The 288,358-nt window shown below is 37.8% G+C and overlaps 12 protein-coding genes and 1 long non-coding RNA gene across 19 annotated transcripts in view; 6 read left to right on the top strand and 7 right to left on the bottom strand.

Annotated features, from left to right (window-relative positions):
• Positions 1–12,901: 12,901 nt before the first annotated feature.
• Positions 12,902–15,260, top strand: LOC136256695 (uncharacterized). Of its 6 annotated transcripts, none has more exons than XM_066049681.1 (8): positions 12,904–13,246; positions 13,301–13,481; positions 13,530–13,923; positions 14,177–14,241; positions 14,302–14,330; positions 14,421–14,513; positions 14,984–15,048; positions 15,108–15,260. In XM_066049681.1, the coding sequence occupies exons 3-8, from the start codon at positions 13,913–13,915 to the stop codon at positions 15,181–15,183; spliced, it is 339 nt and encodes a 112-aa protein (XP_065905753.1). In that variant the 5' UTR covers positions 12,904–13,246; positions 13,301–13,481; positions 13,530–13,912; the 3' UTR covers positions 15,184–15,260. The 6 variants fall into 6 exon arrangements, 5 of the variants coding, with proteins under 5 accessions (XP_065905753.1, XP_065905751.1, XP_065905752.1 ...); XM_066049680.1 differs by having other exon boundaries at positions 12,905–13,481; positions 13,530–13,692; positions 13,819–13,923; XM_066049682.1 differs by having other exon boundaries at positions 12,946–13,481; positions 13,530–13,692; positions 13,819–13,923; positions 13,974–14,241; positions 14,381–14,513.
• A 1,530-nt stretch (positions 15,261–16,790) lies between these two features.
• LOC136256622 (uncharacterized) lies at positions 16,791–60,407 on the bottom strand. Its single transcript, XM_066049599.1, has 44 exons — positions 60,343–60,407; positions 60,188–60,254; positions 58,834–58,930; positions 58,440–58,491; positions 58,297–58,387; positions 58,008–58,239; positions 57,193–57,374; positions 56,598–56,735; positions 55,894–56,033; positions 37,907–50,405; positions 37,225–37,362; positions 36,833–36,966; positions 36,563–36,770; positions 36,368–36,511; positions 36,182–36,309; positions 35,861–36,132; positions 35,338–35,488; positions 35,236–35,286; positions 34,987–35,170; positions 34,553–34,936; positions 34,133–34,411; positions 30,623–30,920; positions 30,266–30,564; positions 29,679–29,855; positions 29,396–29,617; positions 29,189–29,340; positions 29,009–29,127; positions 28,641–28,840; positions 28,469–28,594; positions 28,304–28,416; positions 28,187–28,253; positions 26,560–26,714; positions 25,280–26,507; positions 25,090–25,224; positions 24,874–25,039; positions 24,286–24,816; positions 23,605–23,819; positions 22,005–22,382; positions 21,551–21,949; positions 21,333–21,495; positions 21,038–21,286; positions 20,082–20,259; positions 17,619–17,813; positions 16,791–17,380 (listed from the first exon to the last, which is right to left on the bottom strand). Exons 1-44 carry the CDS (start codon positions 60,383–60,385, stop codon positions 16,953–16,955), a joined length of 21,807 nt encoding a protein of 7,268 aa, XP_065905671.1. The 5' UTR covers positions 60,386–60,407; the 3' UTR covers positions 16,791–16,952.
• A 4,031-nt stretch (positions 60,408–64,438) lies between these two features.
• Positions 64,439–85,681, bottom strand: LOC136255021 (reelin-like). Its single transcript, XM_066047742.1, has 35 exons — positions 83,430–85,681; positions 82,776–82,913; positions 82,284–82,417; positions 82,014–82,221; positions 81,819–81,962; positions 81,630–81,757; positions 81,311–81,582; positions 80,222–80,372; positions 80,117–80,167; positions 79,866–80,049; positions 79,424–79,810; positions 77,298–77,573; positions 76,539–76,836; positions 76,182–76,480; positions 75,270–75,446; positions 74,990–75,211; positions 74,783–74,934; positions 74,591–74,709; positions 73,587–73,786; positions 73,415–73,540; positions 73,251–73,363; positions 73,134–73,200; positions 72,731–72,885; positions 71,454–72,678; positions 71,276–71,410; positions 71,055–71,220; positions 70,466–70,996; positions 68,284–68,498; positions 67,781–68,158; positions 67,326–67,724; positions 67,111–67,273; positions 66,816–67,064; positions 65,428–65,605; positions 65,167–65,361; positions 64,439–65,016 (listed from the first exon to the last, which is right to left on the bottom strand). The coding sequence occupies exons 1-35, from the start codon at positions 85,679–85,681 to the stop codon at positions 64,598–64,600; spliced, it is 10,506 nt and encodes a 3,501-aa protein (XP_065903814.1). The 3' UTR covers positions 64,439–64,597.
• A 116-nt stretch (positions 85,682–85,797) lies between these two features.
• LOC136255023 (reelin-like) lies at positions 85,798–102,776 on the bottom strand. Its single transcript, XM_066047743.1, has 10 exons — positions 102,763–102,776; positions 101,584–101,680; positions 101,217–101,268; positions 101,068–101,158; positions 100,779–101,010; positions 100,275–100,456; positions 98,630–98,767; positions 95,932–96,089; positions 85,885–95,601; positions 85,798–85,838 (listed from the first exon to the last, which is right to left on the bottom strand). The coding sequence occupies exons 1-10, from the start codon at positions 102,774–102,776 to the stop codon at positions 85,798–85,800; spliced, it is 10,722 nt and encodes a 3,573-aa protein (XP_065903815.1).
• A 1,092-nt stretch (positions 102,777–103,868) lies between these two features.
• LOC136256623 (hydroxysteroid dehydrogenase-like protein 2) lies at positions 103,869–108,338 on the bottom strand. The gene is made up of 7 exons (XM_066049600.1): positions 108,260–108,338; positions 108,030–108,198; positions 107,765–107,809; positions 107,422–107,525; positions 107,095–107,196; positions 104,797–104,985; positions 103,869–104,382 (listed from the first exon to the last, which is right to left on the bottom strand). Exons 1-7 carry the CDS (start codon positions 108,297–108,299, stop codon positions 103,958–103,960), a joined length of 1,074 nt encoding a protein of 357 aa, XP_065905672.1. The 5' UTR covers positions 108,300–108,338; the 3' UTR covers positions 103,869–103,957.
• Positions 108,339–117,078: 8,740 nt separating this feature from the next.
• LOC136255024 (uncharacterized) lies at positions 117,079–156,945 on the bottom strand. The gene is made up of 44 exons (XM_066047744.1): positions 156,855–156,945; positions 156,496–156,565; positions 155,079–155,175; positions 154,698–154,749; positions 154,545–154,635; positions 154,256–154,487; positions 153,827–154,008; positions 153,228–153,365; positions 150,583–150,722; positions 134,913–147,081; positions 134,266–134,403; positions 133,756–133,889; positions 133,486–133,693; positions 133,286–133,429; positions 133,097–133,224; positions 132,778–133,049; positions 131,689–131,839; positions 131,584–131,634; positions 131,333–131,516; positions 130,891–131,277; positions 129,187–129,462; positions 127,804–128,101; positions 127,447–127,745; positions 126,562–126,738; positions 126,282–126,503; positions 126,072–126,223; positions 125,880–125,998; positions 124,862–125,061; positions 124,690–124,815; positions 124,526–124,638; positions 124,409–124,475; positions 124,006–124,160; positions 122,729–123,953; positions 122,551–122,685; positions 122,330–122,495; positions 121,737–122,267; positions 120,910–121,124; positions 120,394–120,771; positions 119,941–120,339; positions 119,719–119,881; positions 119,424–119,672; positions 118,064–118,241; positions 117,803–117,997; positions 117,079–117,656 (listed from the first exon to the last, which is right to left on the bottom strand). The coding sequence occupies exons 1-44, from the start codon at positions 156,898–156,900 to the stop codon at positions 117,238–117,240; spliced, it is 21,471 nt and encodes a 7,156-aa protein (XP_065903816.1). The 5' UTR covers positions 156,901–156,945; the 3' UTR covers positions 117,079–117,237.
• A 164-nt stretch (positions 156,946–157,109) lies between these two features.
• Positions 157,110–165,392, bottom strand: LOC136255845 (hydroxysteroid dehydrogenase-like protein 2). The gene is made up of 8 exons (XM_066048731.1): positions 165,289–165,392; positions 162,876–163,039; positions 161,269–161,437; positions 161,014–161,058; positions 160,671–160,774; positions 160,354–160,455; positions 158,057–158,254; positions 157,110–157,631 (listed from the first exon to the last, which is right to left on the bottom strand). Exons 1-8 carry the CDS (start codon positions 165,297–165,299, stop codon positions 157,207–157,209), a joined length of 1,218 nt encoding a protein of 405 aa, XP_065904803.1. The 5' UTR covers positions 165,300–165,392; the 3' UTR covers positions 157,110–157,206.
• On the top strand, positions 165,382–174,224 carry LOC136255846 (RNA 3'-terminal phosphate cyclase-like protein). Of its 2 annotated transcripts, none has more exons than XM_066048733.1 (9): positions 165,382–165,558; positions 166,532–166,603; positions 166,696–166,871; positions 166,925–166,996; positions 167,164–167,288; positions 168,287–168,412; positions 168,461–168,614; positions 169,183–169,286; positions 173,943–174,224. In XM_066048733.1, the coding sequence occupies exons 1-9, from the start codon at positions 165,441–165,443 to the stop codon at positions 174,049–174,051; spliced, it is 1,056 nt and encodes a 351-aa protein (XP_065904805.1). In that variant the 5' UTR covers positions 165,382–165,440; the 3' UTR covers positions 174,052–174,224. The 2 variants fall into 2 exon arrangements, with proteins under 2 accessions (XP_065904805.1, XP_065904804.1); XM_066048732.1 differs by lacking the exon at positions 173,943–174,224 and adding an exon at positions 171,462–171,665 and having other exon boundaries at positions 165,383–165,558.
• A 9,132-nt stretch (positions 174,225–183,356) lies between these two features.
• Positions 183,357–187,023, top strand: LOC136255025 (reelin-like). Its single transcript, XM_066047745.1, has 6 exons — positions 183,357–183,406; positions 183,686–183,779; positions 184,214–184,265; positions 186,398–186,488; positions 186,534–186,759; positions 186,838–187,023. Exons 1-6 carry the CDS (start codon positions 183,393–183,395, stop codon positions 187,021–187,023), a joined length of 663 nt encoding a protein of 220 aa, XP_065903817.1. The 5' UTR covers positions 183,357–183,392.
• Positions 187,024–188,430: 1,407 nt separating this feature from the next.
• On the top strand, positions 188,431–189,267 carry LOC136255026 (uncharacterized). Its single transcript, XM_066047747.1, has one exon. The coding sequence runs from the start codon at positions 188,431–188,433 to the stop codon at positions 189,265–189,267; it is 837 nt and encodes a 278-aa protein (XP_065903819.1).
• Positions 189,268–189,462: 195 nt separating this feature from the next.
• Positions 189,463–190,704, bottom strand: LOC136255027 (uncharacterized). Its single transcript, XM_066047748.1, has one exon. The coding sequence runs from the start codon at positions 190,702–190,704 to the stop codon at positions 189,463–189,465; it is 1,242 nt and encodes a 413-aa protein (XP_065903820.1).
• A 42,197-nt stretch (positions 190,705–232,901) lies between these two features.
• LOC136255028 (uncharacterized) lies at positions 232,902–274,633 on the top strand. The gene is made up of 35 exons (XM_066047749.1): positions 232,902–245,413; positions 245,825–245,962; positions 260,282–260,415; positions 260,467–260,674; positions 260,726–260,869; positions 260,917–261,044; positions 261,105–261,376; positions 261,474–261,624; positions 261,677–261,727; positions 261,782–261,965; positions 262,017–262,403; positions 262,518–262,793; positions 263,353–263,650; positions 263,707–264,005; positions 264,056–264,232; positions 264,287–264,508; positions 264,565–264,716; positions 265,144–265,262; positions 265,335–265,534; positions 265,595–265,720; positions 265,775–265,887; positions 265,945–266,011; positions 266,213–266,370; positions 266,422–267,652; positions 267,701–267,835; positions 267,894–268,059; positions 268,107–268,637; positions 268,877–269,091; positions 270,250–270,627; positions 270,682–271,083; positions 271,145–271,307; positions 271,357–271,605; positions 272,674–272,851; positions 272,905–273,099; positions 274,091–274,633. The coding sequence occupies exons 1-35, from the start codon at positions 232,902–232,904 to the stop codon at positions 274,513–274,515; spliced, it is 20,784 nt and encodes a 6,927-aa protein (XP_065903821.1). The 3' UTR covers positions 274,516–274,633.
• An 11,072-nt stretch (positions 274,634–285,705) lies between these two features.
• LOC136256231 (uncharacterized) overlaps positions 285,706–288,358 on the top strand; it is a 3,735-nt gene continuing 1,082 nt past the window's right edge. Inside the window, exons 1-2 of the long non-coding RNA XR_010701391.1 lie at positions 285,706–285,788; positions 285,851–285,917. This is a non-coding gene — a long non-coding RNA (uncharacterized lncRNA). The remainder of the gene's footprint in view (positions 285,789–285,850; positions 285,918–288,358) is intronic.

Below are 288,358 nucleotides of genomic sequence, written 5' to 3' on the forward strand. Positions count from 1 at the left end.
CATTGGATTTATTGTAATTGCTAACTAAAAGTAGCCTAAAATCCAATCTCAGAGCTCCTAAAATCTCAAAATTTTCTGGAGAAATGTCATCAGATGCCTTATTTAGCTACACCAACTTTCAGAAACCCCCTTTTAAAAATCCTAGATCCACCACTGCACCAGCGTAAGATGGCCACATTTCAGGAGGGAGTGAAGATGTAAAGTCATCCTCAATGTTAAGTGGTGCCACTCTATCTCCTCCAATATAGAAATCATCTATTCTCCAAATGGCATCATTTCCAGTTGGCTGCCTGGTTGCCACATACGAATTCTTGTTGACCGAATCTGCATGTCACTGGGTATGTCATAAATATTTTTGACCGCAGGATTATCAGCATTTCGTTTTATATTGTTGTAATATAATGTACTTAAAGTGCTCCAAGAGATACTTCCATTAGCAGAATATTGAATGAGTATTGCTTTATCCACTGTTACTGTCACATCCAACTGTATGGTCACTTGAAAAAAGGTTGCATCAGATAAATCCATGTCACAATTCTCAATAATAATGAACTCCAGCCTAAAGATAATACAGTATTAATAGACTGTTGTATTGTTTTTCCCTTCAAACAAACTTACTTTACTAAACACAAAGGCACCTCCAGATGCAACACTTGCAGATGCGATTGATCCTCCAGATATAATTGGCCAACGATTGGGCTGTAGTGTACCTTCAAAGCCTTCTTTGAAACTAGGAAAAGAAACTGCTGGTCGACAAAGATCACCAGAGAAACCATCATCACATCTGTGGAAAATCTGGAATAAATTCAGGTCACTTGATTAACCATAATTCAATACCTGCAAGTACCATTCACACAACTACCATGTTGTACACATTCTAAACTGCAACCACTGCCGATGTAGACATTATCCATAGCCCAATCAAAGACGTCTCCACTTCCTGACACAAATCTTAGCTCAAATAAAGAATCACTGCATTTAAATACATAATTCGTGTACGTGAAATTTATTTACCACTTACTGTGAGGAAGCAGTAATAGAACTCTTCTCCAAGTTGTGGAATTATCAGAAGGGTACACACTACCAAGTGTGTAATCTTCACAATCTTTAGGAAGTAGACACTCTTCTTGTGCCAGATTCCAACTGGAGCTATCAGTAGAATATTCTACTCTGATGTGTTGTGGGCCAACACTAGCACCATTACAATTAATGACCACGTTAAACTGTATGAATGCTGTACCACTTAACATGGGTAGTCTAGTTATAGCATAACTTTGGCGACCAACTGTAGAGAACTGTAGCACTCTGTTAGACCTTCCACAAATGTTAGTAACAACCATGCCTGATTCAAATGGTGTCTGCCATTGTCTTTCTGTTTCTAAGGAACTTGCAAAGTAATCAAATAAACTTTTTAGAGGAGGAGCCATGCAGTCCAAACAGACAACACTGATGTTAACATTATCAATAGCCCAACAAGAGTAGCCAACATTTGGTTGTACCCATCTTAACCTGGGTGTTTGGTTAGCAATAGTTTCAGGAATAGGTACTACAATGTCATTCCATTGTTGGTGCCACTGATTCCAGTGTAAAAGCACTTTTTGCAGTGCTGATATGTATAACCTGTAACTTAGTACTTGTTCAGCACCTTTTGATTGCTGGGAATAGCTACATGGATATCTATATAATATTACAGTTACCTGAGCCATTGTTTCTTGTTAATAACTCTTGTTACATGGGCCAACTGCCAGTAGCCCTGTGAAGCCTTATATGTACCGGAACTGTTTATCAAAAAGTGCTTTGATACTGGCAATAACAAGTGAGTATTGAGGCTTAGTATGGATGATTCAGGTGTGCAAACATGTTTATAACATACTTGTTCCAGTACAAAACCATTGGGAGTGAGCATATGTTCACTTCTTTGATATACTGTTGGCTCAAGTGAACACGTAGTGCAAAAGTTGTTTCAATTGTGAAAAAAACATGATCAACTGTACTTGTAATGACATTAATTTTATTTTTGATATAGCTAGTGCCATTGCAGACTTTACCTTTGGTGATCCAATGGAATAATACTAAAATTTCCTGGGATCAGGAAACATGCAGTACAGGGCAGAATTTCCTATAGAATTTCCTGAAAAACCAGGAAAGTCTATAGGAAATTCTTCCCTGCACTGCATATTTCATGATCCAGGAAATTTTAGTATTCTTCCAGTGAGCTATGCAGCCATTTTGTGTACTGATATTTCATTATGCTTTCTTTTATACAACTCCCTGAGGCAATATTTTACACTATTAAACATGATCCAAGTTACCTTAAATTTTGGAACCATATTTTAACATTGTAAAATAATGCCTCAGGGAGATCAAGACAAAAATGATGAATTTAAAATGACCATAAAGGTCACTAAAGGTAATATTATATGCAGCGGCACTATAAAATTGATGTTTTTCTCACAAATTACACAAGATCACCATAACTCTATACTATAATTATTTCAAGCATAGTGGCTAAAATTTGAAATGTAGCTAATGGATGGCTACATTTTGAAGAGGGTGTTAGCCAGTCTAGTTTCTAATCAGTCAATAGCTAAACTAGATAAAACTCATGGTGATTTTGTGAATAAAGCAATGTAGGAATGAAATCCTGATTTGTGACCAAAGCAGTCTTTAGCTTTTCCAATTGGCACGAGTAAACAAATCATAACATCATAACTTGATTTGTGAGAAAGCTAGATAACAACTTGAACCTTGGTCACTCTAAAGCTGTTGCACAGTACGTACAATAATGTGGCAACACATCAAGTAGATTCATTAAAGATATAACACTGCTTGAAGGTTCTTAGTTTATTAATTAGTTGAGATGCCTTACTGTAGTTATACTGAGAGTAAAGTGTCAGTAAACTTAAGTATATGGAACATAATTATTTTACTAAGTTTTAAACTCTCAGTAAAACATCAGTGAATGCGGGTTTACTGAAAAACTACTAAAATAACGAACAATTAACTGTTCCATATACTGGGGATATACCACTGTAGTAAACTAAGATACTTCAAGCAGTGTAAATATGTACCTGGAAGAATATAAGATTGGTTTGGTCACATTTTGATTATTTTGCATCAGTCTGTTTCTCATGTATGAAATACTGTATCAACCACATATAGTAGACATACCATTGATAAAAGAGGTGAATTCCATTACTAATTTGCATTATAAACATTAAATAGATTGTGGATGACGAAACTGATGACACTCCTGTTCAGTACATCAACTACTATTAGTTAGTCTTGCATAGGCAGACCACTTCTTTGTGTGGGTGGAAAAGAAGCGATTGGCTATACAAGACTACTAGCAGACTTAGTTGGCCAGGAGAGTTTGATGCCGACCAGTAGTACTTTCAGCAGATCCTTAACAGCACTTTTACAGGTGTGTCCCTCCATTATCCAACCATTGATTAACTGAACATTCTGTTATCTGAACAGTGTTCTATGAGTACTTTGTCTAAGATGTGCATTCTATTAGAGTAATTGAACAGGGTTCAGTATATAAATGAATGGGCCTCATTGTTCAAATATCTGAATGGCCTCAAGGCCCATTGAGTTCAGATAAAAAATGGACCACTTCATGACTAATATTACTTGTTGGTTTAACAGATTAAAATTTTACAATGAGCTATATAACTGTTCGTTTATCTTAAAGTTTTAAATAGAGTAATACAAGAATTGCTATCAGCTTAGTCAGACAACTACACTGAGGTATCTAACCAACTATAGGAGTGTGTTGTGTGAACAAGGAAATGCAAATTGGCTGAGGTCACACAATCCCTCAAGTGCAATTGATAAGTTTTCACCAAGAGGTATAAGCTTTACTTTGTGGTGCATTGCAGTGAGACTTGCATGTCTATAGCTATTTCTAGTCATCACTCATTAGGTAGGTGATTTTATTAGGCAAGCTGCTCTTTGTACACAAACAATGGATTTTCAAGTTAGCAAAGTGACCTTATTATGCTATACAACTGGCAACCTGGTTTTACAGTTCAATGAACAGTACTTCTATAGTGAGTTTGGGTCAATTATGATTTACCAGTTATAACCTGTGTATTATGCTTTTGAGCAATGCCTAAAAACTATATAGTCCTATTAAAGTTATGCTTTCAAATCTAAATATGAATGAAGCCAAGAGGTGACCCTTTTATTAGAGTATATTAGCATTTTCATGACTGTTATGTTAGAGTGACTGTTCTATTGGAGTATCTTGAAGTGTTGGAATTAACCATGCAAGAAATATACAATAATAGTGTACGTTGTTTTGACTTGATTTACAAGTAATATATTGTGTAATGCATCCATTATTTGTTTTCTTTGAGTGTGGATGGCACATTATATGATTAAATGTCTTGAAAATTGTCCCAAATGTGCTGCCATAATGTTTTTGCTAGCCTATCAAGCCAATTAAAATATGATGCCTAGCTATTATATTTTAAATTCTCATAGATGACCAACCACATCATTTTAATTAAGAGAGTTTAATGTTGAAGCTTAGGCATACCTTTTGTATAATTCTTTATAGAACTTTATACATACGTGTGCCTATAGCTGTGCACTGTGCCTGCATTTATCTTTATAGAAATTAGTAATTTTGAAAGAAAGTAGCTAACTAAAATGTTATACCAAGATTTCTCTGTCAAGCACTTTAATGTGTACTCTAGCCAACAATCCAATCATTTATTATTTTTTTCCCGGGCTAGATGCATGGACTGCCCTTGCCACCACCCCCAGCACTAGGTGTTAAAGTGCTGGACAGCTGGAAATACCAGCAATCAAACAAGGCCGCCAGACTCCAAGCGACCCTCGGAGTAGGCCAGATCAATATTAGTAGTTGATGGACAGCCAACTGAAGAGCGATGACCCCTCAAACACATCACTGCAAATCTTAACAATGAAAAACAAACCCTACATCGCAGCCAGAATAAGCATTTGTTGTAATTAATGCTGCGCTTCTCAGCCAACATTGAAGCAAGCTTCCCAAAAACTGTTGTAGCAGTAGGCCCCATGCCACCAGTAGCTGCAAACACTTGTGCAAACACCAATAGTGAAAAGCAAGCTCTCTCAACCTCTCTAACACGCTCATCATATGCCCGTCTTTTTTCACGTTCATGAAGCTGGTAACATCTGGACAATTGGGAGCGAAAATAAGAGTGCGCAAAAGGGTTTAAAACCCTGACATCGAAAAACGCACGCTGCCTATTTCGACCCCAAAAATCCCTGGCAACAACATCAAGACGGGAACCATCTTCACTGTTGGCAGTAGCGAATTGCAATGGCTCACCATCAAGAGGCTGGAGAGCAGGCTCAACACCAACATCACTGCACACTTCACTCAACAGACTTGCAGTTAAATCTCTGACTTCATTGTGGCGGATATAGTAGATGGAAACCCGCCACAGGGACAAGTAAAGGCATGCTCCACACAAAAGGGTTTACCACAAACACATGTCTGAGGCAAGTTAACAGGTTGCCATCCAAATCTTAAACACAGGGCATCATGAAACTCCCCCTTGCTTAAGGCAAACCCATGTTCAGCAATAGGTAGCGTTGTTAACCAACACGATGCGCCTCGCTCTGATGCAGCTTCAAAGGCACGTCGCAATTGTGGAGACAGTTGATCACAAAGCAAGTCTGCTTGAGCAGATAGATCATTTCGGCATGAGACCCGTAAATCAAGCTTGCACTGGTACATATGCTGATATACATCTAAGGAACAAGAGGTACATTTTCTTAAAAGATGGTCAACTAGAGGAGCCGCAACACGGCTAGAAGACAAAACGATGAGGAAAAGGGCTTTCTTCTTAAGGCCCCTGTCCGGGGGTTTTGCTGTGTGTATGCTGCTCGGTATGCTGGTGGTCCATGCAGTGTTTTTGTAGGTCTGTGTAGGGTCTGTAAGTTTAGCTGCTTTTTCTTTTTTCTGCTTTTTGTCATTTATAAATTAAATTAGGTTTAACTTCTAGCTAGAGATCGGGGAGGATGGGAGTGCCAATAGGGCCGGAATAAAAAAAAAATGAGGAAAAGTGAATAGTTGGAATAATGACACCAAGCTAGCCCTCCAAGGCGGGCAGGCAGTGAAAGAAGTTCTCGTTCGATGGAACCAAATGCTGGCCGATCATTTATGCTGTTGTCAGACCTTCAGTGTTGGCCACTATAAATGTAAAGCTGTATCAATCAAGACACAAAGTATGTGTCGTGCGGCCCAAGAAGCCGGCGCGCCACACCGTGAGTGTATTGACAGGAAGAAAGCGTCATTTTCGCACCTTTGTATCTCGGTAATCCCTTATCCGATTGGAACAAAATGTGCTGCAGAGTTGCCCGCCAGCCAGGGGAGTCTACATTCCAAATTTGAAGGAAATCGCTCCAACCATTTCCGAGATACGAGCTGCCAAAGTTTCGATTTTTTTTCTTCGCTTTTTTTTCTTCGTGTTTTCGCACACTTGCAAAAATTGCTATAACACGCAAACGCGTACTCCGATCGCCTTGAAATTTGGCACACTGAAAGGGAGTCCAAAGGCGAATCCTAGCATCAACTTTGGTGCAAATCTGACGAATGGTTCAGGAGTTATGACCGATTATTCGCGTAAAACAAGATCGATTTGTTGTCACGCCTACAGGTTAAACCGCTTCATGGAATGAGTTGAAAATTGCTATGTAGATGGGGTAACCATCGTAGGAGTGCCTTTTGGTGTTTGAAACGAATCGAGATAAAGACCATGGAGATATGACACAAAACCCAACTTGTGTCGGATCGATTTTTACGAATAAAAAGTATTAGTTTTCATGCCTTCTAGGCAAACCGCTTAGAGCAATGAACTGAAAATCGGTGTATAGCTGGAATAATCTTCATAGAAAGTCCTTGCAGTAGTACAGAAGAATCGGATTACAAACCACTGAGTTATGATTCGAAAGCCAACTCTGTGTAGCAAATGCGAGATCGAGATACTCTAATAGAACAGTCACCCTAATAGAGCATTCAGCTAATTTATTTACTCCATTATAGAATTCTATTACATTGCACGTTATTCTGTAGGGAGTTCAGCTGCAAACAGTTAATCTTATAGACAGTTCAGCAAGAAGCAAGTCACCCTATAGAGAGTTCAGCTACAAATATATTGCTGTAGTGATTCAGAACATTACAAGTTACACTGAAGAGAGTTCAACTATAAACAAGTCACTGTGTAGAGAGTTCAGCTACAAAGAAACTACCCTGTAGAGAGTTCATCTATACAAACAAGTGGCCCTATAGAGATCAGCTGCAAACAAGTAACCCTGTAGAGAGTTCAGCTACAGACAAGTCACTATATAGTTTATACAATGTTCAGCTACAAATAAGTCACTTTGAAGAGAATTCAGCTACAAACAAGTCACTCTGTAGAGAAGTTTGCTACAAACAAGTCACCGTGTAGAGAGTTCAGCAACCACAAAACCACCCTGTAAAGAGTTCAACTATACAAACAAGTTACTCTGTAGAGAGATCAGCTAGAAACAAGGGAGAGCTCAGTTAGAAGAAGTCACCCTGCAGAGATCTCAGCTGCAAAGAAACCCTGTAGAGAGATCAACTACAAACAAATCACCTTGCAGAATGTTCAGCTATATACAAATCACCCTGTAGAAAGTTCAGGTACAAACGAATCACCCTATATAGAGTTCAGCTGCAAAAAAAATCACTCTGTAGAGAGTTCAGCTACAAAGAAACTATCTTGTAGAGAGTTCAGCTACAAACAAGTTACCCTTCAGTTTGAAACAAGAGATTTCAGCTACAAACAAATCACCCTGTAGAGAGATCAGCTAGAAGAAGTCACAGTCTAGAGAGATCAGCTAAAATGTAGAGAGTTCAGCTACAAAGAAACCATCCTGTAGAGAGTTCAGCTACAAACAAATCACCCTGCATAGACTAGAGTACAGCTGCAAATAAATTACCCTGTAGAGAGTTCAGCTACAAACAAATCACCCTGTAGAGAGTTCAGCTAGATAAAAGTCACCCTACAGAGAGATCAGGTCACCCTAAAGAGAGATCAGCTAGAAGAAGTCATGCACCTTGTAGAGAGTTAAGCTACAAAGAACCCACTCTGTAGAGAGTTCAGCTAGAAACAAGTTATCCTATAGAGAGATCAGCTAGAAGCAAGTCACCCTGTAGAGATTTCAGCTACAAACAGATCATCCTGTAGATAGTTCAGCTAGATACAGGTCACCCTCAGTGTCGAGAGATCAGCTAGAGGAAGTCACCTTGTAGAGAGATCAGCTAGAAACAAGTCACCTTGTAGAGAGTTCAGTGACAAAGAAACCATCCTGTAGAGAGATCAGCTAGAAACAAATCACCCTGTAGAGAGATCAGCTAGAAACAACTCACCTTGTTGAGAGTTCAGTGACAAAGAAACCATCCTGTAGAGATATCAGCTATACAAACAAATCACCCTGTAGAGAGATCACCTAGAAACTAGACACAATATAGGGAATTCAGTTGCAAGAAAATCACCCTGCAGAGAGTTCAGCTACAAACAAATCACCCTGTAGAGAGATCAGCTACAAACAAATCACCATGTAGTGAGTTCAGCAAGACTTGACACTTTTTTAAGCGCTTTAGCAATAATTTTTATTTGAGATGCTGACAATTCACATTTTTGCAAACTGAGATAGTTCATATATTGCAAAGAATTTCTGCTACTGCCTCTGCCAATTGTGTAGTAACCTTAGTTGAATTTAAGCATAAATGTTGCAAGAAAATAGTATTTTGAACTGAAGCAAGTAAAGATAACAGTCTAGTTTCTTCTAAACTACAATTTGATATGTCAAGGTATTCCAATGTTGTATAGTCTTTGGATATGAGTTTTAATACAATAGACACTATATCTGCTGGTGAAATAGCTTCAGTTATCAGCAATAACATGTTGGAACATTTAAATTTAAATGATTGCAGTTTACGAGATCATGCGGTTGTAGCAATAGCTGATGCATTGGTAAAAATCAATTCTTTAGTGTACTCGGCAACAACTGCATCACACAACAGGCAGCCACAAAGATTGGAGATGTTATTTATAGTAATCATGCAATAAGGCAGTTGCACCTTCACAACTGCTTAAGACCAGATACAAGTTCAATTATACTTTCAACTGCTAGACAAAAATCTGCATTGAAATGCCTGATTTTGAGCTCAAACATCATCACACCTTCTACAGAAGGTATCATAGCATCAATTGTTGATCATTCACAGTTAGAATACATTGATTTATCATATTGCTACTTATCAGAGTCTGGATTTCTTCAAATTTTAAATGGGTTTATCAGATAAGCATACTACAGTATGTCAATATTGAATCAAATACTGTCACCCATAGGCGGATCTAGGAGACACTGTCAGGGGGGGCCAAGGGGGGGCAAGAAGTTTTAGTGCACAACAGTGTTTATTCTACTATGAGCTACGGGGAAATTCTAGAACACAAGTTATATTCATTTGCATAACCTTATTCAGCATATAGCTGGATGAACGATGGACATACAGTTTGTAAAACTGTAGTTGGAGAAAATTTTAAAAATCAGACCTCCCAGGTTTGAATTTCAGAGCATTTTTGATAATGCTTAGCTTAAAAAGTGTATGATTTGCAATGCGTACAAAGATTGGTTAGCCTATCTGAGATAACTTGTTTGATGGTAAAGTGTATATCAAATCAAAATAAGGAGTAGCTAACATTGTTACGATTTGTAAAATTTGTAAATTGATGACATCAGAATTGCGACTATTCTATTAGAGTAGTGACTGCTCTATTAGAGTATCTTGATCCTTGCACAAAATTCAAATTTATTTGCCTCACTTTCTTTACGGTGTACAGTTTAACTATAAATGTTAGGCACATTTATAAGCGTTGTCTTCTATTTGCCAATTGGCTTTCTATACTTCTAAATGCAGTGTGAATGCATGATTCTAGTTTCTGGTATACATATGGTACTGTGGGTCCAAGGGGGGCCAGAGAAGGGCCAGGGGGGGCACAGCACCCCTTGGCCCCCCCTCAGATCCGCCTATGCTGTCACCTAAAGATCAGTGCCTGTGGGAATACAATTGTAAATGCAGACACTTTAGTGCAAGTAATTAGAGCAAATGTAAAACTGAGGCATCTCATTGATGCTGCTAGCCTTGCTGCAGTTTTCAAAGCCTTACAAAATAAAATGTGTTTGTCTTATTTGATGTTAGTTACAGTTTTCTAGTCAAAATGGCTGCCATTGAACTGGATAAAGTATTTCATAGCAACAAAATCATAACACATTTATTATTCAGTCATTGTGTGTTTGGACTACAGTCATTTAGCAAAATTGTGCCACCCCTAAAACTATTTGGTTGTTTAAGGCATTTAGATCTAAGAAGCACTGCGAATGGTCAATGCTTGGCAGATGATATATCAGATGTTATTGAGAGCAATAATATGTTACAACATTTGAATCTATCAAATTATAAGTTATCTGGACTTTGCCTTATGAAGATTACTTCAAGTGTAATATTTCTTGGCCGCCACCTTGGATTTCACATCTTTTTTCACCATGGCCTTTTAGGGGCCGCACCTTTTTTTTACAGCTTGGCTGTTTTTGATTAGATAATAATTTACTGAAGTGAATGTTAAATTAGGGTATTTCAGCATACACTAGATGTGTTTAGTAATATCAGTAATGGGTAGCTACTGAAAAAGGCCAAGGTCTGTGGTATTACCTGGTCAGTACATTTCAATAATTATAATGTGTTCATTGTATGAGTCCAATAATTCTTTTTAAATGATTTGCAGAAACAGTTGCTTGTTATTGGATTCTTTTGCCAGAAGTGCTTTACTTTGCTGAAAGGTTTGCTCACATTTATAGTGTTGCTCATGTAGCACATCAAAAATGTATTATTCTTTTCAGTATATTATATCCACCCCAAAAACACCTTCGCTGTAAAAAAGGCGCGCCCAAGAAACTACAAGTACCTGGAACCCAATGTAAAAAACAAAAAGAAAAATCAGCTTAGCTGAAGTGAAAAGTAACTGGTAACTTAAAGAGCTGATATCTGAAGCGGCCAAGAATACAATTACTAAAGTTTAATCCATGCAAGAACACCTTGGCTATAAAACAGGTGTATACATGAAAGTAACTGGCAACTGAAATGGCTGATATCTGAAGCGGCCAAGAATGAATGGTCATATACAACGAATTCAAAAATTTAACACTGAACCTTTATACTTCAGCTGTGTTCTATATTCACTCTTGCTGCATCGTAAAGTAATTTCTTTTAACTCTAATTGGCTGGTAATTTGGCCGCCTTTTTTTGCTCTATTATACTGACTATTAAAAAAGGCGGCCAAATTACCAGCCAATTAGAGTTAAAAGAAATTACTTTACAATGCAGCAAGAGTGAATATAGAACACAGCTGAATTATAAAGGTTCAGTGTTAAATTTTTGAATTAGTTGTATATGACCATTCATTCTTGGCCGCTTCAGATATCAGCCATTTCAGTTGCCAGTTACTTTCATGTATACACCTGTTTTATAGCCAAGGTGTTCTTGCATGGATTAAACTTTAGTAATTGTATTCTTGGCTGCTTCAGATATCAGCTCTTTAAGTTACCAGTTACTTTTCACTTCAGCTAAGCTGATTTTTCTTTTTGTTTTTTTACATTGGGTTCCAGGTACTTGTAGTTTCTTGGGCGCGCCTTTTTTACAGCGAAGGTGTTTTTGGGGTGGATATCACTCATTTTTGTCAGTGATAGACTCTACATTTGGTTTAAAAGGTAATTTTTTTGGAAATGAGCAATTAACATTAATGCAGAATATTATCTTGGAGAGTCAGTAAAATCCATACATAATAATGATTGTTTCATAACACCGTAAATTCGGAAGTATGAATTTACGGTGTAGTATGACTGTTCTATTAGAGTAAATTTATCTTTACTGCCTGCACGTGATGAATATATCTCATATCTGTGCATGTTAAATGCTTCAGACACCTAATTAAACTTGCAAGTGCCTAATTAGTTCACAGTTGCTACACAGCTATAAATACATTTGTAATTGTTATCATCATAATCATTTATCATGTCATAACCATTTTTAATATTTTGGTCACAACTTCAGGATTAGAGCAGCAGAGAAAGGAATAGAGGACTCAACCATCAAGACTTGTATATGGGAGATGGAACAGTATTGCGATGGACAATGCCGGTACTAACCCCTCAAGGGTGTTGCAGTACAGTATAGATGCAAGACCAGAGCCTCGATTGTCACCTTTTGACTGTGGTCACAACTTCAGGATTGGAGCAGCAGAGAAAGGAATGGAGGACTCAATCATCAAGACTTGGGGAGATGGAATAGTATTGCCATGGACAATGCCAGCACTAACCCCTCAAGGATAGCACTAACCCCTCAAGGATGTCACAGTGCAGTATCGATACAACCACTCCAACCAGTGCATAAGACCAGAGCTCGATCATCACCTTTTGACTGAAATTTTTATACTTGATGAAGCAATTAAAACAAAAAAAGTTGTAGTACTTGTACTTTCCTGAGGGAACATGTCCCCAGAGTCCCAGACTCCCTTGCCTGTTCAGCAGAATAATAGGATTGAGCCTTACTACCACTTTCACCTTTATCCTTGGCCTGAATGTACATATCAGCAACATAATACAGTAGCTGTAGATAATGCTAGTTAATGCCCCTAGGCAGAGCTATAGGGGTGGGAATTTTTCCCTACTATCATACTATCATAGTAGTTCTTCTCGCAGTTCTTTGTCTGGCCATCATCAACTGCTGTCCATCAACTGCTGTCAAAACATTAGTCTCGTCCCCCAGACCCTTCCTCAAGCATGCTTATCACACAAAAATAACTTAGTTTAGTAGTACACAAACAATTATTCATTGACAGCTTATACTACACTTACCGCATTTTTGAACCATGTATACCACCAGAATCCACCAGATTGACAACTAACACGTGATCTATTTAGGGGAAATCTCGTGGAAAGTCCCTAATTACCTTAAGCGGACACTCATGATACGTGGTTTTAAATTGAATGGTTTAAGAATGTAACTGGATGGTGAGGCGTACTTTAATCGGCTCGACTTTACTGAGAAACTCGAGCCCCTCGTGAGAAACTACGCAACGCTTGAAAAAGTAAGAGCCAAGAATACTGAGGGACTCTATGATATATGCCGGTCTTGAATGCTAACGAAACGAGGAGTGAAGTTTGTGCAACGTGTCACATCGCCACACACTGATTCACCGTGTTTGTGCGATAGGGTTTTTGGACCTGTCCACCAGATGTTGAAAGGAAATTCATTCCAACTTGTGAAGTTATTGGTATACTCATTGTTGGGGTCCATGGGGACATCGATGATCATTTACCAGTCAGCTGTAAGTAATGTCACAACAGAAGGAAAGGAACCATTTCCATATCCCTATGGCATACTGATTTTCCAGGTCAGTTTATGTACACCCAACCACAGAAATGTAGAACTTTGGTTGCAGGTGGAAAATAAACACCTTTTTACTCAGTTACAAGAGATTCACCCAGCTGGGATAAAATGTTGAAGTGAATGTCATTAGTACCTACTTGCGGTTCATCAGGAATTGGACAATTCCAAGTGTCCAGATTATGCAGTTGTCCTCATGTTCAAGTTTACACGTTTAGGCAAGTTCCACAACATCCTATAATCTATTACTATATCAGTGTGGAATAATGCTTATATAATATTTTTCATATTCCAGGCTTTAGGTATGTGTATTGTATTTAACACCTGCTTGTTGGTTTTTGCAGGCCATCTGGTCATACTGGTTTATCCACTAGCAGTTGAATGTGATCATGGTACATATGTAAGTTGAGACCATGCAGGAACAAAGATACAGGTGTCATGAATTTCAGGTCAGTTGACATTCAGAGGAATTGTATTATTGCAATTGTTCTTTTTGTAGTTATCAATTATCAGTGACCAGTTTGTGATAGCGTATTTTTGTTTGACTAATGACCAAATGTTCTGGTTTACATGCTTACCCAACAGTTATGTTACTCACTTAACCTGCATATGGGATATATATTTTTAGTTCATTTTGATTATTCATCCTTTATTGGTACAGCCTGGCATATTGATTTTTTGCACATTCTCTTTTTAATTCAGTGCCTGCTGGATTGTTTCGTCAGATATCGAAACAGATGTCTTTGGTGTTGCGACCGATGTTCCAGGTCAGTTTGCGTGTGTGTTTAATTTAAGGTTGACTTCAGCGCCTGCTTATTCTTTTAAAGGTCTCGGTATTGAGTGTCATGAATTTCAGGTCAGTTGACGTACAGAAGAATTGTATTATTGCAATTGTTGTTTTTGCAGTTATCAATTATCACTGTATACTAGTGATGTGAATTTGCAGGTCAGTCTACTCAGATGTATCAGGCATAGTGTTGATGGGTTCGAACAAGTATCCAGTGTAGACTGTAGTGGCATCAAGGGTGTTAATTTCCAGGTCAGTTTACATGTTGTGATGTTAGTGATTTTTTCCTAGTACCCAGATATTAAGTGTATTGTATTTAATGCCCACCTGTTATGTTTTTAAATTATGGTATATCAGTGTAGACAGTGCAACAGTAAGCCTTCTGTGTTGTAGTAACTATTTGTTTCATAATATTATGCTGTTGTCCCGGAATGGCACAATTTTTGGGCAACCAGTGTGAAGTCCGGTGGTACAAACATTGTATTATGACCAAGTTGTGATAGCGTACTTTTGTTTGACTAATGTCCTAATGTTCTGGTTTGACTAATGTCCTAATGTTCTGGTTTGACTAATGTCCTAATGTTCTGGTTTAACATGCTTACCCAACAGTTATGTTATTCATTCACTTAGCCTGGGATATAATTTTTGTTCATTTTGATTATCCATGCTATTATTGACACAGCCCGTCATATTGGTTTTTTGTACATTCTCTTTTAATTCAGTGCCTGCTGGATTGTGTCATCAGATATCGAAACAAGTGTTTTTGGTGTTGCGACCGATGTTCCAGGTCAGTTGCATGAGTGTTTAATTTAAGGTTAACTTCAGTGCCTGCTTATTCTTTTACAGGTCTCAGTATCGTCATGCTGACATACAAGAAATCATCACTATTGTTGGGACTATTTTTAGTCAAGTCTTGATGTGATGTTAATTAACGTTGTTACACATTGTTGTATGTTTACCATATGGCAAGAAATTATCATGGCCATCATGAAATTTGAATATTGTGTAAGTTGTGTGGACCAACCCCAACTCATACATGGTCACTGGCAAACCACGAGCCACATTCGAGCCACAACACCACCAACCACATTCGAGCAATCCATTACAAAATTTTGTTGCACCATTTGTGTGTGCATAATACTTAATGAAAGCCACAACACAAGCTACATGGTACACACTACATAGAGGTGGTAACCCCTAAAGGCTTGTTACCTTTTGTATTCACCTTATCGGTCTTTGTGGTTAATCTATTAAAAATTACATGTAAATAGAGAATTGAAGAGTATGCTTAAAGCACCTTCGCTAGTGATTTTGTTCTTCAAACCATATAAGACAACTGGCGATTTATAAACGCTCGCATGGAGTGTGGTACTAAATGGAATTTAAAAGATTTCTGCTTAAAACGCCATCCCTAGGGAACTTACGGTTCAGCACGCTGTCACAACTTGTTTATCAGGCATTAGAGTTTGTGTCCACGTCGTGTCTTTAAAAGTTATTGTAGGGATTAGAGGTTGCCGGATTGAAGAAAATACGCGTATAGGCAAACCAGGATTGGATAATGTCAGTGCTAGATGGACTATACAAACACGGCTATGTTGACTGGTTGACTGGTATAACGTGACAGTAGTTGTAACATAAGGTAGAGAAATAAAGTGAAATACGCCTATTTTTTATTTTGCGATGGTTACTTTTTTATTTTAGTGAGGTCGCAAGAAAACTATGATGATGATGACGACTCCTAAAGATTTTTTATCACGTAACGCAATACAAATCTATTGAGAGATGTTGCGTAATTTAGGACTAATATTGCGAAATCGGCCCTACACGTAAATAACTCACAGTAGTGGCCGCGCGTCTTTTAATTGGGCGTGCGCTTTGTAGTTTCTTGGCCGCGCGACTCACTACCGTGAGTCTTGATAAATTTTTCTATTGCTCCAAAGTGATATTATCATTGTATATTACGACAATCTGGCCATAAGTACATGTTCCCCCTGATTTTTTCCTTGTTTATTGCCTTTAGTTCAGCAGTTATCTATTTCAAATATATTTCAATATATTTCAAATGAGGTTTCCAGATTTGATTATAGATAAGTCACAGATTCAGGTATCCGGAGCACAGTCCCCAGTTACTAACAGATTTTAACATAGAGATCATGATTTCATTGAAAGCTAATTCTAACTTATTAATGTTTGTTGTGGCTTAGCAAATGCATACTCAAATTCCCAAATTGATGAAAACGGAAAACTTGAGATCCAGTTTCTACAACAAGTTTGAATAATTCTTTATTTCTACATGTTAAAGAACTATTCTGTTATGGATCACTATTGTGACTTTTATTAGAGTAGTTTTGACTGCTGTATTACAATACATTTCACTACTCTATTTTAAACAATCTTGGTTAGATATACAATATACTCTATTACTTGCTCTCCTTTTATCCACTATTGTATGCAGAAATCAGTGTATAAGTTTCCTATTAGCTATACCGCACTACTGCATTGCACTGTTCTTGACTTTTATCACTTACATTGGGATAAATCTTAGGTTACTTTTTATGTTGTAATGTACAAAACTACAGAGCAATGTGTTTTTCACATACGTACCAACAGTAAATGTGCAACTACCGTATAGAGCAAAAATTAAACACAATTTATGAGAACGCCAAGTTATTTAGAAGTGCTGTATGCATGCTAGTCATTGTATTCCTTAGAACTTTCTTGTAGTGTCGTGGTGGAATCTTCTATTTCACCAAAAACAGGATTTTCAAACACACTATGGTCAACAGATGCATTAACGCGATCAGTTGCAAACGCATATTTCTCTTGTCTGGATCTCCTCTTCAGGAAAACCACAGCACCAATTATTAGGGAAACAATAACTATGATGACTATTGCAGCAATTATTCCAAATATCCAAACTGGAGTCCCACTGCTACTGCTGCCTGAGCCACTTCCACCACTAGCTCCACTGTCTGATGAAAGGGTAATATTCACACTGTCTACTGTCCATGAATCTGTGGTGCCATCTCCATGTTGGAACTGGAACCATCCAATCATTACATTTCTTTTTCTCATATCCTTGCTCACTGCTACGGTCACTGATCCCTGAGTACTTGATCCTATAAAAATTCACAATAAAGTTGTAACTAAGTGCTAAGTGTTTGAAGGGGTGCATCTATGTATTTCATAAAATAGTGTAAGTGCAAATTTGACATATTATATGACTACTTCCTAGAGTAATTTTCCTCCGTGTTTCATGGTTTTCAAATGAATATTTTTCATGTTCTTCAAAGTTTGGAGGTATATAATAAAAAATAATACCATAAGGCTTTCTAATTATTTTGTGCAATTGCTTACCCAATATTTTAATCACAGTCCAGCTGATTCCAAAATCATTTGACAAAGCCACACTCACTTGCATACCATTGCTACGATCTGCACAGTCATCTCCATAGTAGAAAACAAAGGTGAAATCTTCAATGTTCCTGGCATCAAATGGATTAGTGACTGCTGATCTGATACCATCACCATTGAAGTGTAAAGATGTTCCTCCTATTGATAAACAAAAAAAATTATTTAAATGCTGTTGCTCAAAAATCACTTATCTCAGAATATCTACATTATAGATGTGACCCAGTCTGGGAAAACTGGTCTTATCACTTATTTAAAAGTACACCAGTTTTAAGTATTTAATGTGTTGTAGCTCGCCAATGGTTGAAGCTATGTGTACCAAATTTTCACACATTTTACACCAATTCCTTACCTTTCAGAGTTTCCACTGTACAAGTAGCCAACAGCTGAATTTCCCGCCATTTTAGATACTTTTAAAACCGTGGTTGACTGTATCAGGCGAGCTCCAAAAGGGGAGGGAGGTGGGTCCCAGAATGAGGGCAAGCGGCTGTTTAAAAAATTGAAAAGGAAGGCATAAGGATGAAGTAGGCCACATTATGGGCCATTCAGGTCTTACAACTGGCTAAAATGAAAGCAAATTCACAGCAGAGGTGTTTATTTAACACCAAGGAGTTGTACAGCCACATACACCCATCCCCATGCTGACCAGAGCAGAGCTCCATTAAGGCCTCACACTGCATGTACAGATCACCACTGGGCTTGGGAAAAGCCGCCAGCAAAAGCAGACCACTCAAGTCTAGCTGATTTTGATTGTGAAATTAGATAGTTTATGACATGGGTGATAAGACCGGTTTTCACAGATCCAGTCACATATACTACTTTAGCATGAGCATTCAAAGGTGCAGCTTGGGGTTACTCTTGCATGTTGCTTTGGAAATATCACGTGAATGCAGTTTGCTCATAGCTTTGGTGCCCAACCAGTTCAAAGATACGATTTACTTTGACTCATTATATTGAGTGACATGGAGCATTTAATTGTGGGATTGGGCTTACAGATTAGGCTAGGCTCAGTGTACTTGCCAAATTTTGACAGTTGCTAAGCAATGAATGATCAGTAAAATAATTGTATGGGCAATGCGTGGATAAGTATTTTTACCCACCACATATCAGCCATCGAGGAGACCATGAAACAACACAAAGAAGGCTAGATTAAAATAGGCGAGTAACTTGTAGTACTTAACATAATGTATTATCTTACTTACTGTTCCAATAGTGACATTAGTAGTTGTTTGACAACTTGAACAATGACATTATGTTTAGCATAGATTTATTGTAACATAGGATCAGGATTTACAGGCTTTGCCTTTTTTAATTGCTGTATAATAATAATAATAATAATTAATAGGCTTTAGAGATGCAACGATATATCGCATATCGTATCATTTTAAGACAATATCGCTGTATCGATACAAAGTCAAACCGTTTCGATATATTGCGTATCGTGATATATCAACATATCGTGGTTTGTTAACATGTCTGACAATCAATTTATTGTACATTGTGGTTAAACTGAGCAGTATGTAATGCTTCTCAAAGAAAAATTAGCTCACTTATTTCTCTTAAAAACAAAAAATAAACAACATTAAAAACAACATAGACCATTGCTTAGACTCCACTTCGTATCGCGCAATATATTGCTGTATCGTGATACACCAGAGGCAATATATCGATATGTCTACATACTATATCATTGCATCTCTAGTAGGTTTAATGTAGTGCAAAATGCTAAAACAAAAAACTGAATTCCACAATCTCATGCTATGGATAAAGCATAATGAAAGATGAATAACATTCTAATGGCTGGTAAAACACAGCCAGATGAACTACTTGAATTTAATTGGCTACGTACAGGTATCTAATCCTGTATGTAGATCTCTTGTTTATGTCTCAATAGATGCCCGTCTCTGGGGTGATACAAAACACGGCAATTTTATGCACCTGTAACATTGGTAATGCATGGGCATTTAACTGGACAGCAAGTGCCCTACCAATTACAGGGAGGTGTGATGGGCTTGTTATTACTACTCAATGCTACATTTCTCATGCCATAAGCAGCTGTGAAGGTATAACAATGAGCTGTGGTCTAAAAAAGTCAGACATCGAAACACAGGGTTCCACAAAATTTAGAAACCCTTAGGCCCTACAGTAGCACCCTTGTTTCACTCAGGCTCCACAACACACAGTCTTTTGAGTTACTAAATTATGTAGAATCCTGTGTTTTGATGTCTAACTATTATTCAGCCCATGCTATTAAACTACAATTGATCATGATAAATTATGCTGATATTTAAAAGAAACAGGGTGAATTCTCCTTGGGCCTGCAGCCCTTGTGCTTCAGGTGTATATATTAGTAACCACGGTAGTCATGGTATACAACTATGATATACATATTCTCAAATAAACTCTTACTGTTAGGCTCTGATACACATGTGTCTCTAATAACTCCACCAGTCACTTGTAGCCATGATTTGTCATCAACATCACTTCTATCAAAATTGTCTATAATGTAGTCAATCATATAGTCTTTGTTAGTGACAGTGCTGCAGTCGTCTCCATCATACCCATCATCGCACATGCAAACTCCATTCTACAAATAGAGATTATTAAAGTCAAAAGCAAGCAAGAATGCAGCAAAGTAAGGAATTTGACTAAACAAATCTGAACTTTGTAATAATATATTAATATTTGATTCTACTATGATACCTTATAATGCAAAAACATGCCTGTGTATAGTAGGAACTATGCAGTACAACAATACTGTAGAATTTTGAATGTTTGGGCTTTTCTGGCCAAAAAAATGTCTACCATACTTTCTATTGTTGTTTAAGTCACATTCCGTGTTTTAAATTGCTAACAAAAGCTGGACTAGATGATACAGGAACAAAGAACATATAGCTGCTATACAGTCTAAGACCCATGAAATGATATAGCATAATAGCTGAGAAATAAGTTGACCCGGAGAATTGATGACAATATCTGGACAATAGTGTATATTTTGACCAAATGCAATTCAGCAATTTCTCTGTACACTTTTCCAAAGAGGAAATAGCTAACACTATATGATCAATAAGTGAGAATAAGTAAAAATTTGACCATTTTGTGCAGGTTTTGTATTTTTATAGATGCAGAAATATTTGATTGACAAAACGTTTACAAATTCTGTTATTAAACATCATAAAACACCATCATTCTCAGTTTCCACTGTCAGCAGAAACAATACAAACATCATGAAAGAAGCATCATGTGTAACCCATGAAAGCAAATTTCAGATGAGTGTTTCCATATTTACAGCATACTACAATTGATAGTATGTGATTAAAGGTACAGTACTTTACATAATTATTATGGTATGTGCATATACATACCCTGCAATCTCCATGAAGACTACAGTGATTTGAACACTCTCTACCGACATAAATGTCATCCAGAGAAAGAGTTTCACCATTCAGTTTTCTCCATCGTAGTCTTCCTATCTCATTACGAGCTGGCAGCCTTGCCAGAGAAACTGTGTACCTAAACCATCCCGCCCTGTTCTCTGATCCCCATACAGAAGGCATGAAGAAACGTGTGTTCAAGCAAGAAAGATCTTCAGGATCTTCACACAGTGATATTGCCTACAACAGACAATGACACCAGCAGATAAAAAGTAACACAGTGTACCTGTTCCCAATTCGCACCATCATCATTGGATACTTCCAAGATGGCAAGAGATTTACCACCATTAGAGTTGTCATCACATGAAGTAGTCATTCTGAACTGTAGAGTCAAGAGGGTGTCTGAAAACTCAATTAGTTCTGTTACTGCTGATGTGCCATCTACTCCACTGTGTGGGAATTACATATTAAACAGATGGTTGTTAAATGCAACACATAACATACTCTAAAATTAATCCTTTCCCACTAGATGTACAATATGTATCAATGCGGCCATCGTAATTTACAATAGTAGATACATCAGATTCAAAATCTTCATAGAATTCATTCAAAACAACTTGTGCAATGTTGATGTCGACATTATCAAGGGACCATTGTGCCATGTTCACTCCAGGGTTAAAACGTTGCCACCATCGGAATCTTGTGTAAGATGTTTTTGCTCCATCTGGTATTGCCACCATCTTTGTCTCACCACTGTTATCATTGTGTGCTATTGTCAGTAGAGTTGTCCATGTAATACCACCATTAGTAGAGTATTGTAAGAGAATTGCTTCATTGATGTTTTGTGGGACTGTACAACCAGTAATGGAACTGATACCAACATTGATTTGGAATGAAAAAGCTCTGAAAGGATATTATACACAAATAATATATTACACAAATTATACAAAGCACTGACATTGCTGTGGTCATATCAAGATCAACTGTAACTGCTTTCCTGATTCCTGGCTGGTTGAAGTACAAACTGTTGCCATTGTTTGGTAGACTACACAGTGCACCAACACTGCCTCCAAACACTTCAGACCATTTAGTCATATCAATTTGAGTATTACTGAAATCATCATTAAGAGAGGTGGGCCTGTTAGCTGTTGGTAGACACATTGGTGGAGAATACCCTTGATCACATTCACATCCAGATATTGTACACATTCCATTTCCAGAGCAAAAGTTTGGACAACTATTTGGTAATCCAATGAAGACACTGGAGAGGGCCCATGATGGATAAAGAGTGTCATCAGTAGTGTAATATCCTTGATTCCAACGGAAGCTTTTTATTCTGTGTGGTTAGAAAACATACTCGAGTATCTACATAAATGCAATATTATCTTACAGAACAAATACACAGAATAATTTGGAATTTTTCAACTAGAGTAGGGACCATAGCACATCAATAAAAAGCACTGAAACAAGCTGGAGTAGTGCACAATATTAAATCACAGTTAAACAATAAGAAGTGTTATATCCCTACTGTGCTAAAGTGAGCGTGAATAGCACAGTAGGGATATAACACTTCTTACTATTTTACTGTGATTTAATATCATGCACTACTCCAACTTGTTTCAGTACTTTTTATCGATATGCTATGGTCCCTACTCTAGTCAAATTTTTGTGCACTTGCTTGTAAACGTTTTTGTAAATAATAAGAACCCACGCATACCACATCAAAAAAAAAGAAATGGTACCGCACACCCTAGCTATATCAATTATATGAAAAGTGAAGTATCCAATATGCTTCGTTGTTAGCTATGTTCAACCTGTTACACAGCATTACGAATCAAGATCTGTTTGAAAAGCACCTCTGCAATCCATGCATACCGCATCAAAAGAAATGGTGCCGTGCACCCCCAGTTATATCAATTATCATCTGAAAAGTAAAGTATCCATTACTCTTCATTGTCAGCTATGTTCAACTCGTTACACAGTAGTAAGGATCAAGAACTGTTTGAAAAACAACTTTGCAATCAAAGTAGCCACTATAAAAATACAGGTGATTTTTGTTATGAAGGGAAGCAATCACGTGCTACTGCCAAATCGACACATTTAGTTGTCAGCAAAGATGAATGGTACACAAAGGAGGACACTGGTAAGTCCATGATAATGCACTGTATGTACTGCAGCGGTATGCCAAAAGGCAGCTCTCAGGCTGAAGTGACGTCGAACAGTGAAAAAATCAAGCCCATAGCCTTAGCCGTTATCGCGTTGTGCTTGTCTGAAGGCATCAGCCAGTCAGTCAGTCAGTCAGTCATTAGAGAATTCTGTTCAATAATGTTAAAAAAAATTGTATAGCAACTTGTTGAAAGCATTTCGGTTTGATCTGAAAGCTTGCTTGGGCTTAGTTTTACCTAACCAATACTGCCTCATCATCGTCAGGGAAAATTGAGGCTGATTTTTGGGTGAATTTTTGTGAGTCATGCGTACACCTTTGTGGTCCCTACTATACAGTACTATCATACTGTATGATAAAAACAAAGCCTCATTTAGCAATAGTTCTCACCAACCTTGTTGAATCATCTTCACTGATGACTACAGTAACTCTGGTCCATCCTCCATAGTTGATAGAGTAGTAGATGGTCTCCTCGTGATCATTAGTACATTGGTCATTTGTATTACATGGGCTAATCACTGGTGTCCATGGCTCATCAGAATCCAAATAATAAAACTCTAAACTAACAGCACCTGCTGTTGCTGTGTTGTAACCACATCCAACATTGATCTGTGTAAGGACAATATGTGATTAATGTGTGTACTAAATATATTATGTACGCTTCATAGCTTGTAAAATTCCTATTTTTTTCTTACACTTGTTTGTTAACCTCATAATGACTTATTTACAATCACATCAAAGAATAGAATAGCACCAGACGTATGTATGTATGAGGCTATTATAATACAACAATGCACACTCCTATAATTAGGGCTGAAACAAAAACTAATACTTGACAAGTATTCGTTGAGGATTTTGGTACTCGGATAATAAAATTGGTGCTCAAGTACTTGTTAAGATTATGTGACCCAGTTCACATAATGCATTTTCCATCAGTGAGTGACACAATGAAGGGTGTAGAGTTTGATTGGCATAATTGTTTGTCAGGGACACTAACATCAGTACTTGTTGTTGCATGAAATACTGTATACTGTTTAAGGTTGGTACATAACATGTTTTCAAATGGGTACTATACCTCAAACTGTATTAAATTAGTACCACCAGCAAGGTCAAGGAAAGTAGATGTGAGGTGATGAAGTCCACTGGAAGAATTACTAAACAATAGTACACCATTACGTCCACAGTAAGATGCTCCAGTTATTCCACCAGCATAAGATGGCCACATTTCAGGAGGGAGTGAAGACGCAAAGTCATCCTCAATGTTAAGTGGTGCCTCTCTATCTCCCCCAATATAGAAATCATCTATTCTCCAAATGGCATCATTTTCTATTTGATTTCCTGGTTGCCATACACGAACCCTTGTAGACTGAGTCTGCATGTCACTTGGTACATCATAAACATATTGTACTGGAGAATTATCAACATTTCGTTTTGCACTGTTATGGTACAATGTACTCAAAGTATTCCAAGAAGTGCCACCATTGATAGAGTACTGGATGAGTATTGCTTTATCAACTGATACTGTTACATTCAACTGTATAGTAACTTGGAAGAAAGTTGCATCAGATAAATCCATGTCACTGCTCTCAATATAACGAATACCAGCCTACAATCATTGTAACATAAATTATTTTTTTATTTCTTAACATAAATAAAGACTTACTCTATTGAATACAAGAGCATTTCCAGATGCAACACTTGCTGATATAATTGATCCTCCTAACACAACAGGCCAACGGTTTGACTGCAGTGTAGACTCAAATTCTTCCCTGAAACTAGGAACAGAGAACTCCGGTTGACACAAATCACCAGAGAATCCTTCATCACAACTGCAAAAGACAGAATTATTGAATTTCAATTGTAAAGCAAAGCACCATACCTGCATGTACTATTCACACAACTACCATGTTGTACACATTCTAAATTGCAGCCACTGCCAATGTAGACATTGTCTATAGCCCAGTCAAAAGAGTCTGCACTGTCTGACACAAATCTTAACTCAAATGGAGCATCACTGTGATAAAATATTCACTATAAAAGTAAGAAACTTGTAATTGTCAAGTACTTACTTCAAGGTACTGGGAAGAAGTAACAGTACTCTTCTCCAAGTGGAGTAAATTTCTGAATTGTACACACTACCAAATGTGTACTCATCACAATCATTAGAAAGTAGACACTCTTCCTGTACCAGATTCCAACTGGAGCTATCAGTAGAATATTCTACTCTGATGTTTTGTGGGCCAACATTAGCACGATCACAATTAATGACCAAGTCAAATTGTACAAATGCTGTACCAGTTAATAAAAGCGGGTTGGTTATGGCATGGCTTAGTCGACCAACTGTGGCAAACTGCAACACTTGGTTGGACCTTCCACAAACATTAGTAGTAGCACTGCCATACTCAAATGGCATTTGCCATTGCCTTTGTGTAGCTGCAGTGACTGTGAAATCATCATATAAGCTTGTTAGAGGAGAAGCCATGCAGTCCAAACAGACAACACTGATGTTAACATTATCAATAGCCCAACAAGAGTAGCCAACATTTGGTTGTACCCATCGTAACCTGAGAGTTTGGTTAGCAATAGTTTCAGGTATAGGTACTATAATATCATTCCATTGTTGATTCATAGTTGGAGAGAACACAGCATCAATGGACAACAATCTCCAGTTATTTCCTCTGTCAACTGAATATTCCAATTGTATATGGGAAAAGTTTTGAAGTGGAGGACCACAATCACATGCTAACAGGTTGAGGTCAAACTGAATAACATGATTACTGGTTACGTAAAAGTCTCTTGTGGAAACAAATCCATCTCTGGAGAATACCAGAGCATTCCCTTCAGAACTGCAGTGTTCAATGATATTAGCTCCTGAATAGAATAGCCAATTGTTGTCATTGACTGGATCAAAGCTCTCAAAGATGTTGTTCTGTGCAAGATTTCCACCAACGAATACATCAGTTATAGCCCACTCATCAAGGTTTAGTCCATCATGTGATGGTTGCCACCATCGGAATCTTGTTGATCTGGTTTGGGATTGTGGTGTTAGCTCATAAGTTACATGTGTAGCAGTACGATATTGGCTGTAACACAAGATAGCCAAATTATCCCAAGAAGCACCTCCATCAATAGAATACTGTAGGATCACACTCTCAGATGGATCACTTGGTGTGTTGCACATAGTGTCACTACCACCTATCCTAATCACAAACTCTATGAAATAAGCATTTACAGTATTGATGTCAACAGTGACCATTTCTCTGACACCTGATCCACTAAATGACATTGAGTATGGTCCTGAAAATAACAAGTATTTTATGCACACACCAGTCGTATTGTGTTGGTGTACCTGTTAGTCTTCCACAACGGGAAAGTAAGTTTCCATTATTGCCTGAGAATGATCTCCATAATGTTGAGCTTAATGGAAGTTCACTAAAGTCTTCTCTTAATTCTTCTACAGCTGAGTCTGGCCAGCATGCTGGACCTGAAGCTCCTTGAATGCAGCTGCAAACAGAAAATGTTAAAATTAATAAATGAATACCACATTATGATAACCATTGAAATGCTGTATATACAAGTACAAGGAAAAATTAAGAATTTTAAGTTCAACTAGAGATATCATAGAAATAAAAAGTAGTGAAACAAGGGAGATCACCAACACTAGTGGACATTTAGTCTATATCCATGGGATTAAATGTCCATTAGTATATCTTCAGGTGTAGACGACCTCCCTTGTTCACAACTTTTTATTTCGATTATCCTTAAAATTCTCATATCTTTCCTTATACTTGTTAAATTTGTTTACTTTTTGGTAACATTATTATGACTGGTGAATCCATGCATACTGCATTAGAATGGAAAAAATAGTACCAGGCTTATAGTTTTCATCTGAATGCGTGCCCCAACTGAAATAGCAAAATGGCCATTATGCTATGTTTTCAACTAAGTTCAGCCCATTATACAGCATTACAAATGAGTAACACTAGGAGAGGACCTCTGCAATCAATCCAGTCACAACAGAAGACTTGGATAATTCCCACCAAATATAGGGAAGCCATCACATAGTGCTACTGCGAATTGAGCTGTCAGTAAAGATAAATGGGACACAAAGAAGGACATAAGTGACTCAATGAAGCAGGGGCATAGGAAGATATTTAATTTATGGGTGCCCAGTGGTAAAGCTGAAGACCCCAAAAGCAAAAAAATGTCGCAAGTGTGACTGCTTTATTGGAGTCATTGACTGCTCTATTAGAGTATCTCGATCTTTTCAGTAATAAATACTGTAATACAGTGTGCTGACATCCGTTAGTTACACCACTGGAAATATTTATGGGTGCCCAAGCACCCATGGCACTCATGCTTCCTACGCCCCTATGAAGTGTGCGTTGTATGCTGCAAAAAGGCACGTGTCCAGCTGAAGTAACATTGGACAGTTTAAAAATTAAGTCCATAGCCTTCCATTACCGAGTTACGCTTGTCTGAAGGCATCAGTCAGTCAGTCGGTCAGTCAGTCAGTCAGTCAGTCAGTCAGTCAGTCAGTCAGTCAGTCAGTCAGTCAGTCAGTCAGTCAGTCAGTCAGTCAGTCAGTCAGTCAGTCAGTCAGTCAGTCAGTCAGTCAGTCAGTCAGTCAGTCAGTCAGTCAGTCAGTCAGTCAGTCAGTCAGTCAGTCAGTCAGTCAGTCAGTCAGTCAGTCAGTCAGTCAGTCAGTCAGTCAGTCAGTCAGTCAGTCAGTCAGTCTGTCAGTTCAATCTGTCAGGCAGTAGAAATTTCCAGAAATTTTTAACTTTTGTAGCAACTTTTTGGAAGCATTTCAGGTCATATTGAAGGAACTTTTGGGCTTGGTTATACCTAACTAACACTGCCTAGGTTCCATTAAGGTATTGTGAAGGAGATATTTTTGGCAAGAAAAGCCCAAACCTTCATTATCTCTAATATACAGTATGACAACACTGTATGATTCATACATACATACGTACCTACATACTCCATTCATACATGTTCCCTGATAATTGCAGTTGTTTGGACAACCTGGTCTGATGTACACTGTTACAAGATAGCATTTAAAGTTATGCAGTATACAATAGGAGTCATACCAAAATCTATTGCATATTCACACTCTTGACAATTTTCTGGACCACTCCATCTAAACTGTGTGTCTGCAGTAAATGCTTCAGGTGGTAGTGGCAATGTCACAATAGTCCAAGTACTGAATGTTTTTACTTTAAATACAAAACTAAAACTTTGTACATAAAGTGTACCTTTCTGTAAGCTGTACAGGCTGCAAGTACGCTGAGGACAGATCATCACAAGAAGTTGGAGCTACAAGCTGTTGGATTGACCTCCACATGCAGTTAGTTGAGCTTGAGAAGTATTCAACTTGTATTCTGTCAGTATAAAGTAAACGTTGTACTATATAGAGTGGTTACTTACTCTGAAGGTGTATTAGTACTGCAGCTGGTGGTATATCTAAACTGGAGGTTATAATTTAATGGCTTTTCAAATATCACTATCTCATCAATGGACCAAACATCTCTTAATAACATGGAACTGTGGTTTGGTTGGGTCCATCTTAGCCTTGTATTTGGTCTTCTAGCTGCTGCTGGTAGCATTTCCACAACTTCTCTAGCACTCTGTAAAGAATACAATAAATGAGGATGGTTATATGGCTAATAGTGTGTAACAGATAATCTTAGTTATCTGAACACCCTTGTTTGTAAAGGCAGACTAAAGTGTTCAGTTAAGTGAATGTGTTTAGATACAGTCCACTTTTTGGGATAACCGGCGAATGCATTACTCACTGTATACAGTAGAGTATCAGAGAAATACGCGATTTGTATCCATCCATTAGAGTCATCGTTCATATAAGACAATTGTATTCCTCTAGTTTCATCATCTATTCCACTACAAGTCTGGCCACCTATAAAATGACAGTTGCTCTGTTCAATGCATACTTATATATGCATAGGTTATATGCCTACCAAACAAGAGGTAAAAACTGACATAAGTGGCATAAGTAGTATCAACAGGTTTGGTAATCACTTCTCTAGTATCTTCTGTTACAAATGTAAGGGCAGTTCCATTACTGTACAAGAAGCCACATAGTGATGAAATCTGACCAGTAAAATCCCACCTATAAACATGAAAATAACAAATAATTGAAAATGTATTTAAAGATTATAACATACCCTTCAGTAACTAATCTTGTTGCATCACTATTAACATCAAATCCTTCTTGTAGAATCACTGGTGCTGTAGGCATATCATGTATGGCAAGAGGTCTGGTTACTGCTACTCTGTCCATCAAGCCAGCTCCAAACACTAAAGCATTTGATGAGCCACAAGAACTAGACACAGCACCACCAGGAGATACTGACCACCACAAGTTACCAGTGTTGCCAGATTCAAAGCTAAAAGTTTAGCAATCAACATTATAAATGTTATTATATAATTTTATTTATAGCAACTTACGTGTCATTGTATGTTGATCCAAAGCTATATGTTGATGGACCAAGAAGAATGTCATCAATTGCAAATGCTCCAGTTTGTCTCTCTGCTAACTGCCACCAGCCTAACTGTACTTCAGAACTTAGAGCTTCATTAGGCAGTGGAATTATGACTTGTTGTGAGTTAGCATAGCTCAGAGAACTATTAAAATAGTATGTACAATAAATTATTTGACAGACAGAATACTACACCAGGTTTTCACAACAGACGTTTGAAGTACATTTTTGGTTAATACTCATAGGCAGTGGATATGGGGGGCCAGGGGGACGCACACACACTTTTTTTGATCAATGCTTGTAACAAAACATCAAGATAATCTGAAAAGCAGTCAGCCACCATGATAAATAGAGAAATCACATTAATTATATTTGCATAATGAAGTACTATATCAGAGCTTTTAACATTTCCTGAATCCAATATGTTTGAAAATCCACTTGCAACTTTCATTGCCAAAGTCCCCCCCCCCCCCCCCCCCCCTCCCTCTGCTCCACAGCCCCTGGTTAATACTGCAGTTTTATTACATAATACTGTGCTCATATAATGACACTTACTTAAATGATTGAAGTACAGTCCAAGACAGTCCACTGTTGAGAGTATAACCAAACACAACATTTGGTTGAGGGCCACTGTCCAGTTGGCATAGTGTAAGATTATCTGAAGAACCAATCTGTAGTGTAAATTGTACACAGCTAGCATCAGTCAAATTCAAGTAGCCAGTGGTCACATATCGACGACCAGGATTGTTCATGACAAGAGAAAGTCCTGTAGAGAGTGTTCCACATTCTGTACCAATTCCACCTCCAACTATAATTGGCCACAAGTTAGAATCAGGTTGTTCTTCAAAAGTTTCCTGATAAATAGACAGCGTAACATTTAACAATGAAAAGGTAGCTATATAACATGTGTACCTGAATACTGTTAGGAAAGTTAACATCTATTGTTTCACAGTTTTCACCACTAAATCCTTCATCACAAACACAAACACCATCAAGGGTACATCGTCCACGACCATTACAGAGTTGAGGACAGTGAAGTGATCTATTTCCAATCACTATATTATCCAAAGCCCAGTCACCAACCACTCCAGGTTCAGTGTACACTTGTCTCCATCTCAACCTGACTGCACTACCAGTGATATTCCTAATTGGTAGGGTGACTCTTCTCCAACTGTTAGCATATTCCAAATGATAGTATATAGATCCATACCTGTGTACATGTACATCAATAGTTTGCAAGTTTGCAGTAAAAAATTTATTACAAACTCAATTACTTCAGGCCACGAAAAATTAATTATATGTTTCTGGTTCCATTCCTTGTCATTTTTGCTGAATGAATTGCACAATCACCATACAATAATTTATAACTGTTGAAAAGGTTTTCACAGCTTGTGCACACTCCTTTCTTATAAAGATGCACTGACTTTGTACATTAACTTTTTTTTTCCCTATAATTCCATGTATTGCAATGTTAAATGTAGTGTACCACATCAAAATTCTGTAAAAAAAAAAGCCTGGTCACCTGGGGAATTGGTAGGACCAGAAACATATAATTAACTTTACGTGGCCTAATATATAGTAGAAGGATTTCCTAAGGATCAAGAATGCTGTATGTCATGACTACTTCAGCGTATTACACTTATGACACCCCTCCTTCTTATTCATTGGGAATTTACAGTTGATAAACCCCTCAGCTTCACCTTGGGGTTTGAAAACAGTAAATTTTCTCTGACTTCAGATTCAGGGTGTATATATAAGTGCAATACACAGTGTAACCATGGTTTATGTAATAGTTGCAACATGGGCTTATATAAGGGCTTTGCCTAATATTTATGCCCAACTGTCTGAGGGCTGCAGGCCCAAGGACAGAGGGCATGCATATCAGGCAAAAGCCCGAATGTCCCATTTTTACAGTTAATATATAACACTTCCCATCTGTATCAGGCTGGTAGCTTGGACAGGGCAATCAATCATCCAAGCCAATACAAGTGCAACCACTGGATATATTGTATGTATATGCTGCATGCTTCAATTATATGTCAGCAGCTAGTATGTTCTGGTTTCTTTTCTGGGCTAGATGTGCTGTACTTGCCAACCACCCCCAGCACAAGAAAGCACATGCTGGACAACTAAAAGCAAAAGGCCATGGAAAAGGCAGGCCAAAAACCTTAATAAAACAGGTGGGGCTCCACTTTCACTAGATCCATTGGTGGTGGACAGTGTTGGAACAGTTACTTTTTAAATGTAACTCGTTACATATTACATATTACTTGCAACTGAACTATTAGTTACAGTTACATATTACCCATATAATAAAGTAACTATAACATATTATATTATTTTGTGTCCACAGACTTAAGCTGCCACATATGAAACTACCACTTCATCACGTGACGTGATTGCATTGTTGGATGATGTGTAAATCTTGGCATAAGCAAGAAGCTGGTGAATAGCTTCATTCAATAGGCTTTGTTACTTCGTAGTGGCTAGGCGTTGCTCAGTGGATTACTAACAAGTTTAGTAACTTTGTTACTTAAAGTAATAATATTACATAATATTAGACTTGTTACAGTAACTTCATTACTTAGGTAACGCATTACATTTGCAAGTAAAGTAACTTGAGTTATATTACTTGCTTTTACAGCATATTTCATTATATTACTTAGTTACCAAAAAGGGTAATAATATTACATAACGCATTACTTATGTAACACGTTACCCCCAACACTGGTGGTGGAGCCCTAGGGAAGACACCAATGGAGGAACATGCTCCACAAATACATTGAATGGCAGATTGGAGCAGCAAAAATTCCAGACAACAGCTGGAAATAAATGATGTCTAGAGATAATACAGAGAATTTCGGTTATGACAGTTTAATGTTTTAATCAGTGCTATTGAATCGCTTGTGGAATAATTACAGAATTTACTAAAGGCCTAGATAGGCAAGCTTCCTTGTAGGGCAGTTACTTCCTGCAGAGCCTGTGGTAACTTTGTGATGGCATGTTCAGAAATGTGTGGAAACGATTGGTGAATAAGCCATACCACTAGTTCTCACCTTTGCCCAACATTTTCAACTTGTAGGATAATAAGGATAACAAAGCTCTCTCTGTCTGAGTGGTTTTCATGGTGATCCAAGTCATGCATACTAATCACGTGAGTATCAATCAGTCCCCATGCACAATCGATTTTGGCCTTAATGTGTTTATGTAATCGCTTACTGCCCAGGCTACATTTCATATGTAACCCGGCTAGCTGGGATGCATACCAGCTGTAGCCCGGGTGGCTCCTTTGACTTGAGGTTTTCAGTGTTACATATATATATATTCAAATACACAAAAAATTGGAATTTTCAATTAGAGTAAGGACCATAGCACATCGATAGAAAGTAGCTACTGAAACAAGCTGGAGTAGTGCATGATATTAAACTACAGTTAAACATATCCCTACTGTGCTCAAGATACCATAATGGAAATTTACAGTAGGGATATAACCTTTTTTGTTGTTTAACTGCGATTTAGTATCATGCACTAGCTACTCCAGCTTGTCTAATACTTTTTATCAATGCGCTAGGTCCCTACTCTGGTTGAAAATTCCAAGTTTTTGTGTACTTGTTTGTTAACTTTTTTTGTAAACAATTAAACAATTATTGTGACTGGTGAACCCACACATACCACATCAAAAAGAAATGGTGCTGCATGCCCCAGTTATATCAATTATCGTCTGAAAAGTGAAGTATCCATTATGCTTTGTTGTCAGCTACAGTTCAACCCATTACACAGCAATACAAATCAAGAACTGTTCGAAAAACACCTCTGCTATCAAAGTAGCCATTATGAAAAATATGGACGATTTCTGTTACAAAAGGAAGCCATCATGTGCTACCACCAAATTGACATTTTTCACTGTCAGCAAAGATGAATGGGACAAAAAAGAGGACACTGGTAAGTCAATGAAGAATGCACTGTATGTACTATGGTATGCCAAATGGCACCTCTCAGGCTGAAGCGACATAAAAATCAAGCCCGTAGCCTTAGCTGTTGTCGAGTTATACTTGTTATTGTTGTTAGTGCTTTTGTCTGAAGGAATTAGTTAGTTAATTTTTCAGTCAGTCAGTTAGTAGAAAATTCCATTAAATAATTTTTAAAAATTCTGTAGTAACTTGTTGAAAGCATTTCGGGTCAATCTGAAGGCTTGTTTGGGCTTAGTTTTGTCTAACCAATACTGCCTCATCATCATCTGGGAAAAGTGAAGCTGGTTTTTGGATGATGTTTAATCATATGCATGGGCCATGCCTACTCCTTTGTGGTCCCTACTATAGAGCACTATCCTACTGTATGATACTTTCCTAGTATGTATATGAAATAAAGGTAACAAATATTGCCTACATATGACACCAAGACTTATGATGCACATCAACTCACAAATTGCGATTTACGCAATTGTTCTGGTTAGCACAGTTATCTTCCACTGGGGTCCACACTAGTCCACCATTTGTGGAATACTCCAGTTGTATGTAGTATAATGCTAGTGCTGAATCAGCAGAACAAGAAGTTATCAACTCAAACTGAACAAAGATATCTGAAGTTATGTAGAGATCCAAAGTGGTCAGTGAGTTTTGTGCTAGTTGTCCATTAAAGTGTAGACTGTTACCATTAGAACTGCAGTATGGTTCAACAACTCCTCCAGGATAAAATGCCCAACTACAGAACATAATTATAAATGATTAGTGTAGACATACTGGGTGGTACTATTTCATAAATTAACTCTACAACATTTATATAAGTTCCATTGAAATAATCACATGAATATGTATTGCCAACATAAATATTACAACAACGTACCTATTTCGTCCAATGGGATCAAAGTTCTCAACAATCATAGGGATATTCATATCAACTCCTCCAATCAGGAAGTCATCAATAGACCAAATATTATAATCATTGTAAGAAAATGGTTGCCATATTCTAAACCTGGTTTGGGGATATTTTGCTTCTAGTGGTAATACTATGTGATAATTTTCTATGCCAGTTGATGACTGAAGTGATTGCCCAATAAATTGCATATCATTCCATGTTATTCCCTTGTCTAGTGAAAACTGCAAGACCAAAACATTTTCAGTAGTAACAAAACCACCACAACTTCTGCTGTTTGCAAAGATAAACTGGATGTAAAGTGTTCTTGTGGTATCCATATCATCTGTCTGCATTTCTCTTGTTCTACCAAACCTTGAAATAAAAATGTAGTAAAATTGATTTATACAGCAAATATGCCTCACTTGAACACTAGTGATCTTCCTGATGACAATACTCCACATTCTGTTGATAGTGTTGCTCCATATGTAACAGGGAAGGGAATTGCATTACTGGTAGTATCAAAATCCGTGACAACTATTTGAGGATTATTGCTCCCACTTAGTGGACAGCTTGTACCAGCGTCACCAGAATCACACTGACATTCACCTATAAAAGTTTTCAAGAAAAACAACTTACCCTCATTTACATTACAACTGTGCATGCATGAATACCTGATAGAGTACAGTAGCCAGCTCCTTGACAAAAGTGAGGACAATCTTTTCCTATTAATGGACCCATATAAATATGGTACATATTTTGTTTAATTATCTTACCAATGTAGATGTTATCCACAGACCACTGAACAGGATTGTTCACTCCCCACCTTAGCTGGTACACTGGTTTGTTCTGTATCGCTAATGGCCACAATGGAATAGCCACTCTTTGTTTGCGGTGATAACGATTAGCTGAATACCTGCTACCATCCTAGTAATAAAACAAAACCACTGATAATCGGCCAGCTACCATGATACAACTAACTGGCTTTACACACACACACACACACACACACACACACACACACACACACACACACACACACACACACACACACACACACACACACACACACACACACACACACACACACACACACACACACACACTCACACACACACACACACACACACACACACACACACACACACACACACACACACACACACACACACACACACACACACACGTACACGCACGCATGTACGCACACACACACACACTATAATTTTGCTGCATTGTTTTAGCACTTTTACAAATGCATTATTAGAATCTTACAAAACACATTATAGGTATTATTACCATTAGTAGACATCTTGAGTGTAGACACTCATTCTGCAGTAGTGACCAACTGGTACCATCATAGTATTCAAGCTTCACATAGTCTGTCACTGATCCATTAATTGGAGGAGGGAGACAGTTACCAACTTGAATATCAAATTGTAAATTGTACAGCAATGCATCATTTCCTATTCTGACATTATCCATAGACCATTCAGCACTACGTACAGCTCTCCATTGTAATTGTACATTGGTAGTTTGAGTAGCAAGTGGCAAATTAACAGTCTGACTCCCTGTGAGGAACTTTTGTAGTGAATATTCAGAGAATAAAATATGGCTTACCGCTCTCTATAAATGTCTGTATAATTGTAAATGATGGGTCACCTTCGATTCTGTATTCTAATAAAATTGAAGCTGCTATGGAAGCTGTTGATGAGCATGGCTCCAATTGAAGATAGAATGATACAATACTAAAACACAACATGAAAAGTGATGTAATCCAAATGTACTCCTAAAGCAATAACATACCTGATACGTGATAAATCTAACACTCTGCTAAGAGCTAACTGAGAACCACCATCATTGGTAAAATACAGTGCACCACCAGCTACTACAGGCCCACATGGTGGAACTCGAACTATTCCTCCATCAAGTGTTTCCCACAAGTTAAAGCTACAATATTATGATATAACCTTCCAATGTATACATGATCTATTAGCTAACTTGTATACTCCAGAATTGAAGTCATCAACATATCCAGTTACTGGCTGGTTAACATGTAGTGTATCTACTGCTCCAATAAGGACATCATCAAGTGACCATGTGTCTTCACCATATCCTGAATACCATGGCTGGTACCATCTTAGTTGTACTGCTGTTCTTCTTGCAGCAGTTGGTAATGATAGTAGTACCAACTGCTCCAAGGTGTAATCTATGTACATACATTCAGAACATAATGGTTAACATGTGTTAAATGTCGTAAGTATGAGTTACCAGCAGGATAATATGTTGCCAAGTCCATCCAGACAGAAGTACTGTCAACCCTGTATGACACCATAATTTGAGCACTGTTGTTGGCTACACAGCTCTCCATTAGGGATCCAGATTGAAGCTGAAAGCTTACAGCACTAAACAAAGAACATCACATAGTTGGAGTAAGTATGCTTCCTTCAGTGTTCCCAGTGTTTCAAGTTAAGCTTAAATAAATAATAATTTTGGTCACCCAGGTGTGTAGATGCAATGGCTAGCTTTTAAACAAAGAATTCATAGTTGGTGTTAGCAAAGTAAGCTGTACATTGACAAGCTGGACAGATTGTATTACTTACGTAAGTTTAGTGCTTTGCAATTCATGCAATTGTATAATTTATTTATGCAGACTTAAATACCTAGCAATAGTTAAGTTCAATGGCTGTGTAATAGCCTCACGAGCAGCAAATCCATAGAACACCAAAGCATCATCTGTCCTAACTCTGCATGGATTAATCTCCACATTAACACCAGTGAGTGAGCTCCACAATGCAGAACTGCAATTTATGCACATACGCACAGTAAGTACATGAAGTGGTGACATAGACTGCAGTAGTTGTATTGGTATACACATGGCTGCATGTACATACAGGTATCTGGCTAAATGTTTATGAATCCTATTAGGAGAGTTATCTTTTTGGAACGTATACAGTAACCTAGCTCAAATGCAATCAACGTCAATCTTTACAGAAGGTAGTGTTACTTACCTACACGGATGGCCTGTTATATCTTATCTACATTTTCAAAATAGATGGAAACATCCACTCTAAAAGTTAACCAAATGAGTTGGTGAGTTTGTGAATGTTGCAGCTATTAGCCTTGCTAATTGGAGGGGTTGAAACCCATTATAATGCAAACCCATGCACTTATAAATATCTATTTTTGCAAATTACTGCATAAATACACACAGTATCACATGCAGCAGCTAATGAGCCTTGTATGATGACTACACTAGTGCTCTCACAGTCAATATGTTAATGCACTAGCTAAGTAAGCATTCTATTTGTCTGCAAACATCTTACTGTTATAATATGATTTTACCTGTACACTCCATTGTTAAGAGGGTCAAATGTTTCAAAGCAGTCATCTGATATGGGTGAAGGGGTTGGGGTTGGTTCCATAATTGAAGTGGGTGCTACAGTAGATGTTGAAGAAACTAATGAAACTGTTGTTGTCACTGGTGTTTCAGAGGATTGTAACATTGATGTAGTAAAGAATGAGCTTGATGTTGTTGTGGTGAAAGGTGTAGATGAGCTCATTACAGTAGTTGTTGTTTGTACTGTTGAAGTGGTAGGTGTGGCAGTTGAAGAAGTTGAGAAGAATACAGAAGATGTTGTGGAAGTCACTGATGGTGTACTTATAGAAGAGGTCTGTGGTGTAGATGAACTGGTCACACTTGATGAAGTAGTTGGCTGCACTATAGAAGTGGTGGAGAAGCTAGTAGAAGTGACAATGGAGGATGTGTAGATTGTAGTAGAGGAACTCTGCAATGTGGATGTACTGGTGAGACTTGATGAGGTAGTTGGCTGCACTACAGAAGTGGTAGAGAAGCTAGTGGAGGTAGGTGTGAAACTTGTAGTTGAAGAGGTTAGTAGTGTGGATGTGCTGCTTATGCTTGTGGAGCTAGGTGGCTGTACTATAATTGTAGTTGATGTTGAAGAGGTTAGTAATGCGGATGTGCTGCTTATGCTTGTGGAGCTAGGTGGCTGTACTATAATTGTAGTTGATGTTGAAGAGGTTAGTAATGCAGATGTGCTGCTTATGCTCGTGGAGCTAGGTGGCTGTACTATAGATGTAGTTGATGAAGATGAGATTGCAGTTGTAGTTATAATAGTTGGCGTAGGGCTAGTAGATGTAGTCATCACTGAAGTAGATACTGAAATGGAAGCCTGCACTGGACAGTTACTGTTAGCAGAATAAAACTTGATATCATCAAGAGACCACACATTGCTTAAACTAGCTCCTTGCATCCACCGCAATGTAACATCTTGTGATTGTGCACCTGCTGGAAGGAGCACTTCTGCTCTTCTAGCACTAACGTAGGAGGAAGCTGTATAAGTTTGAATCATATTCCAACTAATTCCGTTGTTCAAACTATATGATAGTGTAATAGTTTCACCATTAACAAAGCTACTACAATCAGAAACTGAAGAGCCAATACGTAAGATGAAACTCATAGCATATATACCAGTCAGATCTAATTGACGAGATAATAATTCCCTTGTTCCAGGTTGATCAAAGCTAATACCTCTTGATCCAAAACTACAAGGAAGAGTTGTTACCTGACCTCCCTGTGCACTAAGCCATAATTGAGGATTGTAGTAACCACCATCAAAGTTTTCTGTGATACATGCGTACGCACACTGGATCCCTGGTGATACTCCATTGACAGAGAAAGTGTCTATGGACCAAGTGTCTTCATCTGCCACTGTTCTGATAGCCTGTCTGAATCGAAGCTGAACATCATTTTGCTGTGCTGTAGATGGTAAATCTATAATCACATACCCTGCAGTGCGGTAGGTGTTGGAAAGATACGTTGCTAGGTTGTTCCAGGTTGATCCCATATCTGTACTATATGAAACTATGATGTCTTCACCAGTATCAGCATTTTCACATGAACCATCTGATGATCCAATACGCAAATAAAATGATAGCTCTGAAGCTTGAGATAGATCTAGAGCTTGACTGACCAATTCTCTGACACCATCACCATTAAAGTAAGCAGCATTACTAGAATCAGTTACTCCACATGGTGGCAGTATAACACTACCTCCTGTAATCCTTGACCATATTGAAGGATCTATCACATTATCGAACATATCAGAATATAGCTGTATTTCAAATCTGTCACCAATTTGGACATTATCTAAAACCCATATATCAACATTAGTGGAGGATGTGTGACTTAGCTGGTACCACTGTAACACCACTGAACTGGCTTTAGCAGCTGCAGGTAGATATATTGTGAATGTGTTGCCAGTTGTGCAACAACTTGGAGCATAATACTCAAGATTTACAAAGCTTCCACTAGTACCAATGCGATATTGAACATAAATGCCTTCTGAAGTACCAGGCTGAGAACATCCATTACTAGATGTCCCAGAAATTAAATAAAAATCGATTGATTCCACTCCCCTTAAATCTAATGGTGCAGTCCTCATTTGTCTTGTACCAGATGAGTAAAACACCATACCATAATGGTTACCAGATGTGGAACTACATGCTTGTACTCTAGCTTGGACTCCAACTACGTAATCCCATAATGTGGTGTCATATGTGCCTACATCAAAGTTGTCAGCAAAGGTGTTACATGTCTCAGGAGGAGGTGATGGTGTTGGTGTTGGCTGCATTGTGGTGGCTGATGTCATCTGATAAGCTACTGGTGGACACTGATCTGGAGAGTACACTCCAACATTGTCTATGAACCAAGTGTCTTGTGATGAACCAGAATTCTGAGTCTGTGCCCAACGTAATGACACTCCCTGTGTCCTAACTGTACGTGGAATAGGTACTGTCACTGTTGTTGCACTGATATAATCCATTGCTCCAAAACGTTGCAATACTACCCAGTTGGAGCCACCCATAGAGTAATACAGAATCACATCATCCCCTATTTCAGCTTGGTCACACTCATTATCAAAAGAACCAATTTGTAAAGCAAATGATATTGCATAGAGTCCACGTAGATCAAGTGCATTAGTTATTGCTTCTCGTGTTCCACTTCCAGTAAAGTACAGAGATCTACCATAGTACACATCACTGCATGGTGGTACAGTAATTGAACCACCCATTGTTGAGCTCCACAAAGTAGCATCAAACACTCCAGAGTTGAAGTTATCTGAGTAACAAGACATTGAACATTTCGTTTGTGGCTCACTACTGATTATCTCAAAATTGTCTATTGACCATACATCATATGAAGCAGTTGTTAAAACAGTTTGCATAAAACGAAATTGAACATTACTGTACTGAAAAGAACTGCCAAGGGAAACATAAACATACTCAGCATTAACAAACCCTGATGGTGTATATGTCTGTAAAGATGTCCAAACACCAGTTGCTCCTATCCTGTAAGACAGTACTATACCTTCTCCATTCTCAGCTCGTTCACACCGATTATCTGAAGAACCAATTCGTAAGTAAAAACTCATACCTGTTGCATCTCTAAGATCTAGTGCTTGAGTTACAGCTTGTCTGGTTCCACCTTGACTGAAGTAAAGAGCATTTCCAGAGTGTGTTTGACCACATGGAGGAGTAGTAACAGTTCCTCCTTGAACAGTAGACCAAACAGAAACATCATATGCATTAGTGAATTCATCATCATAGAGGATGGTCTCAACATCTTCACCTATCTTGACATCATCCAATACCCATGCATCAACATATGTGGAAGAAGTATGAAATTGTGACCATCTTAGTGTTACTGATGTAGTCTGGGCTATTTGTGGAAGGTACATTCGTATGCTGCGGCCACTAGTACAGCAACTGGGTTCATAGTATTCAATATTCACATAACTGGAACTACCAATCCTGTAAGCTACATAAATACCTTCAGAATTGCTAGGTTGAGAGCATCCATTACTACTGGTACCTGATATCAAGTAAAAACTGATGTACTCCACTCCTCTCAAGTCAAGTGGATTCGTTATAACTTGTCTAGTTGATGAAGAATAAAATCTTAGTGCAAAGTGCTGTAAAGGTGACAAATCACAAGGCTGTGAAGCAACCTGTACACCAATTACAGATGCCCAAATGCTGCTTTGATAAGCACCAGCATCAAAGTTATCAGAATAAGAATTACACACTGAAGGAATTGTGGTTGGGGTGGGTGTAGGTGGTATTATTGTAGCTGTTTCAGTTATACCCATTGGTGGACACACATCAGGTGAATAAATTTCAAAGTTTTCAATAGACCAAACACTACTGGAGTATGATGGTTGAGCAATGCGTATGGAAATAGACTGACTTCTAGCTAGTCGTGGAAGAGGAACTGTCACTCTTGTCTCTGTTACAAAGTCACTGCCATCAAATGATTCTAGCTCATTCCAACTATTGCCACTATCTGCTGAATAAGAAACCCTCACATTTTCTCCAGACTGTACAACACTACACAGTCCATTGTACACTACAATCTGTAGTGTAAAGCTAATAGCATACATACCACGTAGGTCTACGTTGTTTGTTATAGCTTGTCTAGTGCCACTCTGATCAAAGTACAGTAGCCCATTACTTGGAGCACTGCTACAGGGAGGTCTTGTTACCCTAGCTCCATCTACTCTGTTCCATACATCTGTATCATATGTACCACCATAAAACCCATCGGAAATACAAGGCATTGAACAAGCAGTTCTAACATATATACTGTGAATTTCAAAGCTATCGATAGACCACACGTCATAGTCAGATTGTGCTAAAACATTCTGCATCAAACGAAACTGTCCTGCGTGAACTTGCATACTGCTTGTTATCTCAACTGATACATATTTTGTATCTATATACGTTGTGGCTGAAAATGTTTGCAGTCTAGTCCAGCTACTGTAGCCAGCCCTAAATGATAATTCAACAGCTTCTGTGGCATCAGATCGCTCACATCTACCATCAGAGGAGCCAATTTCAAGATAAAAGGTGATAGTTTTAGCCTGGCGTAAATCTAAGAATTGTGTGACAGCTTCTCTTGTTCCACTTTCAGTAAAGTACAAAGCATTACCAGAATATGTTGCTCCACATGGTGGACTGATGACAGTCCCTCCAATTACTGATGACCACAATAGAGAATTTAATGTGCTTGAAAATAAGTCTTGGTACAAAATCACATCAATGCTTTCACCAATTTGGACGCTATCAAGGACCCAAACATCAGAGTAAGTAGAAGATGTATGACTTGGTTGATACCATCTCAAGTACACTCCATTCACTTGTGCTGCAGTTGGTAAGTACAATGTAATATCTGTACCACTAGTGCAACAGCTGGGCTGCAAATATTCTAGATTGTTATATGTAGAACTGCTAGACAATCTGTAAGCAACATAGATTCCTTCACTACTACTAGGAGTTGAGCATGCATTAGAAGATGTCCCTGATATTATATAAAATGTGATAACTTCAACTCCTCGTAAATCCAATGCTCTTGTTTCCATTCGTCTTGTTGATGATGAATAAAACTGCATGCCAAAAAAATTAGTTGATGGTAATCCACAAACTGATCTTGCAACTCTAACACCCAAAACAGTTTGCCAGATATTATTATCCCATGTACCTGAATCAAAATTGTCATAGTAGTAGTTACATGCTGAGAGCATGGTAGGCGTAGGTGAGGGAAATGATGTAGATGAGGTGGTTGATGATGTGGATATGGTAGCTGAAGTCGTGATTGCAGCTGATGTCAATGTCACAACAGGTTCATAGCCATCAGGTGGACAGTTGTCAGGGGAGTGAAATCCAACATTATCAATTGACCAAGTATCATCCAGAGCTCCTGAATGACTGACCTGTAACCAACGAAATGTGACACCTGCTTGTTGAACTTCTCTTGGTAGTGCCTCTGTTATTTTAGTCTCTCTGGTGTATGCAGTAGCATCATAAGATCTTAACAATACCCAACTTGAACTACCAGATAGCTGATAGTGCAGATTTACATTCTCTCCTGATTCAGCTATTTCACAACTTCCACTGAATGATCCAATATGCAGATAAAAGCTTATGGCATACAAACCTCTAACATCAATTGGACTGGTAATTGCTTGCCTTGTACCACTACCATCAAAGTACAATGCATTACCCAAGTATTGATTACTACAAGGTGGAATGGTAACAGTTGCTCCATCCACCGTAGCCCATAGTGCTGAACTATACTGACCATTGTTAAAGTCATCTGAATAACATGCCAATGTACATAAAGTATCTGCAAACATGCTGTGAACTATGAAATCATCAATGGACCATACATCTTCATTTGAAGAAGACAGTGTATTTTGTTCTATTCGAAACTGCACACCAGTTGCTTGCATAGCATTGGTGAAACTAACATACACATATCGTGTGTCTCTGTAATTTCCGTAAGTCCCTAGCTGTGTCCATGTTCCAAAATTCACTCTCCATGAAAGTACTATTGCTTCTGTGCCATCATTATTTTCACAAGTTCCATCTGATGATCCAATCCTCAAATAAAAGCTTAATCCGGTAGCTTGTCTCAAGTCTAGTGATTGTGTGATAACTTCTCTTGTTCCACTAGCAGAAAAATATAATGCAGTACCAGAGTGTGTAGCTCCGCATGGTGGTGTTGTTACACTACCACCAACAAGTGATAAGAATACAGTATTACTAATAGCATTGGAAAAATAGTCCTCATAAAAGTGATTGTCAACGTTGAATCCAATTTCAACATCATCTAATACCCAACGATCAGAAAATGTGGATGAAGTATGAGATGGCTGGTACCACCTCAGGGAGACTGATGTGGTCTGAGCTGCTGATGGTAGGTAGATCTTAAAAGATGCTCCAGTAGTACAACAACTTGGTGCATAGTATTCAAGATTGTTGTAAGAAGAGCTACCAATTCTATAAGAAACGAATATCCCTTCACTGCTGCTGGGTTGAGAACACCCATTACTGCTAGTACCAGACAATAGGTAAAAGCTGATGTATTCTACTCCTCTAAGATCAAGTGGATCTGTTATCAATTGTCTGGTAGAGGATGAATAGAATTCCATGCCATAATGCTGTAAATATGCTAACCTACACGGCTGTAATGAGACTCTCACACCAGTAACAGTGTTCCAAAGACTAGTCTTGTATGATCCACTATCAAAATTGTCACTGTAATAATTACAAATAGTACTGAAAGTAGGACTTGGATAAGGTAGAGGTGTTGGAGACATTGACACAGTGACGGTTTCATAGTTAGTTGGTGGACAAGTGTCTGGAGAATAAATTCCAAAATTGTCGATTGCCCAAACACTGGATGGATGATTGGATTGCATTATCTGAATAGCTACATTAGATCTGCGTGCATTTACAGGTAATTGTACACTAATGCTTGTCAGCAAATCATAATCAGCAGAATTAAATCTCTCAAACTCGCTCCAAACACCGTTACTTACAGAATACAGTAGTGTGACATCTTGTCCACTTGGAGCTGTACCACATTCATCAGTGTTTGATACAATTTGTAATCTAAAACTAATAGCATATAAACCACTCAAGTCCAAGTTATTGGTAGTAGCAGATCTTGTACCAGATCCATCAAAATACAAGCCATCGCTGTATTGAAAATTGGTATTACAAGTAAGTGGTGCTAGTGCTCCACCAGTAACTGTGGACCAAATAGTGGAGCTGTAGCTACCATAAAAGGCATCAAAGTAACAAGCCATTGTACATTCAGGTCTCTGTACTCTGCTGTGTACGTTGAAGGAATCGATTGACCACACATCATATGAACCAGTTGAAAGTACAACTTGTGATATCCTAAACTGTACACCATTAAACCTAATATTATTCTGAATGTCAATGTCTACATATGCAGCAGTTCTGTAGGATGTGGATGTAAAAGTTTGCAGTAGAGACCAACCATTGGCTCCTAGTTTATAAGATAACTGAATGTTTTCAGCTGTATCAGCATTTTCACAGCTTCCATCACTGGAGCCAATTTGCAAATAGAAGCTTACACTTGTAGCTTGTCGTAGATCTAAAGATACCGTTATTGCCTCCCTAACACCATGTCCAGCAAAGTACAAAGTAGTTCCAACATCTGTTGCCCCACATGGTGGAGTTGTGACACTGCCCCCAGTAATAGATGACCAAATATCTGTATTGATATTAGTAGTAAAGAGATCTTGATAAAGTATTGTATCCAATACTCTGCCTATTTCAACACTATCCAACACCCATCGATCACTGAATGTAGATGAAGTATGAGATGGTTGTGACCACCTTAACCTAACAGAGTTTACTTGCACTTCAGCTGGAAGGTATATGGTAAAAGTGTTACCTGTGCTGCAGCAACTAGGAGCATAGTATTCAAGATTGTAAAATGCACTACTGCTACCAATGCTGTAAGCCACATAAATACCTTCTGATCTACTGGGTGTAGAGCATCCATTGCTAGTACTACCTGAACGTAAGTAGAAACTAATAAACTCCACACCTCTTAGATCAAGTAACTGAGTTATTATTTGTCTTGTTCCTGATGAATAAAATTCCAAAGCATAATGTTGTGTTGACGGTAGCCTACAGAGATTTGATGCAACCCTTACACCTGTCAAGGTTGACCAAACACTAGTTTTATGTGTTCCAGCATCAAAATTATCGTAATAGTAATTGCATGACAAACTTACTGATGTAGTAGGGGAAGGAACAACTGGGCTTGGTGTTGTTGTTTGATAAGCTACTGGTGGACACTGATCTGGAGAGTATACTCCAACATTGTCTATGAACCAAGTGTCTTGTAATGAACCGGAATGTTGAGTTTGTGCCCAACGTAATGACACTCCCTGTGTCCTTACTGTACGTGGAATAGGTACTGTTACTGTTGTTGCTCTAGTGTAACTTGTAGCAGAAAAAGTCTGCAATTGTACCCATGGGCCACTTAATGAATAGTAAAAAACAACATCATCTCCTGTTTCAGCTTGGTCACACTCACTATCATAAGAACCAATTTGTAATGTGAATGACACTGCATAAATTCCACGTAGGTCAAGTTCATTAGTTACTGCTTCACGTGTTCCACTACCAGTAAAGTATAAAGACCTACCATTATGCATATCACTACATGGTGGTATGGAAACAGATCCTCCATTTACTGTTCTCCAGAATGCTGCGTTCCATGATCCTGAATTAAAGTTGTCTGAGGAACATGCCATTGAACACTTGGTGTCTTTCTCTCTACTAACTATAGCAAAATTGTCAATTGACCACACATCATACCCATTAAATGCTAAGACATCTTGTCTAAGGCGAAATTGAGCTCCATTAACTTGTAATGCTTGTTCAATGTCAACATAAATATATAATGCATCTCTAAAACTGGTGGCTACAAATGTTTGCAGCGTTGTCCAGTCATTGTAATTTACCCTGTAAGACAACTCAACGTCTTCACCTCTATCAGCATCATCACAATTGTCGGTAGTGCTAGAGCTGCCAATCTGTATATAAAACCTAATGCCTGTAGCATCCCTCAAGTCTAGTATTTGAGTAATAGCTCCCCTTGCTCCAGCTTGGGAAAAATACAGTGCACTACCAGAATATATTGTACCACATGGAGGTGTAGTGGCACTGCCTCCCCTGACTAATGCCCAGAGAGAAGAGTCATAACCGACAGAGAACTCATCACTATACAAAGCTGTTTCAACAAAAGTACCTATCACTACATCATCTAGTAACCATGGATCACAGGATGTACATGATGTATGAGATGGCTGTGACCACCGTAAGTACACTGATGATTGTGTCTGTATTGCTGATGGAATATATATAGTGATGGATTTGCCATTGCTGCAGCAGCTCGGTGCAAAATACTCCATTGTGACCCATGATGAACTAGTACCAATTCTATATGCTATATAGATACCTTCAGAGGTACTAGGTGTAGAACATCCATTGCTGGAACTTCCTGCGAGTAAGTAAAAACTAAATGATTCTACTCCTCTCAAGTCTAATGATGTGGTAATCAGTTGCCTAGTTGAAGATGAGTAGAATTCAGCACCATATCGTTGTAAGGATGGAAGACTACAACGAGAGCGTGAAAGACGCATACCAAGAGTGCTTGACCACATTGTGCTGGAAAAGGAGTTACTGTCAAAATTATCCCAATAGAAGTTGCAAGTTAAACTTGTTGAAGGAGTTGGAGTTGGTGTTGGTGGTATAATGGAAGCAGTTTCTGTTATAGACAATGGTGGACATTGATTAGGAGAATAAATGCCGAAGTTATCCATTGACCAAACAGTACCCGAATAACTAGGTTGTGCAATGCGAATGTAAACAGACTGGCTTCTAGCCTCCAATGGAAGTGGAACTATTGCTGTGGATTCTACTGCATACCTTCTACCAGAAAATGTAGCCATTTCATTCCAGCTGCCACTACTACTAGTTATTGAATAGTAAACTCTTACGTCACTTCCTGATGTGACTTCTACACACCTTTCAGTGTATGACACAATTTGCAAAGTGAAGCTGATGGCATACAATCCTCTCAGATCAAGAACTCGGGTTATTGCCTCTCTTGTACCACTCTGACTGAAATACAAAGCCATATTAGAGGCCTTAGCACTACAAGGTGGAGATGATACTTGTGCACCTCTGACAGAGTTCCACACAGTTGTACTGTAGCTGCCAGAATCAAAGTTATCAGAAATGCATGCAGTAGAGCAAATGGTTCTGTGGTTTTTACTGTGAACTTGTAAACTATCTATGGCCCATACATCGTATCCACTTATTGCTCGAACATTTTGCATCCATCGAAGTTGTGCCGAATGTACCTTCAAGTTTGCTGGGATCTCAACATAGTAATATCTACCAGCAGCATTAGATAAACTCTGTAATCGACTCCAACTGCCATACCCAGCTCTGACGGATACTTCAACAGTTTCTCCGCTATTGAGTCCTTCACAGTTTCCATCTGAAGTAGTCATTAGATAAAAGCTTACACCATCAACCTGGCGTAGATCTAAAAACTGAGTGACAGCTTCCCTAGTTCCATCTTGTGAAAAGTACAAGCAAGTACCAACATCAATTGAACCACAAGGTGGTGTGGTTACTGTACCTCCAACTATTGATGACCATAGTGTAGGGTTTAGACTGTTGGTGAAGGAATCCTCATACAAGACAGCATCCGCACCTTCACCAATATGCACATCATCCAGTATCCACCGATCACTGTATGTGGAAGATGTATGAGATGGTTGTGACCACCTCAATCGTACTGAATTCACTTGCACTGCTTTTGGAAGATATACAACAAAAGTTCTACCTGAACTACAGCAACTAGGAACATAGTATTCAAGGTTGTTAAACGTGCTACTACTACCAATGCTGTAAGCCACATATATACCTTCTGAAGTACTGGGTGTAGAACATCCATTACTAGAACTACCTGAACGCAAATAAAATGCCACAAAATTCACTCCTCTTAAATCAAGTGATCGTGTTATTAATTGTCTTGTTCCTGATGAATAAAAGTCCATAGCATAATGCTGTGTTGATGGCAGTCCACAAGGTGCTGATGAGACCCTCACACCTGTTACTGTTGTCCATATGTCAGTGTTGTATGTTCCACTGTCAAACAAATCATAGTAGTGATTGCATGCTGATGGCGTTGATGGCGTAGTTGGTGATGGAGTGGGATCAGGTGGTATGGAACACACTGTATTTGATAATGATTCGGTGTAAGAATGTACTTCAAAGTTGTCAATAGACCAAGTGTCATACTGTGATGTGGTGAGGACAGCTTGTGATATTCTTAGTTGGACATTGTTGGTTCTTACATTGTCATAAAGGCCTACAAAAACGTACTTGGAATCTTGATAAGTGGAAGAAGTTAGCTCATCTAATATAGACCAAACACCGTTACCTACTCTCCAGGATAACTCTATATTTTCACCAATTTCTGCTCTTTCACAACTTCCACTGGTAGAACCTATCCTGAGGTAAAAGCTGATACTTTCAGCTTGTCGAAAGTCCAAGTATTGTGTCACTGCTTGTCGTGAAAAGTCAGAAGCAAAGTACAGAGCACTACCTGAGTGTGTTGAACCACAAGGTGGAGTAGTTACTGTACCACCAATAACAGATAGCCATATGTTGGTATTAATTGTTGTGGTAGAGAAAATATCTTGATAAAGAAAATTTACTGTAACTTCACCAATTCTTACCTCATCTATAGCCCAAATGTCACTGTATGAGGATGAAGTATGGCTTTGCTGATACCATCGAAAATAAACATTGTTTATTTGAATAGCTACAGGTAAGTATATTGTGCGTTGATATGGAGCTGTTGTGCAACAATCACTGGGGTCATAGTTTTCCATTGTTACCCATGATCCACTACTGCCAATTCTATACTGCACTGAAACACCTTCACTATTACTAGGCTGGCTACACCCATTACTACTAGATCCAAATAACAGATTAAAAGTCAGTGCTTCAATTCCTGTTAGGTCTAGTGATTGCGTTATTGCCCATCTTGTTCCAGAGCTAAAGAAATATAACCAGTAGTGTGAATCTGCTGGTGCTCTACAAGGTGCTAAATTAACACTAGCCCCTGTTACAGATGACCAAAGTGCTGTGTCATAACTACCAGCATCAAAGTTATCATAGAATAGATTACATGCAGCAATGGTTTGTCTTTTTCGTATGAAATAATTAGTGTCCTCTGTGTTGTCAACCTCTCTACGGTTTACTGGTGCAGAGTTGCTATTACCACCGATTGCAATATTGTCAATAGACCAGAAAGCATTTGGTTGGACTGATGAAAATTGCCATCTTAATTGTGTACCACAAGTCTGCATGCAGTCAGGAAACATGATGTTGACTTGATCAGTATTGAAGTAATCTAAACAAAACCAAACAATTAATAACATAAAAGTAATCAATTAAGTGCATGTATAATATTTGTTTGTAAACGCAGTTACCCCACATTGTATTTGAAGTGGCATGTTCTGACAGACTACAGAGAATTATGATAAATGGTAATAGGCAACTAAAGTATTGCACCGCTATATAGCACCATTAAAGAAGTTGGCTATCTGTTTATATATAAAGCTGATAAATCTGTCTGTCTCTCTGCCCGTTTGCGTTCCATTTGAGTTCGTGCATTCCTCTTGCCAGCTGCCACACACCTTCGCACAAAACAAAGCACCAAGACTAAAACAGCTTTAAATAGAATTTCTAACTGTCATTGTTTGTCATTTACAGCACATATAATGCGAGGTACAAAGTAAAACTCACTGGAAAATTGCATGCAAACTGCAATATACACCAACTTACAGTATGTATGCCCTTATAAGCAACTTCTAGGAGGAATATTTCTATGTGTAGTACATGCACCGAACAAGAATGAAATCATTGATTTGATTCCAACTGGTAGTACTTTTTGTGATGTGCATGCTTTTTTCTTTTTCTGGACCGATTTTCTAAATACTTTTTCTGGTGTATCTGTGAGCCTTTTCATACACCTATGTTCTCTTGCTACGTAGTGTGCATACTGTAACTACAGTGTACGTTTTTAACATTTTCTCTCTTAGTGTTATTGCACTACTTGCAATCAATGATTCTGAGTAATTGCTTACTTTACTGCTGCTTTTACAAGGAATGTGATAGAATAGAAAGTACTGCAGGAGTTACTATTGCATTTGATAAGATGTAACATAACTGGAAAGATACATATGATGCATGGGATGCTTCTAGATACTGTGTTTATAGCCTACAGGATAAGTAATTGTATATGTATGTTACTTTAGTAAGAGATATACGTGGCTAAGGAATACATGATAGATGTCATTTCAGTAATCTACATTCTGAAGCCATACTCACCATATTTTAGTACAATTTTTAGTGTTTTAGTCACAAAGTTGAGCATATAAAATAATAAAACAAAGTCATTCATGCAGGGCAGGTATAGTCTAGTGTTCCACTCATACAGAAATATACCTACCAATACCTGTAACTAAAATTGTGGTCTGACAAGATCAACTTTTAGTTGGTCTGCCCGTATCAATTCTAACAACCGAACTTGGTCCAGTAAATTGGTCTGGGTTAGATATCATAGGAATATAGGTAATAGGTTAGCTACAAATGCTTGTAGGCAGAACATATTTAGCTTGGGCTCTCCCTCTCTTCTAGACACACTCCTGCTTCATCTTCTATAGATCTCGCAGTGAGCATAAATATATATATACTATAGGATTGCAAGCAATTTTATCTCAAACTTCATAGAACATATCTGCTTACTTTATTAATCCATATACAGTGGAACCTCAGTTATCTGTACCCCACTTATCCGGATTCTCGGTTAACCAAACTACGGAAATGACTGCTCTATTAGAATATTGACTGTTCTATTAGGGTAGTTGATAACTAGTATTTTAATTTTAAGTTCTGTGCCAAAGTAGGGACTTTCCCACCGAGCTATGCTGTAATACCATCATCCATCTCTTGTTTCACTACTTTTTATTGCATAGATCCCTATATACTTCATTTTAAAATGCTAGTTTGTTTAGTTTTTGTTGTAGAACAGCTAGTTACAGTGTAACTTGTGACTGTTGTATTAGAATATCACACATGACTGTTGTATTAGAGTATCTCGAGTCAACCAGGAGGTGTGCAGCTAGCTAGACTTATAAGGGGTAAGGTCATCTTGTTTACTGTTAAGTAAATAGCTAGATTGTTAAGAGGTGCGGTCTCCATACATTATCGCTATTAGTCCATCTAGATCTTTATTTGATCGGTGTGGTCATGAACCTATCGTGACTGGGATCCCAATCGCTATGCAGATATCTAGCTAGTAAAGTAATATTACCTCTTGTAGTGGCACCAGGACTGAAGCGCTTCTGAAATCCAGCCCGCTGTGGCATTTAATTATGCTGCTGAAAGAAAGTGTTGATACGGAAAATTAATGCCTTGATATGGTTTCGTTGGATGAAGAAGAAGAAGAAGACAAACAGAAGATACTGAAAAATGACAAGGCGCAGAGGGCCTACACTTGTCGGAACTCCAAAAGGCACATCCCACTGGTGAGTTTGTTATTGTGGCGTAAAATGGTGGCCATGCACTGCTTTGTTTGGCCTCTAGGCTTGTGACTGTAGTCAGGCAGTGAGTGAGTGAGTGAGGCAGGCAGACCAAATTTCAAGTTTTGGCGATTTAAAAAAAATTCTATATCCGGTCACCGGTAAGTCTTTTCTTGTTTTTAATGCTGCATTTCATGTTAGATGGACTAATATTATTCCGTAAAGGTGATTTTTGTGGCATAAGATGTCTCTAAGATGATTTTTGAAGGCAGAATTTTAGGTGGCGTATGTCATTTTTGGGGAATCCCTACTTGAACAGTACTTCCATACTGTTTGATACTGAAATTTAAAAAAAAAATTCTTTATGCAATTTTAAGGTTGTTTATACACAGTTTCAGAGATGTGGACTTTTCAGACTTATGGACCATCCCTGATTCCAAGGGGTTCTGATAACTGAGGTTCTACTGGTATGTACTGTAGTTTATAAAGTGTGAAAGAATGATTATAATTCATAACTGCCATCATTAGTTGGCTTGAAAATGAATGCCGAGCAGTCAGCTAGTGAATCACCACATATATTATGGGTTGGGATGATCTTATCTGTGCATGGGACGTGGCTCTAAGATCTACAGTTGAGCTAGTGAGACATTTCACAGATGTTGATAGTCCTCTAACAGTTTAGCATTACCATGCAAGAGAACTGTGAATGTCATGATAGCTAGCACATTGCATTGGTATGCATGCAGTGGTGCCGAATGATCACTACTGCGAATAGCTCCTGTTTAAAAATTGTGTACTGCATAGCTATATACCACTTTTTGAAACTCGCTGACGATTAATAGCAAGAGTTAATAGATATCAGTTGCAAATTACCCAGAATGTTGCTACCATGAATGGTTAATTCCGGTTGGTAAAAGTAGCTATATGGTTGTATCCTTGTTTAGGCCACTACAATGAGATTACTTGTTTCTCATCAGCTTCTCATAGAATCACACATGCGGGTGGGAGGGTTATCTCATTATTTTTTAAGTCATATAAATTGCAGAAGTTTAATGTAGCTACTACTATAGCTACACTGGAGAATCTATGACAAAACCAATAATAATGGTCTACCTTTTTATTTTAGAATTTTAGGTGTTTGGCGTGCAGTTCAGAATTCAAATATACTTCAGCTTCTTCACCACAGTAATAACAAGGCTTTCTAAATCAGAGAGTCCTTTAAGAGAACTCCACAGTAATTAGTACCTTCACCATGCAGTCTTGGGGTGGCATATCTTCAGCAGCAGCAGCAAGCAGAAGCTGCCGATGCCGTGTTAGCTAGCATCTGCAGGCTGATTAGTCTATTAGGGGAGGGGTTGCTGCAGGCTTGTAACAAAAGAAACGCTAGAGCTACTATGACTCTTAGAGATGATAACCCATTCGTAGACATAGGGAAGGTCACGGTACTAATGCTAATATTCTCATATAGCACTCACTGATGGTGCCTCAGTGGTTGTTGATGCTCTAGAAAGCATTGGAACCAGCACAGTAGTGAAAAAACTCACGAGTAATGTCTGAATCTGCAATAATGAGTTCACATGTACACAAGAAAATTTGATGTGGGCGGTTGATGAGAAACAAGTTATCTCATTGTAGTAGCCTTAACTAGTTAAGTATTGAAAAATGCATGCATGACAAAGTCAGTTTAAAAATGGGAATGTGATTTACACTTCTGCCTATATAGCCAGGTAACAATAAAAGTAACTGGACCGATTTTGGTCTGGCCAGACTATTTTTTTGCATCCAAAAATGGTCTAACCAGGACCACTTTTGGCTGACCAAATTTGATCCAGGTAGACCAATTGTAGTTGCCAAAAATGGCCTGGTTAGCCCATTTTTGCCTGGTCCCTTTTTCCTGTGACATAACCGATACCAATAATTTCCATTATAATTTGTTTGCTTGCGCATAGCTATTGTATTATCCACACAAAACAGCCAACCTGTGAAAGGAGGGTGCTACCTACAAATTCCTGGGTGAAAAAGTTGTAAAATCAATGTTAATACTAATAAATTTTAATGATGAATTATAGTAATCATCAAACAGTACGATAGTACTGTTTAAGTAGGGATCCGGGTGGATTTGGCGCGCGCCTCAAATTTCAATCCCTCAAAAATCATCCTAGAAATATCTCACGCAGCAAATAAACCTTTTACTAAAGAGTCTTCAAGTTTCTAACTTTATTTCTAGCGTTATATATCAGGAAACGACTAGAAAAGTGCTGGAATTTTATTTCTAAAAAATTTGCTAAAACAGAAATTTTCGTCTGCCTGCCAGCCTGACCACATTCGCAAGGCTACAGGCCAAACGAAGCAGCGAAGGATCACCATTCTTTGCCACAATATTTAACTCGCTGCTGGGATGTGCCTTTTCGGGTTCCGACGAGTGTCTGCCTTCTGCGCTTTGCCTTTCCTTTTATCTTCAATTACGGATCGTCTTCTTCTTTTCCAGTCACGGAGGCGTTAATAATTCGTATCGACACTTTCCTTAGAGCAGCCGTATTCGGACGCCACAAAACTAATAACGGATTCCGTACTGTAAGGGCAAGTAGATGCCTGTATAGCAACACTTGCAAAGCGATCAAACAGCCTAGCGAAGTAAGCGCAATAATAACACACTGCCACGCCCTTATCAATCAGAGCGCGCGCTCGTACTTAACGATCAGTGGACCACGCCCATTATTAATGGTCCAGCTGTAACTAATTGTAGAAAACAGGAGATAGAAACCCTGCATGCCTTTCAATTTAGTAATTGAGCAGCTTGCATAAAGCAAGCAGCAAGATCGAGATACTCTAATAGAGCAGTCAGTGCCAGAGCAGCCATAGCTATATACCTATACCAAAAAAAAGTTAACAAACTAGTGAATTTAAAAAAATTGTTAATTTAGAAATGGAAGTAGGGATCAAGCGATAAAAACTACTGAAACAAGTGATTTGAATGATGGCAACTATTACAACATAGCTTTGTGGGGAATTTCCTACTTTGGCATTGAACATATATGGTGAGGTGGTGAGATGCCAATGTAAGGATTTCCCCACAAAGCTATGTTGTAATAGTTGCCATCATTCAAATCACTTGTTTCAGTAGTTTTTATCGCTTAATCCCTACTTCCATTTCTAAATTAACAATTTTTTAAATTCTATTATTAACACTGACATATATAGCAGCCATCTAATATATTGGTATCCTGAATTGCTGTACTGTGACCAACCTGCCATTTGACACACATGCCTTGCCTACCCTCTTCCTTCCATAATTTACTCTATGGCAATACTTACCTACTGAAGAATACTCTTCAATAACTTTCCATTGTCTGTTTGTCCCAATACGATAGGACAAAACAACATTTCCTGCATTCAGTGGAGTACATGTACCATTAAGTAGCGTACCAGCTATTTGAAGATCAAAACTCATAACCCTGGAAAAACAATAGTGAAATAGATTATTTCGAAGATGAGTTGTTAAAATGTAAAAGTAATAATATTACAGTGGCACACAATACATTACTACTGTACTTGGTTACATAACAATATTATAAATGCTGTAGTACTTGGTTAGGTGCTGTAAAAATATTACTGCAATGCACCAGTATTGTATTATTTCAGTAACACATTACTATTGTAAAGTAACTATATATTCACCAGTTTAAGAAATATAGCATGTTACATTACCTTTACATAATGTATTATGTTATTCCCAACACAGTAAGGTTTGAAGCTAGGAGAACAGTTTGCATGTTTTTTAGCCCACGCTCCATCTCTTTTACTTGGTAGTTTTCTAACACACTTACAATGTGTTGATATGGTTTCTATGCAACTTAAGTCCCCCAAACAATGTGGGCTCAGCTACTCACACTTAATGAGCCAAATTGTTTGTCAGTTCATGTTTGGATTTACTAGTTTAAGTTTTTAAGCGAACATTCAGACTATAGTACATTGGTAAATACACTTCACATGCATACTCACATGTAACCGGAGCTTACCTAACATCAGTAAGGTTCAATGGTACAGTCACAAGTTCAGTAGTCACATCAGTGTTGAATAACAGGATTGGATTAGCTGTTGTGCTGCACAGTGAGCCTTGCACCCGACCACCGATGACTCTCTCCCAAAGAAGGTAGCTACAAACACAGTTATGTGGTACAGCATGTTTAACATACATATGCTGATGCTATTAAAGGAATTTATACACGTCTGACATGTATGGATGTATAGTTATTTATAATCCATAAGGGGGACAATTTGCACAATGGTGATTTCTTCTGGGTGCCACTACTTTGCTGATACCACCGATTTTGGTGGGATCAAAGAGGCCCACACATATCTCACGATATGCAAGTGTTCCACCATAGCCTTATGTTTTATTCAAACCAGATTCTACTACAGATAAACACAGCGATTACGAACCATAATACACATGACCAATATTGGCGTGTTGCCAGATGACTATTTGAAGCCAGGGAAACAATTTATATCAATTTTGTCTAGCTAAATAACAATTTACATTGGTAAAAGCATAATATTATACACTGTATATACTAGTGCACTACTTCCAACAGGCACTATCAATGTATTTACCTGTAAGAGGCAGAGTCAAAATCATCACCATATCCACCTGGTCCACAAAGACAAGGAGCTGAACACACTTCTGACTGACTGTTAGATCCAAATGAAAATGGTGGAGTTAACACATACTCTGATGGTGATCCACTACTGCCAGTAAACACTAATCCTTCATCATCAACACCACACACACTAGCCTGTAATGATCGTGGAAAGTATGTTCTTTATAAGAACAATTTGAATTCACAGTGTTGGAGATAATGCGTTACATAATAATTATTACTTTTGTGGTAACAAAGTAATATAACGAAATATGCTATAAAAACAGGTAATATAACTCAAGTTACTTTACTTACAAATGTAACATGTTACCTAAGTAATGAAGTTACTATAACGAGTCTAATATTATGTAATATTATTACTACAAGTAACAAAGTTACTCATCTCGTTAGTAATCCACTGAGTAACACCTAGCCACAACAAAGCAACGAAGCCTACTGAATGAAGCTTATTCACCAGCTTCTTATTTATAACCAAGATTTGCACATTGTCCAACAACACAATCATGTCACGTGAAAAGGTGGTAGTTTCATATGTGACAGCTTAAGGCTGTGGACACAAAATGTAATATTATTATAGTTACTTTATTATGTAACTAAATAGTTCAGTTGCAAGTAATATGTAATATGTAACGAGTTACTTTTAAAAGTAATTGTCCCAATACTGTGAACTCATCACATTAAAATTGTACTATACTACTAATGATAAGAATCAGAACTTTGTGGTGTACGCATGCCCATGCAAGCATCTATAACAATAACCAAACTGACCTCGATAGTTCCTGATGAGTAAAACAACACAGAACTTGATAGTGCTGGTCTTGTGAAGGTGTCAAGTAATGCTGTATTTATTTGGTTGGCAAACAGCATAGCAACATTGTCCAATTGCCAGACTGCTTCATTAGCCTGAAAATTACTTGCTTGTGTCCAGGAGAACTGGACACCTTCAGCCCGAGCAAGTGATGGTAGCTGAACTGTGTAAAGGTCAGGAGAGGATGTGGTTCTACAGAGGTGTAATTTGACACTCATAATTAACATTCCATTATGATAAACTCTGTACCTCAGTACAGTAAGGAGGTAACTGGTATCTCCAATACTGTATTCCAAGTACACTGGATATAGGCTGGAGTCTGTTCCACACCCACTATTACCTGTACATCATTATCAAATATTTATAGTTGGTCTAAACCTTTACACACATACCAAAAACAAACTGCAGTCCAATTGCATTAGTGGTGTTGATTGGCTGTGATGTCTAAATAGCAAAAGTATCACACTTAATTAAGAAACATGCTTGCACTTGACTTGTATAGTCAGTTCATGCTTGTCTGAACCAGCTGCCAGCACGTTTAGTAAAGCCATGAAGCTCTTTATATGCAAGAACTGTTTGCTCAAAAGTGGGCCGAATTCAGGGACATAACTATTTTTTGACATAAAAGCACAATTGTTCCGGTACAAAAATACTTATGATCACCCCTTACTGGTTTTTAGTGGTGGCTCAAGTGATGTAAACTGACTATAGTATAGTGCATAAAATATTACTCATCATGTGATGAAGACCGAACACACGTAAAAGAGCACAATAACTGATTATTACCAGGTAACGATCTGTTGATGAATCAAACACAATCGAGTTACCAGAAGCAATTGAACCACAAGTGCTACTCCCTAAATTGTATCCTGCTCCATTTTGCCTACACAAAACAAAAAATATGTAATCACCAGTTCTCATGCCATTCCTATACTAGCTATATACACCTGTAATTAATGATCTCATGATCATTGTTATGCAACTAATAGATGTTCTACTGAATTTATTTTGTGTAGTTTCATAGCTACTCCTGTAACTCCATGTAAATACACAATGTTGTTTGTCACTTGGCTTTTAAATGTTCTACAATATACTTTATCAAAATTACAATCCTAATGATAAAGAACCATACACATACTGTGAAGTAATTGTAAAGCCTGATCACTATATATTACAGTCACCTGGCCCTTGTAGTAATCTCAAATATTTTGTTTGTGTACAGAGCACATAAGCACTGTACGTAAGGGGCTTGCACCTTCTCATCATGGAAATCTTACTTTTACTGTGTGCGTTACATTTAAGTAAGCTTTGTGTCATTTTGTAATCTTTTAAAAACCTTGTAATGCATGCAGATTCAGAATACTTTGAAACTTTAAAGTACATAGTTACTTTACTCAGGTTAGTGATTTTCAGCTAAGAAACAATTTTCTGATGGTTGTGTCACAAACTCATAAGTATGACAACTTGAAAGTCAGCATAACAGTGTCATAATTGAAACCACAACTCATTGTTGCATCATTGTGACACCTCCACTTTAGTTGTTTACCTTTAACACTATCTTTTACTTACTTGAGATAGCCACTTGCCTATATATGGATATACACCATTGTATTGACAAGTATGCAGAAAGGTAAAACATATTTGCTCACCACAAAGCACACAAAGACCGCTGCATGAGATCCAATACTCTTATTACATGTACAAACTTGCAGCTAGAAGCAACTGCAGTTTCAAGTACACTGCAGGTTGCTAGATGGCTTCCTAATTCAATTGTGACATTAAAATGTACAGAGCAACGGCTATGCCGAATATTTGAGCTTAAATAAAAAATCAATCAATCAATCAGAGCAAAATAATGTACCTTTTCCAGTTTTAAAGCACTGTGCATGCCAAAGAGCTAAGTCGAACCAAACAAATATATTTCTGAGATTGGCAATCAACACTCTATCTATTTTTTCAAAATTTAAAAATCGGTCTGGAATGCATAGCTATCAATATGTTGATATTACTGCATATAATATAGCATACAACAGTTCCAGGGACTAGGTCACAGATTTAGTAGGGCGTATCTAGTGGGTGGGGCAATGTTCTACCCAACTGAATGACATACACAAGTAATACTAGCTAGCTACACTCTTACCAGTTTCTAGAAAGTAACGTGCTGGTTTCAAAATCATCGCTGAATTCCAGTTGCGCCTGGCTGGTGGCTGTGTACACAAACATGAATATGCGTAATGAAGCGCTGAACAAAAGTGCATCACCCAACCCAATGTTGCATACACAATCGAGACCCACCGACAAAGCCCACTGTTACTATCAAAGCGAGTTTCAGCCACATCTTGGGAGCCGTCCGCGCGCCTTCTCCCGGGTGCCTATACTAAACTCGTGACACTGTGGGAGTGGCTAAAAGCTGATTTCCGCCAAATAAAAATACTCGCCAAATAAACAATACCCTATACAGCTCTTGCTTTGCAGCTAGAGAGACAGTTTACAGTTACGAACGTACCCACAAAACCAGCTAGCAGAATTAGAGTGAGCATGACTAAGCCTTCAACCATGACCACAAATCACCTCTGCAAGAATCAGTTGGAAGCCGCGGGCAACTGACGGTCAACGGATGTGGTACAGATAGGGTAAGTTTTAATTACATTAACAAAAGAAATCTTTTACACGGCAGACAATTAAAGATGTTACTACGTACGTATGTACATAGTATGGATTTTGGTGAATCTGCCTTATCTTCCTAAAACTTACTTTGGTAATTCTTTAAACTTATGTAGCTATATAGCTAGCTACTGTATCTCAAAGTAGTCAGGCAACAGTTTGCAGCCTGTAAGAACATATGTAGCTATTTAAAAGAGAACAAAATAAATTATCTGTGATCTGCAGAGAGTGTATGTACATAACAACTACAAGCTGCAACATGACTCGGCATGCACAGTACTGGTTTTGTATTACAAGCCAGGTGTGTTGGTAGGCATCCATGACTGTAACATGTCTCGTTCAATGGGCTACTACCTTGAGTCCATCATCATCATCATGTTGACTCCATTCATGATGAAGCCAATCACTATCACACTAAAGGGAATTACCAATGGACCATCTGATCCTTCAGTATGTGTGGTGGTTGGTACTTGATTGAATTATTGTTTCATTGTTGGCAAATGGCCAGTAGACTATTACAGGATGTGTGTGTTACCAAGACTGGTGAATTTCTTTCCACACTGAAGCTAAAAAATTTTAACATGTACATAGATGGGGATTTTGTCTCTGCATGAATGCAGTTAGAGTTGCATCGTGTTGAAACTAGCACATCATAATAGAATACCTGATGTCATGTAGGAGTGCATAGCCCATGCTTTAGTAAGTAAAATGTTTTATCATGATGGTCACTTCAGACGATGGGTTGGGTGTTGGCAACTGACCAGTAGACTATTACAGGATGTGTGTGTTACCAAGACTGGTGAATTTCTTTCTGCACTGAAGCTAAAGAATTTTAACATGTGTGTAGATGGGGATTTGTCTCTGCATGAATGCAATTAGAGTTGCATCATGTTGAAACTAGCAAATCATAATAGAATACCTGATGTAGGAGTGTATAGCCCATGCTTTAGTAAGTAAAATGTTTTACCATGATGGCCACTTCAGACGATGGGTTGGGTGTTAGTATGCATGTCGTCATGATGTATGTGAGGCTTGAAGTATGTACGTGTTGTGTTTGTGTCTGTCTGTTGGTGTGTGTGAGAGTTCAGCCACATTACAAGTCACCCTGTAGAGGCTATACGTAACAAGCCCCCCTGCATAGATTACAACCCAGCAGAGAGTCCAGCTACTTAGAAGTTGTCACTATGTAGTGAGTTCAGCTACTTTACAAGTTACCCAGTGTAGAGTTCATGATGAGCTACAAACTAGTAGCTCTGTAGAGAGTTCTACAGGAACTCTATTACAAATTACCCTTTTGGTACATGAAAATATTAAAGTTTTAGCAGTAAAGTTTAAAAAAAAACCAAGTAAAGTCCTGCAGCTTATGGCTGGCTTTGGGACTAAAGAAGTGATATCTATACCAAAAACAATCAAGCTGTGAAAAAAAGGTGTGCTCCCTAAGAAGGCCAGAGTGAGAGAAGCTGTGAAATCAAAGATGGCAGCCAAGACATGGCTGCAATAATACTAATCATTTTAAAATGATCACTAATCATTTGATTGACATTAACATCATTGCAGCCATTTCCTGGCCATCACTTTTGATATTAGAACTTTTTCACCCTGACCTGTGTTGGCCCTGTTGGGGCAGCAACCTTTTTTCAATCTCTTATCTCTCAAATCTTGGGAATATATAATCTGGGGTATATACCCCAAGGCAATATCCTTGGTCCACTTCTCTTCATCATGTTCATGAATATCTACGTACCTAATGCAGTCATTGACAGTGAACACTACCTTTTGCAGTGCTTTGGCACATTAGGATACCTCCTGATGAACAGTTATGACAGAGTATAACCTCCACAAGTTGGAGTACAACATCCACTCTACTTTTAACTCATAAGCTTCCATTTATCCTTTAACCAGAAGTTTCGGGTGAATCAGGTCTCAACCCATGTATTGCTCCCCTTCTGGTGTACAGACATCAAAAACCTACTATAGGACTTCTTCAAGATGATCCATAAAGTATATCTTACACAATTTACCAGACTCCTCAAACTTGAACTTTTCCCACTATTGTATACTTTTTGAGCTTTCGGATATCATGTTCTACCAACGGTTTCATTTCCTTTTCCAACAGGATCAGGCTTCATAGTACATCACAACATCTCCACCATCAACAAACAACACAACTTCTACTTTGTCAGGATCTGCCATTTGTGGATTATATACACTTCCATTAAATCAGAACACAGTTAAGTCATAATATGTTACTTGCTTTGCAACTAGTAACTTCTAACTAGTTACAACTGCCTGGAAAGTAACTAAGCCACAATAATTACATTGTAACAATATAGGTAGTATCATGCTTTAAAAGCAAGAGCACCTCAATTTTTGTGCTACAGCCACATTAAGTAAACACTTTCTGTGTACATAATAGTTGAAACTGAGCTGAAAAGACTACAGAATTGTTATTTTCAGAAAGTGTCCATATAATTCTTTCTCTTCTCCTTTGCTCTGGGCAAAATAATCATATTACAAAAGTTAATAAACAAGCATAACTTATTTATGCAAGTAACTAGTAACTAGATACTTAGTTACATTTTAAAAAGTAACTACTGGTATAACTGTAACTATGTTACATGGGATAAAAGTAACTAGTACCTAGTTACTTTTCTGAAGTAACTACCCCAACTCCATCCTTCGAGTTTGTTGTGTCAGTGCCACATTGTTCCAGACATTAGTGTTGAATTGGAACACCTAGTTGAATGCTAGTGATGCCTGTCTTTCCAGAAAGTACAAATCAACACCTTGCATTGTAAGCAAGAAGAAATGGGACACAAAGGTAAGTCCATGATGCATACACGATGCATACTGCAGTAGGCACCTGTCAGGTGCTGAAGTGACACAAAAATGAAGCCTGTAGCCCAGTCAGTCTGTAGAAAATTAATTTATATTTAAAATCTGTAGCAACTCATCAGAAGGTTTCTGGCCCTTCCGAAGGCACTTTTGGGTTTGAGTCTACCTAACCAATATATACCACCAAGGCACCATGACAGTATTATGAGCCCGACAATATTTTTTTGTGAGAAAACCTCCGTAATCCCTAATATACAGTATCACCATACTGTATGATATAAATTATATAGTGCTGTGTAGTGAAACTATTTGCAGAGCTACATATATATTATAATGATGAATCAAGCAAATTAAACAATTCTGATATTTCCAATTCTGTTTTTCCCTCTTGCTGCCTTTATGGTTTACACCATATTAAAAGGTAGTGTTGTATTAACAAGTGTTTTTTGAGGGAGCTAACTAAATAGGGGCAGCATACTGTACAATATTGTTTTGAGTGGGTAAATTTGATTCCTCAAGATAGCTATAAATATACCCTTCTCGTTTATCCCTCTTGAACCTTAGTAAGCCCTCATAGAAAGGAGTGCATGAATCTATATACTCAGCAGAGAAGGGGAAATTTACCTTAACACTACCAATAGACCCATTAGGTATGCACCTGGCTACTTGTGACAAAATAAGCTGGTTCACTTTCCTTTATCACTGAACAGTCTATATAGCTAGTACAATCCTGCCCAGAGACAACATTGTTTTAGCATAATCAAAACATGCATATTCATACAACTTTGAGAATAGCATATGTCATGCAGATGCAACACTATCAGCAGTAAGTCTTTTAATTAGCTAGCCCTATACCTAAATAAAGTCACATGAGTAACCCCTCATACTGGACTCAATAATTTCTAGATAACTATAAAAGGAACAAACGTACAGTATTTACAAGATACTTGATTTATTTTTAATGCAAATAATCCTATAGTGATACATGTATGTTATAAAATTGCAACCATATATATACATGATGCTGTTATGCAGTGCTGTATTCATGGGTCTAGTTATTGCATTCCTTAGAACTTTCTCGTAGTGGTCTAGTGGAACCCTCCATTTCTCCATAAAGAGGATTTTGAAATACACTGTGATCAGTTCTACGATTCTTTCTAAACTCATATTTCTCTTGTCTGGATCTCCTCTTCAGGAAAACCACTGCACCAATTATAAGGGCAACAATAACTATGATGACTATTGCAGCAATTATTCCAAATATCCAAACTGGAGTTCCACTGCTACTGCTGCCTGAGCCACTTCCACCACTAGCTCCTCTGTCTAATGAAAGAGTAATATTCACATTGTCTATTGTCCATGAATCTGTGGTGCCATCTCCATGTTGGAACTGGAACCATCCAATCATTACATTTCTTTCTCTCATATCCTTGCTAACAGCTACAGTTACTGATCCCTGAGTACTTGAGCCTATGTATGTTCATAATAAGTAGTACGAGGGAGCATATTTCATAAATAGTGTATGTACAATTTTGTGACTACATGTAGGCTATATTTAGTTTTTTATGATGCAAATACTTGTATTTTATATCAACAGTACTTCTAAGTGTGATTGCTTACCCAATATTTTAATCACAGTCCAGCTGATTCCAAAATCATTTGACAAAGCCACTCTCACTTGTGTACCACTGTTACTTTCTGTACAGTCATCCCCATAGTAGAAAACAAAGGTAAAATCTTCAACATTCCTGGCATCAAATGGATTAGTGACTGCTGATCTGATACCATCACCATTGAAGTGTAAAGATGTTCCTCCTGTTGGTAAATAACAATTACTTTAAATATTGTTACTCAAAAATCACTCCACAAATAGGTACTCACTGTTAGGCTCTGATGTACATGTGTCTCTAACGGTTCCACCAGTAACTCTCATCCATGATTTGTCATCAACATCACTTCTATCAAAATTGTCTATAATGTAGTCAATCATATAGTCTTTGTTAGTGACAGTGCTGCAGTCGTCTCCATCATACCCATCATCACACATGCAAACTCCACTCTAAAACAGAAATTATGGATAAGTGTAAGAATACATTAAATTCAAAGCGAGCAAGAATGCAGAAATTAAACACAGAGTAAGGATTTTAGTCTGAATCCATAATACATCAGGTGACAGGAACCAGTCCAGCTGGTCTGGACCACTTTGACTTTTATGAAAGATTAAGATAATTATAGAGCAGTCGATGCAGTACTCTGATAAAACATCCAATGTAGTAATTCTAATGGAGCAGTCAGCTATACATTTTCAGTCAGAATTGTTTTCTAATTCAGTCTCAAAGGTCCTATTGGGGGACACACCCCAGACCCCACCTCCTAGAAATCCCATGTTTTCACTTATCAATAAGTGTGCTTCACACACCGTGCAGTAACTTCTGGCAGTGTGTCCATTCCACCACAATCAGAATTATACCAGATAAGTTTTCTGTGCCCTATGGCCTTGATTATCTAAATCTCGATTATGTGAGACTAATAAAACAAAGATGAGTTAGTGGAAAGCTGCATGTTAATAACAAGAAATGTAACTGCACAGAAATGAGCTTATACTCACCAAGTACCTCAAATAAATGGACATGTCAGGCTAAATCATGACAAGTCTACTGCTTTTACTTGAGGGCAAAACTTTCCAAATTACCATATGTGCTTTCACAGATGTGCATGCAACCTCTAGTTCTCCTCAAGCTGTACCACACATTTTATTGTTGTGCTTTTATGATCATATGCATTGCAATAAAAGGTTTCAAACTGTTTACTTGTGTACTCCCAAGCAATCATTATTGAAGAACATATCAGCCATATAGTTCATTATCAATTAATGATACTATAGCCAAACAGCTGAGAATAACTCAATCTGATAGAGAATACGGTGGTTGAAAAAAATTCAATTATATTTCTTTGAGTAAACATACATTGCTCACAATGACAATATCTAGGATAGAAGCAGAGATTTTGTCTAAGCGTTGGGGCTGCAATTCAGCAGTTTCTCCTTATAATTTTTAGAAAGTATATTGCAATATTACATTGCATTCTTTTATAAACGCATAAATGTTTGCTTAAATCTTAATGATACTCTATTTGACATCCACTTTCAACAGTCAACATGAAATAAACATTTGCAAAACTAATGAAGATTACTTTCACAGGAATGTTTCCATATTCTACTTTCAGTGCTATATGACAACAATTGCATAGTCTTTTACATGCAAACATACCCTGCAATCTCCATGAAGGCTACAGTGATTTGAGCACTCTCTTCCGACATAAATGTCATCCAGTGAAATTGTTTCACCATTTAGTTTTCTCCATCGCAACCTTCCCATCTTATTACGAGCTGGCAATCTTTCCAGAGAAACTGTGTACCTAAACCACCCTGCTCTGTTTTCTGATCCCCATGCAGAAGGCATGAAGAAGCTTGTATACAAACAAGAAAGGTCTCCAGGAACTTCACACAGTGATATTGCCTGCAATAGAAAATGATATCAGCAGATAAAAAGTAACACTGCGTACTTGTTCCCAGTTTGCACCATCATCCTTCGACACTTCCAAGATGGCAAGAGATTTACTACCGTCAGAGTCATCATCACAGGAAGTAGCCATTCTGAACTGAAGTGTCAAGATGGTGTCTGAAAACTCTATCAATTCTGTTACTGCTGATGTGCCATCTATTCCACTGTGTGGGAAATTACATATCAAACAGAAATGCAACACATAACATAACATACTCTAAAATTAATCCTTTCCCATCAGATGTGCAATACGTATCAATGCGGCCATCATAATTTGCAATGGTTGGTACATCAGATTCAAAGTCTTCGTAAAACTCATTCAGTACAACTTGCACAATATTGATGTTGATATTGTCCAGTGACCATTGTGCCATATCCACACCAGGGTTGAAACGTTGCCACCATCGGAATCTTGTGTAAGATGTCTTTGCTGCATCTGGTATTGTCACCATTTTTGTCTCACCACTGTTATCATTGTGTGGTATTGTCAATAGAGTTGTCCATGTAATACCACCATTAGTGGAATACTGTAGGAGAATTACTTCATTGAAGTTTTGTGGGACTGTACAACCAGTAATGGAACTGATACCAACATTGATTTGGAAAGAAAGAGCTCTGAAAGGATATTATACACAAATAATAACATAATGCAATTTGTACAAAGCACTAACATTGCTGTGGTCATATCAAGATCAACTGTAACTGCTTTCCTGATTCCTGGCTGGTTGAAGTACAAACTGTTGCCATTGTTTGGTAGACTACACAGTGTACCAACACTACCTCCAAATACTTCAAACCACTTAGTCATGTCAATTTGAGTATTACTGAAATCATCGGTAAGAGAGGTGGGCCTGTTAGCTGTTGGTAGACACATTGGTGGGGAATACCCTTGATCACATTCACATCCAGATATTGTACACATTCCATTTCCAGAGCAAAAGTTTGGACAACTATTTGGTAATCCAATGAAGACATTGGAGAGGGCCCATGATGGATAAAGTGTGTCATCAGTAGTGTAATATCCTTGATTCCAGCGGAAACTCTTCATTCTGTGAAGTTACAAAATACATATTTAACCACATAAATCCAAATAGCTTCGTGGGCATATCATATCTCAGAATTTATGCAAGCATCACATAACTTTATAGGCCCACATGCAACAATGTTCACCAACCTTGTTGAATCATCTTCACTGATGACTACAGTAACTCTGGTCCATCCTCCATAGTTGATAGAGTAGTAGATGGTCTCCTCATGATCATTAGTACATTGGTCATTTGTATTACATGGGCTAATCACTGGTGTCCATGGCTCATCAGAATCCAAATAATAAAACTCTAAACTAACACCACCTGATGTTGCTGTGTTGTAACCACATCCAACATTGATCTGTGTGCATACATACAAATTACTTTCCTAAAAACTAATAGTCATAGTGCTATCCACACAAAAACAGCCAAGCTGTGAAAAAAGGTGCGGCCTTAAAAAGCCTGGGTGAAAAAAGTTGTGAAATTAAAGGTGGCGGCCAAGAAATGGCTGCAATGATGTTAATGCTAATAAATTTTAACAATGCACATAGCCATTATTAAAATATTTTAGCATTAACATCATTGCAGCCATTTCTTGGCTGCCACCTTTGATTTCACAACTTTTTTCACCCAGGCTTTTTAAGGCCGCACCATTTTTTCACAGCTTGGCTGTTTTTGAGTGGATTTCACTTCTTTTTGTACTTTATAAGGCCCAAAAACCACCTATGGCTTTCTTTGTGGTTTGTTTTTACTCACATTTCTTCTTTCTATGTAGATACAATGATGATTATTGAAGACAGACTTATAAATGTATTTCATTACATGAATATTTGATAATATTATTGTAATACTCTAATAGAGTACACATTTTTTGAGGATTTCTAATAGAACATACATAGAATGTTCTAGAACAATCTAGAACTTCTATTGGTAGATCTATGAAATTACAAACTTTGATTATAAGCGGATTTCAATCAGAAATTTCATTATAAAACAGAAATTAAGTGAGGTGATCAGCCAAGGTAGTAGTGGTTCAGTGGTTAAGGATGCAAGTATTAGATATGGAGGTCCCTGGTTCGAACACTGGTAAGTTTTTTTTTTTTTTCTGACATTTTCTGCACATCTTTTTTTACCCCGCAGTGACTGCTCTATTAGAGTATCTCGATCCCATGATTTTACACTTGCTTGGTTTTTGCTTTATAACTTTGTCACTGTAATCCTATTACTATTCAAGCTATCAAAAGGCACTGCTACAATGATCAGCCTATCTACACACCAATTTTCAAGTTATTTCTATACTTGGTTTACCCTGTAGCTGTGACAAAAGTTGGATATTCTTTTTACATGAATAAATGCTCATAATTCCTTGAATATTCTTCAGATTCACAACAAACTTGGTACGTGAATCCACTTTTACACGTTCTTCATTTGTGCCAAAGATCGAGGCAATTGAGTTACTCGTTTGCATTTTACAGCAATTTTTGCAAAGTGTGCAAAAAGAAATCGAAGCCCCTGTAGCTTCCATGCTGCATAAGAAGAAAAAAACGAAGAAATTAAAACGAAACTTTGAATGCCCATATCTTGCAAGTGGCTGTTGTGAATTTAACCAAATTTGCTGTGTGGCGTACCCTACCTGGGGGACAGCTATAATGCAAAAAATGGTGTGCTTTGGACAAGGGGCCATGGAGCTACAGTATGCACGCATGAAAAAGTTGTTTTCTTTCTTCCTGTCAATATACTCACGGTGTGGTTGCAGGCTTTCTTAGCCGCACAAATACATTGACAAAGATGGGGATGGAGAGATGGTGTACTTGGTGTGCATGTACAGTTACATATTTGAAGGTACAGATGTAATAACCACATTATCAGGTTGTCACCCTAACCTCTTTATGCCCCTATTTGGTAATTACCACTCAAGGCCAATTATTAACATGCTGATTGGCGTGGCAACACCCTGGGTGGTGTGCACTTAGCAAATTCGAGCAGTGCACACCTCCAGGGTGCAATCACCACTTACCATGGATTTCATGTGCTCATACAAAAAGAATTAATAACCATGACTATATTATAATATAGTATTTTCCTAGCTATACACAATACCCTTCCACCGCACCTAGCTCTATTATCTACCTTGGTCCTAATTCTAACCACAATAACATTTTTCACAAACCCACCTGGTATACACAACAAACAAACACTCATGCAAATATGACAACAAAGTAAGAATAGTTTTCTGATGTAGTAGTCAGTTGGCTTACAAGTTTCCCAAACCATACTCATATATGTATATATACTGATAGTCTGATACCACACAATATAAAATTATACCTCAAACTGTATCAGATTGACACCACCAGCAAGGTCAAGGAAAGTTGTTGTGAGGTGGTGAAGTCCACTTGAAGAATTACTAAACAATATTACACCATTACGTCCACAGTAAGATGCTCCAGATACTCCACCAGCATAAGATGGCCACACTTCAGGAGGGAGTGAAGATGTAAAGTCACTGTCAACATTAAGTGGTGCTACTCTATCTCCTCCAATATAGAAATCATCTATTCTCCAAATGGCATCATTTTCTATTTGATTTCCTGGTTGCCATACACGAACCCTTGTAGACTGAGTCTGCATGTCACTTGGTACATCATAAACATATTGTACTGGAGGATTATCAACATTTCGTTTTGCACTGTTATGGTACAATGTACTCAAAGTATTCCAAGAAGTGCCACCATCAATAGAGTACTGGATGAGTACTGCTTTGTCAACTGATACTGTTACATTCAACTGTATAGTAACTTGGAAGAAAGTTGCATCAGATAAATCCATGTCACTGCTCTCAATATAACGAATACCAGCCTACAATCATTGTAACATAAATTATTATTTTTATATCTTAACATAAATAAAGACTTACTCTACTGAATACAAGAGCATTTCCAGATGCAACACTTGCTGATATAATTGATCCTCCTAACACAACAGGCCAACGGTTTGACTGCAGTGCAGACTCAAACTCTTCCCTGAAACTAGGAACAGAGAACTCTGGTTGACACAGATCACCAGAGAACCCATCATCACAGCTGCAGAAAACAGTGGAATAATCGAGTTTGAATATTACAAAGAAGAATACCATACCTGCATGTACTATTCACACAACTACCATGTTGTACACATTCTAAACTACAGCCACTGCCGATGTAGACATTGTCTATAGCCCAGTCAAAAGAGTCTGCACTGTCTGACACAAATCTTAACTCAAATGGAGCATCACTACAATAGAAATATCAAATAGAGAAAATTGTAAATTACTTACTTCAAGGTACTGGGAAGAAGTAACAGTACTCTTCTCCAAGTGGAGTAAATATCTGAATTGTACACACTACCAAATGTGTACTCATTACAATCATTAGGAAGTAGACATTCTTCTTGTACCAGATTCCAACTGGAGCCATCAGTAGAATATTCTACTCTGATGTTTTGTGGGCCGACATTAACACCATTACAGTTAATGACCAAGTCAAATTGTACAAATGCTGTACCAGTTAATAAGAGCGGATTGGTTATGGCATAGCTTAGTCGACCAACTGTGGCAAACTGCAACACTTGGTTGGACCTTCCACAAACATTAGTGGCAACACTGCCATACTGAAATGGTGTTTGCCATAGCCTTTCTGTTTCTATGGAAGTTGCAAAGTCATCAAATAAGCCGGTTAGAGGAGCAATGCAGTCCAAACAGGCAACACTGATGTTTACATTGTCAATTGCCCAACAAGAGTAGCTGACATTTCGTTGTGCCCATCTCAACCTGAGAGTTTGGTTAGCAACAGTTTCAGGAATAGGTACTACAATGTCATTCCATTGTTGATGCATTGTAGGAGAGAACACAGCATCAGCAGACAGCAATCTCCAGTTATTTCCTCTGTCAACTGAATATTCCAATTGTATAAGAGAAAAGTTTTGTAGTGGAGGACCACAATCACATGCTAACAGGTTGAGGTCAAACTGGATCACATGATTACTAGTTACATAAAAGTCTCTTGTGGAAACAAATCCATCTCTTGAGAATACCAGAGCATTCCCTTCAGAACTGCAGTGTTCAGTGATGTTAGCTCCTGAATAGAATAGCCAATTGTTGTTATTGACTGGATCAAAGTTCTCAAATATGTTGTTCGGTGCAAGATTTCCACCAATGAATACATCAGTTATAGCCCACTCATCAAGGTTTAGTCCATCATGTGATGGTTGCCACCATCGGAATCTTGTTGATCTAGTTTGGGATTGTGGTGTTAGCTCATAAGTTACATGTGTAGCAGTACGGTACTGGCTGTAACACAAGATAGCCAAATTATCCCAAGAAGCACCTCCATCAATAGAATACTGTAGGATCACACTCTCAGATGGGTCACTTGGTGTGTTGCACATAGTGTCACTACCACCTATCCTAATCACAAACTCTATGAAATAAGCATTTACAGTATTGATGTCAACAGTGACCAGTTCCCTGACACCTGGTCCACTAAATGACATTGAGTATGGTCCTGAAAATAACAAGTATTTCATGTACACACCAGCCGTATTGTGTTGGTGTACCTGTTAGTCTTCCACAACGGGCAAGCAAGTTTCTATTGTTGCCTGAAAATGATCTCCATAATGTTGAGCTTAATGGAAGTTCACTAAAGTCTTCTCTTAATTCTTCTACAGCTGAGTCTGGCCAGCACGCTGGACCTGAAGTTCCTTGAATACAGCTGCAAACAGAAAACAGTAAGCCATTAAAAAATAAATTTATACAAGCAGTGTGCATCTTACAGATGCCAATAACCATTTAATATACATGTAGCTTACACATGTAGCTACACATTGTGTAAACTTAAGCAATGAATACAAAATAATAAATGGACACACTGAATCACACATCTTGAAATTTGTTTGACATCAACACTACAACACATTGTGATAACCACTGAACACATTCATTATGTACATACATACGTACCTACATACACCATTCATACATGTTCCCTGGTAATTGCAGTTGTTTGGACAACCTGGTCTGATGTATACTGTTACAAGATAGTATTTAAAGTTATGCAATGTACAGTAGGAGTCATACCAAAATCTATTGCATATTCACAGTTTTGACAATTTTCTGGACCACTCCATCTAAATTGTGTGTCTGCAGTAAATGCTTCAGGTGGTAGTGGCAATGTCACAATAGTCCAAGCACTGAAAATTTTACATTAAACACAAAACTGAAACTTTGCACATAAAGTGTACCTTTCTGTAAGCTGTACAGGCTGCAAGTACACTGAGGACAGATCATCACAAGAAGTTGGAGCTACAAGCTGTTGGATTGGTCTCCACATACAGTTAGTTGAGCTTGAGAAGTATTCAACTTGTATTCTGTCAGTATAAAGTAAAAGTTGTACTATATAGAGTGGTTACTTACTCTGAAGGTGTATTAGTACTGCAGCTGGTGGTATATCTAAACTGTAGGTTATAGTTTAGTGGACTTTCAAATATTACTATCTCATCAATGGACCAAACATCTCTTAATAACATGGAACTGTGGTTTGGTTGTCTCCATCGTAGTCTGGTATTTGGTCTTCTAGCAGCTGTTGGTAGCATTTCCACAACTTCTCTAGCACTCTGTGAAGAATAAAGTGAATTTGGTTAGCTAACTCTTATGGGTAATAGTACATAACAGACAGTACAGTGGATCCTCAGTTATCTGAACACCTTCAAATTATGAGTTTAAGCACCATATACATAATTTGCTATTTAAAAAATAATAATACTATGCAAATATTATACAAAAATTTTTACCATTTTACATGAAGAATTTTACCATGCACAATATAAGTGAATTTGTTTGATAAATGAAGCCTATTTGTTATCCAACAGAGCTATGTTCAATTATTCTAATAGAACACACATACATTTACTCCGATATAATGTACACATGTGATCTACTGAGCAAAAACCTGACCTGTTTGCATAATTCTGTTTCGAGGTAAATCCCATGGAAGTTAAAAAAATGCATGCTACGCAACTTTTACAAAGTTTTAATCGCTTCAGTAAACAGTGAGGAAAGACACAAATTGAAATATCTCAAATACCAAACTCTGTAGTCTGTTGCACTTGAGACATAATTATGATCAATCAAACGAGCGCATGTAATTTTCCCCCATATAGGCACTGTACAAATCAATTGTTTTGTTCTTGTTGTTTTTTATCGCTATAACTCTGTAAGCTCTTATACTAGATGAGGCTGAAACTTTAACAGCCCATTGGTTTTTGCCTCAAAAAGTTATAAAATGAAGTTCATGGAAAATGCAAACAAGTTGGGTTTTCGCTCAGCAGGTTACATATGGTCACTTTTGGAATTTGGATGATTGAGTCAGATGACAGGATGTGCTGTATAATTTATGATAAAGTGAATGCATTACTCACTGTATACAGTAGAGTATCAGAGAAATATGCAATTTGTATCCATCCATTGGAGGCATCGTTCATATAAGACAATTGTATTCCTCTAGTTTCATCATCTATTCCACTACAAGTCTGGCCACCTATAAAATGATAGTTGCTATATTCAATGTTGATCCAAACATACATATGCAGATACCAATAAGTTATGATTACCAAATAAGAGGTAGAAGCTGACATGACTGGCATAAGTAGTATCAACAGGTTTGGTAATCACTTCTCTAGTATCTTCTGTTACAAATGTAAGGGAAGTTCCATTACTGTACAGAAAGCCACACAGTGGTAAAATCTGACCAGTAAAATCCCACCTATAAACATGAAAAATATCAAACAATTGAACTGTATTTAAAGATGATAACATACCCTTCAGTAACTAATCTTGTTGCATCACTATTAACATCAAATCCTTCTCGTAGAATCACTGGTGCTGTAGGCATATCATGTATGGCAAGAGGTCTGGTAACTGCTACTCTGTCCATCAAGCCAGCTCCAAACACTAAAGCATTTGATGAGCCACAAGAACTAGACACAGCACCACCAGGATATATTGACCACCACAAGTTACCAGTGTTGCCAGTTTCAAAACTACAAATTCAGCAACTTACAATGATTGCATGTAATCATAATCGAAAGGACAACTTACGTGTCATTGTATGTTGATCCAAAGCTATATGTTGATGGACCAAGAAGAATGTCATCAATTGCAAATGCTCCAGTTTGTCTTTCTATCAGCTGCCACCAGCCTAGTTGTACTGCAGAACTTTGATGTTCGGTAGGCAGTGGAATAATGACTTGTTGAGAATCAGCATAGCCAACAGAGCTGTTAACAATTTATTCAATATTTGCACTATTAAGTTTATGTATATCTAGGTGCTTAGGTAATTATTAACATTCAATTGTGACTTTAACATTATTCTTTTGAATTGGATACTAGTGAAATTGTTTAAATGCAATTACACACAGGTAAGTATCTTTCAGCTGATAAAGCACTTACCTATCGTATTTACTTTTAGCCATATAGCCCTCAGGCTGACATGTTTCCTGTCCCATATTCCTGGTTATGGATAAGGCCAGTAGTGGCTAAATTCCTATGGGGCCCTAGCTAACATGGTGAAGTGTTTAGAAGGCTGTCATACTTAGATTTATTAAACTTGCATGAAAACCCACCTTATTTCAATCCATGTGTAATATATAAAGGAGAAAATATATGGTCAGACATATAAAAATACATAGATGGGCAAATACATTGGTAGAAACACAAGCAGATAGACACATGGATAGAGAGACAGGCAGACAGACAGACAGACAGACAGATAGCTAGATAGATAGATAGACAGACAAAGGGATACATAGAAATGACCTTTCAAAACTTCCAGACTCAAAGCTTGCAACCACAACTGCATGGCCAAAGGCCAGCTCTAAGTACATGCCCACATTAGCAAAATCATGTACTTTAGGGTCTAGATATGCAGCACCAACCAATACCATGAGCAGCTTTAGTAACAGTTATTTTAAGTACGTAATATTTTTACTGTGCTTACATAATGACACTTACTTAAATGATTGAAGCACTGTCCAAGATAGTCCACCATTTAAAGTATAACCAAACACAACATTTGGTTGAAGGCCATTGTCAAATTGACACAGTGTAAGATTATCTGAAGAACCAATCTGTAGTGTAAATTGTACACAGCTAGCATCAGTCAAATTCAAGTAGCCAGTGGTCACATATCGACGACCAGGATTATTCATGACAAGGGAAAGTGCTGAAGAGAGTGTTCCACATTCTGTACCAATTCCACCTCCAACTATAACTGGCCACAAGTTAGAATCAGGTTGTTCTTCAAAAGTTTCCTGATAAATATACAGTGTAACATTTAACAATGAAAAGGTAGCTATATATCATGTATACCTGAATACTGTTAGGAAAGTTACTGTCTACTGCTTCACAGTTTGCACCACTAAATCCTTCATCACAAACACAAACACCATCAAGGGTACATTGTCCACGACCATTACAGAGTTGAGGACAGTGAAGTGATCTATTTCCAATCACAATATTATCTAAAGCCCAGTCACCAACCGCTCCAGGTTCAGTGTACACTTGTCTCCATCTCAACCTGACTGCACTACCAGTGATATTCCTAATTGGTAGGGTGACTCTTCTCCAATTGTTGGCATATTCCAAGTGATAGTATGTAGATCCATACCTACATGTATAATGATGGTTTCAGTCAAACAATGTGTATATATGTTCAATATTTCTCTATAATACAGATGCACCTGTAAAGGGGTTGTTAGTTCATACAAGTATGAAGATGTTTTAAATGAAGAAATGACAATGATCTTGTTTACGCACATCACATCATAAACAAACACATGAAACACGCATACTGTTGGCTCTACAGAAACAAAACAAAGATATTCAAACTCTCAATTAGCAGGTGAATAAGATAGTGTATAGGTGGAGACTTGCTTCCTTGAGATTAAAACTTGCGTAGTTATAGCATGTGCAATGTCACCGATTCGTCCAAACTAGGTGGTTGTTTGCTGAGACGGTCACATTAGAAATTTATAGGCTTTAAACTACACTCTTAGTATGAACATGAAGCAAAGGGTAGTAATACGTATTACATTTATCACCAAGAGGACACCATTATGACAAACTCACAGGTTTCGGTTTATACAGTCGCTCTGAGTGGCACAGTTATCTTCCACTGGGGTCCACACTAGTCCACCATTTGTGGAATACTCCAGTTGTATGTAGTATGTTAATGCTGAATCAGCAGAACAAGAAGTTATCAACTCAAACTGAACAAAGATATCTGAAGTTATGTAGAGATCCAAAGTAGTCAGTGAATTTTGTGCTAGTTGTCCATTAAAGTGTAGACTGTTACCATTAGAACTGCAGTATGGTTCAACAACTCCTCCAGGATAAAATTCCCAACTACAGAACATAATTATAAATGATTAGTGTAGATATACGTACTGAGTGTAATATTTCATAAATTTACTCTATAATACTATAGAGCTTGGTTGTTAGGTGCATCTGCTAAATAAAACTTCCCGGATTTTCTTCTAATTGTTATATAAGCAGATGCACCTAATAAAAACCTCATTACGAGTATATTTATGGGTTCAATCTCTTGGAGTAGTGTGATTTGCAATCACCACATATACCAATATTTGCAGTTCAGTTTCTGTGCAAATGTATTCCGTGTGGAGCATGATTTTCATCTGCAAGCATATAGCTAGTGAAATCCATGTTACGTACTATCATGTAAAAGGTTGAGCCTTTCACAGCTGACAACCCTCTAACATTTCTTCTATTGCCTCAGCTTTTTTCACAATGAAATACTGACTGTATTTATTCCGTCTATGTTTTAGTTTTGAAACTAGTCCAAAAATTTTGATTAGCTACAGAAAAAAATAGACCATAGGCCCCAATGATGAATAGAATAGGAGTGTTAGAATTGTGTCTCAGTATAGGGAATTTAATTTTTTTTAAATTAATTATTTGAATAGTGACTATATAAAGATGGAGTTAGTATGGGTAGTATTGGAACACCATTTTTGCTGTGTGCATAGCTGACTAGCTTTGAGCTTGTCTACATTCCCTTATCAACCATGATTAAATACAAGAAACAAGCATGTGTCTAAATAATAGTTTTACGGGAACAATGTGGAGTCTATGAAATTGATAAACCTGAAGGCCTGAATCTGTAGCATGTGAGCAAAGCACGGGCGCTACTAATGCCTGAAGGTATATAAATATTATAGACACAACATTGTGCCCGTATAACTGCTTTAGACTCTATTTTACATTACATACCTCGTCCATGGTTGTTTCTGGAAAAATCGGCTGGTTTTCTCAAGCCCCATGGCAACTATGCATGCTCACGTGACAAAATAAACACTCTCATTACATCACTGCACATTAATAACGCATACTCATAAATAAACCTAGATTTTGAGCATATGTTGTACAGTCAAACCTGTCTATTCCGGTCACCATAGGGACAAATTTTTCTGACCTCATTAAGGAGGTGGTTGCATTACGCAGGTCACTTTGTACACAGTTGGCACATGTGGGGATTTTTATAATGGCCAGTTTAGACAGGTGACGTCTTTATGCAGTGACCTGATTAGACAGGTTTCACTGTATTGTGCCTGAAGGTGTGGAGTATATAAGAGAACAAGGTGGAGTATATGAGATTTATTATCCATCCAAAACAACCTAAATATACAGTATATGTGTGCTTAGACTCTATTTAGGCTGTTTTGGGTGGGTAATAAATCTCATATACTCCACCTTGTTTTCTAATATACTCCACGCATTTAAGCACAATATGACATATGCTCAAAATCGGATTTGTCCAATCGCTATGCGTTGTTCACGTGCAGTGATTTAACGAGCGCGATTATTTAGTCACGTGAGGACGCATAGTTGCCATGGCGCTAGTATAATCGTAAGAAAACCAGCCGTTTTTGCCGAGCCTACAGCAGAAACATCCATGGATGAGGTAAGTGATCTGAGTGTAATTTGAAATAGAGTCTAAAGCAGTTATACGGGCACAATGTGGAGTCTATGAAATTTATAAACCCTCAGGCCCTTAGTAGCGCCCTCGCTTTGCTCGTGCGCTACAGCCCGGGCCTTCGGGTTTATAAATTTCATAGACTCCACATTGTGCCCGTATAACTATTATTTAACAACCAGACTTTACAGTACTAGTATTGTAGTAAACATTCTTAAATTACATAATACTGCCAACATTAATTCATATCACAATAACATACTTATTTCGTCCAATAGGATCAAAGTTCTCAACAATCATAGGGATTTTCATATCAACTCCTCCAATCAAAAAGTCATCAATAGACCAAATATCATAATCATTTGATGCAGCAAATCGTTGCCATATTCTAAACCTGGTCTGAGGATATTTTGCTTCTGGTGGTATTACTATGTGATAATTTTCTATGCCAGTTGATGACTGAAGTGATTGCCCAATAAATTGCATATCATTCCATGTTATTCCCTTGTCTAGTGAAAACTGCAAGACCAAAACATTTTCTGAAGTAACAAAACCACCACAGCTTCTGCTGTTTGCAAAAATAAACTGAATGTAAAGTGTTCTTGTGGTGTCTAAATCATCTGTCTGCATTTCTCTTGTTCTTCCATACCTTTTAAAGTAAACAAGAATAGTTCACTTAATTTATACCAGCAAACATGTCATACTTGAACACTAGTGATCTTCCTGATGATAATACTCCACATTCTGTGGATAGTGTTGCTCCATATGTAACAGGGAAGGGAATTGCATTGTTTGTAGTATCAAAATCCATGACCACTATTTGAGGATTATTGCTCCCAGTTAGTGGACAGCTTGGACCGATGTCACCAGTATCACACTGACATTCACCTATAAGATTTTTTAAAAATATGACAGTTTACCTTCATTTTAATTACATCTGTAAATGCATGAATACCTGATAGAGTACAGTAGCCAGCTCCTTGACAAAAGTGAGGACAATCTTTTCCTATTAGTGTAATGTGCAACCATATTAAAATGAGTTTTGTCTTGATTCACATACCAATGTAGATGTTATCCACAGACCACTGAACAGGATTGTTCACTCCCCACCTTAGCTGGTACACTGGTTTGTTCTGTATCACTAGTGGCCACAATGGAATAACCACTCTTTGTTTGCGGTGATAACGATTAGCTGAATACCTGCTACCATCCTAATAATAAAAACAAGATAGACATACTAGCAATTATTTTTACAATCCCAGTGCATGGGAGTGTCAAGTGCTGTGCTGGGCGATATCTACCATACAAGTGACTCTGCTACTATGCAATAAGTTGGTTATCACCCAGTGATAACTAATTTATCACCTTGTGGTCGAGCCACCCAGACTGGTCCATGACAGCAAATGGTATCATTTACCAATGCCTAATATGGAAATGTCAATACAAAAACACCGGCACTTAAACCTGCAAAATCTTACAATAAAATGGTTTGTTCTTTAGTTAGTGGCACTATACTATTGCAATGGATTCAACAGATGTCAAAAAACAGTCTGTGTCTATTTTCAGTTGCACTGGCGATCAGTCCCAGCAGTGTATGGTGAAAAATCAACTTATTTTAATAACCTCTGGTTGGATTGTTTTATCCCAGGAGTAATCCTCACTACTTTTTAGCCCTTGCACACCACGTAATACCACTCCACCAATCCCAAACTATGGCAAATCATATCCCTGCTTTGTAAAATCTCCATTGCCACAGCAAATTGTTTGTATATAGTGTCTATCTAGTAGCTATGAAGTTAAATTTTGACTAAATCTTAAGCACAATCACAGGAACTAGAAAGGACTCTCAAACAGGAACTTACTTTAATATCTGTAAACTGTTGCGCATGCCCAAGCACTGCAAAATAAAACAGATATGTCCCGTATACTCGGATGGTATTATTGTTATTACATTTGTTCTCAGCTCCGCCTTGGACTCATGTAATAACAATGACATCACCCTCGTAACGGGATATAACTAACTTATCAGTTAGCTACTGCAGCTAACAGGCACTATTACAATTTCTGAACACACCCTTTCCCTGGCTCTTCTTTTAGCTTGTGTTATTAAAACCTTAGTAAGAACACGAAAACACGCTTAAACAATTACCATAAGCAGACATCTTGAGTGTAGACACTCATTCTGCAGTAGTGACCAACTAGTACCATCATAGTATTCAAGCTTCACATAGTCTAACACTGATCCATTAATTGGAGGAGGGAGACAGTTACCAACTTGAATATCAAATTGTAAGTTGTACAGCAATGCATCACTTCCTATTCTGACACTATCCATAGACCATTCAGCACTACGTACAGCTCTCCATTGTAATTGTACATTGGTAGTTTGAGCAGCAAATGGCAAATTAACAGTCTGTCTCCCTGTGAGGAACCTTTGTAGTGAACATTCAGAATAACATTTGGCTTACCGCTCTCTATAAATATTTGTATAATTGTAAATGATGGGTCACCTTCAATTCTGTATTCTAATGAAATTGTAGCTGCTATGGAAGCTGCTGATGAGCACGACTCCAATTGAAGATAGAATGATACAGTACTAAAACACAACGTGAGCAGCGATGTAAGCCAAATGTATATACAACAGAGTGGTAACATACCTGATGCTTGATAAATCTAATACTCTGCTAAGAGCTAACTGAGTGCCACCATCATCAGCAAAATACAGTGCACCACCAGCTACTACAGGTCCACATGATGGAACTCGAACTATTCCTCCATCAAGTGTTTCCCACAAGTTAAAGCTACAATATTATGATATAACCTTCCAATGTATACATGATTTATTAGCTAACTTGTATACTCCAGAATTGAAGTCATCAACATAACCAGTTACTGGTTGATTAACATGTAGCGTATCTACTGCTCCAATAAGGACATCATCAAGTGACCATGTGTCTTCACCATATCCTGAATACCATGGCTGGTACCATCTTAGTTGTACTGCTGTTCTCCTTGCAGCGGTTGGTAATGACAGTAGTACCAGTTGCTCCGAGGTGTAATCTATGTACATACATTTAGAACATAATGGTAAACATGTGTTAAATGTCGTAAGTATGAGTTACCAGCAGGATAATATGTTGCCAAGTCCACCCAGTCAGAAGCATTGTCAACCCTGTATGACACCATAATTTGAGCACTGTTGTTGGCTGCACAACTCTCCATCAGAGATCCAGATTGAAGCTGAAAGCTTACAGCACTAAACAAAGAACAGTACAAGAATCAAGTACTTTTGTTAAGCTGGTGATGACTATGTGAGCATAATTTCAAGTACAATAGCATCCTACCGTATTAGCAGAATAGGACAATTCTTAATTAAAATGTGGATACCCAGCAAGTAATGAACACACTACACATTTTATATACTATTGATATAGTCACTGTTTCTCAAATGATTATTATTTTGTCTTCACAAAAATAAAGATACTATAATAGAGCAGTGAATCACTCTAATACAACAGTTAGCTTGGGTGCATGTACATCGACAAACTTGAAAGGTAGTATTACTTAAGTTTAGTGGTTATCTATGCATGCATTTGTATTATAATTTATTATACCTAGCATCAATCAAATTCAAAGGCTGTGTAATAGCCTCACGAGCAGCAAATCCATAGAACAACAAAGCATCATCTGTCCTAACTCTGCATGGATTAATCTCCACATTAACACCAGTGAGTGAGCTCCACAGTGTAGGACTATAATTTGAGCACACATGGTAGTAAAAGTGGTAACACAGGCTGCAATTGTACACATGGCACTCAAATGGCACGTATGCTCATACATTATTTACCTACATGCATAATACAGCAATATGGCTAACAGTGTATGTACCTGATTAGGAGTGTTGTCTTCTAGAACATAGGTACATTAATCTAACTCAGGTGACAATCAGCATTGGGAAGGGATCTTACAATGTTCCTAGCATGCTATAGCCTGTTATACCTTATCAGGTAATACTGTGTTTTAATGCAATTGATAATATAGGAAGGACACATGAATTAGTATGTTTGTGACATTACACAGTTATCAGCCTTAGTAGGTTTACACCTATCTCAAACCTACCAGCATGTACTTTAAAAACTATTACACACAGTTTCACATGTTACATCTATTGAGCCTTGTATGGATTCCTGTGTTAGTGCTACTGGTTAATATTTTAATGAACTAAGTAAGCATTATACTTGTCTGGAAAATTCTTACTATGTTCTTACCTGTACACTCCACTGTTTAGTGGGTCAAATGTTTCAAAGCAGTCATCTGATATTGGTGAAGGAGTTGGGGTTGGTTCCATAATGGATGTAGGCACTGCAGTAGACATTGAAGAAACCAATAAAACTGTTGTTGTCACTTGTGTTTCAGAGGATTGTAACATTGATGTAGTAAAGAATGAGCTTGATGTTATTGTGGTGAAAGGTGTAGATGAGCTCATCACAGTAGCTGTTGTTTGCATCGTTGAAGTTGTGGACCTGGCAGTTGAGGAAGTTGAGAAGATTGCAGAAGATGTTGTTAAAGCCATTGAAGATGTAGTAATAGAAGAGGTCTGTGGCATGGATGAGCTGAGCACAGATGATGAGGTAGTTGGTTGCACTATTGAAGTGGTGGAGAAGCTAGAGGTCAGTAGTGTAGATGTACTACTAATGCTTGTGGAGCTGGGTGGCTGTACTATAGATGTAGTTGATGAAGATGAGAATGCAGTTGTAGTTATAATAGTTGGTGTTGGGCTAGTTGAAGATGTAGTCATTACTGTAGTAGAAACTGAAATGGAAGCCTGCACTGGACAGTTACTAGTAGCAGCATAAAACTTGATGTCATCAAGAGACCACACATTACCCAAACTAGTTGTTTGTATCCACCTCATCGTGACATTTTGCGATCGTGCAACCACTGGAAGTAGCACGTCTGCTCTCCTAGCACTAGCATACGAAGAAGCTGTATAAGTCTGCAACATATTCCAATTAGTTCCATTGTTCAAACTATATGAAAGTGTAACAGTTTCACCATTGATAAAGCTACTACAATCAGAAACAGAAGACCCAATACGTAAGATGAAACTCATAGCATATATACCAGTCAGATCTAATTGACGAGATAATAATTCCCTTGTACCAGGCTGATCAAAGCTAATACCTCTTGATCCAAAGCTACAAGGAAGAGTTGTTACCTGACCTCCCTGTACACTAAGCCATAATTGAGGATTGTAGTAACCACCATCAAAGCTTTCTGTGATACATGTGTAGGCACACTGGATCCCTGGTGATACTCCATTGACAGAGAAAGTGTCTATGGACCAAGTGTCTTCATCTGCCACTGTTCTGATAGCCTGTCTGAATCGAAGCTGAACATCATTTTGCTTTGCTGCTGTTGGTAAATCTATAATCACATACCCTGCAGTGCGGTAGGTGTTGGAAAGATACGTTGCTAGGTTGTTCCAGGTGGTACCCATATCTGTACTATATGAAACAATAATGTCTTCACCAGTATCAGCATTTTCACATGAACTATCTGATGATCCAATACGCAAATAAAAGGATAGCTCTGAAGCTTGAGATAGATCTAGAGCTTGACTGACCAATTCTCTGACACCATCACCATTAAAGTAAACAACATTACCAGAATCAGTTACTCCACATGGTGGCAGTGTAACACTACCTCCTGTAATTCTTGACCATATTGAGAGATCTATCATATCATCGAACATATCAGAATATAGCTGTATTTCAAATCTGTCACCAATTTGGACATTATCTAAAACCCATATATCAACATTAGTGGAGGAACTGTGACTTTGCTGGTACCACTGTAATACCACTGAACTGGCTTTAGCAGCTGCAGGTAGATATATTGTGAATGTGTTACCAGTTGTGCAACAACTTGGAGTATAATACTCAAGATTTACAAAGCTTCCACTAGTACCAATGCGATATTGAACATAGATGCCTTCTGAAGTACCAGGCTGTGAACATCCATTACTAGATGTCCCAGAAATTAAATAAAAACTGATTGATTCCACTCCCCTTAAATCTAATGGCGCAGTCCTCATTTGTCTTATACCAGATGCATAAAACACCATACCATAATGGTTACCAGATGTGGAACTACATGCTTGTACTCTAGCTTGGACTCCAGCTACATAGTCCCATAATGTGGTGTCATATGTGCCCACATCAAAGTTGTCAGCAAAGGTGTTACAAGTTTCAGGAGGAGGTGATGGTGTTGGTGTTGGCTGCATTGTGGTGGCTGATGTCATCTGATAAGCTACTGGTGGACACTGATCTGGAGAGTACACTCCAACATTGTCTATGAACCAAGTGTCTTGTGATGAACCAGAATTCTGAGTTTGTGCCCAACGTAATGACACTCCCTGTGTCCTAACTGTACGTGGAATAGGTACTGTCACTGTTGTTGCACTGATATAATCCATTGCTCCAAAACGTTGCAATACTACCCAGTTGGAGCCACCCATAGAGTAATACAGAATCACATCATCCCCTATTTCAGCTTGGTCACATTCATTATCAAAAGAACCAATTTGTAAAGCAAATGATATTGCATAGAGTCCACGTAGATCAAGAGCGTTAGTTATTGCTTCTCGTGTTCCACTTCCAGCAAAGTACAGAGATCTACCATAGTACACATCACTGCATGGTGGTACAGTAATTGAACCACCCATTGTTGAGCTCCACAAAGTAGCATCAAACACTCCAGAGTTGAAGTTATCTGAGTAACAAGACATTGAACATTTCGTTTGTGGCTCACTACTGATTATCTCAAAATTGTCTATTGACCATACATCATATGAAGCAGTTGTTAAAACAGTTTGCATAAAACGAAATTGAACATTACTGTACTGAAAAGAACTGCCAAGGGAAACGTAAACATACTCAGCATTAACAAACCCTGATGGTGTATATGTCTGTAAAGATGTCCAAACACCAGTTGCTCCTATCCTGTAAGACAGTACTATACCTTCTCCATTCTCAGCTTGTTCACACCGATTATCTGAAGAACCAATCCGTAAGTAAAAACTCATACCTGTTGCATCTCTAAGATCTAGTGCTTGAGTTACAGCTTGTCTGGTTCCACCTTGACTGAAGTAAAGAGCATTTCCAGAGTGTGTTTGACCACATGGAGGAGTAGTAACAGTTCCTCCTTGAACAGTAGACCAAACAGAAACATCATATGCATTAGTGAATTTATCATCATAGAGGATGGTTTCAACATCTTCACCTATCTTGACATCATCCAATACCCATACATCAACATTTGTGGAAGAAGTATGCAATTGTGACCATCTTAGTGTTACTGATGTAGTCTGGGCTACTTGTGGAAGGTACATTCGTATGCTGCGGCCACTAGTACAGCAACTGGGTTCATAGTATTCAATATTCACATAACTGGAACTACCAATCCTGTAAGCTACATAAATACCTTCACTGCGGCTAGGTTGAGAGCATCCATTACTGCTGGTGCCTGATATCAAGTAAAAACTGATGTATTCTACTCCTCTTAAGTCAAGTGGATTCGTTATAACTTGTCTAGTTGATGAAAAATAAAATCTTAGTGCAAAGTGCTGTAAAGGTGACAAATCACAAGGCTGTGAAGCAACCTGTACACCAATTACAGATGCCCAAATGCTGCTTTGATAAGCACCAGCATCAAAGTTATCAGAATAAGAATTACACACTGAAGGAATTGTGGTTGGGGTGGGTGTAGGTGGTATTATTGTAGCTGTTTCAGTTATACCCATTGGTGGACACACATCAGGTGAATAAATTTCAAAGTTTTCAATAGACCAAACACTACTGGAGTATGATGGTTGAGCAATGCGTATGGAAATAGACTGACTTCTAGCTAGTCTTGGAAGAGGAACTGTCACTCTTGTCTCTGTTATAAAGTCACTGCCATCAAATGATTCTAGCTCATTCCAACTATTGCCACTATCTGCTGAATAAGAAACCCTCACATTTTCTCCAGACTGTACTGCACTACACAGTCCATTGTACACTAAAATCTGTAGTGTAAAGCTAATAGCATACATACCACGTAGGTCTAAGTTGTTTGTTATAGCTTGTCTAGTGCCACTCTGATCAAAGTACAGTAGCCCATTACTTGGAGCACTACTGCAGGGAGGTCTTGTTACCCTAGCTCCATCTACTCTACTCCATACTTGTGTGTCATATGTACCATAAAATCCATCAGAAATACAAGGCATGGAGCAAATAGTTCTACTATATATACTGTGAATTTCGAAGTTGTCAACAGACCACACATCATAGTTGGATTCTGCTACAATATTCTGCATCAAACGGAACTGTCCTGCATGAACCCGCATACTACTTGTTATCTCAACTGATACATATCTTCCATCTACATATGTTGCTGAAAATGATTGCAGTCTAGTCCAGCTACTATAGCCAGCTCTGAATGACAACTCAACTGCTTCCGTTGCATCTGATTCTTCACATCTACCATCAGAAGAGCCAATTTCAAGATAAAAGGTGACAGTTTTAGCCTGGCGTAAATCTAAGAATTGTGTGACAGCTTCTCTTATTCCACTGTCAGTAAAGTACAAAGCATTACCAGAATATGTTGCTCCACATGGTGGACTAGTGACAGTCCCACCAATTACTGATGACCACAATAGAGAATTTAATGCACTTGAAAATAAGTCTTGGTACAAAATCACATCAATGCTTTCACCAATTTGGACATTGTCAAGGACCCAAACATCAGAGTAAACAAAAGTTGTATGACTGGGTTGGTACCATCTCAAATACACTCCATTCACTTGTGCAGCAGTTGGTAAATACAGAGTAATATCTGTACCACTAGTGCAACAACTGGGCTCCAAATATTCTAGGTTGCTATATGCAGAACTGCTAGACAGCCTGTAAGCAACATAGATACCTTCAAAGCTACTAGGAGTTGAGCATGCATTAGAAGATGTCCCTGATATCATGTAAAACGTGATCACTTCAACTCCTCGTAAATCCAATGCTCTTGTTTCCATTTGCCTTGTTGATGATGAATAAAACTGCATGCCAAAGAAATGAGTTGGTGGTAGTCCACAAACTGATCTTGCTACTCTAACACCCAAAACAGTTTGCCAGATATCATTATCCCATGTACCTGAATCAAAATTGTCATAGTAGTAGTTACATGCTGAGAGCATGGTAGGTGTAGGTGAGGGAAATGATGTTGATGAGGTCGTCAAAGTCATGGTTGTAGCTGATGATAATGTCATAAGAGGTTCATAACCAGTTGGTGGACACTCGTCAGGAGAATGAAATCCAACATTGTCAATCGACCAAGTGTCATCTAGAGCTCCTGAATGACTTACTTGCAACCAACGAAATGTGACACCGGCTTGTTGAACTTCTCTTGGTAGTGCCTCTGTTATTTTAGTCTCTCTGGTGTATGCAGTAGCATCATAAGATCTTAACAATACCCAACTTGAACTACCAGATAGCTGATAGTGCAGATTTACATTCTCTCCTGATTCTGCTATTTCACAACTTCCACTGAATGATCCAATATGCAGATAAAAGCTTATGGCATACACACCTCTGATATCAACTGGTCTTGTTACCGCTTGCCTTGTACCACTACCATCAAAGTACAACGCATTACCCAAGTATTGATTACTACAAGGTGGAATGGTAACAGTTGCTCCATCAACTGTGGTCCATAGTGCTGAACTATACTGACCATTGTTAAAGTCATCTGAATAACATGCCAATGTACATAAAGTATCTGCAAACATGCTGTGAACTATAAAATCATCAATGGACCACACATCTTCATTTGAAGAAGACAGTGTATTTTGTTCTATTCGAAATTGCACACCAGTTACTTGCATGCTATCAGAGAAGCTAACATATACATATCGCGTGTCTCTATAGTTTCCATGAGACCCTAACTGTGTCCATGTTCCATAATTCACTCTCCATGAAAGTACTATTGCTTCTGTGCCATCATTATTTTCACAAGTTCCATCTGATGATCCAATCCTCAAATAAAAGCTTAATCCAGTAGCCTGTCTTAAGTCTAGTGATTGTGTGATAACTTCTCTTGTTCCACTAGAAGAAAAATACAAAGCAGTACCAGAGTGTGTAGCTCCACAAGGTGGTGTTGTTACACTACCACCAACAAGTGATAAGAATACAGTATTACTAATAGCATTGGAAAAATAGTCCTCATAAAAGTGATTATCAACATTAAACCCAATTTCAACATCATCTAATACCCAACGATCAGAAAATTCAGATGTAGTATGAGATGGCTGATACCACCTCAGGGAGACTGATGTGGTCTGAGCTACTGATGGTAGGTAGATTTTGAAATATGCTCCAGTAGTACAACAACTTGGTGCATAGTATTCAAGATTGTTGTAAGATGAACTACCAATTCTATAGGAAACGAATATCCCTTCAAAGCTGCTGGGTTGAGAACACCCATTACTGCTAGTACCAGACAATAGGTAAAAGCTGATGTACTCTACTCCTCTAAGATCAAGTGGATCTGTTATCAAGTCTCTGGTAGAGGATGAATAAAATTCCATGCCATAATGTTGTAAATATGATAGACTACATGGCTGTAGTGAGACTCTCACACCAGTAACAGTGTTCCAAAGACTAGTCTTGTATGATCCAGTATCAAAATTGTCACTGTAATAGTTACAAACAGTACTAATTGTAGGACTTGGATAAGGTAGAGGTGTTGGAGACATTGATACTGTAACTGTTTCATAGTTAGTTGGTGGACAAGTGTCTGGAGAATAAATTCCAAAATTGTCAATTGCCCAAACACTGGATAGATGATTGGATTGCATTATTTGAATAGTAACATTAGATCTGCGTGCATTAACAGGTAGCTGTACACTAACACTTGTCAGTAAATCATAATCAGCAGAATTAAATCTCTCAAATTCACTCCAAGCACCATTGTTTATAGAATACTGTAGTGTGACATCTTGTCCACTTGGAGCTGTACCACATTCATCAGTGTTTGATACAATCTGTAATCTAAAACTAATAGCATATAAACCACTTAGGTCCAAGTTATTGGTAGTAGCAGATCTTGTACCAGATCCATCAAAATACAAACCATCGCTGTACTGATAATTGGTATTACAAGTAAGTGGTGCTAGTGCTCCACCAGTAACTGTGGACCACAGTGATGTACTGTAATTACCGTAGAAGTTGTCAAAGTAACAAGCCATTGTACATTCAGGTCTCTGTGCTCTACTGTGTACAGTAAAGGAATCAATTGACCACACATCATATGAACCAGTGGTAAGTACAGCCTGTGATATCCTTAATTGTACTCCATTAAACCTCATATTATTCTGAATGTCAATGTTGACATAAGCAGCAGTTCTGTAGGATGTGGATGTAAACGTCTGCAATAGAGACCAACCATTGGCTCCTAGTTTGTAAGAGAACTCAATGTTTTCAGCTGTATCAGCATTTTCACACCTTCCATCACTAGAACCAATCCGCAAGTAGAAGCTGACACTAGTAGCTTGTCGTAGATCTAATGATACTGTTACTGCTTCTCTAACACCATGTCCAGCAAAGTACAAAGTAGTTCCAACATCTGTTACCCCACACGGTGGAGTTGTGACACTTCCTCCAGTAATAGATGACCAAATATCAGCATTAATATTGGTAGTAAAGAGATCTTGATAAAGTGTTGTATCAAGCACTCTGCCTATTTCAACATTGTCTAACACCCACAAGTCACTGGATGAAGATGTAGTATGAGACGGTTGTGACCACCTCAACCTAACAGAGTTTGCTTGCACTTCCGATGGAAGGTATACGGTAAAAGTGTTACCTGAAGTACAGCAACTAGGAGCATAGTATTCAAGGTTGTAAAATGTACTACTGCTACCAATGCTGTAAGCCACATATATACCTTCAAAACTACTGGGTGTAGAACATCCATTACTGGAACTACCAGAACGTAAGTAGAAACTAATAAATTCCACACCTCTTAGATCAAGTAACTGAGTTATTATTTCTCTTGTTCGAAATGAATAAAATTCCATTGCATAATGTTGTGTTGACGGTAGCCCACAGGGACTTGATGAGACCCTCACACCTGTCACAGTTGACCAAACACTAGTTTTGTGTGTTCCAGCATCAAAATTATCATAATAGTAATTGCATGTCAAACTTGCTGATGTAATGGGGGATGGTACAACTGGGCTTGGTGTTGTTGTTTGATAAGCTACTGGTGGACACTGATCTGGAGAGTACACTCCAACATTGTCTATGAACCAAGTGTCTTGTGATGAACCAGAATGTTGAGTTTGTGCCCAACGTAATGACACTCCCTGTGTCCTTACTGTACGTGGAATAGGTACTGTTACTGTTGTTGCTCTAGTATAACTTGTAGCTGAAAAAGTCTGCAATTGTACCCATGGGCCACTTAATGAATAATAAAAAACAACATCATCTCCTGTTTCAGCTTGGTCACACTCACCATCATAAGAGCCAATTTGTAATGTGAATGACACTGCATAAATTCCACGTAGGTCAAGTTCATTAGTTACTGCTTCACGTGCTCCACTACCAGTAAAGTACAAAGACCTACCAGTATGCATATCACTACATGGTGGTATGGAAACAAATCCTCCATTCACTGCTCTCCATAATGCTGCATTCCATGATCCTGAGTTAAAGTTGTCTGAGGAACATGCCATTGAACACTTGGTGATTTTCTCTCTACTAACTACAGCAAAATTGTCAATTGACCACACATCATATCCACTGTATGCTAATACGTTTTGTCTAAGGCGAAATTGAACCCCATTAACTTGCAGTGTCTGTTCAACTGTTGCATAAATATATAATGCATCTCTAAAACTAGTTGCTACAAATGTTTGTAGTGTTGTCCAGTCATCGTAATTTACCCTGTATGACAGCTCAATGTCTTCACCTCTTTCTGCTCCATTACAGGTATCATCACTACTGCCAATCTGAATATAAAAGCTTAAGCCTGTAGCATCCCTCAAGTCTAGTGTTTGTGTGATGGCTTCCCTTGTACCAGCTTGGGAAAAGTACAGTGCTCCACCAGAGTATACTGTACCACATGGAGGAGTAGTAGCACTACCTCCCCTGACCAGCGCCCATAGAGAAGAGTCAAAGCCACTGGAGAAATCATCACCATACAAAGTTGTCTCAACATAATTACCAATTACTACATTATCTAGTACCCACGGGTCACAAGATGTACATGTCGAATGAGATGGCTGAGACCATCTTAAAGAGACCGATGACCCCTGTACTGCTGAAGGAACATATACAGTGATGGGCCTACCGCTGCTGCAACAGCTTGGTTCAAAATACTCCATTGTTACCCATGATGAACTACTACTGTATCTATACGCTACATAAATACCTTCAAAGGAGCTAGGTTGAGTGCATCCATTACTGGAACTTCCTGAGATTAGGTAAAAGCTAAATGATTCAACTCCTCTTAAATCTAATAATGTGGTTACTAGTTCCCTTGTTCCAAATGAGTAGAATTCCGCACCATATCTTTGTAATGATGGAAGCCCACAACGCGAGCGTGAAAGACGTAAACCAATAGTACTTGACCACATTGTACTGGAGAAGGAGTTACTGTCAAAATTATCTGAATAGAAATTGCAAGTTAAACTTGTTGATGGAGTTGGGGTTGGTGTTGGTGGTATAATGGAAACAGTTTCTGTAATGGACAATGGTGGACATTGATTAGGAGAATAAATACTAAAGTCATCCATTGACCAAACAGTACCAGAATAACTAGGCTGTGCAATGCGAATGTAAACAGGTTGACTTCTAGCCTCCAATGGAAGTGGAACTGTTGCTGTGGACTCTACTGCATACATACTACCAGAATATGTACCAATTTCATTCCAGCTACCACTGTTACCAGTTGTTGAATAGTACACTCTTATATCATTTCCTGATGTGATTTCTACACACCTTTCATTGTATGAAACTATTTGCAAAATGAAGCTGATGGCATACAATCCTCTCAGATCAAGAGCTTGGGTTATTGCTTCTCTTGTACCACTCTCACTGAAATACAAAGCCATGCTTGATGCCTTAGTACTACAAGGTGGTGACAGTACTTGTGCTCCACTGACAGTACTCCACACAGTTGTACTGTAGCTGCCAGAATCAAAGTTATCAGAAATACACGCAGTAGAGCAAATAGTTCTTTGGTTTTTGCTGTGAACTTGAAAACTATCTATGGCCCATACATCATATCCATTAATCGCTTGAATATTCTGCATTAATTGAAGTTGTGCTGAATGCACCTTAAAATTTGCTGGAATTTCCACATAGTAATATTTACTATCAGCATTAGATAAACTCTCTAACCGATTCCAACTGCCGTACCCAGCTCTAATGGACAACTCAACAGTTTCTCCACTATTGAGCCCTTCACAGTTTCCATCTGATGTTGTCATCAGGTAAAAGCTCACACCACTAACTTGGCGCAGATCTAGAAATTGTGTGACAGCCTCCCTAGTTCCATCTTGCGAAAAGTACAAACAAGTACCAACATCAATTGAACCACAAGGTGGTGTGGTTACTGTACCTCCAACTATTGATGACCAGAGTGTAGGATTCAAACTGGTAGTAAAGGTATCTTCATACAAGACAGCATCAGCACCTTCACCAAAATTAACATCATCCAATACCCACCGATCACTGTTTGTGGAAGTTGAATGGGATGGTTGTGACCACCTCAATTGAACAGAATTCACTTGCACTGCTTTTGGGAGATATATAACAAATGTTCTACCTGAACTACAGCAACTTGGAGCATAGTATTCAAGGTTGTTAAACGTACTACTGCTACCAATTCTGTAAGCCACGTATATACCTTCAAAGCTACTGGGTGTAGAACATCCATTGCTAGAACTACCTGAACGCAAATAAAATGATATGAAATTTACTCCTCTTAAATCAAGTAATTGTGTTATCAGTTCCCTGGTTCCTAGTGAATAGAAATCCATTGCAGAATGTCGTGTCGATGGCAGCCCACAAGGTGCAGATGATACCATAACACCAGTTACTGTTGTCCATATATCAGTGTTGTATGTTCCACTGTCAAACAAATCATAGTAGTAGTTGCATGCTGATGGTGTTGATGGTGTAGTTGGTGATGGAGTGGGATCAGGTGGTATGGAACACACTGTATTTGATAATGATTCAGTGTAAGAATGTACTTCAAAGTTGTCAATAGACCAAGTGTCATACTGTGATGTGGTGAGGACAGCTTGTGATATTCTTAGTTGGACATTGTCAGTCCTTACATTGTCATGTAGTCCTACAAAAATATACTTGGAATTTTGATAAGAGGAGTAAGTGAATGTATCCAATATAGACCAAGAGCCATTACCTACTCGCCAAGATAACTCTACATTTTCACCAATTTCTGCTATTTCACAATCTCCACTGGTAGAACCTATCCTAAGGTAAAAGCTGATACTTTCAGCTTGTCGAAAATCCAAAAACTTTGTCACTGCTTGTCGTGAAAAGTCCGAAGCAAAGTACAATGAACCACCTGAGTGTGTTGACCCACAGGATGGAGTAGTTACTGTACCACCAATAACAGATAGCCATATGTTGGTGTTAATTGTAGCAGTTGAGAAGGTATCTTGATATAGTAGGTTGACTGTAACTTCACCAATTCTTACCTCATCTATAGCCCAAACGTCACTAGATGTGGAAGTTGTATGGCTTTGCTGGTACCATCGAAAATATACATCATTTCTTTGAATAGCTACAGGTAAGTATATTGTGCGTTGATATGGAGCCGTTGTGCAACAATCACTGGGGTCGTAGTTTTCCATTGTTACCCATGACCCACTACTGCCAATTCTATACTGTACTGAAACACCTTCACTATTACTAGGCTGGTTACACCCATTACTACTAGATCCAAATAACAGATTAAAAGTCAGTGCCTCAATTCCTGTTAGGTCTAGTGATTGCGTTATTGCCCATCTTGTACTAAATCCAAAGAAATATAACCAGTAGTGCGAGTCTGTTGGTGCTCTACAAGGTGTCAAGCTAGCACTAGCTCCTGTTACACTGGACCAAAGTGCTGTGTCATAACTACCAGCATCAAAGTTATCATAGTACAGATTACATGCAGCAATGGTTTGTCTTTTTTGCATAGAAAAATTAGATTCCTCTGTGTTGTCAACTTCTCTGCGGTTTACTGGTGCAGAGTTGCTACTACTACCAATTGCAATATTGTCAATAGACCACAAAGCATTTGGTTGGACTGATGAAAACTGCCATCTTAATTGTGTACCACAAGTCTGCATGCAGTCAGGAAACATGATGTTGACTTGATCAGCATTGAAGTAATCTGTACAGACAATAAAGTAACATATAAAACTCAATAAAATGTGTTTTGTAAGGGTGTTTACCACAATTTTGAAGTTGGGCAGGGTCAAAACCTATAACCATCATGCATACTTGTTCATGTAGTCTTTTGACAGACAAACATAAAGTCTTAATAATATGACGATTGTGTTAAAAAAATTACTTGCAGTATAACCCATCCTATAGCTATGTCATGCAGGAGACGTGCACAAATTTAGGTCACTATAGCACTTGTAATTCCCTTAAACAGGTACCTTAAACCATTGCACTGTGACTCACTTACCCTATCAAACATACATACGTGCATACGTACCTCTTCCCTCTAGCTTACCTACTGAAGAATACTCTCCGATTACTTCCCACTGTCTATTTGTTCCAATACGATAGGTCAAAACAACATTCCCTGTGTTCAGTGGGATGCATGTACCATTAAACAGTGTTCCAGCTATTTGAAGATCAAAACTCATAACCCTGTAAAAAAATAGAATATGCACTGCAGTATAAAAGTGTTGTTTCAACTATACAACATACATTCAACTATACAACATACATTCAACTATACAACATACATACGTTTAACTAACGGATCCTTAGTAATCTAAACAAGATCTTATATTGTGCGATTACTGATAATGAATGTGGCTCAAGAAAGAATCTGAGACTAGACTATGATGAGTTAATACACTTCCACATCACCAAGCTAATTAATTTATTTCAAATGTCCTGGATGTTCTATAGAGCAAGTCAACCAGACAAAATGTGACCCGGTTTACAGGAAGAAAGAAGACACGATTATCAAGCATACATAGCTCCACGCTCCCTTATCAAATTGGAATCATTTTAGTACTACAAACGCCCTCCATCTTCAGCACCCCACATGCACATACCAAATTTGAGCAAGATTGCCTATTGCAACCATGAAATGCAAGCCCTCAAAGTATAGCTTAATTCTTTGTTTTTTTTCTTTTTCATTTAGGGGGCTCAGGGGACTTGAATTATTCTTTCGCACACTTTACTATAAAATGCAAATGCGTAGCTCGATTTTCTTGAACTTTGGTGCACTTAACGAATTTATTGTGGCAAAATTGCATACCAAGTTTGGTGCAAATCTGATAATCATAGAGCTATGGATGATTATTTACATTTAGAAAGGTCGAATTGTCATGCCTACAGGATAAACTACTTATGTGAATATCTTAAAAATTGGTATGTGCATAGTTTAACCATCATAGCTCAAATGCTTTGTGGTTTAAAAGAAATTGCAATGACAACTATAGAGTTACAAAGCAAAAACCAAACAACTGTAAATTGCGGGGTTGAGATACTCTAGCTATATCTTAATGAATTTGCTAATCCATGGTGAACCAAATTCCAACTCCGTAGGCCAATGTAAAAGGAAGTTATGGCTCTGAATTTGAGCACCTGTAGTTGATTTTCAGCATAGTCACTGGTACAATTGATGTCTTTGCTCTTCCTACTTGCTATAATTCCAAAACTACTCACTATAATACTGTAGGCTGAAACTTGGCAATCCATTCGTTGGACACTGTAGATAACACTGAGACTATAAAAAGAAACTTGGAAGCTGCATGTGTGACTTTTACTGAGACGGTCACTAATTTAGTGCGTAATGGAATGATTTTGAAATGAATGACAATAGCAAAATACAGCCGAAAAAAGCAGTTGTACAGTTGTATTGTATAATTCTGGTGTTTTTTAGGTAGATACTCTTTGGTATATATTGACATTGGAGACTAATATTCTTCATATCCAATAATACACATTTGATGGGTGTCATTGTGTGTCAGCTGATGGTTTCAAAATATGTTCACATTGCATCCAAGCATGGGTCAGCCGAACTGTTGTTGTAGTCATGGCCTGACCATTATCTATCCTGAGTTGTACTTTGGTTGTGTGAGTGGTGTGAATAGGATTTGAATTTGCATCAACTACAATGGTGTTTGCATAACTAAACTTTTTTGAAAATTGAAATGTAGATCTGATCGCATAACTGATCTATCATTTATAAGTTGTGTACATCACCTACATGTACGTATAATTTCTTCACCAGTTACATCTCCTTTGAGTTGTTGTAGATGCAAATGGAATTAACAAAACAATAATATGTTTACACATAAGAATTTGCTTGAAGATACACTTACATGACTTTAATTCAGTGTATTCATCTTGACAAAATTTAATTCCCACACAATTGATTATATTTAATCTATATTTTCCAGGTTGTCATCCAATGTGAGAAATAGTTTGACTGGGGTGATAAATTTCAGGCTTGAGCCAATTATGCTTTGAAAATATAACTTGTTATGATCAAGATTATGCTTGAGAGCTGACTGTTTTATTAGAGTATATCAGTAATTCTTGATTGCTGTATTAGAGTATCTTGATTGTAATTCCATGAAGGGTAAATAATCAGTCAAGAAACAAATATAACGTGCAGTGTGTTCATGTTGGCTGTATTTTTGGCACGAACATTGTGCATTTAAATTAAAACTTTGCAAAATCGTGGCATTATGCTCTCAAAATTATGCTGGCATAATTGGTACAAGCCTAAGTACATATTTAATGAGTACAGCGGTTCCTCAATTATCCTGCCATCGATTATCCAAATTTTCCGTTATCCGAGACTGTTTTATTAGAGTTTTTGTCTAAAGTGTGTGTTCTATTAGAGTAGTTGAACAGTGCTCTGTGTATAAATGAATGGGCTTCAATTATCCAAACCTTTCGATTATCTGAACATACTCAGGACCCTAATGAGTTTACTTAATAGAGGGACCACTGTATTCATATTTTTCATTTACATGTGATGCATTTTAAAAAGTAGGCTACAGAATTTTTTAGTATTGAGTTTGCTTTATCTACTTGATTAGTGAGTTTATGCTTATAAACTACATTTACACAACACAACTTTTGAACAATAATCTTGTTGACAGTAATGATGTTTGTACAGATACATGGTACATGCATTTTTATATTATGAAATCTTACTGTACCTGACATCAGTTAGATTCAATGGTACAGTCACAAGTTCAGTAGTCACATCAGTGTTGAATAACAGAATTGGATTAGCTGCTGTGCTACACAGTGATCCTTGTACCTGACCACCGATGACTTTCTCCCAAAGAAGATAGCTACATGACATACACATTGTGATATTATTGCAATGTATACATACTGTATATGTTTTGGATCTATCTGTAAAGAACCTAACAGTACAATTGAGTTTGGACTTCAAGCCTGCGCATGAAGGTTATGATGGAACACTTATAGAAAAGAAGGAAGATAACAACAGCTGAGGGGTAGGTAATAACCTGAATGTATTGAAAGTTTATGGAAATAAGAAGTAATAGAACTACTAACTTTGAAATATCAGATTTTATGAAGAAAGATGACATGAAACATCTTACAAAAATTAAATATTTGAAAGTTGGTATCAATGATTTGCCTTGTTTCCTATCCCTTGTTTCTTACCCCGTGTTTCCAACATTGAAACCGGGTCACTACTGCTGACCCGCAGGATAGCAATTTGGGTCAGACCTGGATTTGACCCAGATAAATTAAAAACTAAGACATGTGCCAAGAGCTTTATAATAAATTAAGTAAACGTGTAGTTCTACAGTGACTAAACAGAAATTTAATGATCAGTGATTCAAAGTGAGTGCAAAACGTGTTTGCTATAATGGGTGTGGCTTCATGCACACCTACAAACTTCAATATGCCTGCCTTACTGATAAATTAGCATGGTTCCATGCCTATAGACAGTATCACACATTCCCAATAAATGGAACATAAAAGAAACTGCATGGCTTGTTGCAAAACTAGTCTTGATTTGTGTAGTAATTGTGTTTTATATAATCAAATAATAATCAGTCAGTGGGCATGGCTCTATGTACACCTGCATGTATGCCTAGAAACAGTAACACATAATCCCTATAACAGGGCGTGACTCATAAAAGAAGCTGGGACTAACTATAGCCAAACTAATTATTTATTTCATATTCCTGGATAATTTTTATAAAGCAAGATGATGACCCAGACAAAATGTGACCAGGGTGACCTGACCCAGTTTCAATGCTGATATATACACATGAACTGATATTTGCATGACCACATTGTATAGAAATGGCCACTATAGAGCCAAACATTCAGGAAAACAGAGCCACACGTACCTAAAGTGTCCAATTTGTCTATAACTAAATAATACATTTACATGGTAAGCAAATCACATGCTAAACTTGGATTGATTATAGCACGCACGCACGTACACACACGTATGCACATACACACAAGCATATATTAGAATATTCACATTGACTGAAATCTAGTGGATGGAATTACAAAAGATTTTGAAACTATTTTGACTCATTTGTAGAATGCTTTGACCCACAACAAAAACAATTTAAATCTTTCATTTAATTATCTGACATTATATATATATATATATATATATATATTTCCTATTAGAAAGTGGAAACGACAAAGTGTATGGACTGGTACAATCTTTCTTTAAAATTTGATGCACAAGTCTGCTTCCTTAGGTATCAGGTCAACATACGTACATGAACATACTATAGTGTACTCTAATATCCAGCACGCACATATAATCATGCACTTCAATAGCTATTTTTATGCACATACCTGTAAGAGGCAGAGTCAAAATCATCACTATATCCACCTGGTCCACAAAGACAAGGAGCTGAACACACTTCTGACTGACTGTTAGATCCAAATGAAAATGGTGGAGTTAACACATACTCTGATGGTGATCCACTACTGCCAGTGAACACTAATCCTTCTTCATCAATACCACAAACACTATCCTGTAATGTGTAGGATGTATTATGACAAGTACACTGTACGTGTGCACCAGCATTGCTAGTATGTGCAACAATATTTTTACACCCTATGCAATACAAAACATTGTATACAGTAACACCTAGCATTTAATAGTGTGAAACCACGTTGATAAGGATGATGGATTATCAAAGTGTTTCTGCATACTGGTGCAGCAAACAGTGTTGGTTTTCTTGACCATGCAGGTGCTGGATTGGAAGACTGCTGCATTGCTCACAATAAGAGTTGAAATTTTGTGCAGTATATGCATTCTCATGCTAAACAAAAAAATAAGCATTTATTATTCACCTCAATAGTTCCTGATGAGAAAAACAGAACAGAACTTGATAGTGCTGGTCTTGTGAAGGTGTCAAGTAATGCTGAATCTACTTGGTTGGCAAACAGTATAGCAACATTGTCTAACTGCCAGACTGCTTCATTGGCCTGAAAACCACTTGTTTGTGTCCAGGAGAACTGGACATCTTCAGCCTGAGCAAGTGATGGTAACTGAACTGTGTAAAGGTCAGGAGAGGATGTGGTACTGTAGAGAAGTAATGTGACACTCATAATTAACATTCCATTATGATAAACTCTGTACCTCAGTACAGTAAGGAGGTAACTGGTATCTCCAATGCTGTATTCCAAGTACACTGGATATAGGCTGGAGTCTGTTCCACACCCACTGTTGCCTGCGCATCATAGCCACAGGATAAATTTGGTGTCTATAACTTTACATACTATACATACCAAAAGCAAACTGCAATCCAACTGCATTAGTGGTGTTGATTGGCTGTGATATCTACAAGATATGTGGTTAAAGTATCACACTCATACAGCTGCCAAAACATTTAGTAGTGTTGTAAAGCCCCTTAAAAGCAATGAACTGTTATTTTAAATGTGACAAATTCAGGGGCATACATATCGCATAGTTGTTCAGTACGAAAAATTGAAGGACAACGCATGATCACCTCTTTGGTATTATGTACTAGTTTATTGGGGGCTCAGGTGATGCAAACAGACTATAGTATAATGTGTAATACTATAACACTATTCATTATGTGATGAAGACCAATCACAAAATGAAATGTAAAAAAGCACTATAACTGATTATTACCAGGTAACGGTCGGTTGATGAATCAAACACAATCGAGTTACCAGAAGCAATTGAACCACAAGTGTTACTCCCTATATTGTATCCTGCTCCATTTTGCCTAAACAACAATATATAAATAATATGATAAATAGCAACATAATTTGTATAAACATAAATACGTATTTGCTACATATAGTCGTATACAGCATTGCAATATTATTGCATCTTGTGATGCTTATGTAATGCTGGTACATGTGATGCTTATGTAATGCTGGTACAGTTATAATAATAATATAATGTCCTTGTCCTAACAGCTGCTGTGTACAACAGAATGTGTTATTATCAGGAATCCAGGGTTTCAGTGCAAAGATCCTCACACAATTCCTAGCTGATAATGTAGAATTCATGACCTCATAAATATAGGCAGTAACAGCAGTTAGTACTTGATGGAGCTCAATAAAACACCCATGCACATTCTGGAGTCAAGACTCAAGATGATATGGTGCTACATGTATACATAGTATATATTACTGATGTCCACTTCTAGCATGCCAATCATTTCTGAAATCGGTACGGTAATTATTCTTTGCCTCATAGCTAAATAGTGTCACTACAACAGTATGCAAACTCCTTATAGTGGTTAAGTATACAATTGCCTAGAAATTGGTAGTATGTCTCAGGAGTGGTGGAACAGGCCAAAGAGCAAGGGGGCCAACTTTGGCAATGAAGTTATTCAGTGGAGTTTGAAGCATACAACAGCATTGCCCCAGGAAAATTTTCATATTTCAGAGGCCCTGAGGTAGTATTTTAGATGAATTCACTATGTGTTTTGTAAGTAGCTACTTTACAAAGAAATATAAAATAACTGTTCTATTAGAGTGGTTGACTGCTCTATTAGAGTAGCATGATCTTTTCATACAAGCATTGTCCACTACAAACATAAATAATATACTGTATAGCTGTGAAATTGGTGAGTGAGTGGTGTTTCACCAAACTGAAATCCGCCAAACCATTTGTCCAAAACAAATCTGTATTAGCGTCTAACGCAGAATTCGCCAAACTTTTTTCTCCCAAATCCAGACATGCCAACTCTCACACATTAGGCGTGAGTCTCACTCTTAGGCTAGTAATCTCATGTTCTCATGCCTAACCCTCTGTTTCTCACTCTTTCAGCTTAGTCCACACTTATATATCTCACACCCTATCTGCTTCATAATTATCCCAGTGCTTATTTATGTACTTTGAGCATGCAGCAATCTTTTTTTTTTATGGTCTTCACTACCAAAAATCCTGGAGCTGCTAGTCCACATTGCTAGTAGTGTTTGAGGTCTCACTCCTAAAATTGTTGAGAGGTTGGCATCTATGCAAATCCTATCGTGACAAATTCACTAAAGTTTCCTTCCGCCGCTTTATGGCAGTAAAAAGGATTCACAATGGTGACGTCACTACAGAGAATTCTTGTTGATGATTAGACCAGTTTTACTGTACAATCACTTCACGGCATGCATGTGGTTATTTATCATTTGCTTAATTATGCATAATAAAACCGCCTCTTGAGAAAAAATATATATCAGGCATCAGCTAGTGCAGCAAGTAATAAAGCTTATGATATCTTGTAAGAGCTATGGGGCTAGCTACACAATTTAACAACTTCATTTGCATCTGCCGGTACCCCGGCCGGTACAATTAAGCAACCAATTCCCATCACAATACATCAGTACATGCATACAGTAATGGGGGACTAGGTTGCAAATTTCAATACAAATAAAAAACAAAACACTCTTACCAGTTTCTAGAGAGTAACGTGCTGGTTTCAAAATCATCGCTGAATTCCAGCTGCACCTGGCTGGTGGTGGCTGCGTAGGGCGAAAATGAATATTTTTAATGAAGCGTTAGAAGTGCATCCCCCATCCCATCTCAAACCAATGTCTCAGACATACAATCATGCAAGACCCACTGACAAAGCCCACTATAAGCGATCCTTTTGGGAGTCTGCTCGCCTAGCTCCCGGGACACAACACTGTAGGAGTGGGGCTACAAACTCGAGACAACATCGTCAAATTAAAATACTCGCCAAATAAACAATTCCAGTTACTGTCCGCACCGCTTTGAAGCTGAAGAGAGCTACAACTATAAACCAACGTACCCATAAAACCAGCTAGCAGAACTAGAGTGAATATCAGACCTTCAGCCATGGCTACATACTAGGAATCTTCACTTTTACACAACATCAATCGAACCTGCAAACGGACGTGGTACGTAGGGGTAGACTAGTTATAGATATACTAACCTGGGATTAGTATACGTATGGTTTAGCTAACTCACATATAGATACATGTACACTCATAAGATTTCACTATAAGTCTACAACACTAGAATTCTAGCTAGCTGTGTGTCAAAGTTTTGATTTCTTCACTTGAAGCTGTGACATCAGTTTCTCAAGTTTCATGGCCTTGCCAAGGTCACCCTTAATCTTCAGTTTGCCTGTCATGTAAGCAGCAGCTGCCTTCTGCTTCCCAGTAAACAACTCAACCATGATATCCTCCTTCATAGTCATCTTCACGTCATAACTAGCATCATCACTAACTTGCTGCATGGAACCATCTCCATTCTTGAGGTCCAGCAACCACAGGTCTCCATCAACGTCGAACAAGAAGGTGCACTGTGTGGACTTCACTATGTCAGGGGTGATGTAGTGTGCGAGGCCCTCAAAAATAGCTTTTGGCGAGTGTGCCTTATCTTTTGATGATTCTTTAAACTGCTTATGTATGTCCATAAGTTCTGCCTCATCCAAAAAGTAGTCAGGCAACAATTTGGAGCCTGTAAGAACACAAAGGAGAGCAAAATAAATTACATGTGATCTGTAAGGTGTTTGTGAAAAAGTTCAACATTAATCGACAAACACTATATTACTTAATTAACAGTGTTACTATAAATATCTATACTGTGAAACCTGTCTAGTCAGGTTGTAGTGCGGTTGGAAAAAAAAGAAGAAAAAAAGAGCTTGTATCTGTGTACAAAGTTACCAATGTATAGTGAAGCATATGTCTGAAAGCTTTCACAAATAGCTGCATAATTTCATTGTCTAAATGCATACATTAAATACAAGGAGCAATCATGTTGTGTACGGATCAGGGAATTGGGCCATTGTTGAGCACACTAAGGGAACAGTTTGGGGGGTCAAGGTTCCATAAAAGCAAGATTTAGTAAAAGATGTCTCATAACAGTGTTAACCTGGTGAGTTAGCATACTGGTCCAGGTCAGTTATTCCTGCCTTCTTCACCACGTCATCGTCGATCAGGAATTGACCAGTCATCTGGTCACAAGTGTGCTGGAGAATGGCGTCGGCCATTATATCAGGAGGGCGAGACATCTTCATCCCTTCATCTCCGGCTAACATCTCCATAGCAGCTGTCGCTATAGCTGTGTACACCATAAAGGATCACAACAGTACATTATACAACAGTCACTACCCTATTGGAAAACATGGATTAAGGAAGAGCTAGAAAACTGGCAAGCGAAATAGATATGTCTTACTTCCCTTAAAAGAGATCCTCTACACATTTGCAATTGTAAAAGTACACAACACATACATGCACAAAAAAAATCTCAGCAATAGTAATATACTGTACACCCACATGGTATGTATATTTCATGATCATGTACTTTGTCAGGATTTTTGCGTTTTAAATTTCACGGATCACTGCTGATCAATTTGAAGATTTTACGCTACGAAGGATCTGGATTGATTTTTAGTTCAAGTATCACACAGATTGATAAAGCATATCTGACCCAAGTAGCCTAGTAGTGGAAATCTCTGTGCAAGGCATAGTTTAGGCCAGCTTATTTTGTGATCCACACCCACTTTAAATATCGGGATTATGTGATACTGTTTGTAGCATATGTGGAATCCACATATGCAATATCACACACCAGGAGCCACAGTAATTTATCGGTAAGGTGGGTTGAAGTTTGTAGGATACACATAAATATTTACGTGATAAAATTTCATGGCAGCTTTGCTAACCGCGAAAACCGTGAAAACTACGTACTATCCGGGTATACAGTACTGCATTGCCACCCAGAAAATTACTAGATACCAGAGCACTACTACTCCCTAGAAAATGTTACAGGTAAATCCCCCTGGAGCAGGACTCTCACTCATATCAAAGCTGTACCAAATCTCAAGAAAGGCTGAAGTTGGCGTTTATCATACAGTACAGTAGTGCTGTATATTAGGTTTGGTGATTTCTCACAAAAAAACTACGTATTGACCAGAAACCAGCCTCACAATACTTCATGGCACCTTGGCAGGTAGCTCAAAAGTGTTTCACAGCGGCCAATAATATTTCCGATACGTTGCAATAAAATATTTAAATTTCTTTTATTCAACTGAATTTTCTACTAACTGCCTGCCTGCTGTCTTCAAACAAGCGTAACTCAAGGCTATGAGCTTGGTTTTTTCTAGTCGCTTCAGCCTGACAGGTGCCTTTGGCATACGTACCACAGTACATACAATGCATGCATCATGCAATTGTGTCCCATTTTTCGCTAATGGTGCCAAACTGTCAATTTGTGGTAGCTTCCCTCTGTTGATTATTACGTATGTTCATAACACAAATTGTCAATATTTTCCGTAGTCACTGGATTGATAGCAGAGAGGCTTCTCGTACTGTTTTTCATTTGTAATGTTGTGTAATGGGCTGAACACAAAACCACTATGCTTCTGGTAATTGATACAGTAGTTGGGAAATGCATATAGATGTAAAGTAATTGTACAGAAGTACAAGAGTTATTCCTTGTACTTGTTGTTAGACCATATCCACTATGTGAGACAGTGACTGATGGTGTCTACCACATATTTACCCATTAATACAGTTAGTACATTACATAGACTGGAACTTCATACACATATTTTCATCACTGGCATAATTGACGAAAATTTTTGACAGAATACCTAACGTTAATATTTGTATATGCAAATTATTCGTATAGTTAAAAATAATTAGTCGTCTTAATTTTTGTTGATACAACCAGCACTGAAAAATTTTTGACAGCAAAATTTTTCTGATTTATGATATTACACATTTGTGTGCACAGCCTTAAGCTGTCACGTGTGCAACTACCACTTTATCACGTGACAACTACCACTTTATCACGTGACATGATCAAGTTGCTGGACAATATGTAAATCTAGTATTCAAGAGTCAATAACCAATCAGTAAGCTTCATTCATTAATTTGAGGTGGCTTTGTTAATGCTTCATTACTTCGTAGGCATAACTCAGTGTATTAGTAGCGAGATTAGTAACTCCACTACTTGTAATAATAATATCTGAGTCGTTACAGCAACTTCATTACTTAGGTAACACGTTACTTTTGAAAGCAATGTAACTTGAGTTATATTACTATTTTTATAGCATATTTCGTTTAGTTACCACAAAAGGTAACAGTATTACCTCACGTTACATAAGAAATGCATTACCCCCAATACTGCACAAGTATATAAAATACACACAATCAACACACATACCTGTACGAGGCCACAGAGCATTGACAGCTATACCATCAGGCTTCAGCTCTTCTGACATTCCAAGAACACACATGGACATTCCATACTTAGCCATAGTATAAGCTACAGGAGGAAACAACTAGTAAATATAGTGGGTAGCTCCTTTGGTTTAAGATGAAAACCGTTCATCAACACCTTTTAGAACTGGTGAACCAAATGCTAACATCCTAGGGCTCTTCTATTGACTATGTCTTAATACAGTATATGTACAAACCGACATCCTAAACTACATGCACAGGACTACCTATGGACTAGCTGCAGGGCAGCAAAACTACACAACATGCTAACCACAATAATCCCTGAACCATCTTGGCTTCATGTTCAGTGGTGGACTGATGTTGAGAATGTGAGGGTTCCTGCCCTTTTTGAGGTAGGGAATACACAGCTTGCTCCTGTTAGAAAACAATAATGACGGATGAAGCATGTATCCACTGATTCCACTCTATTGAAAATGTGTACCACATATAGTAAAGTTGTGCCAAGCCAATACAAAACTCAGCAGCATAAAAAGCTAAACTCTTACACATAGTATGCACATATCTGAACACATTGCATGATACTAAATATGATAGGAGTAATATACTTATTTGCTTTGTTACACGATACCATCAAAGCACACCATTCAACTTACGTTAGAAACGTTCCCCTTGCATTAATCCCCATCATCAAGTCATACCTGCAATATGCCAATACTATTACTGCAACAAATCAGCCACTGTATTTAGCAATAAATGACATCAAGTTGTAACACACAAACGCACGCACACACACACACACACACACACACACACACACACACACACACACACACACACACACACACACACACACACACACACACACACACACACACACACACACACACACACACACACACCACCCTTTCTTGCATTTACCTTTTCATTTCTGTGCTGACAGTACCAGTAATACTGATGGCACTAGCATTGTTGACTAGTACATCAATACCACCAAACTTCTCTACTGCTTGCTCAACAGCTCTGGACACCTGATCCTCAAACCTGATATCGACCACACAAGGCAGACATTTGCCACCGGCATCTTCGACTACACATGTACACAAATAACATGTACACCACTGAATGAAGCTTATTCACCAGCTTCTTACTTATAACCAAGATTTGCACATTGTCCAACAACACAATCATGTCACGTGATAAGGTGGTAGTTTCATACGTGACAGCTTAAGGCTGTGGATACAAAATATAATATTACGATAGTTACTTTATTATATAGGTAATATGTAACTGTAACTAAATAGTTCAATTGCAAGTATAATATGTAACGAGTTATTTTTAAAAAGTAATTGCCCCAATACTGTGAACTCATCACATTAAAATTGTACTACACTACTATTGATAAGAATCAGAACTTATGCATGTCCATGCAAGCATCTATAACAATAACCAAACTGACCTCGATAGTTCCTGATGGGTAAAACAGCACAGAACTTGATAGTGCTGGTCTTGTGAAGGTGTCAAGTAATGCTGTATTTATTTGGTTGGCAAACAGCATGGCAACATTGTCCAACTGCCAGACTGCTTCATTAGCCTGAAAACCACTTGCTTGTGTCCAGGAGAACTGGACACCTTCAGCACGAGCAAGTGATGGTAGCTGAACTGTGTAAAGGCCAGGAGAGGATGTGGTTCTGCAGGTATTGTAATTTGATACTCATAATTAACATTCCTTTATGATAAACTCTGTACCTCAACACAGTGAGGAGGTAACTGGTATCTCCAATACTGTATTCCAAGTACACTGGATATAGGCTGGAGTCTGTTCCACACCCACTGTTACCTGTACATCATTATCAAATATTTATAGTTGGTCTAAACCTTTACACACATACCAAAAACAAACTGCAGTCCAATTGCATTAGTGGTGTTGATTGGCTGTGATGTCTAAATAGCAAAAGTATCACACTTAATTAAGAAACATGCTTGCACTTGACTTGTATAGTCAGTTCATGCTTGTCTGAACCAGCTGCCAACACGTTTAGTAAAGCCATGAAGCTCTTTATATGCAAGAACTGTTTGTTCAAAAGTGGGCCGAATTCAGGGACATAACTACTTTTTGACATAAAAGCACAATTGTTCCGGTACAAAAATACTTATGATCACCCCTTACTGGTTTTTAGTGGTGGCTCAAGTGATGTAAACTGACTATAGTATAGTGCATAAAATATTACTCATCATGTGATGAAGACCGAACACACGTAAAAGAGCACAATAACTGATTATTACCAGGTAACGATCTGTTGATGAATCAAACACAATCGAGTTACCAGAAGCAATTGAACCACAAGTGCTACTCCCTAAATTGTATCCTGCTCCATTTTGCCTACACAAAACAAAAAAATATGTAATCACCAGTTCTCATGCCATTCCTATACTAGCTATATACACCTGTAATTAATGATCTCATGATCATTGTTATGCAACTAATAGATGTTCTACTGAATTTATTTTGTGCAGTTTCATAGCTACTCCTGTAACTCCATGTAAATACACAATGTTGTTTGTCACTTGGCTTTTAAATGTTCTACAATATACTTTATCAAAATTACAATCCTAATGATAAAGAACCATACACATACTGTGAAGTAATTGTAAAACCTGATCACTGTATATTATAGTCACCTGGCCCTTGTAGTAATCTCAAATATTTTGTTTGTGTACAGAGCACATAAGCACTGTAAGGGGCTTGCACCTTCTCATCATGGAAATCTTACTTTTACTGTGTGCGTTACATTTAAGTAAGCTTTGCGTCATTTTGTAATCTTTTAAAGCCTTGTAATGTGTGCAGAATACTTTGAAACTGGTGCTTACTTTAAAGTACATAGTTACTTTACTCAGGTTAGTGATTTTCAGCTAAGAAACAATTTTCTGATGGTTGTGTCACAAACTCATAAGTATGACCACTTCAAAGTCAGCATAACAGTGTCATAATTGAAACCACAACTCATTGCTGCATCATTGTGACACCTCCACTTTAGTTGTTTACCTTTAACACTATCTTTTACTTACTTGAGATAGCCACTTGCCTATGGGTATACACCACTGTATTGACAAGTGTGCACTGTGCAGTAGGTGAAACATATTTGATCGCTGCATGAGATCCAATACTCTTATTACATGTACAAACTTGCAGCTAGAAGCAACTGCAGTTTCAAGTACACTGCAGGTTGCTAGATGGCTTCCTAATTCAATTGTGACATTAAAATGTACAGAGCAACGGCTATGCCGAATATGCTTAAATAAAAAATCAATCAATCAATCAATCAGAACAAAATAATGTACCTTTTTCAGTTTTAAAGCACTGTGCATGCCAAAGAGCTAAGTCGAACCAAACAAATATATTTCTGAGATTGGCAATCAATACTCTATCTATTTTTTCAAAATTTAAAAATCGGTCTGGAATGCATAGCTATCAATATGTTCATATAATATAGCATACAACAGTTCCAGGGACTAGGTCACAGATTTAGTAGGGCGTATCTAGTGGGTGGGGCAATGTTCTACCCAACTGAATAACATACACAAGTAATACTAGCTAGCTACACTCTTACCAGTTTCTAGAAAGTAACGTGCTGGTTTCAAAATCATCGCTGAATTCCAGTTGCGCCTGGCTGGTGGTGGCTGTGTACACAAACATGAATATGCGTAATGAAGCGCCGAACAAAAGTGCATCACCCAACCCAATGTTGCATACACAATCGAGACCCACCGACAAAGCCCACTGTTACTATCAAAGCGAGTTCAGCCACATCTTGGGAGCCGTCCGCGCGCCTTCTCCCGGGTGCCTACTAAACTCATGACACTGTGGGAGTGGCTAAAAGCTGATTTCCGCCAAATAAAAATATTCGCCAAATAAACAATACCCTATACAGCTCTTGCTTTGCAGCTAGAGAGACAGTTTACAGTTACGAACGTACCCACAAAACCAGCTAGCAGAATTAGAGTGAGCATGACTAAGCCTTCAACCATGACCACAAATCACCTCTGCAAGAATCAGTTGGAAGCCGCGGGCAACTGACGGTCAACGGATGTGGTACAGATAGGGTAAGTTTTAATTACATTAACAAAAGAAATCTTTTACACGGCAGACAATTAAAGGTGTTACTACATACGTATGTACGTAGTATGGATTTTGGTGAATCTGCCTTATCTTCCTAAAACTTCCTTTGGTAATTCTTTAAACTTCTTATGTAGCTAGCTAGCTACTGTATCTCAAAGTAGTCAGGCAACAGTTTGGAGCCTGTAAGAACATCTAATCCAAAACAGCCAAGCTGTAAAAAAACAGTGTGGCCCTCAAAAAGGCTATGGTGAAAAAAGATGTGAAATCCAAGGTGGCGGCCAAGAAATGGCTGTGATGGTAGGTTAATGGTAAAAATTTTAACAACGACAATTCAGGTGAATTTTTGTGCCGCTTGGCCTTGGCAAAAAATTCACCTAAATCGCCGTTATTAAAATTTTTACCATTAACCTACCATCACAGCCATTTCTTGGCCACCACCTTGGATTTCACATCTTTTTTCACTATAGCCTTTTTGAGGGCCGCACTGTTTTTTTACAGCTTGGCTGTTTTGGATTAGATTTCATTTCTTTTTGTATTTGTATACCACAAAGCCGGCCTATGGCCGGCTTTGGGGCTTTTTTAACCTGTCTTTTTTTTCTTTACCACAGGAAGAAGAAAAGATGAAGCAGATGTACTTTAAATATTTCTGATTTTATCAGTAAATGTACAAATTATATATATAATACATAATTATATTTATTACAGAACTCTCCATGGTGTAACTGAACACTCTACAAGGTTACTTCTTCTTGCTGCCCTCTCTACAGGGTGAATTGTTAGTAGCTGAACTATCTACAAGGTAACTTCTTCTAGCTGATCTCTCTACAGGGTGATTTATTTGTAGCTGAATTCTGTGCAGGTGATTTGTTTGCAGCTGAGCTCTTTACAGAATGGTTTCTTTGTAGCTGAACTCTCTACAAGGTAACTTCTTCTAGCTGATGTCTCTACAAGGTCACAAGTTTGTAGCTGAACTCTCTACATGATGATTTCTTTGTAACTGAACTCTCTACAAGGTGACTCCTTCTAGCTGATCTTTCTACAGGGTGATTTGTTTGTAGCTGAACTCTCTACAGGTAATTTGTTTGCAGCTGAACTCTCTACATGATGGTTTCTTTGTACAGTAACTGAACTCTCTACAAGGTGACTTCTCCTAGTTGATCTTTCTACAGGTGATTTGTTTGCAGCTGAACTCTCTACATGATGGTTTCTTTGTAGCAGAACTCTCTACAAGGTAACTGATGTCTCTACAAGGTCACTAGTTTGTAGCAGAACTCTCTATATGATGGTTTCTTTGTAGCTGAACATTCTACAAGGTAATTTCTTTTAGCTAATGTCTCTACAAGGTCACTAGTTTGTAGCTGAACTCTCTACATGATGATTTCTTTGTAACTGAACTCTCTACAAGGTGACTCCTTCTAGCTGATCTTTCTACAGGGTGATTTGTTTGTAGCTGAACTCTCTACAGGTAATTTGTTTGCAGCTGAACTCTCTACATGATAGTTTCTTTGTACAGTAACTGAACTCTCTACAAGGTGACTTCTCCTAGCTGATCTTTCTACAGGTGATTTGTTTGTAGCTGAACCCTCTACAGGGTGATTTGTTTGTAGCTGAACTCTCTACAAGGTGACTTCTTCTAGCTGATCTTTCTAGAGGGTGATTTGTTTGTAGCTGAACTCTCTACAAGGAAACTTCTTCTAGCTGATCTCTCTACAGGGAGATTTGTTTGTAACTGAACTCTCTACAGGTGATTTGTTTGCAGCTGAACTCTCTACATGATGGCTTCTTTGAAGCTGAACTCTCCACAAGGTAACTTCTTCTAGCTGATCTCTTGAATTCTCTTCAGGGTGACTGCTCTATTAGGATGACTGCTCTATTAGAGTATCTCGATCTCGCACTTGCTGCACCTTCGTGTTATAACTCCGTGGCTTTAAGTCTGATTCTTCTACACCATTGAAGAGTCTTTCTAAGATGATTACTCCTTCTATACAGCGATTTTCAAAGCATTCGCCCTAGCGGTTTATCTGGTAGGCGTGGCAAGTAGTCGTTTTTTATTAGCTAATCTCGATTGCGTAATTGTTACACACTGTTGGTTTTTTCGTTGTATCTTCCTGGTTTTTAGCTCGATTTCTTTCAAACCACAAAAGGTTTGAGATTCAATAGTTAACCTATTCACCCACCGATTTTCAGCTTCTTCCCATACGCGGTTTACCCTGTAGGCGTGACAACATATTGGTGTTATTTTTCGTTAATAATCGATCATAACTCTTTTCCTGTTTATCGTATCCTAGCCAAAGTTGGTACAGAGATGCGCCTTTATACCCCCCTTCTGTGTGCCACTTTTCAAGGCAATCGGATATAGCGTTCGCGTTTTATAGCAGCTTTTGTAAGTGTGCAAAAAGAGGAAGAAAAAAAATAAGAAAAAAAACGAAGAAACTAAGCCAATTTTTGAAGTCGCATATCTCGGGAACGCTTGAAGCGATTTCGCTCTAATTTGGAATGTGGAGTGCTGAAGGTGGAGGGAGTATCCACAGCAAAAATCGTCTTGATTCATCAAGGCAGCACAGAGCTACGGAGGTGCGAAAATTGCGTTTTATTTCTTCTTGTCAATATACTCACGGGTGTTACGCGCCGGCTTCTTGGGCCGCACGACACACTACCGTGTGTCTTGATACCTCCTGATGAACAGTTATGACAGAGTATAACCTCCACAAGTTGGAGTACAACATCCACTCTACTTTTAACTCATAAGCTTCCATTTATCCTTTAACCAGAAGTTTCGGGTGAATCAGGCCATGTACATGTATTGCTCCCCTTCTGGTGTCCAGACATCAAAAACCTACTATAGAACTTCTTCAAGATGATCTATCTTACACGATTTACCAGACTTCTCAAACTTGAACTTTTCCCGCTAATGTATACTTTTTGAGCTTTCGGATATCATGTTCTACCAACGGTTTCATTTCCTTTTCCAAACAGGATCAGGCTTCATAGTACATCACAACATCTCCACCACCAACAAACAACACAACTTCTACTTTGTCAGGATCTGCCATTTGTGGATTATATACACTTCCATTAAATCAGAACACAGTTAAGTCATAATAAGTTACTTGCTTTGCAACTAGTAACTTCTAACTAGTTACAACTGCCTGGAAAGTAACTAAGTCACAATAATTACATTGCAACAATATAGGTAGTATCATGCTTTAAAAGCAAGAGCACCTCAATTTTTGTGCTACAGCCACATTAAGTAAACACTTTCTGTGTACATAATAGTTGAAACTGAGCTGAAAAGACTACAGAATTGTTATTTTCAGAAAGTATGCATATAATTATTTCTCTTCTCCTTTGCTCTGGGCAAAATAATCATATTACAAAAGTTAATAAACAAGCTTAACTTATTTATGCAAGTAACTAGTAACTAGATACTTAGTTACATTTTAAAAAGTAACTACCGGTATAACTGTAACTGAGTTACATGGGATAAAAGTAACTAGTACCTAGTTACTTTTCTGAAGTAACTACCCTAACTCCATCCTTCGAGTTTGTTGTGTCAGTGCCACAACGTTCCAGACATTAGTATTGAATTGGAACACCTAGCTGAATGCTAGTGATGCCTGTCTTGTCCAGAAAGTACAAATCAACACCTTGCATTGTAAGCAAGAAGAAATGGGACACAAAGGTAAGTCCATGATGCATACATGATGCATACTGCAGTAGCTATAGGCACCTGTCAGGTGCTGAAGTGACAAAAAAATGAAGCCTGTAGCCCAGTCAGTCTGTAGAAAATTATATTTATATTTAAAATCTGTAGCAACTTATCAGAAAGGTTTTGGCCCTTCCGAAGACACTTTTGGGTTTGAGTCTACCTAGCCAATATATACTACCAAGGCACCATGACAGTATTATGAGCCTGACAATATTTTTTGTGAGAAAACCTCCGTAATCCCTAATATACAGTATCACCATATTGTATGATATAAATTATATAGTGCTGTGTAGTGAAACTATTTGCAGAGCTATAGTATGTTCACGTTGAGCTGAACCCTCAAAAACATTTAATAAGTATAGGTTAGGAACCTAGACCGAGGCTCTTCGTGGTTTTACACGAAGAGCCGAGGGCGTGGTTCCTAACCGACTTAGAAAATGCGGGCGTTATATATATCGTTATGTAGGTGGAACCATTGTGGGATTGAGTTATATGTCGTTTCAAAATCGTCACAGTGTTAAAACAAGTCATGCGGCCATGGCCACTAGTAGAGAAGATTGAACGTGTTTACGAATTAAAGCTTGTAACTAGCTACATTATCACTGCTTCTGTTAGCTGGTGAATCAAACAAAGAGTGATAGCTACTGTGACAATAAAGTTAAAGCCAGCACTACCAAGGTTTTAAAGTAAGTGGTAACATTGTTGTCAATGGTTAATAATACTTGGTCTGGCGCTAGGCCTTCTGTGACTAAGCCAGTATATACACGATTTCACACCTACATAACTTTTTTTACAAGAAACAAATAAACATTCTACAAGAAAGCTTACCTTTTAATAGGGAGTTCGCTTAAAGTACAGTAAAAGCATATTAAACAGGCTTGAAACTTTGACGGGCATTAAATAGAACTCCGTTATATTTCTGGAATTCTCCGCTTATGATAGCAAACGTACCTACAACGTTATAGTCTAGCTCCCATAATCGAATTGGCGTAGGTGTGCTTATAAAAGGAATGGAGTAGGTCAAGCTCTGTTGGTATATGGGCTCTTAGCCTGTATATGTTGTGCAGAGCATGCATAGCAAATCAATGATCAAAAGTGAGATTTGCAATGCTGAGGTCTATCTGCTAGCAGGTTTCTAACCATTTTAGAAACCTACTAGCAGGTTTCTTCATGGTTTTTAAAGACCTCATTATCTGCCAAAGATCAAAGCATACTATGCATAGCATTTTCTAACTCATTGATGCAATTACACACGATCTTGAAATTTGGCTCATTTGTAGCACTGCTTGACCAGCTAAAAATATTTCGAAATCTTGTTGTTCAAATGTTAGACATAATATTTATAGTCAATCAAAATTTTCACAATACATTTCCTATGGGGAAGCCATATAAGTACAATGTCCAATACAGCCCTTTCCCGCACTTGTAATGGAGCCAAACCGTACGTGTCTGTTGTTGACACCTTTGCTGTTACCAATAATCATCTAGTTGGCTGAAATGTTAACTCTGTTGAGAAAAAATCCACTTTTAAGTTTTAGGCGTTTTTCAGGATTCAGCTCAACATGAACATACTATACATATTATAATGATGAATCAAGCAAATTAACAATTCTGATATTTCCAATTCTGTTTTTCCCTCTTGCTGCCTTTATAGTTTACACCATATTAAAAGGTAGTGTTGTATTAACAAGTGTTTTTTGAGGGAGCTAACTAAATAGGGGCAGCATACTGTACAATATTGTTTTGAGTGGGTAAATTTGATTCCTCAAGATAGCTATAAATACCCTTCTAGTTTATCCCTCTTGAACCTTAGTAAGCCCTCATAGAAAGGAGTGCATGAATCTATATACTCAGCAGAGAAGTGAAGATTTACCTTAACACTACCAATAGACCCATTAGGTATGCACCTGGCTACTTGTGACAAAATAAGCTGGTTCACTTTCCTTTATCACTGAACAGTTTATATAGCTAGTACAATCCTGCCCAGAGACAACATTGTTTTAGCATAATCAAAACATGCATATTCATGCAATTTTGAGAATAGCATATGTCATGCAGATGCAACACTATCAGCAGTAAGTCTTTTAATTAGCTAACCCTATACCTAAATAAAGTCACATGAGTAACCCCTCATACTGGACTCAATAATTTCTAGACAACTATAAAAGGACAAATGTACAGTATTTACAAGATAATTGATTTATTTTTAATGCAAGTAATCCTATAGTGATACATATATGTTATAAAATTGCAACCATATATATACATGATGCTGTTATGCAGTGCAGTATTCATGGGTACTAGTCATCGCATTCCTTAGAACCTTCTCGTAGTGGTCTAGTGGAACCCTCCATTTCTCCATAAAGAGGATTTTGGAATACACTGTGATCAGTTCTACGATTCTTTCCAAACTCATATTTCTCTTGTCTGGATCTCCTCTTCAGGAAAACCACAGCACCAATTATAAGGGCAACAATAACTATGATGACTATTGCAGCAATTATTCCAAATATCCAAGCTGGCGTTCCACTGCTACTGCTGCCTGAGCCACTTCCACCACTAGCTCCTCTGTCTAATGAAAGGGTAATATTCACACTGTCTATTGTCCATGAATCTGTGGTGCCATCTCCATGTTGGAACTGGAACCATCCAATCATTACATTTCTTTCTCTCATATCCTTGCTAACAGCTACAGTTACTGATCCCTGAGTACTTGAGCCTATGTACAATCATAATAGTACGAGGGCATATATTTCATAAATAGTGTATGTGTAATTTTGTGACTACATGTAGGCTATATTTAGTTCTTTATGCAAATACTTGTATTTTATATCAAAAGTACTTCTATTTTGTGTGATTGCTTACCCAATATTTTAATCACAGTCCAGCTGATTCCAAAATCATCTGACAAAGCCACTCTCACTTGTGTACCACTGTTACTTTCTGTACAGTCATCTCCATAGTAGAAAACAAAGGTAAAATCTTCAACATTCCTGGCATCAAATGGATTAGTGACTGCTGATCTGATACCATCACCATTGAAGTGTAAAGATGTTCCTCCTATTGGTAAATAACAATTACTTTAAATACTGTTACTCAAAAATCACTCCACAAATAGGCACTCACTGTTAGGCTCTGATGTACATGTGTCTCTGACAGTTCCACCAGTAACTCTCATCCATGATTTGTCATCAACATCACTTCTATCAAAATTGTCTATAATGTAGTCAATCATATAGTCTTTGTTAGTGACAGTGCTGCAGTCGTCTCCATCATACCCATCATCACACATGCAAACTCCACTCTAAAACAGAAATTATGGATAAGTGTAAGAATACATTAAATTCAAAGCGAGCAAGAATGCAGAAATTAAACACAGAGTAAGGATTTTAGTCTGAATCCATAATACATTAGGTGACAGGAACCAGTCCAGCTGGTCTGGACCACTTTGACTTTTATGAAAGATGAAGATAATTATAGAGCAGTCGATGCAGTACTCTAATAAAACATCCAATGTAGTAATTTTAATAGAACAGTCAGCTATATATTTTCAGTCAGAATTGCTTTCAAATTCAGTCTCAAAGGTCCTATTGGGGGACACACCCCAAACCCCACCTCCTAGAAATCCCATGCTTTCACTTATCAATAAGTGTGCTTCACACACTGTGCAGTAACTTCTGGCAGTGTGTCCATTCCACCACAATCAGAATTATACCAGATAAGTTTTCTATGCCCTATGGCCTTGATTGTCTAAATCTTGATATGTGAGACTAATAAAACAAAGATGAGTTAGTGGAAAGCTGCATGTTAATAACTAGAAATGTAGCTGCACAGAAATGAGCTTATACTCACCAAGTACCTGAAACAAATGGACATGTCAGGCTAAATCATGACAAGTCTACTGCTTTTACTTGAGGGCAAAACTTTCCAAATTATCCTTATGTGCTTTCACAGATGTGCAACCTGTAGTTCTCCTCAAGCTGTACCACACATTTTATTGCTGTGCTTTTATAATCACATGCATTGCAATAAAAGGTTTCAAACTGTTTACTTGTGTACTCCAAACAATCATTATTGAAGAACATATCAGCCATATAGTTCGTTAGTAACTATAGCCAAACAGCTGATCTGTAGAGAGTACGGTGGCTGAAAAAATTCAATCATATTTCTTTAAGTAAACATACACTGCTCACAATGACAATATCTAGGATAGAAACAGAGATTTTGTCTAAGAGTTGAGGCTGCAATTCAGCAGTTTCTCCTTATAATTTTTAGAAAGTATATTGCAATATTACATTGCATTCTTTTATAAATGCATAAATGTTTGCTTAAATCTTAATGTTTCTCTATTTGACATCCACTTTCAACAGTCAACATGAAATAAACATTTGCAAAACTAATGAAGATTACTTTCACAGGAGTGTTTCCACATTCTACTTTCAGTGCTATATGACAACAATTGCATAGTCTTTACATGCAAACATACCCTGCAATCTCCATGAAGGCTACAGTGATTTGAGCACTCTCTTCCGACATAAATGTCATCCAGTGAAATTGTTTCACCATTTAGTTTTCTCCATCGCAACCTTCCCATCTCATTACGAGCTGGCAATCTTTCCAGAGAAACTGTGTACCTAAACCACCCTGCTCTGTTTTCTGATCCCCATGCAGAAGGCATGAAAAAGCTTGTATACAAACAAGAAAGGTCTCCGGGAACTTCACACAGTGATACTGCCTGCAATAGAAAATGATATCAGCAGATAAAACGTAACACTGCATACTTGTTCCCAGTTTGCACCATCATCTTTTGACACCTCCAAGATGGCAAGAGATTTACTACCGTCAGAGTCATCATCACACGAAGTAGCCATTCTGAACTGAAGTGTCAAGATAGAGTCTGAAAACTCTATCAATTCTGTTACTGCTGATGTGCCATCTATTCCACTGTGTGGGAATTACATATCAAACAGAAATGCAACACACACACACATAACATAACATACTCTAAAATCAATCCTTTCCCATCAGATGTGCAATACGTATCAATGCGGCCTTCATAATTTGCAATGGTTGGTACATCAGATTCAAAGTCTTCGTAAAACTCATTCAGTACAACTTGCACAATATTGATGTTGATATCATCCAGTGACCATTGTGCCATATCCACACCAGGGTTGAAACGTTGCCACCATCGGAATCTTGTGTAAGATGTCTTTGCTGCATCTGGTATAGTCACCATTTTTGTCTCACCACTGTTATCATTGTGTGCTATTGTCAATATAGTTGTCCATGTAATACCACCATTAGTGGAATACTGTAGGAGAATTGCTTCATTGATGTTTTGTGGGACTGTACAACCAGTAATGGAACTGATACCAACATTGATTTGAAATGAAAGATCTCTGAAAGTATATGTACACAAATTATATATTACACAAATTATACAAAGCACTAACATTGCTGTGGTCATATCAAGATCAACTGTAACTGCTTTCCTGATTCCTGGCTGGTTGAAGTACAAACTGTTGCCATTGTTTGGTAGACTACACAGAGCACCAACACTACCTCCAAACACTTCAGACCATTTAGTCATATCAATTTGAGTATTACTGAAATCATCATTAAGAGAGGTGGGCCTATTAGTTGTTGGTAGACACATTGGTGGGGAATACCCTTGATCACATTCACATCCAGATATTGTACACATTCCATTTCCAGAGCATAAGTTTGGACAACTATTTGGTAATCCAATGAAGACATTGGAGAGGGCCCATGATGGATAAAGTGTGTCATCAGCAGTATAATATCCTTGATTCCAGCGGAAACTCTTCATTCTGTGAAGTTACAAAATACAAAATACATATTTAACCACATAAATCCAAATAGCTCCGTTGGCATATCATATCTCAGAATTTATACAAGCATATATATCACATAACTTTATGGGCCCACATGCAACAATGTTCACCAACCTTGTTGAATCCTCTTCACTAATGACTACAGTAACTCTGGTCCATCCTCCATAGTTGATAGAGTAATAGATGGTCTCTTCATGATCATTAGTACATTGGTCATTTGTATTACATGGGCTAATCACTGGTGTCCATGGCTCATCAGAATCCAAATAATAAAACTCTAACCTAACAGCACCTGCTGTTGCTGTGTTGTAACCACATCCAACATTGATCTGTGTGCATGCATACAAATTACCTTCCTAAAAACTAATAGTCATAATGCTATACAGATGCTTGTATAACAAATACATTGACAAAGATGGGGATGGAGAGACGGTGTACTTGGTGTGCATGTACAGTTACATATTTGAAGGTACAGATGTAATGACCACATTATCAGGTTGTCATCCTAACCTCTTTATGCCCCTATTTGGTAACACTCAGGGCTAATTATTAACATGCTGATTGGTGTGGCAACACCCTGGGCGGTGTGCACTTAGCAAATTTGAGCAGTGCACACCTCCAGGGTGCAATCACCACTTACCATGGATTTCATGTGCTCATACAAAAAAAAAAATTAACACACATGACTATATTATATTTTCCTAGTTATACACAACACCCTTCCACCGCACCTAGCTCTATTACCTACCTTGGTCCTAATTCTAATCACAATAACATTTTTCACAAGCCCACCTGGTATACACAACAAACAAACACTCATGCAAATATGACAACAAAGGAATAGTTTTCTGATGTAGTAGTCAGTTGGCTTACAAGTTTCCCAAACCATACTCACATATGTATATACTGATAGTCTGATACCACACAATATAAAATTATACCTCAAACTGTATCAGATTGGCACCACCAGCAAGGTCAAGGAAAGTTGTTGTGAGGTGATGAAGTCCACTTGAAGAATTACTAAACAATATTACACCATTACGTCCACAGTAAGATGCTCCAGTTATTCCACCAGCATAAGATGGCCACACTTCAGGAGGAAGTGATGATGTAAAGTCACTGTCAACATTAAGTGGTGCTACTCTATCTCCTCCAATATAGAAATCATCTATTCTCCAAATGGCATCATTTTCTATTTGATTTCCTGGTTGCCATACACGAACCCTTGTAGACTGAGTCTGCATGTCACTTGGTACATCATAAACATATTGTACTGGAGGATTATCAACATTTCGTTTTACACTGTTATGGTACAATGTACTCAAAGTATTCCAAGAAGTGCCACCATCGATAGAGTACTGGATGAGTATTGCTTTGTCAACTGATACTGTTACATTCAACTGTATAGTAACTTGGAAGAAAGTTGCATCAGATAAATCCATGTCACTGCTCTCAATATAACGAATACCAGCCTACAATCATTGTAACATAAATTATTTTTTTTATTTCTTAACATAAATAAAGATCGACTTACTCTACTGAATACAAGAGCATTTCCAGATGCAACACTTGCTGATATAATTGATCCTCCTAACACAACAGGCCAACGGTTTGACTGCAGTGCAGACTCAAACTCTTCCCTGAAACTAGGAACAGAGAACTCTGGTCGACACAGATCACCAGAGAACCCGTCATCACAGCTGCAGAAATCAGTGGAATAATCGAGTTTGAATATTACAAAGAAGAGTACCATACCTGCATGTATCATTCTCACAACTACCATGTTGTACACATTCTAAACTACAGCCACTGCCGATGTAGACATTGTCTATAGCCCAGTCAAAAGAGTCATCACTGTCTGACACAAATCTTAACTCAAATGGAGCATCACTACAATAGAAATATCAAATAGAGAAAATTCTAAATTACTTACTTCAAGGTACTGGGAAGAAGTAACAGTACTCTTCTCCAAGTGGAGTAAATATCTGAATTGTACACACTACCAAATGTGTACTCATTACAATTATTAGGAAGTAGACACTCTTCTTGTACCAGATTCCAACTGGAGCCATCAGTAGAATATTCTACTCTGATGTTTTGTGGGCCAACATTAACACCATTACAGTTAATGACCAAGTCAAATTGTACAAATGCTGAACCAGCTAATAAGAGCGGATTGGTTATGGCATAACTTAGTCGACCAACTGTGGCAAACTGCAACACTTGGTTGGACCTTCCACAGACATTAGTAGCAACACTGCCATACTGAAATGGTGTTCGCCATAGCCTTTCTGTTTCTATGGAAGTTGCAAAGTCATCAAATAAGCTGGTCAGAGGAGCAATGCAGTCCAAACAGGCAACACTGATGTTTACATTATCAATTGCCCAACAAGAGTAGCTGACATTTCGTTGTGTCCATCTCAACCTAACAGTTTGGTTAGCAACAGTTTCAGGAATAGGTACTACAATGTCATTCCATTGTTGGTGCATTGTAGGAGAGAACACAGCATCAGTGGACAACAATCTCCAGTTATTTCCTCTGTCAACTGAATATTCCAATTGTATATGAGAAACGTTTTGAAGTGGAGGACCACAATCACATGCTAACAAGTTGAAGTCAAACTGGATAACATGATTACTAGTTACATAAAAGTCTCTTGTGGAAACAAATCCATCTCTTGAGAATACCAAAGCATTCCCTTCAGAACTGCAGTGTTCAGTGATGTTGGCTCCTGAATAGAATAGCCAGTTGTTGTTATTGACTGGATCAAAGTTCTCAAAGATGTTGTTCGGTGCAAGATTTCCACCAATGAATACATCAGTTATAGCCCACTCATCAAGGTTTAGTCCATCATGTGATGGTTGCCACCATCGGAATCTTGTTGATCTGGTTTGGGATTGTGGTGTTAGCTCATAAGTTACATGTGTAGCAGTACGATACTGGCTGTAACACAAGATAGCCAAATTATCCCAAGAAGCACCTCCATCAATAGAATACTGTAGGATCACACTCTCAGATGGGTCACTTGGTGTGTCGCACATAGTGTCACTACCACCTATCCTAATCACAAACTCTATGAAATAAGCATTTACAGTATTGATGTCAACAGTGACCAGTTCTCTGACACCTGATCCACTAAATGACATTGAGTAGGGTCCTGAAAATAACAAGGACTTTATGCACACACCAGTTGTATTGTGCTGGTTTACCTGTTAGTCTTCCACAACGGGCAAGTAAGTTTCCGTTGTTGCCTTTAAATGATCTCCATAATGTTGAGCTTAATGGAAGTTCACTAAAGTCTTCTCTTAATTCTTCTACAGCTGAGTCTGGCCAGCACGCTGGACCTGAAGCTCCTTGAATACAGCTGCAAACAGAAAACAGTAAGCCATTAAAAAATAAATTTATACAAGCAGTGTGCATCTTACAGATGCCAGTAACCATTTAATATACATGTAGCTTACACATGTAGCTACACATTGTGTAAACTTAAGCAATGAATACAAAATAATAAATGGACACACTGAATCACACATCTTGAAATTTGTTTGACATCAACACTACAACACATTGTGATAACCACTGAACACATACATTATGTACATACACACATACCTACATACACCATTCATACATGTTCCCTGGTAATTGCAGTTGTTTGGACAACCTGGTCTGATGTATACTGTTACAAGATAGTATTTAAAGTTATGCAGTATACAATAGGAGTCATACCAAAATCTATTGCATATTCACAGTTTTGACAATTTTCTGGACCACTCCATCTAAACTGTGTGTCTGCAGTAAATGCTTCAGGTGGTAGTGGCAATGTCACAATAGTCCAAGCACTGAAAGTTTTACATTAAACACAAAACTGAAACTTTGCACATAAAGTGTACCTTTCTGTAAGCTGTACAGGCTGCAAGTACACTGAGGACAGATCATCACAAGAAGTTGGAGCTACAAGCTGTTGGATTGGTCTCCACATGCAGTTAGTTGAGCTTGAGAAGTATTCAACTTGTATTCTGTCAGTATAAAGTAAAAGTTGTACTATATAGAGTGGTTACTTACTCTGAAGGTGTATTAGTACTGCAGCTGGTGGTATATCTAAATTGTAGGTTATAGTTTAGTGAACTTTCAAATATTACTATCTCATCAATGGACCAAACATCTCTTAGTAACATTGAGCTATGGTTTGGTTGTCTCCATCGTAGTCTGGTATTTGGTCTTCTAGCAGCTGTTGGTAGCATTTCCACAACTTCTCTAGCACTCTGTGAAGAATAAAGTAAATTTGGTTAGCTAACTCTTATGGGTAATAGTGCATAACAGACAGTACAGTGGATCCTCAGTTATCTGAACACTTTCAAATTATGCGTTTAAGCACCATATACATAATTTGCCATTTAAAAAAAATAATACTCGTGTGCTAATATTACACAAAAAATTTCTACCATTTTACATGAAGAAATTTACCATGAATTTTTTTGCACAATATAAGTGAATTTGTTTAATAAACTAAGCCTATTTGTTATACAACAGAGCAATGTTCAATTACTCTTATAGAACAGAAGTACATTTACTCCAATATAATGTACACATATGTATCTACTGAGCAAAAACCTGACTTGTTTGAATAACTCTGTTTTGAAATAAATCCCATTGAAGTTAAAAAATGCATGTTACATAAATTTTACACAAGTTTTAATCGCTTCAGTAAACAGTGAGGAAAGACACAAATTGAAATATCTCAAATACCAAACTCCGTAGTCCGTTGCACTCGAGACATAATTATGATCAATCAAACGAGCGAATGTAATTTTTTCCCCATATAGGCACTGTACAAATCAATTGTTTTGTTCTTGTTGTTTTTTATCGCTATAACTCTGTAAGCTCTTACTAGATGAGGCTGAAACTTTAACAGCCAATTGGTTTTTGCCTGAAAAAAGTTATAAAATGAAGTTCGTGGAAAATGCAAACAAATTGGGTTATCGCTCAGCAGGTTACATATGGTCACTTTTGGAATTTGGATGATTGAGTCAGATGACAGGATGTGCTGTATAATTTATGATAAAGTGAATGCAATACTCACTGTATACAGTAGAGTATCAGAGAAATATGCAATTTGTATCCATCCATTAGAGGCATCGTTCATATAAGACAATTGTATTCCTCTAGTTTCATCATCTATTCCACTACAAGTCTGGCCACCTATAAAACGACAGTTGCTATATTCAATGTTGATCCAAACATACATATGCAGACACCAATAAGTTATGATTACCAAATAAGAGGTAGAAGCTGACATGACTGGCATAAGTAGTATCAACAGGTTTGGTGATCACTTCTCTAGTATCTTCTGTTACAAATGTAAGGGCAGTTCCATTACTGTACAGAAAGCCACACAGTGGTAAAATCTGACCAGTAAAATCCCACCTATATAAACATGAAAGGTAACAAACAATTGAAACTGTATTTAAAGATGATAACATACCCTTCAGTAACTAATCTTGTTGTATCACTATTAACATCAAATCCTTCTCGTAGAATCACTGGTACTGTAGGCATATCATGTATGGCAAGAGGTCTGGTAACTGCCACTCTGTCCATCAAGCCAGCTCCAAACACTAAAGCATTTGATGAGCCACAAGAACTAGACACAGCACCACCAGGAGATACTGACCACCACAAGTTACCAGTGTTGCCAGTTTCAAAACTACAAATTCAGCAACTTACAATGATTGCATGTAATCATAATCAAAAGGACAACTTACGTGTCATTGTATGTTGATCCAAAGCTGTATGCTGATGGACCAAGAAGAATGTCATCAATTGCAAATGCTCCAGTTTGTCTTTCTATCAGCTGCCACCAGCCTAGTTGTACTGCAGAACTTTGAGCTTCAGTAGGCAGTGGAATAATGACTTGTTGAGAATCAGCATAGCCAACAGAGCTGTTAACAATTTATTCAATATTTGCACTATTAAGTTTATGTATATCTAGGTGCTTAGGTAATTATTCACATTCAATTGTGACTTTTAGCATTATTCTTTTGAATTGGATACTATTGAAATTGTTTAAATGCAATTACACACAGGTAAGTATCTTTCAGCACTTACCTATCATGTTTACTTTTAGCCATATAGCCCTCAGGCTGACATGTTTCCTGTCCCATATTCCTGGTTATGGATAAGGCCAGTAGTGGCTAAATTCCTATGGGGCCCTAGCTAACATGGTCAAGTTTTTAGGAGGCTGCCATACTTAGATTTATTAAACTTGCATGAAAACCCACCTTATTTCAATCCATGTGTAATATATAAAGGAGAAAATATATGGTCAGACATATAAAAATACATAGATGGGCAAATACATTGGTAGAAACACAAGCAGATAGACACATGGATAGAGAGACAGGCAGACAGACAGACAGATAGCTAGATAGATAGATAGACAGACAAAGGGATACATAGAAATGTCCTTTCAAAAACTTCCAGACTCAAAGCTTGCAACCACAACTGCATGGCCAAAGGCCAGCTCTAAGTACATGCCCACATTAGCAAAATCATGTACTTTAGGGTCTAGATATGCAGTACCAACCAATACCATAAGCAGCTATTTTAAGTACGTAACATTTTTACTGTGCTTACATAATGACACTTACTTAAATGATTGAAGCACTGTCCAAGATAGTCCACCATTTAAAGTATAACCAAACACAACATTTGGTTGAAGGCCATTGTCAAATTGACATAATGTAAGATTATCTGAAGAACCAATCTGTAGTGTAAATTGTACACAGCTAGTGTTGGTCAAATTCAAGTAGCCAGTGGTCACATATCGACGACCAGGATTATTCATGACAAGGGAAAGTCCTGAAGAGAGTGTTCCACATTCTGTACCAATTCCACCTCCAACTATAACTGGCCACAAGTTAGAATCAGGTTGTTCTTCAAAAGTTTCCTGATAAATATACAGTGTAACATTTAACAATGAAAAGGTAGCTATATATCATGTATACCTGAATACTATTAGGAAAGTTACTGTCTACTGCTTCACAGTTTGTACCACTAAATCCTTCATCACAAACACAAACACCATCAAGGGTACATTGTCCACGACCATTACAGAGTTGAGGACAGTGAAGTGATCTATTTCCAATCACAATATTATCTAAAGCCCAGTCACCAACCACTCCAGGTTCAGTGTACACTTGTCTCCATCTCAACCTGACTGCACTACCAGTGATATTCCTAATTGGTAGGATGACTCTTCTCCAATTGTTAGCATATTCCAAGTGATAATATGTAGATCCATACCTACATGTATAATGATGGTTTTCAGTCAAACAATGTGTATATATGTTAAATATTTCTTTATAGTACAGATGCACCTGTAAAGGGGTTGTCAGTTTCATTAGCAAGTGCTTAATACACTGTACCAGTATCAAAGTGCAATCAAGCATTCAAAGGTCTACATCAAGTGATCAGGCACTAATATAATATTTTACTGCAAGTCAAACAAACTCATTGCCATACAGTATCTACATTCACACATGTAATAGTTCCTATTTGTGACCATCTCAGCAAAAACCTGCCTACTTTGCACAATTTCCGAATATTGTTTTTGTCTCAGCATTATCTGCAGTGCCCAAAGAATGAGTTACCAAAGCTCCAACCTACTGTGGAGAGTAGTTTTGGAATTATAGTGCTAGACAATAGGAAGAGTAAAGAAATTAATTTGTACAGTGACTGGCTAAGTATAGATTACATGCACTTAAAAAATTGCAGCCATAACTTCCATTTAAAACCTGATAAACATGAGTAGATTTTACTTGTGGTATACATTCACCTTAAACTTTAACTTACAATGAGGAGTATGTACATGTTTTCCTTGCAAATATTGCAGCAGTTAGTTCTATATCATGATAAATGTTCATATCATGACATAACCTTGGTGATATAGAGTTTTTCTATATTGTGGCAGCACTACAACCAGTTGCAAGGTATAGCTTTAGCCTTGTGTAGTCATTTGCACATACAAGTATGAAGATGTTTTAAATGAAGAAATGACAATGATCTTGTTTACGCATATCACATCATAAACAAACACATGAAACACGCATACTGTTGGCTCTACAGAAACAAAACAAAGATATTCAAACTCTCAATTAGCAGGTGAATAAGATAGTGTATAGGTGGAGACTTGCTTCCTTGAGATTAAAACTTGCGTAATTATAGCATGTGTAATGTCACCGATTCGTCCAAACTAGGTGGTTGTTTGCTGAGATGGTCACATTAGAAATTTATAGGCTTTAAACTACACTCTTAGTATGAACATGAAGCAAAGGGTAGTAATATGTATTACATTTGTCACCAAGAGGACACCATTATGACAAACTCACAGGTTTCGGTTTATGCAGTCGCTCTGAGTGGCACAGTTATCTTCCACTGGGGTCCACACTAGTCCACCATTTGTGGAATACTCCAGTTGTATGTAGTATGTTAATGCTGAATCAGCAGAACAAGAAGTTATCAACTCAAACTGAACAAAGATATCTGAAGTTATGTAGAGATCCAAAGTAGTCAGTGAATTTTGTGCTAGTTGTCCATTAAAGTGTAGACTGTTACCATTAGAACTACAGTATGGTTCAACAACTCCTCCAGGATAAAATTCCCAACTACAGAACATAATTATAAATTAGTGTAGATATACGTACTGAGTGTAATATTTCATAAATTTACTCTATAATACTATAGAGCCTGGTTGTTAGGTGCATCTGCTAAATAAAACTTCCCGGTTTTTCTTCTAATTGTTATATAAGCAGATGCACCTAATAAAAACCTCATTACAAGTATATTTATGGGTTCAATCTCTTGGAGTAGTGTGGTTTGCAATCACCACGTATACCAATATTTGCAGTTCAGTTTCTGTGCAAATGTATTCCGTGTGGAGCATGATTTTCATCTGCAAGCATATAGCTAGTGAAATCCATGTTACGTACTATCATGTAAAAGGTTGAGCCTTTCACAGCTGACAACCCTCTAACATTTCTTCTATTGCCTCAGCTTTTTCACAGTGAAATACTGACTGTATTTATTCCGTCTATGTTTTGGTGTTGAACTAGTCCAAAAATTTTGATTAGCTACAGAAAAATAGACCACAGGCCCCAATGCTGAATAGAATAGGAGTATTAGAATTGTGGTCTGTTTTGTCTCAGTATAGGGAATTAAATTTTTTTTAAATTAGTTGTTTGAATAATGACTATAAAGATGGAGTTAGTATGGGTAGTATTGGAACACTATTTTTTGCTGTGTGCATAGCTGCACTAGCTTTGAGTTTGTCTACATTCCCTTATCAACCATGATTAAGTACAAGAAACAAGCATGTGTCTAAATAATAGTTTTACGGGAACAATGTGGAGTCTATGAAATTTATAAACCTGAAGGCCTGAATCTGTAGCATAAGAGCAAAGCACGGGTGCTACTAATGCCTGAAGGTATATAAATTTCATAGACACAACATTGTGCCCGTATAACTGCTTTAGACTCTATTTTACATTTCATACCTCGTCCATGGTTGTTTCTGGAAAAATCGGCTGGTTTTCTCAAGCGCCATGGCAACTATGCATGCTCACATGGCAACTATGCATGCTCACGTGACAAAATAAACACCCTCATTACATCACTGCACATTAATAATGCATACTCATAAATAAACCTAGATTTTGAGCATATGTTGTACAGTCAAACCTGTCTATTCTGGTCATCATAGGGACAAATTTTTCTGACCTCATTAAGGAGGTGGCTGCATTACGCAGGTCACTTTGTACACAGTTGGCACATGTGGGGATTTTTATAATGGCCAGTTTAGATAGGTGACCTCTTTATGCAGTGACCTGATTAGACAGGTTTCACTGTATTGTGTCTGAAGGTGTGGAGTATATAAGAGAACAAGATGGAGTATATGAGATTTATTATCCATCCAAAACAGCCTAAATATACAGTATATGTGTGCTTAACAACTAGACTTTGCAGTACTAGTATTGTAGCAAACATTCTTAAATTACATAATACTGCCAACATTAATTCATATCACAATAACATACTTATTTCGTCCAAGAGGATCAAAGTTCTCAACAATCATAGGGATTTTCATATCAACTCCTCCAATCAAAAAGTCATCAATAGACCAAATATCATAATCATTTGATGCAGCAAATCGTTGCCATATTCTAAACCTGGTCTGAGGATATTTTGCTTCTGGTGGTATTACTATGTGATAATTTTCTATGCCAGTTGATGACTGAAGTGATTGCCCAATAAATTGCATATCATTCCATGTTATTCCTTTGTCTAGTGAGAACTGCAAGACCAAAACATTTTCTGAAGTAACAAAACCACCACAGCTTCTGCTGTTTGCAAAAATAAACTGAATGTAAAGTGTTCTTGTGGTGTCTAAATCATCTGTCTGCATTTCTCTTGTTCTTCCATACCTTTTAAAGTAAACAAGAATAGTTCACTTAATTTATACCAGCAAACATGTCATACTTGAACACTAGTGATCTTCCTGATGATAATACTCCACATTCTGTGGATAGTGTTGCTCCATATGTAACAGGGAAGGGAATTGCATTGTTTGTAGTATCAAAATCCATGACCACTATTTGAGGATTATCGCTCCCAGTTAGTGGACAGCTTGGACCAACGTCACCAGTATCACACTGACATTCACCTATAAGATTTTTTTAAAATATGACAGTTTACCTTCATTTTAATTACATCTGTAAATGCATGAATACCTGATAGAGTACAGTAGCCAGCTCCTTGGCAAAAGTGAGGACAACCTTTTCCTATTAGTGCAACGTGCAACCATATTAAAATGAGTTTTGTTTTGATTCACATACCAATGTAGATGTTATCCACAGACCACTGAACAGGATTGTTCACTCCCCACCTTAACTGGTACACTGGTTTGTTCTGTATCACTAGTGGCCACAATGGAATAGCCACCCTTTGTTTGCGGTGATAACGATTAGCTGAATACTTGCTACCATCCTAACAATGAAACAAGATAGGCATACTAGCAATTATTTTTACAATCCCAGTGCATGGGAGTGTCAAGTGCTGTGCTGGGCGATATCTACCACACAAGTGACTCTGCTACTATGCAATAAATTGGTTATCACCCAGTGATAACTAATTTATTACCTTGTGGTCGAGCCACCCAGACTGGTCCATGACAGCAAATGGTATCATTTACCAATGCCTAATATGGAAATGTCGATACAAAAACACCGGCACTTAAACCTGCAAAATCTTACAATAAAATGGTTTGTCCTTTAGTTAGTGGCACTATACTATTGCAATGGATTCAACAGATGTCAAAAAAAGTCTGTGTATATTTTCAGTTGCACTGGCGATCAGTCCCAGCAGTGTATGGTGAAAAATCAACTTATTTTAATAACCTCTGGTTGGATTGTTTTATCCCAGGAGTAATCCTCACTACTTTTTAGCCCTTGCACACCACGTAATACCACTCCACCAATCCCAAACTATGGCAAATCATATCTCTGCTTTGTAAAATCTCCATTGCCACAGCGAATTGTTTGTATATAGTGTCTATCTAGTAGCTATGAAGTTAAATTTTGACTAAATCTTGAGCACAATGACAGGAACTAGAAAGGACTCTCAAACAGGAACTTACTTTAATATCTGTAAACTGTTGCGCACGCCCGAGCACTGCAAAATAAAACAGATATGTCCCGTATACTCGGATGGTATTATTGTTATTACATTTGTTCTCAGCTCCGCCTTGGACTCGTGTAATAACAATGATATCGCCCTCGTAACGGGATATAACTATAACTTATCAGTTAGCTACTGTAGCTAACAGGCACTATTACAATTTTTGAACACACCCTTTCCCTGGCACTTCTTTTAGCTTGTGTTATTAATACCTTAGTAAGAACATGAAAACACGCTTAAACAATTACCATAAGCAGACATCTTGAGTGTAGACACTCATTCTGCAGTAGTGACCAACTAGTACCATCATAGTATTCAAGCTTCACATAGTCTGACACTGATCCATTAATTGGAGGAGGGAGACAGTTACCAACTTGAATATCAAATTGCAAATTGTATAGCAATGCATCACTTCCTATTCTGACATTATCCATAGACCATTCAGCACTACGTACAGCTCTCCATTGTAATTGTACATTGGTAGTTTGAGCAGCAAGTGGCAAATTAACAGTCTGTCTCCCTGTGAGGAACCTTTGTAGTGAACATTCAGAATAACACTTGGCTTACCACTCTCTATAAATATTTGTATAATTGTAAATGATGGGTCACCTTCGATTCTGTATTCTAATGAAATTGTAGCTGCTATGGAAGCTGCTGATGAGCACGACTCCAATTGAAGATAGAATGATACAGTACTAAAACACAACGTGAGCAGTGATGTAAGCCAAATGTATATACAACAGAGTGGTAACATACCTGATACTTGATAAATCTAATACTCTGCTAAGAGCTAACCGAGTGCCACCATCATCAGCAAAATACAGTGCACCACCAGCTACTACAGGTCCACATGGTGGAACTCGAACTATTCCTCCATCAAGTGTTTCCCACAAGTTAAAGCTACGTCACAATATTATGATATAACCTTCCAATGTATACATGATCTATTAGCTAACTTGTATACTCCAGAATTGAAGTCATCAACATAACCAGTTACTGGCTGGTTAACATGTAGGGTATCTACTGCTCCAATAAGGACATCATCAAGTGACCATGTGTCTTCACCATATCCTGAATACCATGGCTGGTACCATCTTAGTTGTACTGCTGTTCTCCTTGCAGCAGTTGGTAATGATAGTAGTACCAGCTGCTCCGAGGTGTAATCTATGTACATACATTCAGAACATAATGGTTAACACGTGTTAAATGTCGTAAGTATGAGTTACCAGCAGGATAATATGTTGCCAAGTCCACCCAGTCAGAAGCATTGTCAACCCTGTATGACACCATAATTTGAGCACTGTTGTTGGCTGCACAACTCTCCATCAGAGATCCAGATTGAAGCTGAAAGCTTACAGCACTAAACAAAGAACAGTACAAGAATCAAATACTTTTGTTAAGCTGGTGATGACTATGTGAGCATAATTTCAAGTACAACAGCATCCTACTGTATTAGCAGAATAGGACAATTCTTAATTAAAATGTGGATACCCAGCAAGTAATGAACACACTACACATTTTATATACTATTGATATAGTCACCGTTTCTCAAATGATTATTATTTTGTTTTCACAAAAATAAAGATACTATAATAAAGCAGTGAATCACTCTAATACAACAGTCATGTAATCTTGATACTCTCTAATACAACAGTTAGCTCGGGTGTACATCGACAAACTTGAAAGGTAATATTACTTAAGTTTATTGGATGCATTTGTATTATAATTTATTATACCTAGCATCAATCAAATTCAAAGGCTGTGTAATAGCCTCACGAGCAGCAAATCCATAGAACAACAAAGCATCATCTGTCCTAACTCTGCATGGATTAATCTCCACATTAACACCAGTGAGTGAGCTCCACAGTGTAGGACTATAATTTGAGCATACACGGTAAGTAAAAGTGGTAACACAGGCTGCAATTGTACACATGGCACTCAAATGGCACGTATGCTCATACATTATCTACATACACACATAATACAGCAATATGGCTAATAGTGTATGTACCTGATTAGGAGTGTTGTCTTTTAGAACATACAATACGTACATTAATCTAACTCAGGTGACAATCAGCATTGGGAAGGGATCTTACAATGTTCCCAGCATGCATAGCCTTATCAGGTAATACTGTGTTATTAATGTGATTGATAATATAGAGAGGACACATGAATTGGTGTGTTTGTGACATTGTACAGTTTTTACCCTTAGTAGGTTTACACCTATCTCAAATCTACCAGTATGTACTTTTTCGAAATACTTTAAAAATTATACACACAGTTTCACATGTTGCATCTAATGAGCTTTGTATATATTAGTGCTACTGGTAAATATTTAATGAGCTAAGTAATTGTCTGGAAAAGTCTTTTACTATGTTCTAACCTGTACACTTCACTGTTTAGCGGGTCAAATGTTTCGAAGCAGTCATCTGATATTGGTGAAGAAGTTGGGGTTGGTTCCATAATTGAAGTGGGTGCTACAGTAGATGTTGAAGAAACTAATGAAACTGTTGTTGTTACTTGTGTTTCAGAGGATTGCAACATTGATGTAGTAAAGAATGAGCTTGATGTTGTTGTGGTGAAAGGTGTAGATGAACTCAATACCATAGTTGTTGTTTGCACTGTGGAACTGGCAGTTGAGGAAGTTGAGAAGATTACAGAAGATGTTGTTAAAGCCATTGAAGATGTGGTTATAGAAAAGCTCTGTAGCATGGATGAGCTGGGAACAGTTGATGAGGTAGCTGGCTGCACTATAGAAGTGGTGGAGAAGCTAGAGGTCTGCAGTGTAGATGTACTGCTAATGCTTGTGGAGCTGGGTGGCTGTACTATAGATGTAGTTGATGAAGATGAGAATGCAGTTGTAGTTATAATAGTTGGGGGTGTTGGGCTAGTTGAAGATGTAGTCATCACTGTAGTAGAAACTGAAATGAAAGCCTGCACTGGACAGTTACTATTAGCAGAATAAAGCTTGATGTCATCAAGAGACCACACGTTACCCAAACTAGTAGTTTGTATCCACCTCACTGTGACATTTTGTGATCGTGCAACTACTGGAAGGAGCACTTCTGCTCTCCTAGCACTAGTATAAGAGGAAGCTGTATAAGTTTGCAACACATTCCAATTAGTTCCATTGTTCAAACTATATGATAGCGTAACAGTTTCACCATTAACAAAGCTACTACAATCAGAAACTGAAGAGCCAATACGTAAGATGAAACTCATAGCATATATACCAGTCAGATCTAATTGACGAGATAATAATTCCCTTGTGCCAGGTTGATCAAAGCTAATACCTCTTGATCCAAAACTACAAGGAAGAGTTGTTACCTGACCTCCCTGTACGCTCAGCCATAATTGACGATTGTAGTAACCACCATCAAAGCTTTCTGTAATACATGTGTAGGCACACTGGATCCCTGGTGATACTCCATTGACAGAGAAAGTGTCTATGGACCAGGTGTCTTCATCTGCCACTGTTCTGATAGCCTGTCTAAATCGAAGCTGAACATCATTTTGCTGTGCTGCAGATGGTAAATCTATAATCACATACCCTGCAGTGCGGTAGGTGTTGGAAAGATACGTTACTAGGTTGTTCCAGGTGATACCCATATCTGTACTATATGAAACTATGATGTCTTCACCAGTATCAGCATTTTCACATGAACCATCTGATGATCCAATACGCAAATAAAATGATAGCTCTGAAGATTGAGATAGGTCTAGAGCTTGACTGACCAATTCTCTGACACCATCACCATTAAAGTAAGCAGCATTACCAGAATCAGTTACTCCACATGGTGGCAGTGTAACACTACCTCCTGTAATTCTTGACCATACTGAAGGATCTATCACATCATCAAACACATCAGAATATAGCTGTATTTCAAATCTGTCACCAATTTGTACATTATCTAGAACCCATATATCAGCATTAGTATAAGGTGAGTGGGATTGTTGGTACCACTGTAATACCACTGAAATAGCTTTAACAGCTGCAGGTAGATATATTGTAAATGTGTTCACAGTTGTGCAGCAACTTGGAGAATAATACTCAAGATTTACAAAGCTTCCACTAGAACCAATCCTATACTGAACATACATGCCTTCTGAAGTACCAGGCTGAGAGCATCCATCACTAGACGTCCCAGAAATTAGATAAAAATTGATTGATTCCACTCCCCTTAAATCTAATGGTGCGGTCCTCATTTGTCTTATACCAGATGCATAAAACACCATACCAAAACGGTTACCAGATGTGGAACTACATGCTTGTACTCTAGCTTGGACTCCAGCTACATAATCCCATAATGTGGTGTCATATGTGCCCACATCAAAATTGTCTGCAAAGGTGTTACATGTCTCAGGAGGAGGTGATGGTGTTGGTGTTGGCTGCATTGTGGTGGCTGATGTCATCTGATAAGCTACTGGTGGACACTGATCTGGAGAGTACACTCCAACATTGTCTATGAACCAAGTGTCTTGTGATGAGCCAGAATGTTGAGTTTGTGCCCAACGTAATGACACTCCCTGTGTCCTTGCTGTACGTGGAAGAGGTACTGTCACTGTTGTTGCACTGATGTAATCTATTGAAAACCTTTGCAATACTACCCAGTTGGAGCTGCCTGTAGAATAATACAAAAAGACTTCATCTCCTATTTCAGCTTGGTCACACTCATTATCATAAGAACCAATTTGAATTGTGAATGAAACAGCATAAAGTCCACGTAGATCAAGAGCATTAGTAATTGCTTCTCGTGTTCCACTTCCAGTAAAGTACAGAGATCTACCATAGTACACATCACTACATGGTGGTACAGTAATTGAAGCACCCATTGTTGAGCTCCATAAAGTAGCATCCAAGACTCCAGAATTGAAGTTATCTTCATAGCAAGACATTGCACATTTCGTTGGCAGTTCACTGCTAATTATTTCAAAATTATCTATTGACCATACATCGTATGAAGCAAATGCTAGAACACTTTGCATAAAACGAAATTGTACATTGCTGTATTGAATAGAAGTGTCAAAAGAAATGTAAACATTTTCAGCATTGAGAAATCCTGATGGACTATAAGTTTGTAAAGAAGTCCAACTACCGCTCACTCCGATCCTGTAAGATAACTCTATACCTTCTCCATTTTCCGCTTGATCACACTGATTATCTGAAGAACCAATTCGTAAGTAGAAGCTCATACCCGTTGCATCTCTAAGGTCTAATGCCTGTGTTACAGCCTGTCTAGTTCCACCTTGACTGAAGTAAAGGGCATATCCAAGGTGAGTAAATCCACATGGAGGAGACATAGCATTTCCTCCTTGAACAGTAGACCAAATGGATGCATCATATGCAATAGTGAATTCATCACTGTATAAGGTAGTCTCAACAACTTCACCAATTTCAACGTCATCTAATATCCACACATCACTGTTTTGATATGGAGAGTGTAGCTGTGACCATCTTAGTTGCACTGATGTAGTTTGGGCTGCTTGTGGAAGATATACTGTAACATAATGACCTTCTGGGCAACAACTGGGATCAAGGTATTCAATAGTTGTATAGCTTGAACTACCAATTCTGTACGCAATGTATATACCATCAGTGTTGCTAGGTTGAGAACATCCATTGCTGGTGGTACCTGGTAACAGGAAAAACCTAACATATTCTACTCCCCTTAAGTCAAGGGGATGTGTTATGAGTTGTCTTGTGGAAGAAGAGTAAAACTGTAAGGCAAAATGCTGTAAATAAGACACATCACAAGATTGTAGTGTAATTTGTAATCCAGTGACAGATTCCCATAGGCTAGTCTTGTATGCTCCAGCATTGAAATTATCAGAGTAAGCATTACACATAGAAGGAATAGTTGTTGGGGTGGGCGTAGGTGGTATTATTGTAGCTGTTTCAGTTAGACCCATTGGTGGACACACATCAGGTGAATAAATTTCAAAGTTTTCAATAGACCAAACACTACTGGAGTATGATGGTTGAGCAATGCGTATGGAAATAGACTGACTTCTAGCTAGTCTTGGAAGAGGAACTGTCACTCTTGTCTCTGATATAAAGTCACTGCCATCAAATGATTCTAGCCCATTCCAACTATTGCCACTATCTGCTGAATAAGAAACCCTCACATTTTCTCCAGACTGTACAACACTACACAGTCCATTGTACACTACAATCTGTAGTGTAAAGCTAATAGCATACATACCACGTAGGTCTAAGTTGTTTGTTATAGCTTGTCTAGTGCCACTCTGATCAAAGTACAGTAGCCCATTACTTGGAGCACTGCTACAGGGAGGTCTTGTTACCCTAGCTCCATCTACTCTGTTCCATACATCTGTATCATATGTACCACCATAAAACCCATCAGAAATACAAGGAATTGAACAAGCAGTTCTAACATATGTACTGTGAATTTCAAAGTTATCGATAGACCACACGTCATAGTCAGATTGTGCTAAAACATTCTGCATCAAACGAAACTGTCCTGCATGAACTTGCATACTGCTTGTTATTTCAACTGATACATATTTTGTATCTATATACGTTGTGGCTGAAAATGTTTGCAGTCTAGTCCAGCTACTGTAGCCAGCCCTAAATGATAATTCAACAGCTTCTGTGGCATCAGATCTCTCACATCTACCATCATTGGATCCAATTCCAAGATAAAAGGTGACAGTCTTTGCTTGACGTAAATCTAAAAATTGAGTAACAGCTTCCCTTGTATCATCATCATCAAAGTACAGAGCATTACCAGAATAAGTTGCCCCACATGGTGGAGCAGTGACAGTCCCTCCAATAATTGATGACCATAGTAGGGAGTTGGGGGCACTGGAAAACAAATCTTGGTACAATATCACATTAATGTTTTCACCAATTTGGACATTATCAATGATCAGGTCATCGGCATAATTGTTTGATACATGTGATGATTGAAACCATCTCAAATACACCCCATTAACTTGTGCTGCTGCTGGCAAATATAACTTGATATCTGTACCACTGCCACAACAGTTAGGATCTAAATACTCTATACTGTTATATGTAGAACTGCTAGACAATCTGTAAGAAACATAGATGCCTTCACTGCTACTAGGAGTTGAGCATGCATTAGAAGATGTCCCTGATATCATATAAAACGTGATCACTTCCACTCCTCTTAAATCTAAAGCTCTTGTATCCATTCGCCTAGTTGAGGATCCATAAAACCTCATGCCGAAAAACTGTGTTGATGGTAATCCACATACTGATCTTGCAATTGTAACACCCAAAACCGTTTCCCAGATATCATTATCCCATGTACCTGAATCAAAATTGTCATAGTAGTAGTTACATGCTGAGAGTATGGTAGGCGTAGGTGAGGGGAATGATGTAGATGAGGTCGTTGAAGTCATGGTTGTAGTTGATGATAATGTCACAACAGGTTCATAACCAGTTGGTGGACACTCATCAGGAGAGTGAAATCCAACATTGTCAATAGACCAAGTGTCATCTAGAGTTCCTGAATGACTGACCTGCAACCATCGAAATGTGACACCTGCTTGTTGAACTTCTCTTGGTAGTGCCTCTGTTATTTTAGTTTCCCTGGTGTATGCAGTAGCATCATAGGATCTTATCAACACCCAACTTGAACTGCCAGATAGCTGGTAGTGCAAATTTACATTCTCTCCTGATTCAGCCATTTCACAACTTCCACTGAATGATCCAATATGCAGATAAAAGTTTATGGCATACAAACCTCTAACATCAATTGGACTGGTTATTGCTTGCCTTGTACCACTACCATCAAAGTACAACGCATTACCCAAGTATTGATTACTACAAGGTGGTATTGTAATAGTTGCTCCATCAACTGTAGTCCATAAAGTTGAACTATACTGACCATTGTTAAAGTCATCTGAATAGCATGCCAGTGTACACAAAGTATCTGCAAACATACTGTGAACTATGAAATCATCAATGGACCATACATCTTCATTGGCAGCAGCATTAGTATTTTGCTGGATTCGGAACTGCACACCAGTTACTTGCATGCTGTCAGTGAAACTAACATATAGATATTGTGAGTCCCTATAATTTCTGTGAGACCCTAGTTGCATCCATGTTCCGAAATTCACTCTCCATGAAAGTACTATTGCTTCTGTGCCATCATTATTTTCACAAGTGCCATCTGATGATCCAATCCTCAAATAAAAGCTTAACCCTGTAGCTTGTCTTAAGTCTAGCTGTTGTGTAATAGCTTCCCTTACTCCATCAGCAGAAAAATATAATGCATTACCGGAGTGTGTTGCTCCACATGGTGGTGTTGTTATGGTAGCACCAACAAGTAATAACCATACAGTAGTACTAATAGCACTAGTGAAATTATCTTCATAAAAATGATTATCCACATTAAATCCAATTTCAACATCATCCAAAACCCACACATCAGAGTTTGCATATGAAGCATGATTTGGTTGGATCCACCTAATGGACACTGATGTAGTCTGAGCTGCTGATGGTAGATAAATTTTAAAACTTTTACCTGTAGTACAACAACTTGGTTCATAATATTCAAGGGTGTTGTAAGATGAGCTACCAATTCTGTAAGAAACATACATCCCTTCAGTGCTGCTAGGCTGAGAGCACCCACTGCTACTACTGCCAGACAACAAATAAAAGCTGATAAATTCTACTCCTCTAAGATCAAGTGGATCTGTTATCAATTGTCTGGTAGAGGATGAATAGAATTCCATGCCATAATGTTGCAAATATGATAACCTACACGGCTGTAGTGAGACTCTCACACCAGTAACAGTGTGCCAAAGACTAGTCTTGTATGATCCACTATCAAAATTATCACTGTAATAGTTACAAACAGTACTGAAAGTAGGACTTGGATAAGGTAGAGGTGTTGGAGACATTGACACAGTGACAGTTTCATAATTTGTTGGTGGACAAGTGTCTGGAGAATAAATTCCAAACTTGTCGATTGCCCAAACACTGGATGGATGATTGGATTGCATTATTTGAATAGCTACGTTAGTTCTACGAGCATTTACAGGTAACTCTACTTCTACATTTGTCATCACACTGTAACCATTGGAACTGAATCGGCTAAACTCACTCCAAGCACCATTATTGACTGAGTACAGCATTGTAACATCTTGGCCACTTGAAGCTGTACCACATTCATCAGTGCTTGATATAATCTGTACGCTAAAGCTAATAGCATATAAACCACTCAAGTCTAGGTTATTGGTGATAGCAGACCTTGTACCAGATCCATCAAAATACAAGCCATCGCTATATTGATTGTTGGTATTACAAGTAAGTGGTGCTAGTGCTCCACCAGTAACTGTGGACCAAATAGTGGAGCTGTAATTACCATAGAAGTCATCAAAATAACAAGACATCGTACATTCAGGTCTCTGTACTCTGCTGTGTACAGTGAAGGAATCAATTGACCACACATCATATGAACCAGTGGAAAGTACAGCTTGTGATATTCTAAACTGCACACCATTAAACTTCAAACTATTCTCAATGTTGATGCTGATTAATGCAGCAGTTCTGTAGGATGTGGACGTAAAGGTTTGCAGTAGGGACCAACCATTGGCTCCTAGTTTATATGAGAACTCAATGTTTTCAGCTGTATCAGCATTTTCACACCTTCCATCACTAGAACCAATCCGCAAATAGAAGCTGACACTAGTACCTTGTCGTAGATCTAATGATACTGTTACTGCTTCCCTCACTCCCTGTCCAGAAAAGTACAAAGTACTTCCAATGTCTGTCACTCCACATGGTGGAGTTGTGACACTTCCTCCAGTAATTGATGACCAAATATCTGCATTGATATTAGTAGTAAATGAGTCTTGATAGAGTATCGTATCAAATACTTCGCCTATTTCAACATTGTCTAAAATCCATACATCACTGTTGGCATATGAAGCATGATTTGGTTGTGACCAGCGCAACCAAACAGAATTGACTTGTACAGCTTGTGGAAGGTAAATAGTAAAGGTGTTACCAGTAACGCAACAACTTGGCACATATTCTTCGAGTGTATAAAAACTTCCACTACTTCCAATCATGTAGGCTACATATATACTTTCAGTACTACTGGGTGTAGAACATCCATTACTAGAACTGCCCGACCGCAAATAAAAGCTTATAAACTCTACCCCTCTTAAATCAAGTAATTGTGTTATTACCTGTCTTGTTCCTGATGCATAAAATTCCATAGCATAATGTTGTGTTGTTGGTAGCCCACAGGGAGTTGATGAGACCCTTACACCTGTCACAGTTGACCAAACACTAGTTTTATGTGTTCCAGCATCAAAATTATCATAATAGTAATTGCATGACAAACTTGCTGATGCAATGGGGGATGGTACAACTGGGCTTGGTGTTGTTGTTTGATAAGCTACTGGTGGACACTGGTCTGGAGAGTACACTCCAATATTGTCTATGAACCAAGTGTCTTGTGATGAACCAGAATGTTGAGTTTGTGCCCAACGTAATGACACTCCCTGTGTCCTTACTGTATGTGGAATAGGTACTGTTACTGTTGTTGCTCTAGTGTAACTTGTAGCAGAAAAAGTCTGCAATTGTACCCATGAGCCACTTAATGAATAGTAAAAAACAACATCATCTCCTGTTTCAGCTTGGTCACACTCACTATCATAAGAACCAATTTGTAATGTGAATGACACTGCATAAATTCCACGTAGATCAAGTTCATTAGTTACTGCTTCACGTGTTCCACTACCAGTAAAGTATAAAGACCTACCATTATGCATATCACTACATGGTGGTATGGAAACAGATCCTCCATTCACTGTTCTCCACAATGCTACGTTCCATGATCCTGAGTTAAAGTTGTCTGAGGAACATGCCATTGAACACTTGGTGTCTTTCTCTCTACTAACTATAGCAAAATTGTCAACTGACCACACATCATATCCATTAAATGCCAAGACATCTTGTCTAAGGCGAAATTGTACTCCATTAACCTGTAATGGTTGATCAATTGCATTTTTAATATAAAGTGCATTTCTATAACTAGTAGCTGAGAAGGTTTGCAGTATTGTCCAGCTGTTATAGTTAATCCTGTAAGACAACTCAATGTCTTCACCTCTATCTGCCTCCTCACATCTGCCATCAGTACTGCCAATCTGTACATAAAAACTTAAATCTGTAGCATCCCTCAAATCCAGAACTTGCGTAATAGCTTCCCTTGTACCTGCTTGGGAAAAATACAGTGCACTACCAGAATGTATGGCACCACATGGAGGTGTAGTGGCAGTACCTCCCCTGACTAGTGTCCAGAGAGAAGAATCATATCCACTAGAGAATTCATCACTATACAAAGTTGTTTCAACATATGTGCCAATTTGTACATCATCTAAAACCCACAAGTCACTGTTATCATACGATGCATGATTAGGTTGAGACCATCGTAAGTAAACTGATGAAACTTGTACTTCTGTAGGAATGTGTAATGTGATGGATTTACCACTAGTACAACAACTTGGTTGAAAGTATTCCATTGTGATCCATGATGAACTAGTACCAATTCTGTATGCTATGTATATACCTTCAGTTGAAGAAGGTTGAGAACATCCATTACTGCTAGTTCCTGAAAGAAGATAGAACCCAATGGATTTTACTCCTCTGAGATCTAATGATGTAGTGATCAGTTGTCTTGTTGATGAAGAGTAGAATTCCACACCATATTGCTGCAACGATGATAGTCTACAAGGTGAGAGTGAAGTTCGTATACCAGTAGTAGTTGACCACATTGTACTACTGAAGGAATTACTATCAAAATTATCCACATAGAAATTGCAAGTTAAACTTGTTGATGGAGTTGGGGTTGGTGTTGGAGGTATAATGGAGGCAGTTTCTGTAACAGACAATGGTGGACACTGATTAGGAGAATAAATGCTGAAGTCATCCATTGACCAAACAGTACCAGAATAAATAGGCTGTGCAATGCGAATATAAACAGATTGACTTCTAGCCTCCAATGGAAGTGGAACTGTTGCTGTGGACTCTACTGCATACCTTCTGCCAGCAAATGAGCTAATTTCATTCCAGTTGCCACTGTTGCCAGTTGTTGAATAGTACACTCTTACATCACTTCCTGATGTGACCTCTATGCACCTTTCATTGTATGATACTATTTGCAAAGTAAAGCTGATGGCATACAATCCTCTCAGATTCAAAGCCTGAGATATTATCTCTCTTGAACCACTTTCATTAAAATACAAAGCCATATTAGAGGCTTTTGCGCTACAAGGTGGTGAAGAAACTTGTGCTCCACTTACAGAACTCCAGATAATCGTATTGTAACTGCCAGAATCAAAGTTATCAGAAATACATGCAGTAGAGCAAACAGTTCTTTGATTCATGCCGTGAACTTGTAAACTATCTAATGCCCAAACATCATATCCATTAATTGCTTGGATATTTTGCATCCATCGAAATTGTGCCGAATGTACCTTCATGTTTTCTGGTATTTCAACATAGTAATATTTGCCAGCAGCATTAGATATACTCTGTAATCGACTCCAACTACCATACCCAGCTCTGATGGACAACTCAACAGTTTCTCCACTATTGAGTCCTTCACAGTTACCATCTGAAGTAGTCATTATATAAAAGCTTACACCATCAACCTGACGTAGATCTAAAAACTGAGTGACAGCTTCCCTAGTTCCATCTTGTGAAAAGTACAAGCAAGTACCAACATCAATTGAACCACAAGGTGGTGTGGTTACTGTACCTCCAACTATTGATGACCATAGTGTAGGATTTAAACTAGTAGTGAAGGAATCCTCATACAAGATGGCATCTGCCTCTTCTCCAATATGCACATCATCCAGTACCCACTGATCACTCCTTTCATATGGAGCATGACTAGGCTGTGACCATCTCAACTGGACTGAACTCACTTTAACAGCTTCTGGAAGGTATATTGTGAAAGTATTGCCTGTACTGCAGCAACTTGGCGCAAAATATTCAAGACTGTTAAATGTACTACCACTATTAATGCTGTAAGCCACATATATACCTTCATTACTACTGGGTGTAGAACATCCATTACTAGAACTACCTGAACGCAAGTAAAAGGCTATAAAATCCACTCCTCTTAAATCAAGTAAATGTGTTATTACTTGTCTTGTTCCTGATGAATAAAATTCCATAGCATAATGTTGTGTTGAAGGCAGCCTACAAGGAGTTGATGAGACTCTCACACCTGTTACTGTTGACCATAGACTGGTTTTGAATGTTCCACTGTCGAACGTATCATAGTAATAGTTGCATGCTGATGGTGTTGATGGTATAGTTGGTGATGGAGTGGGATCAGGTGGTATGGAACACACTGTATTTGATAATGATTCAGTGTAAGAATGAACTTCAAAGTTGTCAATAGACCAAGTGTCATAATGTGATGTGGTGAGGACAGCTTGTGATATCCTTAGTTGGACATTGTTGGTTCTTACATTGTCATAAAGGCCTACGAAAATATACTTGGAATCTTTATAAGTGGAGTAAGTGAACGTATCTAATATAGACCAAGTACCATTACCTACTCTCCCAGATAATTCTATATTTTCACCAATTTCTGCTGTTTCACAATCTCCACTAGTAGAACCTATCCTGAGGTAAAAGCTGATACTTTCAGCTTGTCGAAAGTCCAAGTATTGTGTCACTGCTTGTCGTGAAAAGTCAGAAGCAAAGTACAGAGCACTACCTGAGTGTGTTGATCCACAAGGTGGAGTAGTTACTGTACCACCAATAACAGATAGCCATATGTTGGTATTAATTGTTGTGGTAGAGAAAGTATCTTGATAAAGAAAATTTACTGTAACTTCACCAATTCTTACCTCATCTATAGCCCAAATATCAGAGCTTGTATACACTGAATGAGTAGGTTGATGCCATCTCAAATAAACATCATTTACTTGAACAACTACGGGTAAGTATATCGTACGTTGATACGGAGCAGTTGTGCAGCAATCACTGGGATCATAGTTTTCCATTGTTACCCATGACCCACTACTGCCAATTCTATACTGCACTGAAACACCTTCACTATTACTAGGCTGGCCACACCCATTACTACTAGATCCAAATAGTAAATTAAAAGTCAGTGCCTCAATTCCTGTTAGGTCTAGTGATTGTGTTATAGTGTATCTTTGTCCAGAATCAAAGAAATATAACCAGTAGTGTGAATCTGTTGATGCTCTACAAGGTGCTAAATTAACACTAGCTCCTGTTACACTGGACCAAAGTGCTGTGTCATAACTACCAGCATCAAAGTTATCATAGAATAGATTACATGCAGCAATGGTTTGTCTTTTACGTATGGAATAGTTAGTGTCCTCTGTGTCATCTACCTCTCTGCGGTTTACTGGTACAGAGTTGCTATTACCACCGATTGCAATATTGTCAATAGACCAGAAAGCATTTGGTTGGACTGATGAAAACAGCCATCTTAATTGTGTCCCACAAGTCTGCATGCAGTCAGGAAACATGATGTTGACTTGATCACCACTGAAGTAATCTAAATAAACAAGTAATAAGATATGTAAATCCAGTTTAGTATATGCATTGTTTGCAACATTTACCACAATTTGAAGTGGAAAATTGCTGTACAGGGGTATGTTCACATTATGAACTTTGATAACAGGCAGCAGTCGGTTGGAAATGGTACAAAATTAAAAAATAGGCTAAATACAGTGTAACAAATAAATATAATATGCGACCCACTGAGCGAAAACCTGCATAATACTGTTATCGAGATAAATTCCATTGAAATACATAGGGTAAAATGCATGCTACATAAATAATTTTACACGTGTTTTAATAGCTTCAGTGAACAATGAAGGAAGACTCGAATTGAAATATCTAACATACCAATGGATTCGCCTCTTCATGGAGAGTAAGACTATCTTTATGTCTTATCTGTAGCATGAAGTAAACATGAGTTACATGTGTTTATCTACGTTGCAGTAAAATGCAACTTTATTGTCACCGTTTCTAAGCTTGAACAGCCTTCTTGCTTAATAGCATAGGTGTATTTAGGCCAAGAACTATACCTTGATGAATGCCCCAGTTCATGGTGAATATAATGACACAGGTTCCAACTCTGTAGCCCGTTGCAATCAAGAGTTATAATCAATTAAACAAGTGCCTGTAATTTTTTCCCATATAGGCTCTGTACAAAATTGATTGTTTTGCTCTTCTTGTTGCCTATTACTGCAAGTTTAAGGAAAAATTAGAAATTTTAAGTTTGATTAAGGATCATAGAAAAAAAGTAGGGAAACAAGGGAGGTCGCCTACACCTGCAGATATACTAGTGAACATTTAATCCCTAATTCAGTCTTGGTTTTGACTGGAATTAGGGATTAAATGGTCACTAGTATATATGCAGGTGTAGGAGACCTCCCTTATTTCCCTACTTTTTTTTCTATGATCCCTAATCGAACTTAAAATTTCTAATTTTTCCTTAAACTTTTTTTTTTTTTTTTTTGTAACATCATTATGACTGGTGAACCCACGCATACCGCATCAAAAGAAAGGATGGCACCAGAATTAATGTATTCATCTGAACGCGTGCCCCAGCTATCAAAAACTGCTTTGAAAGTGCAGTGGCTATTACGCTTCGCCTTCAGCTATGTTCAGCCCGTTACACAGTGCTACAGACGAAAAACAGTAGAAGAAGTGCCTCTGCAACAATCCAGTCACCACGAAAATACGATGATTCGCGTGCCTACAACTATCAATTACTGCCTCGAAAGTTCAGCGGCCATTACATTTCGCTTTCAAGCTATGTTCAGCCCATTACACAGCATTACAAACGAAGAACAGTGTTAGAATTGTCTCTGCAATCAGTCCAGTCACCACGGAAAATATGGACGATTCCTGTTTACAAACATACTGTAGGGAAGCCATGCATCGCGCTACTGCGAATCGACACCTTGGGCTGTCAGCAAAAAGAAATGGGACACAAAGGAGGACGAAGGTAAGTCCATGATGCATGCATTGTATGTACTGCGGCATGCCAGAAGGCACGTCTCGGGATGAAGTAACGTCGAACAGTGAAAAAATCAAGCCGTTATCGAGTTACGCTTGCCTGAAGGCATCAGGCAGGCAGGCAGGCAGGCAGGCAGGCAGGCAGGCAGGCAGGCAGGCAGGCAGGCAGGCAGGCAGGCAGGCAGGCAGGCAGGCAGGCAGGCAGGCAGGCAGGCAGGCAGGCAGGCAGGCAGGCAGGCAGGCAGGCAGGCAGGCAGGCAGGCAGGCAGGCAGGCAGGCAGGCAGGCAGGCAGGCAGGCAGGCAGGCAGGCAGGCAGGCAGGCAGGCAGGCAGGCAGGCAGGCAGGCAGGCAGGCAGGCAGGCAGGCAGGCAGGCAGGCAGGCAGGCAGGCAGGCAGGCAGGCAGGCAGGCAGGCAGGCAGGCAGGCAGGCAGGCAGGCAGGCAGGCAGGCAGGCAGGCAGGCAGGCAGGCAGGCAGGCAGGCAGGCAGGCAGGCAGGCAGGCAGGCAGGCAGGCAGGCAGGCAGGCAGGCAGGCAGGCAGGCAGGCAGGCAGGCAGGCAGGCAGGCAGGCAGGCAGGCAGGCAGGCAGGCAGGCAGGCAGGCAGGCAGGCAGGCAGGCAGGCAGGCAGGCAGGCAGGCAGGCAGGCAGGCAGTAGAAAATTCCATTGAATAGTTTGTTAAAAAAAATTTGTAACAATTTAATGGAAGCCTTTAGGATCATACTGAAGGCACTTTTGAGCTTGGTTATACCTAACCAATACTGCCAAGGTTCCCGGATGGAGTTGTGAACCTAGTTTTTGGGTGAATGTTTTGGCTAGGAAAACCCAAATCTCTATGATCCCTAATATACAGTACTACTGTACTGTATTGTAACTCCGCGAAGCACATACCAGATAAGGCTGAAACTTTAACAGCCCATTGGTTTTTCCCTCTAAATAACAAAAAAAAGTCATAAGGAAAATGCAACAAGTTGGGTTTTTGCTCAGCAGGTCACATATTATAAAGGTTTTGTTAGATGCACACACTTAATAAACTTCCCAAAAAAAACACTATTAGTTAAGCACATGCACCTAATAAGGAAACCTCCATCATCAGTGTTCATCTCGGTGTTCGTGGATTAACTCTCTAGTCTCTAGGAGTGGTGTGATTTGCAGTCACCACTTGTGCCAATATTTGGCGTCCAGTTCCTGTGCAAATCCTTCATGTAGAGCATGATTCCATGCTGCAGAAAACCGTTTTACTTGGTAAGCATAGCAAAATCCACATTATCATTGGCCATGTATCACGCAAATCGGGCATGTATGTATGTATATATGTATGGGCATGTATCATGTGAATTTTCCAGCTAAACAAACCTCTCATCTTGTATAGCTGCACCTCGTGTTGGAGCTTCGTGTTCATCCACATGCTCTTATCAACCATGATTTAGTGCAAGAAATGGGTGATTTTTTCACATACTGTATATGATGTGTACAACTTAGGTATATCACCAGTTCCAGCCCTATCGTACACATGCAGGTATATTCTAAATTATTGTATTGTAACCCACCTAGGAATGAGGCTATTATGCTCCAAAAAATTGAGCATTGTGCTTTTTTGAGTAGTGCTCCAAAAATCACCTCTTATGCTTCCAAAATTATGCTACCATCCTTGGCAAATATGATGTTAGTTTATTTGTTATATTAGACCACTTGCGCTGATGTTTCAGCTTCAAATAGTTTTCTATTCTTTTAGCTGGTTGCTATATTAGAGTATTTCATTTCTGAGTGACTGTTTCACAAAAGTAACATTCTGTGACTGTTCTCTGACTGCTCTATTAGAGTATTTCAATCTTAATGTGTAATCTGCAGATTCTCCTACTGTTAAAGCTTTATAATCACCTCAAAATACTGCCATAATTTCTGATTCCCACACGTACCTATTATGCCCAAAATTAAGCCGGCATAATTGCTGCATCCCGGCCTAAACCCACCTACCCTATCAATAACCCCTCTCTTCCTTCTATAGTTTACTCTATAACAATGCTTACCTACTGAAGAGTACTCTTCAATTACTTTCCATTGTCTGCTTGTCCCAATACGATAGGAGAGAACAACATTCCCTGTGTTCAGTGGAGTACATGTACCATTAAATAGTGTTCCAGCTATTTGAAGATCAAAACTCATAACCCTGTGAACAAATAGAATGCTTACTGTAATACACAATAAATCATTACAACTACTGTCAATGCAATGGACTGTTAGTGATGTACAATTACAAATGTGACCGGGCCTGCGATAATAGGACATGTGGACACATGGTTTTTGCCTACTTTTTCACACTTTCATCACTCATAACGTTTTGTACCATTATGCTATGGCATTGCAATTTTCAGCTCTTAGTAAGCATTTAAGTGGCATCATGATGCAAGTTACAGAATGCAAATATACTATTCCAGTACTGAGATATGACCTGTAGAGTGATGGGGTATAGTTTGTGCCCACATGCCCTGTTTTCGCAGGCCTGGTCACAAATAGCCACCAGTATTGCCAAAATACTTTAATAGAACAGGCAAAGAGTAACTCATAAATGTAATTTAACCCACTGAGGAAAAACCAAACTAGTTTGCATAATTTTGCTTTTGAGATAAATGCATTGAAATACATTGCATTCTACAAAAAGAATTTTGTATACACACCCTACTTCAGTAAACAAAGAAACAACTTATATACTGTACAGTGTGCCATAGGAGTTTCCACTTCATGAAGAACAAGAAAGTCTTTATTTACTTTTGTACCATGAAGCCAATGTGAGTTATGTGTGTTCGGCTATGTTGCAGTAAAATTATACTTAGCATTGTCATTTCTAAGCTTGAATAGCAGGTAGAAAACAGTACCTTGGTGAACTTTCCAGTTCGTGGTGAACACAATGAATCAAGTCCCAACTCCATAGCCTGCTGCACTCATGACTCATTATAAATCAAATGAGTGCCTATAATTTACTTTCCATATAGCCACATACAAATTGATTGTTTTGCTCTACTTGCTGTGTATTGCTATAACTACAAGAGTACTCCCAATATATGACTGAAACTTTAAGTATATGTTAAAGCATAGCCGCGAGTGCTATATGAAAAATAAAGTAAGAGGCGCGCGGCCGAGTACTTTATTTTTCATATAGCACGAGCAAGGCTATGCTTTAAATGATTTATGGAACTTTCTAGTCATGTAGCTTCATCATACACTAGGACTCGTAATTAACACGCGTTGCACGAACTATTAGCAGCCTGAACACACACGAACTAGTTTAAAAAAGTAACTCACATGTATTTCACTATAGTTTGGCATGGTAGACGTTCATCGCGTATTTTGGCAGGTTTTGCTCGCAACCCACAATCGATTCTATTGTGAGTCACAGTGAAATAATTCCGTGATATCTCCAGGACTTGTCCATTTACATTAACAAACGTAACAGCAGCATTACCTTCTCCCACCCATCATTGAAGCATTTAGGTATGTCTATAAAAGCAATCCATTGGTAAAACTCGTATTGGCTGGGGTGATTGATCACTCAGCGCGGTGAGGCTATCAGCCTTCACCGGCGTGGGTGATTAGTCGTACTGGCGCGAGCCCCGCAGGCTATTAGCCTGCACTAAGGCACGTGGGCAACTGTGCTTTATTGCCCACAAAGAGTGCTTTATTGCACCGCAAAGAGTGCTTTATTGAACAAATAAAGCACTCTTTGCGGTGCAATAAAGCACTCTTTGTGGTCATGAAGCACTGTTGGCTGGCTGAGAGTGTACTTTATGACATTTAAAGTACACTTTTTCCTTTGATCTCGCCTACGCAAAGTTCTATAACAGCCTATAAGTTGTTCCCTCAAAGAAGGCATGCAAAGAAATGCAGGTTTTTGCTCAGTAGGTCAAAAATAATATATAGAAGAATGATTGACTAGCAACTATTTATCACCATTTATAGGGGACCTACAAAAGTAAGCACTAACAATGGTGCATCATGAAATAAAGTATTCTTATGAGAAACAACACTTGTAGTAATAACAACATAAGGAAGCTAAAGATTTTCCACGAAACCGCCAATTGCGATTACAATTATGCAGTTATCTACATGTGACTTGTAGCAATAAACAGTTGTAAACAAGTTGCTACACCACATTAGGAAAGCAGGTTCACAATGTGTTCAGCAACTTGCTTTATTTGTATTCTGTGGTAACCACTTCAGAGCAAACCCTAACTTCATCTAAAGATTCACAACAGTGTGGACACACAATTTTCTTAAAGAAAACTTGAGTTAACCAAGCATGTGTCCTGCAGCAGCCTTTTGGATGGCTACAGTCCACAGATCTAGTTGAAAATGCATTTTTAAAAATGTGTGACTATTTCCACTGCATAAGTGCTTGTCTTATCCCATGGACATGCACACAGCACACATTTTAATTATTACATAGCCATTTCAGTGCAGAGTCTAACAGTAGGTCTAGGTGCAAGATTGGTATTTATCAAGGATGAAGTGATAACGATGCTGTTATGGTACCAGATGATTTTGTGATGCTGCATACGTAGGGGTAGAGGGCAGCTGGTTGATAATATCAACCCATTACTTCGCTAGTGTTGTGTGTTGTCTTAGAGTCATTGTTTTAATCTACTCCTTAGTAATTTCCATAATGACAGGAGCTTACCTAACATCAGTAAGGTTCAATGGTACAGTCACAAGTTCAGTAGTCACATCAGTGTTGAATAACAGAATTGGATTAGCTGTTGTGCTGCACAATGAGCCTTGTACCTGACCACCGATGACTCTCTCCCAAAGAAGGTAGCTACAAACACAGTTATGTGTTACAACATGTTTAACATACATATGCTGATGGCATTTATACAGGTCTGACATGTATGGATGTATAGTTATTTATAATCCATAGGGGGGACAATTTGCACAATGGTGATTTCTTCTGGGTGCCACTACTGATGAAAAAACCGTTGCTGATACCACCCATTTTGGTGGGATCAAAGAGGCCCACACACATCTCACGATATGCAAGTGCTCCACCATAGCCTTATGTTTTATTCAAACCAGGTTCTACTACAGATAAACACAGCGATTACAAACCATAATACACATGACCAATATTGGCGTGTTGCCAGATGACTATTTGGAGCCAGGGAAACAATTTATATCAATTTTGTCTAGCTAAATAACAATTTACATTGGTAAAAGCATAATATTATACACTGCATATACTAGTGCACTACTTCCAACAGGCACTATCAATGTATTTACCTGTAAGAGGCAGAGTCAAAATCATCACTATATCCACCTGGTCCACAAAGACAAGGAGCTGAACACATTTCTGACTGACTGTTAGATCCAAATGAAAATGGTGGAGTCAACACATACTCTGATGGTGATCCACTATTCCCAGTGAACACTAATCCTTCATCATCAACACCACACACATTAGCCTATAATGTGTAAGATGTATCATTACAAGTACGTATGCGCTAGCATTGCAACAACAACAACAACAACAACATGTGCAACAATATTTTTACGCCCCAGAAATGTATATGTTGATAAGGATAATGAGTGTTGCTACATACTGGTGTAGCCAATAGTAAACAGGTGTTATACAAGGTTTCACAACAAGGGTTGAAACTATTATGCATGCTCATGCTAATGTTAAATGAAAACCAAGCAGTTATTATTCACCTCAATAGTTCCTGATGAGAAAAACAGAACAGAATTTGATAGTGCTGGTCTTGTGAAGGTGTCAAGCAATGCTGAATCTATTTGGTTGGCAAACAGCATAGCAACATTGTCCAATTGCCAGACTGCTTCATTAGCCTGAAAACCACTTGCTTGTGTCCAGGAGAACTGGACACCTTCAGCCTGAGCAAGTGATGGTAGCTGAACTGTGTAAAGGTCAGGAGAGGATGTGGTTCTGTAGAGGTGTAATGTGACACTCATAATTAACATTCCATTATGATAAACTCTGTACCTCAATACAGTGAGGAGGTAACTGGTATCTCCAATACTGTATTCCAAGTACACTGGATATAGGCTGGAGTCTGTTCCACACCCACTGTTACCTGTACATTATAACCACAGGATAAATTTGGTGTCTATAACTTTATATACATACTGTACATACCAAAAGCAAACTGCAATCCAACTGCATTAGTGGTATTGATTGGCTGTGATATCTACAGGGTACATGGCAAAAGTATCCCACTCATAATACATGCTTGCACCTGATATAGTCAGTTTGTATTCGCATAGGGACAGCTGCCAAAACATTTAGTAGTGTTGTAAAGCCCTTTAAAAGCAATGAACTGTTATTATTATAAATGTGACAAATTCAGGGGCATACATGTTGCATAGTTGTTCAGTACGAAAAATTGGAGAACGCATGATCCTCTTTGGTATTATGTAAGGGGGCTCAGGTGATGCAAATAGACTATAGTATAATGTGTAATGTGATAAAGACCGATCACAAAATGAAGTATAAAAAAGCACTATAACTGGTTATTACCAGGTAACGATCTGTTGATGAATCAAACACAATTGAGTTACCAGAAGCAAATGAACCACAAGTGTTACTCCCTAAATCGTATCCTGCTCCATTTTGCCTAAACAACGATATAGAAATATGATAAATAACAACTTAATATAAGTATTTGCTACAAATAGTCGTATACAACATTTATGTGCATCCAATATTATTGCATCTTGTGATGCTTTATGTAATCCTGGTACAGTTATAATAATAATAGTGTCCTTGTCCTAACAGCTGCTGTGTACAACAGAATGTGTTATTATTATCAGGAATCCAGGGTTTCAGTGCAAAGACCCTCATACAATTCCTAGCTGATAATGAAGAATTCTTGACCTCATAAATATAGGCAGTAACAGCAGTTAGTACTTGATGGAGCTTAATAAAACACTCAAACACATTCTGGAGTCAAGACTCAAGATGATATGGTGCTACATGTATACATAGTACATATTATTGATGTACACTTCTCGCATGCCAATCATTTCTGAAATCTGTACAGTTAATTCTTTGCCTATAGTGTCACTACAACAGTATGCAAACCCCTTATAGTGTTTAAGTATACAATTGCCTAGAAATTGGTAGTACGTCTCAGGAGTGGTGGAACAGGCCAAAGAGCAAGGGGGCCAACTTTGGCAATGAAGGTTATACAGTGGAGTTTGAAACATATAACAGCATTTCCTCAGGAAAATTTTCATATTTCAGAAGCCCTGAGGTAGTATTCTAGATGATTTCACTATGTGTTTTGCAAGTAGCTACTTTACAAAGAAATATAAGTGACCATTCTATTAGAGTGAGTGACCGTTCTACTAGAGTGGTTGACTACCCTATTAGAGTAGCACAATCTTATCATACAAGCATTGTCCACTACAAACATAAATAGTATACCGTATAGCCGTAAAGTTGGTGAGTGAGTGGTGTTTTGCCAAACTGAAATCCGCCAAACCATTTGCCTTAGTGACTAACAAATTTGCCAAACTTTTTTTCACCAAAATCCCATCGTGGCAAATTCACTAAACTTTCCTCCCTCCAAACTTTTCGGCTATAATGGTAGTAAAAAGGATTCACAACGGTGACATCACTACAGAGAATTCTTATTGATGATTAGACCAGTTTTACTATACAATCACTTCATGGTATGTGTGTGGTCATTTATCATTAGCATAATAAAACCTCCTCCTGAAAAAAAATCAGGCAGCATCAGCTAGTGCAGCAAGTAATAAAGCTTATGATATCTTGTAAGAGTCATGGGGCTAGCTACACAATTTAACAACTTCATTTGTATCTGCTGGTACAAACAACCAATTCCCATATTTTACAATAGCTACATGCATACAGTCAGAATGGGAGACTAGGTTGCAAATTTCAATACAAGTAAAAACAAAAAAACTCTTACCAGTTTCTAGAGAGTAACGTGCTGGTTTCAAAATCATCGCTGAATTCCAGCTGCGCCTGGCTGGTGGTGGCTGTGTAGGGCGAAAATGAATATTTGTAATGAAGCGTTAGAAGTGCATCGCCCAACCCATCTCATAAGTGTCTCAGACATACAATCATTCAAGACCCACTGACAAAGTCCACTATAAGCGATCATCTTGGGAGTCTGCTCGCCTAGCTCCCGGGACTTAACACTGTGGGAGTGGCTACAAACCGGCCGAGACAATATCGTCAAATTACAATACTCGCCAAATAAACTATTCCAGTTACCGTCCGCACCACTTTGAAGCTGAAGAGAGCTACAACAATTAACCAACGTACCCATAAAACCAGCTAGAACTAGAGTGAATATCAGACCTTCAGCCATGGCTACATACTAGGAATCTTCACTTCTGCACAACATCAATCGAACCTGCAAACGGATGTGGTACGTAGGGGTGGTTATAGATATACTAACCTAGTCTCGCGTGGCCAGACCGCTTTTTTCCGTGTATTGGGCGCATACACGGAAAAAAGCGGTCTGGCCACGCGAGACTAATACTAACCTGGGATTAGTATACGTATGGTTTAGCTAACTAGCATACCACAAGGTAGTACTGAACTAGATATATACATGTACACTCATAAGATTTCACTATAAGTCTACAACACTAGAATCCTAGCTAGCTGTGTGTCAAAGTTTTGATTTCTTCACTTGAAGCTGTGACATCAGTTTCTCAAGTTTCATAGCCTTTCCAAGATCACCCTTGATCTTCAGTTTGCCTGTCATGTAAGCAGCAGCTGCCTTCTGCTTCCCAGTAAACAACTCAACCATGATATCCTCCTTCATAGTCATCTTCACGTCATAACTAGCATCATCACTAACTTGCTGCATGGAACCATCTCCATTCTTGAGGTCCAGCAACCACAGGTCTCCATCAACTTCGAACAAGAAGGTGCACTGTGTGGACTTCACTATGTCAGGGGTGATGTAGTGTGCGAGGCCCTCAAAAATAGCTTTTGGCGAGTGTGCCTTATCTTTTGATGATTCTTTAAACTGCTTATGTATGTCCATAAGTTCTGCCTCATCCAAAAAGTAGTCAGGCAACAATTTGGAGCCTGTAAGAACACAAAGGAGAGCAAAATAAATTACATGTGATCTGTAAGGTGTGTGTGAAAAAGTTCAACATTACTCGACAAACACTATACTACTTAATTAACAGTGTTACTATAAATATCTACACTGTGAAACCTGTCTAGTCAGGTTGTAGTGCGGTTGGAAAAAAAAGAAGAAAAAAAAGAGCTTGTATCTGTGTACAAAGTTACCAAATGTATAGTGAAGCATATGTCTGAAAGCTTTCACAAATAGCTGCATAATTTCATTGTCTAAATGCATTAAATGTCTACATTAAATACAAGGAGCAATCATGTTGTGTATGGATCAGGGAATTGGGCCATTGTTGAGCACACTAAGGGAACAGTTTGGGGGGTCAAGGTTCCATAAAAGCAAGATTTAGTAAAGGATGTCTCATAACAGTGTTAACCTGGTGAGTTAGCATACTGGTCCAGGTCAGTTATTCCTGCCTTCTTCACCACGTCATCGTCGATCAGGAATTGACCAGTCATCTGGTCACAAGTGTGCTGGAGAATGGCATAGGCTGCGTCGGCCATTATATCAGGAGAGCGAGACATCTTCATCCCTTCATCTCCGGCTAACATCTCCATAGCAGCTGTTGCTATAGCTGTGTACACCATAGAGGATCACAACAGTACATTATACAACAGTCACTACCCTATTGGAAAACATGGATTAAGGAAGAGCTAGAAAACTGGCAAGCGAAATAGATATGTCTTACTTCCCTTAAAAGAGATCATCTACACATTTGCAATTGTAAAAGTACACAACACATGCACAAAAAAATCTCAGCAATAGTAATATACTGTACACCCACATGGTGTGTATATTTCATGATCATGTACTTTGTCAGGATTTTGCATTTTAAATTTCACGGATCACTGCTGATCGATTTGAAGATTTTACGCTACGAAGGATCTGGATTGATTTTTAGTTCAAGTATCACACAGATTGATAAAGCATATCTGACCCAAGTAGCCTAGTAGTGGAAATCTCTGTGCAAGGCATAGTTTAGGCCAGCTTATTTCGTGATCCACGCCCACTTTAAATATCGGGATTATGTGATACTGTTTGTAGCATATGTGGAATCCACATATGCAATATCACACACCAGGAGCCACAGTAATTTATCGGTAAGGTGGGTTGAAACTTGTAGGATACACATAAATATTTACGTGATAAAATTTCATGGCAGCTTTGCTAACCGCGAAAACCGTGAAAATTGCGTACTATCCGGGTATACAGTACTGCATTGCCACCCAGAAAATTACTAGATACCAGAGCACTACTACTCCCTAGAAAATGTTACAGGTAAATCCCCCTGGAGCAGGACTCTCACTCATATCAAAGCTGTACCAAATCTCAAGAAAGGCTGAAGTTGGCGTTTATCATACAGTACAGTAGTGCTGTATATTAGGTTTGGTGTTTTCTCACAAAAAACTACGTATTGACCAGAAACCAGCCTCACAATACTTCATGGCATCTTGGCAGGTAGCTCAAAAGTGTTTCACAGCGGCCAAAAAAATTTCTGATACGTTGCAATAAAATATTTAAATTTCTTTTATTCAACAGAATTTTCTACTAATTGCCCGCCTGCTGTCTTCAAACAAGCGTAACTCAAGGCTATGGGCTTGGTTTTTTCTAGTCGCTTCAGCCTGACAGGTGCCTTTGGCATACTTACCACAGTACATACAATGCATGCATCATGCAATTGTGTCCCATTTTTCGCTAATGGTGCCAAACTGTCAATTTGTGGTAGCTTCCCTCTGTTGATTATTACGTACGTTCATAACACAAATTGTCAATATTTTCCGTAGTCACTGGATTGATAGCAGAGAGGCTTCTCGTACTGTTTTTCATTTGTAATGTTGTGTAATGGGCTGAAAACAAAACCACTATGCTTCTGGTAATTGATACAGTAGTTGGGAAATGCATATACGTAGATGTAAAGTAATTGTACAGAAGTACAAGAGTTGTACTTGTTATTAGACCATATCCACTATGTGAGACAGTGACTGATGGTGTCTACCACATATTTACCCATTAATACAGTTAGTACATTACATAGACTGGAACTTCATACACATATTTTCATCACTGACATAATTGACGAAAATTTTTGACAGAATACCTAACGTTAATATTCGTATATGCAAATTATTCGTATAGTTAAAAATAATTAGTCGTCTTAATTTTTGTTGATACAACCAGCACTGAAAAATTTTTGACGGCAAAATTTTTCTGATTTATGATATTACACATTGTGTGCACAGCCTTAAGCTGTCACGTGTGCAACTACCACTTTATCACGTGTGCAACTACCACTTTATCATTTGACATGATCAGGTTGTTGGACAATATGTAAATCTAGTATTCAAGAGTCAATAACCGATCAGTAAGCTTCATTCATTAATTTGAGGTGGCTTTGTTATTGCTTCGTTACTTCATAGGCGTAACTCATTGGATTAGTAACAAGATTAGTAACTCCACTACTTGTAATAATAATATTTGAGTCGTTACAGCAACTTCATTACTTAGGTAACACGTTACTTTTGAAAGCAATGTAACTTGAGTTATATTACTATTTTTATAGCATATTTCGTTTAGTTACCACAAAAGGTAATAGTATTACCTCACGTTACATAAGAAATGCATTACCCCCAATACTGCACAAGTATATAAAATACACACAATCAACACACATACCTGTACGAGGCCACAGAGCATTGACAGCTATACCATCAGGCTTCAGCTCTTCTGACATTCCAAGAACACACATGGACATTCCATACTTAGCCATAGTATAAGCTACAGGAGGAAACAACTAGTAAATACAGTGGGTAGCTCTTTTGGTTTAAGATGAAAACCGTTCATCAACACCTTTTAGAACTGATGAACCAAATGCTAACATCCTAGGGCTCTTCTATTGACTATGTCTTAATATGGTATATGTACAAACTGACATCCTAAACTACATGCACAGGACTACCTATGGACTAGCTGCAGGGCAGCAACATGCTAACCACAATGATCCCTGAACCATCTTGGCTTCATGTTCAGTGGTGGACTGATGTTGAGAATGTGAGGGTTCCTGCCCTTTTTGAGGTAGGGAATACACAGCTTGCTCCTGTTAGAAAACAATAATGACGGATGAAGCATGTATCCACTGATTCCACTCTATTGAAAATGTGTACCACATATAGTAAAGTTGTGCCAAGCCAATACAAAACTCAGCAGCATAAAAAGCTAAACTCTTACACATAGTATGCACATATCTGAACACATTGCATGATACTAAATATGATAGGAGTAATATACTTATTTGCTTTGTTACACGATACCATCAAAGCACACCATTCAACTTACGTTAGAAACGTTCCCCTTGCATTAATCCCCATCATCAAGTCATACCTGCAATATGCCAATACTATTAATGCAACAAATCAGCCACTGTATTTAGCAATAAATGACATCAAGTTGTAACACACAAACGCGCGCGCACACACACACACACACACACACACACACACACACACACACACACACACACACACACACACACACACACACACACACACACACACACACACACACACACACACCGCCCTTTCTTGCATTTACCTTTTCATTTCTGTGCTGACAGTACCAGTAATACTGATGGCACTAGCATTGTTGACTAGTACATCAATACCACCAAACTTCTCTACTGCTTGCTCAATAGCTCTGGACACCTGATCCTCAAACCTGATATCGACCACACAAGGCAGACATTTGCCACCGGCATCTTCGACTACACATGTACACAAATAACATGTACACCACTAACTGTTTGATATAAATTTACTAATGGTTGTATCCTTACTGTACTGTAAAATGTACTACATAAGAGGTGTTAAAGTTTTAGAGATTATCAAATGATAAGTGTATGCATATGATTCAAGGCCTTCTCACACTACAGTCGAATGTGCATCAAAGCTGGATCAGACCATTTCACACCTGAGCCGGATTGATCGCAATGGCAATCAATCCTGCTTCATGTCAGTCCACCTTGAGAGGTAAATTTAAATCACACTAGCTCAATATGTAAGGGGGCGCCATACAGTCTTGAGATATTTTGCACAAAGCATGGCCATTGTGCCAAGACTTAAACTGATGGCATAACTAGTGTAACACTGTATAGGCTAAATATTTTGAGGGGGAAAATTTTTCGCTGATTTTGCGGTTTTGGGGGTTACCGGCAAAAATTTTATGTTTGAAATAATTAGGCCTCGATATAGTCAAATACATTTTGGGAGTGTCTGCAAATCCACAAAAAAATTATTTTTAGCAACATTGTTCAACCTTGAAAAATTTGCCCCTTGAAATATTTAGGCTATACGGTACCAACAGTAAATTCTCCATTATTTACTCTTAACGGTACTCGACTCGTAGAAGCGATACAGTGACCATGAGTGAGAGTCGAAGGAATAGTGGACCATTCTGAAATCATCATGCACGGTACAGGTTTCCTCATATAACAACTAACCAGCTTCTTGGCCCCAACGTTTTGTAAGTATACCAACAACATTCCTCGCTGCAAATACTTTTCTGACTCCAAGGAATATGAAGAACGCAGATTCAATCCACTCTCACAGCTGGATCCGCATTCAATGTGCATTAAGTGTGAAAAGGCCTTCAGTAAACAATATTTGTGAATTGAACAACTGAATATGGTAAATCAAAATATGTACACTATACAGTGAAACCTGTTTTAGCAGTCATGTGTTTAGAAAAGCCACTTCTTCAAAAGGCAAAGTAAGAAGAATATTCCACCTACTGTATAGTGCAAAAGTTTAATGGAGTTAACAATTTTTGCATTGCAATTTGTCGAAATTTTCCCTCTCAAAAATTTTGCTCTCTTATACAATATTGAAGCATTTAGTCAAAATGCTTGGTCATCCAATTTGTCAAAACCTCACCTCATCAAATATTTGTGTTATATGGTATCTAATCCAACCACCAACATGCCTAACTAGAAAATTATTGAAGGACAAATTCTATACACATTTTTAGTCTTCTTGCAGATCAGTAGCAGAACAAAAATCACAACAATACATTTTATATTTGGCAGAAAGCAATATATAAAGTGGGGTCCTTCAGACAACCTAAAAACACTGTGTTTTAATGAAAATATTATACAGTCAAAATTACATGGTAAACAAGTAGTGATTAACGTAATAAGCATATACCTTCCTTAGCAGCAGTGTAGATGGTACCAGGTAGTTTAGGGTGAGGGTCTGCAGTCTTAGCTGCAATCACAACATTGGCTCCATCCCTTGCAGCCTTGATAGCAATGGCTTTGCCAATCCCTCTACTAGCTCCCGTGATGAACAAGGTACGGCCGGCTAATGCTCTAAATAAAACAGCAGGCTAATAGTTCTGTGTACACACATTCGTAGTAAAAAACTACATTGAAATAAAATGATCTATAGTGTACATTTAAAAGTTCATGTGGACTTAAGTTAGTCGAGTTGAGCAGTTTCAAAACCATTTAACTTACCACATTAGTCGCCATATTTTTGTACCAGGCTGGAGATGGAACAGGCACTGATCCAGGATTATTTAGAGGGGAGTGGCTAGGAGCTTTGGCAATTCATAGTTTTGACATTCCACTAAATATTGATAATATTTGTGAAGCTTTCAAAAGAAAACATCCAAGGAAAATGTGTGGTCCTTCTATTCTGTATGATTAGATTTGATTATCTTGGTTTTGTAAAAGACTAGATACATGTGCATGCAAGAATGAAAAATTACATAATGTATATGGCTATATATGTACAAGCAAACAGTACAGAAAAGAAAAGATACAAAAATAGGATTAAAACAAAATAATAGGATAATGGATACTAATCATTAGCCACCCTCAGGGGGGTGACTATCCACCCTATCCATCCCCCTGGATCAGCCCGTGGAATGAGTTAAACTCCTTGCATCTTATCCAGACTCTTAGTGAATACATGGGTAATAGATATCAGTGATAGATACAAAGGTATCCAGCATTGAGAGATCTATACTACATCCCAGCAGAGTGAAAATAGAAATGTAGAGATTAATTAGGCCAAATACAGGCTATTCACCACACAAAACTGGCTAAAGTGAAAGGAAACTCCAACAACAAACCCATAACCTTCAACATATTCCGAGGGGTCTGATACCAACTCACAAATCATTTGGAATCCCAAAATGGAATCTGGAATCTTGGTTAAGAATCTGGAATTTCTGATAAAATGGGATCTCGACAAATGTTATTTAAATCCAATTATTCTTGTAAAGTTATACTGCAGATTATCTCGTGTGCTGTGTTGCAATCAGTTTAGTATTGTGAGCACTGTGCAAGTGTCTCGACACGTTTATACACAATCCATTTCTGGCCTCGTCAGTGATCTAATTAGCCTGGAAGCCAACCGAGTACATAAAAAGTATTAATATAATTAGCTTTGCAAAATTTGAATTTGGAATCTTGGCTTGGAATCCAGAATCTATGCAAAAAAATTGATGAGATTCGGGATCGTTTTGGGTGGTGTTGGACCTACCCCCAATACATTCTTAAAACCTTCTGTAATGATTGTTTCTGAAATGTTTAAGGATAATTTTATATGCCCAGTCTCTTCTAGCAGGAAAATATATATATTGTATATACAGTAAATTTAGTATATGGCTTCTCGTAAATTACTGGAACCCCTTATTCACTAAGTGCTTAGCAAAAAAATTTTCAACTCAAGATGATAGCCGATTTGTTACAATGGTTTGATAAGAGTATAACTGTTCCACCCTCTTGTAAAAGGACACTGCATGATCAACATAAGGCCACATAAACCTTAATTATTAGTTTCTCATCCTCCTGCACTAAAAATACCAGTGCGGAAGGGCAGATTTTTATTTTATTTTTTACTATCTATACAGCTGAATTAGCTAGCTAAAACAACTCACAATGCAGTTTTCTTAGACTGCTCTAGCAAGGTACCAACTTTAAAAGGTGCTGGATGGCTGCACTAAGCCACCAGTGATGCAAAATTCCTTGATGAGGTAAGAAAAATGGTGATGCGGGCAGGGATGAGAAACTAATAATTAAGCTTATGTGGCCTAATAATGCATGAAATGAAGTCCACAAATACAAAACAGCAGAAAACTATAAGCCCACAGGTAAAACGCAGGCTGTATCACTGTACAAATCAAAGGTATGGATTTACACCACTCCAAACAAATTCTCGTCCATTCAGACGGATTTATAGGCAGGCAGGTGAGTCCAATTCCTTTATAAGATTGGCAACTGCCTGAACAAATCCACAACAAACTGCATTTAAAGTTGTATCTTCTTCGTCTCTTATACTGCAGGAATTGCACAAAGGAGAATTTATGAGTACAGACACGTGAGCTGACACCTTTAGCAGATCACTTTTATAAGGCTGTACAGCATGCAAGAAAAAAACCGGAAGAATACGGAATAGTAGCTCGCATGTGCTGCTGCCGTTTGACCAGTACGCTGTTCCCAAACTTCGAAAACAGATGCGGGCAGTGGACGGGAAATAGAAAATTTATTTGGAATGGCCTTACCGTATGCTGATCCATGTGCGACTATAACACACAATTCAACAAACTCACCCAGTGTTCATTTTGTTTCGGCTATTTCACCTTCTGCTGAACGTGTTCATCTGGTACTACTCACGTGACTATTGTGTGCGGTCTTTCTCCAGACAGAATAAATTCTGTAAGCGCTTGAAATGCAATAAATTAGGAGGCGCGAATTGTAAAGCATGTTGACTTTTGAAGGATGCAACTTCTTTCGACAAAGACTAGTACTGTCAACGTTGTCAGGAAAGGCAATTAAGATAATACACATAAGAGACAAGGATGAACAGCCCGGATTAACAGGTATACTGTGCTTTGAAATGGGTACACGTGTTCACTGTTTAGCGCATGAAAAATCACTAAAACCTGCACGAAAAGCTGAATGTGTGAGGCAAGTGCCTATGCTTTGTCGTTATTATCTACTTAACCAGTTACGCACTGGGGGTGAGCGCCTGTAAGCGTGTCTACCACCAGTCTAGGAGACTATCTGGTTATGACCTTTCAGTCATTCTGATTTTTCATGTAGTCTCGGCTGCAAACATGCATGAGTTGTAGTTAGTAGAAAACTAAATCTTATATATGTTTGTCAAGACGCAAATTTTATGTAGCACCAGGAGCTTATGAGCCGCCTTCGCTCCTGGTAGTACATGGCCAATTGCTATATAGTATACGAAGGGGTGACACACAGGCAGTCACTGTCAGTAGATCTACGACCATGGTCAAACTCTTACAAGTCACAGGTCAAGGCCACCAAATTTGTGCCAAGCCAATGGTCAAGGGCAAAAATTTCCAACCCACAATCAAAAAGTGCTGAAATATTGTCGCTAAGTCACAGGTAAAAGATTGAAAAAGGCTCTTAGTCATATGCTGGTCACAGCAAAATTTCGGCGGGTCAAGACTTTGACCTCAGTCGTAGATCTCCTTACAGTGCATACCAACATGGCTCCTCCTGAGTATATAGCCTCAGCAGTACTCTTATCTGTGTGAAACAGAAACTAGACATTTTATATATGGAGGCTTCAAATTAGACCGCATTTCTTTATCTGGCACATGCACCTACCTAACAAATGTCATTTGGACAACTTTCTGTTAGTACATGTGACTAGCTCGACAGTGTCTTAGCCAGTGAGCCCTCTATGTAAATATAGACCTTCAGCATGTAAAGCCTTAATAAATAAAACATTGGTTAACCATTTAATCGGGTATTTTAGCCAGTCCCTTGATTGCTTGTTTTTCTTTAAAAGTAAAATCAAGTTTCTTGTGTGTATGTGTACAGAGTATGAAGCCAACTTCTTAAGACTACTTGACATGCTAACAGATGGGTCTCGTATTGAAGTGAACGAATCAGGTATGTTAATAACTGCATAGTGATACTACTATACACGTCCATGTGTAGTGAGTTACTTCTTGTTAGTTATTTGTCTATACTTGTATTTTTAGGCACAGTTTTGTATTACAAGCCGGGTGTGTTGGTAGGTGGTAACACCATCCATGACTGTAACATGTCTCGCTCAATGGGCTACTACCTCGAGCCCATCATCATGTTGGCTCCATTCATGATGAAGCCAATCTCTATCACACTAAAGGGAATTACCAATGGACCATCTGATCCTTCAGTATGTGTGGTGGTTGGTACTTGATTGAATTACTGTTTCATTGTTGGTAACAGGTAGACTATTACAGGATGTGTGTGTTACCAAGATTAAAGATATTCTTACCTGATGAATCTCTTTCACTGAAGGTAAAGAATTTTGTGGGAATTTTGTCTCTGTATGAATGCAGTTGAACTTAAAGTAGCAATGGAAAAGGTTGCATCATATTGAAACTAGCACATCACATTAGAATAGTAGGAATGCATAGCTCATGCAAAATGTTGGTGACTTCAGGTGATGTACAATTGTTATCCAGATTCTTGAAAGAGGTTTCCATCCTGAAGGTGTTGGAAAGGTCACCTTCACTTGTCCTGTTGTGAAAAAGATGCCCCCAGTTGTCTTAGAAGATTGTGGCAGGATAAAGCGTATCAGAGGAATAGTGTATCCTGACAGCTATCATGCATGCCGTCATGGTGTGTGCGTGTGTGTGTGTGTGCGCATAAGTATGCAGGTTTGATGGAGATGGAACATCATGATCTATCATACAGTACAATAGTACTGTATGGTAAGGATCATAATTTGTGTCCAAAAATGCCTGACCCTAATCTAATTATTTAACTGAGTTTCCTAGTAACTGATTGCTTCAGCCAAACATAACTCAATTGTGGGGCTTGATTTCTTCACTGTTTGATGTTACTTAGGCCCACTTTGTGCCCTTTGCCAACCTCTGAAACTGTGATGCATGCATCAGGGTCCCTCCATTTCTTCCTCCACTACCACACAGGTATTGATTGTGGTTAGCACATGATGGCTTCCTTGTGCTGACTCTTGGAAATTGTCTGCCGTTTCTGTTGTGACTGGATTGATTGTAGTGGCATTTCTCAAACTGTTCTTCATTTGTAGTGTTGTATAATGGGCAGAACAAAGCTGGAAATGGAAGTAGAATGACCACTTTGAATGATAATTGGAGAGGGGGAAGGTTGTTTTATGGTATGTTATGTCTGGCTTTTGATGCAGTATGCGTGGCCGGGTCCACCAGTCACAATTTTGTTACAAAACATAGGAATTTTTAGGAATCATAGACAAGGAATCTTCAGTTCGTGTAGGGATCATAGCAAGTGATGTTGCCTACACCTGCTGATATGCTAGTGAAGCCTACTTCAGTCATTGTTATGGACTAAAGTAGAGATTAAGCATCCACTTGCATCTGGATTCTTATTGAAAATCACTAACATCGCAAATGTGGCTCAACCTTGAAAATATATCCCCTCAAATATTTTTGGCCATTGGTACTTTGTTGATAGGTTGAATTGCCTTTGTTGCCAGCTTGAGTCTATTGGTGCCTCTGATATGTAATTGTAGGTTTTGAAATTCTATATCCAACATGAAATTACTCCCATTGTACATTGTTACTCATGTTACTTTAACAAAGACCTCAGATATACTTCAAGAGTTTCCCCATCAATTGCTAATCGGATCATAGAGGCGGCTAGAGGCTTGTTAAACAAAGTGGTTCCTGATGTGTACATTTATACTGACTTAGCAAAGAAGAAGGAATCAAAAAGGTATACAATATTTTATACATTTTCATATGGATACACCTACTATTCTAGTTCTCCTGGATATGGTGTGACGTTAGTTGCTGAAAGCACCACCGGCACATTTCTTGGTGCAGAAGTGATGTTTTGCAAAGATGGTAAAGACGTTGTTCTACCTGAAGACTTAGGACAGCAAGCAGCCACCCTATTGTTTCAAGAAATATTGAGTGTATGTGTTGGTGTGGATTGTTAATGCATTCCAGGATGTTGTAATGAATACCGTTATTGTAGTGGGTGAGACACTTGGAATGAGTAAACAGGAATTGAAAAGCCACAAATTAACGCTCCTCCTATTGACCTATTGAGAAATGAAATATATTTTTATCTCACTTTTCTTTTCCCATTAAAGGTTACTTTAGTACCCGTACAACCGGAATTTTGTATGTAAGCCTGTGTATTTATTGAGGACTTTACAGCATGAATGAGCTACAGTGAGCATGCTAATTGTAATCCAAAACATCAAATCATATCCTAAAAATATGTGGAGAGTTTACACTTGGAGCGTGATGTATACATGTTGTTTCTCAAGGACCTATTTTCTCACGTTTCAGGAATACCGTAGCTTACGTGAAATGTGTGTAGTAAATTAATGCAATGGTTTGTTAAAATGCACACAATGTTGGAAAGAGTATTTGTGAACACTATATTTCTTAAACAGTATAGCCACAACAATGTTAATTTGTTGTAATTGTTGCTATGTAGGAAATGTAAGTGTATAATGCAAGTGTTATCCATAGGGAGGTTGCTGTGATTCAGTGATGCAGGTCATTACCATGTTGTTTATGGCCATGGGTGAGAAGAACGTATCAAAAATCAAGATTGGAAATCTTACTGACTACTCGTATGTTGATTGTTTTAGTATCTTAACACTAGTGTAATAAAATTTATTAATTTAAAAATGAACTATAGACCCAAAGGTACATGTATGGTGTTTACAACTACATAATATGTAGGAAAATCTTTACATTAGCATGTTATAGCAATTATTTAACTTCGTTTAGTCGTAATGTAAGGATTTTCCCACACCATACCTCTTGTTTCATTGCATTTTATTGCTTGGAGATTCTATTATACATGCTTTTTTAAATAGTTTTTTTTTGTACTTGTAGCATAGCAATGATATACGGCACACTATGACTGTTCTATTAGAATATGTTGTATTAGGTGATTGCTTTATTAGAGTATCTCGATCTTGTGAAGGAGCCTCTGGTAGAAGTATCCTAATCAATAAGTGGTTTGTTTGATTAGCATAAGTGCTTCAAATAGTTTTATGCATCTACACTGTATGTATGTTGTCAATATAGAAAATTAATGCCTTAATATGGTTTCTAAAAGAAAATGACGGCTAGTAACACTGGAGATGAAAGGGAAAGACAAGGCGTAAGGGTACACAGTCATCGGAACCCAAAAAGGCACATTTCACTTTCGAGTTTGTTATGGTGTACATAATGGTGGCTGTATGATGTGTTGTTTAGCCTCTAGCTTTTCACTGTGATCAAGCAGGCTGGCAGGCAGACCAAAAATTAGTTTTTGCTTCTGCAAGGATTTTCGCTAATGATTTGATATAAGACTCCTGCTTTTCATAAAATTAATTTGATTTTTGATAGCGACTTTTTTTTTGGAAGAGGGGTGGCATTTTGTTTTGTGGGGAACCCCCACTAAGCAGTATTTTATTTTCATACGCATCATACAATACAATAGTACCTAGGTATAACCAAGCCCAAAAGTGCATTCGGTATGACCTGAAATAGGTTGCTACAAATTTTAAAAAAATTCAGTGGAATTTTCTACTACATGACTGACTGAAGCAGATAAGCCTAACTCAATAATGGCTAAGGCTACGTACGGGCTTGATTTTTTCATTGTTCAACGTTGCTTCAGCCCGACAGGTGCCTTTTTTCATACCGCAATACATACAATGCATGCTTTATGGACTTACCTGTGTCCTCACTTGTGTCCCATTTACGTACCTTTGTTGACAGCGCAAGGTGTTGAGATTCGGGGTAGCGCCATGCAATGGCTTCCCTACATTTGTAATGGGCAAGTTTTTCATTGTGACTGGATTGATTGCAGAGGTCCTTCTTGTAGTGTTCTTTGTTTGTAACACTGGGTAACAGACTGAACACAGCTGAAAATAAAGCGTAATAGCCACTTTGCTGTTTCAGTATTTGATAGTTGGGGTGTGCATTCAGATGAAAACAATAGGCATGGTGCTATTCATTAAGTATACACGGGTTCATCAGTCATAATGTTGCAAAAACAACTTTAACCCTTAAACCTGCACAAAACTTTTGGGGAATGCGTGTTTACACATACAAGTGTACAAGGCAACATTAGTGGGGTAGTGTAGCTCCTTTAGCCTATAAAACACATTTATCGAAAGTCTATGTGCTGGGCTACTTGGATAATTTTAAATGAACGCTGTAACTACAGATCGTGGGTTTAATTACATGAGTTATATATAGCCTGATGCAAAATTTGATGGCGAAGCGTTTGATAGGAGCAACTGTCGTCGAGTTATGGATCATTTTATAAAGGTATGTAAAGAGTTTGTGTGTTTCTTTAACTTGCACTGCAAGTTTCAGTCTTACCGTTTAGCGTTAGGATAAAACCCTAGGTACCATTTTCATCCTTACGGCATCACAAGTAGAATGGCATAAATTATGTACCCATCGGATACCATGCTTTGAAAGTTACAGCCCTCCGTTTAAGACTTGCGTATTGTCTGTGCTTATGTCCGGTTTTCTGGCCTACACAGGTTTAAGGGTTAAGGAATTTTAGGGATTATAGAAATAAAAGTAGTGAAACAAGGGAAGTCGCCTACACCTGAAGAGTGGACATTTAATCTTTAATTTAAGTGGTGGGTATAGTCTGAATTAGGGAGTAAATGTCCACTAGTATATCTTCAGGTGTAGGTGACCTCCTTTGTTTCACTACTTTTTATTTCTATGATCCCTAATCGAACTTATAAATCCTAATTTTTCGTTCTACTTGTTTGTATTATATTTGTTGGCAGGATCCAGTGTCTAAGGCACATGAGAGACTTGTTTCAAGTCACCTACAAGGTGGACTCTAAGCAGGAAGAGATCGAAGAAACACTGACAAGACAAGATGTAACTTTGACTTGTGTTGGGGTTGGATATGCTAATTATACCAAAGGAATATTATAACCACCATTATATCACTTATGTTATTATTTGTTTGTCTAGTGCGTACCGTATATATGGGATTATATTCCAGAACTGAAGGCGGTGCTTAGATAAGACAAGAGTGCATTAATTGATGTTCAATTCAGCTTGCAGATATGCGATGATTGCACATAATAAAAGAAGAGGCTAGCGATAAAATGCTTATTAAGAGTTACACATAATATTCATTGCCTGCTTTACACAATAGCTGGTAAATAACTAGTCTGGTGTTGCCCATCCATTTGCATAAACATGTAAAGGGATGGATGCCGCCAGACTATGATAATGTATACATATGATTTTGCTGTTATCAAGATTTTAAGATCATGATACCCGTTTTGTACTTTTTAACTAAAATCAGTTGATTATCAAAATAATATTTATTATGATAAAATGATTAACGTTTAATGACGTACAGGTTTTTTCATTATCACACAGCAGTAGTAAAAATCATTTAAGTTAACTTTAGTGACCTTCACATGGGAAACGTATGCCCAGTAGTGATGCACGCAGTGATATATAGTGTGAAGCATATACAACAAAATTTAATGTCATTTGCTCAATTAAAAACAACAATCAACGTCCTTCAGAAGCATCAGCAGATTTACACATCAATTGCTAATTGGAGCATAGAAGCTTGTTAAACCTGATGTGTACATTTATACTGACTTGGCTAAGAGGAAGGAATCAAAAAGGTATACAATATTTTATACATTCTCATATGGATACACCTACTATTCTAGCTCTCCTGGATATGGTATGACGTTAGTTGCTGAAGGCACCACCGGTACATTTCTTGGTGCAGAAGTGATGTTTTGCAAAGATGGTAAAGACGTTCTTCTAGCAGAAGACTTTGGACAGCAAGCAACCATCCTATTGTTTTGTATGTGTTGGTGTGGATTGTTAATGCATTCCAGGATGTTGTAATGAATACTGTTATTGTAGTGGGTGAGACACTTGGAATGAGTAAACAGGAATTGAAAAGCCACAAATGAACAATTAATGACCTATTGAGAAATGAAATATTTTTTTATCTCACTTTTCCAAACCATTTCTTTTTTCCACTAAAGATTATAGTGCCCGTACAACCTGAATTTTGTGTGTTAACTTGTGTATTATTAAGGGCATTGCGGCATGGATGAGCTGACCTTTATAATCCATCCTAAAGTGTTGTGATCTAAAACATCAAATCAGATAATGTGTTTACACATGGAGCGTAATGTATACATGTTGTTTCTCAAGGACCTATTTTCTCAGTTTCAGGAATATCACAGCATTCGTGATTGTTTTGTTGTGGTGAACAATGTTGGAAAGTGTATTGATGAAAATTATATTTCTTGAACAATACCACGTATGCTGCAACAATGTTCAATAGTATCATTTGTTGTAATATTTGTTGTAATTGTAATAATTAAGATTGCTGACTACTCGTATGTTGATTGTTTTAGTATCTTAGCACTAGTGTATAAAAAATGAAGTAGGGACCCAAGCGATCTAAAGTAATGAAATGAGAGGTATGGTCTTGCATTGTAGCTATGTGGGAAAATCCTTATAATATTTTACCTGTTGTATTAGGTGACTGCTTTATTAGAGTATCTCGATTTTGCGAGGGAGCCTCTAGTAGAAGTGTCCTACTTAATCAATAAGAGGCATATCCTTGGTTTCTGCAGTGAAACCAGCTAGATCATTTAGTGGTGTGGTCACCATAATCTGTTTTACTGATCATTGTTAGTTTAGCTTAGCAATTAAGGAGTGTGGTCACAGTGCTTTGTTCCCTCTAGTGAAACAGTTGCTATAGTTGCACTTATCTATGCTTTTGTACAGTAGTACAAGTGCTTCAAATAATTTCATGGAATCTATGTATGTTCCTGTAAGGAAACAAAAAATTAATGCCTTGATATGGCTTCCAAAAGAAGGTGATATGACTAGTAGTATTTGAGATAAAAGGGAAAGACAATTCGTGAAGGCATACAGTCATCAGAACTCCAAAAGGCACATTTCATTTGTGAGTTTGTTGTGGCATAAAATGGTTGCTGTACGATGTGTCGTTTAGCCCCTACTGTGATCAGGCAGGTTGGCATGCAGGCAGATCAAAAATTGTAGGCTTTTTAAAAAACACAATATTGATACTTCTGTAAGGGTTTTCTTTAATGATTTGATGTTAGACTCTTCTGCTTTTCGACGATTTTTAAGTGATGGCTTTTGGGGGGGGGGGGGGGAGGCAGAGGAGGGCATCATTTTGTTTTAGGGGAAATCCCTATTAATCAGTACAATTTTTTAATACACATATGTATTGTATTTGTTGGCAGGATCCAGTTTCTAAGGCACATGAGAGACTTGTTTCAAGTCACCTACAAGGTGGACTCTAAAAAGGAAGAGATAGAAGAAACACTGACAAGACAAGGTGTAACACTTTGACTTGTGTAGGAGTTGGATATGCTAATTATAACAGTTGTATCACTTATGTATATTCCAGAACTGTAAAAGGGGAAGCAGTGCTTAGATAAGATGTAGAGCACATTAATTGATTGTTCAATTCAGCTTGCGGATATGCAATGATTACACACAATAAAAGGAGAGAATGTCATTATTTTTATAAATGGAGCAACAAAATGCTATAATTTATATAGTATGCATTAAGTTAGGTTACACATGATGCTCCTTGCACGCTTTACATAATAGCTATATAGTAAATAACTAGTCTGGAGGTGCCTTCCCCTTTTGCATGTATTAAACTTATACGTGTGAGGAGGTGGATGCTGCCAGACTGTGTAATATCTAAGTGTCTATATATATGAATTATCATGGTAAAAAATGACTGCTGTTTTTGAGATCGTGGTAGTAAATCTATCAAACATTCAACCAGTTTTGGAAGCTCCTTGTCCTACCTACCTTTAATTTATGATTAACACTTAATCAGATACAGGTTTTTTCATTATCACACTGCTGTAGTAAAAGTATTTGATTTATCTTTAGTAAAATTAAAGTGATAAATGGTTTTAGAAATCATGTAATTCTTGAAGGTTGTGTTACATGTTAATCTACTGATACATCTGAAGGCTACTGATTGCTCTATTAGAATATTTGAGTGACTAAAACATTGGTTGTACTTGTCGTATATGTTTCACAATAATCACTGCAAACATTTTTTGTGCCTTCCAGAGAGTCTGACTGTGTGTATATGCTATCAGAGTTGAAGAAGTACATGATTGATGCAATGCAGTTGAGGTTTAAGAGTGCTCTATTAGAGTTGATCTGCATGACTATGATTGCAATTATGAATTCTAGGCACCAGCCTATTATGCTGACATAATACTGTACATAATAAATGGCTGCATGAACCATCAAGCATAATGATAGCATGCTGCAAATCTTCGTGGATCTAGGATCAACATACTCTAATATAACACTCAGCAATTGTACAGTTATAGTAAGTAGCTGCTCATCCTGCATTGTTGGAACAAATAAAGCAGCTTGATTTTTAATGTGCTAAATGGTTTCTCACAAGCCATAGTTAGTGTCCTATTCAGAAAGTGCAGTAGTGCAGATTTATGTATTAGCAAAATAATATAGGGATCTCAGTATAAGAGATTGAATATTTGAGCCCTGTATGTAGCATGCATAAAGTTGAAAGCAGAATAGGCTGGTGCCTAATATAACTCCTAAGTTAAGAAAGAAACTTCACATGCTCCGCCACACATGACCTAGGTGTAAAACTACCAACAGGTTTCATTGATCATGAGTAGTATGTCTTAAATTTTGTTTTGGTAGTGATTACTACTAGAATAAAAGCACATTTAATGGCTTTAATTCCCTTGCTCATTTTATGCAGTAAAATATTCTAATTAAGCAGTCACCTTATTTTCTGCATTGTTTTAGTTATTAGGAGTTCAAACATGATGACCATATATGGCCACTTCATACAATACATTGTAGCAATCCATGAAGGAGTGGAGTGTAATGATTTGCCCAGTACATTATAGCACATGTCAAGATACTTGGGTCAAAAAACCTAAATGTTTTATTGACCAATTACCATAGTTGTCTTGTTTCCATGCACACATTTTTCAAATGCAACTTGCAAGTTTTAGTGTCCATAAATGTGTGGCAGTGATAATACAATATACAGCAGGGGCGGATCCAGGGGAGGGGGCTTTGGGGGCTGAAGCCCCCCCCCCCCCCCCCCTTCATATTTAGACTTTACTTGATCAATATAATGAAATTTTGTCTTAGCATAATTATATGATCACTAATAATACAAATACTCATAAACCACCTTATAAACATCTTTCCAAGGTATTCTAAGTGGATTTATGCTAAAGTTTATGCAACAAGGACCCGGATCAGCATTGGAGGTGTACAAGATCGAGATACTCTAATAGAGCAGTCAGCTAATTACTCTAATAGAACATTCACTGGAAACATGTAGTTGGTTCTGTTATGGAATTTCTCCAAATCTGCCTACACCTATACATACAATGAAGTGCATTGGTCTGTTTAAAGCGCTTATATGTATGGCAATACTTAATTCAGGTACACAATTTCCATTGAAAATGCTCTCAGATTCAATCTTGTATTGTTCAAATTTCAAAATTTTCCACTTTCAACATTATTATTCTAACATGCACCTATTCAGTGTTGTGCAATTGTGAGAGGGGTGCATCATGTACTTGGTTGTCTGTACCTACCAAACTTTTCCATTAGCAAAATGCTTCAGAGAGCCATACCTACAATCTAAAGGCAGTATATAAAATATCTACAGGCAGAAAATATTATGAATTTTATGTGGAAATGTCTCCAAATTGCAGTATTTTAGCATCTATTTTTCAAAATTTTCCTGGGGGGGCATGCCCCCAGACCCCCCTAGTTCCAGCATGCTTCGCATGCTGGGAAGTGTGCCTCACACATCTCTACCCAAGAGATTAGTACCTTGAGTTAGCCCCCCCCTTTTATAAATCCTAGATCCGCCCCTGTACAGCATATCATAGGTATAATTATCTGTATGTTTAGAAAAATGAGCCACCATCACATAATATGAGATGTGCTGTTAGGAATATAACCAACCATAACACAATAATACTCTCATGAAAAAGTAGCTTTTCCTGACGACGTTTAGCAGTGGAAGTTGGTACAAAGCTGGATGTGGGTAAAAATACTATTTGAGAGTTGTATTTATGTAATGTATTCATCTCTGTAGAGTTAACTTAGACTAGTTACTAAAAATATGATTGTATTTTGCCAATACCATCTACAATTTTGGTGATAGGGCTTGGGAAATTTTATCACATGATTTTACAACTGAACAGATCTGGCCGTGTAGTTTCTGGATTAGTGATCACCCCAGAAATTTAAATTGGTATCCTTTATGTAAGTCAGTGGTATTATGTACACAAGTGTAGTACACAGTAATAGGCTTGAGTCTATTATGTGGTCAATAATAAGCATTATATAATGCTGGCATAATTATTGGATGAATAGACAGAATCTTTCAGAAGATCATATTATGCCCTACAAGGAAGAATGTGTATAAAGCATTGAACATGTCATACATGAGAGTGCAACTGTTTAGATAAGTGATTTAAGAGTTCTATGTAAACTTACCCCTCCCCTAAATGCAATAATACTAGTACAGTACGGTACTTGATTATCCAGACTCTTGAATATTCGAACAGTGCAAATGACTGTTCTATTAGAGTATTTTGACACTTACTGTATGTTTTATTAGAGTAGTTGAACAGACTCTGTATACAAATGAATGAGATTCACTTATCTCCAGACAATTTATCTACCTGAACACAATTGTAATTGAACTAGCACACAGGTGTTCAGATAATGGAGAACCCACTGAAATTGTGTGTGGTGCTTAAATTGATGAAGTACAGAATTTTTGGTAGCAGGGACCTAGGGCTGCAGCCCTAGATGCTGCAGCCCTGCTACCTTTGACATATTTCACAGAAAGAGACCCAAACATCAATATTGTAAGTAAAACTGAAAATATCCTTATAGCTATAGAATTGGTTGTTTACAATGAGAAGGTATAAAATCTCAACTAATTTCAACTTGGTACGGCAGGATGTTTGGCACAATGGTGAGATGGTAGAGTACCTATTAAGTTAATTCCAGTTCAACACTATTTCCCAGTTATAATTTGAAACCATTTTGGATGTTCTATTAGAGTAGTTGACTGTTTTATTAGAATGTTTCGATTTTAGCACCTTCAATTTAATCCTTAAAAGTTTTGACCACCTCTCAATGCCTAGAGAGTAGATTAGCCCCTCCCTTTTTTCCCAATATCTATACTCAGCATACATTTGGTGGTAGGAGGTGCTGGTCACCCTGGAGAAAAAATAAATATATAAAATCAATTCTCATTAGTTGTCTATATGCAAGTTACAAAAATTTCTAGATTAATTATCCCACTGAAGCCATGCATCAAAAAGAGTTTAATTGAACCATTATATGGTAAGGTATGAGTTCAGAGGAAAGGAGGAAGGTGTTAACAAACAGATAACTACATAATACATTACAAAAGCCAGAAATATCACACTACTCATAGGCTATCTCAGTTATTGGTATGCCTCAGGCTTAAATTTTTGCTATGTGCTAGCTAGGAAGATAGTAGAAGCTACAGGTGCCTCCCAGCTCAGCATTAATACTGAGCTACAGTTATCTGTTGTGATTGATTAATAATGTATTGACTGTTTTATTATAATTTTCATGCTCAACAACTTGCTTTTGTATATAAAACTTCAGAAATCTCCTAGGTATACCCCTTGTTCACACTTAACACGTTCAATTACAAGGCCCTAAACAGTTAAACTAAACAGACCTACGCACCTTCTTACCAATCCCTAGTACATGGGATAGTTATTGCAATGGTTGTGATACAATACTGTAAGCGCCTGCGTAGCTGCATTGTCAGCTAGCTATATAGGTGGTTATGTAAACATTCTTTATCATAACCAGCTATCAGGTCTTCAAATGGAGCTACCACTACCAGATCTGCGAAAAGGGATCTTATAGCCTTTCCAAATTTCCAAGTGTGACAAGTCATAACTCATCATGTGCTTAATGTATTGTCCTAAAATCACATCCAGAAATAGTGCTATGTTAGGAGTGTAAAGTGACCAACTGTTAGGCTGGTACCATACTCACAAGTCAAGTTATGGATTTCCAAGTACATGCAATTGGAAATGCTATAAGACTCCTTTTCGCAGATCCGGTCACATATTTAGATGAAGAAACAGGTGGCTAAATCTAATCAAAAGTTTGTTTGAGTTATATTCTTTCCATTATGCAACTAATTTGTTTGTATGTTTGATTGTGAGTTTATCATGGGCCTACGTTGGAGCTACCATCTATGGCAGTCACATTATAATTATATTAGAAGTCATTGTTGCTTAGAATTATATCACAAACATACATGCACATGGTTAGAGAAGTTTTTGGAGAGAGAGAACCATATGCATACTTGGCTCTCCTTAGTTAGACTTTAATTTTGTTTGAATGATATTTCATTCTTGCAAACCAGGGGTGGTACAACCTCATCACACTCAAATACGTACATTGACTGCACTATTCTACATGCATAGTACCCAATGAAGGATCAAATTATTCAGTAATTGGCCATGGCCTACTGCAGATTATATGAGTATCACGACTACTGGATATTTTCAGCACAGCACCTTTATTTACTACCATGTAACGTGACATCCTGCAGAATACACTACTAATTGTACTATTTATTACACACCCTGATACAGTCAAACACAAACTACTTTGAGTAGAACTTTAGGTATAGCTATGTAATATCCTTGTACATGTACTTTTATCTATGTCAATGCAGTTGATCTTTAGCAACATCTAACAACTCTAGCCACTTCACTGTATGGGATATTGGCGGATTAGTAATCTGTTTTTATGCATGCACAAGTAAATTAGTACTCTTCTAACTGTTGTAATTTCTGTGTGCTGTAAAGCATTTAAATAAATAAGTTAACCAGCAAACTGGAAGTCAGAAACCAGCACCAAAATTTCTGCCATGTTTTTATATAGGCAAAGTGTGAATAGCTCTCAAAGTAGTAATGAGTATTTGAAGCTACTAACATTTCTTTAGGTGCTTTTGGTGTAAAAATAATTATATATTATATACTCAAGTATGCATACATATTTAGTGTATGGTTTACTGTTACACACGTAGTTACATATGACTCAAGTGAGGCATTATCTTGCTTTTATATATCTATACATTGATTGCTTGCTTATAACTATATTAGGGCTCAAACAAATAGTGGTTTTTACTATTCGAATATTCTTTATTCACAACTACCGAATATTCGAATATTCTTTATCAGCATTGATATGGATGAAATATCAATAACCCTGCAGTTGTACAAGATGTCTCTTTAATACAATACAGAATCAACATGATTCGATCACTTATGTCATAGATATGCTTATGTAGGATAAAGAATTTCCATGTATTCTACCGCTGATATTATATATTTCCGTTGAAACGAATATTCGAATACCAGAAATGGTATTCGAATAATCGAACATTCTCCGAATATTCAAATAGTAGAATACTCGTTTGAGCCCTAAACTATATAGTCAATTTGTATAGAAAATTTAATGCGCATCAAACCAGTGATTATTGATCACAAGGCAACAGAGGTGTTGTGGTAGCACTGAGCATTACTGACAATAACATGACACAATAGACACAACAGTTAATGGTGTTTTTCTTGTATACAATAGTTGTTTTGGTTTACAATAACAAGTACAAAGAAATTAAAAGCTTGTTTTTAAAGTGAAACTGTTACTGGCATTTATAACTACATGTTGCCCCTATTGATGTTTTAATTCAAGGCCATGAATAAACACATAGCTACATTTGTGTACTGTAGTGCACCCAGGCACAAGCTTCCAAAATCAGATTATTTTTCTTCAAATTTTAATTTGTAATTCAATGAAATTGGAGCATTTGCATGCAGTTAGACACTAAAAAATGTGAACCAATTTTCAGTTTTAAAAAAAATGTGTATAGGAGTTACTGGCTATCACTTTACACTTGTTTTTTTGCATCAAATTTAACACTGTAAATTCAGAAATATAAATATCATTAAATTTGGAAATATGAATGTCATACAAAATTGCCACAGGAGTCATCCAAAATGATCATTTTGTATGACTCCTGTGGCAATTTTAATTGTATGACATTCATATTTCTGAATTTACAGTGAAGATATCATACATTTTTTAATGTGTTCACCTCTGGTGTAGTAAAAAGTTAAAGAGCATTTTGATTGCTCCTTTAGAATGATTTATACATTAAGGATTATGTGAAAAAGCTAAAAAGGTATCACTATCAACTACCTCATGCTTACAGGGATCCAAATTCTTTGTATTGAAAAGAATAAATGAAATGTATGTTCAAACATAGACTCAATTGCAAGTAGCATAAATTTTGGACTCATTTTATCATCATGTGCATATTAACATACAAGCCACAATTTCACTGATTTAGAAAAGAGATAAAATGGTCGACATACATAACTAGGTACACTGGTAAATCCAAATGTTTTTGCAGCAAATGTCACTGAGGTGACATGATTTATTTGGCTGTACAAAATTGTACATGGTTATGCATAAGCAGTTTCATTTGTTGAAAAAACATTAGCTATACAGGACACATAGCCCATAGGATATGTAAAGGAATAAATAGGATTGCATGATTGCTAGTAGCTATGCAGCAGGCTGCCGTGTGTATCTGTATATAGCCACTTATCATGAGTAGAGATGTACAGTAGTTATGTATAGCATCATAAATACCACCCCGGAAATTAGGACTTGTAAGATTGTTAATACATAGCTAGCTATTATGCATGTTAAAAAAAATCAACAGTTTCTAATTTGGGACAATATTGATGAAATCAGTACAGTATGCAGAGCCATTTATTACTGTCTGACATAGGCCATTTGTCAGGCAAATATCTTGCATGGCCGACCATAATAGAACTTGCCTGAAAAAATGTCAGACCAAAATAGAAGGAAGTTAAAGAGTTATATAGTGAAGCATTGTCAATCAATTAGACAACAACGATTGTATTGTTATAGGTTGATTCACTCTATTCTGTCAATGTATCATAAGGATTTAAGAATTGTGTAAAACAGTAGCATATCAATGTCAGGTAATGCTTTAGGTTGCCTGACATTTTCACTGGGATTTGAAAAAAAATTATAATTGTCTCTGAGTATGCTATGATTAACTTACAGTACAACTGTAGCATATACAGTGCTAACACTTGTTCCATTACTGAGCTACATGACAGTACAATATAGAGCACATGCATTCATGGCAGATCTAGAAGCTCTCAGTTTATCTTATGACTTGCCTACTATGTAACTATAGCTAGTCTGGCTTTATGCTTTTTAGTGCAGTACAAAAATAATGTGGTCAAGGGATGAATGTGGTGCATGGTGTTGAGGGTCAGCTGACAACTGTACTAGTGCTAACTGCCCACTGCCAGTTTTGTGTTGTCTTCTGTCTCTGCAGCCATTATGAATATGAAACTCTGCATGGGTTATCCGCTATGCTGCAGCTAGTAACCTGTAAAGTGTATACGAAAATACTGAGACCACTGACATAGCTAAACTTATTTGTTTTAATTTACTTTTTTCCGGGCTAGATTGTATTGTATTGTATTGGTGCTTTACAGATGGAACGTCCTTGCCTACCACCCCCATCACAAAAGGCATGTGTACGTATTATTGCGCCCCATCGCCGTTTTTCTTGCCACGTCAAGGATTTTTTGTACCACTGGTGGTTGAGTGCAGCCATCCAGCTCCTCATTTGTAAGTTAGCCAGCTAGCTAAACTGAACAGTGTATTCTGGTCATTTTAGTTGTTTTAGTCCAGCCAGTACAACACATAAATGGAAATTTAACCCGCCCTCCTGCTCGACTATTTCGAGTATTGGAGCAAGAGTGTAATCATAGGTCTAATACGTTGACAGCATATGCGCGTTATGTTGGACACGCGCGTTTTATATTCGCGTTTTATATTCTCTGATTCGCGGCCGGGCGCTTATGGATATAATTTTGCAGCCGACATTCAAGAGTTCTTGGTCTAGTGGAGTACTAGTGAGTATAAAATGTAGTTGCGCCATATTGTAGCTACATTAATACAGTACATTCTGTTTTTGTGTGTGTGTGTGTGTGTGTTTGTGTGTGTGTGTGTGTGTTGTGTGTGTTTGTGTGTGTGTGTGTGTGTTGTGTGTGTGTGTGTGTTGCTACCCTATTTGTGGCACAGGAGCTTATCAAAAAGTGATGGGCGTGGTATTGAACTGTGAGGCTATTCAGTGTACATGTAGTAGCTATATATATATATATAAAGCTGTATGCAATTACTTGGTCAGTGCACTCTGAATAAAATTTTGCACTCGTCTATGGTCTTACAAATATAAGATTATCAAATAGCTGCAATGGCCACTGTCTTGAGATCATGGTTGAGATTTGCCTTGCTAGTATTAACTATATCAAACACCATTGGTACGTGAATATAAATAGCACTGGCTTATCCTACTTGGTTAATATAAACACAGGTTTTGGTTGGGCACAGTTAGAATTTAAAGATGACTTTGAATCAGATATTTTGCTGGAGAGAAATTGGTAAGTTTGATTAGCTGTGCTAGTATTGTAGTACGCATGGAATGCTAATTACTAGTTTTTCATCCACCAATACCCTAAATAGCACTGAGGATGAGCGGATTGCAGTAAGGATGGGTATACAGTTAACTAGATAGCTGATTTAAATAGCTCACATGCAGTTCTCTTAGTCTGTTCTAGTGGTTACTAGCCTATACAAAATATCCTAGATACAGTAAAAAAAATCCTGACTATAGTAATTGCATCAATAATATGAAGCATCCTATACTGTATGAGGTATATAAAATGGTGACGTGGGCTGGGTTGAGAAACTAATGATTAAGCCTAATAGGTTTATGCTGTTAATCGTATTATTTGTGTGTTCATGTATACATTGTACTGTTTAGGAGAGCAGCAGCAGGCTATGATTTAAGGAGCAGTTGTAGTCCAATTGCTTCTGGAAACTCAATAGTGTTTAGTGGCTCAGTTGATCGCTACCTGGTAAGTGTATATGAAATTGTCTACGGGCTGAAACTACATGATTGAGCAAAACAATTATGTATACTGCACCATAATTATAGTAGGACTCTGCTGGTCATTAATAGTAAGAATATAGAACTCTTGCCCCATAGCAATATTATACAATCTCAAATCCCATAGTATTGTGTAAATACAATAATATTAGTTTATGTTGCCCTAAACTTATAGAACTAAATCATGGCTTGCATTGATCATTTATAGTGTGGATTTTAGGATTATTATCAGACAAGTTTATGCAAATTTGTGCTTTCTTCAAATTTCATGAAATATGCATGATGATAATAAGATAGTAGCTGGTATAGTATGTCAGACTATAATAATTATTATTGTTATGTCTATATAGTTATCTTTTACAAAATCTTACGATTTGGTATTTTTTTTGTTGTTTTGCACAGATCTCCCAGTCAATTAATGCTACCGATGCTGTTGCACTACAGTTTGTTTTTGGTATGTGACCATGTTTGCTTTTATGTGAAATTTCATCATACTAGGACTGAAATAACAATTATGTGTTTTTGATTAATCTTTACTGTCTTCTTTCTGGATGCCTATTGTCAGTGGACTCTTTAAATTGTCTTGAACTGAAGCGCTTAGCTGGAACTGGCTGAAAGGGATCAAAGTAAACAAGTGACCTGGGCTGGGTGGACTGCCCTTGCCTACCACCCCTAGCACAAAAGTGGTATATGCTGGACAACTAAGTAATATTGCTAGTGTATAGTGTAACCCTGTATTGGCCTGTCCCAGGAGAGGCATTGCTAGAGAAATGCCAGATGGACTGACTTCCATGTATGCGCATTGTAGCTGAACGGAGTAGAGAAAAGGATAATGTGCAACAAATCCAAGCCAGTGTTCGGTTGTAAATAGTAGAGCTACGGCAAGATAGATGGTCAGCAAGATGATGGTAAAACACTACTGCCTCCTTACCCATACCTCCAGTGGTTGCAAAGACAAGGGGAGTAAAGGAAGCCTGGTCAACATCTCTGACATGGTCACCATATTCTCTTTTCTTCTGTGATACATGGTGTCAATACAAGGAGGAGATAGTGGTATTGCAGTAGCTTTGTGTGTTTGGGTGAAATACCCCTATATCAAAAAAGCGCCCCCAAAATCTCCTGGCATGGATGTTTACCTTAGCCTCATCCTGTCTTTGGTTCAAGGTTCAATGATCTCCCTGGTGAGCAGCTGTAAGGGAAGCTCAATGGCCACATCATAACATGTCCTTGAAAGCCACTCAGCAGTGATGTTCCTTAAAGTATTGTTCAGTAGCTTCCATAAGATGCAGAGCATCCCAGAATTCTTGTTTCATCAAATGGAATCCCTGCTCCGCCAGAGATATTGCTGTCAACCAGGATGAAGCACCTGGTTCACTATTCAAATCTATAGCTCTCTGAAATTGTGTAGAAAGATTAGATCTAATTTCAGAAACCTGTACCTTTAAAACAGAGCGACAATCTTTTTGATGAGCCTGAACTTTAAGATATTAAATGTTGTGTAATCTTGGCAAAAGCAGTATACCGGGAGTCAGCTATATCCACAGGATTAGCAATACTCAGCCCACCAGTCAACAAGACAGAGAGAAAACATCTTGTTCTTGAGCAGAGCATACACCATGGCCAGTGAGGACAGGAATCTTCAAGTGGCTGAAACAGGAGATGTTTGGTAGTTGGCCTTATACCAATGTATATCTTCTTGCGCTTAAATTTGAAGAGAGTACAAAATATTTGGTGACAGTGGGTGCAAGATTAGGCAGGTTACAATCAAATCTTTAAAATTATGATGTCTTACAGCAATCTCAAGTATGAACATCATGAAGAGAAGGTCACAAAAGCTACAGTATGCACAAGTTTACCATTTTAATTTTAGCAAATGATAGCAAAAAGTGGTATCACAAAATTAATGTTCCCTAAGAAAGGTAAATTTGTTTTCAGTACCTGCCAGTGTGAAGCACAATTAGTCTAACATGTCAATCTAGTGTGATCTGGGGGCATACCCCTAGGCTGAAATTACACCCCCTGAGATTGAATTTGAAAGTGATTTTCAGCAGTTTATCACAACATAATTAAGATTTATTGACTGCTTTTTTAGAGTGATTGCTCTATTAGGGTATCTCGATCATGATATTTATAGTAAGCTTTCTACTCAATACATGTTTAAGCATTTGACTATCAGATTTAAATGTGAGGATTGGCTGGTATTGCTGAATATTTGCCTCACTGCTTTATTAGGGTGACTGTTCTATTAGAGAGTCTTGATCGTAATGTTTACATAGTGTACAATCGATGCAATTAGAAAATATATCTCTATATGAATATCTTGACTGGTGTATAACCGAAGACACTTTGTTGGATACCTGTTCATGATCTCCTGCAAATAACAACAGAAAGGGGGAAACATTGTTAGATGCATTTGGAGAAACAAATTTCATCTTAGCTACTTAAGTAGTCTGTTAGAGTCTGTTACTAGCAAGTATTGATCTTGGACTAATCTAGTAAGACTATCTATTTGGTCTCTGCTCTTGTGTAATGTTTAAAATGTAGACATAAAGAATTTAATGATTATACATGTACCTTTTTATACAGGTAATGAAGAATGTGGCTCAAACTCTGACCTTTCAATAGTGTACCTGGAATATATTGTAGGAGGTGTCAGTTACCTTTTAACTGAGTTAAGGTGTGTGAATATTTGTATTATTAATTATAATGTGCTGGTTTTTAGTTTTTCCACCAACTTATATTCTGTTCACCTTCCTGTACATGCTTGTACTGAGGGTACACAAATTTCTTGGACACAAGCAGATGGTTTTACCAATAATACTGGAGTATGGCAATTGGACAATGTTGTTATGCTTTATGCTAAAAAATTGGAGGCGACACTACTGGACACCTTTACTAATCACATGTCATCTAGCCCAGTTTTGTTCTACCCAGGAGGCAGTATTCAGGTGTAATATTAATGCTACCTAGTGTGATAGTGACATTTAATTAAAATATGTGTAATATACCAAGTGTGTTTTTTCTAGGACAATGTATGTAGTATTAATGACAAGCAACTGTTGTTTACTGGCAGTAGTGGATCACCATCAGAGTATGTGTTAACTCCACCATTTTCATTTGGATCTAACAGTCAGTCAGAAGTGTGTTCAGCTCCTTGTCTTTGTGGACCAGGTGGATATAGTGATGATTTTGACTCTGCCTCTTACAGGTAATCATAGCTCCTTTCTAATCATTATCTTTCAAATCATTATAAAAATGTTAGGGTGATCTCTAGTGTTATTAGTATTCAACGTTCAGCTGCAGCATGCTATAACGTGTTGTAACCAAAAAACTATATGTATCTTCCAACAGTGGCATTTGTATGTATAGAAACTGGAGACAGGAGGTTTCTGTGTTGCTGCTAATTGAACTTTAGTTACCTTTTTGTGAACCAGTTTTGATTTCCACTAATTTATAAACCAGAAAGTATATTTAAATATCAACCGCAATAACTTTGGTGAGTATTACTAAGCCTACTAAACACCCCCTCAAAACCTTCTGCATTGCCTTCAGCCAATTATAACCCTAGAATTGGCTATGACAGGCTTTGCTTTTAACTTCTTGGGCTTGAAATATGCTTTTTGCATTCTGCAAGATATATAGTACATGTGTTATGGCTTTACGTATAGGGATCTGCCATAATTATGGCTGGCCCAAGTTCAGAATAATAGGTGGTTAAAGCAATCGGGAGTAGTCCTAGAATAAATAACTAAATGACATTCATAAAGTAATTTACTTGCAGTGTAATGGAAACACTGCTAAAAGATTACTAGCAATAAACCAAAAATAATGTAAGATGAAGATATTCTCATAACACAATTGCACTTTAATACCTTAATAATACAGTTGCCTGAGAGTAATGTGAATGTACTGTTAGAGTGGCTTAATATTTTTGTCTCTGCTACACTGGTTTTCCTCAAGTTGTTATTGAAATACAAGTTGTGTTGTTTATGTATAGCACTATTCTCAAGAATAATTTCAGATTCTCCTGGGAATAATTTTATAGACGGGAATAAAAGGAATTGCTAGAATAATTGAAAATTTGGCAGATCCTTGATCATTATTTAAGTACAGTCCCTTTTCATTTTGTCAGGGATATACTCAGGGGCTTTCCAAGGAACACTTTGAATTTAAACAGGATTAAAGTATTGAGAAATTAAGACCTCAGGTCTCCCTAAATCAAATGAAATGAGGTTCATATTTTAAACTTTATCTCAGGCTACTTGTCTAGCAATAGTTTCCTGAGAAATGGTAGGGTGGCAACAATTAAATACATAATATTTGTCAGGTATTATTGATTACTCAGTCCATAGATACTAGACTTACAGCGTGTTTACACTAGCCATTTAGTTCGACCTATCTCGAACTGAAGCAATTTCAAAGGTAGTGTAAATGCGTACCGTACCGAACCGAACTGCACTGAACCGCTCTATAAAAGACCTACTAGGGATGTGGGTCTGAATCGATCTAGTTCGCTCCACTTGCTAGTATAAACGAAAACCGAATGCTCGTATTGTTCTAGATGGTTTCATAATTATTCACGTGAGTTGGTTCAAAACCGCGGGTTTGCGTGCTAAGGAATGGCCTATACAAACTGGACAGACGCTGAAGTTTTTCGATTAATTCAAGTTTGGAGTGAGGAAGGGATACAAGAGCAGTTGGAGGGCACTAAGAGAAACAAACACGTATATGGGCAACTGGCGGAAGACTTGGCTATATATGGAATAGAAAAAACAGGGGAACAGTGTCACACAAACGTAAAAAAGCTTCGTCAAGTGTACAAGAAACTTGCTGATAAGCACAAGGAGACTGGCCAAGGAAGAACCAAGTGGAAAGTCTTTGACAAATTAAACGAATTTCTTGCCACAAGACCTACTACATGTCCACCAGTAGTTCTTGATACCCTTGATAGTACCACGCTCAATAATACAGACACAGAATCACCAGCAGTAGTATCAGATGAAGAAAATGAACTGACAGGTGGTCATGATGATGGTAATGAAAAGGACCAGAGTAACACAAGTAATGAGGCAAATAATGGAGCAACCATAGATGCTACACAATCTTCAGCAGAAAATGTACCATCAACAGATGTACAATCTACAGAGGAGAGTACCACTAGTAAGTGCTCATCAGGTAGAAAGCGAAAGAGAAACAAAGGGGAAGTAATGGAAGACATGATGACAAAGGTAATGAAATCAGTAACTGACAGCATGCAGAACAGTGATCGGATGTTCCTGGAGTTAGAGGAAAGAAGAATGAAATTTGAAGCTGAGCATTGGAGGCAAGAGAGAGAATTTCATCTGAGGATGGTACAGATGTTCAATGCATCACAGAGAGGTCATAGTAGTGGTTATAGCTGTAGTTATTCCTCACCTCCCCCAAGTGAGTTTTATTATGGTTCGGACAACAGTTAAACTTTGATTCAAACTTTTGTTAAACAGTGATATACTACACGTGTATGTTGTACATGCTGCCACGATTATGCAGTACACTCCTGTACTAGTATTTTGTTTACAATGTTTCTTTAAAAGTGTTAATAAATCAATTGCTATGAATCATACACAGATACATCAATTGTATAATGGTTGCTTGCATAGTTTAGTACATCATCAATTGAAGTGCGTCACCAACAAATCTCGGACTATATTTCCAGTGTTGGATCTTGTACTTACTGGAGCATCTGTGCTATCAGGCTGATCAAAGTTGTCGCTTTGTTGTAACCACTCATCATTAAAGGAATCATTGTGGATCTCACAGATATTATGTAATGTGCAACAAGCTAAAATTACATTAGGAACATTGCTGATATCCATGTCTATCTGCTTGGACAACCTCCTCCATCTTGCTTTAAGCCTCCCAAAGGCTATCTCAACAATAACCCGTCCACGTGACAACCTATAATTGTATGTCTTGTGATCAGTTGGCATTGATATAGAAAATGGAAAAGGCTTTAACAACCAGGGCAGTAGTGGGTAAGCTGAATCACCAATTAAAAATGTAGGAATGTTGCCTCCTCTGACCGGCAAGGTATCACCTTGCAGTAGCTCACCATTATTGGCCTTTCTGTACAGCGAAGAATTTGTGAACACTCGTGCATCATGCACGCTTCCTGGCCATCCAACATACACGTCTCTGAAGATACCATTGTGATCTACAACTGCCTGTGTAACAATAGAGTACCACCCCTTACGATTGTAGTAATCAGTGTGGTTCATGAGAGGTGGGGTGATTGGAATATGGGTTCCATCAACTGAACCAGCACATTGTGGCACACCCCATTTCTCCTTAAAGCCTGTTATCACCTCTTTCAAACCTTCTCCAGTAGGAAAACGGATGTACAGTGGTACCAACTTCTGCACAATAGCCTTGCACGTTTCTTTGACAATGATACATACTGTGCATCTTGCTATTCCAAAAAGATGGGCTACTGTGCGGTACTCTGATGGTGTGGCCAAAATCCAAAGTGTGATAGCTACACGCCTTTCTACTGACACAGGCCTCCTCATTACAGTGGTTTCCTTTTCTATCAACGGCCTTAATTGTTCACAAAGGTAGTTGAATGTTGCACGGCTTACTCTAAAGTTTTCCAACCAATCTCGTGATCCAAAGCTTTGCAGCACCACATCTTCCCACCAATTAGAAGAGCGAGGATGCATCCAAATTGTCCTGTCTTGACGGTTGCACAACTCCATGACTGCTGTTGACAACAATATCCCAACCAGAGTCACCAATACCTTTCTTCTAGACTTGGCATAAGCTTTCCTTCGCCTTGATGATGTCCTTATGCTACCATTACTTCTGTTAGTGGACGGTGCAAGAGCCGACAGCGCTAAAGACATCGAGGAAGACATTTTTGCATAAAACAGCAGAACCCACAATCGGTTTGTACTCAAAACTGTATGAGAATTGATTGTGGGTTCTATTGTTTTCATTACGAGGCGAACTAATTTATTTCGTGTAAACAAAGCTCTGAAAGCAAGTCAAATCGATCTGAATCGATAATTCACGAATCGAGTCACTGGTGTAAACATGCTGTTATAATAGAAATTGGCAATGGAGGCGTTAACAGAAATAATCCGCATTTCGCTTTCTCATAATACTGTTAGTGAATTTTAAGTCACTCAGGCATCTGAAGCATGTGTTTCCACGAAGACTTAGAATGAAGCATCATCCTTGGTCTTAACAATGAGCATATTCATGAGGCAGTACTGTCACACAGGATCAAACACAGCACAGTTTATATACCCTATACGACTTCAATCTGTGTGCCACACAACTCAAAGTTACAAATAACAACACCTTGCCAGGCTATTATTACATATGAAACTATGTGATGTAAACATTACAAATCCCACTGGGAGGTTGGTTCTTGCTCTACTCTTGCATGGGCCTCTGTTGTAGCTTGTCTTGTGTTATACTTCTGACTCAGTCAAGTCTGCTAGCAGGTCTGTTAGTTCTGCAACTGCTCACTCATATGTTTACAGCTTACCTGGGCATACAATCAATCAAAGAACAAAATTAAGACTACTACACAAACACATCACAAAATTAATATGTAATCTCACCTGCCAGACATTTTATGTGGACAGCAGGAAAGACTTCTGGTCACTTTTTCCCCAAAACACGATAAATTACATCATAGTTTTTTTCACTAAATGTGATAAATTAACATAACCGTATTCCAAATTCTGTATTAGGGAAGTCAAGAACCTATGCCCACGGTATTTTCAAACTTTAGCAAAAAAATTAGGCGGCTGTAATCCACATTCAACCACTTGCTGTGCAAAGAACGTGGGCATTTAGAGTGATCTGATTGGTCTTGTCAACACTTCAGCTGTGGTCATAGAATATGGAGAACGGTGGCCAGGTAATTTACTTGTAGTCCCCAAACAAAATGTCAGGCACATAAGACTAACATCAAAGGAGGTTAGATAAATGTGTGTCATGAATTTCATTAGATTATTATGTGTGATATTATGTAGTATGTATTAAGGTCTATTACATTGTGCATAATTATATTCATGAAGAGGGTAATTTGTTTGAGGTTTTGATCAGAGGAGGTACGACACACTCCAGATTAAGCATCAGTTTAGAAGTCAAAATATGCAATTAACACAATTTCTTTTTGATAGTGCTTAAAGTGTGTCGCACCTCCTCTGGGTTTTGATACTCCAGAAACAAGTTCAAAACACATCACTCTCACTCATTATTTTCTCATTACCACACGTACGTAGCACACACGAAAAATACATACACACAAAAACATACTTCTGCACTACAAAATCACACACACATGCACGCATACACTAAAGCAAAGCTTTTGGTAATATTAGCAGCCACGCTCACACATTAAAGCAGCAATAGCACCAATGTGATTCCAAAAACCAAGTTCGAGTATAGAATCATCTTTGCTAACTTTGTGACATATTCTTCCTCTGGCTCTTAGGTGGTTTTCCAACCTTAAAATCTCTTGTAATTTGTTTCTCCTTTCATCAAAGTTCTGATGCCAAGACTAAACATGTGAAATTTTCTGTTACTCATTTCAAACTCTGCCTACATGAAAGTTACAGGAAGAACTCATTATTCTAGATATGGCACCGAAGTTAACATTTGTACCGAACCATAAACCCTACAGCCAGTACTTCATGAAGCTCAGTAAAACTGCACAAACTTGTACAGATATCGCTCTGAAATGCCCTGTGAATAAGCATTCCCCTCAAACAATGTTAGAAATTTGACTCATTTACACTCCCAAGGTAAAAATTCAAGGGTGGAAAATGTTAACACCATTTATGAACATTGTGTTACTTCAAAAAATCTACACAATGGTAAATTGCATCAAACTCCACAGTAAACAGCAAAATAATAGTGCACTAAAACACACAAATAAGAAGCTCACCCATCCAATGTACTTCATATAGCCATAGCTTCAGCCTTAACGCACGAATAATATGTACACAGCACATCTGCTTGAGTGTCAGTCACTCAAAGGAGCTGCCATTTTCAACTTCACCAGCAAAACAGCGAAATGCATATTGATTTATGAAAATAATAGTTTTATGGTGTGTTGCCAATCTCTATTATAGGTCTAGTAGCTATCTATGCTCTGTCATTTAGTTGCACAATCCAATTACGCAGTAAGATTATAGGGTGATCTGTGATCAGCAGAGTTGGGGAAGTTACTTCATGAAAGTAATATATTACATATTACATATTACTTTTATATCAGTATAATATATTACAGTTACATATTACTTAGAATAAAGAGTAACTTAATAATATTACATATTAAGTTACTAACTTAATATTAGCTACAAATATTAAGTTACTAATGCTAAGTTACTTTTTTATTAAGACAGCTAAGTTAAAGTTAACATATAAACCACGTGCAGTCATGTGATGCACATCAGTTACGCGTACGTGCAACACTTGAGCACCGTTATAGAAGAAAGATTAATGGATTAAGGTGATTAATTAATAGTGGAATGGATAATTGGCAGTAAAATCCATTTATAATGCATTACTTGTTCATCTTCACTCATAGTATCACTCGTTACATCGCGGTAAAGCTACTCGTTACTTTTTGCTTCCAGCTACTCGTTACGTAATAATATTACTTCTTTCGTTACTAGTAACGAATTATAGTTTCCAGAAGTAACTTAAAGTTATATTACTGCATTTCCACTCAGAATCGTGAATTGTAATATATATTACGTAACGTGTTATATTACGTAACGTGTTACCCCATCTCTGGTGATCAGTCACTTTTACAAATCTTGTGTAGGCCAAATTTTAAATTCTGTGTAATGGACAAAGCATAACCAAATTAAAGCTAAATGACCAACTCATGTAACTACCAGTAATCAGTATTTAGAGTGAGTGCTTGGTTAAACAATTCAGCTATTGGCTAATATGTAAAAGTGGTACAGTGATATCTCAACCTCTTTAATTGTACTACCTTGTTGTAGTGGCCATGTCAAGTAATTTGGTGTACTCCATTTTTTTGAAACATTAACTATTTTAATAGTTTTCTTTAAAAAGTTTAAAGTTATCTTGTTTGTAATGCTAGAATTGATCAGTGTTAAATGTATTATTGGGGCAAGCCTGAGCGAGCCCCACACTAGTGAGAAGTTTCGTAGGGTGAACCATGTACGATCAAAAGCAGAGAAAAACGATTGCTAATTAAAATTCAACAACGCTTACGGAAGAATCACAGCATAGTTTACTGACACTCCAAATAAGGCTCGTAGGGCCAACCATTGCACGAACAATAATCGGCGTGGTTTACTGACACTCTAAATAAGGCTTGTAGGGTCAACCATTACACGAACAATAATTGGCGTGGTTTACTGACACTCCAAATAACGCTCATACCTTGTGTCATTTATGATATTCATGGTGTCATATCATCATTAAAATGGAACAAGAAGAAAGATTACTGAAGGCGACGGAAGGAGCAATATAGAGCATGAAGAATTTGGGAAACCCCTGAACAGAGACAGCAAAGATTAGCTAGGCGCAGAATATGGCAGACGAAGATATGCCGCATTAACCATCGAGGAACACCGTACAGGTAAAATAACAAGAAGTGGTACATACATTATTTAGCTATACATATATTATGTAGATACAACTACAGGCTTCACATAGTATAATTAAGGGAAAGGGGGATTGTCATCAATATCAGCACCCTGAAGTGTCCAATACCTCAGGATCATCCTGGCATTGTTCATCCATAAAGCAACAGAAAGTTGCTTTAGCAGATTCTTCCTTGCTAGCGTAGTAGGAACACCACTACGGGGAGTGGTATGGTCAATAATTGTCTGTACAGGTTGAAAGTGACAACGATTTGGAATCAACTGAACAATCGATCTCACTTGTCAGCAGAAACTAACCCCGTTAGTACAACCATCACCTTCACCACCTGCAGACAAAATAGTGACTTATTTAAGTTAATGATGCTATTCAACATCATCATCTTTCATCATAAAAATCATTGCTAGCCAGCTACAGTTCAAAAAAAAAACAATAAAAAAACAAAAACAAAACTATTTGAATCTTACTGTAACTTACCCTGTCAACTTCACACTTTATAGCCATGAAATCTTTACCTTCATTGTACATCAGGCTTGCCCCATGATGCTCAAGTATCTGTCTAGTAATTTTATGTTGTATAATGATATGTAATTTTTTTGTGTGGTGTATTTGTGTTGTGTACAAATAGTTGCTGTATCTGTGTGCTTGTGTTGTACTTGTATTGCTTCTGTACTTGTGTGTTTATTGTAGTTGTATGTTTGTTCTTTGCATGCTCTTGTATGGAAGAATGGCTATGCCGAATATTTGAGCTAAAATAAAAATCAATCAATTAATAAATCAATCAAGACCTTCTGTAATGAACTTCTCATTATGGAGAATGTTTCTGCAAGAGGAAGTGTTATTAATATATCATCTTTCTTAGGCTGTACCATTCTTCCCCTTACTGCATTATATATAATAAGTTCAATAACTTTATACAAAGTTAATAATCTGCAGGTGTGCCAGAAAAGTTGCTAGTAGCTAGAATTCATAAAATGTACTAAAACAAGGCATCTAAAACCATAATTATTTTAATTAGCATTGCAATTTTCACAGTTTATCGTACTTTATAGAATCAACTTGTGGGAAAGAATTACCGGTGGGCTAGTGCAGCATTCTCCCTGTGATGATGAGTCTACTAATTCTGTACTGGTATTTGATGGAAGTGCATTGAATGAACTTATTACCTTGCCTTTGAATCTTACTAGTGTGAGGTAATTGCAAATATTGTGTCTGCTGATAGTATCGGTATATAATGTGGGAATTTTGTAGTGTGAGCATGATAATTAGGTAAATATTGAAATATTGGTTTGTTATCGATAATTATTCAAACTCACACATTTATTGTATTATAGGTACAGTACCGACCAGAGGTAATGTTATAATCCCTTGCGAGTGCTCAAATCCAGGCCACGACTCGACATGACTCATGAATGGAATACATCACATGCGAAGGCATGCATCACGTGCAAAGGCACGCATCACGTGCAAAGGCACACAGTTACTGGAACAGCCACCTGAGGGAGCTCACGTGTCGTGGCTACATGTGGTGACTTAGTTAGCACACACATGCCAAAAAATTGCGGGTCGAAAATTGGCTACACGAGTGTCAACTGTTCGCGGGTGTAATGTTACCTCTGGGCGGTACTGTAATTGATGACAAAAACAATACATTAAGACATTATCCTGAACTGTTAAAGCACACTTTGCATCAATGTGACAAAACCTCAGGCACAATCCATGGAAACACTGGAATGACCACAGAGACCCCCACCTACCAAAGCTATTAACAGAGTTACCATCAAGACACATGGTAGTGTGCAGGGACGGTTCTAGAAAATTTGCTGACTGGTTTCCAACTCAAAAGCAGAAAACCCTATCAGGGACAGGGTCCATTCTATTTTAGCTAAATAAAAAGGCCCTAATAAATTGTTTCACAGTTAAATTTTGCAATTCTAAGTCTATACAGAAAAAACTTATGCATTATCGAAGAGTTGCAAGAAGTCACAACAGCATAATCAATAACTATTTTTAGAGGCGTTTAACATGTGTAAGGCTCGGGAGAAACAATTTAATGCTGGAGAGAAGCAGTTTATGTAGTTTTATCACTACAAGTAACTATGTTTTAGTAATACACCTCATTTTATACTAAGTTTCGCTTACTGTTTTAATTATTTTTCAATTTTAAAAAGCTGACTGGTTTCCAGAAACTGGTGAAACTCACTTAGAACTGCACCTGGTGTTGTGCGGCCCAAGAAGCCGGTGCGCCACACTGCGAGTATATTGACAGGAAGAAAGAAAATGTGATTTTCACACACATATATGTAGTAGCTCCACGATTCTTATCTGATTGGAACCAAATTTGTTACAGAAGTGTTCGCTAAGTAGGGGAGTCTACATACCAAATTTGAAGAAAGTTGCTCCATCCATTTCCAAGATAAGAATGGCCAAAGTTTTGTTTAATTTCTTTGTTTTTTCTTCATTTTGCACACTTTGCAAAATCTGCCATAAAACACAAATGCGTACTCCAATCAGGCTGAAATTGACTCAATTAAAGGGCTCATAATAGCCAATCTCAGTACCAAGTTTGATGGGAATCCAATAAACATTCATGGAATTATGACTGATTTGCATGAAATAAGATCGAGCTTCTGTCATGCCCACAGGGTAAACCTCTTGGAGGAATGAGTTGAAAATTTCTATGTAAATGGAGTAACCATTGTAGGAGTGCCTTTTTGTGGTTTGAACTGAATTGACTTAAAGACCTTGGAGATATGACACAAACCCAACTTGTGTCACAATTACGCGATCCAATTTCGTGAATAAAAACTATTAGTTTTCATACCTACCAGGCAAACTGCTTAGAGGAGTGAGCTGAAAACCAGTATGTAGATGGAATAATGATCATAGAAAGTCCTTGCAGTAGTATAGAAGAATTGGAGTAAAAGCCACCGAGTTACAACGCAAAATACAACTATGTGTAACAAGTGTGGGATTGAGATATTCTAGTACAGTCACCCTATTAGAGCATTCAGTCTTCAAATTACTTACATAATTTAAATTAGTAGAGCAACATAGTGCAATAGCTGTGCACTTTTTAATGCAATTATGAAACTTTCCATACAAGTTGTACTCCTTGTGACATAATTTTTTTTGGAAATAGAGCCATCGCATATTTGACCTTTGGTGGCCATTTTTTGTATTGAAAATTCATCGTTTTTGACTTTATCTCCCTGAGGTATCATTTTGTACAGTTTCAAATTAAAGGTACTGCTAAAACAAACTACTCGGCTTTTATTTGAAGTCAATAGGTGATTGCATTCCAAAGTCATGATCATTTATATTAACCAAGAAATTCTATGAATAATTTGTCCATTAGTAATTTACACCCCAAGGGCAAAGAATTTTATTGCTTACAAAAATGATCATAACCTTGTAGTGGAATGATATACAAACTTCAAACAAAAGTCAATATAGTTCTTAGTTCAAGACCTTTAAGTTGATACCGTGTTTTAACAGTGTAAAATAATGCCCCATGGAGATAAAGACAGAAATGATTAATTTTCAATGTAAAAATGGCTCTAAAGGTCACCAAAGGTCAAATCTGTGATGGCTCTATATAAGAAAACGTGTCATGTGAAGTACAATTTGTGTGGAAAGTTTCATAATTGTATCACAAAGTGCACAAAATGCCAATTTTTTGATGCTATGCCGCTCTACTAAATAGCTAGTTCATTGTGTTGTAGTAGTTCAGTAATGATGGTTTTCATTCATTTGATGCTGTTTCTGTTCTTGCAAGCAACAAGAAAAGAAAAAGAACAGGAAAAGAAGTGATATCCATAGCTATGTACCCGCAAAATAGATAAACTGCATGGATGCTGCCTAGAGAGTTCAGTTACAAACAAGTCACACTGTCAAAGTTCAACTATATAATAAGTAACCCAGTAAGGAGGTCAGCTACAAGCATAGGTGGTGGAGGGGGGGGCTAGAATGATATCATGCTGAAATTATCCTTCTTGGAGTGGGGCTGAAAATCATGATAAAGATCAATATACTCTAATAGAACGCTCAACAAATTGCCTGTTTTTTTGACTAAAAGTTGATGTTTTAGTTAAAATGCTTTAAATTGTACCTATAAAATTGCTATAAATTAATTTTGGTGAACTTTGAGACATTGTGAAAGCTAAACTTGCTACAGCTTCTGGGGGGCTGTGCACATCCCCCCAGACCCCCCTGCTGCCAGAGACTCTATATTCTGGTCAGCCCCCCTCATATCAATTACTTCCTCCACCACTGGCTACAAGGAAGCCACTGAGTAGTGAGTCGAGCTACAAACAAATCATCTTGTGGAGAGTTCAGCTACAAACATGCAGTCACCCTGTAAAGAGTTCAAATACATATAACCAGTGGAGAGTTCTGCTACAAAAAATTCACCCTCTATAGAGTTTAGCTTCAAACAAATCACACCTGTAGAGATTTCAACTACAAACAAGCCATCCAGTAGAGAGATCAGCTAGAAAAAAGTCACTGACCTGTGAAGTTCAGCTACAAACAGGTCACCCAGTAGAGAGTTCAGCTAAAAACAAGTCACCCTGCATAGAGTTCAGCTACAAACAAGTCATCCTGTAGAGAGTTCTCCTACAAACTAATCACCCAGTGGAGAGTTCAGCTACAAACAGGCCATCATGTAGAGTGATCGAGTTACCTGTAGAGTTCAGCTACACACTGGTCACCCAGTTTAGATAGAATTCAGCTACAAACAAACTACCCTATGGAGAGTTCAGTTACCGTAACTGCAGTATTATCACTAGTTACATAGTAATTTGCAACAAGGAACAACTGTCCTAATTTGTAACAAGTGGAATCGTTACATACGTAGTTACATATTGTCTGCTTGTTGAGAAAATTTGTATATGTAATGGGATGGATGGCTGTGGTATTTGGGATTAATAATAGTGTGAGTATTGTAAACAGGAAGGAGTAAAATAGTGTGAGGCGAAGCTGAGCACTATTTCCTCCATCATGGTGTTTATTGATTAGTGCCTACTAATGATAGCTGGTTGTAAAACATACGTATGTGTTGTGCAGTTGAGTGGTCTACAGTCTGTGGTCTGCAGTGCAGTTTACATGAAGTGGTCAGACCATTTTTTCTCATCACAGTGCTCATTGGTTAGAAATACAAGTGCCTACCCTGAAAATGGGTCTGGACTGATTAGCTTAGGTGACTTGTTCTTGACACCCCCAACCCACATGGGGAATGTTAATAAACTTTAATTAACAAATATTTTCCCATAAACATTTGATATTCAAGCCCCAACTCAACGTTTTGTGCACCACATGTCACATACTGTGAGGAATACTGACTACACTGAAGAACAAAACAGCATGATATAGAACGTCATGATATGAGATGTTTTATGCAATAGTTGTATCATGGACCCCAAGTGATTTGCCTGATATTTACACCTACGTTTGAGAGCCAGGGCATGGGTGTAAATATCAGGCAAATCATGAGGGTATGTGATACAACTGAGATGTACTATGCTGATTGCAGGTAATGGCCCATGGTGGGCGAATAATTACCCAAGGCAATATGAGACTGTCCTCGTGCACTGAATTTATTATGTGACTGGATCTAGGAAAACTGTTTTTATCACCCATGACAGCAGATTTGATTTTTCACCAGAACACCCACAAGATAATATCACCCAAATAACCGCCTCGATTTCCCCTGATGACGATGAGGCAGTATTTGTTAGGTAAAACTAAGCCCAAACAAGCTTTCAGATCAATCCGAAATGCTTTCAACAAGTTGCTACAGAATTTTAAAAATAATTTTATTTAATGGAATTTTCTACTGACTGACTGAGTAAGTAACTGACTGATGCCTCCAGACAAGCGTAACTCGATAACGGCTAAGGCTATGGGCTTGATTTTTCACTTTCGACGTTGCTTCAGCCCGACAGGTTCCTTTTGGCATACCGCAGTACGTACAATGCATTCTTCATGGACTTACCAGTGTCCTTCTTTGTCTACCATTCATCTTTGCTGACAGCGAAAAGTGTCGATTTGGCGATAGCACGTGATGGCTTCCCTTCGTAACGGAAATCGTCCATATTTTTCATAGTGGCTATTTTGATAGCAGGGGTGCTTTTCAAACGGTTCTCGATTTGTACTGCTGTGTAACGGGTTGAACATAGCCGACAACGAAGCATAATAGATACTTCAGTTTTCAGACGATAATTGGTATAACTGGGGCACGTGGCATCATTTCTTTCGGTATGTGTGGATTGCAGAGGTGCTTTTCGAACAGTTCTTGATTTGAAATGCTGCATAATGGAGTGAACATAGCTGACAACGAAGCATAATGGATGCTTCAAACCTGCAATGTCTTGAGTTAATGAGAGGTACATGTATATGCACTGCCTTAATGAGATATACGCACTGTTTACAGTGTACATGTGTATGTATCGTTAAGGCAGTGCATATATATAATTATCTTATTAACATTTTGAGCTAGTGCAATATGTGATATGTATATGCACTGGCTTTTCTTTGATCTGAGGTATCAAAGTAGCATATTTAATAGTTATACCATGGCCATGAGGGATTTGCTTGATACATATGCCCAAGCCCTCGTGGCCTGAGGGCTTGGGAATATATATCAGGCAAATCTCTCATGGCCATGGTATAAGTGATACATACTACTCTGGGATGCTCACCTAATAGGTGAGGGAAGACAAACCTGCATTCACCACATTACTTTTATACAGAAGTTTGCAAGCATCAATTGTGGATTTAAATTGTGGGCACAAAAAGAAATGATTGTGGGTTTCACTGGTTGTAGTGATACCATTGTGGATGAATAAAGTAACCTAGGGCACTTAGACATATAGGTTGGGAATGTTTGAGACATCTTTTCATGCAATTAAAATGTACTGTATAGAAGAACAATCCCCACGTTGCAAAAATAATTATTTAGGGTGTGATGCCTAGTAAGTGAACTATGCAATACTGACTCACTTGATTCTTTTTGCTTCACAACAGTGCCCCTAACTAAACCAACATGTTAAACTCAAACTCACAATACAAACTTTAAGCAGCTCTATATAAATAATCAAAGGCAACAGATGCTTTGTAACTGCCTCAGCATCAAAGGCGGTTGTGGTCAGAGCTATAATCATGCCACAGGTGAAAGTTGTTGGTGTCTAACAGGTTATAAATGCCTTTTGCTAATAACTGCTATGCAGTTGCATACAAGTAAGCTAGTGCTACACTGTAACCCGAAACCTCTCAGTTTACTGTTAGGCAGGACTTGTAGTCATCAACACATAAATCAATTAAATGCCAAAGACCCAACGTTTGGCTTCTTTTATAACGTGATACACCTAATGATACACCTAATGACATTCATACCAATATTACCCTGATGTTTGAAAGTGAATACCTTTGAAGCAGTTTGGTGATAATACCGTGATATCCCGGTACTAGTACACTGCACTATTTTGTATGTAATTGTTGTCCAGTCTTATGGCCTCTACACCGGATATGATTTATTCAAATACAGTTGACCCACATACTGGAGAACCGTTCAGGAATGAAAATGGGCAAGCCAAGTAATATAACCACTTGTTATAATATGTGCAATTGACATCAAGGAGAAACTGTATATGGCTAGTAAGGAGAAACTTTAGATGAAGATAGCAGACCCACAAACTGTTTACATACCATATCTTTTGAGACTGCCGTATGATGTCATTTATACTAAATCCGGCTCAAGGAATACACCCACAGATAGCTGAATACATACTATTGTAGCAAGTCACACTTCCAGAATCATATATACTACATTGTTTACAACAATAACTTATAAGTACAATATATTACAATGAAAACCTGAAGGACTTTACCATTATTGGACTGCTGACACCGCTTCACCAGTGGCATTAACATTTGTTATGCAATGTAAAGACCACGGCATATGAGTTAGCCAAAAAAATTACTTTAATATATTCATAAAGACAATTTGAATCAACTCCTCTAATAGAACATTTGTTTACCCTGATAGAACATGTACATGTATTGGATGGAAACTATATTATTCCCACAAATATTCAAATGCACATACTGGCCCTGATGCCTGTACCTTAATGCACATCCCCATTGTTTTTTTTTTAATTAATTTTTTTATGATACTGCACATATAGAAAATACGTGATTAAATGGTGGATTAATGTAACCAATTTTATTATTATTATTGTTTTTTAAATGTTTTTAAGATGGAAGGGGAGGAGGAGGGGGTAGGCTGCAAGAAATAAAATGAGGGCCTTGCCATTGTCAGCTAACTACTGAACACACATTGCTTGCAAAAAAAATCTTTACTAACCAACTTTCTTTTTAAAATTACTTTTATTTTATTTTTTACTCAATGAACTGACTTGCTGGCATCCGTACTCCACACAAATAAAAGAGGGTCACGCAAGCACTAGCCCACTACTGGAACGCACATCACTAGCTTATTATTCTTTACTAACCAACATTTCCCCCCCTCAGTGAACCAACTCACCGGCACCTGTATATGAAGGCACACACAGGGGTGCTACAAAGGTGCACGTGTGTCCTCTAGTGGACCATCACAACGCAAACCCCAGGGCCCCAAGACCAAGGAGTGTTAACTTATGAATGGGCCCTTTGGACACCTAGGGAAGAGTACTGTTGTAGTGCCTACGGTATCTACTGAGTCTGCTGTTTGATGTCATTTCTACTGAGCCCGTGTCAAGTCATACAGCCATAGATAGCTGAATACACACTCCTGCAGCAAGCCACACTTCCAGAATCATATACACTGCATTGTTATACAAGAAGTATTATAATCGTATCCCCTCCCATTATTAGACCACTGACATAGCTCCACCAGTGGTATTAACATTAGCCATGCAATCTTAAGACCAATGCGAATGAGCTAGTGATCCAAGATCACCTTAACATATTCATAAAGACAATTCCAATCAACTACTCGCATATGTTTTTTCATTTGTATGATTTAATTGAGATTGGTTTTATAAGACTCTGTCTTCTTTTTGACCAATTATACATAATAATAATAATAATAATAATAATAATAATGTTTGCTCATACATAGGTAAATAGTTTGAATTGAAGTTGTACACCAGCCCATATGGTACACATGCACATACTGACCCCACTGTCCGTACCCTAATGCAAATAACCATTGTTTACATTTCTTATGATATTATACCGATACTGGTGGATCAATACAATCAATGTAACCGCTTGGAAAGCACAAGGATTATATTTATTTTGTGGAAGGAGAGAAGAAGGGGTAGGCTGCTCCATATCAAAAGAAAATTAATATGAGGGGCATGCCAGTGCCAGCCAACTACTGGCACACACACCACTTGCTTAATATTCTTCACTTACCCATTTTTAATTATTTTTATTTTATTAATTTTTTTGTTTTTCCCTCAGTGAACCAACTCACTGGCACCTATACTACACACAAAGGGCTATACTACACACAAAGGGCTATACTACACACAAAGGGCTACACCATTGCCAGCCAACCACTGGAACGTACACCACTTGCTTAATATTCTTATTAACCAACACTTTCCCTTTCAGTGAACCAACTCACTGGCACCTGTATTACACATATACAAAATGAGGGTTATGCCAGTGCCAGCCAACTAATACAACACATACCACTTGCTTAGTAGTCTTCACTAACCGACATTTTTTCCCCTCAGTGAGCCAACTCGTTGGCACCTGTACTACACACTATTTAATGCTATGAAGGCACACACAGGGTGCTAAAAGATGCATGTGTCCATCACAATGCAAATCCCAGGGGGCCCCCGAGACCAAGGAGTGTTAACTTGTCAATGGGCCCGTTGGGCACTAAAGGTAGAGTGGTAATTGCCCACAGCACAAATGATCCCTGTGTACAATTGTAATTGCCTGCAGCACAAATGATCCGCTAGACTTCTGCTGTCAATATATATATGTAGCTAAATCAGTTCCACTGCACACATTAATTCCGACAGTTTTTTTTTTCTTATGGGGTATTCCGTATGCCAAAGCCCCAATACATGGACACTACAATGATTGCTATTTGGATTAGTGTCCCCTAATTGCAGTTGCTAACCTGAGTGGGAAACAATTAGTACCATATATGGTGTGACTGCTCTATTAAAATCAGTTCTAGTCATGCAATGTTAATTTTGCTCACCCAGCCCCATCAAATTTGTGTATTAACTACAACAGGCACATCCAGTTTAGTACCTAAACAAAATGACAGAACAATTCTCGCTTCCAAACGTTGTGGCCATGCCCCCACTCGAGCCGGTTCAGCGACGCACGTGCAGTCTAATTATTTTTGAAGATTACCTTATTTAACGCCTAGTACACAAGTCAAGACAACCCTCTGCATGCCTACTCCGAATATCCCCCAAAACGCGTGGGGAATTTCATGCGGGATTTCGTAGCTTTTAGTGCAAAAGAACAACGCATTGGTTTGCTGGCATACCGAGGCTCCCCCCACCAGCACCGGAATTCGCGCGTGAAAGCGCACTGGCTATCATGATGGCAAAAGGCTGAGTGTGCAACCACGCCAACCGCCGCACCCATGCACGGCGCCATGCAGACGTGAACGCTGGTGAAAACCTCAGTACATACAAGTCGCGCGCAACAATACATGGAAAGAACTCACTGGGCAGACGTTAAGGCAATCGGTTAATCCGCGTTGAACTACTTCATCTCCCACCGACCACGTGTACAATCCTGCCCATTACGTAGTGGCACAAACAACGTCCGAACCGGACTCAGAAACTTTGCCCCATCACTGGTCCCTTTCTTCTTTTCCACCTTCGTCACTGAGACCGACTTTTTGTACCACCTGGTCACCCATTTGGAATGACCCATACACGCGGTATTTTTCCTACGCATGCGTTCATAATGTTTTCCAATTAATACCTACTGTTGTATATTACATCTAGTATTGTGATGCAGGTAAGCTACATACCTATCTAATGCTGGCTAGCTGAAATGTGTTGCTACACTGCCCAAACACACATGCAAATTATCTCCTTCCATTAACTTTGTTTAACAAGTTAAACTCCATTAAAACCTGTTTGATGATAGCTAACCAAATTGTACTTTTCCAATTATCCGGCATAATGAAGTACGAGATTTGACAGCTAGTTTGGTGAAAGAAGTGTGCCATGATGTCCAGGTGGAGCCTCACTTACATTGCGCTGTCTGATGAGGTTATGCATCACTGTCCAGCTGTGCTTTGATGATAATGCCAGAGTGGATTCACAGCATCTGGTTTTTGGAAGTGTTTACATCATTGCACCTTTTTTGATGTTTGCATTTTAAATTCTTTTGCAGCTTCCAATCAGTTCACCACCTTGGCTGCCACTTTTCATAGGCACGAGGCTGAGAAGCATCATGCCTATGAGGAGTGTATACAAGTAGAGCATGGCAGCTTTATCCCATTAGTTTTCTCTTCTTCCAGTGGAATGGGGAAGTAGTCACTACCACCAATACGTATTTGGCTCAGTTACTTAGTGAGAGGTGGAGTTCCCCATATCCCCAGGTGATGGGCTGGCTCTGTTGCAGTTTGAGGTTCTCCTTGCTTCACTCCTCCTTCATGTGCATCTGTGGTTCTCAATCATGCTCTAAGCGCCTTGGTGTGCCCCAGCAATAGATCTCGCCATTGCAGAGAGGCATCTGCCAGTTCACTAACATTCCCTGGGCTTCAGTAAGTTCTTTTAGGTGTCTTTTCTGCAAGTAAATTCTTACTTTTTCTCTGTTTATATTTTTCTTCTAGCTTATTTTTCATAGAGACATGTGGGTGGAAGGGAGTGCCATTAGGGTCAGATGAGAAATTATAAAAAAAGCTAACTATAAGGTAGTATTGTTCAAGATTTTCAACTTTTCAAATGTTCACATAATACTTTTTTGCTAATCAAATTACACACCTTCAACGAACATTTGATGAACAACTGTTATAGTATGTGGTAGCTAAAGCTTCGTATTTCGTAATGCTCTTTACTGAATTAAATTTCATGCAGTATTCATTTAAATATGTGAAATCAAAGTTGGAGGAATAAAATTCCCCATAGGGAGCCCATACAAAAATAATTGTATGGAGAATTCTCCAAGAGTTTACGGCACCACTTATAGTCAAATGTTGTCGAGTTTTCCGGTCCAGTGAGGCTGAAAGTAGTGACCCCGGGCAACTGATTTTAAATTTGCCATCTGCTTTTTTGGTGAAAAGATGTTTTCTAGTGGTTCACAACAAAATATTCCTTGTACAAAGGTATACCATTATCTAGGACTGTTCAGAATCCTGCAGTACAACTACCCTGGCATTTAAGACTTCAATCCAACTGTACTTTGAAAGTGAGCAGTGTGTTGTGTTTGCGGGAATTGCTTTATACAGCATGCAAACTCATGGATAACTTCTGAGAAAATAGTGTTTGGCATGTAATACAAGCCTTGTAAGGCTTCACAACTACCTGTTGAGATATACTTATGTACCTACTGTTGTTATTGTATTTTGTTGCAGCTGCAATGACTATCTTTGGTCAGTGACAGCTCTTGATTATGTAGTGATGTCATCATAAATATTTTATAATTATCATCCTCCATGTTATTATGTAGTAAATAAAAGAAAGTGGTATCCAAAAAATGCAATCTTACAATAATATTGAACATTAATGATTGTATATTGCAATCTGATTGTCATATTTTATATAATAATTGTTACTGTAGCTGTAGCCTGTGATGCCAAAGTTCACTCTGTTATGAAATATTATATATTTAATAGTTATACCATAGCTGCGAGGGATTTGATGATATATACACCCAAAGTCCAAGGATGGAGCCAGAGGGCTGCAGGTGTATAATATCAGCAAATACCAAGCAGCCGTGGTATAGGTGATATATATATCACTTGGGGCGCACTCACCTAATAGGTGAAAGAACTACTGAGAACTCATCCTGTTTGTTTTATACAGTAGCATCTGAAGATCAATCGTCATTTTAATAGTGTGGGCTAATAGCCATCGGAACGTTATCCATACGTTAAAATGTCATTAATACGTTACTACGTATGCTTCAACACTCAATGTTAGAAAACTTGCGATTGTGGGATGAAGTTTATATTGTTGCCATTTTTCTACTAAAAAAGATGTGAAATCCAAGGTGGCGGCCAAGAAATGGCTGTGATGGTAGGTTAATGGTAAATATTTTAATAACGACAATTCAGGTGAATTTTTGTGCCGCTTCACAAAATTTACCTAAATTGTCATTATTAAAATTTTTACCATTAACCTACCATCACAGCCATTTCTTGGCCGCCACCTTGGATTTCACATCTTTTTTCACCATAGCCTTTCTGAGGGCTGCACACTTTTTTTTACAGCTTGGCTGTTTTGGATTAGATTTCATTTCTTTTTGTATTTGTATACCCCTTTTTTAACCTATGTTTTTTTCTTTACTACAGGAAGAAGAAAAGATGAAGTAGATGTACTTTAAATATTTTATCAGTAAATGTACAAATTATATATACTGTATAATACATATGTGACCGAATTTGCGAAAAGGGGTCTTCCACACACATCCAATTTGCCAATTTTGACAATTGATAACTTCAGATTGGAAAGAGCTATTGCCTTGATATTTGGGCAGTGGTGAGCACCACTATAGCTGAATATATGGTGAAATTGTCAGGTTAATATGTTACTTTAACACTGAGTTATGGTCTCCAACGTTTACGGAATTGGATGTGTGTGGAAGACCCCTTTTCGCAAATCCGGTCACATATATTGATTACAGAAATCTCCATGGTAGTTTCTTTGTAACTGAACACTCTACAAGGTGACTTCTTCTAATTGCTCTCTCTACAGGGTGATTTGTTTGTAGCTGAACTATCTACATGGTGGTTTCTTTGTAGCTGAACTCTCTACAAGGTAATTTCTTCTAGCTGATCTCTCTACAGGGAGATTTGTTTGTAGCTGAACTATCTACAAGGTAACTTCTTATAGCTGATCTCTATACAGGGTGATGTGTTTGTAGCTGAATTCTGTATAGGTGATTTGTTTGCAGCTGAGCTCTTTACAGAATGGTTTCTTTGTAGCTGAACTCTCTACAAGGTAATTTCTTCTAGCTGATCTCTCTACAGGGTGATTTGTTCGTAGTTGAATTCTGTACAGGTGATTTGTTTGCAGCTGAGCTCTTTACAAAATGGTTTCTTTGTAGCTGAACTTTCTCCAAGTTAACTTCTTCTAACTGATCTTTCTACAGGGTGATTTGTTTGTAGCTGAACTATCTACAAGGTAATTTCTTCTAGCTGATCTCTCTACAGGGTGATTTGTTTGTAGCTGAATTCTGTACAAGTGATTTGTTTGCAGCTGAGCTCTTTACAGAATGGTTTCTTTGTAGCTGAACTCTCTACAGGGTGATTTGTTTGTAGCTGAAATCCCTACAAGGTAACTTCTTCTAGCTGATCTTTTTACAGGGCGATTTGTTTGTAACTGAGTTCTCTACAGGGTGATTTGTTTGCAGCTGAACTCTACATGGTAGTTTCTTTGTAGTTCTACAATGTGACTTCTTCTAGCTGAACTCTCTACAAGGTGACTTGTTTCTAGCTGATCTCTCTACAGGGTGACTTGTTTCTAGCTGAACTCTCTACATGTGATTTGTTTGCAGCTGAACTCTCTACATGGTTTATTCCTTTGTAACTGAACTCCATGCAAGGTGACTTCTTCTAGCTGATCTCTCTACAGGGAGATTTGTTTGTAGCTTAACTCTCTACAGGTGATTTGTTTGCAGCTGAACTCTCTACGTGATGGTTTCTTTTTAGCTGAACTCTCTACAAGGTAATTTCTTCTGGCTGATCTCTCTACAGGCCGATTTGTTTGTAGCTGAACTCTCTACATGATGGTTTCTTTGTAGCTGAACTCTCTACAAGGTGATTTCTTCTATAGCTGATCTTTCTACAGGGTGATTTGTTTGTAGTTGAACTCTCTACATGATAGTTTCTTTGTAGCTGAACCCTCTACAAGGTGATTTCTTCTATAGCTGATCTTTCTACAGGGTGATTTGTTTGTACCTGAACTATCTACATGATGGTTTCTTTGTAGCTGAACTCTCTACAAGGTAACTTCTTCTAGCTGATCTCTCTACAGGACAATTTGTTTGTACCTGAACTCTCACATGATTGTTTCTTTGAAGCTGAACTCTCTACAAGGTGATTTCTTCTAGCTGATCTTTCTACAGGGTGATTTGTTTGTAGCAGAACTCTCTACAAGGAAACTTCTTCTAGCTGATCTCTCTACAGGGAGATTTGTTTGTAGCAGAACTCTCTACAAGGTAACTTCTTCTAGCTGATCTCTTTACAGGGTGAATTGTTTGTAGCTGAACTCTCTACATGATGGATTCTTTGTAGCTGAACTCTCTACAGGGTGGTTTGTCTGTAGCTGAACTCTCTACAAGGAAACCTCTTTTAACTGAGCTCTGTACAGGGTGAATTGTTTGTAGCTGAACTATCTACAAGGTAACTTCTTCTAGCTGATTTCTCTACAGGATGATTTGTTTGTAGCTGAACTATCTACAAGGTAACTTCTTCTAGCTGATCTCTCTACAGGGTGATTTGTTTGTAGTTGAATTCTGTATAGGTGATTTGTTTGCAGCTGAGCTCTTTACAGAATGGTTTCTTTGTAGCTGAACTCTCTACAAGGTAACTTCTTCTAGCTGATGTATCTACAGGGTCACTAATTTGTAGCTGAATTCTATACATGGTGGTTTCTTTGTAATTGAACTATCTATAAGGTGACATCTTCTAGCTGATCTTTCAACAGTGTGATTTGTTTGTAACTGAACTCTCTACAAGAAAACTTCTTCTAACTGATGTCTGAACAGGGTGAATTGTTTGTAGCTGAACTCTCTACAGGGTGATTTGTTTGTAGCTGATCTCTATACAGGTTACTTATTTCTAACTGATCTCTTGAATTCTGTTCAGGGTGACTGCTCTATTAGGATGACTGCTCTATTAGAGTATCTCGATCTCGCACTTGCTACACCAAGTTGGATTTCGTGTTATAACTCCGTGGCTTTAAGTCTGATTCTTCTACACCATTGAATAGCCTTTCTAAGATGATAACTCCATCTGTACAGCGATTTTCAAAGCATTACCCCCAAGTGGTTTATCTGGTAGGCGTGGCAAGCATAATAATAATAATAATAAAAAATTAGCTAATCTTGATTGCGTAATTGTTACACACTGTTGATTTTTTCGCTGTATCTTCCTGGTTTTTAGCTCGATTTCTTTCAAACCACAAAAGGTTTGAGGTTCAATAGTTAACCTATTTACCCACCGATTTTCAGCTTCTTCCCATACGCGGTTTACCCTGTAGGCGTGACAACATATTGGTGTTATTTTTCGTGCATAATCGCTCATAACTCTTTGCCTGTTTATGGTATTCCAGCCAAAGTTGGTACCGAGATGCGCCTTTATACCCCCCTTCTGTGTGCCAAATTTCAAGGCAATCGGATAACGCGTTCGCGTTTTATAGCAGTTTTTGTAAGTGTGCGAAAAGAGGAAAAAAAAAAATAAGAAGAAGAAGAAAAAAACGAAGAAACTAAGCCAATTTTTGAAGTCGCATATCTCAGGAGTGCCTGAAGCGATTTCGCTCAAATTTGGAATGTGGAGTACTGAAGTTGGAGGGAATGTACACAGCAAAATTTGTCTTGTTTCATCAAGGCAGCACAGAGCTACGGAGGTGCGCAAATTGCGTTTTCTTTCTTCCTGTCAATATACTCACGGGGTTGCGCGCCGGCTTCTTGGGCCGCACGACACACTACCGTGTGTCTTGACACGACACACTACCGTGTGTTATTAAGTTAGGTACTTAGGACTGTAAGTTACTAGCCTATTTCAACATAGTAGTAGTAGCTTTGCTGTTCCGTGGTGTGTTCAAAGGCTGCTACGCGGTGGGTAGAAATACGCATCCACACTAATTATTTTGTGCATTCATTAACAACCAACTAGTCTATCTTAGCAAATATACTCAGCTTAGCAACCACTACAAAAATGAGTCCCACAATACAAAGCTCTATGTCGCTCAATATAACGAGCATCGTTTCTTTGAACTGGCTGGGTATCACAGTCGTTGGCAAACCGCTTTCCCATGATATTTCCTGGCAATATGTGAGTTAAACACCGAGTGGTGCCTTTGAATTCCCACACTAAAGTGATATATATAAGTTATACGATGGGCACGAATGTTAATACAGGCAGAGCATGAGTGTACGTTGTATAACTGTTATGCACCACTCACCTAATAGGTGGGGAGAGTCTCACAAGACAGCTGCACCTCTTACAAAGGCCAGGTTTTTTTAAAGGCCAATTGTGGGTGACAGAGCTGAATGTTGCGGTGATGTTCCCTCTACGATATCTCAGTCACCAGAGATATTGAAAGCTAGTACAATATGGGATATCTATAGCACTAACCAGCATTTGCTGTTCAACTTTCATCATATAGTGCTCAGCATACATGATCACGCGATTGCTGTGATTCTCTCGAGCAAAAAAAAGCAGCTAATAGACAATTGAATAAACAAAACCTAACTACTAAACAATACTAGTCCAATTCTTACTATTCACACTGGCTAAACTTGAATCCGGTGGCATGACAAAAACTGGTTGCCACAATTGAACATTATGGTGAGTATTATTTAGAATATAATAGTTTTATTGAGTCATTGTTGAAGTGGACTACGGTTTAATCTGGGCTCAGATGGCACCAGACTAGTAAGGTGTATAAGTACAGTAGAGTTGTGGCCACCTCGTTGGCTTTTTTGATTGCCATTGGCTGGTTAGTAAACATTATATGTATTGGTGATGTTATGTCCCACAATCGACTTTTACATGTCAGGCTATAAAAGAATTTGATTGATTTGTGAGGTGTCTTTCCACCTCTTAGGTGAGGTGTTGTAGCAGTCTTGGCTGCCGGCACTTGTGCAATGTTGCACAAAACTGCAGCCAGTCCAATATCTGGTGCTATAAGTGCAGTATTTAGCTAGATAGCTACCTGGTTTTTTTTGCACAATATGTTACATAAAATGTGTTTGCTAGGTCAATGAGTTATGACCTTCAAGCTGCTGGAACTTATCCCAATGGGTCTTGTTTTGCAATAAGTGAAGGAGAACTTGCTTTGTCTTATCGCATTGGAGTAAGCAGTCGATGGAAAGTGATACAAAGGCACATAGCTAACAGTAAGTATAATTTTAGTGTTGCCAAATATTAAATAATACTTTAATTGCATTTGTAATCATACTTTGTAACTATTCAGATGTTTCACACTTTTTAGGTTTCATTGGTGTTGGAGAATTTGGCTTTACATTTCCTGAGTGTATGCAGACTTGTGGTGTACAGTTAAAATGGGAATTCATGTTGAATTCACCAAATGTTTTCTGGTCTATTGATAACGTTATGATTGGGGAGAAACACAATGGAATACGTAGGGAGGCAGATACCCTGAAGATATTCAATATAAAATCATCAAATCACAGAAAAAGACAGACTACTGCTGATTGCAATTTATACTATAATGATGATTTTGACTCTGGTAGTTACAATAGAGCATTGTGGTATAGTGTGAATAGTGCTAGGACACCAATCTCACCTTGTGGAGCACCAATAGAATCACGGAACTGGCTATACTTTTACTATTATTATAACAGACAAGCAATAACAAGGCCATTAAATCTTGAAGGAATTGAAGAGATATCATTCTCTTTATTGTTTGGATCACCTATACATGGCTGTAATCAGCCCAGTATTAATGAAGGCATTTTAGTACAATTCAAAATAGAGAGTAGTGGGTCTTGGCAAACACTGCAAAGTTACAACACCAGCTATTGCTGCACTGTTGCTCCATCAAAAGTAAAAGTAAGCTTGCCAGTTACTGCTCAAGTGGATGATGTCCAATTGCGATGGTATCAACCAAGCTATGAAGGTTATCGATCATACTCATACAGTTATAATGATGTGTGGGCCATAGATGATGTACAAATAGTTCAAATTTATGATCTCTATAAAGACACATTCACCACCACCACAATTAATTCTACCATATGGCTACTGGTTTCAGGTGGTAACATAACTACTCCACCTTGTGGATCATCTTCCTCAGGTAGTGCACTGTATTTCTCTGGTGATTATTCACGACAAGTGATAACGCAATATTTAGATTTACGTGATGCTAAAAAAATTAGTTTCTATCTTAGAATTGGACGTAGTAGCAGTTGTGGAACAACAGAAATTGGAGAAAACATTGAAGTTTCTTGGAGACTGAGCAATAGTACTTGGTCTTTACTTAAAACCTTGTCATATTCTTCATTTCAAAGTTTTCAGTTAGTATCTGTGGTGCCTAGTGATGACTTGAAGGTGAGAAATATTCAATTGAAAATATCACAAGCTGGTTCTCGGTATAATACTTGGTCTATTTATAACTTTGCAATACAATCATACAACAGAACATCATGCTCCATATCACCAGATCCCACCCTCACACCAACTACTACACCATCAAAACCAACCGTGTGCAATCATTATTCAGATGATTTTAATAATGGTTCATTTAAGCCTGAGCTTTGGCTGACTGTAAGTGGCATATCCTTCTCATTTAACCCTTGTGATGCACCATCAACACTACACTATGGAGCAAAGTTTTCATTATCTGCAACAAGACAGATGATCACACATCTTCTGGATTTGAAGGGAGTAGAGCTAATCAGCTTCTATTTACAATCAGGTGATTATAGAGGTGGGTGTTCTCGACCTTATAATAACGAAGGTATATATGTATCTTACCGGATCACCATTAGTGATACTTGGCATACTCTTGAATTTTATGATCCTAATTGTTGTAGAAATGGTAAAACCATAACCGTGTACCTTCCATTAGCACTACAAACTAGCTCAGTTCAGTTAAGATGGTCACAGTTATCTCATTCTTCATGCATTAATTGTGATGTCTGGGTACTAGATGATGTGCAGATTGGGGAGATCATTGATACAATTGTGTATGAAGATTCCTTCACTACTAGTTTAAGTCCCACACTATGGTTATCAGTTGTAGGAGGTAGGGTAGCTTTACCTCCTTGTGGCGCTATAGATGTGGGTAACAGTTTATACTTTTCACAAGATGGAACTAGAGAAGTGGTCACACAGCTTCTAGATTTTCATCAAGTTGATGCTGTGAGTTTTTACTTGACAACCACTTTATCTAGTTATTGTGATGGAGTAAACAGTTGGCAGACCATTGTGTTATCTATCAGAGCTGGTCAAGGTGGCTGGAATACATTGATGAATTTATTTAATGCTACCAATGTCTACTTTTATGTAAAGATACCAAAGGTATTCAGAGTAAACTTAGCTCAGTTGCGATGGGTGCAAAACACTCCAGCAACAAATGGATATAGTGTTTGGGCATTAGACAGTATAAAGGTTCATAGCATTAATAACAGAACTGTTTGCTCTACTGCATGTATATCAGATAATTTTGAATCAGGCAATTACAATTCATCAGTTTGGAGTTCTGTCAGAGGAGCACAAGTTGGGACACCACTTTGCAGTACAAGAGATTCAGCAAGGGCTTTGTACTTCAATCAAAGTGGTACAAGAGAGGCAATTACAAATGCTCTAGACTTAAGAAATTTGTATGCAATTAGCTTTACTTTGCAGATGGTTGTTTATAATAAAAGATGTATTGAAGTCATTTCAGGAGACAATATTATAGTGTACTATTCTGCAAGTAACAGTGAATGGATAGAAATAGGAGCATTCTCTGGTGCAAAATTTGTGGTAGAAACTACAGTAACAATCCCCCTTCCACTTGAGACTAGAAATCAGTCGGTTTTAATACGCATAGCACAACCACGTTATTCAACTAGTGTTTGGTCTTTAGGAAATTTTGGCATTTATTCTCCTAACCAGTGTCCTCCATTATCAGTTACACAAACAGCTACAGTTACACCATCAACACCTACTCCAAATCCTTCTCCATCAATTACTCCACACTGCAATTTCTATTGGGATAATTTTGATAATGGTTTAAACTCAAGTACAATATGGTCAACAATTGAGGGTGTACGCACTTCACTCTCACCATGTGGTCTTCCATCATCACAACGACATGGTGTGGTATTCTTTGGATCCATAAGACAACTAATAACAAATGCTTTAGATTTAAGAGGAGTAGAATCAGTTAGTTTTTATCTTATCTCTGGATCTTCTAGCAATAGATGTTCGCAACCAAGGTCCACACAAGGCATTAATTTTTCATACAGACTGAGTGGTACTTCATCATGGATAACGTTGGAGTATTTTCCGCCAAGTTGCTGTACAACAGGCAAAACTATGACTATATATATTCCTAAAGAAATGCAAACTACGTCAGTACATCTGAAGTGGTACCAGCAAATTCCATATTACTATACAAATTCATATATTTGGGTATTAGATAATGTGCAGATTGGGATGACATTTGTTGAAACTATATTTTATAGTGATGACTTTTCTGATGGTTATGATCCATCCATCTGGGCAATAATTAAAGGAGGAAGCATACGTGTACCACCATGTGGTGTAACTTATTCTGGTAATGCATTGTATTTTTCTAAAGAAGGAGTAAGAATGGCAATTACTCATTTGTTGGATTTAAGAGATGCTACAAGTGTCAGTTTCTATATAAGAATTGGCTCCCCTACTAGTGCTTGTGAGAATGCGGATGTTGGTGAAGACATTGAATTGTCTTATAGGATTAATTACAATAGGTGGACAACACTGCAGACATTCAGAGCCATGAATTTTACAGAAGGAAATCATACATATATTTCCATTACTAGTGATCTTCAAGTAAACAAAGTTCAATTTCGTATCAGACAACAAGTTTTAGGATCTGATTCATATGATGTGTGGTCAATTGATAATTTTGTTATTGTCAGTAGAGAACAGGAAACAAGATGTTCACTAGCATGTTACTATGACAACTTTAATTCAGGATCATACAATTCGACAATTTGGAATACAGTTAATGGAGGATCAGTTACTAAACTACCATGTAGCGATGTGCATAATGATAGATCATTATATTTCAATGGAAATGGAACACGTGAAGCAGTTACTAATAGTCTAGACCTACGAAGATTATATGCAATATCCTTCACTTTACAAATTGGGTCTTTTGATAATGGTTGCATTCAAGGTGGAATAGGAGATGATGTTATCCTTTACTATTTTTTGGGAGAATCAGGCTGGATATTATTGAAAACATTTAGAGCTGCAAGTTACACTAGAGCAACAACAGTAACAGTACCTCTTCCACGTACAGTGAGGACACAAAGAGTGTCATTACGTTGGGCACAAACTCAACATTCTGGTTCATCACAAGATACTTGGTACATAGACAATGTTGGAGTGTACTCTCCAGATCAGTGTCCACCAGTAGCTTATCAAACAGAAACACCAAATCCAGTTGTTACTTTACCAAATCGAACGATGATAAGTTTATCATGCAATTATTATGTAGATGATTTTAATAGTGCTTTGTTTACTAATCTAATTTGGCATACAGTGAATGGCTTAATTATATCATCAACCCCTTGTGGGCTTTCATCAAGTCATCATTATGCAGCCATGTTCTATTCATCTACTACAGGCACTAGACAACTGATTACACATTTTCTTGATTTAAGAGGAATAGATCTTGTAAAATTTTATTTGTTCTCAGGAAATTATTACAACTATCCCTACAGGTGTTATGGACCGAGTAGTAACAGAGGTATCTATATAGCATACCGGATTACCAGTGTAGACACTTGGCACACCCTTGAATACTATGATCCCAGTTGTTGTAGAAATGGTAAAACCGTAACCTTATACCTTCCATTAGCAGTACGAGTAGATTTAGTCCAGTTAAGATGGTCTCAACCAACTCATTCTTCAAACAATCGTGACATATGGGTAATAGATAATGTACAAATTGGAGAAAGAATAGACACTGTCTTGTATAAAGATTCCTTTACTAACAATTTAGATCCCACACTATGGTCATCAGTTGTTGGAGGTACAGTAACCACACCTCCTTGTGGTGTAATAGATGTGGGTAACTGTTTATACTTTTCACAAGATGGGATTAGGGAGGCAGTCACACAGTCTCTAGACTTTCATCAAGCTGATGGTGTAAGTTTTTTCTTGATGACAACATCTTCTGGTAGTTGTGATGGACTAGACAGTGCAGAGTATATTGAGGTGTCCATTAGGGCTGGTCATAGCAGTTGGACAGTCCTACAAACATTGCATAATGCTAACAGTGCTTATTTTTATATGAAAATACCTGCAGTTTTCAGAGTCGAGTCAGCACAGCTTCGGTGGATGCAAAATATTCGTGCAATTGATGGATATGATGTGTGGGCAATAGATAGTATAGAAGTTCATAGCATTTATAACAGGACTGGTTGCTCCACTCCATGTATATCAGATGATTTTTTATCAGGAAATTACAATTCATCAGTTTGGAGTTCTATTAGAGGAGCACAAGTGACAATACCACCTTGCAACACAGGAGAATCAGTAATTGCATTGTATTTTAATCAAAGTGGTACACGAGAAGCAATAACACAACCTCTAGATTTGAGAGGCTTGTATGCAGTCACTTTAACTTTACAAGTAGTACAGTCTAATGAAAGATGCATAGAAATCTCATATGGAGAAAGTGTTAGATTAGAGTATTCTGCTAATAACAGCAGTAATTGGGTTGAAATGGCAACCTTTTCTGGTGAAAAGTTTGTAGCAGAAAGCACTGTAATGACTCTCCTTCCTATTGGAGCTAGAAACCAGTCAGTTTCTCTACGCATATCACAACCAAGTTATTCAACAAGTGTTTGGTCTTTAGGAAATTTTGGTATTTATTCTCCTAACCAGTGTCCTCCATTATCAGTTACACAAACTACTACAGTTATGCCATCAACACCTACTCCAAGTCCTACTCCATCAGTTGCTCAACATTGTAATTACTATTGGGATAACTTTGATAATGGTTTAAACTCAAGTACAATATGGTCAACAATTGAGGGTGTACGTGCTTCACTATCACCATGTGGTCTTCCATCATCACACCGATATGGTGTGGTATTCTATTCATCCTCAACAAGACAACTAATAACAAATGCTTTAGATTTAAGAGGAGTGGAATCCATTAGTTTTTATCTCATTTCAGGTTCTTCTAGAAATGGATGTTCTCAACCAAGCTCCACACAAGGCATTTCTTTTTCATACAGACAAGATAGTACTTCATCTTGGATAACACTAGAATATTTTGCACCAAGTTGCTGCACAACTGGAAAGACTATTACAATATACATTCCTAAAGAAGTGCAAAGTACATCAACATACTTGAGGTGGTTCCAGCAATATCATAGCTCTACAAATCGGGATGTGTGGGTGTTAGATATTGTGCAGATTGGTAAATTTGTTGAAAGTACTTTATACAAAGATGATTTTTCTAATGGTTATGATTCATCCATCTGGGAAATTATTAGAGGAGGAAGCATACGTGTACCACCATGTGGTGTAACCTATTCTGGTAATGCACTGTACTTTTCTGAAGAAGGATTAAGAATGGCAGTTTCTCAACTGTTGGACTTGAGAGATGCTACAAGTCTCAGTTTCTATATAAGAGTTGGTGATCCTAGTGGAATTTGTGAAGGAGCAGATGTTGGTGAAGACATTGAATTATCTTATAGGATCAATTATGGTAGTTGGACAACACTGCAGACATTTATAGCCAGTGATTACAGAGAGTCATTTTATGTAATCATTACAATTAGTAATGATCTTAAACAAAACAAAGTTCAGTTTCGTATCAGACAACAAGTTTTAGGATCTGATTCATATGATGTGTGGTCAATTGATAATTTTGTTATTGTCAGTAGAGAACAAGAAACAAGATGCTCACTAGCATGTTACTATGACAACTTTAATTCAGGATCATACAATTCGACAATTTGGAATACAGTTAATGGAGGATCAGTTACTATAACACCATGTAGTGATATGTATAATGGTAGATCATTATATTTCAATGAGAATGGAACACGTGAAGTAATTACTAGTTTTTTTGATCTTAAAGGTTTATATGCTGTATCATTCACTTTACAAATTGGTTCTCATAGTATTAGCTGTGATCAAGCTGAAAGAGGAGATGATGTAATCCTTTATTATTCTTTGGGTGGATCGAGCTGGACATTGCTAAAAGCGTTTGCTGCTACAAGTTATGCTAGAGCAACAACAGTAACAGTACCTATTCCACATACAGTGAGGACACAGGAAGTATCACTACGTTGGGCACAAACTCAACATTCTGGTTCATCACAAGACACTTGGTTCATAGACAATGTTGGAGTGTATTCTCCAGATCAGTGTCCACCAGTAGCTTATCAAACAACAACACCAAACCAAGTTACTCCTTTGCCAACACCATCGACAAATTCATCATGTAATTACCTTTCTGATAATTTTGACATTGGAATGTATAAGACTGATATTTGGTCAGTGTTAAATGGTATAAGGATCTCACCAACACCTTGTGGTATATCATCAACTCATCATTATGCAGCAGTATTCTATTCATCCACAATAAGACAGTTGGTAACACATTTCCTTGATATGACAGGAGTAGATATCATCAGTTTCTATCTTAAATCAGATGGATGTTCTCAACCTAGTAGTAATGAAGGTATCTATGTTGAATATCGCATCATGTTTGATGATACTTGGTACAGACTGGAATATTATAATCCCAGTTGTTGTAGAAGTGGTAAAACCATAACCTTATACCTTCCAGTAGCTGTGCAGATCAACTCAGTTCAATTAAGGTGGTCACAACCAACTCATTCTCCACACATCAATCGTGACATCTGGGTGTTGGATAATGTACAGATTGGAGAAAGAATAGATGCTGTCTTGTATGAAGATTCTTTTGCTACTGGTGCAAGTTCTGCACTATGGTCATCAGTTGTTGGTGGTACAGTAACCACACCTCCTTGTGGTGTAATAGATGTGGGTAACTGTTTATATTTTTCGCAAGATGGAATTAGAGAGGCAGTCACACAGTTCCTAGATTTACGCCAAGGTGATGGTGTACGTTTTTATTTAATGACAGTATCCTCTAGTGGTTGTGATGGACTGGACAACAGGGAGCAAGTTGAAGTGTCCATTAGGGATGGTCGTGGTGGGTGGACAATATTAGAGACATTACAGAATGCTAGCAAATCATACTATGATGTTAAAATACCTAAAACAGTTAGAGTAAACTCAGCACAACTTAGATGGAGGCAAAATATCCCAGCAATAAATGGATATGATGTTTGGGCAATAGACAGTATCCAAATTTACAGCACACATAACAAAACTGTTTGCTCTACTGCATGTATATCAGATAACTTTTATTTAGGCAATTACAGTTCATCAGTTTGGAGCTCTGTCAGAGGAGCACAGGTTACCTCACCACCATGTAATACAGGAGGATCAATAATGGCTTTGCATTTTAATCAGAGTGGTATAAGAGAGGCAGTAACACATCTTTTAGATTTGAGAGGCTTGTATGCAATCAGTTTCAGTCTGCAAGTAGTGATGTACAATGAGATATGCACAAAAGTTTCATTTGGAGAAAGCATTAATGTGGAGTATTCTACTAATAACAGCAGTAACTGGACCGAATTAGCAGTGTTTCCTGGAGTAATGTTTGAAACCGACACTACTGTAACAATTCCCCTTCCTCTGGATGCTAGAAATCAATCAGTTTCAATACGCATATCACAACCAAGTTATTCAACTAGTGTTTGGTCTTTAGGAAATTTTGGAATTTATTCTCCTAACCAGTGTCCTCCATTATCAGTGACACAAACAACTACAGTTACACCATCAACACCTACTCCAAATCCTACTCCATCAGTAGCTCGACACTGTAATTTCTATTGGGATAACTTTGATGATGGTTTAAACACTAGTACAATATGGTCAACAGTTGATGGTGTACGTGCTTCACTCTCACCATGTGGTCTTCCACCATCACAACGATATGGTGTGGTATTCTATTCATCCTCAACAAGACAACTAATAACAAATGCTTTAGATTTAAGAGGAGTAGAATCAGTTAGCTTTTATCTTATCTCAGGATCTTCCAGCAATAGATGCTCTCAACCGGGTTCCACATATGGAATTTCATTTTCATATAGATTAAGTAGTACTTCATCATGGGAAACACTGGAATATTTTCTGCCAAATTGCTGTACAGCAGGCAAAACTATCACCATATATATTCCTAGGGAAGTGCAAAGTTCATCAGTTTATTTAAGGTGGTTCCAGCAGGGTCAATACTTCTATACAAATGCGTATACTTGGGTATTGGATAATGTGCAAATTAGTAAGTTTGTTGAGACTGTTTTGTACAGAGATGAGTTTTCTAACGGCTATGATCCATCCATCTGGGCAATAATTAGAGGAGGAAGCATACGAACACCTCCATGTGGTGTAACATATTCTGGTGGTGCATTATACTTTTCTGTAGAAGGATTGAGAATGGTAGTTACTCAGTTGTTGGATTTAAGAGATGCTACAAATCTCAGTTTCTATATCAGAATTGGCTCCTCTTCTGATGCTTGTGAAAGTGCAGATATTGGAGAAGATATTGAATTGTCTTATAGGATCAGCTACAATAGGTGGACAACACTGCAGACGTACACAGCCACTGAATATAGAGAATCATTTTATGTAGATATTAGAATTAGTGATGATCTTCAAGTAGATAAAGTTCAGTTTCGTATCAGACAACAAGTTTTAGGATCTGATTCATATGATGTGTGGTCAATTGATAATTTTGTTATTGTGAGTAGAGAACAAGAAACAAGATGTTCACTAGCATGTTACTATGACAATTTTAATTCAGGATCATACAATTCGACAATTTGGAATACAGTTAATGGAGGATCAGTTACTATACCACCATGTAGTGATATGTATAATGATAGATCATTGTATTTCTATGGGAATGAAACACGTGAGGCAATCAGCAATGTCCTAGATCTCCACGGATTGTATGCAATATCCTTCACTTTACAAATTGGTTCTTATGATGGTGACTGTGATAACGCTGAAGTAGGAGATGATGTTATCCTTTACTATTCTTTGGGTGGATCAAGCTGGACATTGTTGAAAATATTTAGTGCTACAAGTTACGCTAGAGCAATGACAGTAACAGTACCTATGCCTCTCACAGTTAGGACACACAATGTATCCTTACGTTGGGTGCAAACTCAACATTCTGGTTCATCACAAGATACTTGGTTCATAGACAATGTTGGAGTGTACTCTCCAGATCAGTGTCCACCAATAGCTTATCAAACAACAACACCAAACCAAGTTACTCCTTTGCCAACTCCATCTACCAATTCATTATGTAATTACTTTTCTGATAATTTTGACATTGGAATATATAAGACTGATATTTGGTCAGCATTAAGGGGTATAAGAATCTCATCAACACCTTGTGGTTTATCATCAACTCATCATTATGCAGCAGAATTCTATTCATCCACAACAAGGCAGTTGGTAACACATTTCCTCGATATGACAGGAGTAGATATCATCAGTTTCTATCTGAAGTCAAGTGGATGTTCTCAACCTAGTAGTAATGAAGGTATCTATGTTGAATATCGGGTCATGTTTGATGATACTTGGTACAGACTGGAATATTATAATCCCAGTTGTTGTAGAAGTGGTAAAATCATAACCTTATACCTTCCATTATCTATACAGATGGACTCAGTTCAGCTAAGGTGGTCACAACCAACTCATTCTCCATACATCAATCGTGACATTTGGGTGTTGGATAATGTACAAATTGGGGAAATTGTCGACATTGTTTTATATGAAGACAGTTTCACTACTAGTTTAAGTCCCACCCTATGGTCATCAGTTGTTGGTGGGAGGGTAACCACATCTCCTTGTGGTGTAGTGGATGTGGGTAACTGTTTATACTTTTCACAAGATGGAATTAGGGAGGCAATCACACAGTTTTTAGATTTGCGACAAGTAGATGGAGTGAGTTTCTATTTGCAAACCACTACATCTAATGGATGTGATGGCCTAAACAGTTGGGAAAACATCGCTGTGTCTATAAGAGCTGGTCATAGTCACTGGAATGTGTTACAGAATATATCTAATGTTAGTAGCGCTTCTTTTTATGTGAAAGTACCTGAAAATTTAAAAGTTCATTCTGCACAAATCAAATGGATGCAAACAACTCCAGCAACTATTGGATATAGTGTATGGGCCATTGACAGTATTCAAGTTCATAGCATTAATCAAAGAGCAATTTGTTCTAATGCATGTATATCAGATAATTTTCATTCAGGCAATTACAATTCATCAATTTGGAGCTATATTAGAGGAGCAGCTATAGCCACTTCACCATGCAACACACAGGAAGTAATGACATTGTATTTTAATCACAGTGGGATAAGAGAAGCAATAACACAACCATTAGACTTGAGAGGATTGTATGCAATCAGTTTCTCCTTGCAAATATTTATGAATAATGGAAGATGCAGAGAGGTCACATTGAGAGAAAGCATTAGAGTGTTTATTTCTACTTATAGCAGCACCAGCAACTGGATTGAAATAGGAACATTTTCTGGTAGAAAGTTTGCAACAGAAACTACTGTAACAATACCCCTTCCACTTGAGGCTAGAAGTCAATCAGTTTCAATACGCATATCACAACCAAGTTATTCAACTAGTGTTTGGTCTTTAGGAAATTTTGGAATCTATTCTCCTAACCAGTGTCCTCCATTATCAGTTATGCAGACATCTACAATTATACCATCAACACCTACTACTCCACCAATATCTTTATATTGCAATTTCTATTGGGATAACTTTGATAATGGTTTAAACTCAAGTACAATATGGTCAACAGTTGAGGGTGTACGTGCTTCATTATCACCATGTGATCTTCCATCATCACAACGGTATGGTGTGGTATTCTATTCATCCTCAACAAGACAACTAATAACAAATGCTTTAGATTTAAGAGGAGTAGAATCAATTAGCTTTTATCTAATCTCAGGAACTTATAGCAACAGATGTTCCCAGCCTAGTTCTAGAGAAGGCATTAGTATAGCATATCGACAGAGTAGTAGTTCATACTGGACAACGCTAGAGTATTTTGCACCAGTATGTTGTACAACTGGAAAAACTATTACATTACATATACCTGTAGAAATGAAAACTACATCAGTGTATTTGCGGTGGTCCCAGCTAACTCATTCCTCATCTACAAATGCAGATGTATGGGTATTAGATAATGTGCGGATTAGTGAGATTGTTGAAACCATTTTTTACATAGATCACTTTTCAAATAGTTATGATCCATCCATTTGGAAAATAATTAAAGGAGGAAGCATACGTGTACCACCATGTGGTACCACCTATTCTGGTGGAGCGCTATACTTTTCTAAGGCCGGTTTGAGAATGGCAGTAACTCAGTTGTTGGATTTAAGGGACGCATCTAGCCTCAGTTTCTATATACGTATTGGTGACTATAGTTGTACATGTGAATGTGCAGATATAGGTGAAGACATTGAATTGTCTTATAGGATCAATTATGGTAGTTGGTTAATACTTCAGACATTTACAGCCACTGATTATAGAGAAATAGGTTATACATCCATTGCAATTCCTTGTGATCTTCAAGTAGATAAAATACAGTTTTGTTTTAGACAACAAGTTTTAGGATCTGATTCATATGATGTGTGGTCAATTGATAATTTTGCTATTGTCAGTAGAGAACAAGAAACAAGATGTTCACTAGCATGTTACTATGACAACTTTAATTCAGGATCATACAATTTGACAATTTGGAATACAGTTAATGGAGGATCAGTTACTATACCACCATGTAGCGATATGCATAATGGTAGATCAATATATTTCAGTGGTAATGGAACACGTGAGGCAATTACCAATAATCTTGACCTACGAAGATTGTATGCAATATCTTTTACTTTACAAATTGGGTCTTATGATGGTGATTGTGATAGAGCTGAAATAGGAGATGATATTATCCTTTACTATTCTTTGGGTGCATCAAGCTGGACATTGTTGAAAACCTTTAGTGCTACAAGTTACATTAGAGCGATGAAAGTAACAGTACCTATACCTCTCTCAGTGAGGACGCAAGGAGTGTCATTACGTTGGGCTCAAACTCAACATTCTGGTTCATCACAAGACACTTGGTTCATAGACAATGTTGGAGTGTACTCTCCAGATCAGTGTCCACCAGTAGCTTATCAAACAACTATGCCAGACCCAGCTACTCCTTTGCCAACTCTATTGGCTAATTTCTCATGTAATTACTATTCTGATAATTTTGACACTGGATCTTATAAGATTAATATTTGGTCAGTATTAAATGGTGTAAGAATCTCACCAACACCTTGTAGTTTATCTTTAACCTATCATTATGCAGCAGAATTCTATTCATCCACAACAAGACAGTTAGTAACACATTTCCTTGATTTGAGGGGGGCAGAATTCATCAGTTTTTATCTGCAATCAGGTGGATGTTCTCGATCTAGTACTAATGAAGGTATCCATGTGGAATACCGGATCACATTTGATGATACTTGGCATACTCTTGAATATTATGATCCCAGTTGTTGTATAAGTGGTAAAGTCATGACCATTTACCTTCCATTATCTGTACAGGTTAGTTTGGTTCAGTTAAGATGGACGCAACCAACTCATTCTCCATACATAAATCACGACATCTGGTTGTTAGATAATGTACAGATTGGAGAAAACATAGACAATATTGTGTATGCAGACACCTTCACAACTACTTTAAGTCCCACACTATGGTCATCAGTTGTTGGTGGTACAGTAACCACACCTCCTTGTGGTGTAATAGATGTGGGTAACTGTTTATACTTTTCACAAAATGGGATTAGAGAGGCAGTCACACAGTTTCTAGATTTACGTCAAGTTGATGGAGTGAGTTTCTATTTGCAAACTACTACTACTTCTGGTGGATGTGATGGACTAAACAGTTGGGAAACTATAATGTTGTCTATCAGAGCTGGTCATAATCACTGGAATCTGTTACAAAATATATCTAATGCCAATGGTACATATTTTTATATGAAGATACCTGAAATATTTAAAGTACATTCAGCACAAATTCAATGGATGCAAAGCATTCAAGCAAGTTCTGGATACAGTGTGTGGGCCATAGACACTGTACATGTTCATGGAGCCTCTCAAAGGACGGTTTGTTCTAATGCATGCATATCCGATACATTTGAGTTAGGAAATTACAATTCATCCATTTGGAGTACTATTAGAGGAGCACTTGTAACCATTCCACCATGTTATACAGAAGTAATAATGGCTTTATATTTTAACCACAGTGGTATAAGAGAGGCAATAACACAACCACTAGATTTGAGAGGATTGTATGCAATCAGTTTTAACTTACAAATAGTGATGGACAATGGAAGATGCAGTGATGTTGTTTCTGGAGAAAGCGTAGCAATGTCCTATTCTACAGTTAGCAGCAACAACTGGATCGAAATAGGGGTGTTTATTGGTACAAAATTTGCAACAGACACTACTGTAACAATTCCACTTCCACTTGAAGCTAGAAGTCAGTCAGTTTCAATACGCATATCACAACCAAGTTATTCAAGTAGTGTTTGGTCTTTAGGAAGTTTTGGCATTTATTCTCCTAACCAGTGTCCTCCATTATCAGTGACACAAACAACTACAGTTACACCATCAACACCTACTCCAAATCCTACTCCATCAGTAGCTCGACACTGTAATTTCTATTGGGATAACTTTGATAATGGTTTAAACTCAAGTGCAATATGGTCAACAGTTGATGGTGTACGTGCTTCACTCTCACCATGTGGTCTTCCATCATCACAACGATATGGTGTGGTATTCTATTCATCCTCAACAAGACAACTAATAACAAATGCTTTAGATTTAAGAGGAGTAGAATCAATCAGCTTTTATCTTATTTCTGGATCTTCCAGCAATAGATGCTCTCAACCAGGTTCCACATATGGAATTTCATTTTCATATAGATTAAGTAGCACATCATCATGGGAAACACTGGAATATTTTTTGCCAAGTTGCTGTACAACAGGCAAAACTATCACCATATATATTCCTATGGAAGTGCAAAGTACATCAGTTTATTTAAGGTGGTTCCAGCAGGGTCAATACTTCTATACAAATGCGTATACTTGGGTATTGGATAATGTGCAAATTAGTAAGTTTGTTGAGACTGTTTTGTACAGAGATGAATTTTCTAATGGTTATGATCCATCCATCTGGGCAATAATTAGAGGAGGAAGCATACACATGCCTCCATGTGGTGTAACCTATTCTGGTAATGCATTGTACTTCTTCAGAGAAGGAGTAAGAATGGCAGTTACCAAGTTGTTGGATTTAAGAGATGCTACAAGTCTCAGTTTCCATATACGAATTGGCTCCTCTTCTGGTGCTTGTGAGAGTGCAGATATTGGTGAAGACATTGAATTGTCTTTTAGAGTCAACTACAACAGATGGACAACACTTCAGACATTTACAGCCACTGAATATAGAGAATCAATTTATGTAGATATTAGAATTAGTGATGATTTCAAAATAAATAAAGTTCAATTTCGTATCAGACAACAAGTTTTAGGATCTGATTCATATGATGTGTGGTCAATTGATAATTTTGTTATTGTGAGTAGAGAACAAGAAACAAGATGTTCACTAGCATGTTACTATGACAATTTTAATTCAGGATCATACAATTCGACAATTTGGAATACAGTTAATGGAGGATCAGTTACTATACCACCATGTAGTGATATGTATAATGATAGATCATTATATTTTAGTGGTAATGAAACACGTGAGGCAATCAGTGATGTCCTAGATCTCCGTGGACTCTATGCAGTATCATTCACATTACAAATTGGTTCTTTTGACAGTGACTGTGATCAAGCCGAAGTTGGTGATGACGTTATTCTTTACTACACCTTGAACAACTCTAATTGGATAGAATTGCAATCTTTTACTGCTACAAGTTACACTAGAGCAACAACAGTAACAGTTTCCATTCCCCGTACAGCTAGGGCACAGGTAGTATCATTACGTTGGGCACAAACTCAACATTCTGGTTCATCACAAGACACTTGGTTCATAGACAACGTTGGAGTGTACTCTCCAGATCAGTGTCCACCAGTAGCTTACCAAACAACAACACCAACCCCAGTTGTTCCTTCATTAAATCCAACACCAACTTTATCATGTAATTATCACTCTGATAATTTTAACACTGGAGCATTTAAAAATTCCCTTTGGCTCACAGCTAATGGAGTAAGGATATCTTCAAATCCTTGCAGATTACCATCAGCTCATCATTATGCAGTAGAATTTTACTCATCAATAATGAGACAGTTGATAACACATGCTCTTGATTTAAGAGGAGTACGATTTGTCAGTTTCTTCTTATTATCAGGTCATTCAGGTATTAATAGATGCCGTGACCCCAGTAGCAATGAAGGTATGTACATTAGTTATCGAATTACTACTAGTGGTTCATGGAATAATCTGGAATATTTTGCACCAAGCTGTTGTAGCAATGGTAAAACTATCACCATATACCTTCCAGAAGCAGTAAAAGTCAATTTAGTACAGCTAAGATGGATGCAATCATCAAATACACCATCCATCAATTATGACATATGGGTACTTGATGATGTTAAAATTGGTGAAAATGTTGATGTTGTCTTGTATGAAGATGACTTCAGTAGTACTACACCTTCTATGTGGTCATCAGTTGCAGGAGGTAGTGTGGTTTCTCCTCCTTGTGGTGCAGTTGATGTGGGAAAGTGTCTTTATTTTTCACAGAATGAAATTAGGGAAGCCGTCACACATTTTCTAGATTTACGTCAAGTTGATGGTGTCAGTTTCTATTTAACAACTACATCTTCTGGTACTTGTGATGGCTTGAACAGTCAAGAATATATTGTACTGTCTATCAGAGCTGGTCATGGTAGCTGGACTATGCTACAAACTTTATCTAATGCTAGCAGTACATACTATTATAAAAAGATACCAGAGCTATTTAAAGTACATTCTGCACAGCTTCGGTGGATGCAAAACACCCCATCAATTAGTGGATATGATGTTTGGGCAATAGACAGTGTACAAATCCATAGTACTTTTGACAGGACTATTTGCTCCAGTACTTGTATCTATGATGATTTTGTTTCAGGGCATTACAGCACATCTCTTTGGGTCTCTATCATTGGAGCACTAGTAGCAATACCACCGTGCTCTACAGGAGAATCTTATATGGCTTTGTACTTTAATAAGAGTGGTGTAAGAGAGGCAGTTACACACCCTCTTGATTTAAGAGGTTTATATGCAATAAGTTTTACCTTACAATTAGTAGCTAGTAATGAAAGCTGTGTAGAGATTACTCATGGTGAAACTGTAAAGGTTTATTATTCTACTAGAAGTAACAGTAACTGGATTGAAATAGGAGGATGTTCTGGCATAGAGTTTGGAACTGAAACAACCATAACAATTCCACTTCCTCTTGAGTCTAGAAATGATTCAGTTTCTATACGTATAGCACAACCAAGTTATTCCAATAGTGTTTGGTCTTTAGGAAATTTTGGCATTTATTCTCCTAACCAGTGTCCTCCCTTTTCAGTTGGTCAAACAACTACTATAGCACCAACACCTACACCAGTTCCTTCAGTACTTACACAGTGCAATTATTACAAGGATAATTTTGAAAATGGTGTAAATTCTAGTACATTGTGGTCAACAGTTGATGGTGTACGTGCTTTACTCTCACCATGTGGTCTTCCATCATCACAACGATATGGCGCGGTATTCTATTCATCCTCAACAAGGCAACTAATAACAAATGCTTTAGATTTAAGGGGAATAGAATCAATCAGCTTTTATCTTATTTCAGGAACTTCCCGTAACAGATGCTCTGCACCTAGCTCCACAGAGGGCATTTATGTTGCATATAAATTTGCCAGCACATTAGTTTGGCACACGTTGGAATATTTTACAGCAAGCTGTTGCACAAGTGGAAAAACTATTACACTACACATTCCTTCTGATGTACAAACTTCATCAGTTTACTTTAGATGGTCCCAACCGACTCATTCGCCATACACTAATCATGACATGTGGGTAGTGGATAATGTTCAAATTGGAGATTTCATTGAAAGCGTTTTATACATGGATGAGTTTTCTAGCAATTATGATGCTTCTCTTTGGGGGATCATTAAAGGAGGAAGTGTAGCTACACCTCCTTGTGGCGTAACATATTCTGGTAAAGCATTGTATTTCTCTCAGTCAGGTGAAAGGATTGCAATTACACACATATTGGATCTCAGGGATGCTAGAGGCTTGAGCTTTTATATAAGAGTTGGTGATTCTTCTGGTGCTTGTGAGAATGCAGATATGGGAGAAGACATTGAATTGTCTTATAGGATAAATTACAACAATTGGACAACACTGCAAACATTTTCAGCAACCAGTTATAGAGATCCATTTTCTGTGCAAATTGAATTTGATCAAGAACTTAGGCTAAACAGAGTGCAACTTCGTATTAAACAACAGGTTGCAGGGTATGGTGGATATGATGTGTGGTCAATTGACAACTTTATCATAAATAGTAGAGAAAAGGTCACAAAATGTTCCTTAGCATGTTACTATGACAACTTTAATTCAGGATCATACAATTCGACAATTTGGAATACAGTTAATGGAGGATCAGTTACTATACCACCTTGTAGTGATATGCATAATGGTCGATCATTATATTTCAATGGTAATGGAACACGTGAGGCAATCACTAAAATTCTAGACCTACGAAGATTGTATGCAATATCCTTTATATTGCAAATTGGTTCTTATGATGGTGACTGTGATAGAGCCGAAATAGGAGATGATATTATCCTTTACTATTCTTTGGGTGGATCAAGCTGGACATTGCTGAAACTATTTAGTGCTACAAGTCACAACAGAGCAACAACTGTGACAGTACCTATTCCACATATAGTGAGGACACAGGGAGTGTCATTACGTTGGGGACAAACTCAACATTCTGGTTCATCACAAGACACTTGGTTCATAGACAATGTTGGAGTGTACTCTCCAGATCAGTGTCCACCTTTAATGTACCAATCATTGGTGCCAGATGTTCCTTCTCTGAATCCTTCAAGAAAGTTATCATGTAACTATTATTCTGACAATTTTAATAATGGATCATTTAAAACTTTACTTTGGTTGGAAGTGAGTGGAGTGAGAATCTCAACAACACCTTGTAGCTTGTCATCAACTCATCATTACGCAGCAGAATTCTTTTCTCCAACAGCAAGGCAGTTAATAACGCATTTCCTTGACTTAAGGGGAGTAAAGTCAATCAGTTTTTATTTAAAATCAGGTTACCATACTAATGGATGTCAGCAACCCAGTAGCAATGAAGGTATCTACATAGTTTACCGAGCTACCGTTAGTGATGCTTGGCATACTCTTGAATACTTTGATCCCAGTTGTTGTAGCAGTGGTAAAACCATAACATTATCCCTTCCAGTGATGGCAAAAGTTAGATCAGTTCAGTTGGGCTGGTTGCAAACTAACCATGATTTGTATAGGACTAATTATGACCACTGGGTACTGGATGATGTTGAGATTGGGGAAAATATAGATGTTATCTTGTACAAAGATTTATTCACAACTAGTTTAAGTCCAATGTTATGGTCATCAGTTGTTGGTGGTAGGGTAACCACACCTCCTTGTGGTGCAGTGGATGTTGGTAACTGTTTATATTTTTCACAAGATGGAACTAGGGAAGCAGTCACACAGTTGTTAGATTTATATCAAGCAGATGGTGTAAGTTTTTATTTAATGACAGCATCTGCTTTTGGTTGTGATGGATTAAACAGTGGAGAAAAAATTGCATTGTTTATTAGAGGTAACTATGGAGAGTGGACTATGTTACAAAGCTTCTCTAATGTTAGCAGCAAATACTTTTATGTCAAGATACCTGAAATGTTCAGAGTATCATATGCACAACTTAGATGGGTACAAAATGTTCCAGCAATTGATGGATATGATGTTTGGGCAATAGATAGTATACAAATACACAGCACATATAACAAAACTGTTTGTTCTACTGCATGTATATCAGATAATTTTCATTCAGGCAATTACAACTCATCAGTTTGGAGTTCTGTCAGAGGAGCACTAGTGATCACACCACCATGTAATACAGGGTTATTAACTATGGCTTTGCATTTTAACCAAAGTGGTATAAGAGAGGCAGTTACACAGCCTCTGGATTTGAGAGGTTTATATGCAATTGGATTCACATTGCAAATGGTGAGATCCAATGAAAGGTGTATAGAAGTTGCATCAGGAGAAAATATTAAAGTGTACTATTCTAATACCACCAGTATTAATAATAATGGTGGTTGGATTGAAATAGCGACCTTCTCTGATGTGATGTTTGTAACAGAAACTACTGCTGAAGTGCTACTTCCTCTCAAAGCTAGAAATCTATCAGTTTCAATACGCATTGCACAACCAATTTATTCAACTAGTGTTTGGTCTTTAGGAAGTTTTGGCATTTATTCTCCTAACCAGTGTCCTCCATTATCAGTCACACAAACAACTACAGTTACACCATCAACACCTACTCTAAATCCTACTCCACCAGTAATTCCACCAGTAACTCCACCAGTAACTCCACACTGTAATTTCTATTGGGATAACTTTGATAATGGTTTAAACTCAAGTACAATATGGTCAACAGTTGAGGGTGTACGTGCTTCACTCTCACCATGTGGTCTTCCATTATCACACCGATATGGTGTAGTATTCTATTCATCCTCAACAAGACAACTAATAACAAATGCTTTAGATTTAAGAGGAGTAGAATTGATTAGCTTTTACCTTATCTCAGGATCTTCTAGTAATGGATGCTCCCAGCCTGATTCCACAGAAGGCATGTACATTGCATATAATCTTGGTAGCACTTCACCTTGGAATACACTAGAATATTTTGCACCAAGTTGTTGTGAATATGGCAAAACTATTACCATTTACATTCCTTTAGAGCTACAAATTTCACCAGTATATTTGAGATGGTCACAGCCAACTCATTCCTCATTTATAAATACTGAAATATGGGTGATTGATGATGTGCAGATTGGGACATTTGTTGAAACTGTACTTTACAATGATGACTTTTCTGGAGGTTATGATCCTGCTGTTTGGGCAATAATTAAAGGAGGAAGCACACGAACACCTCCATGTGGTGTAACCTATTCTGGTAATGCTTTATACTTCTTCAAAGAAGGAGTGAGAATGGCAGTTACCAAGTTGTTGGATTTAAGAGATGCTACAAGTCTCAGTTTCTATATAAGAATTGGTTCCACTACTAGTTCTTGTGAGAATGCAGATATCGGTGAAGACATTGAATTGTCTTATAGGATCAACTACAATAGGTGGACAACACTGCAGATGTACACAGCCACTAATTATAGAGAATCATTTTATGTAGATGTAAGAATTAGTGATGATCTCAAAGTAAACAAAGTTCAACTTCGATTTAGACAACAAGTTTTAGGATCTGATTCATATGATGTGTGGTCAATTGATAATTTTGCTATTGTCAGTAGAGAACAAGAAACAAGATGTTCACTAGCATGTTACTATGACAACTTTAATTCAGGATCATACAATTCGACAATTTGGAATACAGTTAATGGAGGATCAGTTACTATACCACCATGTAGTGATATGTATAATGGTAGATCATTATATTTCAATGGGAATGGAGCATGTGAAGCAGTCACTAACAATCTTAACCTAGAAGGATTGTATGCAATATCCTTCACTTTACAAATTGGTTCTTATCAACATGATTGTGATCACACTGAAGTAGCAGGTGATGTCATCCTTTATTATTCACTAGGCAGTTCAAGTAGGATTGAATTACAGAGGTTCAATGCTACTACCTACGCTAGAGCAACAACAGTAACAGTACCTATTCCACATGTAGCAAAGGCACAAGGAGTGTCACTACATTGGGTGCAAATTCAACTTTCTAACTCCTCACAAAACACCTGGTTCATGGATAATGTTGGAATGTACTCTCCAGATCAGTGTCCACCAATAGCTTACCAAACTACAACACCACATGAGTCATTTCCATTGCTATCTCCAACAGCAAATTTATCATGCAACTATATTTCTGATAATTTTGATTCTGGCGTATTTGAAAATACCATTTGGTCAGCATTAAGTGGTATAAGAATCTCACCAACACCTTGTGGTTTATCATCAATTCATCATTATGCAGTAGAGTTCTATTCATCAACAACAAGACAGTTGTTAACACATTTCCTTGATTTGAGGGAGGCAGAATCCATTAGTTTCTATCTCCAGTCAGGGTACCATACTAATGGATGTTCTGAACCTAGCAGTAATGAAGGTGTTTATGTTGCGTATCGGGTTGAAATTAGTGATACTTGGCACACCCTTGAGTACTATGATCCCAGTTGTTGTAGAAGTGGTAAAACCATAACCTTATACCTTCCAATAGTAGTGCAAGGAGCCTCAGTTCAATTAAGATGGTCACAACCAACTCATTCTTCTTACACAAATCTAGACACATGGGTATTAGATAATGTACAAATTGGGGAAATAATAGACACTATCTTATATGAAGATTCTTTTACTAATAGTTTTAATCCCACACTATGGTCATCAGTTGTTGGTGGAAGGGTAACCACACCTCCTTGTGGTGTAATAGATGTGGGTAACTGTTTATACTTTTCACAAGATGGAACTAGAGAGGCGGTCACAGAGTTTCTAGATTTAAGCCAAGTTGATGGTGTAAGTTTCTATTTAAAGACAACATCTTCTGATGGTTGTGATGGACTGAACAGTTTGGAGAATATTGAAATTTCTATCAGAGCTGGCAATGATAGCTGGACATTGCTAGAGGCATTACAGAATGCCAACAGCTCATACTTTTATGTGAAAATACCTGAAGTATTTAAAGTTACCTTAGCACAACTTCAGTGGAAACAAAATGTTCCAGCAATTGATGGATATGATGTTTGGTCAATAGATAGTATACAAATACACAGCACATATAACAAAACTGTTTGCTCTACTGCATGTATATCAGATAATTTTCATTCAGGCAATTACAACTCATCAGTTTGGAGTTCTATTAGAGGAGCACTAGTGACCACACCACCATGTAATACAGGGTTATTAACTATGGCTTTGCATTTTAACCAAAGTGGTATAAGAGAGGCAGTTACACAGCCTCTGGATTTGAGAGGTTTGTATGCAATTGGATTCACATTGCAAATGGTGAGGTCCAATGAAAGGTGTATAGAAGTTGCATCAGGAGAAAGCATGGAAGTGCATTATTCCACTAATAATGAATATTGGATTAAAATAGCAACTTTCTCTGACGAAATGTTTGCAACAGAAACCACTGTAATGATTCTCCTTCCTCTTGAGGCTAAAAGTCAATCAGTTTCAATACGCATATCACAACCAAGTTATTCAACAAGTGTTTGTTCTTTAGGAAATTTTGGTATTTATTCTCCTAACCAGTGTCCTCCATTATCAGTTACACAAACAGCTACAGTTATACCATCAACACCTACTCCAAATCCTTCTCCATCAGTTGCTCAACATTGTAATTTCTATTGGGATAACTTTGATAATGGTTTAAACTCAAGTACAATATGGTCAACAGTTGAGGGTATACGTGCTTCACTGTCACCATGTGGTCTTCCATCATCACAACGATATGGTGTGGTATTCTATTCATCATCAACAAGACAACTAATAACAAATGCTTTAGATTTAAGAGGAGTAGAATTGATTAGCTTTTACCTTATCTCAGGATCTTCTCGTAATGGATGCTCCCAGCCTGATTCCACAGAAGGCATGTACATTGCATATAGTCTTGGTAGCACTTCACCTTGGAATACACTAGAATATTTTGCACCAAGTTGTTGTGAATATGGCAAAACTATTACCATTTACATTCCTTTAGAGCTACAAATTTCACCAGTATATTTGAGATGGTCACAGCCAACTCATTCTTCATTTATAAATACTGAAATATGGGTGATTGATGATGTTCAGATTGGGACATTTGTTGAAACTGTACTTTACAATGATGACTTTTCTGGAGGTTATGATCCTGCTGTTTGGGCAATAATCAAAGGAGGAAGCATACGAACACCTCCATGTGGTGTAACCTATTCTGGTAATGCTTTATACTTCTTCAAAGAAGGAGTGAGAATGGCAGTTACCAAGTTGTTGGATTTAAGAGATGCTACAAGTCTCAGTTTCTATATAAGAATTGGTTCCACTACTAGTTCTTGTGAGAATGCAGATATTGGTGAAGACATTGAATTGTCTTATAGGATCAACTACAATAGGTGGACAACACTGCAGACATTTACAGCCACTAATTATAGAGAATCATTTTATGTAGATATTAGAATCAGTGATTATCTCAAAGTAAACAAAGTTCAATTTCGTATCAGACAACAAGTTTTAGGATCTGATTCATATGATGTGTGGTCAATTGATAATTTTGTTATTGTCAGTAGAGAACAAGAAACAAGATGTTCACTAGCATGTTACTATGACAACTTTAATTCAGGATCATACAATTCGACAATTTGGAATACAGTTAATGGAGGATCAGTTACCATACCACCATGTAGTGATATGTATAATGATAGATCATTATATTTCAATGGGAATGGAACACGTGAAGCAGTCACTAACAATCTTGACCTAGAAGGATTGTATGCAATATCCTTCACTTTACAAATTGGTTCTTATCAACATGATTGTGATCAAGCTGAAGTAGCAGGTGATGTCATCCTTTATTATTCACTAGGTAGTTCAAGTAGGATTGAATTACAGAGGTTCAATGCTACTACCTATGTTAGAGCAACAACAGTAACAGTACCTATACCACGTATAGCAAGGGCACAAGGAGTGTCACTACATTGGGTTCAAACTCCACTTTCTAATTCATCTCAATATACTTGGTTCATAGACAATGTTGGAGTGTACTCTCCAGATCAGTGTCCACCGATAGCTTACCAAACTATGACATCACATCTGCTATTTCCATCTATATTACAAACAACAAATTTATCATGCAATTATATTTATGATAATTTTGATTCTGGATTCTCCCAGAATACCTTATGGTCTGCATTGAGTGGGGTGAGAATCTCACCAACACCTTGTGGCTTATCACCAACTCATCATTATGCAACAGAATTCTATTCATCAGCAACAAGACAGTTGTTAACACATTTCCTTGATTTGAGGGGGGAAGAATCCATTAGATTCTATCTCCAGTCAGGGTACCATACTAATGGATGTTCTGAACCAAGCAGTAATGAAGGTGTTTATGTTGCATATCGGGTTGACATTAGTGATATTTGGCACACTCTTGAGTACTATGATCCCAATTGTTGTAGAAGTGGTAAAACCATAACCTTATACCTTCCATTAGTAGTGCAAGGGGCCTCAGTTCAATTAAGATGGTCACAACCAACTCATTCTCCTTATACAAATCGTGATGTATGGGTAATGGATGATGTGGAAATTGGAGAAAGAATAGACACTGTCTTGTATGAAGATTCCTTCACTGCTAGTTTTAATCCCACACTATGGTCATCAGTTGTTGGTGGAAGGGTAACCACACCTCCTTGTGGTGTTATAGATGTGGGTAACTGTTTATACTTTTCACAAGATGGAATTAGGGAGGCATTTACACAGTTTCTAGATTTAAGCCAAGTTGATGGTGTAAGTTTCTATTTAAAGACAACATCTTCTGATGGTTGTGATGGACTGAACAGTTTGGAGAATATTGAAATTTCTATCAGAGCTGGCAATGATAGCTGGACATTGTTAGAGGCATTACAGAATGCTAACAGCTCATACGTTTATGTGGAAATACCTGAAGTATTTAAAGTTAACTTAGTACAGCTTCGGTGGAAGCAAAATGTTTTAGCTTTTGATGGATTTGATGTTTGGGCAATAGATAGTGTACAAATACACAGCACATATAGCAAAACTGCTTGCTCTACTGCATGTATATCAGATAATTTTCACTCAGACAATTACAACTCATCAGTTTGGAGTTCTGTCAGAGGAGCACTAGTGACCACACCACCATGTAATACAGGGTTATTAACTATGGCTTTGCATTTTAACCAAAGTGGTATAAGAGAGGCAGTTACACAACCTCTGGATTTGAGAGGTTTGTATGCAATTGGATTCACATTGCAAATGGTGAGATCCAATGAAAGGTGTATAGAAATTGCATCAGGAGAAAGCATGGAAGTGCATTATTCCACTAATAATGAATATTGGATTAAAATAGCAACTTTCTCTGATGAGATGTTTGTAACAGAAACCACTGTAACGATCCTCCTTCCTCTTGAAGCTAAAAGTCAATCAGTTTCAATACGCATATCACAACCAAGTTATTCAACAAGTGTTTGGTCTTTAGGAAATTTTGGTATTTATTCTCCTAACCACTGTCCTCCGTTATCAGTTACACAAACAGCTACAGTTACACCATCAACAACTACTCCAAATCCTTCTCCATCAGTTGCTCAACATTGTAATTTCTATTGGGATAACTTTGATAATGGTTTAAACTCAAGTACAATATGGTCAACAGTTGATGGTGTACGTGCTTCACTCTCACCATGTGGTCTACCATTATCACACCGATATGGTGTGGTATTCTATTCATCCTCAACAAGACAACTAATAACAAATGCTTTAGATTTAAGAGGAGTAGAATTGATTAGCTTTTACCTTATCTCAGGATCTTCTCATAATGGATGCTCCCAGCCTGATTCCACAGAAGGCATGTACATTGCATATAGTCTTGGTAGCACTTCACCTTGGAATACACTAGAATATTTTGCACCAAGTTGTTGTGAATATGGCAAAACTATTACCATTTACATTCCTTTAGAGCTACAAATTTCACCAGTATATTTGAGATGGTCACAGCTAACTCATTCCTCATTTATAAATACTGAAATATGGGTGATTGATGATGTGCAGATTGGGACATTTGTTGAAACTGTACTTTACAATGATGACTTTTCTGGAGGTTATGATCCTGCTGTTTGGGCAATACTTAAAGGAGGAAGCATACGAACACCTCCATGTGGTGTAACCTATTCTGGTAATGCTTTATACTTCTTCAAAGAAGGAGTGAGAATGGCAGTTACCAAGTTGTTGGATTTAAGAGATGCTACAAGTCTCAGTTTCTATATAAGAATTGGTTCCACTACTAGTTCTTGTGAGAATGCAGATATCGGTGAAGACATTGAATTGTCTTATAGGATCAACTACAATAGGTGGACAACACTGCAGACGTACACAGCTACTGATTATAGAGAATCATTTCATGTAGATATTAAAATTAGTGATGATATTCAGGTAGATAAAGTTCAGTTTCGTATCAGACAACAAGTTTTAGGATCTGATTCATATGATGTGTGGTCAATTGATAATTTTGTTATTGTCAGTAGAGAACAAGAAACAAGATGTTCACTAGCATGTTACTATGACAACTTTAATTCAGGATCATACAATTCGACAATTTGGACTACAGTTAATGGAGGATCAGTTACTATACCACCATGTAGTGATATGTATGATGGTAGATCATTATATTTCAATGGGAATGGAACACGTGAAGCAGTCACTAACTATCTTGACCTAGAAGGATTGTATGCAATATCCTTCACTTTACAAATTGGTTCTTATCAACGTGATTGTGATCAAGCTGAAGTAGCAGGTGATGTCATCCTTTATTATTCACTAGGTAGTTCAAGTAGGATTGAATTACAGAGGTTCAATGCTACTACCTATGTTAGAGCAACAACAGTAACAGTACCTATTCCACATATAGCAAGGGCACAAGGAGTGTCACTACATTGGGTGCAAATTCAACTTTCTAACTCCTCACAAAGCACCTGGTTCATGGACAATGTTGGAGTGTACTCTCCAGATCAGTGTCCACCAATAGCTTACCAAACTACAACACCACATGAGTCGTTTCCATTGCTATCTCCAACAGCAAATTTGTCATGCAACTATATTTCTGATAATTTTGATTCTGGCACACTCGAAAATACCATTTGGTCAACATTAAGTGGTATAAGAATCTCACCAACACCTTGTGGTTTATCATCAACTCATCATTATGCAGCTGAATTCTTTTCATCAACAACAAGACAGTTGTTAACACATTTCCTTGATTTGAGGGGGGCAGAATCCATTAGTTTCTATCTCCAGTCAGGGTACCTTACTAATGGATGTTCTGAACCTAGCAGCAATGAAGGTGTTTATGTTGCATATCGGGTTGAAATTAGTGATACTTGGCACACCCTTGAGTACTATGATCCCAGTTGTTGTAGAAGTGGTAAAACCATAACCTTATACCTTCCATTAGTAGTGCAAGGAGCCTCAGTTCAATTAAGATGGTCACAGCCAACTCATTCTTCTTACACAAATCTAGACACATGGGTATTAGATAATGTACAAATTGGGGAAATAATAGACACTATCTTATATGAAGATTCCTTCACTGCTAGTTTTAATCCCACACTATGGTCATCAGTTGTTGGTGGGAGGGTAACCACACCTCCTTGTGGTGTAATAGATGTGGGTAACTGTTTATACTTTTCACAAGATGGGATTAGGGAGGCAGTCACACAGTTTCTAGATTTAAGCCAAGTTGATGGTGTAAGTTTCTATTTAAAGACAACATCTTCTGATGGTTGTGATGGACTGAACAGTTTGGAGAATATTGAAATTTCTATCAGAGCTGGCAATGATAGCTGGACATTGTTAGAGGCATTACAGAATGCTAACAGCTCATACTTTTATGTGGAAATACCTGAAGCATTCAGAGTAAACTTAGTACAGCTTCGGTGGAAGCAAAATGTTTTAGCTATTGATAGATATGATGTTTGGTCAATAGATAGTACACAAATACACAGCACATATAACAAAACTGTTTGCTCTACTGCCTGTATATCAGATAATTTTTATTCAGGCAATTACAACTCATCAATTTGGAGTTCTGTCAGAGGAGCACTAGTAACCATACCACCATGTAATACAGGGGAGTTAGTTATGGCTTTGTACTTTAATCAAAGTGGTACAAGAGAGGCAGTTACACATCCTTTAGATTTAAGAGGCTTGTATGCAATAAGCTTTAGTCTGCAAATAGTGAGATCAAGTGAAAGGTGCACTGAAGTTGCATCAGGAGAAAACGTAGAAGTATACTATGCGACTGATAGTATTGACTGGATTAAAATAGCAACATTCTCTGATGAAATATTTGTAATAGAATCTTCTGTCACAGTACTCCTTCCTTCAGAAGCCAGACGTCAGTTAGTATCGCTGCGTATAACACAACCAAGTTATTCAAATAGTGTTTGGGCTTTAGGAAATGTTGGTATATATTCTCCTAATCAATGTCCTCCTAGTTCAGTTGGTCATACAAGAACAGACGTGCCACCAACACACGTGCCAACTCCATCTGCACCACCATACTGCAATTTCTATTGGGATAACTTTGATAATGGTTTAAACTCAAGTACAATATGGTCAACAGTTGATGGTGTACGCGCTTTACTCTCACCATGTGGTCTTCCATCATCACAACGATATGGTGTGGTATTCTTTTTGTCCTCAACAAGACAACTAATAACAAATGCTTTAGATTTAAGAGGAGTAGAATCAATCAGCTTTTATCTTATCTCAGGATCTTCTAGTAATGGATGCTCCCAGCCTGATTCCACAGAAGGCATATACTTTGCATATAGTCTTGGTAGCACTTCATCGTGGGATACACTAGAATATTTTGCACCGAGTTGTTGTGAATATGGCAAAACTATTACCATTTACATTCCTTTAGAGTTACAAATTTCGCCAGTATATTTGAGATGGTCCCAACCAACCCATTTCCCTTCCACCAATGCTGACTTGTGGGTGATCGATGACGTGCAAATCGGAAAATTTGTTCAAGCTATTTTGTATGCTGATGACTTCTCTAATGGTCATGATTCATCTGTCTGGGCAACAATCAAAGGAGGTAGTATTCAACTACCTCCATGTGGTGCAACCTATTCTGGTGATGCATTATACTTTTTCAAAGAAGGATTAAGAATGGCAGTGACGCAATTGTTGGATTTAAGAGATGCTTCTAGCCTCAGTTTTTATATAAGAATTGGTGATTCCAGTGGTACTTGTGAAGGCGCAGATATTGGTGAAGATATCGAATTGTCTTATAGGATCAATTTCAGTAGATGGACTACACTGCAGACATTTACAGCCACTGATTACAGAGAATCAATTTATGTAGATAGTAAAATTAGCAATGATATTCAAGTAAGCAAAGTTCAATTTCGTATCAGACAACAAGTTTTAGGATCTGATTCATATGATGTGTGGTCAATTGATAATTTTGCTATTGTCAGTAGAGAACAAGAAACAAGATGTTCACTAGCATGTTACTATGACAACTTTAATTCAGGATCATACAATTCGACAATTTGGAATACAGTGAATGGAGGATCAGTTACTATACCACCATGTAGTGATATGTATAATGGTAGATCATTATATTTCAATGAGAACGGAACGCGTGAAGTAATTACCAACAGTCTAGACTTTAAAGGATTGTATGCAATATCCTTCACATTACAAATTGGCTCTTATGATGCTGACTGTGATCAAGCTGAAACAGGAGAAAATGTAATCCTTTTCTTCTCTTTGAATGGTTCTATGTGGAGAGTATTGCAAATATTTAGTCCTGCAGATTACACAAGAGCAACGACAATAACAATATCTATTCCACATACAGCGAGGACACAGACAGTGTCATTACGTTGGACACAAACTCAACATTCTGGTTCATCACAAGACACTTGGTTCATAGACAATGTTGGAGTGTACTCTCCAGATCAGTGTCCACCAGTAGCTTATCAAAATGTGACATCAACCACCATGAGGCAACCAACACCTATACCATCACCTCCTTCTGATCCATGTAATTACTCTACATATAAAGATAATTTTGATTCAGGGGCATATGATAGTGCACTATGGGACTCTGTGGAAGGAGTAACAACTGCATTACAAGCTTGTGGTTCACCATCTAGTAACCATCATGGTATGTTGTTCACTTCCTCAGGAACAAGGAAGATGAGGACTAGACCATTGGATTTAAGGGGAGTAGAGTGGATCAGTTTTTATTTAATTTCTGGCACAGATATTAATTCATGTTCTCAGCCTAGCAATACAGAAGGTATTTATTTTCAATACCGCATTGGTTCTAATGGAGGCTTTGTAAATCTTGAATATTATACCCCAAGTTGTTGTACAGCTGGCAATACTATAAGAATATATCTCCCTACAACTGCTAAAGTAACTTCAGTTGTATTACAGTGGTATCAGCAAAACCATTCACCATATGCAAATGTTGACCAGTGGATTATTGACAACATTCAAATTGGAGAGATATTTAATTTACAGCTGTATTCTGACACATTTGATAGCATATTAGATCCTTCAATATGGTCCTCTATCACAGGAGGTAGTGTTACATTTCCTCCATGTGGAACTACTGATTCTGGTAATGCTGTTTACTTTGGTGGTAGTGGTGTCAGGGAGTTAGTTAGTCGAAATTTAGACTTATTTCAAGCATCAGAACTGTCGTTCTATTTACACATTGGGTCATCAGATGGTGCATGTGAGAATGCTGAACCAGGTGAGGATATTGAAATAGCTTATGCAGTAGATTCTGGGACAACCTGGACCAATTTGGCAGTTTATGATTCTAGTAGATATCAAACTGCACAATACCTGCTGGTAGATTTGCCAGCAGCAGCAAAGCAGGGGAATGTACAGCTTCGCTTTAGACAAACTGTAAGGACTTATCAAGATGAAGATACCTGGTCTATAGACACTTTTTCTGTTAAGGGATCATCACCAGAAATCCAGTGTGCTTACACATGTGTTACAGAGAACTTTGATGATGGTTATTATAATCCTAAATTATGGTTTGGTGTAATAGGAGGCCATGTGACTACTCTTCCCTGTGTATTTGGATCAACTGGTATTAGTTTTAATCAAAATGGTCCCAGAGAGCTATTGTCCCATCTATTAAATCTGACTGATATATATGCCATAAGTTTTGTATTACGCATTGGTTCTTCTACTTTTGATTGTAACAGTTATATAAATGGTGAAACTGTCTCGCTTTCATACAGTTTAAACATTGGAAACAGTTGGAATATGTTGCAAAGATATACAGCTTCTTCATATGCCAGTGCAAAGACTGTTGTTGTATTACTGCCATCAATAGTACAGTCACCAAATGTCATTTTGCAGTGGACACAACAACCATATATGGGTAATGTGTGGTCTGTTGATAGCATTAAAATGTACTCTACCTACAACAACTGTCAAGAACTCTCATCCATTGTAACATCTGTTTCCCAAATACATCCAACTGCAACTAGTAGAACTACATTTTCTTCTTCAATAGAAGTTTCATCTATTATTTCTATCCCTATTACCACTGTTCAGCCACCAACATCTACTTTAATTATTGAACCATCTCCAATTTCATCACCAGTACAAGAGGGTTGCTTTGAAACATTTGATCCACTCAATAATGAAGTATACAAGTATGTTGTCACAGTACTATTATGTGACTGTTAGTACATGTGCATATATTATATTATTAATGTGATCAAATCAGATTTATTATAAACAATATGTGTCACCAAAATAATGTTGTTCAGAATCAATGAAGATTTCTATTCGTGATTCAAGTTTTTATATATCCTTGACCATTGCAAATACCATGGATGTATTTATAGATGAAGAAAGTTAAATGAATATCTTTGTATAACTGTAACCAGTAAAAAAAGTACCCAATAATTATGAATGTTCTTTGGTTCATATCTGATGCATGGCTGTCAGCAAACATTAGCTCACAATCATTTGTTATATATTAACTTGCATGTGTTGTATTGTACATTGAAGCTTGTCAATGAATAGGTTAACTACTGTACTCAATGAAATGTTTTTTTTAGCCCTACATTATGGAACTTGCTGATTGGAGTAAATGTTGCAGTTAATCCATGCAGAATTAGGACAGATGACGTTTTATTGTTTTATGGATTCGCAGCTCGTCAAGCTCTTACTGAGTATTTGAATTTAACAAGTGTCAGGTCAGTTTTTAACTATTTATACTTTCAGCTGGGATCTGAAACCAAAAACAGCTACTATACAATAGTATAGTACTGTACCCTCAAAATTAGACAGCACCCCCAATTGCAAAATGCTGCCATAAAGATCAGAAATACTATACATGACAAAAATACTTCCACAGAAATTAATATGCAGTATCTACAGTAACATTAAATCCAAAAATTAGAAGATATTCACAGAAACTCCAATGCTGAATTTTTAGAATTGGCTAAATGCAGTTTTTGGTCTGCCTGCTAGCCTTCCAGATCACTATTGAAATGTTACAGACTAAAAAATGCAGCACTCAACCTACGCATTATACAGCAATAACAAGCTCACTTCTGACATGTGCCTTTTAGGGTCCAATAAACATTCACTTTCTGTCCTTTGCCTTTACATTTCATCTCTAATTCTTCTCATTGCCATCTTCTTTATGCAAACTAACCACATTGGGGTATTAATTGTATTGTATCTACTCTTTTCTTATAGGCTCGTATGTATAACTGATATAGGCATTGCAGAATTATGCATAGGAGTGGATAGCTCTATATATGCAAAGGTGTTCCATTTCATTACAAAGAACTGAGCAGCATGACCATATATACTCATTACACTGTGCAAAAATGTGTTTCCTGGTTTTTCGTACACAGTGAATTGTGGCATTTCCTTAAATGCTTTGTCAGGAATGTGCAAAATTCCTAATTTGATGGAAATGGAATTGTGTAAGAAATTGTCATGATTAATTTACATTTTGGTTATTTTTACAATAGAATGTGCCAAATTCCATTCAGGAAATGTACATAAATTATGACAATTTTTGTGATAAACACATTTCTTGAAAATTTTATTGAAGTTGCAGTATAGAAATATCATGGAAACAATATCTTTTTGTGCAGTGTTAGTAATTTATCACATAGGCGGATCTGAGGGGGGCCAAGGGGTGCTGTGCCCCTCCTGGCCCTTCTCTTGCCCTGCTTTGACCTACAGTACTATATTGATACCAGAAACTAGAATCATGCATTCACACTGTATTCAAAAGTATAGAAAGCCAATGGGCAAATAGAAAACAACAGTTATAAATGTACGCTATAGCTATTCTAAACTGTATACTGTAAAGAAAGTGAGGCATTAGAATTTTTGTGCAAAGATCGAGATACTCTAATAGAGCAGTCACCACTCTAATTGAACAGTCGCAATTCTAATACAATTTTTCCAAATCATAACAAAACTAGCTACTCCTTATTTTGATTTAGTATATACTTTACCATCAAACAGGTTCATCTCAGATAGGCTAATGAATCTTTGTACGCATTGCAAAGTATACACTTTGTTAGCTAAGCGTTATCAAAAATTCTCTCAAAGTCAACCCTAGGAGGTCTAATTTTAAAAATTTTCTTACAGTCTAAAAACTGCCTAGATCCGCCTATGATTTATCACATGGGATAACTTACCCCAAGATCCAAGTTACCCTAATGGAACAGTGGGAAAACTATGGTATTCTAATAGAGCAGTCACAAGACTCACAACTCACAAGCCTGAACCAAAAAGTAAATGGAGTGCATTTAAATTTATTAATTTGAAATAAGGATCCATATACTAAAATGTAATGAGACAAATACTCGAATGTCTACAAGAAATTATAAGTTGAAAAAACCCTGAACAATGTATAACTACAGGTGAAAGTAGAACTTTCAATTTAGCTTGTCTCACTGCTTTGTAGTGCGTGGGTCTCCACTTCATTAAGAAAATAGTAGTTACATTTTCTAGTAAATTATAACTTATTTATCGTTGTCGTGTAGATTATGATATATTAAAACAGGCAGTATCGCATAAATACAGGTGGAGTACTAAATTTAGGCAGTGGACAGTCACATAAATAGAAAAAATAAGACAAAAGCTTTCAGTAAAACTAATCTAATCAAAAACAGCCAAGCTGTAAAAAAAGGTGCGGCCCCCATAAAGGCCATGGTGAAAAAAGATGTGAAATCCAAGGTGGCGGCCAAGAAATGGCTGTGATGGTAGGTTAATGGTTACATTTTAATAACAACAATTCAGGTGAATTTGGTGCCAAGACCAAGCGGCACAAAATTCACCTGAATTGCCGTTATTAAAATGTAACCATTAACCTACCATCACAGCCATTTCTTGGCCGCCACCTTGGATTTCACATCTTTTTTCACCATGGCCTTTATGGGGGCCGCACCTTTTTTCACAGCTTGGCTGTTTTTGATTAGATATCACTTCTTTTTGTATTTGTATACTGCAAAGCCGGCCTATGGCTGGCTTTGGGGCTTTTTTAACCCATGTGTTTTTTTCTTTACCACAGGAAGAAGAAAAGAACTTAAAGAAGAATTTTAGTACTTCAATTATTTTTGATTTTATTAGTAATTATACAAATTATATACATATATTTATTACATGCTCATTATGCCCCACAGGATATTTTTTTGCAGGTGATCTCTCTACTGGGTGACTTGAAATGTAGCTGAACTATATACAGGATGGTTTCTTTGTAGCTGAACTCTCTGTAACAGGTGATTTGTTTGCAGCTAAACTCTCTACATGATGGTTTCTTTGTAGCTGAACTCTGTACATGATGGTTTCTTTGTAGCTAAACTCTTTACAAGGTGACTTCTTCTAGCTGAACTCTCTATGGGGTAATTTCTTTGTAGCTGAACTCTCTATATGATGGTTTCTTTGTAAATGAACTCTCTACAAGGTGAATTCTTCTACCTGATCTCTCTACAGGGTGATTTGTTTGTAACTGAACTCTGTACAAGTGCGTTTTTGTGGGTGATCTCACTGCAGGTTGATTTGTTTGTAGCTGAACTCACTAAAGGGTGATTTTGCTTGTAGCTGAACTCCTTGCATTGTATCTAGTTTCTAGCTGATCTCTCTACAGGGTGATTTGTTTGTAGCTGATCTCTCTACAAGTTGATTTGTGTGTAGCTGATCTCTCTGCAGGTTGATTAATTTGCAGCTGATCTCTCTACAAGGTAATTTGTTTGTAGCTGAACTGTCTGTAAAGTGATTTATTTGTAGCTGATCTCTCTGCAGGTTGATTTGTTTTAGTTGAACTCTCTACAGGGTGATTTACTTGTAGCTGCACTCCTTACATTGTGTCTAGTTTCTAGCTGATCTCTCTACAGGGTGATTTGTTTGTAGCTGATCTCTCTACAAGTTGATTTGTATGTAGCTGATCTTTCTACTGGTTGATTTGTTTGTAGCCGATCTCTCTACAGGGTAATTTGTTTGTAGCTGAACTCTGTACAAGGTGCTTTTTTGTAGGTGATCTCACTGCAGGTTGATTTGTTTGTAGCTGAACTCACTAAAGGGTGATTTGCTTGTAGCTGAACTCCTTACATTGTGTCCAGTTTCTAGCTGATCTCTCTACAGAGTGATTTGTTTGTAGCTGAACTCTCTATAAGGTGATTTATTTGTAGCTGAACTCCTTACATTGTGACTAGTTTCTAGCTGATCTCTCTAAAGGGTGATTTGTTTGTAGCTGATCTCTCTACAAGTTGATTTGTGTGTAGCTGATCTTTCTACTGGTTGATTTGTTTGTAGCCGATCTCTCTACAGGGTAATTTGTTTGTAGCTGAACTCTGTACAAGGTGCTTTATTGTAGGTGATCTCACTGCAGGTTGATTTGTTTGTAGCTGAACTCAGTAAAGGGTGATTTGCTTGTAGCTGAACTCCTTACATTGTGTCCAGTTTCTAGCTGATCTCTCTACAGAGTGATTTGTTTGTAGCTGAACTCTCTATAAGGTGATTTATTTGTAGCTGAACTCCTTACATTGTGTGTAGTTTCTAGCTGATCTCTCTACAGGGTGATTTGTTTGTAATTGATCTCTCTACAAGTTGATTTGTGTGTAGCTGATCTCTCTGCAGGTTGATTTGTTTGTAGCCGATCTCTCTACAGGGTCATTTGTTTGTAGCTGAACTCTCTATAAGGTGATTTGTTTGTAGTTGATCTCTCTGCAGGTTGATTTGTTTTAGCTGAACTCTCTACAGGCTGATTTGTTTGTAGCCGATCTCTCTACAGGGTAATTTGTTTGTAGCTGAACTCTCTACAAGTTGATTTGTGTGTAGCTGATCTCTCTGCAGGTTGATTTGTTTGTAGCCGATCTCTCTACAGGGCAATTTGTTTGTAGCTGATCTCTCTACAGGGTGATTTTTTTGTAGCTGACCTCTCTTCAGGGTGATTTGTTTCTAGCTGATCTCTCTACAGGGTGATTTTTTGTAGCTGACCTCTCTTCAGGGTGGTTTGTTTCTAGCTGATTGCTCTACAGGTTGATTTGTTTGTAGATGAACTCTCTACAGGTGATTTGTTTGCAGCTAAACTCTCTACATGGTGGTGTCTTTATAGCCGAACTCTCTACATGATGGTTTCTTTGTAGCTGAACTCTCTATAAGGTGACTTCGTCTAGCTGAACTCTCTACAGGGTGATTTTTTTGTAGCTGAACTCTCTGCAGGGTTATTTGTTTGCAGCTGAACTCTCTACATGATGGTTTCTTTGTAGCTGAACTCTCTACAAGGTGACTTCGTCCAGCTGATCTCTCTACGGGGTGATTTGTTTCTAGCTGAACTCTCTACAGGTGAATTATTTGCAGCTAAACTCTCTACATGGTGGTTTCTTTGTAGCTGAACTCTCTACAAGGTAACTTCTTCTCTACAGGGTGATTTGTTGTAGTTGAATTCTCTACAAGGTGGTTTGTATGAGGCTGAACTCTCTACATGGCGGTTTCTTTGTAGCTGAACTCTCTACAGAGTGATTTGTTTGCAGCTGAACTCTCTACATGATGGTTTCTTTGTAACTGAACACTCTACAAGGTGACTTCTTCTAGCTGATCTTTCTACAGGGTGAATTGTTGTAGCTGAACTATCTACAAGGTAACTTCTTCTAGCTGATCTCTATACAGGATGATTTGTTTGTAGTTGAATTCTGTACAGGCGGTTTCTTTGTAGCTGAACTCTGTACATGATGGTTTCTTTGTAGCTAAACTCTTTACAAGGTGACTTCTTCTAGCTGAACTCTCTACGGGGTAATTTCTTTGTAGCTGAACTCTCTATATGATGGTTTCTTTGTAAATGAACTCTCTACAAGGTAACTTCTTCTAGCTGATCTTTCTACTGGGTGATTTGTTTGCAGCTGAACTCTCTACATGGTGGTTTCTTTGTTGCTGAACTCTCTACAAGGTGAATTCTTCTACCTGATCTCTCTACAGGGTGATTTGTTTGTAACTGAACTCTGTACAAGTGCGTTTTTGTGGGTGATCTCACTGCAGGTTGATTTGTTTGTAGCTGAATTCACTAAAGGGTGATTTTGCTTGTAGCTGAACTCCTTGCATTGTATCTAGTTTCTAGCTGATCTCTCTACAGGGTGATTTGTTTGTAGCTGATCTCTCTACAAGTTGATTTGTGTGTAGCTGATCTCTCTGCAGGTTGATTAATTTGCAGCTGATCTCTCTACAAGGTAATTTGTTTGTAGCTGAACTGTCTATAAAGTGATTTATTTGTAGCTGATCTCTCTGCAGGTTGATTTGTTTTAGCTGAACTCTCTACAGGGTGATTTACTTGTAGCTGCACTCCTTACATTGTGTCTAGTTTCTAGCTGATCTCTCTACAGGATGATTTGTTTGTAGCTGATCTCTCTACAAGTTGATTTGTGTGTAGCTGATCTTTCTACAGGCTGATTTGTTTGTAGCCGATCTCTCTACAGGGTAATGTGTTTGTAGCTGAACTCTCTACAAGTTGATTTGTGTGTAGTTGATCTCTCTGCAGGTTGATTTGTTTGTAGCCAATCTCTCTACAGGGCAATTTGTTTGTAGCTGATCTCTCTACAGGGTGATTTTTTTGTAGCTGACCTCTCTTCAGGGTGATTTGTTTCTAGCTGATCTATCTACAGGGTGATTTTTTGTAGCTGACCTCTCTTCAGGGTGATTTGTTTCTAGCTGATTGCTCTACAGGTTGATTTGTTTGTAGATGAACTCTCTACAGGGTAATTTGCTTGTAGCTGAACTCCTTACTTTGTGTCTAGTTTGTAGCTGATCTCTCTACAGGGTGATTTGTTTGTAGCTGAACTCCTTACATTGTGTGTAGTTTCTAGCTGATCTCTCTACAGGGTGATTTGTTTGTAGCTGATCTCTCTACAAGTTGATTTGTGTGTATATAGCTGATCTCTCTGCAGGTTGATTTGTTTGTAGCCGATCTCTCTACAGGTAATCTGTTTGTATCTGAACTCTCTATAAGGTGATTTGTTTGTAGCTGATCTCTCTGCAGGTTGATTTGTTTTAGCTGAACTCTCTACAGGGTGATTGCTTGTAGCTGAACTCCTTACATTGTGTCTAGTTTCTAGCTGATGTCTCTACAGGGTGATTTTTTGTAGCTGAACTCTCTTCAGGGTGGTTTGTTTCTAGCTGATCTCTCTACAGGTAGATTTGTGTTGATTTGTTCATTGCTGATCGCTCTAAAGGTAATTGATTTGTTGCAGTTGAACACCCTGCAAAGTGTTTTGTTTGTAGCTGATCACTCTAAAGGGTAATTTGTTTGTAGCTGAACTCTCTCCACAGTGACTTGTGTGTAGCAGAATTCTGTGTAACTGAATTCTCTAGAGAGTGACTTAATTGTAGCTGAATTCTCTACACAGTGCATGACTTGTTTATAGCTGAACTTTCTTCAGTGTGACTTGTAATGTTCTGAATCTCTATAGTGGTATATTTGCTTAACTCTCCACATGGTGACTGTCTTCTTGCTGAACTGTCTATAAGATTAACTGTTTGCAGCTGAACTCCCTACAGAATAACTTGTGATGTAATAAAATTCTATAATGGAGTAAATAAATTAGCCGAATGCTCTATTAGGGTGACTGTTCTATTAGAGTATCTCGATCTCGCATTTGCTACACGGAGTTGGCTTTCGAATCATAACACAGTGGTTTGTAATCCGATTCTTCTGTACTACTGCAAGGACTTTCTATGAAGATTATTCCAGCTATACACCGATTTTCAGCTCATTGCTCTGAGCGGTTTGCCTAGTAGGCGTGAAAACTAATACTTTTTTATTCATAAAAATCGATCGCGTAATTGTGACACAGGTTGGGTTTTGTGTCATATCTCCGTGGTCTTTATCTCGATTCCTTTCAAACCACCAAAAGGCACTCCTACGATGGTTACTCCATCTACATAGCAATTTTCAACTCATTCCATGAAGCGGTTTACCCTGTAGGCGTGACAACAAATCGATCTTGTTTTACGCGAATAATCGGTCATAACTCCTGAACCATTCATCGGATTTGTACCAAATTTGATGCTAGAATTTGCCGTTGGACTCCCTTTCTGTATGCCAAATTTCAAGGCGATCGGAGTACGCGTTTGCTTGTTATAGCAATTTTTGCAAGTGTGCGAAAAGACGAAGAAGAAGAAAAAAAAAAACGAAGAAAAAAAAACGAAACTTTGGCAGCTCGTATCTCGGAAATGGCTGGAGCGATTTCCTTCAAATTTGGAATGTAGCCTCCCTTGGCTGGCGGGCAACTGTGTAGCAAATTTGGTTCCAATCAGATAAGTGATCACCGAGATACAAAGGTGTGAAAATGACGTTTTCGTTCTTCCTGTCAATATACTCACGGTGTGGCGCGCCGGCTTCTTGGGCCGCACGACGCACTACCGTGTGTCTTGATCTAATCAAAAACAGCCAAGCTGTAAAAAAAGGTGCGGCCCCAAAAATGGCCATGGTGAAAAAAGATGTGAAATCCAAGGTGGCGGCCAAGAAATGGCTGTGATGGTAGGTTAATGGCAAAAATTTTAATTACGACGATTCGGGTGAATTTGCGTTGCCTCCTCCACTAGGATTTGGCACCAAATTCACCTGAATTGCCATAATTAAAATTTTTGCCATTAACCTACCATCACAGCCATTTCTTGGCCGCCACCTTGGATTTCACATCTTTTTTCACCATGGCCTTTTTTGGGGCCACACCTTTTTTTACAGCTTGGCTGTTTTTGATTAGATATCACTTCTTTTTGTATTTGTATATTGCAAAGCCAGCCTATAGCTGGCTTTGTGGCTTTTTAAACTCGTCTGTTTTTTTTTATTTACCACAGGAAGAAGAAAAGAACTTAAAGACGATTTTTAATACTTCAACTATTTTTGATTCTATTATATAGTAATTATACAAATTATATACATATATTTATTAAATGCCAATTTATTATTCCCCACAGGATAATTTCTTTGCACTTGATCTCTCTACTGCGTGACTTGAAATGTAGCTGAACTACAGGATGGTTTCTTTGTAGCTGACCTCTCTACAAGGTGACTTGTTTCTAGTTCATCTCTCTATAAATATAAAGTGGTTTGTTTGTAGCTGAACTCTCTGCAAGGTAATTTGATTGTAGCTGAGCTTTCTACAGGCTTCTTTCTAGCTAATCTCTATATAGGGTAACTTGTTTGTAGCTGAACTTTCTACAGAGTGGGTTCTTTGGAGCTGAACTCTATACAAGGTGACTTGTTTTAGCTTATCTCTCTACAAGATGACTTCCTCTAGCTGATCTCTCTACAATGTGACTTGCATCTAGCTGAACTATCTACAGGATGATCTGTTTGTAACTGAAATCTCTACTGGGTGACTTGTTTCTAGCTGATCTCTCTATAGAGTAACATGTTTCTAGCTGAACTCTCTACAGAGTGTGTTCTTTGTAGCTGAACTCTCTACAAGGTGACTTCTTCTAGCTGATCTCTCTATAGGGTGACCTGATCTGTCTGTACAGTGACTTTTATCTAGCTGAACACTCTACAGGGTGATTTGTTTGTAGCTGAACTCTCTACAGGATGGTTTCTTTGTAGCTGAACTCTCTACAAGGTGATTTGCTTCTAGCTGATCTCTCTAGATGGTGACTTCTTCTAGCTGATCTCTCTAGATGGTGACTTCTTCTAGCTGATCTCTCTACAGGGTGACTTGTATAGCTGAACTATCTACAGGTGATCTGTTCATCGATAAACTCCCTACAGGGTGATTTTGTTTGTAGCTGAACTCTCTACAGGATGGTTTCTTTGTAGCTGAACTCTCTACAAGGTGACTTGCTTCTAGCTGATCTCTCTAGACGGTGACTTCTTCTAGCTGATCTCTCTACAGGGTGATTTGTATAGCTGAACTATCTACAGGTGATCTGTTCATAGATGAACTCTCTACAAGGTGATTTTGTTTGTAGCTGAACTCTCTACAGGATGGTTTCTTTGTAGCTGAACTCTCTGCAAGGTGACTTGCTTCTAGCTGATCTCTCTAGACGGTGACTTCTTCTAGCTGATCTCTCTACAGGGTGACTTGTATAGCTGAACTATCTACAGGTAATCTGTTCATAGATGAACTCTCTACAGGGTGATTTTGTTTGTAGCTGAACTCTCTACAGGATGGTTTCTTTGTAGCTGGTCTCTACAAGGTGACTTCTGCTATTACAGGGTGACTTGTATCAGGCGCTGATCCAGGATTATTTAGAGGGGAGTGGCTAGGAGCTTTGGCAATTCATAGCTTTGACATTCCACTAAATATTGATAATATTTGTGAAGCTTTCAAAAGAAAACACCCAAGGAAGATGTGTGGTCCTTCTATTCTGTATGATTAGATTTGATTACCTTGGTTTTGTAAAAGACTATAATACATGTGCATGCAAGAATGAAAAACTACATAATGTATATGGCTATGTATATGGCTATGTATGTACAAGCAAACAGTACAGAAAAGAAAAGATATAAAAAAGGATTAAAACAAAATAACAGGGTAATGGATACTAATCATTAGCCACCCTATCCACCCCCCCCCCCTGGATCAGCCCCTGTGTATCTATAGCTGAACTATCTACAGGATGATCTGTTTGTAGCTGAAATCTCTACAGGGTGATTTGTTTGTAGCTGATCTGTCTATAGGGTCACTTGTTTCTAGCTGAACTTTCTGTTCTTTGTAGCTGAACTCTCTACAAGATGACTTCTTCTAGCTGACCTCTCTACAGGGTGATCTGATCTCTCTGCAGGGTGACGCTTATCTTGCTGAACTCTCTACAGGGTGATTTGTTTGTATCAAAACTATCTACAGGGTGACTTTTTTATACCTGAACTTTCGACAGGGTGATTTGTTTGTAGCTGAACTCTCTACAGGGTAATCTGATCTCCCTACAGTGGGTGATTTGTTTGTAACTGATATCTCTACAGGTAGATTTGTTTGTAAGTGAACTCTTTGCAAGGTGATTTGTTTGTAGCTGATTTCTCTACAAGCTAATTTGTTTGTATAGCTTAACTCTCTACAAGATGATTTGTTTGTAGCTGAACTCTCTACAGGGTGATGTGTTTTTAGCTGATCTCTATTTGGTTGTAGCTGATCTCTCTACAGGGTGATTTGTTTGTAGCTGATCTCTCTACAGGGTGATTTGGTTGTAGCTGATCTCTCTACAATGGGTGATTTGTTTGTAACTGAAATCTCTACAGGTTGATTTGTTTGTAGCTGAAATCTCTACAAGGTGTTTTGTTTGTAGCTGATCTCTGTACAGGATGGTTTCTTTGTCACTGAACTCTCTACAAGGTGACTTGCTTCTAGCTGATCTCTCTACAAGGTGACCTCCTCTAGCTGATCTCCCTACAGGTTGATTTGTTTGTAGCCGAACTCTCTACAGGGTGATTTGCTTGTAACTGAATTCCCTATATTGTGTCTAGTTTCTAGCTGATCTATCTACAGGGTGATTTGCTTGTAGCTGAACTCTCTACAGGGTAATTTGTTTCTAGCTGATCTCTCTACAGGATGGTTTCTTTGTCACTGAACTCTCTACAAAGTGACTTGTTTCTAGCTGATCTCTCTACAAGGTGACTTCCTCAAGCTGATCTCTCTACAGGTTGATTTGTTTGTAGCTGAACTCTCTACAGGGTGATTTGTTTGCAGCTAAACTCTCTACAGGGTGATTTGTTTGTAGCTGAACTCTGTACAGGATGGTTTCTTTGTTACTGAACTCTCTACAAGGCAACTTTTTTCTAGCTGATCTCTCTACAAGGTGACTTCCTCTAGCTGATATCTCTATAGGGTGACTTGTATCTAGCTGAACTATCTACAGGATAATCTGTTTGTTGCTGAAATCTCTACAGGGTGACTTGTTTCTAGCTGATCTCTCTATAGGGTAACTTGTTTCTAGCTTAACTCTCTACAGGGTGATCTGTTCATAGCTGAACTCTTTACAGGTTTATTTGTTTGTAGCTGAAATCTCCAGTTTCAAACTGATCTCACTGTAGGGTAACTTGTTTGTAGCTGAACTCTCTACAGGATGGTTTCTTTGTAGCTGATCTCTCTACAGGGTGACTTATGTCTAGCTGATCTCTCTACAGGGTGACTTGTTTCTAGCTGATTCCTGGATGACTTGTTTCTAGCTGATCTCTCTACACGGTGACTTGTTTCTAGCTGAAGTCTCTATAGAGTTATCTGTTTGTAATTGAACTCTCTACAGGATGGTTCCTTTGTAGCTGCTCTCTCTACAGTGTGACTTGTTTCTAGCTGATCTCTCTACAGGGTGAACTTGTTTCTGGCTGAACTCTCTACAGATGATTTGTTTGCAGCTGGACTCTCTACATGGTGGTTACTTTGTAGCTGAACTCTCTACAAGGTGATTTCTTCTAGCTGATCTCTCTACAGGGTGATCTGTAGCTGAACTTTCTACAGGGTGATTTGTTTGCAGCTGAACTCTTTAGATGATGGTTTCTTTGTATGTACAAGGTAACTTCTACTAGCTGATCTCTCTATAGAGTGACTTGTTTGTAGCTGAACTATCTGCAGGGTAATTTGTTTGTAGTTGAACTCTCTACAAGGTGATCCTTCTAGCTGATCGCTCTACAGGATGACTTTTTCTAGCTGAACTCTCTACAGGGTGATCTGTTCATAGCTGCACTCTCTACGGGGTGATATGTTTGCAGCTGAGCTCTCTACATGGTGGTTTCTTTGTAACTAAACTCTCTATAAGGTGATGTCTTGTAGCTGATCTCTCTACTGGATGACTTGTTTCTAACTGATCTCTCTATAGAGTTATAACTTTCTCTATAGAGTTATAACATGTTTGTATAGCTGAACTCTTTACAGAGTGGTTTTTTGATTGGTTGCTGAACTCTCCAGCTACACGGTGACTTGTTGGTACTACAGAGTTACTTGTTTGTAGCTGAACTCTCTACAGAGTGAGTTACTTGTAGCTGAACATTGCTTAAAGTAACTTGTTTGTAGCTGATCTAGATGAACTCTCTACTGGGTAGCTTTTTTTGTAGCTGAACCCTTTACGCAGTGATTTGTTTGTAGCTGAATTCTCTACAGAGTGACTTGTTGTAGCTGAACTCTCTACAAGGTGACTTGTTTTTAGCTGAATTATCTTCAGTGTGACTTATAATGTTCTGAATCTCTACAGCAACATATTTGTAGCTGAATTCTCTACAGGGTGACTTGCTTGTAGCTGAATTGTCTATAAGATTAACTGTATGTAGCTGAACTCCCTACAGAATAACTTGCAATGTAATAATGGAGTATTATATAAAGTTATAAACGTAGCTGAATGCTCTATTGGGGTGACTGTTCTATTAGAATATCTCGATCTCGCATATGCCACACGTAGTTGGCTTTGGAATCGTAACTCTGTGGTTTGTAATCCGATTCTTCTGTACTACTGTAAGGAGTTCTATGATAATTATTCCAGCCACACACCAATTTTCAGCTCACTGCTCTAAGCGAAAATCATTATTAGATAGTCATTTAATTGATTCAAGATTTATTTTTGTATAAGTCATTTAATTGATTCAAGAGTTATTTTTGCATAATTACTGCATTGATCGGGTATGCAGGCTGTGCCTTTACCCGTATTTAATCATAATCATAATCATAATCAAGCGGTTTGCCTGGTAGGCGCGAAAACTATTAGTTTTTTTATTCATAAAAATCGATCGCGTAATTGTGACACAGGTTGGGTGTTGTGTTATATCTTGATGGCCTTTAACTGGATTCCTTTCAAACCACAAAAAGGCACTCCTACGATAGTTACTCCATCTACATAGCAATTTTTAGCTCATTCCTTCAAGCGGTTTACTCTGTGGAAGTGACAGACCTTCGACCTTATTTTACGCAAATAATCGGTCATAACTCCGTGAATGTTCATCGGATTCCTACCAAACTTGGTACTGAGATTCGCCTTAATGAGCCCTTTAGGTGTGCCAAATGTCAGCCCAATTGGAGCACGAATTCGTGTTTTATTGCGGATTTTGCAAAGTGTGCAAAAAGAAGTAGAAGAAAAAAACGAAGAAAAAAACCCCAAACTTTGGCCGCTCGTATCTTGGAAATGGATGGAGCGATTTTCTTCAAATTTGGAATGTGGACTCCCCTACCTAGCCGACACTTCTGTAGCAAATTTGGTTTCAATCGGATAAGGAATCACGGAGCTACAAAGGTGTGCAAATCGCGTTTACTTTCTTCCTGTAAATATACTCACGGTGTGGCGCGCCGGCTTCTTGGGCCACACGACACACTACCGTGTGTCTTGATAGAATTAATCCCAAGATTCACAATGTTTCCACTTCCAACCAGCTACCCATTTCCCTTAGTTTCACCTTCAAATGTGAAACTGAAGTAACCTCTATAGTAGGGGCGTACTGAGAAGGGCTTCCAGGGGTTGCAGGAAACCCCTTTGGATTTTACACACCACTTGAAACATTAAGAAATTGAAACATCAGGTTTCCAGAATCTTGAATCTATCATGGAACAGGATACATTTTAAACTTGTATCTTATCTAACATGATAGCAATATTTATAGCATTGTTCTGAATTACGATTTTGGTGAAAAGATCGAGATACTCTAATAGAGCAGTCAGGTAATATAAACTACTCTAGAAACCCCTTTTCAAAATTCCTGCGTTTGCCCCTGCTATGGTAAGAAGAAACCCAAACTGAAACTGACCTTAACTGTAATGCTGAAGTTTGCCTGTTAAGCACTATTTTGTCTTTCATGGTCTGATTGAAGGTAAGCTTGTGGTTTGTTTGAGGTGAGCTAGGGTTGGCTGCACCCTTTAGCTAACCCTTGAACTCACCATAAGCTTACCTTCATACTTGATACTTGAGTAAACTGGTTGACATAGCTATTGGTGCTTATAACTGGCACACTATCCATTCTGTCAATAATACTTTTTGTAATGCTACAGTACTTCCAAACACTTACAAATCACCAAAAAACTTTTTACTGGCAAATATTCATTCAAAAGCTGATTGTTATGTTCTTTCCATCTACACTTTTATTTCAGTGCAATAAGCTTTACACTTCAGTGTGGATCTCTACTGGAGCACTGTACAGCAAACAGCAATGCTAGTATTGTAGTATCTTACAAAAACGGGGAGTCTTCAAACTGGACAGACCTAGCAACATACCATCCTGATGGTAACTTACAACATACCTATTTGCTCAATGAATGTGTGTACATTTACATAGATTACACCTCAGAGCAGCTGGTCCTACTATCATTACCAACTGCAGCAAGGAGAGCAGAAGTACAACTAAGATGGTACCAGCCATGGTATTCAGGATATGGTGAAGACACATGGTCACTTGATGATGTCCTTATTGGAGCAGTAGATACACTACATGTTAACCAGCCAGTAACTGGATATGTTGATGACTTCAACTCTGGAGTATACAAGTTAGCTAATACATCATGTATACATTGGAAGGTTATATCATAATATTGTAGCTTTAACTTGTGGGAAACACTTGATGGAGGAATAGTTCAAGTTCCACCATGTGGACCTGTAGTAGCTGGTAGTGCACTGTATTTTGCCAATGATGGTGGCACTCAGTTGGCCCTTACCAGAATGTTAGATTTATCAAGTGTCAGGTTTGTTAATGCAGTATATGTGTTTGTTTCAAACTGATTGTATTTAGTGAGATATCATTCTATCTTCAATTGGAGCCATGCTCATCAACAGCTTCCATAGCAGCTACAATTTCATTAGAGTACAAAGTGGAAAGTGACCCATCATTTACTATTTTACAAAACTATGTTGAGAGTGGTAGGTTAATTGGCCTTTCTTGAAGTTCACTTATTTACTTTGTAACTTTCTTTCTACTAGGGAGGCAAGTTGTTAACTTGCCACTTGCTGCTCAAACTACCAATGTACAATTACAGTGGAGAGCTGTACGTAGTGCTGAATGGTCTATGGATAATGTCAGAATAGGAAGTGATGCATTGCTATACAATTTACAATTTGATATTCAAGTTGGTAACTGTCTCCCTCCTCCAATTAATGGATCAGTGTCAGACTATGTGAAGCTTGAATACTATGATGGTACTAGTTGGTCACTACTGCAGAATGAGTGTCTACACTCAAGATGTCTGCTAATGGTAAGCTGTGATGTAAATGTTATTGTAATTGTGTTTTGAAATTCTAACATTAAGTACTTGGAAAAAGTATTATACTTAACAATATGTTCATTAATAGGTCAGTAGCAAGTATTCAGCCAATCGCTATCACCGCAAACAAAGGGTGGCTATTCCATTGTGGCCACTAGTGATACAGAACAAACCAGTATACCAGTTAAGATGGGGAGTGAACAATCCTGTTCAGTGGTCTGTGGACAATATCTACATTGGTATGACAAACCATACTTTTAGTATTTGACATTTAGTCCTGCTGTTATTCAGGAAAGGAATGTCTTCATTTCTGCCAAGGAGCTGGATACTGTACTTTATCAGGTATTATTGAAACTTGTTACCAGTTAATAAAAGCTTAATTTATTTATATATTAGGTGAATGTCACTGTAATTCTGGTGACATTGGTCCAAGTTGTTCACTGACTGGGAGTGATAATCCTCAAATAGTGGTCACAGATTTTGATACCACAAATAATGCAGTTCCCTTCCCCGTTACATATGGAGCAACACTATCTACAGAATGTGGAGTATTATCATCAGGAAGATCACTAGTGTTCAAGTATGATATGCTTATACTATGTTTACTGCATTATAATTGTTTATTTCAAAGGTATGGTAGAACAAGAGAAATACAGACAGAAGATTTAGACACAACACAAACACTTTATATTCAGTTCGTTTTTGCAAGCAGCAGGAGTTGTGGTGGTTTTGTTACTTCAGACAATACTTTAATCTTGCAGTTCTCACTAGACAAAGGAATAACATGGAATGATATGCACTTTATTGGGCAATCACTTCAGTCATCAACTGGCATAGAAAATTATCACATAGTAATACCACCAGAAGCAAAATATCCTCAAACCAGGTTTAGAATATGGCAACCTAGTGCTGCAGGAAATGACTATGATATGTGGTCTATTGATGACTTTTTGATTGGAGGGATTGATATGAACACCCCTATGATTGTTGAGAACTTTGATTCCATTGGAAGAGACAAGTATGTCATTCATATATACCCTCTCAGTGCATATATATCCATCACTGTAAAACTAACGGCTTAATATGACCAGTGATGCTTAATTTGTTATATTTTAAATTTTGTTCACTGTAGTTGGGAATTTTATCCTGGAGGAGTTGTTGAACCATACTGTAGTTCTAATGGTAACAGTCTACACTTTAATGGACAACTGGCACAAAACTCACTGACCACTTTGGATCTCTACATAACTTCAGATATCTTTGTTCAGTTTGAGTTGATAACTTCTTGTTCAACTAATTCATCATTACCATACTACATACAACTGGAGTATTCCACAAATGGTGGACTAGTGTGGACCCCAGTGGAAAATAATTGTATCACTCAGAGTGATTGTATAAACCAAAACTCGTGAGTTAATCATATTGATATGCTTAGATGTCATACATATGTATTTATGCACATGCATACATACATACTAGGAGTGTACAGTATTTTATACTAGATACTAATAAACCTTTTGAATTGGAAAGCTGTGTGGTGATTACATGTCAAAAAGTAGTTAATGTATGAGGGTGAGTTCTAATTACAGCAAATGTCCTGGGTTGATAGCAATTGCTACTACATCCATCTTTTCCAACCAGTCACTTCATACAGTGCCTAGTTTTCTTCACGTTATGTACAGTAGTTTCCATTCCATAATTTAGATGGTCCATCTCTTCTTAAGAATGCTTTTCTGTAGCTCATTCCATAGTACTTTAGTCTCCAGGCAAGGGGTGGCCGCTATCATATAATTCTTACTACGTAGTTAAAAATTTACCTGTTAGAAATTCTAAGGATACTATTATTCATTATACTGTTTGTAGTGCTTGTGACCAGGATCAAAAGGTATGATAGTTAAATATTTACCTTGATTACTTGATTTCGGCTAAATTTTGTGTTCAAGTAGTTATCTACAAACATATTATAGGTATGGTTCTACATACTATCACTTGGAATATGCTAACAATTGGAGAAGAGTCACCCTACCAATTAGGAATATCACTGGTAGTGCAGTCAGGTTGAGATGGAGACAAGTGTACACTGAACCTGGAGTGGTTGGTGACTGGGCTTTAGATAATATTGTGATTGGAAATAAATCACTTCACTGTCCTCAACTCTGTAATGGTCGTGGACAATGTACCCTTGATGGTGTTTGTGTTTGTGATGAAGGATTTAGTGGTGCAAACTGTGGAACAATAGATGTTAACTTTCCTAACGATATTCAGGTACATAATATGTGGTGGTTGTATTTACTCTGACATGTTATGCTTGCATTAATCAGGAAACGTTTGAAGGACAACCTGATCCTAATTTGTGGCCAGTTATAGTTGGAGGTGGAATTGGTACAGAATGTGGAACACTCTCTTCAGGACTTTCCCTTGTCATGAACAATCCTGGTCGTCGATATGTGACCACTGGCTACTTAAATTTGACCAACACTAGCTGTGTACAATTTACACTACAGATTGGTTCTTCAGAAAACCTTACTCTATGTCAAACTAATAATAGTCTTCAAGCAAATGTTGTGTTTGGTTATACTCTCAATGGTGGAATATCTTGGACAGCTCTTGAATCATTTCAGTGAGTGTTTGTGTTCACTATTAATTGTATTATGATATTATTTTCTACAGTCCTTACAATCATACCAGTCCCCGGCAAGTCATAATTCCACTGCCTACTGATGCTCAAAGTTATGCTGTACGCTTGGGCTGGTGGCAGCTAGCAGAAACACAAATTGGAGCTTTTGCAATAGATAATATTCTCATTGGTGTTTCAAGTTATAATCACGGATCAATATACAGTGAAACGTACGTGGCTAACGTGTTGTATTTTACATATACTACTTGCTGTCAATTATATAGCTTTGAATCTATTGACACTAGAAATTTCTGGTGGTCAATATCTCCTGGTGGTGTTGTGTCTAGTTCTTGTGGCTCATCAAATGCTCTAGTGTTTGGAGCTGGCTTGATGGACAGAGTAGCAGTAACCAGACCTCTTGCTATACCCACTACGCATACTACTCCAGTTGTGTTACGTGAAGGATTTGATGTCATTACTGATAATACAAGATTAGTTAATGAAGGGTATGTTAAATAATACATACTTCTCTGCTGTATTGCACAAAACTTTTCTGTTGCAGATGGAGTTTTACTGGTCAAATTTCATCGTTGTGTGGTTTTTTGCTCAGCAACAAAACTGCTCTGACATTTGTAACAGCAGATGTTAGAGAAGTGATCACTAAACCTGTTGATACTACTTATGCCAGCCATGTCAGTTTCTACCTCCTTTTTGGTTAGTGTACATGCACTGTTTAGAAAATGTGCCATACAGTAACTAGAGATCAATGGTGGAAGAAATTGTAGTGTTTATGGTGCCAAGCTTTATTGATTAATTCAGCAGTGAGGTATTCCTGAAAGCTCTTTCTGAAGCTCAAGATTTTTTTATTATAATGCAGTAGCTAGAGTGGTTGCGATTTTTTTGACAGTAACTCATCTTATGTAAACAAACACCTTTTAATAAATATGTGGCAATTTTAAGACTCCAACACTCTGCAAACTGCCGAAACACAGCAAGAAAATAATTTCCAAATATTTCAAACCTTGATGAAATTATTTTTGATATCCATAACATTTGCTGTACAAATTTACATTTTAATGTGTAAGCATTAACTCATCTACAGTACAAAGCCATGCTTAATTTTATACTTTTGTACCTTCAGGTGGCCAAACCTGTGATAGAATACGTGATGAAACTAGAGGAATACAATTATCTTACTTGAATGATGACTCTAATGGCTGGGTACAGATTACATACCTTTCTGATACTCTATTTTATGCAGTGAGTTTTCATCATGACCACAAAATATCATTAAAGATTTCTTCTTACTTTGAACTACCTTTTTCTTGACAGAATGCTCGAGAAGTTATTGAAATGCTACCAGCAGCTGCTAGAAGACCAAATACCAGACTACGATGGAGACAACCAAACCACAGCTTTATGTTACTAAGAGATGTTTGGTCCATTGATGAAATAGTGATATATGGAAGACCACTGAATTACAACTTACAGTTCAGATATACAACTGGTTGCAATACTGATATACATACTGAGTGAGTGGAACTACTGAATGATCGTGGCTTTTCACAAATTATTTAAATGGTATCTTACAGAATACAGGTTGAGTATTTGTCAAGCTCAACTAACTGTGCATGGAAACCAATCCATCAATTTAAACCTCCAACATCTTGTGATGACCTGTCCACAGAATACTTACAACCACTGCAGCTTACAGAAAGGTATACATATGCCTCAATACATTTAACTAGTATAATAATGGAACTAATACACAGCACATGGACTAGCGTAACACTGCCACTACCACCTGAAGCATTTACTGCAGACACACAGTTTAGATGGAGTGGTCAAGAAAATTGTCAGAACTGTGAATTTTCTTTGGATGATGGTAAGACCTAAGGAATCTGTTAAACTGCCTATATGTGTGATTGCTTTGTCTGTGTAGTACACATCAGACCAGGCTGTCCAAACAACTGCAATAATCATGGAACATGCATTAATGGAGTATGCAGGTAACTTACTTTATCCATGCAAGTACACTTTTAAAAAAGGAAACAGTGTGTTAGTAGGGATTCTATTGCAATAAGAGACTATTAGCTCCTTTTGAACATGAAAATACTAGCATAAATATCCAAATAATAACAAATATTTGTTCTAAATTAATAGGTAGCTAGTTATGTATGTATGCTATCAAAATATTATTGTACCTGCAGCTGCAGTTTTGGATCATTCGGTCCAGCATGTTTGACAGGATCTACTATAAAACAGTTAAGGGAAGATTTCAGTACATATCCATTAAATTCATCATTATGGAGTTCTGTTAAGGGAAATATTGTGAACTTGACTGATTCACATTGTGGAAGATTGACAGGTTAGCCAAGGCAACACAAATGACACTCTATAATAGCCTTTATATTTTCAGGACCATACTCAATGTCATTTAGTGGATCAGGTGTCAGAGAACTGGTCACTGTTGACATCAATACTGTAAATGCTTATTTCATAGAGTTTGTGATTAGGATAGGTGGTAGTGACACTATGTGCAACACACCAAGTGATCCATCTGAGAGTGTGATCCTACAGTATTCTATTGATGGAGGTGCCTCGTGGGATAATTCGGCTATCTTGTGTTACAGCCAGTATCGTACTGCTACACATGTAACTTATGAGCTAACACCACAATCCCAAACCAGATCAACAAGATTCCGATGGTGGCAACCATCACATGATGGACTAAACCTTGATGAGTGGGCTATAACTGATATATTCATTGGTGGAAATCTTGCACAGAACAACATCTTTGAGAGCTTTGATCCAGACAATGACAACAATTGGCTATTCTATTCAGGAGCTAATGTCATTGAACACTGCAGTTCTGAAGGGAATGCTTTGGTGTTCTCAAGAGATGGATTTGTTTCCACAAGAGACTTTTATGTAACTAGTAATCATGTGATCCAGTTTGACCTAAACCTGTTAGCATGTGATTGTGGTTCACCACTACAAAACTTTTCCCATATACAATTGGAATATTCAGTTGACAGAGGAAATAATTGGAGGTTGCTGTCTGCTGATGCTGTGTTCTCTCCCTCAATTCACCAACAATGGAATGATATTGTAGTACCGATTCCTGAAACTGTTGCTAATCAAACGCTCAGGTTACGATGGGTACAACCAAATGTTGGTTACTCGTGTTGGGCTATTGATAATGTATACATAAACATTAGTTCTTTTTGTTTGGACTGCATGGCTCCTCTTACTGACTTATTTGATGACTTTGCAAGTTCTTTAACAACAGATATGCAATGGCAAATGCCACTTGAATTTGGCAGCATTGTAACTAATGTTTGTGGAAGGTCTAACAGAGTGCTGCAGTTCTCTACAGTTGGTCGCCAAAGTTATGCCATAACTAAACCACTTGTATTAAGTGGCACAACATTAGTACAATTTGACTTGGTCATTAACTGTAATGGTGCTAATGTTGGCCCACAAAACACCAGAGTAGAATATTCTACTGATGGTTCCAGTTGGAATCTGGTACAAGAAGAATGTCTAATTCCAAATGATTGTGAAGATTATACCTTTGGTAGCATATATCATTCTGATATATACTCCACTTGGAGAAGAGTACTGTTACTTCTTCCCAATAACTTAAAGTAAGCTGTATGATTGAATGTTTTTGTTTAACTGTTAACTTTACACAGTGATTATCCAGTTGAATTAAGATTCATATCAGACAGTGATGACTCCTTTGACTGGGCTATAGACAATGTCTACATCGGCAGTGGCTGCAGTTTAGAATGTGTACAACATGGTAGCTGCATAAATGGTACTTGCAGGTATGTGTACATTAAATCCCTCCATACATTTTTACTACTGCATGTCATTACTCTATAGATGTGATGATGGTTTCTCTGGTTCTCAGTGTCAACTGACTGTATCAGTTCCTAGCTTCAAAGAAGATTTTGAATCCACTCTACAGGCCAACCGTTGGCCTGTTACATCTGGAGGGTTGATTGCTGCAGCAAGTGTTGCATCTGGAAATGCTCTTGTATTCAGTAAAGTAAGCTTGCTGAATATTGTTGAATAATTTATAATGTTTATTTTTAGACTGGTATTCGTTACATTGAGAGCAATGACATGGATTTATCTAATGCAACCTTCCTACAACTAGCTATACAATTAAATGTAACAGTTACAGTTGATAAAGCTATATTCATTCAGTACTCCACTAATGGTGGTACTATCTGGAATATCTTGAGGACTTTATATTACAGTAGTGCAAAGCGGAATGTTGATAATCCTCCAGTACAATATGTTTATGATGTACCGAGTGACATGCAGACTCAGTCTACAAGGATTCGTATATGGCAACCAGGAAATCAAATAGAAAATGACGCCATTTGGAGAATAGATGATTTCTATATTGGAGGAGATAGAGTGGCACCACTTAATGTTGACAATGACTTTACATCATCACTTCCTCCTGAAATGTGGCCATCTTATGCTGGTGGAGTAACTGGAGCATCTTATTGTGGACGTAATGGTGTAATATTGTTTAGTAATTCTTCAAGTGGACTTCATCACATCACAACCACTTTCCTTGATCTTGCTAGTGGTGACAATTTGATACAGTTTGAGGTACTATGTTGATTTATACATGGTAATGTATAATTATAATTTTTAATGGAGACTGTAAGGTGATCAAAACTGAGATGAACGTTCTAGTAACTGTCCATTTCATAATTACCTTTTGGTTTAGCAAAGTACTAACAATTTGAATTTGTAAGTAACCCTGTCATAAATATAACACACATGGTATATATGCACAAGTTTAAATTGTAGTGAAACAAATCTTAATATTTTCCATTCCTATATAGATCAATGTTGGATGTGGTTACAACACAGCAACAGCAGGTGGTGTTAGTTTAGAGTTTTATTATTTGGATTCTGATGAGCCATGGACACCAGTAATTAGCCCATGTAATACAAATGGCCAATGTACTAATGATCATGAGGAGACCATCTACTACTCTATCAACTATGGAGGATGGACCAGAGTTACTGTAGTCATTAGTGAAGATGATTCAACAAGGTTGTACATGAAGTGTTGTCCATACAGTACATTAGGTATTAGTTACAACATTGCTGTGAGTGATATATGAAAAATAGAGCATATAAAAGAGTGGGCAAGAGACAAATATAACACAAGGTGAGCTATATTTTTGTCTTGGCACCACTCTTTTGTGCTACATTTATCATATAGCACAAGTAAGACAGTGCTATAGGTGATTTAAAGTACTTCCAACTTCAACAAAAACCATGTGTGAAATTTACCTAGTAGCATTGATTTCATCCAGGATAATGACTGGATATGCCTTAGAGATCCTTGGTGACTTTCTCCTGACGTATGTTTGGTTGCCCACAAGCAATTCTATAACTATCACCATATATTATTGTGATCATGCACATATAGCGTTGTGGTCACATAGGCCATTCTGTGTGTTATAGTTAAAGTACCACCACACACGTGTGTATGGAAATACAGCACAAGGGTGTGTGTCGAGAAGCTAATACAGCATGAGATGAACTGAGTTCTGTATTTGCCTCGAGACACCCCCAAGTACTGTATTTTTCATACATTCAAACATAGGTGGTGCTTTAAGTGTTATATTGTACTTCCTGGTCATTTGGCTTGAAGTGATTTTCTCTAGTACTCATGCAATGTTTGGTGATCAGGATATCAGTAAGTGTTTATATAATCTTTTCTAATTGTAGAATGAACTAATAGGATTAATTTGGCTATTTTAGTGATTTACAATGTCACGCACATGATTGATCATGCTGTCTTAGTGGAGTCATGTTTAAAAGCTTTGTGATCAGACGATCAGTAAGTGTAATATACTATCTATCTCTAGGTGTAAAACGAACTGGTAGGGTTAGTTTGACTGGTTTTAGCAATTTACAGTGTCACGCACATGCTGTCCCAGCGGGGTTGTTTTCGTATATTCCTTAAATAAATTCTCCACATAACTGTACTGTATTTGCCCAATTAGCTGCATAACTGTTCTGTATGACTAATACAGTACACTTATGCAGCTAATTAGTACTGTACGGACAATACAGTACACGGAATTGCTTTGATCCTCTGACGCAAAGTACAATATGGCAAAATATAGCACTGTTTTTCACTTTAATCTTTCACTTTTAACTGGAGTTTTGTAAGATATTGCTTTGTTTTTTTTTTGCACAGAATAAAGAGTTTCCGCTGGAATCAAGGATATTACACAACTGATGACTCTGCTTATCCATCATGGGCCCTCTCCAGTGTCTTCATTGGATTACCAAATAATTGTCCAAGCTTTTGTTTTGGAAATGGAGTGTGCACTACTGCTGGGTGTGAATGTGATCAAGGGTATTCCCCACCAATGTGTCTACCAACAGCTAACAGGCCCACCTCTCTTACTGATGATTTCAGTAATACTCAAATTGATATGACTAAATGGTCTGAAGTGTTTGGAGGTAGTGTTGGTGCTCTGTGTAGTCTACCAAACAATGGCAACAGTTTGTACTTCAACCAGCCAGGAATAAGGAAAGCAGTTACAGTTGATCTTGATATGACCACAGCAATGTCAGTGCTTTGTATAATTTGTGTAATATATTATTTGTGTATATATCCTTTCAGAACTCTTTCATTCCAAATCAATGTTGGTATCAGTTCCATTACTGGTTGTACAGTGCCACAAAACTTCAATGAAGCAATTCTCCTACAATATTCTACTAATGGTGGTATTACATGGACAACTCTACTCACAATAGCACACAATGATAACAGTGGTGAGACAAAGATGGTGGCAATACCAGATGCAGCAAAGACAATTTACACAAGATTCCGATGGTGGCAGCATTTTAACCTTGGAGTGAACTTGGCACAGTGGTCCCTTGATAATGTCAACATCAATTTTATATCAATAACTCCTTTGAATGGGTTCTTTGAAAACTTCGAATCTGATGAGGCTATCATATCAAGCTATGATAGTGTTGTTGATTTCTATTGTAGATCAAATGGTAAAAGCTTAGTCTTAGAGTAAGTGTTACTGTGTTTCTGTAAAACCAGTTCCTCTGGTTTATTCTTTTTGTCTCTCTAGCGGAGTGGAAGGCACATTTGCAGTAACTGACTATGTTGATTTCTCTAACACACTGACACTTGAGTTCAAAATGGCTACTCGATGTGATGATGATGATGTTGATATTGAAGGATCTCTTGTCATTGTGGAAGTGTCAAACGACAATGGTGTGACTTGGAAACAGGTGTACAGCGTATGCAAACAATGAATGCACTTACTTTTTTATGTTACAGGCTGTTACACTGTGTAGTACTACTGAAGATCTTTCTTGTTTAAACACTCGTTTCTTCATGCCTTCTGTCTGGGGCTGGGAGAACAGGGCAGGCTGGTTTAAGTATGCTGTCTCTCTGGCACAGCTACCACACAACAATGGTATAGGAAGATTGCGATGGAGAAAACTAAATAATAAAACTGTCTCAATTGATGAAATTTATATTGGAAGAGATTGTCCAAATCGTTGCAGTCTTCATGGAGATTGCAGGGTATGGTCTAGTATGTACTGTAGAACCCTGTATGGCAAACACCAACAGTAAAGTTTTTGCATACATAGCTAAACAAAATCAAGGATAAGGTTATAATATGATAGAATAGTCTGGTTGTTGCATCATGAGTACTAAACAGTATCAACAAGAGTACTGAACAGCGTATCAGTCTGTGAGAACAACACTGTTATGCTTTTAGTGGCCCTAAATGTAGATTACACTATTAACAATGTTTACTGTAACCCGTACAATTATTTTTCAGATACCAATGCTATATTTACTAGTCTTGGATATCAGTAGCAAAAGGTTATAACACTTGCTAATCTTAACCCCACATATGTTGACATAACCAAATGGTGTGACAGTGTTATTCATGAATTTTAAAAATAAATATTACTTTATTAGGCAGAGCAACGTTAGTTCCTTGACGCCCTTTTCTGTCCACATTGTTTAAAAGTTTATATGGTTATTTTTACCTCATGGATTTGCTAATCTATGCAAATTTTAATAATGGATCCATTTTAACCTTTTGCTCAAGGTTTCATACATAGTAGTACCTCCCTGTATCATTGTGAAAGAAAATGTTTGAAATGAGAATAACCTTTCTTGGTCTTAAATGGCAAATAAATGTATAATGACATTTTAGTGTCATGTATAAGGATGCTTTGTTGCTTTTTGCTTACCATGTATGGAATACTGTCAATAAGATCAATGTATTATATTTAAAGCAGTTTCAGTATTGATTGTGCGATACTGCTGGACACAATGAAGTTGCAAACCATGCACTAGAAGCAATACTCTAATAGAGCAGTCAAAGACAGTCGGTTATTCTAATAAAATAGTCACACTCTTTTAAATTAATTTACAATGTTGATGATATAAAACTATGCCATGATAATCAAGAATAGCATGATATTTTTCTATGATGTACAGTGATACTACGTAACTCATACAATGTCATGTACAGTATATGGAACATAAATTTTATTATGTTGTTGTATAAAATTTCATTTCTTTCGTAAATCGTATTTGTGGATTGATTCTATGGTTGTTTTGTCCATCTGCTAGGTTGGAGCTTGCACTTGTGAAAGTGAATATGAAGGAAGAGATTGTGCTACTACTGTTCAAAGCAAAGATGATATGGCTCTTTTAAGTGATAATTTTGATTCCAATGCTGTTGATGACAGATCATGGATGCAGGTGACTGGTGGTATCATAAAAAATACATGTCCATCACAACCACACAGTAAGTGTTTTAATAACACTTCATAATATGATCTTTGAGACTGTTGTTAACAGGAGGAATTTCTTTGCACTTTAATGGTGATGGTGTACGGTCAGCCATCACTAAACCATTTGATGCCAGGAATGTTGAGGAGTTCAACTTTGTATTTTACTATGGTGATAACTGTGCTGTAGAAGGACATGGTAGTGAAGTCAGAGTTGCTGTGTCAAATGACTTTGGTATTTCGTGGAATATCATTAAAATACTTGGTAAGCTTGCATACTTCATCTTTATAGAAAGGAAATATATTACCAACAACATTACGAACATAGGAACTTTACATGTTGGTCTTTAAAAAAACCTTTCACAAATGTATGCTAAGCATGAGGCCGTATCATGTTACGCTAAAAAAAATTCTTTTGAGTACTGCCCAAAAATCACCTGTTATTTTTAAAGAAATTTCTATTATTCCCAAAATTATGCCATGATCTATGGCCAATGATGTTAGTTTGTTGCTGTATTAGATGATGAGTCAGCTTGTAATAGTTTTTGTTCTTTTGTGACTGTTTTATGACTGCTCTATTAGAGTATCTCAATCTTCTTTTAACAGTATCAGCATAATCACTTCATCCCTAATACATGCATTCTGAAATAGGTCTAGCTTTGTAATTGAATCCTGGATGTATAATTGTCAGTTTTGTATAATAATAAGTTTCATGTACATGTTTATGCTTGAGCAGCTAATTATGCTTTGGAACAGACTAGTATGCTTTTGAGCTCTGCTCTAAAATCAAGCCTATTATGCTCAACATTATACTTTCAAAATCAAGATTATGCTGAGATCTGATTGTTTCATTAGAGTATAATCAATATTACCGACTGCTGTATTATTAGAGTAAGTTACTTCATATGAAAGCATGTAATGTTATTATTTTTACATATTATATTCACACCTCACAGAAATAAGATTGAGAAAGAAAATATACTTTTAATAAAATGCAGTAATAATGCGTAGTATATTCAAGCTTTGCTTCCATTTTGGCATGCACATTGTGCATTTTACTTAATAATATTGAAAATCGTCCTATTGTGCTAGCATCCTTAATAATCATTTATAATAATTTATGTATGATTATACTCATTGATTGAGTTTTTGCATTAAATAATATAATGATAATATTCATAACGACTGATGATTATGCTAGCCTAACATAATTGGCACAAACCTAGTATATACTTATTCATGCACATACCTTTCAGGAACACACACTGCTCAGGGAATCATCACTGTGTTGGTTGAAAGGATTTTTAGGATACAAGGTGCAATGATAGGATGGTTTCAGTTTCAGCATGGAGATGGGGATACAGATTCATGGACAATAGATAATGTGAACATCACTCTTTCATTAGAAATTAGTAAAACCACATCACAGAGTACTGGCAACTCGTCATCTTGGATAATTGGTCTACTTGCTGCAATAATGGTGATAGCTCTTGTGATCATTGTTGTTCTTGTTGTCATGGTGGTGAGGAAGTACTCAAGCAAGACAAAAAAGCTAAAACTAAATGTTATCCCTACAAAGCCATCATCTCAAAATGTGATTGAAAATCAGCTGTATGATGTACCATTCAACCTATCAAGTGTATCAGAGAAAGAAGAGATAGAGGAGTGTACCTCTTTTTAACTTGATTGCTCAGCATTATTTTTGCATAATACTGAAAAAAATTATATTGTAATTAAGTTTCTGACATTAAATTTTTTTACTGTGTTGCTGTTGCATTTTAAGATAATATCACTTTACATGCTTATATCTATCACTGAAAAATGAGGGATATAAGATGGTATTTCCAGTGGCTTATTGAATACAAAAAAGCTTGATATAACTTGTTGCTTATATAGCTATGCATTATAATAAATGTACTATTTTTAGCATAAACATTTTATAGAGTTTTGAATCTTGATTCATTAAAAATATAATATTGAAAGTCTCTCTGGCTGGGGGCTGTGCCCCCAGACCCCTGCTTCTGGTAACTCAATTGGAACCCCCCTTCAAGGCTACGCCCCTGAAAAGTATGTAGTAAAGATATTTGGACTGCTTTGGCATAATGTAGACATTTACCTATTATTATTGCAGTACTACACAGACTCTGGCAGATAATAATTCAAGTACAGAAACATACAATGTATCTAAATATCTTCATGTTATTACAAAATAACCGTAATGAATAATAATGCAATCTTTAGCAAAGCTAAAATGTTAAGACCATCATTTATTAATAACTCAACCCGAGAAATGGCGTCAAAATAGTATACCAGCATAATAATAGGCTAGAGTGCTAAGTGCTTATGCCAGCATATAAATGCTAGCATAATTATAATTAGGTGAAGCATAATTCCATGAAAATAGATAAACCCTCACTTAAAGTAGATAGATACTCTCTAATAGAACAGTCACTTTGTAGTGAAATACTCTAATAGAGCATTAACAGGTAAATGTTCCAAGATTATTGTAAGAAATGTTGCTAACATAGGAGTGAGTATAAGCATAATGGGAACACTGAAGAGCATAATAAGTGAAACTTTAGGGAAATTACTGAAAGCACATTGGGCAAAATTTTGAGCCTATTTGACTTAGGCCTAAATAAAACTTTAGTACACATTTGTATCACTACAACTGTACGATACTGTATCTTTTTCCTATATAATATATGCTGAATGGCTTAGTATAATTATCACTGTGAAAAAGGTGGGATATAATATGGTATTTCCAGTGGCTTATTGAATACAAATAAGTCTTGATATAAACCCTGTATTATACTCATGTTATACTTTAGTATAATGCATACTATACTATTACATATATGGTTTCAGTTTATTTACCACAATACCTAAAATAGCTTATATCAAATATAATTCCCACGTTATACCATCACATATATGGTTTCAGTATGTTTAACACATTAACTAAAGCCTTACATGTGATTGTTAGTATACTACAGGTTATATCAAGCTTTTTTGTATTCAATAAGCCACTGGATATACCATCTTATATCCCTCTTTTTTCATAGTGTATGTTCAATAAGTTAATATAATTTATAAGAAAATTTTCATCACTATGATATTTAGCTATACAATGTTATTTCCTTCCTATTATGTTTGCATAATTAAAGGGTTTTAATAAAAGTATCTAATAGAACAGTCAGAATGTTTCAAAGTGCTCTAATAGAACATCAATTGAATACTTCAAGGACATGTTATAATTCTATGAGCACTGGAGCATAATTAATTTCACAAGATGGAACAAGAGCTTGAGGCAGCTGTAGTTACACAGCTTCTATTATTATACTGGTCCACGGATGATTGGCAGTGTTGCAATGTAAGAATGTGATGGATCAATAATAGTGGGGAGACAAATTTTTTTGCTTTTAAATTACACTTCTCAACACAAAGCACCATAACTTTTACATACTAATTCCTTTCCTCGTGAAGTTTTAGCACCAGTTCTTTATAATAATACACTCACTGCTGATATCAATGACATCATTATAAAGCTATATAGAATAATTTAATTAGATATTAATTGAATAATAAATTAATACATGTAATTTTCACCATAATAGCTACACACTTTTATTAATTCTGGTATTTTGTTGAATATCTAAGCCATTTAGGTGTTGCAAACAGGAATTAAAGCTGAAGAGTGTAAGAATCTATATACTGTAGTCAGCTTACTGTTACTGATATCTAATCCAAAACAGCCAAGCTGTAAAAAAAGTGTGCGGCCCTCAGTAAGGCTATGGTGAAAAAAGATGTGAAATCCAAGGTGGCGGCCAAGAAATGGCTGTGATGGTAGGTTAATGGTAAAAATTTTAATAATGACAATTCAGGTAAATTTTGTGAAGCGGCACAAAAATTCACCTGAATTGTCGTTATTAAAATTTTTACCATTAACCTACCATCACAGCCATTTCTTGGCTGCCACCTTGGATTTCACATCTTTTTTCACCATAGCCTTTCTGAGGGCCGCACACTTTTTTTACAGCTTGGCTGTTTTGGATTAGATTTCATTTCTTTTTGTATTTGTATACCCCAAAGCCGGCCTATGGCCAGCTTTGGGACTTTTTTAACCTATGTTTTTTTTCTTTACTACAGGAAGAAGTAAAGATGAAGTAGATATACTTTAAATATTTTATCAGTAAATGTACAAATTATATATATAATACATATGTGACCGGATTTGCAAAAAGGGGCCTTCCACACACATCCAATTTGCCAACTTTGACAATTGATAACTTCAGATTGGAAAGAGCTATTGCCTTGAAATTTGGGCAGTGGTGATTTCTTACTCTCCACATGATGGTTTCTTTGTAGCTGAACTCTCTACAAGGCAATTTCTTCTAGCTGATCTCTCTACAGGGAGATTTGTTTGTAGCTGAACTATCTACAAGGTAACTTCTTCTAGCTGATCTCTCTACAGGGTGATTTGTTCGTAGCTGAATTCTGTACAGGCGATGTGTTTGCAGCTGAGCTCTTTACAAAATGGTTTCTTTGTAGCTGAACTCTCTACAAAGTAACTTCTTCTAACTGATCTTTCTACAGCGTGATTTGTTTGTAGCTGAACTATCTACAAGGTAATTTCTTCTAGCTGATCTCTCTACAGGGTGATTTGTTTGTAGCTGAATTCTGTACAGATGATTTGTTTGCAGCTGAGCTCTTTACAAAATGGTTTCTTTGTAGCTGAACTCTCTAAAAGGTAACTTCTTCTAACTGATCTTTCTACAGGGTGATTTGTTTGTAGCTGAACTATCTACAAGGTAATATCTTCTAGCTGATCTCTCTACAGGGTGATTTGTTTGTAGCTGAATTCTGTACAGGTGATTTATTTGCAGCTGAGCTCTTTACAGAATGGTTTCTTTGTAGCTGAACTCTCTACAAGGTAATTTCTTCTAGCTGATCTCTCTACAGGGAGATTTGTTTGTAGCTGAATTCTGTACAGGTGATTTGTTTGCAGCTGAGCTCTTTACAAAATGGTTTCTTTGTAGCTGAACTCTCTAAAAGGTAACTTCTTCTAACTGATCTTTCTACAGGGTGATTTGTTTGTAGCTGAACTATCTACAAGGTAATATCTCTAGCTGATCTCTCTACAGGGTGATTTGTTTGTAGCTGAATTCTGTACAGGTGATTTGTTTGCAGCTGAGCTCTTTACAAAATGGTTTCTTTGTAGCTAAACTCTCTACAAAGTAACTTCTTCTAACTGATCTTTCTACAGGGTGATTTGTTTGTAGCTGAACTATCTACAAGGTAATTTCTTCTAGCTGATCTCTCTACAGGGTGATTTGTTTGTAGCTGAATTCTGTACAGGTGATTTGTTTGCAGCTGAGCTCTTTACAAAATGGTTTCTTTGTAGCTAAACTCTCTACAAAGTAACTTCTTCTAACTGATCTTTCTACAGGGTGATTTGTTTGTAGCTGAACTATCTACAAGGTAATTTCTTCTAGCTGATCTCTCTACAGGGTGATTTGTTTGTAGCTGAATTCTGTACAGGTGATTTGTTTGCAGCTGAGCTCTTTACAAAATGGTTTCTTTGTAGCTGAACTCTCTAAAAGGTAACTTCTTCTAACTGATCTTTCTACAGCGTGATTTGTTTGTAGCTGAACTATCTACAAGGTAATATCTTCTAGCTGATCTCTCTACAGGGTGATTTGTTTGTAGCTGAATTCTGTACAAGTGATTTATTTGCAGCTGAGCTCTTTACAGAATGGTTTCTTTGTAGCTGAACTCTCTACAAGGTAATTTCTTCTAGCTGATCTCTCTACAGGGAGATTTGTTTGTAGCTGAACTATCTACAAGGTAATTTCTTCTAGCTGATTTCTCTACAGGGTGATTTATTTGTAGCTGAATTCTGTACAGGTGATTTGTTTGCAGCTGAGCTCTTTACAAAATGGTTTCTTTGTAGCTAAACTCTCTACAAAGTAACTTCTTCTAACTGATCTCTCTACAGGGTGATTTGTTTGTAGCTGAATTCTGTACAGGTGATTTGTTTGCAGCTGAGCTCTTTACAAAATGGTTTCTTTGTAGCTGAACTCTCTAAAAGGTAACTTCTTCTAACTGATCTTTCTACAGGGTGATTTGTTTATAGCTGAACTATCTACAAGGTAATATCTTCTAGCTGATCTCTCTACAGGGTGATTTGTTTGTAGCTGAATTCTGTACAGGTGATTTGTTTGTAGCTGAGCTCTTTACAGAATGGGTTCTTTGTAGCTGAACTCTCTACAAGGTAATTTCTTCTAGCTGATCTCTCTACAGGGAGATTTGTTTGTAGCTGAACTATCTACAAGGTAATTTCTTCTAGCTGATCTCTCTACAGGGTGATTTGTTTGTAGCTGAATTCTGTACAGGTGATTTGTTTGCAGCTGAGCTCTTTACAGAATGGTTTCTTTGTAGCTGAACTCTCTACAAGGTAACTTTTCTAGCTGATGTCTCTACAAGGTGGCTAGTTTGTAGCTGAACTCTCTACATGGTGGTTTCTTTGTAACTGAACTTTCTACAAGTTGACTTCTTCTAGCTGATCTTTCAATAGGGTGATTTGTTTGTAACTTCACTCTCTACAAGGTAACTTCTTCTAGCTGATCTCTCTACAGGGAGATTTGTTTGTAACTGAACTCTCTACAGGTGATTTGTTTGAAGCTGAACTTTATAAATGATGGTTTCTTTGTAGCTGAACTCTCTACAAGTTAACTTCTTCTAGCTGATCTCTCTACAGGGTGATTTGTTTGTAGATGAATTCTGTACAGGTGATTTGTTTGCAGCTGAGCTCTTTACAGAATGGTTTCTTTGTAGCTGAACTCTCTGAAAGGTAACTTCTTCTAACTGATCTTTCTATAGGGCAATTTGTTTTTGGCAGAATTTTCTACAGGGTGATTTCTTTGCAGCTGAACTCTCTACATGGTGGTTTCTTTGTAGCTGAACTCTCTACAAGGTAACTTCTTCTAGCTGATCTCTCTACAGGGTGATTTGTTTGTAGCTGAACGATCTACAAGGTAACTTCTTCTAGCTGATCTCTCTACAGGGTGGTTTCTTTGTAGCTGAACTCTCTAAAAGGTAACTTCTTCTAACTGATCTTTCTACAGGAGAATTTGTTTGTGGCTGTATTTTCTAGAGGGTGATTTGTTTGCAGCTGAACTCTCTACATGGTGGTTTCTTTGTAGCTGAACTCTCTACAAGGTAACTTCTTCTAACTGATCTTTCTACAGGGCAATTTGTTCGTGGAAGAATTTTATACAGGGTGATTTCTTTGCAGCTGAACTCTCTACATGGTGGTTTCTTTGTAGCTGAACTCTCTACAAGGTAACTTCTTCTAGCTGATCTCTCTACATGGTGATTTGTTTGTAGCTGAATTCTGTATAGGTGATTTGTTTGCAGCTGAGCTCTTTAAATAATGGTTTCTTTGTAGCTGAACTCTCTCAAGGTAACTTCTTCTAGCTGATGTCTTTACAGGGTCACTAGTTTGTAGCTGAATTCTCTACATGGTGGTTTCTTTGTAACTGAACTCTCTACAAGGTAACTTTTTCTAGCTCATCTTTCTACAGGGTGATTTATTTGTAGCTGAATTCTTTACAGGTGATTTGTTTGCAGCTGAGCTCTTTAAAGAATGGTTTCTTTGTAGCTGAACTCTCTACAAGGTACCTTCTTATAGCTGATGTCTCTACAAGGTCACTAGTTTGTAGCTGAGCTCTCTACATGGTGGTTTTTTTTGTAACTGAACTCTCTACAAGGTGACCTCTTCTAGCTGATCTTTCTACAGTGTGATTTGTTTGAAACCGAACTCTCTACAAGGTAACTTCTTCTAGCTGATCTCTCTACAGGGAGATTTGTTTGTAGCTGAACTCTCTACATGATGGTTTCTTTGTAGCTGAACTCTCTACAAGGTAACTTCTTCTAGCTAATCTCTCTACAGGGAGATTTGTTTGTAGCTGAACTCTCTACATGATGGTTTCTTTGTAGCTGAACTCTTTGCAAGGTAACTTCTTCTATTGATCTCTCCACAGGGCGATTTGTTTGTAGCTGAACTCTCTACATGGTGGTTTCTTTGTAGCTGAACTCTACAAGGTGATTTTTTCTAGCTGAACTATCTCTTTCCATAGTTGCATGAACTCCCTACAAGGTAACTTCTTCTAGCTGATCTCTCTACAGGGTGACTTGTGTGTAGCTGATCTCTATACAGGTTTCTTATTTCTAGCTGATCTCTTGAATTCTCTTCAGGGTGACTGCTCTATTAGGATGACTGCTCTATTAGAGTATCTCGATCTCGCACTTGCCGCACCAAGTTGGATTTCGTATTATAACTCCGTGGCTTTAAGTCTGATTCTCCTACACCATTGATGAGCCTTTCTAGGATGATTACTCCATCTGTACAGCGATTTTCAAAGCATTACCCTAAGCGGTTTATCTGGTAGGCGTGGCAAGCAATCGTTTTTTTATTAGCTGATCTCGATTGCGTAATTGTTACACACTGTTGGTTTTTTCGTTGTATCTTCCTGGTTTTTAGCTCGATTTCTTTCAAACTACAAAAGGTTTGAGGTTCAATAGTTAACCTATTCACCCACCGATTTTCAGCTTCTTCCCATACGCGGTTTACCCTGTAGGCGTGACAACATATTGGTGTTATTTTTCGTGAATAATCGCTCATAACTCTTTGCCTGTTTATCGTATTCCAGCCAACGTTGGTACCGAGATGCGCCTTTATATCCCCCTTCTGTGTGCCAAATTTCAAGGCAATCGGATAACGCGTTCGCGTTTTATAGCAGTTTTTGTAAGTGTGCGACAAGAAAAAGAAAAATAAGAAGAAAAAAAACCGAAGAAACTGAGCCAAATTTTGAAGTTGCATATCTCGGGAACGCGTGAAGCGATTTCGCTCAAATTTGGAATGTGGAGTGCTGCAGTTGGAGGGAATATCCACAGCAAAAATCGTCTTGTTTCATCAAGGAAGCACAGAGCTACGGAAGTGCGAAAATTGCGTTTTCTTTCTTCCTGTCAATATACTCACGGGTGTTACGCGCCGGCTTCTTGGGCCGCACGACACACTACCGTGTGTCTTGATATTAGATCCTTATATATGCAATTTACATTTCTAAAGTTTAGAGGTTATTGGTTTAATAGAAACATGTATGATAAGATGGACATGAGGTAGAATTCACAACTAAGATTGACAGTAATTTTATTATTGCAAATAGAAGGCACACACTATTGATACAACAACCTATTAATATTTAATATTACAGAACTGGCCAGATGCAGCAAAATTGTGATACCAAAAAATAAGATGAACTAAACATTTGTTAGGTCATATGACATCAGCTGGTAGCCTGTCTGTGCTGGCTCTTTCACATTCATGAACAGTAATGTAATCACTATGTACAAGCTTACTGTAGCATGCATACTGTACACAAGCAGTATTCCTGTTTTGTAGTAAGTGTTAATGTCAGTGACTCAGTGCCCAAAGGAAACCTGTATAGATAGTCTCTAACAGTGAGAGTAATATAATAATATGCTACAACGAGCTCGAGGTGTACTAGATCTAAAAAGATTGTATTTGTGTATTCACAAATATGGATATTATTTTTAAATGCAACATGAACTTAAGCAAATTTTGTAGACTTTGTAATGAATAAACTGTGCCATTCTTTTTTGTAGAAATATCCAACTGTATGTTGGCTGTATATAGGAAGTTGACTGAAATTTACAGGTTTCCAACAGTACCCATATCAATATCAAACACCCTCAGTTAGGTACAGCTGTATTATCTGTATCATACAGTGATAGTTAAGCACAAACCTGTTTGTAGGCTTTGTGTCATGTACTAATAATATGTATAGGTAAATTCTACTGCATGTGCCTAAAATGGTCCTGTGTTTGTTGTCAGATACCATAATGCAGTCATTAGCAAACTTCAACAGAAGTCTAATGGAATGTGTGTGTACACATCAGACTATCACGTAAGGGCCTTAGGCTTGTATGAGTTTGTTATGCTAACTCAATTTAAGCAAAACAAACAGACAATAGCAAAGCACAATAGACACCAGTTTTAGAGTGTTTTAACACACATAATAAATAGTTGTCTCAAAACATGTACAAAACAGAAAACAAATGAATTGTTTCTAAACTGAAATTGCTACAGACATCTCTACCTATATAGTGGTCACTATTGACATCAATTCAAACCATTATACCAACACATTTGTGTATTGTACATCTACTACACAAGTGTACAATACATGTATGTTGTTGCCTATTATAGTGCAAAGATAATTACAATACAAGGGATCAGAAATTCAATGATAAAAACAAGTAAATAGTCTTCTTCAAAAAAATTAACAATCAGACTTCATTGAGACATCTACATTCTCACAATCAATCCTGTGTAAAGGACATCTGTCTAGGTCACAAATCAACAGTAGTAGTAGCTTGTAAACCCCTTGACTGAGGGCACCTCCTTACAAGGAAAAATAAGTTTCCTAATGGGGTCTGTCTTAGAGGAGTTTCACTGTATCAGATGCTGGGGAGAAATTTCACTCTATCATTACTTTGCAGGGTACACTGTAATTTTAGAGATAGATCGATGACCAGATTTGCGAAAAGCAGTCTTTCACACACATCCAACTTGGAAGACCATAACTTAGTTTTCAAGATACACACAAGCCTGACATTTTCTCAATGCATTAAGTTATGTTGGTGCTCACTGCTAAGAGAATTTCAAGGCAATAGCCCTTTTTAATCAGACGTTATGAATCTTCAAAGTTGGTAAATTGGCTGTGTGGAAAACCCCTTTTTGCGAATCCAGTCATGTAGTCTATATTCTCTAAGACTGGTTAGTAAAATCCATTATGTATGTACTACCTAGCTATAGGAAAATTTCACAAGTTGTTAGCTATTTTCATTATTGTTCTTGTCTGCTTTCTCAGCTCTAACTGTATGAGTTTGAGGTGATGTAGTAAGGTGGTCTATATAGTCTTGGAATCATGTGGCACTAAAATTCAGTGAGGCAGAATGAAGTGATCACAACTCTCAAAATGAATATTTAGCAGCTTCTCTGTCATGTGCAGACATCTAGAAGATTGCCTTTCCTATTATATTCCCTAGTGGGATAGCATTCACAGAATATTTAAATATTTTCCATGCTTTACCTTCATCCTCACGTACATGATACTAGAAATTGACTGATTTGATGAGTAGCTAGCACTGCATGGAGACATATTGGAAGGTAAGAAAGTCTTGCAGTTTAAGTAGATTCCTTAGTGGCGGTGTAGTGATTGCATCACCCATTATTCATTTTAACTCCATCATTATGGTTGCTTGCTTATTGTGTATAGTTGTATCATGCAAACACATACCAGTAATAACTTGGCAAGCTATACACCTATACCTATAGCCAATCATAACAGTTAATCATGGCAGCTTACATGTAGCTAGAATAGTGTGGTTGCTATAGATTGGTACATGCAGAAACAAAATTAATAGTAATTAGGTCTGCATGTGGCTGTAGCTATTGAAGGCAGTGACTAAAGTAGTTTTGCATCATAGTGCAATGAAATCTTTATGTATAGTGACAGGAGATAATCTGCGGATCTGGCCTTACAGTGAAAATCGGCTCTATTATCTAACCATCTACGGTAATTTAGTGTAACAATATTGACTCTTTTTCAGCAGAACTGCAAACACTGTAGCTATGGAACTCGATAACCGTAATTTTTGTAACTACATAGCTAAATTCATTTTTCTTTTTTAAATGAGCATATCATCTGTGTTGTCTGCTCAGTAACAATAATAATAACTATGACTGTATATGGTTTTTCAAGGTGAAATATTTCAAATCACCAATTCTGTATGAACTGAATGCTATAGCTGTATAGGTTTTGACTGAGAAGTTTGATGAGATTGCATTTGGCTATACTTAATAGCAATAATTATAATATAGCTACTTTTGTTTTTTCTACTGGTCTTCACTTTCATCTCTTGTCAGCTAACCTGCAACCAGCGGCAGTGGCGGATCTAGAAATTTTCAGAGGGGGTTTCAGCTGAAACCATTGCAACCCCCCTGTATCCGCCACTGGCAACTGTTTAGCTCTCAGTAAGGCAGCCATTCACACAGCAGGATTAAATGCCAAGATGAGCACATACAATCATAAAGCAAATTGAGTACTCGGCATGCACCTTTATTAGTCTACTCTTCCTAGTCATAGCTTGCTAATAGCTATGTTTCCTTGGTAGTGGGGGATTTCATACTGCTGGCGCTTAACAAAACCAAATGCCATTAAGGCGCTCTCGAAAGGAGGCGCTATAGTCGGGACGCAAATCAGCAAAGGATTCCGAGAACGAGTAAAAGTTCGTGATTTAACAAAGGTGAATCGTAAACCAGTGTCTTGAAAGCATCGTGATGTAAGATTAGTAAGCAGTCAGTAGCAGTTAGGAGTGTTGCTAAATTTAAATTAATTCAAGACATACCGCTAGCCCAAATAAATTATTTCGATGGGGAAATTTTTCTCGCTGATTTCGCGGTTTTGAGGGTTACCAGCGAAAATTTATTCATTTAGACCTCCATATAGTCTAATACATTTTGGGAGTGTTTGCAAATCCGCGAAAATTTTATTTTTAGCATTGAACCTCGAAAAATTTGTTCCTCGAAAGCTATACGGTAGCTATCTGCCGTAGGCAGACGCTAGCGCTTAGCGGCACTTAGCTAGTCTAGTTATATTAGTGGACGTACGAGGTGCGTGCATGCAGCTATGATGTATGCAGCTGCTCTGTTTATAGTGCATGCAGAAACTGCAGATTCTCTGCATATACTGTAGAGTTTGTCATCAATTGTTTACAGTCATGCAAGATCAGTAGCTGCAATGACTGCTCTCTTGAAAGCATGGTTGGGATTTGCTTTGGTAATAATCATGGCAAATACCATTGGTACGATCATAATTAGTGACATAGTGTTCTTGTAACAATTCTATATGGTAATAATCACACAGGTTTGGTCTTTGCACAGTTAGAGTTTAAAGATGATTTTGAATCAGATACTTTGCTGGAGAGGAATTGGTGGGTGTGATTAGCTATAATGCTAAGTTAGTGTGCGTATTATAGCTATTGGTGAACCTGTAATTATTATCTAATCCAAAACAGCCAAGCTGTAAAAAAAGTGTGCGGCCCTCAGAAAGGCTATGGTGAAAAAAGATGTGAAATCCAAGGTGGCGGCCAAGAAATGGCTGTGATGGTAGGTTAACGGTAAAAATTTTAATAATGACAATTCAGGTAAATTTTGTGAAGCGGCACAAAAATTCACCTGAATTGTCGTTATTAAAATTTTTACCATTAACCTACCATCACAGCCATTTCTTGGCCGCCACCTTGGATTTCACATCTTTTTTCACCATAGCCTTTCTGAGGGCCGCACACTTTTTTTTACAGCTTGGCTGTTTTGGATTAGATTTCATTTCTTTTTGTATTTGTATACCCCAAAGCCGGCCTATGGCCAGCTTTGGGACTTTTTTAACCTATGTTTTTTTTCTTTACTACAGGAAGAAGTAAAGATGAAGTAGATATACTTTAAATATTTTATCAGTAAATGTACAAATTATATATATAATACATATGTGACCGGATTTGCAAAAAGGGGCCTTCCACACACATCCAATTTGCCAACTTTGACAATTGATAACTACAGATTGGAAAGAGCTATTGCCTTGAAATTTGGGCAGTGGTGATTGCTTTGCAGCTGAACTCTCCACATGATGGTTTCTTTGTAGCTGAACGCTCTACAAGGCAATTTCTTCTAGCTGATCTCTCTACAGGGAGATTTGTTTGTAGCTGAACTATCTACAAGGTAACTTCTTCTAGCTGATCTCTCTACAGGGTGATTTGTTCGTAGCTGAATTCTGTACAGGCGATGTGTTTGCAGCTGAGCTCTTTACAAAATGGTTTCTGTGTAGCTGAACTCTCTACAAAGTAACTTCTTCTAACTGATCTTTCTACAGCGTGATTTGTTTGTAGCTGAACTATCTACAAGGTAATTTCTTCTAGCTGATCTCTCTACAGGGTGATTTGTTTGTAGCTGAATTCTGTACAGGTGATTTGTTTGCAGCTGAGCTCTTTACAAAATGGTTTCTTTGTAGCTGAACTCTCTAAAAGGTAACTTCTTCTAACTGATCTTTCTACAGGGTGATTTGTTTGTAGCTGAACTATCTACAAGGTAATATCTTCTAGCTGATCTCTCTACAGGGTGATTTGTTTGTAGCTGAATTCTGTACAGGTGATTTGTTTGCAGCTGAGCTCTTTACAGAATGGTTTCTTTGTAGCTGAACTCTCTACAAGGTAATTTCTTCTAGCTGATCTCTCTACAGGGAGATTTGTTTGTAGCTGAACTATCTACAAGGTAATTTCTTCTAGCTGATCTCTCTACAGGGTAATTTGTTTGTAGCTGAATTCTGTACAGGTGATTTGTTTGCAGCTGAGCTCTTTACAGAATGGTTTCTTTGTAGCTGAACTCTCTACAAGGTAACTTTTCTAGCTGATGTCTCTACAAGGTGGCTAGTTTGTAGCTGAACTCTCTATATGGTGGTTTCTTTGTAACTGAACTTTCTACAAGTTGACTTCTTCTAGCTGATCTTTCAATAGGGTGATTTGTTTGTAGCTTCACTCTCTACAAGGTAACTTCTTCTAGCTGATCTCTCTACAGGGAGATTTGTTTGTAACTGAACTCTCTACAGGTGATTTGTTTGAAGCTGAACTTTCTAAATGATGGTTTCTTTGTAGCTGAACTCTCTACAAGTTAACTTCTTCTAGCTGATCTCTCTACAGGGTGATTTGTTTGTAGATGAATTCTGTACAGGTGATTTGTTTGCAGCTGAGCTCTTTACAGAATGGTTTCTTTGTAGCTGAACTCTCTGAAAGGTAACTTCTTCTAACTGATCTTTCTATAGGGCAATTTGTTTTTGGCAGAATTTTCTACAGGGTGATTTCTTTGCAGCTGAACTCTCTACATGGTGGTTTCTTTGTAGCTGAACTCTCTACAAGGTACCTTCTTCTAGCTGATGTCTCTACAAGGTCACTAGTTTGTAGCTGAGCTCTCTACATGGTGGTTTTTTTGTAACTGAACTCTCTACAAGGTGACCTCTTCTAGCTGATCTTTCTACAGTGTGATTTGTTTGAAACCGAACTCTCTACAAGGTAACTTCTTCTAGCTGATCTCTCTACAGGGAGATTTGTTTGTAGCTGAACTCTCTACATGATGGTTTCTTTGTAGCTGAACTCTCTACAAGGTAACTTCTTCTAGCTAATCTCTCTACAGGGAGATTTGTTTGTAGCTGAACTCTCTACATGATGGTTTCTTTGTAGCTGAACTCTTTGCAAGGTAACTTCTTCTATTGATCTCTCCACAGGGCGATTTGTTTGTAGCTGAACTCTCTACATGGTGGTTTCTTTGTAGCTGAACTCTACAAGATGATTTTTTCTAGCTGAACTATCTCTTTCCATAGTTGCAT

Source organism: Dysidea avara, chromosome 5, assembly GCF_963678975.1.
Source record: "Dysidea avara chromosome 5, odDysAvar1.4, whole genome shotgun sequence".
NCBI classification, from domain to species: Eukaryota; Metazoa; Porifera; class Demospongiae; order Dictyoceratida; family Dysideidae; genus Dysidea; species Dysidea avara.

Excerpts from the sequence above, each read along its gene's own strand:
- LOC136256695 (XM_066049679.1), top strand. Across the intron at positions 14,242-14,301 it reads TGTTGCGACCGATGTTCCAG|GTCTCGGTATTGAGTGTCAT; the intron begins GTCAGTTTGCGT and ends ATTCTTTTAAAG. Across the intron at positions 15,049-15,107 it reads TGTTGCGACCGATGTTCCAG|GTCTCAGTATCGTCATGCTG; the intron begins GTCAGTTGCATG and ends ATTCTTTTACAG.
- LOC136256622 (XM_066049599.1), bottom strand. The coding sequence starts at position 60,385 with ATGTGGCTGAAACTCGCTTTGATAGTAACAGTGGGCTTTGTCG. Across the intron at positions 58,388-58,439 it reads TGGACTGCAGTTTGTTTTTG|GTAATAGTGGGTGTGGAACA; the intron begins GTATGTGTGTAA and ends AATGATGTACAG. Across the intron at positions 25,225-25,279 it reads CTTCTTCCCAGTACCTTGAA|TGATGCTCCATTTGAGTTAA; the intron begins GTAAGTACTTGA and ends ATTTTATCACAG.
- LOC136255021 (XM_066047742.1), bottom strand. The coding sequence starts at position 85,681 with ATGGGTGGCTCCAACTGGGTAGTATTGCAACGTTTTGGAGCAATGGAT. Across the intron at positions 76,481-76,538 it reads ACTTTCCTAACAGTATTCAG|GAAACTTTTGAAGAACAACC; the intron begins GTATACATGATA and ends TATATTTATCAG. Across the intron at positions 73,787-74,590 it reads CTGATACTCTACTGTATACA|AGTGCTAGAGAAGTTGTGGA; the intron begins GTGAGTAATGCA and ends TATTCTTCACAG.
- LOC136255023 (XM_066047743.1), bottom strand. Across the intron at positions 101,269-101,583 it reads CATCAACCGACCGTTACCTG|ATATCACAGCCAATCAACAC; the intron begins GTAATAATCAGT and ends CATATCTTGTAG. Across the intron at positions 101,011-101,067 it reads TACCTCCTTACTGTACTGAG|TACCACATCCTCTCCTGACC; the intron begins GTACAGAGTTTA and ends ACTTCTCTACAG.
- LOC136256623 (XM_066049600.1), bottom strand. The coding sequence starts at position 108,299 with ATGATTGTGTTGTTGGACAATGTGCAAATCTTGGTTATAA. Across the intron at positions 104,986-107,094 it reads TGCTCTGTGGCCTCGTACAG|CTATAGCGACAGCTGCTATG; the intron begins GTATGTGTGTTG and ends TGGTGTACACAG. Across the intron at positions 104,383-104,796 it reads CCAGTATGCTAACTCACCAG|GCTCCAAATTGTTGCCTGAC; the intron begins GTTAACACTGTT and ends GTGTTCTTACAG.
- LOC136255024 (XM_066047744.1), bottom strand. The coding sequence starts at position 156,900 with ATGGCTGAAGGTCTGATATTCACTCTAGTTCTAGCTGGTTTTATGG. Across the intron at positions 133,694-133,755 it reads GGCAACATATTATCCTGCTG|ATTACACCTCGGAGCAGCTG; the intron begins GTAACTCATACT and ends GTATGTACATAG. Across the intron at positions 128,102-129,186 it reads GACTGCATAAACCGAAACCT|GTATGGATCTACATATTATC; the intron begins GTGAGTTTGTCA and ends TTATACATGTAG.
- LOC136255845 (XM_066048731.1), bottom strand. Across the intron at positions 161,059-161,268 it reads GTCAGCACAGAAATGAAAAG|GTATGACTTGATGATGGGGA; the intron begins GTAAATGCAAGA and ends GGCATATTGCAG. Across the intron at positions 160,456-160,670 it reads ATGGTTCAGGGATCATTGTG|CTTATACTATGGCTAAGTAT; the intron begins GTTAGCATGTTG and ends TTCCTCCTGTAG.
- LOC136255846 (XM_066048732.1), top strand. The coding sequence starts at position 165,441 with ATGTTGACTTTTGAAGGATGCAACTTCTTTCGACAAAGACTAGTACTG. Across the intron at positions 165,559-166,531 it reads TGAACAGCCCGGATTAACAG|AGTATGAAGCCAACTTCTTA; the intron begins GTATACTGTGCT and ends GTATGTGTACAG. Across the intron at positions 166,604-166,695 it reads TATTGAAGTGAACGAATCAG|GCACAGTTTTGTATTACAAG; the intron begins GTATGTTAATAA and ends TTGTATTTTTAG.
- LOC136255025 (XM_066047745.1), top strand. Across the intron at positions 184,266-186,397 it reads TGCACTACAGTTTGTTTTTG|GTAATGAAGAATGTGGCTCA; the intron begins GTATGTGACCAT and ends CTTTTTATACAG. Across the intron at positions 186,489-186,533 it reads TACCTTTTAACTGAGTTAAG|TTTTTCCACCAACTTATATT; the intron begins GTGTGTGAATAT and ends GCTGGTTTTTAG.
- LOC136255026 (XM_066047747.1), top strand. The coding sequence starts at position 188,431 with ATGGCCTATACAAACTGGACAGACGCTGAAGTTTTTCGATTAATTCAA.
- LOC136255027 (XM_066047748.1), bottom strand. The coding sequence starts at position 190,704 with ATGTCTTCCTCGATGTCTTTAGCGCTGTCGGCTCTTGCACCGTCCACT.
- LOC136255028 (XM_066047749.1), top strand. The coding sequence starts at position 232,902 with ATGGCTTTGCATTTTAACCAAAGTGGTATAAGAGAGGCAGTTACACAG. Across the intron at positions 261,966-262,016 it reads GGAAGATCACTAGTGTTCAA|GTATGGTAGAACAAGAGAAA; the intron begins GTATGATATGCT and ends TTTATTTCAAAG. Across the intron at positions 271,606-272,673 it reads GTCTTCATGGAGATTGCAGG|GTTGGAGCTTGCACTTGTGA; the intron begins GTATGGTCTAGT and ends TCCATCTGCTAG.